General features: G+C 46.3%; 73 protein-coding genes and 1 non-coding gene across 74 annotated transcripts; 33 read left to right on the plus strand and 41 right to left on the minus strand.

Annotated features, from left to right (window-relative positions):
* Positions 1-53,015: 53,015 nt before the first annotated feature.
* Positions 53,016-54,021, plus strand: J4E83_006338 (uncharacterized protein; the record flags this gene model as incomplete). The annotated part of the gene is made up of 2 exons (XM_049333252.1): positions 53,016-53,551; positions 53,601-54,021. 2 exons carry the CDS (start codon positions 53,016-53,018, stop codon positions 54,019-54,021), a joined length of 957 nt encoding a protein of 318 aa, XP_049187428.1.
* Positions 54,022-54,543: 522 nt separating this feature from the next.
* Positions 54,544-55,638, minus strand: J4E83_006339 (uncharacterized protein; the record flags this gene model as incomplete). The annotated part of the gene is made up of 2 exons (XM_049333253.1): positions 54,544-55,009; positions 55,058-55,638. 2 exons carry the CDS (start codon positions 55,636-55,638, stop codon positions 54,544-54,546), a joined length of 1,047 nt encoding a protein of 348 aa, XP_049187429.1.
* Positions 55,639-56,569: 931 nt separating this feature from the next.
* On the minus strand, positions 56,570-58,668 carry J4E83_006340 (uncharacterized protein; the record flags this gene model as incomplete). Its single annotated transcript, XM_049333254.1, has 2 exons — positions 56,570-57,408; positions 58,404-58,668. 2 exons carry the CDS (start codon positions 58,666-58,668, stop codon positions 56,570-56,572), a joined length of 1,104 nt encoding a protein of 367 aa, XP_049187430.1.
* A 365-nt stretch (positions 58,669-59,033) lies between these two features.
* Positions 59,034-62,188, minus strand: J4E83_006341 (uncharacterized protein; the record flags this gene model as incomplete). The annotated part of the gene is made up of 5 exons (XM_049333255.1): positions 59,034-59,423; positions 60,177-60,358; positions 60,411-61,517; positions 61,582-61,759; positions 61,808-62,188. The coding sequence occupies 5 exons, from the start codon at positions 62,186-62,188 to the stop codon at positions 59,034-59,036; spliced, it is 2,238 nt and encodes a 745-aa protein (XP_049187431.1).
* Positions 62,189-67,264: 5,076 nt separating this feature from the next.
* On the plus strand, positions 67,265-68,853 carry J4E83_006342 (uncharacterized protein; the record flags this gene model as incomplete). The annotated part of the gene is made up of 4 exons (XM_049333256.1): positions 67,265-67,440; positions 67,497-67,840; positions 68,050-68,126; positions 68,182-68,853. The coding sequence occupies 4 exons, from the start codon at positions 67,265-67,267 to the stop codon at positions 68,851-68,853; spliced, it is 1,269 nt and encodes a 422-aa protein (XP_049187432.1).
* A 306-nt stretch (positions 68,854-69,159) lies between these two features.
* Positions 69,160-69,919, minus strand: J4E83_006343 (uncharacterized protein; the record flags this gene model as incomplete). Its single annotated transcript, XM_049333257.1, has 2 exons — positions 69,160-69,807; positions 69,911-69,919. 2 exons carry the CDS (start codon positions 69,917-69,919, stop codon positions 69,160-69,162), a joined length of 657 nt encoding a protein of 218 aa, XP_049187433.1.
* A 610-nt stretch (positions 69,920-70,529) lies between these two features.
* Positions 70,530-72,155, minus strand: J4E83_006344 (uncharacterized protein; the record flags this gene model as incomplete). Its single annotated transcript, XM_049333258.1, has 2 exons — positions 70,530-72,056; positions 72,105-72,155. The coding sequence occupies 2 exons, from the start codon at positions 72,153-72,155 to the stop codon at positions 70,530-70,532; spliced, it is 1,578 nt and encodes a 525-aa protein (XP_049187434.1).
* Positions 72,156-73,229: 1,074 nt separating this feature from the next.
* On the plus strand, positions 73,230-73,937 carry J4E83_006345 (uncharacterized protein; the record flags this gene model as incomplete). Its single annotated transcript, XM_049333259.1, has 3 exons — positions 73,230-73,268; positions 73,365-73,864; positions 73,913-73,937. 3 exons carry the CDS (start codon positions 73,230-73,232, stop codon positions 73,935-73,937), a joined length of 564 nt encoding a protein of 187 aa, XP_049187435.1.
* A 390-nt stretch (positions 73,938-74,327) lies between these two features.
* J4E83_006346 (uncharacterized protein) lies at positions 74,328-75,191 on the plus strand (the record flags this gene model as incomplete). Its single annotated transcript, XM_049333260.1, has 3 exons — positions 74,328-74,511; positions 74,621-74,805; positions 74,853-75,191. 3 exons carry the CDS (start codon positions 74,328-74,330, stop codon positions 75,189-75,191), a joined length of 708 nt encoding a protein of 235 aa, XP_049187436.1.
* A 283-nt stretch (positions 75,192-75,474) lies between these two features.
* J4E83_006347 (uncharacterized protein) lies at positions 75,475-76,451 on the plus strand (the record flags this gene model as incomplete). The annotated part of the gene is made up of 2 exons (XM_049333261.1): positions 75,475-76,056; positions 76,383-76,451. 2 exons carry the CDS (start codon positions 75,475-75,477, stop codon positions 76,449-76,451), a joined length of 651 nt encoding a protein of 216 aa, XP_049187437.1.
* A 1,510-nt stretch (positions 76,452-77,961) lies between these two features.
* Positions 77,962-79,027, plus strand: J4E83_006348 (uncharacterized protein; the record flags this gene model as incomplete). The annotated part of the gene is made up of 2 exons (XM_049333262.1): positions 77,962-78,196; positions 78,258-79,027. 2 exons carry the CDS (start codon positions 77,962-77,964, stop codon positions 79,025-79,027), a joined length of 1,005 nt encoding a protein of 334 aa, XP_049187438.1.
* A 140-nt stretch (positions 79,028-79,167) lies between these two features.
* On the minus strand, positions 79,168-80,229 carry J4E83_006349 (uncharacterized protein; the record flags this gene model as incomplete). The annotated part of the gene is made up of 2 exons (XM_049333263.1): positions 79,168-80,090; positions 80,196-80,229. 2 exons carry the CDS (start codon positions 80,227-80,229, stop codon positions 79,168-79,170), a joined length of 957 nt encoding a protein of 318 aa, XP_049187439.1.
* Positions 80,230-80,831: 602 nt separating this feature from the next.
* J4E83_006350 (uncharacterized protein) lies at positions 80,832-82,177 on the minus strand (the record flags this gene model as incomplete). Its single annotated transcript, XM_049333264.1, has 2 exons — positions 80,832-81,580; positions 81,889-82,177. The coding sequence occupies 2 exons, from the start codon at positions 82,175-82,177 to the stop codon at positions 80,832-80,834; spliced, it is 1,038 nt and encodes a 345-aa protein (XP_049187440.1).
* A 2,314-nt stretch (positions 82,178-84,491) lies between these two features.
* J4E83_006351 (uncharacterized protein) lies at positions 84,492-84,809 on the plus strand (the record flags this gene model as incomplete). The annotated part of the gene is made up of 1 exon (XM_049333265.1): positions 84,492-84,809. One exon carries the CDS (start codon positions 84,492-84,494, stop codon positions 84,807-84,809), a length of 318 nt encoding a protein of 105 aa, XP_049187441.1.
* A 5,951-nt stretch (positions 84,810-90,760) lies between these two features.
* NRP1 (Asparagine-rich protein (ARP protein)) lies at positions 90,761-91,341 on the minus strand (the record flags this gene model as incomplete). Its single annotated transcript, XM_049333266.1, has 2 exons — positions 90,761-90,987; positions 91,293-91,341. The coding sequence occupies 2 exons, from the start codon at positions 91,339-91,341 to the stop codon at positions 90,761-90,763; spliced, it is 276 nt and encodes a 91-aa protein (XP_049187442.1).
* A 99-nt stretch (positions 91,342-91,440) lies between these two features.
* On the minus strand, positions 91,441-92,051 carry J4E83_006353 (uncharacterized protein; the record flags this gene model as incomplete). Its single annotated transcript, XM_049333267.1, has 3 exons — positions 91,441-91,508; positions 91,679-91,879; positions 92,033-92,051. 3 exons carry the CDS (start codon positions 92,049-92,051, stop codon positions 91,441-91,443), a joined length of 288 nt encoding a protein of 95 aa, XP_049187443.1.
* A 2,533-nt stretch (positions 92,052-94,584) lies between these two features.
* Positions 94,585-95,830, minus strand: J4E83_006354 (uncharacterized protein; the record flags this gene model as incomplete). The annotated part of the gene is made up of 3 exons (XM_049333268.1): positions 94,585-95,088; positions 95,139-95,600; positions 95,660-95,830. 3 exons carry the CDS (start codon positions 95,828-95,830, stop codon positions 94,585-94,587), a joined length of 1,137 nt encoding a protein of 378 aa, XP_049187444.1.
* Positions 95,831-96,563: 733 nt separating this feature from the next.
* On the minus strand, positions 96,564-97,046 carry J4E83_006355 (uncharacterized protein; the record flags this gene model as incomplete). Its single annotated transcript, XM_049333269.1, has 2 exons — positions 96,564-96,648; positions 96,706-97,046. The coding sequence occupies 2 exons, from the start codon at positions 97,044-97,046 to the stop codon at positions 96,564-96,566; spliced, it is 426 nt and encodes a 141-aa protein (XP_049187445.1).
* A 738-nt stretch (positions 97,047-97,784) lies between these two features.
* J4E83_006356 (uncharacterized protein) lies at positions 97,785-101,030 on the minus strand (the record flags this gene model as incomplete). Its single annotated transcript, XM_049333270.1, has 5 exons — positions 97,785-98,546; positions 98,594-98,663; positions 98,830-99,045; positions 99,093-99,669; positions 100,235-101,030. The coding sequence occupies 5 exons, from the start codon at positions 101,028-101,030 to the stop codon at positions 97,785-97,787; spliced, it is 2,421 nt and encodes an 806-aa protein (XP_049187446.1).
* A 559-nt stretch (positions 101,031-101,589) lies between these two features.
* On the minus strand, positions 101,590-101,993 carry J4E83_006357 (uncharacterized protein; the record flags this gene model as incomplete). Its single annotated transcript, XM_049333271.1, has 2 exons — positions 101,590-101,789; positions 101,849-101,993. The coding sequence occupies 2 exons, from the start codon at positions 101,991-101,993 to the stop codon at positions 101,590-101,592; spliced, it is 345 nt and encodes a 114-aa protein (XP_049187447.1).
* Positions 101,994-102,632: 639 nt separating this feature from the next.
* Positions 102,633-105,478, minus strand: RNR1 (ribonucleotide-diphosphate reductase subunit rnr1; the record flags this gene model as incomplete). Its single annotated transcript, XM_049333272.1, has 3 exons — positions 102,633-105,194; positions 105,245-105,402; positions 105,460-105,478. 3 exons carry the CDS (start codon positions 105,476-105,478, stop codon positions 102,633-102,635), a joined length of 2,739 nt encoding a protein of 912 aa, XP_049187448.1.
* Positions 105,479-105,822: 344 nt separating this feature from the next.
* Positions 105,823-106,634, plus strand: J4E83_006359 (uncharacterized protein; the record flags this gene model as incomplete). The annotated part of the gene is made up of 2 exons (XM_049333273.1): positions 105,823-106,038; positions 106,086-106,634. 2 exons carry the CDS (start codon positions 105,823-105,825, stop codon positions 106,632-106,634), a joined length of 765 nt encoding a protein of 254 aa, XP_049187449.1.
* A 423-nt stretch (positions 106,635-107,057) lies between these two features.
* J4E83_006360 (uncharacterized protein) lies at positions 107,058-107,695 on the plus strand (the record flags this gene model as incomplete). Its single annotated transcript, XM_049333274.1, has 3 exons — positions 107,058-107,107; positions 107,160-107,608; positions 107,664-107,695. 3 exons carry the CDS (start codon positions 107,058-107,060, stop codon positions 107,693-107,695), a joined length of 531 nt encoding a protein of 176 aa, XP_049187450.1.
* A 405-nt stretch (positions 107,696-108,100) lies between these two features.
* J4E83_006361 (uncharacterized protein) lies at positions 108,101-108,680 on the minus strand (the record flags this gene model as incomplete). Its single annotated transcript, XM_049333275.1, has 3 exons — positions 108,101-108,265; positions 108,322-108,432; positions 108,486-108,680. 3 exons carry the CDS (start codon positions 108,678-108,680, stop codon positions 108,101-108,103), a joined length of 471 nt encoding a protein of 156 aa, XP_049187451.1.
* Positions 108,681-109,316: 636 nt separating this feature from the next.
* J4E83_006362 (uncharacterized protein) lies at positions 109,317-109,943 on the plus strand (the record flags this gene model as incomplete). Its single annotated transcript, XM_049333276.1, has 3 exons — positions 109,317-109,332; positions 109,448-109,752; positions 109,809-109,943. 3 exons carry the CDS (start codon positions 109,317-109,319, stop codon positions 109,941-109,943), a joined length of 456 nt encoding a protein of 151 aa, XP_049187452.1.
* Positions 109,944-114,778: 4,835 nt separating this feature from the next.
* On the minus strand, positions 114,779-115,593 carry J4E83_006363 (uncharacterized protein; the record flags this gene model as incomplete). Its single annotated transcript, XM_049333277.1, has 2 exons — positions 114,779-114,936; positions 114,990-115,593. 2 exons carry the CDS (start codon positions 115,591-115,593, stop codon positions 114,779-114,781), a joined length of 762 nt encoding a protein of 253 aa, XP_049187453.1.
* Positions 115,594-118,886: 3,293 nt separating this feature from the next.
* On the plus strand, positions 118,887-120,773 carry J4E83_006364 (uncharacterized protein; the record flags this gene model as incomplete). The annotated part of the gene is made up of 1 exon (XM_049333278.1): positions 118,887-120,773. One exon carries the CDS (start codon positions 118,887-118,889, stop codon positions 120,771-120,773), a length of 1,887 nt encoding a protein of 628 aa, XP_049187454.1.
* A 4,917-nt stretch (positions 120,774-125,690) lies between these two features.
* Positions 125,691-126,060, plus strand: J4E83_006365 (uncharacterized protein; the record flags this gene model as incomplete). Its single annotated transcript, XM_049333279.1, has 2 exons — positions 125,691-125,697; positions 125,756-126,060. The coding sequence occupies 2 exons, from the start codon at positions 125,691-125,693 to the stop codon at positions 126,058-126,060; spliced, it is 312 nt and encodes a 103-aa protein (XP_049187455.1).
* A 415-nt stretch (positions 126,061-126,475) lies between these two features.
* Positions 126,476-126,564, plus strand: J4E83_006366. The gene has a single exon. It is a non-coding gene; the product is annotated as a tRNA-Asn (tRNA).
* A 2,763-nt stretch (positions 126,565-129,327) lies between these two features.
* Positions 129,328-131,089, plus strand: J4E83_006367 (uncharacterized protein; the record flags this gene model as incomplete). The annotated part of the gene is made up of 4 exons (XM_049333280.1): positions 129,328-129,358; positions 129,408-129,855; positions 129,907-130,205; positions 130,446-131,089. 4 exons carry the CDS (start codon positions 129,328-129,330, stop codon positions 131,087-131,089), a joined length of 1,422 nt encoding a protein of 473 aa, XP_049187456.1.
* Positions 131,090-131,269: 180 nt separating this feature from the next.
* On the minus strand, positions 131,270-132,257 carry J4E83_006368 (uncharacterized protein; the record flags this gene model as incomplete). Its single annotated transcript, XM_049333281.1, has 3 exons — positions 131,270-131,306; positions 131,371-131,956; positions 132,005-132,257. 3 exons carry the CDS (start codon positions 132,255-132,257, stop codon positions 131,270-131,272), a joined length of 876 nt encoding a protein of 291 aa, XP_049187457.1.
* Positions 132,258-132,570: 313 nt separating this feature from the next.
* Positions 132,571-135,256, plus strand: J4E83_006369 (uncharacterized protein; the record flags this gene model as incomplete). The annotated part of the gene is made up of 4 exons (XM_049333282.1): positions 132,571-132,815; positions 132,867-132,960; positions 133,009-134,391; positions 134,444-135,256. 4 exons carry the CDS (start codon positions 132,571-132,573, stop codon positions 135,254-135,256), a joined length of 2,535 nt encoding a protein of 844 aa, XP_049187458.1.
* Positions 135,257-135,444: 188 nt separating this feature from the next.
* J4E83_006370 (uncharacterized protein) lies at positions 135,445-138,583 on the minus strand (the record flags this gene model as incomplete). Its single annotated transcript, XM_049333283.1, has 2 exons — positions 135,445-135,997; positions 136,053-138,583. 2 exons carry the CDS (start codon positions 138,581-138,583, stop codon positions 135,445-135,447), a joined length of 3,084 nt encoding a protein of 1,027 aa, XP_049187459.1.
* Positions 138,584-139,312: 729 nt separating this feature from the next.
* Positions 139,313-142,002, minus strand: J4E83_006371 (uncharacterized protein; the record flags this gene model as incomplete). Its single annotated transcript, XM_049333284.1, has 6 exons — positions 139,313-140,382; positions 140,928-141,051; positions 141,100-141,240; positions 141,319-141,576; positions 141,759-141,849; positions 141,953-142,002. The coding sequence occupies 6 exons, from the start codon at positions 142,000-142,002 to the stop codon at positions 139,313-139,315; spliced, it is 1,734 nt and encodes a 577-aa protein (XP_049187460.1).
* A 531-nt stretch (positions 142,003-142,533) lies between these two features.
* Positions 142,534-146,016, minus strand: NUT1 (mediator complex subunit; the record flags this gene model as incomplete). The annotated part of the gene is made up of 7 exons (XM_049333285.1): positions 142,534-143,699; positions 143,754-144,116; positions 144,163-144,334; positions 144,386-144,892; positions 144,939-145,001; positions 145,047-145,312; positions 145,404-146,016. 7 exons carry the CDS (start codon positions 146,014-146,016, stop codon positions 142,534-142,536), a joined length of 3,150 nt encoding a protein of 1,049 aa, XP_049187461.1.
* Positions 146,017-146,566: 550 nt separating this feature from the next.
* Positions 146,567-147,316, minus strand: J4E83_006373 (uncharacterized protein; the record flags this gene model as incomplete). Its single annotated transcript, XM_049333286.1, has 1 exon — positions 146,567-147,316. The coding sequence occupies one exon, from the start codon at positions 147,314-147,316 to the stop codon at positions 146,567-146,569; it is 750 nt and encodes a 249-aa protein (XP_049187462.1).
* A 1,548-nt stretch (positions 147,317-148,864) lies between these two features.
* On the plus strand, positions 148,865-150,213 carry J4E83_006374 (uncharacterized protein; the record flags this gene model as incomplete). Its single annotated transcript, XM_049333287.1, has 7 exons — positions 148,865-148,903; positions 148,953-149,045; positions 149,098-149,111; positions 149,168-149,495; positions 149,683-149,756; positions 149,814-150,103; positions 150,188-150,213. 7 exons carry the CDS (start codon positions 148,865-148,867, stop codon positions 150,211-150,213), a joined length of 864 nt encoding a protein of 287 aa, XP_049187463.1.
* Positions 150,214-151,150: 937 nt separating this feature from the next.
* Positions 151,151-152,803, plus strand: J4E83_006375 (uncharacterized protein; the record flags this gene model as incomplete). The annotated part of the gene is made up of 4 exons (XM_049333288.1): positions 151,151-151,184; positions 151,230-151,505; positions 151,558-151,668; positions 151,878-152,803. 4 exons carry the CDS (start codon positions 151,151-151,153, stop codon positions 152,801-152,803), a joined length of 1,347 nt encoding a protein of 448 aa, XP_049187464.1.
* A 1,114-nt stretch (positions 152,804-153,917) lies between these two features.
* J4E83_006376 (uncharacterized protein) lies at positions 153,918-156,794 on the minus strand (the record flags this gene model as incomplete). Its single annotated transcript, XM_049333289.1, has 2 exons — positions 153,918-154,097; positions 154,551-156,794. The coding sequence occupies 2 exons, from the start codon at positions 156,792-156,794 to the stop codon at positions 153,918-153,920; spliced, it is 2,424 nt and encodes an 807-aa protein (XP_049187465.1).
* A 727-nt stretch (positions 156,795-157,521) lies between these two features.
* Positions 157,522-159,334, plus strand: J4E83_006377 (uncharacterized protein; the record flags this gene model as incomplete). The annotated part of the gene is made up of 2 exons (XM_049333290.1): positions 157,522-158,853; positions 158,912-159,334. The coding sequence occupies 2 exons, from the start codon at positions 157,522-157,524 to the stop codon at positions 159,332-159,334; spliced, it is 1,755 nt and encodes a 584-aa protein (XP_049187466.1).
* A 324-nt stretch (positions 159,335-159,658) lies between these two features.
* On the minus strand, positions 159,659-160,659 carry J4E83_006378 (uncharacterized protein; the record flags this gene model as incomplete). The annotated part of the gene is made up of 3 exons (XM_049333291.1): positions 159,659-160,088; positions 160,139-160,574; positions 160,629-160,659. The coding sequence occupies 3 exons, from the start codon at positions 160,657-160,659 to the stop codon at positions 159,659-159,661; spliced, it is 897 nt and encodes a 298-aa protein (XP_049187467.1).
* A 1,195-nt stretch (positions 160,660-161,854) lies between these two features.
* Positions 161,855-162,251, plus strand: J4E83_006379 (uncharacterized protein; the record flags this gene model as incomplete). The annotated part of the gene is made up of 2 exons (XM_049333292.1): positions 161,855-162,142; positions 162,192-162,251. The coding sequence occupies 2 exons, from the start codon at positions 161,855-161,857 to the stop codon at positions 162,249-162,251; spliced, it is 348 nt and encodes a 115-aa protein (XP_049187468.1).
* A 346-nt stretch (positions 162,252-162,597) lies between these two features.
* Positions 162,598-164,087, minus strand: J4E83_006380 (uncharacterized protein; the record flags this gene model as incomplete). The annotated part of the gene is made up of 4 exons (XM_049333293.1): positions 162,598-163,133; positions 163,210-163,510; positions 163,632-163,901; positions 164,004-164,087. 4 exons carry the CDS (start codon positions 164,085-164,087, stop codon positions 162,598-162,600), a joined length of 1,191 nt encoding a protein of 396 aa, XP_049187469.1.
* A 1,036-nt stretch (positions 164,088-165,123) lies between these two features.
* On the plus strand, positions 165,124-165,884 carry J4E83_006381 (uncharacterized protein; the record flags this gene model as incomplete). Its single annotated transcript, XM_049333294.1, has 2 exons — positions 165,124-165,359; positions 165,455-165,884. The coding sequence occupies 2 exons, from the start codon at positions 165,124-165,126 to the stop codon at positions 165,882-165,884; spliced, it is 666 nt and encodes a 221-aa protein (XP_049187470.1).
* A 524-nt stretch (positions 165,885-166,408) lies between these two features.
* Positions 166,409-167,484, minus strand: J4E83_006382 (uncharacterized protein; the record flags this gene model as incomplete). The annotated part of the gene is made up of 2 exons (XM_049333295.1): positions 166,409-167,293; positions 167,344-167,484. 2 exons carry the CDS (start codon positions 167,482-167,484, stop codon positions 166,409-166,411), a joined length of 1,026 nt encoding a protein of 341 aa, XP_049187471.1.
* Positions 167,485-168,669: 1,185 nt separating this feature from the next.
* J4E83_006383 (uncharacterized protein) lies at positions 168,670-170,861 on the minus strand (the record flags this gene model as incomplete). The annotated part of the gene is made up of 2 exons (XM_049333296.1): positions 168,670-170,270; positions 170,534-170,861. The coding sequence occupies 2 exons, from the start codon at positions 170,859-170,861 to the stop codon at positions 168,670-168,672; spliced, it is 1,929 nt and encodes a 642-aa protein (XP_049187472.1).
* Positions 170,862-172,478: 1,617 nt separating this feature from the next.
* J4E83_006384 (uncharacterized protein) lies at positions 172,479-175,022 on the plus strand (the record flags this gene model as incomplete). Its single annotated transcript, XM_049333297.1, has 5 exons — positions 172,479-172,601; positions 172,656-173,425; positions 173,475-173,769; positions 173,815-174,018; positions 174,069-175,022. 5 exons carry the CDS (start codon positions 172,479-172,481, stop codon positions 175,020-175,022), a joined length of 2,346 nt encoding a protein of 781 aa, XP_049187473.1.
* Positions 175,023-175,179: 157 nt separating this feature from the next.
* Positions 175,180-175,746, minus strand: J4E83_006385 (uncharacterized protein; the record flags this gene model as incomplete). The annotated part of the gene is made up of 3 exons (XM_049333298.1): positions 175,180-175,311; positions 175,392-175,591; positions 175,695-175,746. The coding sequence occupies 3 exons, from the start codon at positions 175,744-175,746 to the stop codon at positions 175,180-175,182; spliced, it is 384 nt and encodes a 127-aa protein (XP_049187474.1).
* Positions 175,747-176,161: 415 nt separating this feature from the next.
* Positions 176,162-177,310, plus strand: J4E83_006386 (uncharacterized protein; the record flags this gene model as incomplete). Its single annotated transcript, XM_049333299.1, has 2 exons — positions 176,162-176,660; positions 176,754-177,310. The coding sequence occupies 2 exons, from the start codon at positions 176,162-176,164 to the stop codon at positions 177,308-177,310; spliced, it is 1,056 nt and encodes a 351-aa protein (XP_049187475.1).
* A 370-nt stretch (positions 177,311-177,680) lies between these two features.
* Positions 177,681-178,505, minus strand: J4E83_006387 (uncharacterized protein; the record flags this gene model as incomplete). The annotated part of the gene is made up of 1 exon (XM_049333300.1): positions 177,681-178,505. The coding sequence occupies one exon, from the start codon at positions 178,503-178,505 to the stop codon at positions 177,681-177,683; it is 825 nt and encodes a 274-aa protein (XP_049187476.1).
* A 412-nt stretch (positions 178,506-178,917) lies between these two features.
* On the plus strand, positions 178,918-180,114 carry J4E83_006388 (uncharacterized protein; the record flags this gene model as incomplete). Its single annotated transcript, XM_049333301.1, has 1 exon — positions 178,918-180,114. The coding sequence occupies one exon, from the start codon at positions 178,918-178,920 to the stop codon at positions 180,112-180,114; it is 1,197 nt and encodes a 398-aa protein (XP_049187477.1).
* A 146-nt stretch (positions 180,115-180,260) lies between these two features.
* Positions 180,261-181,233, minus strand: J4E83_006389 (uncharacterized protein; the record flags this gene model as incomplete). Its single annotated transcript, XM_049333302.1, has 3 exons — positions 180,261-180,972; positions 181,020-181,101; positions 181,152-181,233. 3 exons carry the CDS (start codon positions 181,231-181,233, stop codon positions 180,261-180,263), a joined length of 876 nt encoding a protein of 291 aa, XP_049187478.1.
* A 383-nt stretch (positions 181,234-181,616) lies between these two features.
* Positions 181,617-182,482, minus strand: J4E83_006390 (uncharacterized protein; the record flags this gene model as incomplete). The annotated part of the gene is made up of 2 exons (XM_049333303.1): positions 181,617-182,135; positions 182,186-182,482. 2 exons carry the CDS (start codon positions 182,480-182,482, stop codon positions 181,617-181,619), a joined length of 816 nt encoding a protein of 271 aa, XP_049187479.1.
* A 420-nt stretch (positions 182,483-182,902) lies between these two features.
* Positions 182,903-184,919, plus strand: J4E83_006391 (uncharacterized protein; the record flags this gene model as incomplete). The annotated part of the gene is made up of 3 exons (XM_049333304.1): positions 182,903-183,047; positions 183,095-183,936; positions 183,984-184,919. 3 exons carry the CDS (start codon positions 182,903-182,905, stop codon positions 184,917-184,919), a joined length of 1,923 nt encoding a protein of 640 aa, XP_049187480.1.
* Positions 184,920-185,898: 979 nt separating this feature from the next.
* On the plus strand, positions 185,899-187,523 carry J4E83_006392 (uncharacterized protein; the record flags this gene model as incomplete). Its single annotated transcript, XM_049333305.1, has 3 exons — positions 185,899-186,354; positions 186,442-187,288; positions 187,351-187,523. The coding sequence occupies 3 exons, from the start codon at positions 185,899-185,901 to the stop codon at positions 187,521-187,523; spliced, it is 1,476 nt and encodes a 491-aa protein (XP_049187481.1).
* A 1,129-nt stretch (positions 187,524-188,652) lies between these two features.
* On the minus strand, positions 188,653-189,529 carry J4E83_006393 (uncharacterized protein; the record flags this gene model as incomplete). Its single annotated transcript, XM_049333306.1, has 5 exons — positions 188,653-188,805; positions 188,852-188,986; positions 189,036-189,233; positions 189,359-189,386; positions 189,462-189,529. 5 exons carry the CDS (start codon positions 189,527-189,529, stop codon positions 188,653-188,655), a joined length of 582 nt encoding a protein of 193 aa, XP_049187482.1.
* A 1,059-nt stretch (positions 189,530-190,588) lies between these two features.
* On the plus strand, positions 190,589-191,989 carry J4E83_006394 (uncharacterized protein; the record flags this gene model as incomplete). The annotated part of the gene is made up of 1 exon (XM_049333307.1): positions 190,589-191,989. The coding sequence occupies one exon, from the start codon at positions 190,589-190,591 to the stop codon at positions 191,987-191,989; it is 1,401 nt and encodes a 466-aa protein (XP_049187483.1).
* Positions 191,990-192,767: 778 nt separating this feature from the next.
* On the plus strand, positions 192,768-196,169 carry J4E83_006395 (uncharacterized protein; the record flags this gene model as incomplete). Its single annotated transcript, XM_049333308.1, has 1 exon — positions 192,768-196,169. The coding sequence occupies one exon, from the start codon at positions 192,768-192,770 to the stop codon at positions 196,167-196,169; it is 3,402 nt and encodes a 1,133-aa protein (XP_049187484.1).
* Positions 196,170-196,827: 658 nt separating this feature from the next.
* On the minus strand, positions 196,828-198,168 carry J4E83_006396 (uncharacterized protein; the record flags this gene model as incomplete). Its single annotated transcript, XM_049333309.1, has 1 exon — positions 196,828-198,168. The coding sequence occupies one exon, from the start codon at positions 198,166-198,168 to the stop codon at positions 196,828-196,830; it is 1,341 nt and encodes a 446-aa protein (XP_049187485.1).
* A 172-nt stretch (positions 198,169-198,340) lies between these two features.
* On the plus strand, positions 198,341-201,483 carry J4E83_006397 (uncharacterized protein; the record flags this gene model as incomplete). The annotated part of the gene is made up of 2 exons (XM_049333310.1): positions 198,341-201,147; positions 201,240-201,483. 2 exons carry the CDS (start codon positions 198,341-198,343, stop codon positions 201,481-201,483), a joined length of 3,051 nt encoding a protein of 1,016 aa, XP_049187486.1.
* A 1,248-nt stretch (positions 201,484-202,731) lies between these two features.
* On the minus strand, positions 202,732-203,326 carry J4E83_006398 (uncharacterized protein; the record flags this gene model as incomplete). Its single annotated transcript, XM_049333311.1, has 3 exons — positions 202,732-202,798; positions 202,855-203,067; positions 203,118-203,326. The coding sequence occupies 3 exons, from the start codon at positions 203,324-203,326 to the stop codon at positions 202,732-202,734; spliced, it is 489 nt and encodes a 162-aa protein (XP_049187487.1).
* A 622-nt stretch (positions 203,327-203,948) lies between these two features.
* J4E83_006399 (uncharacterized protein) lies at positions 203,949-205,569 on the minus strand (the record flags this gene model as incomplete). The annotated part of the gene is made up of 2 exons (XM_049333312.1): positions 203,949-204,781; positions 204,828-205,569. The coding sequence occupies 2 exons, from the start codon at positions 205,567-205,569 to the stop codon at positions 203,949-203,951; spliced, it is 1,575 nt and encodes a 524-aa protein (XP_049187488.1).
* A 1,045-nt stretch (positions 205,570-206,614) lies between these two features.
* J4E83_006400 (uncharacterized protein) lies at positions 206,615-207,707 on the plus strand (the record flags this gene model as incomplete). Its single annotated transcript, XM_049333313.1, has 4 exons — positions 206,615-207,043; positions 207,094-207,337; positions 207,391-207,543; positions 207,595-207,707. 4 exons carry the CDS (start codon positions 206,615-206,617, stop codon positions 207,705-207,707), a joined length of 939 nt encoding a protein of 312 aa, XP_049187489.1.
* Positions 207,708-207,909: 202 nt separating this feature from the next.
* Positions 207,910-209,744, minus strand: J4E83_006401 (uncharacterized protein; the record flags this gene model as incomplete). The annotated part of the gene is made up of 2 exons (XM_049333314.1): positions 207,910-208,865; positions 208,919-209,744. 2 exons carry the CDS (start codon positions 209,742-209,744, stop codon positions 207,910-207,912), a joined length of 1,782 nt encoding a protein of 593 aa, XP_049187490.1.
* Positions 209,745-210,514: 770 nt separating this feature from the next.
* J4E83_006402 (uncharacterized protein) lies at positions 210,515-212,183 on the minus strand (the record flags this gene model as incomplete). Its single annotated transcript, XM_049333315.1, has 3 exons — positions 210,515-211,635; positions 211,686-212,056; positions 212,107-212,183. 3 exons carry the CDS (start codon positions 212,181-212,183, stop codon positions 210,515-210,517), a joined length of 1,569 nt encoding a protein of 522 aa, XP_049187491.1.
* Positions 212,184-213,219: 1,036 nt separating this feature from the next.
* On the plus strand, positions 213,220-214,931 carry J4E83_006403 (uncharacterized protein; the record flags this gene model as incomplete). The annotated part of the gene is made up of 2 exons (XM_049333316.1): positions 213,220-213,676; positions 213,733-214,931. The coding sequence occupies 2 exons, from the start codon at positions 213,220-213,222 to the stop codon at positions 214,929-214,931; spliced, it is 1,656 nt and encodes a 551-aa protein (XP_049187492.1).
* Positions 214,932-215,427: 496 nt separating this feature from the next.
* Positions 215,428-216,117, minus strand: J4E83_006404 (uncharacterized protein; the record flags this gene model as incomplete). The annotated part of the gene is made up of 1 exon (XM_049333317.1): positions 215,428-216,117. The coding sequence occupies one exon, from the start codon at positions 216,115-216,117 to the stop codon at positions 215,428-215,430; it is 690 nt and encodes a 229-aa protein (XP_049187493.1).
* Positions 216,118-218,053: 1,936 nt separating this feature from the next.
* J4E83_006405 (uncharacterized protein) lies at positions 218,054-219,718 on the plus strand (the record flags this gene model as incomplete). The annotated part of the gene is made up of 1 exon (XM_049333318.1): positions 218,054-219,718. The coding sequence occupies one exon, from the start codon at positions 218,054-218,056 to the stop codon at positions 219,716-219,718; it is 1,665 nt and encodes a 554-aa protein (XP_049187494.1).
* An 847-nt stretch (positions 219,719-220,565) lies between these two features.
* On the plus strand, positions 220,566-221,037 carry J4E83_006406 (uncharacterized protein; the record flags this gene model as incomplete). The annotated part of the gene is made up of 2 exons (XM_049333319.1): positions 220,566-220,817; positions 220,900-221,037. 2 exons carry the CDS (start codon positions 220,566-220,568, stop codon positions 221,035-221,037), a joined length of 390 nt encoding a protein of 129 aa, XP_049187495.1.
* Positions 221,038-221,507: 470 nt separating this feature from the next.
* J4E83_006407 (uncharacterized protein) lies at positions 221,508-223,094 on the minus strand (the record flags this gene model as incomplete). The annotated part of the gene is made up of 1 exon (XM_049333320.1): positions 221,508-223,094. The coding sequence occupies one exon, from the start codon at positions 223,092-223,094 to the stop codon at positions 221,508-221,510; it is 1,587 nt and encodes a 528-aa protein (XP_049187496.1).
* A 2,267-nt stretch (positions 223,095-225,361) lies between these two features.
* Positions 225,362-228,117, minus strand: J4E83_006408 (uncharacterized protein; the record flags this gene model as incomplete). Its single annotated transcript, XM_049333321.1, has 5 exons — positions 225,362-227,013; positions 227,084-227,129; positions 227,176-227,330; positions 227,411-227,869; positions 227,919-228,117. 5 exons carry the CDS (start codon positions 228,115-228,117, stop codon positions 225,362-225,364), a joined length of 2,511 nt encoding a protein of 836 aa, XP_049187497.1.
* Positions 228,118-228,859: 742 nt separating this feature from the next.
* On the plus strand, positions 228,860-229,748 carry J4E83_006409 (uncharacterized protein; the record flags this gene model as incomplete). Its single annotated transcript, XM_049333322.1, has 3 exons — positions 228,860-228,899; positions 228,952-229,017; positions 229,072-229,748. 3 exons carry the CDS (start codon positions 228,860-228,862, stop codon positions 229,746-229,748), a joined length of 783 nt encoding a protein of 260 aa, XP_049187498.1.
* A 94-nt stretch (positions 229,749-229,842) lies between these two features.
* J4E83_006410 (uncharacterized protein) lies at positions 229,843-230,856 on the minus strand (the record flags this gene model as incomplete). Its single annotated transcript, XM_049333323.1, has 1 exon — positions 229,843-230,856. The coding sequence occupies one exon, from the start codon at positions 230,854-230,856 to the stop codon at positions 229,843-229,845; it is 1,014 nt and encodes a 337-aa protein (XP_049187499.1).
* Positions 230,857-231,153: 297 nt separating this feature from the next.
* Positions 231,154-232,086, minus strand: J4E83_006411 (uncharacterized protein; the record flags this gene model as incomplete). Its single annotated transcript, XM_049333324.1, has 1 exon — positions 231,154-232,086. The coding sequence occupies one exon, from the start codon at positions 232,084-232,086 to the stop codon at positions 231,154-231,156; it is 933 nt and encodes a 310-aa protein (XP_049187500.1).
* Between the last annotated feature and the right edge of the window lie 2,358 nt (positions 232,087-234,444).

Below are 234,444 nucleotides of genomic sequence, written 5' to 3' on the forward strand. Positions count from 1 at the left end.
GTACTAGATAGTACTAGCTTATAGTAGTAAATATCTCTTTTAAAGAGTCTAGTAGCTTTAGTAGAGTCTAGTAGCTTTAGTAGAGTCTAGTAGCTTTAGTAAAGTCTAGTAGCTTTAGAAATAGAAATATTTAAAGTTAAAGTAAGAAGATAGCTCTAAGTAAACCTATAAAGTTTATAGAGGCTATATTCTTACACTAATACTACTAGTTCTAAAGTAGAATCTAGCTAATTTTATATAGATTTAGTAGAGCCTTAGACTAAATATACTATTATTCTAATCTTATTAATAGCTAAATACTTATTCTATAGGTATTATACTAGTAGTATCTTATACTCTCTATAGCTATTACGTATTATACTTTTAATTTATATTATATACTTTTAACCTAAACTTTCTAATATGCGTACTTACTTTCTTAATATATTAATATTACTATAGTTATACTTTTATAAATTAAGTAGCCTTTACTAGCTATAGTTATTAGTATTATACTATAGTATTACTATAGATAAGTAGTAGAAGTAGTATTAGACTCTACTATAGTTTTTATTAATATTTCTTAAGCGTATTAGTAGTAGACGTAGTAGTACTACTCTATTACTATTATCTATCTATTTCTCTACTACTAGACCTAACTAGCGCCTATTTATAAGATAGTAGTTATCTATTACTAAAGACACTACGCAAATATAATAAGCCTATATTAGTGCCTAATATTAATAGTAGAAATAATTAGAACTACTCTCTATTATTTAATAAGCCCTCTATTCTAGATAAAAATATATAAATTTTTTATAGCCTATTAGGTAGTGCCTATAGTAGCTTAATAATAACTAGTAGTACTTATATCTCTTAATATAAGACTTATAAAAAAGTATAAAATTACTCTATAGATATACCTTTACTATACTAGTGCATAAGGTGTTCTTATATAAATTAGATCTTTAACAACCTAAGAATTACCTAGAGAGAGAACGTCTTTTAATAAGAGCTCTTTAGAATTATCTTATTATCTACTATCTTATCTTTTACTTATACTTTTTAGTATTAGACTCTTATATAATACTTTAGATAATAGAATCTCTCTATAATAGAACTCTTTTCTACTAAAACTATTACCTATATACTTTCTTATCTATGCTAATTACCTTATATTCTTATAGTAATATATCTTTATACCTTCTAATATCTATATAAATAGTAAAGCCTATAGAGATATATTCTACTATATAGTATAAGAAGTAGTTAGTATACGTTAATATAACGTATATAGTAACAATAACTATAATAGACGTAATAAGTATAGACTTAGCTCTTTTCTTTAGATTAGCTAGAACTATAATAGTAGTTATGTTTAGGCTAACTACGTTTTTACTACTAAGCGATATTAGATAAGATAATTACGCAGATAAGGTAACTACTTAGAGATACTAGAAAACATTAATTTAACTAATATCTAGAATAGTAATATTAGAAGTATAATAAAATACTAGACTAGCTAGGTTAATATAACACTATAATAGTATATTTAGAACGCACACTAGTGCAGAACTATAGTTTAATAGAACTAACAACTTAATAGAGTATTATAGTAAGTAAAACGCTAAGCTATGCTAACTATAAAGTTATTTAGAAAGTATTCTCTACTATTAGGTAGAGAGCATTAAACACTATTAAGTATTTAGAACTTATCTTTTAATTATATAATCTTAATAGTATAACATCTATTTAGTATTTAAGCTATTAAGTAAAAAAGTATTAGCTTTTTTATAAGTTATTTAGAACTATAATAGCTACTAAAGAAATAGAAGAAGCGTAAGGCGTTAAGAGATCTAGCAATTCTCTCTTCTAAGTATTTATCTACTACTTCTTTAACTACTTTAATACTAAAGACACTAACTTCTAGAACTATCTCTAAAGTAGAGAGCATATTATTATTTATAATAGTAACTAATAGTGTAGTCTCTATAGTTTACTCTAGATACGCTACTCTAGTCTTTACTAGTAATAACGTTACTAAGTTTCTTAAAGACTATAACTAATAAGCTAATAATAGAAGCCTCTCTAATAAGATAAGAGTCTCTGTTCTTCTAGATTATATTAGTAATAAGAATTACTCTATTACTTATATTATTAAGCTTTTTACTAGTTATAAGAAGAAGAACTAGGCTAAGCTTAAGGCGAATATAAAGAAATACTAAGTAGATAAGAATACTACTATTAAGATAAGTAAGCGCTTATACTTATAGGCTTTTATCTATAAGTATATAAATAATCTATCTAGTCTTACTAAGTATTATACTTACTTCTACGTAATAGTAGAAGCTTACGTTACTAATAAGCAAGTTTTATAGAAGAAACTTAGCTTTCTCTTCTACTATAGACTTCTAAAGTATAATAAGTAGATAGTTACTTTTATAATACCTAACGCTTCTAAAGGTAATAATTAGACTAAGTACTATATAGATAAGATCTACACCTTTCTTAAGAAATATTATAGAAAGAATAACACTATTAATAATATATATATCTAGAAACGCAGCAGTATAGATACTAAGATAAGATATATTATACTTACTAATAAATATACTACTTTTAACCTAGAGAAGGTAAAGAGCGTTATTACTAATCTTAAGAAGTAATAAAAGAAGTAAGAATCTCTACTTTCTTCTAATATAGATTCTAAGATAGAATAACTTATAACTTTACTAAATAGACTAAGGCTTAACGTAGATATAGTTTATTTCTTTATAGCTTACTTATTAGTTACTCTAATCTTTAAGAACTTTTATAATACTCTATACTTTATAGACTATATAACTAAGAAAGAGCTTTCTATTAAGAGAAATAATAGTTCTTTTATTACTAAAGTACCTAGAAATATAGCTCTTAAGAGAGAAACTATTTAGTATAAAAAGGCTAAGTATACTAATACTTACTATATATATAATAAGAAGAGTTATAAGATTACTAATTATAAACTCTATAATAACCTCTACAACTTAGATTAGATTAGTTACTATTAGAATAATAAGCGTAAGTAAGAAATGTACTATTTTAGCCTACTCTATAATTACCTTAACTAAATCTTTAGTACTTCTCTATTAACTTATAAGCTTAAATAGCTTAGGTCTAAGATTAAGAAGTATTTTAATATTACTAATAATATAATAGAATAGCTTATATATAGTATTCTTTCTAAGAAGTTTAAAAGAGACTTTTACTCTAAGTACATTCTTAAGTAATTAAACATAGCTAATATAATTACCTACTTAGACTATCGCGTTAATTATAAGAATACTTAATAGTAGTTTATTTAGTTTTAGAAAGATATTAAGTACTCTAAGTAGGTCTAGCTACTTAATAATATTAATTCTAATAGTATTATTATTAGTAGTAAGAATACTACGTTTCTCTATAGCGCTAAAGGCAATGCTATTAGGCGCTTAAATAAGAGTATTCTTAATAACTCTAATTAAGTTCGCGATAGCTATATTAAGAAGAGAGATAAACTTTTTAAGTAGTTATAGAGCTCTTAGCTATTACCTAGAGAGAATATAATTAGATAGATTTCTAACTTATAGGCGTTAGACACTACTATAATACTAGAGAATAGTTAGTTAGAATAGCTATTTCTTCTATAAGCTCTTAATACACTATTTATAGTTATACGTCTACCTACTAATATCTATATTAATAATAGTATATTAGCTAATTCTAGGTATTTATTATAAGGCTATAAGAAGAAGGTAGTTAAGTTCTTAGACGCTCTTTCTAACCTAGAACTTAAGAAGCTTATTAAAGAATAGCCTAATTATATTATAACAGCGCTTCTAAGTTAGAAAGTATAAGAAGTAATAGTTTCTAATTTAATTAGTTAGAATAATATTACTAATTAATTACGTAATCTTTTAAAGAAGAATAGTATTAGTGTAGATAGTATTAGAATAGTAAATAGCTTTAAAGCTAGCTACGCTATAGATTTTAGGTAGGCTCTATTTTTACCTAAAATCTATACACTCTTCTACGCGTCTACGCTCTACTATTACACTTTCTATAAATATCTATTATAACCTCTACTAACTATATAGTTACGTTAATATAATACTAATACCTCTTATAATACTATTAATATATACTACTTAAATACGTAAACTTAATATAAAGTTACTAGTTATAGTAACTTATAGAGTAATACTCTTAACTATATACCTACTAAGACTATATATAAAGTATAGTAACGCGCTAGACGCGCGTTTATATAGATAGACCTACTAGAGGCTTAGGTTTATATTTATAGTAATTCTATTAAATATCTTATTAATATAGGTACGTAGATAAATATTCTTTATCTTAGCGTAGCGCGCGCGTTAAAGATACTATATAAATACTAGATATAGAAGCTTAGCAACCTACTATAAGAAGTTATCTCTACTAATAGTAGCTATAAGCTATTTATTAGTACTACGTTTAATATCTCTATACGTATTAGCACTATAGTTATTTATACTACTTTCTGTATTATTATAAACTTTATACGCTTAGCTATACTTAGAGAGCTATAGTGTATAGTGTTATATATTAGAATATAATATAATATATTTAGTAGAGTATAATATTATATTTAGTCTAAGAATAGAACTAAGTTAGTTTTCTTTATTACCTTAGACTCTAAGCCTATATATCTATTCTCTACTATAGATTATAAGTAAAAGAATAAGAATAATAACGCTATAGAACACGTATAAGTTAGTACTATAACTAACTCTACTTTAGAGCTATATTAAGATTCTTCTACTATTTAGTATCTATACTAGAGAGCGTAGTGTAATCTAATATATAGTTTTAAGTAATACAATATACTATTTCTAGTAAGTATCTAATAGATATAGAAAAGGTAGATACGCTCTCTCTTTAATAATAGCGCAGAGGCACCTTAGGTAGATAAGAATACTAAGCTAATTATTTAGTATAAATAAGAGCTTACTAAGTATACTATTATATATAAGATTAACTATAAGAAGATACTTAATTACGCGCGTAGAACTTATTAGTAACTAGAGGTTACTACTTTATATAAAACTATAGATAAGAAGGTTTAATCTATTAACGTTTCTTAAGTAGATAAGCTAATAAAGTTTAGATAGAAAAACTAGAAGAAATAAGCTATTTAGCGTTAATAACTTTACTTATCTATTTATAAACTAGACCTAGAACTATATAATAATATATTTAAACTATAATACGCTATATTTCTATAAGAAACTTGCCTTATACTTAAGAAACTAGCTAATCTTTACATTAGATTATAAGTTACGTAAGAAGAGAGAAATCTCTTTATCTAGATACTCTATAATAGAGAAGCAGCTTTATTATAGAAATTTACTAAATCTAGTAGAATACACTCTAACGTATATCTACTATACAAGATCTATATAGTTAAATATAAAGCTTAGTAAGTGTAAGACTTTACTATTTCTAAGAAGCTTAAGTAGATTATAGTTAATATAGCTAATACTTACTTTAATAGAAGTACCTAGAAACGCTATAATAGTTAGTATTATAATCTATAGTACCTAGTTTCTAAAAAGAATAGAGGAGCTTAATAGATCTCTAATACGTAAAAGATTAATACTATTAGTATATATAATATAAACTTACTACTAATAGTAGATAAGTTCTCTAAACGCTTTACTAAATATCTTATTAACTCTCTTATAGATCTCTATTCTAGTTATAATTAGATTACTCTTTACACTATAAGCTAGAATATAATAGCTTTCTAGACACTAGTTAGTCTTCTTTATTTATATACTATAGTTATAGAGATAACTAACTTAGTTATAGTATTCTAGCGCGTTATAATAAAGATTCTTAAAAACTATTAGCTAAATACTATAGTGTTTATTAATAATATTACTTATAGAGGTTCTAAAACAGACTATAGTAGTAAGATAGCTATATTTAGTGTTTGTTACTACGTCTATAAATATATTCTCTAACTTAACTATGTTCTTGCAGATGTTAAGCGCGTAGAAGAAATAGTCTCTAGTAAGAAATACTACTTTCTTATAGAGCGCCTAAAGGTTATTAGCTATAAGATTAGCCTTAAAAAATACTATTCTAATAGTAAAAAGATCTAGAAGCTTTTAGATTAGCTACTTTACTATAATATATGTAATGTTTACTTTTTTCTTAGGCTATATATCTACTACTATATCTAGGTAAATAGATTTACTACTATTACTAAGCCTCTTTTCTATTTTCTTTATAGAGATATAAAGTATAAGTAGAGTCTAGATTAAGATTAAGTAATGTATATACTTAAATATACTATATACTTAGCGCTAGCGCTAGTAAGCTTTAACTACTTAGATATATTAAAGTATAAGGTCTTTCTTATAACTAATACTAGTTAGAATAGAAAAGAGGCCTATCTTAAATAGCTATAGACTAATAGTAGACGCTATTCTATTTAATTTAAAAGTATACTTTAGTTAGTAAGAGAACGCCTTTAGTATTCTACTAAGTTAGAATATAAGGTAGTGCTATAGGCTTTAAAAAAGTTTTGTATATACCTATATAGTATATACTTTACTATTAAAACTAATATAGTAACACTTATTACCTAGCTTAATTACTCTTTTACTAATAACTTAGAATTAGTTATAAATTAGTAGATCTCTACTATTCTTCTTTAGAACTTTAATATTATCTACGTCTCTAGAAAGAAGAACGTTATTATAGACACTCTCTCTTACTACTCTAAACCTAATAATTAGGTTCTACTAGAAGAATCTAAGAATAATCTTAAGAAGTTTATTAACTACATAATTAGAAGTATAGAAGAAGAACTACTACCTATTAGAGCGTTCTAGGTACTTAAGCATAAGTATACTAAGTAATCTAAGTAGATTACTTAGTTTCTTATTAACCTTAAGGTTTCTAAGAGTATAATACTAAAAGAGCTTTATATATAGAAGAAGAGAGCTTTAAACTTCTTTATGCGCAATTACGCGCTTTTCTATAAGATCTTAAAAAATATAGCTATATACTACGTTATTAATAATACTAATATCTACTTATAAACTATATAGTTAATACATAAGACTATTAGCTATTATAGAACTAATACTATATACTCTATACTCTTCTAATGTTACTAGTAGTCTAATATATATAAAAATGTTTAAAGAAGAATTTAGCGTTATTCTAAATGCTAGCTTTACTTCTCTAAAAGAAGAGTTAATATATTAACTAATATATATAGCTTTACAACTTAGAAGTTAGTTATAATTAATATAGTTTATATACCTTACTACTAAGGTAAGAAGTATCTTATTATTACTAAAGAATACTTAAGTAGATAGCTAGAGGCTAGAGCGCTTTCTAATAACAAGTCTAGCACTATTACTAAGTTTATTTATAAGAATATTATCTATTAATAGAGTATAACGCGTAAGCTCTTAGTTAATAGTAGACTAGACTTTACTAAGGTAGTAAAGTATCTTATAGCTAACTATAAGATTAAGCGTATCTAATTATTCTTACATAACCTATAGGCTATAGATAAGATTAAGAGTAGATATAAGCTTATTATTAATACTCTTACTAAGCTATTAGGCCTATAGGTAAATAACTTACCTACTATTCTTCTTACTAACTATATTTCTACTTAGTCTTAGATAGGCTATTTACTATACTAGTTAATTACTAGTTAAAACCTAGTTCTTCTATTAGAATTAGAGCTTCTAACGTAGTAGACTCTTCTATTCTAAGAAGTAAAGAATTATACATAACTTCTAGTAATACGCGTAATATAACTAGACCTCTAGAACTAATTTACTAAGAATACTATTATCTATACTAATTAATTACGTTAAGCTAAAAAGAATTATTAGAATAATACTAAGAAGATATACTATAAGAAGCTTTAACTTAGTAACTTAGTTCTCTTATAGAACTCTATATAGAAGATTAATATATTTAGAGATAAGAAGCTTAATACTAGGTAGATAGGTCTGTATTACATTTAACGCCTATAGCTAGAGTAAGGTACTTACTAGATTAAGAATCTTAATAGAACGCTACTTCTATATACTATTCTAGGCAAGAGGCTAAAGCTCTTTTACTAGTAAACACTAGAAAATATTACTAAGTAATATTATAGCTAGATAAAGCTCTATAACCTAGATAACTAGAAGAATACTAACGTCTCTACTAACGTGCTAGCTAGCTCTATTAATAATAATAAGAAAGATAGCTAGAACACTTCTTTCTAACTATAACTTAAGAAAGAGAAAGTAAGTAACGCTCTAAGACTTATTAGCTAGCTAAGTATTTTTCTAAGGCTTATTAGTTAGCTAAGTATAGTTATTACTAAGCGCCTTATAGAAGAAGAATAGAAAGTATTTTAACTAGACTTTGTTTCTTTCTCTAATTCTAATATATTATTAGCGTTAGATAGAGAAAGAGCTTAGGCTATAGAATAGCCTTTACTTAAGAAAGAGAAGAGAAAGTCTACTATAGGCTCTCTTGTCTAAAAAGCCTCTTTAATAATATATAGTCTACTATTACTAAGTATTTAAAGTATACTTCTTTAGTCTCTTTTTATTTCTTTCTTTTCTATTACGTTAACTACACTATAAAGAATCTTAATATTATAAATACGTATAGACTATATTAGTTTTATAGAGAAGTATTCTACAAGTTCTACTAAAACTAAAGAGATAGTACTCTTCTTACTTTTAACCTTAATTTATTCTAGCTTCTTTTCTACTACACTTATACTTTAATAGTAATAATAAGTCTCTACTTATTATACTCTCTTTCTAGCTTCTATTAGCTCTTGCTACTACTAGTAAAAAAAGTGTCTAACTTCTCTATAGTCTTAAACTACACTAGATAAACGTATTATAAACTATAAGATAAGTAGTAATAAAGATAGCGCAGCGCTTATAGTAGCGTTTAGCTAGAAGCTACTACTAGAGCCTAAGGTAAATACTACTCTAAGTACTCTCTACTACCTCTAACTTTTCTACTATAATATTAATGCTAGATAATATAGATAAAGAGTTTACTATATATAGTAATACCTCTTTTTATAAGCACTAGATAGTATATATTTAGATACTCTTAGTAGAGTATAAGTACTATAAATCTTAAGATAAAGTAGAAAAGATAGCTACTACTATTCTTACTACTTTACTATATTCTATATTATATTAAATTCTCTACTACTAGTCTACTAGACTATAGAGTTATACAACTACTAAGGCGTTACCTCTACCTAGTAATAACTACCTAGACTTAGTTAATTTACTATTCTAAGCTCTTTAAGCTACTTAAATTAGAGCTTAAAATAGTAATTTCTAGTTATATTAGCCTATCTATAGTTAAGTCTCTAGAAAGTAACTACTACTAGGTAGATAAGAACGTATCTATTCTACTACTATCTTAATATACTTAGAACGCCTAGAGAACGTAGTAGCTATAATTCTACGCGTAATAACTAGCTATAACTCTACGCATAACTACCTAGAAACTACTATAACTACTATAACTACTTTATCTTTAGTAACTAAGACTCTATTACCTTTATACACTCTTAGAGATAATAAGAGAAAGAGCTATAAGTATTATAGCTCTCTTATAACTTTAATATTAGAAATACTAGTACTAATTATAATAAGTATTACTTTTTTAACTATTCTATCTAGCTTTAAACTCTTTTTTAACTATATTTATATAGCTATTATAGTCTTTTAGCTATAATTCTAATAATTACAGGCTATAATAGTTCTAATATATAGATTTTAGGTAGGTTAGAATTTTATCTAAAATCTAGTTATTACTACTATAATAATATAACACTATCTATTTACTAATACTATTATACGCATAAGAACACTACTAAGTATAATAGCTAATTACGTAATTAATTATCTTACCTTTACTATAATTTTACCTTCTAACTTTACTTATTAATATTATAATATTATAATACTATAATAGATAAAAGTCTCTTAATTATATATATATATATACCTCTTCTTAGCTATTACTTCTTTCTTTCTTCTCTAACCTTCTTAATCTTTTCTTCTTACCTCTATACACTATAGTTACCTCTTAGAAGTAGGCTATATCTTTTTTCTCTCTTTATTAACTTAACTTTTCTTATTTTCTACCTTAGTAACTATAACTATAACTATAACTACTACGCCTAGCGTAGAAGAGTATAATAAGTCTATAGGCTACCTAAACCTTTTCTATAACTTCTAGTTACTATTAACTCTATATATAAGAGCGCGCGCTTAGTCTACTATATCTATAACTAATTCTATAAATAAGTATATAAGCGTAACTATATATATATATATAAGCTTAGTACTATTAGTTCTACACTATAAGCTAGTCTAGTAAGAGTTTCTTTGTAAGAGCTAGTCTAGAATTACTAAAGAAAGATACTTACGCTACTAGAGGCTTAGTAGAAGATAGCTAGTAATAAGAATAAGAGTAAGAGTAAAGCTATAGATACTAGAAAGTTAACTTTCTCTTATAGCTAAGGCTCTTTTTTATAAGAGACTCTTTCTTAGAAAGATTTACCTTTTAAGCTCTATATACTTAGTTTAACTAAGAATTTTACTACTTTAGGTATCTATAGTTAAGCTTTAGAAAGCAACGCTAGCTTTTTCTCTACTACTTCTTCTAGTATATGTCTAAAGAAAGATACTCTTGTAATTATCTAAGCTCTATATACTAAAGCTAAGAACTAAGTTCTTACTTTAGTCTAGAACTAAGATCTTTAGAATCTAAATATTAATAGTAAGGTAATAGAGTTTATTACTAGTCTTAAGTAGTAGTCTTCTAAGCAATAGAAGGTTATTCTTAATACTTTTATAACTAACGTAACCTTTCTATTTAACTAGATTACTAACTTTATTCTTAAAGTATCTAATATAGTTAAGGCGCTACTAGAGCTTATAGACAAGTATAGTAGTGTTAAAGTATTTAATAGCTAGTATTAAGTCTTAAGCTAAGCTAAGAATACTAAAGATAAGCATATTATAGAGCTAACTACTACTACTAAGAGCGTTAATATATTAGAGCCTAGTCTTATAAGCTACGTCTCTTACTTCTTAAGTAAGGTCTTATATAACTACTAGACTATATTTAATATATAGTTCTATCTTAGACATCTAGATATTAGTAACGTAGCTCTTTTCTTAGTCTAAGTAGTAGCTATTTATGTCTATACTCTACGCAAAAGTACTAAGACTAATATTATTATATAAGACTAGGCTACCTTAAGAGATTCTATTAAGGCGACTATTTAGTTTACTAAGAAGAACTTACTTTCTAAGACACTATCTCTTTTAAAGTATTCTATTAAAGTATTAAAAAAGAACTATAAGAAGTATAGTATAACGCTAGGTATACTTAGCCTTACTACTAGAAATATTATAGTTTCTTTTACTTATAAGTATAAGAAAGATAGTACTTATAATAGTTAATATAAGTTTTAGTAATATATCTTTCTATACATAGCTAATAGATATTCTAATAAGAACTACTAGATTATATATACTCTTTATAGTAGTAACAACGTAATAATTACTAGCACTATAGCTAGATACTAGATAAAGCTTTACTCTACTTATTAATTAGCTATCTCTATTATAATAGAACTTAGATTATCTTTATATAAGTTAAGAGTAATTAATAAAGGTAGTAATTATATTAAAGTAGAGCTAAAGAAGATTAGAGTAAGATAACTAAGTAGAGCTAGATTAGTTACTTCTTTTATAAATCTAGAGAAGTAAGCACACTAAGAGCGCTAGGCTAGTCTTAAGATAGTTAAGAAGAGAATAGTAGTAGCTAAGTTATAGAAATTAAGGCTTTATAGTATATAAACTAGCCTTCTACTACTACTACTACTATCTAGCGCTAGCGCTCTAAAATCTACTCTAGCTTACTAATCTTTGTCTAAGAAGATAGATACTACGCTTAATAAAGATAATTTAGAAGATAAAGACTAGAATTCTAATAAGCTTAAGGCTTTAACTATAGCTAAGAACTATAAATGTCTAGATAGAACTTTTAATTTTCTTTAACTAATTCTTAATAGCTACTCTAAGCACACTAAACTTAATAACTATAAATATATTAAAGTTATCTAAGCGTAGTATTAAGAAGTCTATATTAGTTACTACTCTAATAGCTTATTAATTAATAGTACTTATATTTATTAAACTTATATATAAGTAATAGCTACCTATATAAGTCTTTTTAAGTAAGCTATAAATATAAAAGCTATAAATAATATTCTTCTTCTTCTATATCTTTTCTAAGACAAGTAGTATAAACTCTAAATCTACTTAGTTATATCTATTCTCTTTGTTAAGTAATATAAGCTTAGTAAATAAAACTCTAACTTTCTTAGCTATTACTTTTATTCTTAGATAGCTTATAATCTATACCTAATTTCTTTCTAGAAAGTAGTTAGTAAAAAGATAGGTTAAGGTAAGCTAGTAAAAGACTTTAAGTAGAAGAGTAATATTACTATAGAGAACTTTAAGTAGCTATTCTTTAATAATAAAAAACTTAAGAAGATTATTAAAGAATTCTTTAAGATATATTATTACTACCTCTAACGTATTAATAGTAACAAGAACCTTAGCTAGCTTTATATTATATACTATTCTCTTATTTAATAAGCTATCTATACTAACTTTTATTACTAAATGCTTTACTTAGTACTTTGCAAAGAATATACTATAGTTTTCTACTCTTACTACGCTAAGTATACTATACTAGGTAATAAGACGTTCTTCTACTATATTAATCTTAATCTATTATTTATCTACACTTAAGATTAAGGTATAGATATAATCTAAGAATTAGTCTTAATTAATAATAAGAACTCTTAGAACTATATAGAGGTCTTAGAGAGCTTCTATTAATATATAGAGCTATACTTATAATAGCGCAAGACTACTAAGAAGAATTCTACTAGCCTTATTAAAGAATAGTATAATAATATTAATTAAACGTAAGAAGTATAAGTAATAGCGCTAGGCGTAAAGTAGAAGAAGTCTATTTATAGAGAAGAAGATATTTATATTACTTACTTTATAACGCTCTATAGCTCTATAGAACTAGTAACTAAGATCTATTAAATAATTCTTCTATAGTATATTATAGTACGCTAGAGCGTTATAGAGATTCTAGCTATAGAAACGTATAATAAGATCTTAAAGGCTTATTATAATCTTATAGCTTCTTCTATAACACTATCTAGATATTATAATAAGTATAGTAGTATTAAGTAGATATTTCTAGTAGATATATATATTAACTTCTTCTTCTAGATCTAGAAGGCTATTCTTGCGTAAGTCTTCTAGAATAACTCTCTTATACGCAAGAAGATCTATAAACTTCTTAGTAAGAATAAGAATAGTATTCTAGAGTATATCTAGAAAGAGCGTAAGTATATTATTAGAGAGATTAAAATACTATAGCTAGTAGTTAAGAAGCTTAAGAAGACTACCTTTACTAAGAGCGCTAATAGTAAATATCTAGACGTTTTCTTCTTTACTAATAAGAGTACACCTTCTTCTTATAAAAGATAGTAGTATATTTAGAATTATAATTATAGTATAGAAAATACTATTAGGCGCCTTATTAATAAGATTAATATAGAACTAGATATTTACTATTACTTCTATAACACTACTAACCTTAACACTATATCTACTTCTACCTCTCTATTTAAGACTTCTTAGACTTACGCTAGTAGCCTAGCGTCTAGTCTATTATTACTCTTTAGCTTCTTACGTTCTTTAATAATATTACTACTACTAGTTCTACTACTTTTTTCTTAGTTTAAGATACTAATAGTAGCTCTATTAGCTTCTTCTACTAGCTTATCTAAGCTACGTTATAGTAGATAAAACGTAAAGTAAACTAGACGTACTAGTAATATTACTAGTACTTAGATTTTAGGTAAGCTTCTTATTTTACCTAAAATCTATCTACTACCTACACTATAGTAGTGTATTACTAACATCTCTACTTAATTATTTATTTTACTTTTTACTTTCTTTTCTATATTTTTCTTTTATCTTTTCTTTATACTATAAGTAATTAACATGTTCTAGATAGTATAATAGAACTATACTACTAGAAAGAAAAGGTTTATACTAGTGCATAAGGTGTTCTTATATAAATTAGATCTTTAATAACCTAAGAATTACTTAAAAAGAGAACGTTTTTTAATAAAAGCTCTTTAGAATTATCTTATTATCTACTATCTTATCTTTTACTTATGCTTTTTAGTATTAGACTTTTATATAATACTTTAAATAATAGAATCTCTCTATAATAGAACTCTTTTTTACTAAAACTATTACCTACATACTTTCTTACCTGTACTAATTACCTTACGTTCTTGTAGTAATATATCTTTATACTCTCTAATACCTATATATTACTAGATAAGCTTTACTAGTATTTATCTTAGTAGAGTAGATCTTTTAGTATACTTTTATACGTACTTACACTATATAAACTAATAAATATATTTTACTCTTTTAATAATACTATAAATTACGCGTTTATAGTATAGCTAAACACTATACACTATACTAAGAGTAATATAGATTTACTATTTAAAGATAAATATCTTAAGCCTCTAACTAATCTACTATAGTTTAGTAGTATAAAGAAGTAGTATTATCTTCTAGATACTATATCTTATAGTATGCCTAAGTTGTTATAGTATAGCACTAGTATTAGTATAGCTATTCTAACTAAAGTTAGCTAGAATTAGATATTTAAAAATTACTAAATTCTATATTAGAGTATTTTTAATATAGTTAAGTTTTAATTATTATTTCTAGTATTTAAACTCTATCTCTACTATAGTTCTAAGCATTTCTATTAGCCTAGTATTAGTAGTAATACTAATATTTATAATATAGATATAAAAGTATATACTAGTTTATATAATTCTACGTAGTAGTAGAATACGTAAAAGTTACTTCTAGAAGAGGCTACGTTAGTGCTAGTATTTATTAGTGTAGATAAAACGTATCTAATAAACTACTCTAGTAATTAAGTTACGTAGCCTATATATATATCTATTAGTAACCTTTCTCTAGACGTATAACGCTCTAGAATACTTCTAGGTAATCTTCTAGCTACTCTATTACCTACTATAAAGTATTATAATTACTTAGTTAGAGCTAAAGCTTACTATATAAGTATAAATATTATACTAGACTATATATAGAAATATATATTCTTACTACTTTCTTTATTTCTTCTTTTCTTCTCTTCTTCTCTATAAAGCTCTACTAATAGCTTAATACTTATAGCTATCTATATTCTTAGTAAAAAAGAAGTCTATATTTAATATACTAATAGTTACGTTTACTTATACTTTTCTATTATATATAGCGTAATAGTAGATTATAAGAAGTAAGTACTTATAATAAGTATAAAGACTAAGTAATATTATACTATTTATAAAGTTCTATCTTCTAAACGCACTATTCTTATATAGCTATATTAAAAGAATAAAACTACTACTAAATATTAGTCTATCTATACCTATCTTAATACGTAGTAGATAATTAACTAGTAAAAGCTCTAAAAGACTTAGTTAAGAGAGAAATAATATATTTATAATATAGATAATTTTATATAGAATTATTCTTATATTAATATATATAAGGTATTAGTTCTAGATCTTCTATATTAGTTATATAAAAGTATTATAAAGTATTCTATAGATTAGCTCTTAGACTTACTAGAAAAAGAGTTTAGTTCTAAGAGATTAGATACCTACTATAGGCTACGCTAGTTAGATAACTACTATTATATTATTCTAGAGTTTTCTAGTCTTAAGGTATTCTATTATATAAATATTAGCTATATTATTTAATTAACTAGAATAGATTAAAGAGCTATATTATAGTAGATAGTTACTATTTACGCCTCTCTTCTTTAGTTATACCTAGATATAATATAATATCTTTATACGTTATATAACTTTATTACTATATTATATTATTATAGCTATAATAAGGTAACACTAGAATACCTACTAGATATATTAGAGTAAATTAATATATATAAATAGAAGCTAAAAGACTTACGTAAGCTAGGTATAGATAGAAAGTAGTACTTTAATATACTAAAGTTCTACACTATTATCTATTACTTACACTTTATCTAAAAGTTTAGTCTACTACTTTATTATAATTCTAGTACGTTTATAGAAGCACTATATATATATTTTATTAAAGTATTCTTTACTATAATAAATAAGAAGTAAACTCTAGAGTAGATTACTATCTATAATATCTATCTTGTCTATTAGTAGGCGCTAGAGGCTTTTATCTAGTATAATTCTAGCTCTAGTATAAATAGTAATGCTATTAAAGCCTAGACTATAAGACTTAGTACTACTTTAGACCTATATAGAACTCTCTAGTAGCGTATTAAGAATAAAGTCTAAGAAGTTCTTACTATAGAGTAGTTCTCTTAGACCTTTATAACTATTTTTAATATAGCTAGTTAGCCTAGAATAGAAGAGTTTCTAAATATAGTAGCTATATTTATTTATAAAAAGTAGTAGTTAGAGAATAGTAGCTAGAGTAGATAATCTATATAAAAAGCTAAGTAACTTAAGTAAGATCTAAGTTAGGTTAGTTATTTTCTAGTAACTATTAGGCTATATATCTAGTACTAAGTACCTACTAGACGTTTTAAGACTAACTTTACTAGAGAGAATATAGTGTACTTATGTTATACACTAAATTAGTAGCATAGTAGTAAGTAGCTTTACTTATAAATCTAGATATAAGAGTTTAATCTATCTAATAATAATACTTTATATAGTACTTAGCTTAGGTAAGTATATTTAATCTTTACACTTTAAAACTTAGAGTAGATATAGTAAAAGTTCTTCTATTTATATATATAGATAGTAATAGTAGTAGACTAGAGTAAGCTATATTCTATTTATAGTATAGTAGTTATATAGTTAATTACTAGCTAGACTTATAGTAGAGATTATCTTTAGGCTTTCTATTACTTCTTTATAGACTAGTTTCTTTACGTATTCTATATTATACTATTAGATAAAGATAGTAAAATATTTATAAATAACTATATAAATTTTATAGAGTATAACTCTTTATATAGAGAAGATTAGTTTAAAGATAACTAGGCTAGAATATAAAAGTATTAAAAGTAAAATCTAATATACTTCTAGTTACCTATTTAATATAAGTATATTACTACTATAGTTTTAATAGTGTACTTATTACTCTATAAGTAATACTATATTAGTAGTATATAATTAGGCTATTTAGCTTAGAACGTATAGAATAGAAGTAGAGTATTAGATTAGCTATTTAAAGTAGTGCGCTTATTAGCTATATATAATAATCTTATTATAGAGGTTAGTATTTTACGTATATACTATAGTAGTAGTTTAATATAAAGCGTTGTGTTTACTTACTATACTAAGCTTAGTAAGAAATATTAAAACTTTATATAATTATACGCACGTAAAGTATAATATAATATATTATATTAATACTTTAGATAGAAGTAAAATTCTTAGATAGAAGTAAAATAATTAGATAGTAAGTACCTAAGAGCCTACGCAACTCTTCTACCTTAAAAAGTCTTATTACTATCTCTTAGTAAAGTAAAAAAAGTAAGTTAGCTTAACTCTATATAAAGCTAATTTAAATTTTATTCTAGTTATCTAGTATATAAGCTAGACTAGAGCGTATAGAATAAGAGTAGACGCTTTATCTATCTAGTTAACCTAATACTACTTTCTTATTAGTTATAGTAATTATTATATTATTATAGGTACTAGTCTTCTATACTATAGTAGTAACTTAACACTCTATATTCTACGCTGTACCTACTAGAGATATAATAGTTTTAATAGATAACTATATAAGATAAAGTAGTATTTAGGTATTAGTTTTATATAAAATACGCTAATGTAGTATAGATACTTAATTTAGAAAACTCTAAGGTAAGTTATCTTAGTTTATTATCTTCTACTTCTTCTAATTCTACGTTTAGTAACACTAAAGAGTACGCTATAGTCTAATATAATTTCTACTTCTAATTCTAAAGGCTAAAGTATAATATTACTATATAAACGCTAATAAATTATTATATATTAGGCCTTTTTATATTTTAATACTATTAATACTATTACTTTTATAGCTTTATATTTCTTAGTTCTTATATATTTTAAGTACTTTATTATACGCCTACTCTATTTATATATCTACTCTATCTACGCTATCTATATTATAGTTTTATATACTATTATCTTCTATTCTAGCTATACCTCTAAGTATATTACTTAGATTAGATATAGAAGTACTACTAGATACGCAATTACTCTGCGTAGCTAATATTAGAGTAGAGTATAGTTATAAAAAAGTAATATAGCTACTTTATATAAGCTAGTAATAGATTATATAGTATTATAATAATATATCTAGATTACGTAAGTAGTTAGATTACGCTAATATCTATAATTAGAAGTTAGAATTAGAATTAGCTATATTATAGTTAGTTAACATAGCACTATCTAGTTATATAGTAGATTCTAGTAGTTCTACTATATTATTACTAGAGAGATTAAATTAAGCTATAGTTACATTTTCTATATATAAGCTACCTTAGTTACTATATAAGACTAATAAATTTAAAATCTAATATAAGTTAAGTTCTCTAGATAATATTTAATAGTAGTAGTTTATTACTATAGTAAGTAATATAAAGTTTAGTAGTATTATAGAGTTTATAGTATATATATAATTTTTATTACGCTTATAGTAATAAACTCTTCTTACTTACTTCTATTAATATAAGCAAAGAGAGTTATACTAGAAATTTATTAAGTAGTATTATTAGGTAAAATAGTTTTCTTGCGTCTATAGTTAGTATAGTAATTAATAAGGTATTATACAGGTAGATATAGCCTTAAGATATACTAGTATAACTAGATTAATATTTATCTAATCTAACTTTAGATATCTTATATTACTATATTCTATACTAGTAAACGTAAACTAGATTTTACTAAACTACGTCTACTTTTTCTTTTCTTTATAGTTCTTAGTTATAGTATATAGTTATAATATATATACTATTACGTATTTTAGAACTTATATATTATTATACTATTATTATTATTATCTATGTCTTTGCTAATTATAGGCTTTAGTATACTATTAATATTATTATTACTATTTATAGAGTTATTATTAATAGAAACTACTTTAAGCTATTTTTTAATAGTATATACTAATAATACTATATTAGATATATACTAGTTCTTATTAGTGTATTCTAGCTAATACGCGTCTATAGAGTACTTCTTATTAGAGTTTTATACGTATAGATATTACTTATTATATATATATATATTAGAAATAGTAAGATTAAGGCTCTTAGTATACGTAATATATATATTACTTATACTAGTTTTATTACTATTAGTTATTAGTTTAGCGTATATAGAAATAGTGTATATTATACTATAGTTTAATTTAAACTAAAGAAAGAAGTAGTTATAGAGTAGTTTAATAGTAACTACGTAAGAGTTAGAATTAGTTCTAATAAGAGATAGAGTAGAAGAAGAGGCTTTACTAAAGAGTGCGTTAATTAATATAACTATAGTTTCTATTTTACCTAAGTAGAGTATAATCTAGTAGAGCCTAGACTTTATATTAATTATTATAGTTTAGTTATATATTCTACTACTCTTAGAAGTCTCTATTAGTCTATTAATTCTACTAAATATATACTATAGTTAACGTAGTAGTTTTATACTTAACTCTATTAATAATTAGAGTATTAGTTAGAATTAAGATCTAGTTACTAGAAGTACTTATTATATTAAGTATAAGTAGTGTTATATAGTATAAATATAGATTTAAGTCTATAGTAAGAAAATAGTATAGACTATAGTAATAAGTAAGTATTAAATAGAAAGCTATAGTTATAGTAAAGGTTAGAGTTATAGTTAAGGTAAAGGCTACTTAAAGTGTAGTATAGAGGCAGCTGTAAAGTAAGACTATAATACTCTATCTACTAACGCTAGTTTAATTGCGTTATTATTAATATAACTAACTCTAACTTAGTAGTAACTACTACGTATATATAGAATTAACTAATATTTTCTATATCTATCTATTATCTATAGTAGGCTCTCTACTACTAGAATCTACTATTACTTATCTACTAAGTTAATTCTCTATTACTACTACTAGCCTACTAACTAACCTACCTACCTCTCTTTACTATCTACTACTTACTTTTAATATAGCTAATATTCTCTTATATAACGTTTATAGGCTTATACTCTTAAATTATAATAATATTAATATCTATAATACTCTTAGTCTTAACCTCTATACTAAGTAGATTTTTACTAATATTAAAACTTTCTATAAGGCCTACTATAACGCTACTCTATATCTATACTTAGATAAGTTAGTAAGTAAAGACTAGATAGTACTACTAGACACTTAATTTAAAGAACTAATAAGTTTAATAGATATAATCTTAAATCTCTTACTCTATAACTAAGGCTTAGCGTTTTAATTTATATACTATAATACTTAGCGCTACTACTACATAGTTTAAAATATTAAAGATTCTACTAAACTATAGATACTAGTAATAAATACTATAAGTAGAGTTTAGGTACTACTACTCTAAGTACTACTACTCTAAGTACCTTTACTCTAAGTACTACTACTCTAAGCACTACTACTCTAAGTACTACTACTCTAAGCACTACCTCTACTACCTCTACTACTTACCTAGCTATAACTAAGATTTATAATAACTTTTTTATAGAATACTAGTAGTGTAGAGGTAGGCTAGAGTTTTTATAGACTACCTAACTAATTATACTTATACTTACTAAGCTTTTAGAGTAATTACTTAGATAGTAGATTACTACTTTATTATAAAGACCTAATAATTAATATATCTAATAGTAGTAATAGTAAAGAGAGTATACCTAGACTATTAGTACGCTGTTAACTAGCGTTAAGCGCTACTAACTATAATAATAACCTACTCTAGTATAACTCTTACTAAGTAGTATAACCTTACTACTAGTACTAAAAATACTACTAATATATAGAGAATACTAATAATTATACTTCTTTTAGATACTTACTTATAAGAGATAAGTATATAATAAGAAAAGTACTTTTTAAAATAAAGCCTAACTTAATAACTATAATATATACTTTTACGCGTAGCTAGAGTAATCTATTCTATAAATATATTATTATAGCTATACTTAGCGTAAATAATTACTTAGTGTTTATAGTTAGAAGCTATAACCTAGAAAAGAAAAAGCTACTAACGTAGAAACTAGATAGATTAGAGTGTTTAAGCGCTATTAGTAAGTAGAATCTTACTAGATTTATTCTTTTTATTAGAGCTTAGAGTAGTCTAGGTATATATAAAATAAAGATATATCTATAGAAGCTTAGAGCTAATAGTAGTAAGTTATTAGAAGTAGAAGAGTAAAGTAGCTAATTAAATATCTCTAGATAGTGTTAGATTAAGTGTATAGATACTATATAGCTATTATCTACTTAATTATACTAGTCTATATTTATACTTTTTCTACTTATTTCTATATAAATTATAGTACGTATATAGAAACGTATATAAAGAGTTATATATTTACTTATTTTTTTTAATACCTTACTTACTTAATTACTTTATACGCTAACTATACCTCTATTCTTAAGTACTACTTATAGAGCCTAGTTTTATTATTTATCTATAATAGCTTTATTATTACTATTAAATAAGCTAACTACTTATACCTATAGTAGACTATATAATACTATATACGCGCGCTACTAGATCTTATAGAAAGAGAGGCTACTAGTAGTGTAGACTAATAACTAGTTATAGATTAGAACCTCTATAACTTATATTAGAGTACTATTAATATTAATCTTATAGTTATTATAATAGAATACTCTATAGTTTTTAGTAGTATAAGTAGCTATAAAGAAATAGATAATAAGGTTTCTATTCTTATTAATAGTAACCTAGTTAGAATTATACTTATCTAGAACTATCTAAGTAAAGACTAAGTAGGTCTACTAGATTTAATAATAGTTATAGATAATAGAGAAACTATTAATATTATCTCTAAATTCTCTAAAAAAAATAGTACTAATCTCTACTTATTTATTAAGTATAAGACTAGTATTAGTAAAAGCTATACTATTAGCTAGTATATTACTCTAAGAGCTTTCTTTAACGCGTAAGTTAGAGTTTAGATTAGTCTTATAGTTAAGAATATCTCTAGATAAAGAGACTAGTAAAGTAGGTAAGAGCACTAGTAGAGTAGCTACTAATACGTAACTAGTAATAATCTATATACTATATAGTATTAGTAAATATTATACTTACGTATATAAAATATAAAATATATTTACTTAGTAAAGTAGAAGAAGTATAAGTAACTATAAGTATAGTAGTAGTTTTACTATAGTAAAGTAGAACCTCTTATTAGTAATTATATAGTAGAGATAAAGCTAATAGTTTAGTATAAAACGTATATAATAGAGGTAAAGAGTAAGTAAGATAGCGCTATTACTAGATACGTTAGAGAAAAGCTATACTAATAGGCGCAGCTGCTAAGGCTCTTAGATATTTATTTTTACCTATAGTTAGTAAGGCCTATAACCTACGCTCTCTTACTATAACGTATTATTAAAATATATATAATATATTACTTAACTTTCTAAAACGTTTATATTTCTATAATATATTTGTTTAATAGTTTAGATATATAGTTTAGAACTACTCTATACTAGAATTTATTTACTAGAAAGAATATAGAAATCTTATATATATAGCTATTACTATTTTTAGTATAGTAAAATCTATAATATATAGTTATAGTAGTAGTTATTTTTAGTATATATATTCTATACTTATAGTAGCTATTATTTTTATAGCACTACGTAGATAAGATTATTATATTTATAATAGTTATTATTTTTAAAGTAGTAGTTTAGAATTCTATAATTACTTTTAGATTCTAGAATATTACTAGTCTAATAGCTATTTTTTAGTAGTAGAAGAGTAAAGTAAGAGTATTAGAAGATTATATATTTATAGCTAATAGTTTAAGTACTTACGTAGTATTAAGATATTTCTAGTTTTAAAAATAGTATAGTATTAGAGCTATAGGTAGATTAGTTATAAGATTAATAGTCTATATAGTAAGTATAGTATTATCTAATTTCTATACTAATAGAACGTACCTATAGATATTAAGTAGTTCTATCTAAGTTCTAGTTAAACTAGACGTATATAATTATTTAAGTAGTTTCTTTTAGTTTTAGAATATATATTTAAAGTTCTTTTATTTTAGTTAAAGTGTCTATAGGTACCTATAGATACGTAACTAAGAATAGTATAAAAATATTATCTAGATAGTCTTCTATATATACTCTAACTTTATAATACTTAATAAGTATTCTAAAAAGAAACTAAAAGAGCTAAATATACGCTAGTTCTCTAAAAAAAATAACTATAGATCTTTATATAGCTTTATCTTTTTTTAAAAATAGTAAGTAGTTTATTACTATAGAGCGTAGTCTTTTTACTAAAATAAATAATACTTACTCTAACTATATAACACTTAATAAGCGTTCTAAAAAGATATTATATATATTAAATATACGTTTTTTTTCTAAAACAGCACGCTACCTATTACTATAAGATATAGTCTTTTCTCTAAAATAAATATAATAGTTTACTATAAAATATTATTCTTAAAATAATAACTATATATATATATACTACGTATATGCTAGTTTTAGTAGTGTATAGACTAGGTAGCTAACTATATATATTACTATATATAGAAATACTTATTTCTATTATTATATACTTTACTTATATAGGTATTTCTAAAACCTTTTACTCTATTATAAATATATAGTAGTAGCTAGACTCTAAAAACTAAAAGCTTATTAGCCTATAGATATAAGATTACGTTAGCGCTGCCTAGGTAGTAATAGTATTAAAATTATAGAGTAGTAAAGCTATATATAAAATAGTCTAATATAAAAGAAGTATTAGCTAGCTATAGGCTTTTTAAATAATAGAGCGCTAAGATAATATATAAACTAGCTCTACTTACGCGCTTCTCTATATCTTATCTTAAGAAAGTAAACGTATAATAAGAATATAAAATATTAACTATATTTAATATACTTTTATTTTTATTATATTCTACTTCTTCTAAATTATTAAAAAACTTCTAGACTAAGATTTATAGTTTAAGCTAGTAGTGTAGTAGAGTAAAAGACCTTAGTAATAAGATTATAAGCGTGTATTTAATACTACATTATAAATAATAGATACGTTATTAAACTATAGAGGTATATATATTTTCTATACTAGACGTAGTCTACTACCTTAGAGTTTATATTATCTTTAAACTATACTAAAACAAAAGTAAAAGCTTTCTATAAGTTAAGCACTATTCTATTCTACTAAATTTATTAAAAGTAGCGTAGGCGTAATAAAAAAGCTTAGTAATAAAATTATAGGTATATATATAACACTATATTCTAAATAAGTATTATTAGACTATAGAGATATATAAATATTCTATACTAGACGTATTCTACTACCTTAGAGTTTACTTTATATTTAAACTATACTAAAATAAAAGTAAAAGTATTATATAAGTTAAGCACTATTCTATTCTACTAAATTTATTAAAAGTAGTGTAGGCGTAGTATAATAAAAGAGCTTAGTAATAAGATTATAAGCGTATATATAATACTATATTTAAAAAGTATACTATAATATATTATAATAAGCTAAGATAGAGTTAACTATACGCTAATTAATACTAGAATAGAGTATAAATTAACTTTTCTAGCACTCTATCTACTTTATACTACTTCTCTATATACTAGTCTTCTAAAATAAAATATCTAACTCTAAAAGATTATAAGCGTATATATAATACTATATTCTAAAAGTATACTCTACTAATACTATTACCTACTAATATAGTAGGTAGATATAGGTTTATATAAAGTAATAATTTAATAGCCTAATAATATATAAAATATTAATAGCGTTTAACTTACTATAGTTTCTATTATATCTATCTTTTCTAGTTTATCTAAAAACCTTTAGCTTATAATTCTATAGATTAAGCTAGCTATTAAAATATAGAAATAACTATATAATATTATAGTCTATATATTTATATCTCTAAGGCGTAATATAGCTTATAAACCTTTCTATCTATCTTAAAATTAAAGATTAGTTATTAATAAGTTATTATCTTATTCTTCTTTTTTACTTCTTACTAAAAGCTTATATATAGAAAAGAGTAAGAATAGCTAGATATACTAGTAGAATAAAAAAACAAGTAGTTTTCTACTACTAATATATACGTATTAATATATTACTAATATCTTTATTAACACTAGAGCTTACAAAACTAGTATTAATAAATAGTAGCTATCTACCTACTAAGTAGTAGTACCTATTTAACTATATTATATATAAGTAACACTAGTACTACCTTTAGGTAAGTAGATAGCTATAAGTTTTTTTTTTATTTTCTTACTTTTTAGCTCTATGTTTAAAATATAATAAGGCTATATTAAAGAGATTTAGTAGTAGGTAACTATAAAATATTATAGTAAAATAAAAACCTTTATTTCTAAGAAAAGAGTAAACTTTTATATATATTAAGCTATTTTATAAATACGTAGTAAGAGTAGCGTTATAGAAGTAAGTATAAAAGATTAATATTTTTTATACACTTCTTAGCTACTAGTACTTATATAGGCGCTTAATATATAGATTTATATATTAGACTATACGCTAAACTTTAAACTAGCTTACTCTTTAAATATAAATTATATTATATATATATAAATAGAATCTATAAAAACTATAGTAGTATTATATTAGTAGCTATAGCACTATATAGATATCTTAGATATAGAGTAAATAGGCGTTAGTAGAAGCTTAGTGCCTAGTTAGCTAAGCGCTACTAGCAGCTCTTATAGTAACTAGAAATCTCTTTAACTTAGCTAGGTTATTAGTAATACTTTTAAATAAGTATTCTATAGCTATAATTATATTAAACGTAATCTAGTTAGTCTCTCTACTTAATAACTATAGTAGTAGCTTATTACTAGTAATACTTAAGTTACACACGTTAAAGCTAATAGTATTAATCTTAGATAGCGTTACTATTATAATATATTCTAGTAACGTCTTTCTATTACTCTTATATCTAACTACTCTAATTACTAGTATTATTATTTCTTCTATCTTACGTACTAACTTTATAAGTATAAGAAGCTTATTCTTAGTTATATAATATCTAAATATCTTACGTAGTTTACCTAGACTTATATACTTAGTAAAGAGAATATATTATAAGATTAGATATTAGAGAGTACTACTATTAGTTATAGTTATAGCTAGGTAGTTATTAGCGCTGTTATTATTACTATATAGATTAATAACTAGTATAGACTCTCTAGTATAACTACTATACTACTAGTAGTTACCTAGAATAGCTATATACTACTTTTATAAAAAAGTGCTATCTATAATATTATTATTATTAAAGTTATTATTAAGATTATTAGTTAGGTTAATAATTAGTAGTTATTTACTAGTAGGTAGAGTTACTCTGCGCTACTTACTTATACTATCTACTAAGCTAGATACTACGTAAGTTCTAAAACGTAGTAGTAGTAGTATAAATATTCTATTATTACTAGCTAAACTAAACGTATAGCGTAAACTAGTGTTAGCAAATACTATAGACGTAGTAGACGTAGTAGATAGTAAGTAGATAGAGGTAAATATATAAGTTAATAGTATATAGTATAGAGTAAAGGCTACTAAAGTAGTAGATATAGTAGTTAGGTTTATAGAGAATATAGTAACTAGATATAGCGTTTATATATTAGTTATACTTATAATATTCTAGGTACTCTATAAATATAGAATTATATTTATATAGATTATAGTTAGATAATATATCTACTTTTATAGACTTATATTCTTTATAATATTAAATAGTTTTCTAATAGCTATATAGTTAGTGCTAAGTAGCGCTAAGTATTCTAGAAGCTTATTAGGCGTAATGCAAAGAGTAGTAGCGTTTAGTTATACTTTAAACTTATATATAGTCTATATATAAACTAGCTATAGATAGATACTAAGTATATTATAGATATTAATATCTTAATAATAGTTAAGTTTAATACTACGTATAGCTATAGTAAGGCGCTAGAGTAGACTTTTTAAGTAAAAGTAGAAGTAAAGATATAGATAGAGTTAGCTATATTTAGAGTATATTATAATAGAAGTATTACTTAAGAAGCTATTATAATAGAAAAGAGAAAAGTAGATATAATTAGAGCTATAGTCTTATAGTTATAGTAAGTAAAGCTAGTAAGTAGTAATTTTAACGCTTTACGTAGTAGTAAGTAAAGAGAAGATATATAATAAATAAAGTATACTACGTAGTAGAGATATAAGTTATAAAAGCGCGTAAGTAATAAGTAATAAGTAGATAATATAAAAGTATTAAGGCAAAGTAGTAATATAGTTAAGATACTAGCTAAGAGTTATAGAGGTAGCAAAGTAAGTATATTTAACTAGTATTATAATACCTAGATATTACTTAGTTACTTTAACTTTAAACCTTATACTAAATCTATATCTAAATTTACCTCTATATTACTATAAAATCTATACACTAACCTCTCTTTCTATAATAATCTAAGTTACTACCTTATCTCTTTTTTCTATTATATTAATATATATACCTATTTAATCTTTATTCTCTTTACTATATCTAACTACTATAAGCTATAGTATACTTATTCTAACTAGTATATTAATTACTAGTAAGATTAAGTGTATATATACTAGATATAACTACTAGAATAAATAAAACTAATACTCTAATAGGTGTTACTACTAGAGATAGTAAGTTTAAGTAGATAGTATATCTAGACCTAGAGTATAAGTAACACTACGTTATATTATACACTAGTAAAGCTAGCAACGTAAGTATCTCTATCTAAGAACTTTACTATATATAATATATACTTTATAAGCTACTATATATAGACTAATATTATTTATAGACCTTACTAGTCTACTAGACTTTTAATTCTATCTTACTTTTATATTAAATAATAGTAGCGTCTACACTACACTTATGTACTATTAATAGGTTAATTATAGTAATATTAATATACCTAACGTATTACTACTAAGTTTAGAACCTAAGTATAATAGCTCTATAGTTTAGGCGTGCAACTATAAGCCTATAAATTTACTAGATATAGTAGTTAAAGATATAATAGATATATTATAGTTAGAGGTATATAATAAGAATTTATATATATTTAATATTAACTATACTATATATATTATTAAGAAATAGCTAGACGCCTTACCTCTAGAGTATAACGTAGTAGAGAATAAAGGCGCATCTATTAATATAAACACTAAGAAGTTTAGTAAAAAATATAGTAATATATTAATAGCTAGTAACGTAGGTATATAGTAAGTACCTAGTAGAATAAAGAAATAATCTTAGTATAGAACGTACGCGTAATATTATATTTACTAAGAGCGTAGGTATATAATTACTAAGTACTCTCTACTTAAGTAGCTATAGCTATTTTAACTATAGTTATTTTAGTTATAGCTATTTTAGTTAGAAGTTAGATAAATATTCTTCTACTAATATATTTATATTAGATTATTATTTAAACTTATATAATATACCTTACTTTTATATATAATCTAAAGCGTATCTTATAATTCTATAAACTAGTTACGTTATCTACTTATTTTAGAAGTAATTATTCTAGACTATATACTTATATCTATAAAGGCGTATACGCGTGTAAGAATTATAGAGATATCTAGAGTAGTTAGATAATTCTAAGGTAAATAAGAAAATATAGAATAGTATTATTAAAATAGATAGTAAAGTAGTAGTAGCTATTACTAAGAACTAACTAACAACTTATCTTTACGTGTAATACCTACCTACTACCTATATACTTATATTAACTTACTTATAACTTAGGTAAGCTATTCTACGCGTAATAACTACTCTAGACTATACCTAACTTCTACTTTTTTCTAAATAGTTCTATTCTCTTAAACTATAATACTAGAAAGAATATACTAACTATATAAGTTACTTTCTATTACGCTCTATGCCTACACTATAACTATACTCTTACTACCTAGTAGTAATAAGGCTTTATTATTATTAACTAAGAAGCGTTTACTAATAAACCTATAGGTTTATACTAAAAGTTATCTATTAGTAGAAAGTAGTCTAAGTATAAGTAAGCCTATTAAAGTAAGTAGTAATAAGAATACTTATAATAGTTAGAAAGAATAAGACACTTATAGACAAGAGAGTAATAGTAGTACTACTATTAATAATACTAACTATAACTATAATATATTCTTATATATATACTATAGTAAGTAGTTTATAGATATTAAGAAAGAGATAAGTAACTTACTTACTCTACTAGTATAGAAAGATAAATAGCTATACTATATAAACTCTAGAAACTAGACTTTATTTATATATAAGTTATTTAATAATAAGAAGATTATAATTACTAAGAAGATTATAATTACTAAGTAGATATATACTTCTAAGAGAGTTTCTATTAATAAAAATACTATAGTTTATATAGATATTATTAGATAACTATATTAAGACTAGTAAGCGTACCTAGAGTATCTTATTACTATCTACGTTTATAGCTCTAACTTAATCTTAGAAGTACTTTTAGTTAGTATTAATAGTGCTAGGCTAGAACTATAGAAGGTAGATAAATTATTTTCTACTATCTATTATAAAGATATCTAACTCTATAGCTACTAGTTTTCTCTATTTACTAGTATAATACGCGTAGTATTTAAGAGGTTTCTAAGAGATCTATATTATAGTAAAAGAGAATAGTCTATAGGTTTTCTTAGGTAGAGGCTAGAGTCTATTTAGTATATAGAGAATTAGGCTAGTAATAATAGCTTATTAAGAAGTATATAATACCTAAGAATAGACTATAAGGTATTAGTAGTAATATATAATATAATATAGTATTACACTATAAGCTATAACTTTTATTATATATTCTTTCTTTATAATATTACTTTATATATATATTACGCGCGCGCTACACGTATATACTATTATTATAGAATAATATTATAATATATAATATAATCTAAGCTAGTAATTTTACCTACTCTATAGTCTACCTACTTATTACTTATAATATTCTTTTATAATATCTTTATATAATAATATTACTACCTAATTATACTTAGCTACGCCTTTAATAATATCTACTTACTTCTTACTAGCTTCTATTCTCTTTACTTATTTTATACTACGCTTATTTACTCTATATTATATAATACTACTATCTATATTACTATATTACTACCTCTTACTCTACGTCTAAAAGACCTAGCTATTAGATAACGTAATCTACGTAATATACGTATACTTTAACTATAAAGCTATTAGAAAGCGCTAATTATAACTACGCGCTTACTACTATATTACTACCTCTTACTTTACGCCTTTTAGGTCTAGCTCTTAGATAATATAGTAAGCTACTATTCTCTTATCTACTTACTATATATATACTTTAATATTAGTATTTTTAAAAAGCGCTAACTATAACTATACGCTTATTTCTATATTACTATCTCTTACTTTATATCTTTTAGATCTAGCTTTTAAGTAACGTAGTAAGCTACTATTTTCTTACCTACTAATAAGAGCCTACAACTTAAAGTAGCTATTCTCTACTACCTAATCTATCTAAACTACTATCTATACTCTTCTAGTAAGAGTATTAATAGCTATATATAATTCTAACTAAACTATAGACTAATCTAATAAATAAAAGAAGGCCTAGAATAAATAAGATTAGAAAAAGGTAGTAAAGTTACTATAGGTAAGTAAATAGAAGTAGATTTAATAAGAGCTACTATTTTTCTTACTAAACACTCTTTATATATATCTTTACTCTAGTTACTACTTTAGTAAGACTATAAAGTAAGTAATATAAGAAAATAAGCTATTAGAGCTATAAAGTAAGGCGCTAGTTAATATACTATACACTAGCTCTATTATAGTTACTAGTATCTCTAATTCTAACTATACACTAAACTTATTTACCTCTAAGTTTATAGCTCTACGTCTAACTAGCTATCTATTAGATAAAGAGTAAGTAGAGCTAATAAACTAAGCTACTACGCTAGAAAAGGTAAACTACTATTATAATATAACTATCTAGTAAGCTAATATATATAGTTAGAGATATAAATTAACACTATAAGTATCTATAGACTATTCTTTAAGTAGATCTAGTTAGAGATATAATAAAAGTACTTATCTACTATCTTTACTTCTACTACTCTCTAAAATAAAAAATCTATTATTATTACTATAATCTATAAGCTTCTTAACTACCTTAACGTAGTACTAAGTAAAGCTACTAAGTAACTTAGATTATTAGATAAAAAGGTATATAATAAAATACGCGTAGAATATTATAATATAGCTAAGACTATATAGTCTTAGATTAATAAATTAAAGAGTATAGATAAGTATAAGATATAGTATATAGCTAACTCTAACTATACATAAACTTTAATATACTATATAAGTAGTCTAGAAAGTATACTTATAGTGTTAGTAGCAATAAATAGTAGAACTAGCTTCTACTATAACTTAGGTAACTATAGTAAGTGTATACTACTATACTAAAATATATATACTAACTATAATAGCCTACTATTACTCTATTATTATTATTCTTAAAATATCTAGATACCTACTTCTATCTAAAACAAAGTATAGTATAGAGGTAAAAACTAGTAATATTATCTACTTTCTAGTAGCGTAATAATACTATAAACTAGAGATTCTCTCTAAACCTAGTATAAACGTAAGATAGATAGTGCTAATACTATAGACTAATTAACTTACTATAGACACTATAAAGCTACTAGAGAGAATTAAGTTCTTTATAGTAGTGCTAGATACTAAAGACTAGATTAATAGCTAATATAGAAAATAACTAAACTAACTAAGCTACTACTAATAAGAGACTACTAAGTAACTTAACTACTTTTCTATACTAGTACTAATTATATAAATTAAATAATAAGCTAAATTTCTTTCTACTAATATAAACTATTTACTTTTATACTCTTACTCTAGTAATATTACTCTATAATATAATTTCTAAGTCTAATACTTTCTACTTTATTATAATAAGAGTAGTAGACGCCTATATAGTTAGTAAGATTTATAGTAATATTAAGTAAAGTGCGTAAGTAGACCTTAGTCTATATAAATAGTACTATAAGTGCATTAATTCTATAGTAAAGATAACTTACTATTAAAGATTTAAACTTATAGTAAAAGTAAGTAGAATAAATTAAGTCTTATAGTAAAAATAAGTAAGATAGTAGATAAGCTACCTAACTTACCTACTTTTAAAATTCTAGTTTTAACTACTCTACTCTTTATAAAATAATAGCTCTATAATATAAGTAATTAACTAGTATAGTAAGACTTAGCGTGCATTATATTAAGAGTGTTAAGAACTTAGATATCTTTAATAATCTTAGAGTTAACTTCTATAATATTACTATTACTAACTTTAACTATCTTTACTATATAGTTTAAACTACTACTTTTAGCCTATACTCTAATAGACTTATAGTAGATATATAAGTAATACTACCTCTACTATAAACTACTTTTAATAGATTAAACTTTTTTATCTCTAAACTTAAAGAATTATAACTTTAAACCTTAAGTAATACTATTACTAAAATTAATTAGAAAAGTAAAACTAGTTAGAACTCTACTTAGCGTATTAGTAACTAAGTTAGAATATAGATACTACTAGTAGTACTATAGACTATAGTAGCGCTTTTAACTATACTAATATCTACTATATAAGCTCTATCTACACTATAACACTTTATACTTCTAATAACTACTAACTCTATAAGCGCGTTAGAGAGTAGCTACTAGAATAATAATAAAAGGTTATAACTAGTACTTTATACTAGCTACCTATACTAGAGTAGTCTATCTACTAGTAATAAGTATAACCTATCTCTAAAAAGGTTAGAGTTATTCTAGTATAGTGTATCTCTAACTCTGTCTAAGCTAGCTCTAGCGCTAGTAAGTACTTTAGTAACATCTATACTAATAGAAAAGAGAACTACTAACTAGCTTATTTTACTATCTAATAATAAAAATAATAATACTTTTAAGCTAAAGTTTACTCTATTTTACTCTAGTAAGTGTAGTTACTAATAGACACTAGCGTTAGCTTCTATCTTATTAACTTACCTATATACTATAGAGTTATACTAACTAGTAAATAAGGTAAAGTAATACTATACTACTATAGAGTACTCTAATATATGCGTAGTTATTAGTAGCGTAAGAAAGTATAATAAGAATATAACTATAAAACTATAATATATAGTTACTATAGCTTTAATATTAAATAAGAATCTTATCTACTATATCTACTTACGCGCTACTAATAGTAAGCGCTTAGCTAACTAAAATAATAGAAAGAAAGTAATTAGGCGCTTTAATATTAACTATATAAGTATTTAAAATAAGTATTTTATTAATATCTCTAAGAGTAATCTTATAAATATTCTATATAGATTATAATAAGTAGATATATTATATATACTTTAGATAGCGCCTAAGAATATAGAGATATAATATATAAATAAGTAAGAAGAAAAAGCTAATCTAAATACTAAAGTTTATACTTATAATATAAAATATAACTTTATATAAAGATATATATAACTATAAGTATAGTAAAGTTAAAGTAGACTAAAATATAGTAGTCTACTATAGTAAGACTAGCCTAATAGTTACTAATTATATTATTAGCGCAAGTCGCGCTACTAGAGACTAGCTAAGTACCTAGATATAGGTAGCTAAATATACACTAGCTAATATTAATATACCTACTACTATAGTTATAACTTACCTAACTTTTACTTACTAAGTCTAATACTACTCTATTTATATATCTTTTAATAACTAACTAAACTCTATATATATTATAACTATAGCTAATAAACTACGCGTATAGTAATAACTTAAAGCTCTCTAGACCTACTATATTAGTATTAGAAGTATAGATACTACTAAGTATAAATAAATATTTAATATTACGTGTAACTTACTCTTAAGCTATATTAGCTATCTACCTCTTTTATAGTATATAAGTATTAGACTAAGTTAACTACGTAAAAAGACTAGACTATAGTTACTAGAGCGTATAGTTAGACCTATTAGGCCTCTACCTAAGATAAGTAATAGAAATATTAAAGTATAGAAGTAATAAGCTAATAGAAAGTAGTAATAGAATTAATTAGAAGAACTTAGACTAAAATAATAGACTTAATTATAGAGATATATAGAAAATAAAAATCTAAAGTAAAAGCTATCTTCTATCTCTAGCACGTATGCGCGTAACGCTAGCTTATAGATAAAAAAAATAAGTAGATATATACTACTTATCTATAGCTATTAAAGCTAATACTATAAAGTTATTTAGTAGCGTAGTATACGCTAAGTAGGTAGTAAAGTATATATACTTTAGCTTCTCTTAAGATACTCTAATTACTACTATAACTAGAGTTTAAAGTCTTTCTCTAACTTATAAAATAAAGTTAATTTTATTTAGTTTACTACTATAAAGGTCTTATATATAGGTAAAAGTAAGTTTAGTATACTTTATATTAGCTAAGTAGTAGGCAATATACCTATACTTTTATACTAGTAAACTATAAATACTAGCTATAAGTAGAAAGAAAAAGGTATACTACTAAAAGGCTTAAGTAGACTACTATAGAACTTTTAAATAGAAATATACTACTACTAATACCTTTATATATAGATCTATAAGCTTACTAATATTATTTTATTATTAGCTACGTCTACTATAAAGCTACTATTACCTAAGCGCGCTTTTAGTTACGCTATATAGCACTAAAGTTCTCTTTACTACTTTATCTATCTAGCTAGTACGCTATTCTTAGAATAATAAATGCGTAAAGGCTTAACTTATATAAAACTATTAGATTATACTAAGAAAACTATACTAATATATAAAAAGTAAACTTATAAGAAAGTATATAATTAGACGTATAAAACTAGCTAGTTAATAAGAAATATAGAGATTATAATATTAAGCTTAGCGTTCTAAAGTACTTAAACTAAAGATCTAACTAGATATTAAGCTCTTTATCTAAGTCTAGATATATAATATTAGTATTTTATTTCTTTTTATTATAGTAGTAGAATAAGGTAGTAGTTAATAAGTAATAATATAGTAAGTAAAAGCTACCTTAAATTAGTATTTCTACTTTCTAACTCTAATTAGTAGTAGAGTATATTTCTAAGTTTATAGTACTTTAGAGCGTTATAGTATAAGCGTAGAAGCGTTTATTATACTAGCGTAGAGAGAGAAGAAGAGGTAAACTAGTAGGTATAAAGTAAGCTTTATTACGCGCTTAATTATTATATATAGCGCTATACCTAAGATCTCTATAATATTAGTATAGTACTAGAAGTAGATAATACTTATAGTTAGTAGAAAGAGTAGAATACCTATATAGTAAAGAAAGGCTTACACTATTCTTTATATAGAACTTATTAACGCTATTATAGTTACTTCTATAAAAGTCTAAATCTATCTTATCTATTAAAGAAATAGAGAAGCCTTATATAGAAGTAATAATATTAGCGTATATAGATACTTTATAAAGAATAAAGATAAGCTTTTATAATAAGCTATAAGCTATCTATCTACTTTAAGAATCTAGAATAGCTATTTCTTTTTATATAGAAGTAGAATTAACTAAAAAATCTTATTAGATAAGGTAGAATACTACTATAAATAATATACTAGCCTAGCGCTATAGTAAGCTTTCTCTCTTCTATAATCTAAGCTATAGCTATATTTAAGATCTAACTTTAGTAAAGTCTATAAGGTAAGAATCTATTTACTAGATTCTAAATATCTTCTTTAAGCTCTCTTCTTTATACTTATAAAGGCGCTAAATAGTTAAGTTTTCTTTACTACTAAATACGTAATTTAATAATATAGAAAGTATTAAAATTATAGCTTCTATACCTTTTAATATTAACTTTTTTATATTATCTACTCTAAAGTTAAATATAGTAGGCTAATATGCGTAGTAGCGCTCTAGTAATATAAAAAAAGATAGATATAAGACTTAGAATAGTAATAATAATAAAAATAAACCTCTAAGAGTTATACTAGCTCTACTATATCTAAATAAAGAAAATAGAAATAATAAGAATAATAACTACTACTAGAGCTAAGAAGAAGAAAACGCTAAAGACATAGAAAATAAAGTAATACTAGCTAATAGATAATATAAAGTTACGTAAGTTAAGAAAGGTAAAAGGTCTAGTACTAAATTATTTAGATTTACTCTTAAACGTAATCTATTCTTTAACTTACTAGGCTTTAGAAAACTATTATAACTAGTACTATAAGTATAGTAGCTATAGTACTAGTCTTATACTCTAATAGAGTAGTAGATAAAGTAGTTAGAGTTCTTATTATTACTTTACTAAGCGTGCTTAATATAAAGAGAGTAACTCTAATCTATTACTAGATTAAGCTATATAGTGCTCTTAAAAAAATACTTAAAAATAAACTATTAACCTCTATAGCTTTATAATATAGCGCTAAACTTTAGCTTCTTACCTATCTTCTATCTAAAATTTACCTATTTATAATATAAATTAGAGAAGAAGTAGTAAAGTAGATAGTTAAATTACTATAGCTAAATCTTACTTATATTTTAGCACTATTAATTCTATAAGAAGTAAGTACTAAGTTTATCTATAATATAGAACTTATAGAGGCCTATTAGTAGATAAACGCTCTAGCTATAACTACACTTAATAAGAGTAATAAGATTAGTCTAGAACTAGTTAGAAAAGACTACCTACATAGTAAGAGCGTAGTAGTTTACTATAAAAGAAATTAGTAATTAAAGTAATAATACTAGGTAGTAAACTTATATAGAAGCTATAAAAGATAGTCTTCTACTAGACTTATATATCTCTCTTAGAGAGCTCTATAACTATAATACTTAATAGTTATTATATAATAAGCGTATAAGTAAAGTAGATTTATTAGATTATTAATAAGAGTGTAAAGGTAGAGTAGATACTACTAAAACCTAGTTTATAGAATTAGTAAGTAAGCGCTAACTAGCGTAAAACTTAAAGCTTTACTAAGAGTATTATATACTATAGAGTAAGTAATAAATACTTTTATAATAGAGTAAGATAGAGAAAAGATATCTTATTCTAGTAAGAGAGAGAAAGGCTACCTTAATACTAACGTTACTAGATAACTAAAAATAATCTAATAATAAACGCAAACGTAAATAACATAACACTACTAGCTTAATATTACTAGATCTTATTCTAGCTAAAATTTACTTTATTTATTATACACTGTTTCTACTCTAGTATTATTACGCTAGTATTACTAATACTTACTAATAATTAACTATACTATAAAACTATCTTTCTAAAGTAGCTACTATTAATAGCTTAAGTTAGATATATATTACTATATAATACGCTTACGCTAGGTATTAATTTAAATATAAACTTTTGCATTTTACTTAATATAATACTAACTACTTTTAAGACTAACTATTTCTACCTATATAACTTAAATATAATACTTATTCTCTATTATACTAGACGTGCGCGTAACCTTTCTACTTTATCTAAAATAATACTAACTCTAGCTCTTTTAGCGCTTATAAATAGTATAATATTAGCTATATATATAAAAACTACCTATAGTAATATAATAGATCTCTCTCTTACTAGCTAACTACTTACTAATATTAACTTAAAGAATAATAGATAAGTTATAGTAGAGAACGTTTACTTTCTAAAGTAAAGTCTAAATATAAGAATATACTCTATTATACGTAATAGTAATAGCTACTAGATTAGTTATCTACTACTTATAAGACTATACTATAAGTTAATAAACTATAATAAGATCTATATAGATAATAATAATAATATAGTAATTAACCTATTTATAAATAGATATAATAAGAATACTATTAGTTTTAGAGCTATAAAGATAACATAGAGTACTAGCTTTAGTAGAGAACTTATAGTAGAGACTAAATTCTAGAACTAGCTACTTACTAATATAGAAAGTAGTAGAGGCCTTACTAATATATATAAAAAGGCGTATATAGAGCTATATAGTTAAGTTATACTTACGTAAAGCTATAGCGTAATTATATAGATAAAGAAGTATAACTATACTAAAATATAAATATAACTCTATAAGTCTTATAATATATTAAAGAGAAAATAATATATACATTTTTAAAAAGGTAGAAGTAATATTATACTTAGTAGTAGAATACCTAAAACTATAATAGTTTTACTAAGTAGAATATAAGTAATTTATAAGTTTAGTTAGATACTACTAGAACTAATATAGGTGCGTAATAAGTAAGCTAAAGTAAAGGCTTATAATTTAGAGTAGGCTAGAACCTTATAGTTAATATAGAAAGTTTAGAATAGTTAAAATAGCGCTAGTTTTACTAAGTAGAATATTAGTAATTTATATATTTAAGTAAGAACTAGTAGAACTAATATAGGCGCGTAATAAATAAGCTAGAGTAAAGGCTTATAATTTAGAGTAGGCTAGAATATTATAGTTAATATAGAATAGTATAGAAGAGGTAGAATAATAGTAGTTTTGCTAGGTAGAACTTAGGTAATCACTAGAACTAAAACTTAAGAAATTTTTTCTAATATAGGTATTTAACTTATTTAATCTTAAACTAATACTACTTAGTGTCTAGATATATACTAGCGTTTTTAAGCTTTATTAATACTTTTAAAATATAACTTTTATAGTTCTTTTTATTCTTACTATAAATAAGTATATTATTAAAGTATATACTATAGAAGTTATTTAAGTATTCTCTTAGCGTTTTATTAATAAATATTTAGAAAGTCTTTAGAGTATTATAAAAGCTAAAAAGTATAACTAAGTATTTATATAAACTATATTAAGTTTAGAATACTATTTTTTTTTTTTATCTTTTTTAATATATATAGAGTTAAAGGTAGTAATAATATTAATAATACTTATAATATAAACTTTAGATATTTTTACTAATATCTTTTTAATTAATAGAAAAGTATTATAGTTCTTTTTTATAATACTATTTAGGCTATAATAGTTAATATAAATATAGAGTCTACTCTCTAGTTTCTTAATAATAAGAATAAATAATATATATAGTAATACGCTTAGGTAGATAAAGCTCTTATCTATTATTTTATTAATATATACTTTTACTACTTTAGTTTTTTAGCGTATAAGTCTATAAATATATAGTTAAAGTAGTTTATTACTTTCTATATTAATAATATAATTAATACTTAGCTTTTATAGTAGTAAGTTATTTACTAAGTATATACTAAAAATATTCTTTATTTTAGTATATAGCTAGTTAGAGATAAGTTTATAGAGTTTATTATTAGATATATTAGACTTATTATATTTTACTATATACTTATTAAAGTCTTTCTATATTATAGCTATATATCTAGTAATATTATTATAAAAGAACTTAAAGATATTCTTATCTAGTAGTTTCTTAAGTCTCTTCTAGTATTATAGCTCTACCTAGATAATTTTATTAAAGTATTACTTAGTGTTTAAGTAAGTAGTATAAGCGCTAATTATTATAATAGAAATAGTAGAGTCTAGCTTTTTTATTTTACTATTAGGTAAGTACTTATTATTATAGATTATCTTAGTAATACTATATTCTAGATAGTTTAAGTAGTAATAGTTTATATTAAATATTATAGATTAGCTTTCTCTAAAACTTAGTAAAATATTATATTAGTTTATCTAATTTATTCTAAGAATAATATAATATTAACTAATATTAGCTATATAATATAATACTATACTAATATAAGCTTTATATTTAACTAGAAAGTTAATAGCTTAGGTAAGTAACTTAATAATAGAACTATTTACTAGTAAGAGTTAGATAGATAATATCTATATAGTAGCTATATAGTTATCTTTTACCTATTATTAACTAATAAAATAAGTACTAGCTTCTATATTAATAAAACTAATAGTTAACTTTTATTTATAAGTAGTTCTAATCTAATACTTAAAGTTAAGCTACTTTATAGAGTATAAGTTCTTTTAAGTTTAGAATAAATCTAGTATAACTATAGTAGAGATATATACTATTTTCTAATAAGTAGAGAGCTTAGTACTAAGTACTTTTATTATAGCTATTTCTAGTTAATTATAGTAATTAGCTTAATAATAAGTTTTCTTTAGTAATTTACTTTATACTAGCTTTTAATTATAATTTTAATTAGAAGCGTTTAAAAATACTACTTATATTCTTTATTATCTAAATATATAATAAAGCTTTTATTATTAATATTCTCTATATATAGCTAGTAGTTAGCTTTATTATTAGTATTAGGTTATAGTTCTTTTAAGTTATTATTAGTAAAGTTAGTGTTAATTATATTAAGTAATAGACTTTTAATTTAATTAAATAGAATAGCTACTATCTTTATATAGTTATTACTATAATATATTTTATTACTATACTTAAAGTAAGCTTTATTCTTAAATAAGATATTACGTTATTCTTTAGTCTACCTAAAGCTAGTAGATTACTTAGCTAAGTAAGTAGATCTATACTTATAGTTTAGTAAATAATTACTAGATAAATAGTGTTAAGTCTTTTTCTTATACTTAGTAGAGTACTTAGTAGAGGTAGTAGTAACTAGTGCTAAATAGTAGTTAATTTTCTTATTATCTAAGTTATAATTATAAACTTAGTTTAGAAAAGTAATAAGTATTTTATTTTATATAAAGCTAGTAGTAGTAGCTATTATAAAACTTAGTTAAAGAAACTATTAAGTATAGAAGATTATCTTTTAGTCTAACTTTTTAAAAATAGTATAGACTTTTATAAAGCACTACTTTTATATAGTAAAAGCTTTACTATTTTTTTATATAAAAGAGTTATGTAATAGTTTAGATTTCTAGCTATGTTAGCCTAACGTTAGCCTAACACCTCTATAATATATATTTACCTCTAACAGCTTCTTATAAGCTTCTTACTATAATTACTTTATTATTTCTATCTATTACCTATAAGACTCTTATACGTAATTATAGTCTATAAACTATACTTATAACTCTAGTGTAATAGGCTAGGTTAACGTCTCTAGTAATCTATTAAAAACGCGTAATTAATAATTAAGTATCTATATTCTACCTTTTATATTAGTAGTTACACTAAACGCTATAGCGTCTTAGAGCTCTAATAAGACTCTACCTAACTAGACTAGTTAGAAAATAACTTCTAATAATACGCCTAAACTAGTAGTAGCTATACCTACCTTATTAGTTACTAGTAGTAGTAATAGCGCGCCTAATATTCTTTTATATATAATACCTATAGCAGCCTCTATAGCGCGCGCTCTTAGTAGTAGTAGTAGCTTTCTAGGTACTTAGTCTAAGTCTACTCTAGGCTTTAGATTCTTCTCTAGCTCTATATAGCCTAGCTAGCCTACCTAGGCGTTAGGTACTACTATAGGTAGTAGCTCTATTCTAGATTCTATTTTTCTTTTCTACTCTTATAGAAACGCTAACCTCTACAACGCTAGTAACTTCTAAGTACTAGAAGCCTTTAATTAAGATAACTCTAGTAATACGCTAAACGCTCTATATTAAGAGAACTCTTAGCCTTATAGTATTTACTTATCTATTAACCTCTCTAAAAATAAGACCTCTAAAAGTAACTTATAAGAAGATAACACTATACTATATTATAAGAAAGTGTTTTTTAACTCTAAGATTACTATACGTTACTCTAAGACTAGTAATATCTACTATAACTTTCTCTCTACTCTACTAGCTTATATTAGCTATTATAGTACTATCTATAACGTTAACTAGTTTACGCGTCTCTAGGTAACTATCTATAATAATAATAGCTTCTAGAATAATAGCTTCTAGAATATCTTCTAGTTATTCTACTTCTTATCTTCTACTATTAAGCCTACTACTAGCGCTTCTAAGAACGCTAATTCTACCTAATACCTATATAATAGTTACGTTACTCTAAAAGCTAGAATAGCGCGCTATATTCTATTAGTATATAAATATAGTGTTAATAGTTAGAAAGTCTACGTTAGAGACTTTAATAAGACCCTCTTTAAGAACTATTCTAACTAAAAAGCTATCTATCTTCTTAATCTTATATTTAATACTATTTACACTCTGTATAATAATATTAGCTAGCTAAACGCCTATATTAATAACCTTAAGAAGAATTTAATAGACAAGAAGTCTACCTATAGCTAATATAAGAAAGAAGTAGTTAATCTAGCTTATAAGCTAGGTACTACTAAGAATAACTTTAAGTAGTTAGATAGATATCTTATTAACTTGTAGAAGTAGCTCTATATTATCTATAGTAAAGCTTATAGTAACTACTAGCGCAATAACTAGCGCTTCTATAATAATACTTAGAAGATTACTAAGCTTACTACTTGCAAGAATAAGTATAAGAAGTTATACTTATAGAAGTACGCTAATTATGCTATAGCGCGCAAGACTATTCTCTAACTTTAGATAGTAGCTCTACTAGAAGACTCTAATAGCTCTAACTTTAAGAACTTTAATAGACCTTTACGCTCTTCTTACAAGAGCTTCTACTAGTTAGATATCTCTAACTATTTAGATCTAGTTCCCTCTGCTTATTAGAATATTCTAGACTTTACTACTATAGTTGCTTATAACTCTAACTACTATTACGCTAAATAACCTAAACTAGCTATCTTTATAGGCTCTACTAGTACTAAGACAGCGTAGTATACTAAATAGAAGCTAGACGTTATAGGCTAGTTCTACGCTTATCTATACTTTTTTAAGAATAATAATATAAAGTAACTAAACTATCTATAGAATAAGGTTACTAATACTACCTAGAATAATATTAGTAATAGCTAGACTATTCTAGGTAAGAAATAGACTTTCTCTTAATAGGTATAGAATATTCTAGATAAGTGCTATAGAAGTATAAATACTTATATTAACGCTTAGATCTTCTATAACTACAAGGCTACTATAAAGCCTAGAGAATTTATCTACGTCTACCTTGCCTACTTTAAGGCTAGAGTAGCTTCTCTAAAGTAAAGTAATAAAGAGAAGCTTTTCTAGTTAGCTAAGAAACTACTAGTATTATAGAAGTCTAAGGTTAAAGCTTTTCTTAATAATAACTACTATAATAACAACTAGTAGGCCTTTAGTAATAAGCTCTAGAGAATAGAATAGCTTTACACTACTCTTTATCTTACTACTAACTATACTAATACTAGCTATAATAATAACTATAACACTTTTACTTCTACTATTACTATTATAAATACTAATATAGGTATAAATATACGTACTTATTACGTTGTAGCTAATACCTATAAAACTTAAACTCTTACTAAGACCTAGGTTCTTAGTAATATAGACTATTATTACTAGTGCTACTATAAAGAATATACTTCTAAGTCTAAAGGTACTTCTTATAAGAGTAAGTTTAAGCTTACTTTTATAGGCTACTTCTCTAAGGTTCTAAAAGAACTAAATAAGGCACGCAAGAAGAATAGAGAACCTATTCTCTAAGCTTTTATTTATATTAATTTAGTGTAAGATTCTATACTTCTATTAACTAGTAATAATAACGCTAATTATTTAGAAAACTAGTAATCTCTAGTAACTATTACCTCTAGAGATATCTAAAGTATAAAACTTCTACTAATAAAGACTCTTCTACATTCTATATTTCTCTAGCTATACCTATATTCTTTACTCTATCTTCTACTATTTAAGACTATAATAAGAAGAATAAATCTAACTCTACTCTTTAAGCTATCTAAGAGCGTATTCTTACCTTAGAGAACTCTATAGCGCCTAGAGTTTACGTCTTTTCTATTATAGCTACTACTATTTATAGTAACGTATATCTACTCTAAGTAAAATAGTAGCTAGTCTTTAAAGAAATAATATTACCTCTATTATAACTTTCTATCTACGTTAAACTTATAGGTAACTCTAGTTATATATCTATCTTTATTAATAAGTTACATGCTTACGCATATAAATACAAACTACTACCTTTCTAGAATCTAGCTATTCTTAAGCTAGCTAATAGCTTCTAGGTTGCTAGTATTATGTATATAACCTAGGTCTATATTACATTTAACTACTACAAGAAATAAGTTCTTACCTACGTTACTAAGCTTAGTAGTGTCTAAATAATACTTAGTACTCTATAGTTCTAGAACTATAACTCTTAGGTAGACTAGAATACTATATCTTTAACCTTTAACTTTAATTACTACCTATAGTACTATATTTATAATTATAAGCTATACTACGTAGCTAGTAGTTAATACTAGAAGCGCTCTACTCTCTCTATATATAAGCTTAAGAAAGCCTACTATCTAAAGGCTTTACTACCTCTTAACGTTATATTTATTACTAGTTAGATAGCGTCTATCTCTATTAGTTATAGTAAGAATACTTACATAACTATAATAAAGAAAGTAGAACACCTCTATAATATAAGTAATAATAAATAAGTAGTAACTAAAGCGCTATAAGCTATAAGTGTCTATATATAATTCTTAAGCATAGCTAGAGCTAAGGTTCTACCTAAAGACTTTAAGAAGTTCTAGAACTAAATAGAGCGCCTAACTATAAGTAAGGTAGAGATCTTAGCTAAGCTTCTAAAAGTTCTCTACTCTCTCTACTAGAGCTTTAACCTCCGTAAAGCTAATAAGGTACTACTATACTAAGATAAGCTAGATTATTATATTAATATCTAGATAGATAGAAAGACTAGCTAACTACCTAAGCTCTCTTTATAGAGATTGCGCCTATTATTATAGAATAAAGTAAGAGCTATTAAACTATATATTAATAATATAATCTAGAAGAAATATATTAAGCGTAGTACTTCTAAATAGGCTACTCTACTTCTTATTATAAAGAAACTAGAAGACAGTATTTAGATTTATGTTAATTACTAAGGCCTTAATATCTATACTATTAAGAACTAGAATATACCTTCTCTTATTTATAATATACTAATAAAGTTATCTAAGGCGCGCTTCTTCTCTAAGGTTAACGTTATTACTACCTTTAATAAGATTTACATTAAGAATAAATATAAGTATTTCTTTACGTTTATTACTCTATATAGTCTTTATTAGTATATAGTTATACTCTTTAGTATATATAATAGCTCTAGCACTTTCTAAGCTTATATTAATAATGTTCTATATAAGTACTTAGATAAGTTCTATATAGTATACCTTAATAATATTATTATCTTTAGTAAGACTAAAAAGTAATATAATAACTACCTTAAATAAGTAGTTATATAACTAAGTAATGTAGGCTTACCTATAGATATACTTAAGTCTAAATTTATATAGTAAGAGGTAAAGTTTCTAGAACTTATTATTATAGTCTAAGGTATTAAAATAGATTCTAAGAAGATCTAAGCTATTTAAGACTAGTAGCTTCTCTACACGCTAAAAGATATATAAGCTTTTCTAGAATTTATAAACTTTTATTAATAATTTATTTATAGCTTTTCTAATATAGCTAAGTCTCTTACCTATCTTATAAGAGGCAACTCTAAGTTATTTAAAATAAATTTAGAAGTAGCCTACTTCTTTAAGCTTCTTAAAGCTATATTCTATAGTAACGTTATTTTTACCTACTTTAATACTAATCTTAAGTGTATTATTAAGACTAACGCCTCTAATTACGTATATACTACTATACTCTTATAAATTTAACTTAATAAAAGTATCTACCTAGTTATATACTTATCTAAAAAGATAACCTCTATAGAGTATAACTATAAGATTTATAATAAGAAACTTCTTACTATTATTTAAGCCTTTAAAAAGTAGCGCTCTAAGCTAGTAGATATTAATAATACTATAAAAGTTCTTACTAATTACAAGAGCCTAGAGTACTTTTAGACTAAGCGTTATTTTAACTAATAATAGGCCTAATAGGCTAAATTTATAGAAGAGTTTAATTTTAGAGTTAAGTATAGGCCTAGTAGATAAGAAACTAAGCCTAATAGTCTTATAAGAAGAACTAGAGATCTTCTAGAGAATATTACTAATAATAGAATATAGTATTAGTATTAGACTATTCTAGGTAAATACTACTAAAATAGTAGTAGTTATAACGCAGTAAACCTAGTAAGCCTATATCTCTAGAAAGTTAACTATAACTTATTATCTATTCTTACTCTTATCTATAAAGATAGTAAAGGTACGTTAGACTCTAAGTCTTTTATAATTAGGCTTACCTACCTATCTCTATAAGAAGAGTATAACCTATATAATAATCTACCTGTAGTAGATAAGCTGCCTACTTAAGACGTTATAGACTATCTTTACCTATTAGATACTTATCTTACTACTATATAATATATATTATATAATAGAGATAAACGCATCTCTTACTACCTTATTACTAAAGAAGTTTACCTAGAACTTAGTAATATTAAGAATAGAGAAGATAAGCTCTATATAAGAGATAACTATCTAATAGTCTCTTTTAGCAAGAAGCTCTGCACCTATATTATTAAGAATATATATAATTCTCTACCTAGTAGTTATAGTAGACGTACTATAATATATTAATAAGTAAGCTAGTAGTACTATTAGTAAAGCATAACAAATATAATTACTTAATTTACTAATAGCTATATAATATATTACTACTCTAAGTCTAACTATAGCGTAAAGTATAGCCTTCTCTACTCTCTACTAGTACCTAAGCGCTATTAAAAGAATATCTCTATTAACTTTATTACGCTACTACTATTCTCTATATAGTATAGATACTTATATAGGTATATTATAGTAGTTATTAACTATCTTTTAAAGAAAAAGAAGTTTATTACTATAGAAAATATAAAAGTACTTATAGTTGTTAATAAGTTTCTTAAATACGTATAGCGTAAAAAGAGCTATTCTAAAAGTATAGTTAGCAACTATAAATAGTAGTTTACATTCTATTTCTAGAAACGTCTTTATAATTACGTAAGTACCTAACCTAAGTTATCTACGTTACATTACCTAAAGACTAATAGATAAATAGAGAATATAAACGTAGATTTTAAATAGTACTTACACTTTTATATAAACTATCTATAGAATAACTAGACTTAGCTATTATTACTAGTAGAGTTTAAGGTAAACTCTATAATTAGTTTAGTAACTAGAGTTTTTCTATTTTAGGCTACTAAGAGCTACTAGCTCTAATTAGGCTTAGAGCCTATATATATTATTAATAACGCAACACCTACTATTTATACTTAATAACTTAACGCTAATACTCTTACTTAATGTATTAAAACTACCTACTAATACCTTTATAATAAGATTACTTAGTCTAGAGAGAAGATGCGTAACTTTACTAATGTCTATTACTATTCTACGCTATAGTTCTAGGTTAGAGACTAGATATTACTAAACGTAAAGTATATTAAGACTAAACGTCTAGTTAAGTTACTTAACTATAAGAATATAAAGCTATACTAGATTCTCTAAGTAATTAATTATATAGCTTATAAACTAGACCTCTCTACTAGCCTTAAGAGTCTATTTTCTACTTTCTACTTATAGCTTCTTTAGCTTTATAAAGATAACGCTCTACTAGAATAGTCTTAGACTAGTAATATTACTTTTTCTAAAGTCTACTTTATTAATAGTAAAGTTAAATATACTATTACGTAGGTCTTAGATAGCTAGATTAACTAACGTACTACTAATCTTTACACTAGTTAATAGAGATACTTATAATATAAGGTTAAGTAGGTTAGTAATAATTAATTAGATAACTAGTAGCTATACTTTAATATATAAGGTAGTAAAAAGTCTCTCTAGAATTACTATAACTAAAATCTAGATAAGCTAGGCTCTTATAACACGTTTTATACGTATAATAACTATAGTAAGCTTACTATTACTCTACTCTACCTAAAGAATACTATATACTTAGAAAGAACTAGCTAGTTATTTATAAAGTTACCTAGCTATATTACTTATAAAGCCTACTATATAGACTATAACGTATATCTCTACCTAACTTTAATCTCTCTAGGTAATAGTAGTTGCAAGAGAACTTATTTCTCTACTTACTACTCTACGTTCTTACCTTATTTATAGTTTTCTAAGGTACTCTAATATATTAATAACTAGAATCTTATAACTACGCTAATAGCGCCTATACGCTTACTTTAGACTATAATAGATACTAGCGTATAGCCTAGGCTCTCTCTTAGAGGTATAGCTATATTATCTATTTTTTCTTTATACGCTTAGTTAGAACTTTAAGCGCTTTAGAGAGAGAACGTATAATAGTTTAGATCTCTAGCTATATTAGTCTAATGTTAGCCTAATACCTCTATAATATATATTTACCTCTAATAGCTTCTTATAAGCTTCTTACTGCAATTACTTTATTATTTCTACCTATTACCTATAAGACTCTTATAGTTATTATAGAGTAAGATCTTAGCTTTTATTTTCTTTTTATAAGTTTTAGTAGTAAAATAGTAATTAAGAGCTTTTAAGAAATCTAAAAACTTTTTAGTACTCTTAATATTATATTAGATAAGATTTTAAGTATTATTTTAGATATAAAACTCTAAGTAGATTATAGTAGAGTAATTATTAAAGTATATATTATATTTATTAATAGCTAACTACTTCTACTTCTTATAGTTCTCTTTATCTTTATTCTTACTAAGAAAGATAAAGATATTAGATAAGTAAAAGCTAACTCTACTATTAGAAATACTAATAGATAATATAGCTTATCTATATAAGCTTATAGTAGATATATTACCTTAGATAGTAAGTTATTACTTAGAAGTATTATTACGCTATAGATACTTAGAGAGATTATTACGCTATAAGCGCTTAAAAAGATTATTATATTAGTAGCGCTTATTAATATTATAATATAAAGTATTTATATATTTACTATAATTAGTAGTATCTTTATAATAATTATATTTATTATAATTAGTAGTGCCTTTATAATAATTACGTTTATTAGTATTATTATATTAGTATTTCTTATAACTAGCTTAGTTAGTATATTCTTAGTAGAGAATAGAATATAAGTAGTAGCTAGGCTTATAGAATTAGAGTCTAGTAATAATAGTATTATACTTACGCTAAAGGTATATTAGATTATCTTTAACTTTATTATACTTTTTCTAAAGTAATTTATAGTTAGTGTTTTTATTTACTTAGTTAATATAGTACTAAGTTACTTTCTTTTTCTCTATAGTAATAATATTATATTATTTAGAGGCTAAAGCTTTCTACTTCTTTAGTTTCTTATATAGTAAGTTAGCTTTAGTAACTTCTTTATTAAGCTTTTTATAGAGCTTAGTAGCTTTATTAGTAAGCTAGTTACTCTTATCTAAGTTATACTCTTTAAGATAGTTAATAGATTTTAACTAGTTTTTAATAATCTTAGCTTAGTTCTAGTTAAGAATATATAGCTTATTATACTTATTAGTAATAGTCTAAAGTATAGTATTAAGATTAGAAGTATATAAGAGCTTACTCTAATTATTAGTAAGATAAACTTATTACTTAAGCTTCTAAATATAGTTAAGCTTCTTTTTATAAAGATTATAGAGTATAGTTATAGATAAAAGTATAGTCTTCTTCTAAAGAGCGTTATAGCCTTTAGCTAGTATACTAATTACTATTATTATATAAATAAAAGTAGTATAAAACTATTAAAAGTATTTAGTAATAGCTTTAGTAAAGTAAGTATTATTATAAATAGTAACGCGTAGAGAAATACTATTAATAGTATTACTCTTTTTAAAATAGACTTTACTTTCTTTAAAGTCTTAGTCTATTATAATAGTATATTATAAGCTATTAGTATTAGTATTAGTATTAGTTTTAATAGTTTATAGTTCTAGCTATTAGCTAGACTATAGTAATACGTAGATAATTACTAAGTTATTATTATTAATAACTTTAATATAGTTTTCTAGAATATTTAGTTTAATATATAGAGTAGTATTATTATAAGTTATAGACTCTCTTAGCTTAGAGCTAGTTACCTCTTCTAATATAAAAAGTAAAAGGTATAGATCTAGAAAGCTACTTTAGTAGTAGTTAGATTACTAAATCTTATATAGCGCTAGTGTATTTTAGACTATAGTATTCTAGGTATTCTAGGTATTCTAGGTTAGAGATAAACTCTAGATACTAAAGACTAGGCGTTTAGTTATATTAGAGTTAAATATAGAAGTATTATTAGTAGAAATAAATAATATAAATTTTTTTTTAACTATTCTTCTAAATATTTACTTATAGTTATTATATATCTTAGTATTTAATATATAATATATAGATTTATCTTTAACTACTTACTCTAAATAAGATAAGCTAATTCTCTACTTATTATATTATAATACCTTTAGTAATAAAGCGTAAGATTCTACGTAATACTTATCTTCTAATAACTAAGTACTTTAATAAAAAGCTTCTAAAAGTATATATTAGTTACTCTACTTATATATTTTATAGATACTAGTAGTATTATAATTAGTATAATTATCTCTTAAGTAAGTAGAATTACTACTTAATTTAGATAGTGTTAGTAAAGCTATAAGTACTTATATTTAATACTTTACGTAGTTATATAATAAATTTTAATATCTTATAATATTTAAGTAATAGGCTCTAGTATTATAGTTAAGAGTAGTAGGTATTTATACCTAAATATAGAGTAATATAAAATAGTGTAAAAGTTAAGTTAAATATTAAGTAAAATTCTATATATAGAACTATCTAGACTATATATAAAGTTTTAATATTTCTTACTTAAGCTATACTAGTTCTAATTAGAATAGGTTATTAGTTTAATCTATAATAATAACTATAGTTTACTAGAGCTACTACGCTTTATTAAAATAGTTATTTCTATATTTAACTATAGTAGCTAAGAATAACTTTATAATAAATATATAATAAGTTATTTAATAAGTTTTATAATAGCTTATATAGAACTAGAGTTAAAGCTTAAAGTTTTTATAAAAAAAGTACTTTTTACTACTTTTTTCTTTTCTTTATTATAATAATAAATAATTAGAATTTTTCTTAAAATAATATTAAGTACTTAGCTTTTATAATAAGCTTAGTTTAAGTAAACTTATTTAATACTATATACTTTAACTTTTTTTTTTAATAAAAGTTTATTTATCTTTTTACTTTATATATTAATTATTTTTATAGCTAAAAAAATAGTAAGTTACTTAAACTAGTAAAGTACTTATATATACTTAATATATTAAAGCTTTTATTTTAAATACTTAAAAATAGTATATAATTTACTAAAGTATTAAAGTAAAGTTACTAATAATATTATAGTACTAGACTATTTTTATTTTTATAATAAAGAGCTTACTATATTAAATATACTACTTTTATTAGTTTTTATAAGCTAAAAGCTTTTTTTAAATAAAATAAACTTTTTAGTAATAGTATATAAGTAGTGTAAAATATTAGTAAATATAGTACTTACTATATTTAAGCTTAGTATATAGTTTAACTAAAGTAAATATAGTAGTTAAAGTAATTAAAGGTAGTAATAAAAATTAAGTTAGTAGCTTTTATAGTACTTTTCTATTTAAGTAAGTAGTAGTATTATAAAATTATAAAATAGAAAAAACTACTTTTAGACTAGCGCCTTAGTAAATAAGATATAGATTATATTAATACATTAAGGCTCTCTCTCCTGTCACTGCTTTTATAATTACTAATATTATCAAATTATGCTATACTTATATTACGCGTCAGCATAGTACGCACCAGCTTGAAGAAGTGCGCAGTATGCTCGTGCCGCGGTAGACTGAGACCGGATGACGCTCACGACTTCGTTGTTGCAACTTGGTGAGACTGTTGTATATATACAAATGCGCGTTACAAGATTTCAGTGGAAAATACTGTAAGTGCAACGTTGAAACATTCGTGAAGTACGCAGAAGCTTATTATACATACCTAGGTCGATGTCCATAATACCGATGCTGGGCGACTCGAAGGATGAAGCCATGGAATCGAACGTGAATGTCCACTCATATATTAATGACTCTTCAAGAATCCTACCAATCGATGACTGGTTATGCCGTGCGACCGTTTCTGTGACACCAAATGTTGAACGGACACGTTGGCTTTCATATGGCTCTAGCTCGATGGTCCTCGCGTCGTATGACGTTCCGAGGACAAAGAAATCATGTCTGCTTGGTAGTCCTGGCGCATATACGTGGGGCTACACGAGAGCGGGTTGGGTATTTGCTTACGAGAAAGCACAGTCACTCATGCCTCTTCATGTCATAGATAACCATCGATGCGGCCACCTCCTGATCGTGCACTGCGGTAAGATAGACATGACTCCAAGGTCGTTGTTCACTGAATCGGTAACTCTCAGCTGGAAGTCTGTGACTGATGTGGAGTGTATGAGTAATGCCTAGGTATAAAAGGCCGTTTTCTAGTCATGTAGTTGATCTCCTTCATCAGCAACCAAGCCTCTCGAAGTCTACCTACTACCACGAACACATCACCAGAACCTGTAATCATGGAGAGTGCAACAGACCCGGGTCATTTACAAGTTCCGCAGCCGACACTCCTGGAGAACGCCGGCGTAGACATCCAAGATGTGAACAATGGCAACCCGGTTTGGAGCAGGTTGACCTGCTGCCCTTATACTTATAAACGGCGGGAGATTCTCTTCAGCACGTACGAAGAAATGGCCAAGAGCGAGAAATTTCAAGAGCAGGTTAGCAATGGAGAGAAGATAACCGTAGACACTGTGTGGACCAAGGGTACCCCGCGAGAAGCCGACGCCCAGCTTTGGGCGTCAAAAGGAGAGGTGTGGGACCAATGGGTTTCTCATTACGATAAGAAGAAGAGAGAGCACAGGCATTTGAACAACGAAGGCCTGAATGAACTACGCAATAAATTCGTCGATATCACTCCTGGCATACGCCGCATTTTCGTCGCAGGTCTCGGATCTATGTTTTACAAGCCCGCGACCATTGAAGCGAACATACGGCAACACATATTAGTCTATGGAATATGTCAGTCTGTCGTATCTGCGGCTACAATACAAGAGTAAGACGGAATAAGGCTTGGGCTCTATCGAAAACTAACACAAACACAGCAACAAGCAGGGAAAAGAGGCCCCCGAAATCGAAATTCATTTTGAAGACAACTGGTACACCCGGATGGATGAAGATTTCATCGTGGAACAATTCTCAAACCTCACCGGCCGCGTTAAGCCTCTTGTCAGTTGTTATGGGGTCGGATGGTCAAAATTGCATGAGAGCGGAGAAACGCTCTTCATCACTCTCAGGTCAATCAATCCTTACCGCGAGATGATGGCCGATTTTCTCCAGACAGAGGGAACTGGCCCGGACGCAGCCAAGAAGCCGATAGCAGTTATCTGCAGAAAAGGAAAAGAGATAGTGCCCAGAGACCACAGCAACTCGAGGGTTGTAGACTGGCTTGGAACGTATACGAACACACAGATCATCACGGATCCTGATGCGCCAATCATGGGGGAGACATTGTTGCACTATTAGCACTCTAGCATTCATTCGTTGGCTTGAAATGGAGAGACGGAGCAGTCAGGTACTTTGATGGATACTATCTAATAATGTCATACCGTTTCCCTTTAATGTCAAGCCCTATCTCTTTCCTAGTGTTCTCTGAACCCCCATTCTATCTTACCGCAGCAAGACTTCGAGCCATGCAAGATAATCACTACAGTAGTCCTTTTTACCCACATTGATCCGTCAAGCTCTGGTATTAGCTTGTCGCTAATGAGTCTTTTGCCGAAGTACCATGTGTTGGTTTGCGAAGCGAAAGGCCGATGAATGCACGTTTCGCACAGTAACTCTGAGTCTTCAAACGACCAACTTGGGGAATAAAGTCATGGCCAAAGCTCGGTTTGGAACGTTAAGCTTGCCTTCTAGAATACCAGTTTAGGCCATACTGAGGTCACCAGCTTACGTGTAGAAGACATGTCCGAAGTATCATTCCATCTTCCATTTCATCTGCATTTCTATCTACTTAGTTCGACTAGAGGCCATTCCCACCAGTCATCAGTGGCTCGTATGCAAGACATAAGCCCACGAATTGCCCACGCCCTCAACATCGCCTTCTAGCAGTTCCCATGGGTCATAATATCTCTCCAGCCAATCTACAACGCGACTATCGCTCTGATCAAAGCCAGATTCCTCCCACCAGGGTCGGCAGATGACAAGACTGGGTCTTTTTGGTGGCAGCCAATCTGCGGGTGCAGCGTCGGGTGCAGCGTAAGGTGCCCTCTCGCCCCAGGTATGCCCAGCGAGGACTTGTCGAAGCGGAGTGTTCAGGCCGAAAGTGATAAACGCGTACGCATTCTCATCCAGTGCAAATCGAACGCGTGTCTCGTTCCATCCACTTCCATCGTTACTCGCGCGGACTTTGACGAGAGGGTCGATGATGAACTCTTCTTGTATAAATTTAATGTCAGATTCCGAGTAGTAAGGATCCTCGAAGATGATCTCCAACGGACGAGTATCCGGACTTGAGATACCGCATTAGTGTACATCTATAATCATGGGTCAGACTTACGGATAGTCACATTTGGCTCTCCCGAGCAGAGCGAGAATTACATGGCGTGCCAAGAGATGGGTACAGATGGCTTGCTCGAGCTTTCCTCCTTCGGCTTTGAACATCGTACCTAGACCCATGAATACCGCTCTCCGGATGGTTGTTTGTGTTTGATTGACTATGTTTGTCAATGCCCACTGTTGCTTGTCTGGTTCTGGGACGGGTCGTTTCATCTGAGAGTATCCGATCTTCGTCAAAACGATTTGTACTGGGAAGGCAAGATTATGGTGCCATGTGTTTCTGACATCTTTGACATTATCATCCCAGTCGTGAGCTAGTTTAGAACGCGCTTCTTTGATCCAAAACTCTTCCTCTGGAGTGAGGTCTCCCTTTCGAACGAGCTCTTTCCTTTGAGGGAGCTCTGCAGTGGTAGGGTGCCGTCCTATACCCTTGTGTCCGACGTGAGCGACCTTGTCGTAATCTCTCCATGGTCCGCCTTCGTTGTCAGGCACCTGTGTGAGGGCATCCCTGATCGTAGCCTTATCTGCTCGAGCAAAATGGTCGGCTCCTGCTGACGCTGCTGGTGGCTGTCGCGCTTGCATGATGATGGATCTGTCTTGGTGGATTGTTGAACTTGTTTCGTGAGTATACAGGTATCGATTCTGTGGTTGTAACAGAAGGAGTGTAGAAGAGCTGCTTTTTATATTCTCCAGTCTATGACTCCGATATCAATTGCTCAATACTACAGTTCTATCTATACGTTTATGACTGTTCAGTGAAACGTGAAATCCACCTCCGCGAGATGCTAAGACGGCTAAGAAGGCTCACGAGCCATCTGGTGCCACTGTTCATGGTTGCAGCAAAACTTCGACTCACACGCGGGGACTGGTGCTGTTACCAGATTACTCCAAGCGATCTGCTCAGCTCTGGTAGCAGGAATGTTGCTTGCAGGCAACCGTGCAAGTGCCATTTCCGGGTATTTGAGGTGGTTGCGTAGTTCGCAACGACTCGAAGAACGTCGCACAATGATGCAGCCTCTGGGCGTAACATGCGAGGAATGTAGCTATGACAGATGCTCGGATCTTGTACAACCAAGGTTCGGTTCGGCATGCAAACCTATTAGCTCTTGTTACGAAAGTGTCATCGGAAGGCAGTGATTGCATGTCGTGGTGCATATGATCTTATCACACCCCACACTTGTGATGAAAGCGTTATACGCCAACATAGCCATAGAGCGCCTGCACAAGCGATATCTATCTCGAAGTCTTCATTTCAAGTTCTTGCGAACCCTACAGTACCTAGGTATGCTAGACCTAGACGTCAACTGCTGACTATATGAGACTTCTTTAACAAGCTTCCTATAATTTGCCGTAATTCCGTTACGCATAGGAAAGAGTGTCATGTTGCCATGCTGACATTAATGAGTAGAATTTCGGCAAAAGCTTTCCAGTATTAAGTAGACCACCACAGTATCATTACATAAACTTCCTAGCTACACCTATTTACATGAGCTATCCTATAGCTAGCCTGCACCTAGTCATAAGTTCGGCAGCCTTCGAGCCATTCTTCTCTGGGCCTCAAGATCCAAAGATACATTTTCCCCTCGAATGGCCGATGGTCATCTATCGTAAACCTATGGACTTCTTTGTATCTGCTGAACCACTTGTCGACACGCGTATCGGTATCATCTTCACGAGGCTCATTCGGTGCCAATGTTCCACGTTCCCGAGTATTTTTTGGAAACAGGATCTCTGTTGAATATCGGCAGATAATCGCGCGTGGCATGATAGCATTGGGCTCTTCTCTATCGTCCCAATTTTCTCTATGATCCCCATCCTTCCAAGTGTACCAGGCCAGAATCTGTCGAATGGAGTCTATGGGTTTGAAAGTCATAAAGATGTAGTCGCCGCTGTCTTTTTGAGTGCCGGTCCAGCCCGTTCCACCGTTGGTCGCTTCGACTTTGACCCCTTTGTTAAGGTACTTCTGGTCCAGGAAGTCATCAGCCAGATATTGGCAGTCATCCTTATAGTAGTGACAATCCTCGAGAAGAACCCTCCAACGTGCTTCGTTTGCTGGCTCTATTTTGTACGCGGCTTCGAAGATCCTACGAACCAACATGTGCTGCCACAAGCTGTCTTCATAGTCTTCGGTCTCGCTGTAGAGAAGGCTTCCAAGACCGATTGCCACAATGTTATGGATATCGCCTCCAGCCGCCCGAAGCTGTCGAGCCAGCTCGTCATCCGATAAATCAATAAATCCCGGCCATTCATCTTTCACCCTTGTAACCCCCGCGAAGCCTGCAAGTACATCTGTGTCGTCGCGCTTCGGACTCTCATTCTTAAGTTTGCCTTCGTACCAGAAGAGATTAGTCTCTACCGCAGGGTTCAGCAATCTCGTGTTTGCGTAAATTCCAATCCTATCAGATGGGTGTTTGAGAGTCTCAAGATTCCAAGGACATGGTTGTCGGCTGTCAGCCGCGGTCAATTGCCCCGGTTTGAGTCTGAAAGGACGAGTAGGCATCTTTGGTTGTAGGTAGACTCAAAAATTGATGTGTTGTATGCTGATATGTTGGCAATGGATATGTGTGCCTGCTGAACTGACTTCTGGGTTGTTGAAAGCTGCTTTATTAGCGCAAAGGTAACGAAGCACCAGAGAAGGACTTATATAGGGAAAAGTTTGATGACTCTACTCCGCGTGAGCATCATAGCAAACCTAGGCATGACTCCGATGAGAAAGATCGTGGAGCCAGGAATGGTCGATCATTGATCCTGAGCGCACGCAGGAGCGCCTCGTATACTTACTGACACTCTTCGTGCTACAACATAGGAGTCAATATGACTCTGACGGAAGTGAGTATCCGTGATAACCAATAGTCGGCGCGTATCGTTGAGAGCCAACTCGACACAAAGAAATCCAGAGCTTTGACACAGATCAAAAAGTGCCCCTCCGCGCCGCACTGAACTTGAATCCCTCCCCAAGGGGTAGACTCATCGATAAGTGACTGCGATCTGACTGTGTATGCTGCAATACACATGACCAAGAACAGATCAGCTCCTGCGCAAGTTGGGTGTGTGCACGTTCACCGTAGGACGAGATACTCAGCAATGTAAAGCGCAGTCAACCTGGATGCTCTTGCTAATCTAAGGGACGTGCGACATGCTGGTGGGGTATCATAATCGTTTCGTTCCTTTTACGTCACTCCATATCTCTTTCCCGATATTCTTCCAGTTCCCGACCTCATCATCACTTCTCTTTCTCCTGGTGAGGCCTGATCGCCTGACTTCCACGAGCCATACCACGCCCCAGTAAGCGACCGACAGCGACACTAGTACATATGCGAGCCATACGATCAGAAGCACGGATGTACCTTGATCCAGCTTTCCCCCAGCAACATCGATGATGTCACCAGCCACCGAGAAGACCCCAGAGATCAACACCGTGAGTAAGACGGCGGCGACAAAGGCGAATGCGCTCGCAAGTAATGGCCAAAAGATGTTGAAGTAGGCGAGAAGCTTTGAGTGTGGAAAGATGATGGCTGGAATGGCGGAGACGGCGGAGAACCCAGCACCGACGAGCGAGACGAGTAAGGAAGCGAAGACGGTGTATCGCACGCCGGCCAATACGGTAGACATAGTCCTGAGGAGTGTTGAGACTAGGATGGTTGGGGAGAGTGGGTCTTGAGGCCCGTCAGTTGGCGTTGTCAGTGTTAATAGCCCTACAGAAGTATGGTCAGCCAAACCTCGAACGCCTTCGAACTTGTGTTACTTACTGTCACTGGCTTCGCTATAGCTTTCGCACAGTTCCACAACGATAGTATCGGAAGCGTCGTCTTGAGCATCGGAAATAGAGCCCGAACACACTGTCCTGAGGTAGAGATAGTAGACGTCCGCTAGTGCCTCGCCGTCCACACCTTCGGATCGTATCGATGTTGCCTCTGACTGCGAGCTCTCTCGAGCGATCGTACTTGTATTCAGCTGCGGTTCGTCAACATTTGTCTTCATTTCACCGAGGTCGGTATACGTACTGCCACGATGTACTGTCCACCAAACATATGTTCATTGCTCCCCGCCAGTACCAGTACCAGCGTGAAGACGAAGCTTGCTACCGCAAATGCGATCGAAAGGATCGCAGAGAACCGGTACTTCATCAACACCCTCTTCGGTGTCTTGGGCGGCGCCGGCAGGGCCTTGTCGGTCGACTTCCGCAAGTCTCCAAGATCGGGCTCAATGGCTATCTCTTTCTCCATGTAGAAGGTCTCCTCTATGTGGTCCATCTTGCTCATCGACACACCGTGTGGTTGAAAGGCGCTAGCGGCGAGACTGACAGTGCTGACGGATGTCAGTACATAAGGACGGGTGAATGATGTCCATAGCAGAAGACATATGCACTGTAGCAGAGATGATAAGTAAGGCGCTTCAACATGCGTGCAACATGACGCAACTGTTCCTGGTTATCGGGAGTCTTCAATCTCGATGTCTGGGAAGCATGGATGTACGTGGTAGGCTTGTCGCATGATTATAGTGTTGCATGATAGACCTGCTATATACCGTCGCGGATACGGCACATGCAGCCTTGCGCGGGGATAGACCGGTGGTTTCAAACAAGCTGCTAGTCGCCAGATCGCGATGAATGTGCGAATTCGGCGATCAACGTTCCTGTTTCGGCGTCGCAGGACGTGGCCAAAGCGTGGCATTGAGCAATAACCAGCTTCAGATGGACGGGGTCTGAGATGTTTCGTCGACATCCAAACAACTTGCGCATGGCCGGGTCCACGCATTGGGAGTACGCGTTGTGCCGAACTGAAAGCGGTTGTGAAGTTCGCGAATGCGAGGTGGTAGCTCCCGCAGAAACGGGGAGCGCTTCACTAGTGCGACTGAAACGCCGAACTTTAGGAGCGACGATCGTGACCTATCCACATAATGCTTGAGCGATACCACGTCGCTCAAGTACATTTGCGAAAGCCTTTTGGTTGTCGGAGAGTGACCGAGAGTTGGTAAGATACTCGAACGCGCAGCTGTTCTACTGCTAGAAGAACGATCCTGGGGGATATTGTCCAAGAGGATGCGGCTGGAGGTTGGGAAACGCATCGCCCTAATCAGGGGTTAGTCCAACAGCACCTGATGAGCCGAGCTAAACGTACCCAATCGAGAGGTAAGTTATACTGGTCCAGATCCATTGGCATGAAGCCAAAATCGAACGGGTGACCAAAAGCACTATTGCCCATGTCAAATGCATCCGAGTCGGGAACAGCGAATCCAAGATTGTTGGTGTCGAAAATCTGGGATGGGGAAGTCAAATCAAGTTGGGCACCTATGTGAGCCGCTTTCGATGACGTTAGTAGATGTAAGCGGGTAGTGAATAAGATGCGGCTCACCGTGCGCCGAATCGGTAGCCTGTACACCACTGCCGTGAACTTTAGAGAGAACAAGCTTCACGGCTGTAGCAACCTTCCGTGCCTCCTGCGATCTCTTGCTAGCCCTGATCCAGATGTGATAAGCGGAGCGCAACGACGTGACGATTTCCTCTTGCGTCGGGGACGCTTGGTCCAGTTGCACCCCGCTTTCCATAAGCTCAGAACCCAGTGGGATGGGAGCAATGAGTTCCTCATCAAGCTCGACTACCAAGACGGTAGTGGCGAGTAAGAAGTCTTGCGCAATGATGGAAGACATGTACCAGCTCAAGGTAGAGAGACGCCACCCTGGTGAAGTTAGTCTACCTCCTGGTTGGACCTCAGCGTCAAGCTTGCTCTGGAAGCGAAGCATCTCTATAGCAGCGTTCAAGCAGACCCTGCGGGAGTATGTATATCTGCTATCGGTTCGGCCGAGTACGAAGTAGGGTCGATGCAACATAAGCTCGGCCTTCAAGAAGGCTACGTTCAAATACGTGTAGCGCATGAAGTCTGGTGATAAATCGGTACTAAGATCGTCGAAGGTGTTCGATGCTGGCGATTGTGGTATCTTTTCGAAGACATCTCTTAGTGTGGCGTCCATCTCCGTGATCTCTCCGTACGGTGGCAGCGAGGTAGCATTGACGAGATCTACAATCCTGGCCTGCATACTTCGCAACCTCGTGAGAACGATGGAGTAAAGCAGTTGCGTCAACTCAGTTTCGGGCCTTGAGGGTGGTAGTTCTAGCATGTCTTCGTGAAGGTCGTCTTCACCCAAGTTACGGGGCTCTTGAGTATCGTACATTTGCGGCATGATCGTCCGTGGCAGTCCGGCTTGAGAAGAGGTGGTAAAATCTAGCGACATGACTACGAGCCATTTACGACGCCTCAGCTCACCTTCGTGGGGCGAGATGTTCGGAAATCTCGACGGGTCCCTGTGGTATCCCATTCGGAAACAAAGACGTACAAGCATGCCAACAAGCATGTAGATGCTGAACTGGCTGTCGGTTGAGCGTAGAAATTCGGTACCAAAATACAACAAGAACGCTTCGATCGTGTATGGCGGTGTTTTGGTGTAGTTTGCAAGAATCATACCTAGATATCGACGTACGGACTCAGCAGTTGCACCACATGCAGTTTGTACCCATTTTCTGCTTACATTGCGCAGCCTTCTCGCGATAGAAGTTGATCCGCGCCAGATCAGGAGCCAGTTCAGTATCGCCAAGCTGATGAGCGTTCACCGCGGCTTGAAAACGAAAGCCAAGTGCCAGTGCAGCGTAGAGTACACCCAACCACATAGTTGAAGTTTCCGATGATTGTGTCCACAGCTCATTGTACTGTATTATCATTAGCTACTAGAGATGGGAATGATCACATGACCTCACCTGTTTGAGAAAGGTTGGCTTGTGGATGAGGGCTGGAGATATCAGTGGACGCTCTTCAACCGAGGTAGTGAGCATACTTGGATGAGATTCCATTGACATGAAGAATGTATCAATGAGACGATCCGCTTCTGGCCGCGGAGGAAGAGCAGCGAGGAGCTCTTCTCTAGTCGCATGGGCATTACGTCCAAACAGCAGCTCTGGACCGGGTACTTCGTTCACCACTTCATCATCCGGATCGGGCGATACGGGCACCTGGTCGAGATGTTCGCGCAGCTCTGATATCTGGGCCAGAATTAGAGAGGTAAGAGTCTCTGTGAGAGGTTTCACGTACGCTATCAAGTATGCTTGTCCAATGTCCACTGTTCGTATAGCTTGTTGCATCGCAGCTGAGATTTACGCGATCCGGCGTGCCAGGCAAGTCCCCATTGTTTCCTCCGTTATGATGTTGCCGCGCTTGTGATGGGCTGGATAGCGCGGGATTAGCTGTATCAACAGGATTTCCACCGATGAGGTTGGTGACGAGCTTTTCGAGTTGGTCAATCCTGTCATGGACGCTGTTCGGGATTTTGGGTTCCTTTTGCGCTGGTGGGTTGCGAACATAGACGCACGACAGCGAGAGTCCGCGATCGACACATGTTTTGCATGGCTGTTGTCGATCACATTTCAACCTCCAGACAATTAGCATGCAATTCTTCCGGTCAGGTAAGCTGATTCTTTACTTGCGTCGTCGACAAAGGGTGCAACTCAAGATGGGCTTGTCTCTTCGTCGACTTGGAGGTACCACTCTCGGCGTCTGACCATCCGCGCTCATTTCGAGTGGTAGTATCACAGTGGGTCAAAACAAGGCGTAAGGGCACAACTCGCGTTGTTACGAAGATGCCTTCGGGGCGGCCATCATCCCCGATGCCGAGGCTAACCGCTTCGGCCGAACACCCCCCGCATTCCATCTCAGCTTACGTCACTGTCAGCAATCATAATGCTCCTAGTTCGCGACTGCACCGGTGGAGATTATCCTAAAGACCGTTCCAAGGTTGCATTCTAATCATCCTTCTCGTTGTCCGACCATCTAAATCGCTGGCACACATGCTAAAGCCGCCATCTATCCAGTTCCTGCTCCGCCTGGTCATTGCCTGTGCTCCACACGGGCACAGTTCCGATCACGCGATCCCCGACTCAGCTTCCGGTGGCAGTCAATAGACTTTTTTTATCCAAGGAATCGGGCTGTCGCTCTTAACTTTCGGCATCACTACAGACTATCATGTGCCCATCCATCAAGCGATTACAGTTACGACCTATCTTATTTTTCTGGGTTGGGCGAAGGTACCTTTTCGAAGTCTTCATCCATCCTAGAGGTATGACATCCAGTTCATGTCCATGGAAGTATGCCTGTAAAGCAGTGCCCCAAAACAGGCGCCACGATTCGGATTTGACATTCCGGAGGCCGATACGCTTAATGGCATGCTGGGGCGCGCGTTAAGAATGTGGAACGAGGCGACACACAGGTTTGAGCCAAATCGTGGTAATCGTCCGGTTTTGCGGCGTGGACAGAATGGACGTTAGGTCTTCCCACCTCTTGAAGTCTCCGATATCGAAGGTGGACAAGCGGTAGAAGAGTGGAGTCGCTTCACAGCGCATTTGCTTACATGCGAAGAAGAGGCCAACAGGCTCGCGGTTAGAGATTGGCGCACCTTCGTATGTGGACGAAACCGACTTGATCGTTCTGCCTAGACAGCTGTATTCCCAGATTTTATTACGCAGCTCACCAGGAAGCCGAAGAAGAGCCGAGGTAAGCTGATTTCTCTTTGTACTATACCTATTAGTGATTGATCAACGAACATGCAAGGCCGCTTACAGGGCTTGTATTCTACTGGGAGCCATAATCCAATCCTGCATCTCTGATGTGAGTGTTGAGGACATATTGGTGGTTGGAGTTGGACACTTGAAAAGAATTATGAGAGAGTGTAGGTGTTTAGATGCAACTGCGGTATCAAGGGCGCGTGGGGGTTTAATGGCAGTGCCTCAGCTCAAGCTTTCCAGGAGCATACGATTTTCCATTCACCCCCCGTGCCTTGACGACCTGCAATCGACCCGATACATACGTCGTGAAAACGGAGTAAGTCACTAGTAACTGACAATGACCAGAATCGGCTCGCCTTCACGGTTGTCCATCATCGGCAGCTCTCAGGGCACCCTCCAGTCCTGCCTCAAATACAACCTCGATGGCGGGCTTTCCATATACAAGGCGCAATGCGCGCACAAGGTGAGCCCTAGTATCGGAACTGAGGGCTGACAATTGTAGCCTCGAACCTTTGACGTGAACCGTGTTCAAAGCCGGGAACGCGTTTGCGTTAGCCCTCCCTTGAGGTTCAACCTCTTCCTGGAACCATTTCGCCGGGTAAGCCCAGTGTACATATTGGAATTCTACCGACAACATAGAGGTTTGAATCGAGGTGATCCGCGCACACCGCTCAGCTCTAATGGCGACGATAGCGGCTTCGTGGCTATAAGGCATGGCCAGTTCCATTTCGAAGGTCGCTGTAGAATAGAAGAGTGAGTTGGCTTCGTGGCGGAGCTGCCGACAGCAGCAGATGAGACCGATAGGGTTGGTCGCGCTTTGTTCGCCTTTCCGCGGATGCATACGTATCATAGAGCCTGTAAACGTGAATAGATAGATGAGGTTGCGAAGTTCTGCAGGAAGTCGTAGAAAAGGCGATATGAGTTCGTCAACCCGCGCACTATTCCAGTTAGCAATTATGTCCCCGTGCCTTGAACAGTATTGTACGCGTTAGCCTTCAAGCTGGAGATGCGAGCTTACATCTGGTCGCCTGTTGTAATCGTCAGACCAGTCGACTCGGGGTTGAGCGCCATGATGCAGTGGTCACTGTAGCAAAGCTTAGTTGTTATGTTCGCGAAGTGGGCGCCAGACAATAGAGGAACGAAAACGGACAGAAGTGTTGCCCTTCAGTCTTCATGGTCTGCCCGAACAGGCTAGGTGGTTCGTAGGTAGGTAATGACGTCATTGGCTGCTACCTCTAGATAATGCAGCTTCTACCATCTCACAACTAAGCAGACATGTGCAGCGCGGAAGCTTTGGCATTGCCAGAACGAAGTTCGCGGCGATTAGTCATGCCGTCTACATGTCATCGAGAACAGAGATGTCGCCAGTCTTCGCTACACACCTGATGCGTCGCTCGCAACCCCACGCGCGGCCTTCCACCTCCCAAAGCATCATTGATAGTTTGTCCGGCCTACGAGTTCGACATCCGACTCCGAAAAATCCTCGCGCTTGACTTGGATATCGATAGCCTTCGAGATACCACCCAGAGACAGTCGATGACCTGATCTTCGCATACGATAGCGATCGTCACTAGAGACGTAGCTGCTCTTCCCGGAGCCTGAGGATGTTCTATATATCCTTGGAATCGTATGCTGGTACATCGCATGCATGGCCGGCATGCATGCGACTACGATAAAGAGGTTGGCTTCGGTTGCACACCAGTAAAGACCGGATACGTTGTCGTCTATGATTGCGCGGTCAGTCATTGTGCAGCCAAAAGGAGGAGCAGTACTCACAAGTCGGATTTGAGCTCTGATCGAATCGGACGAGAGCCCACAAGCGAAGGCAACTGACGATGAAAATGATGAAGCCCACAGCGAACATAGAGATAATCTGGACCTTCTTCTTCCAGGACATCTGTAGTCTCGCTAGCATGGGCAAAGGCAACGATAGGATTGCCACGTCGAGCATGATCTCAATGGCGCCGCGAATGAATCCAAATAGCCGAACGTCGACGGTGCATCGGCCATTTGTTTCGCCTTTCCACCCGTCCCAGAAGAATGAGATAGGTTGACATTGAAACATCATGGCTCCTGTATTGCCGATACCGAAGCAGGTAACAATCCCCATCAGGACAAACGTGGTCGTGCGTAGTTTTGGCGAGGTTGCGATCCGCAGGTAAAAAGCCAAGATGGACAGTTGACAGAAGGCTTCTGCGATTTGGTACATGAAATAGCTAACGTACAACCACTGCAGCGGAATTTAGCTTCATAGCGGACGCTAAAGGCGAGGCTTACCTTGAAGCTATTTGTTATCGCCGCTGGCGATATCCCCCACATGTCTCTTCCGAATCCGAGACGAGCCGCTAGGAGGCCCATCAGTCGACCATTTCATCTATAGATGGAGTGTTGGGAGGGATTTACCGACAATGACAGGGACGTTCTGAAACAACGAGGCCAACTACCCCTCGTCAGCTCTAGCGCCCTGCACGCTCAACGCTCATGACTTACCCCAGCCAGCCCGATGAGTAGGTCGTCCAGCCCAAGCTTTGCGTTGGCTGAAAAGAACCGATCTGTCAGTCGCAAGAAAACCATTGTTACAGCAAGGGCGCCGATAGATGTCGTGACAGCGATCATTGTCTCGCTCTCGTCCCTGATCGGTATGCCGCAAGCCGCATAGGTTTCGTTGGTCGCACTGAGTGATGCGGTAACAGTACAGTTTTCAGCATTGCAATTCGCGAATGCTGTCTGGAAGGTGGTGTCGGCACACAGACAGTCGAAGTTGTCGGGCTTGCAATTGCTCGAGGGTATAAGAGCTTGGAAACACTTTGCCTGTAGTTCTTAGCCGCTGGTGCCACGAAAGTTCGGTCATCGACTGACTGCACAAGTTGGTAGTTTTCGCAGAAAATCGTCTTGTGCGAGTGTATGTAGCACTAAGATGGCGAATGTCGCAAAGTACTGGACGAACTTCATCGCGACGATGATGGAGTGGGAAGGTGCGCAGCAGCGCAAGATTTGTTACCAACAAAGCGCTGGGAGTATATGTTCAACACGACGCATGATTCATGGCTCAGTTCAGCGACGATGTGTTAAGGGGGTTACCTTCTTGAGCGTCTGACAGCTTGCAGGATCCGATGGATCATAGCCGTTATTTTAGTCGCCCCGTCGAATTACCATGCCTCGAAAAGATCCGCGCGCAATGGAAGATGATCACTGGTAGACTCCAGGGCTTGCCATTCCTTGACAGGTCTGTGCCGCAACCGATAACATTGACGTCCAGGATTTGATAATTTTACCCTTTCGACACGGCCCAAATCCTGCGGGATTGCTACGCTTTATTCTACTGGCGGAAATGTTCTCGAGCACTTTGTATTTGCATTGATGCGGCGCAGCCGTTCTAAGCGAACCGTCATCACGCAGGAAGATACTGATATGGCGAAGGATCTGGCTTGGCAGGACAGGTATATCTCGATCATTTTACAATCCCGGCAACTGCCTTTCCTCATCACTGTCATCACCATGTCTATCGTATTATCAGCCACGATCGCTATTGCTTTCGCTGCATTTGCCATACTTTACGCCACCCGTTGGCATCTGGAGAGAAAGAATGCGAGACCTCTTCCCCCGGGCCCAAAGGGCCTCCCGATTATTGGAAATGTCAACGATATGCCCAAATCCGGCATGCTTGAGTGCCACCACTGGCTACGACACAAGGATGTCTATGGCCCTCTTAGTTCCGTCACAGTGCTAGGGCAAACTTTCATCATCATTAACGACCCTGAGATCGCATTCGAGCTGTTGCGCGATCGCTCAGCAATTCATTCTTCGAGACCCAGCCAGACCTTTAGTGGTGACATGTATGTGGAGAGCTCCATAGTAATGTGAGGGAAGTGCTCGCTGACCATGCGGACAGGGTAGGATGGCGTCATGCAATTGCGATGACCCCGTATTCCGCAGAATGGAAAATTCACCGCAAAAACATCACCAAGATAGCGAGCACGAACGTTTCCGTGTCCGTGTTTGATAAAGCGCAAGAGACGGAAGCCGCGCACTTCCTGCTCAACCTTCTAGAGTCGCCCGACAAGCTCTTTGATCATATACGAAAAGAGGCTGGCAGTGTCATTCTCAAGATCACCTACGGCTACACTGCTGTCGCCAATGGCAACGACCCTTTCGTTGATATGGCCGCCAAGACTATGGAGCAGTTCGCCGATGCTACAGTTCCTGGGAAGTGGTCGGTAGACATCTTCCCATTCTGTGAGTATCGCTTCTTGATGATTAAAATGGCCTCTGACGTCGGCTAGTGCGGTACTTGCCAACATGGCTGCCAGGTACGGGGTTCAAAGATACGGCGAGACGAATGGCGGCGCAGCTCAGTCAATGCACGAATCAACCGTATGAGTTCGTGAAGAAGCAAATGAGAGAGAAGAGGCATTCGCCGTCTTTCTTGTCGCAATGCATTGAAGGTCTCGGTTCGGATGCTGAGATGGAGTTTGTTCATAAGTGGACTGCATTGGCGCTCTACCTGGGCGGTGCTGATACGGTAAGCTGGTATGCAGATATCGGCGCCTCTGTTACTTTACTGACTCAATCAATAGACCGTGTCCTCCATCATGACCTTCTTCCTCGCCATGACTGTCTTCCCGGAAGTTCAAAAGAAGGCCCAAGAAGAGCTAGATCGCGTTATTGGCGGAGGCCGGCTACCCGTTAGTAAAGACAAGGAAAGTCTTCCTTACATCGAAGCGATCATGAAAGAGACCCACCGCTGGCACCTCGTCGCACCAATGTGCCTTCCACACTGCAGCACGGAAGAAGACACCTGTCGCGGGTATCGCATTCCGAAAGGCTCCATCCTGCTACCCAACAACTGGCATTTTACGCACGACCCCGAAGTCTATCCCGACCCGATGGTCTTCAGACCAGAGCGTTTCCTCGAAACACCCACTCATAAGAGTGAGCCTGACCCTAGAAACTTCATCTTCGGATATGGTCGCCGCATCTGCCCGGGCCGATACGTGGCAGATAACGCGCTCTTCATTACCATCGCCCAGACTCTCGCGGTGTTTGACATCACCAAGTTCGTTGATGGAGATGGTCGCGTTGTGGAGCCGGAGGTGAAGTTTGAGCCGGGAGCGATCAGTCACCCTGTGCCATACCGTTGTTCGATCAAACCGCGATCGGAGGCTCATGAGCGGTTGATCAAGGCTTCGGAGAAATTGTTTCCTTGGGAGGAAAGCGACGCCAAAGAGCTGGAAAATATAAGCTGGTAATATAAGGGCAAGCGCCCGCCCAGCTACATGCGTGTTGCGTGAAGCTTCTTTGCTACCTGCACATTGTGAGCGCAGGGGTTTGCGTAACGTCTGTACCATAACATTAGGTACTATGGAAGAACTGAAGACTTGTGGTGGTGTGAGACAAGATGCAATCACCCTCTTCGTATAGTGTTGAAATTTCCTCTAATGTACAAAGGTCGACAAGTGCCTGCGTGTATAAAACAGTGCTGACAACAAACTATGGTGTAAGTCGAGTAAAGTCTCAGCTCATGTAACACACACGTTCCGCCATTGCGTCTTTTCCTATTCTTTCTTGGGTAGCGGATTGACAAACTTGTCCTCATGGAGCTCTTCGTCTTTAGGCGCCACACCACGTTCTTGTAGTTGTTTGAGCGCCTCTGGGGCTACCTTCCCAATTTGGTGGCTCCTGTATTGATTGGTCTCAGAACGCGTCAGCCACGTCAAACGACCCTCGATTTCCGTATCGTGAATGTTCTCGATCGCTTTGTCTGCACCCTCTTTGGTTGCGAAATCGATGAAGCAAAGAATGCGCGGTTCTTTTTTCTTATCGCCGTAGAATGGCGCGAAGTCACTGATGCGTTCGATGGTACCATGTTTGGCGAACTGCTCGTCAAGTATCCGCAGCGCGTTCTGTTTCTGTTTGCCGATGCTGGTATTGGACGTCCAACCGGGTGTCTGAACTCTAACCATCAAGCGACGACCTTCGAGCAATGGGTGTACAGCTTCGAGTGCAGCGGCGGGGCCCTCGTCAAAGAAGTAGCGAGTAGCGTACTTGTGGTCTCGCTTGTCCTGCACAGGGCCCCAAATGAAGTCGTCTTTGAGAGGCCTGACGATAAGCTTCTTGCGCTGTAGCTCTGCGTCATTAAGCTCTGCAATGACCTTGGCAGCCTCTGCTTCGCTTCCAAGTTCCGCGAAACACCTGGTGTCGTTCTGGAAAGTGTAGCGATCAAGACGCATCTGCAATCTCTTGCTGGGTGAAAATTAGTTCGAAACCCTGTTTGCGAAATCTCCAAAGAAATGTTATAAGACGTACACGGTGCATCCTTTTGATCGTAGTAGATCCTCGACCTCTCCTCTTGTTAGTCGTTTTGGTATACCCAGTAAAGCAACCCCTGATGATGCGCTTGATGTCGGAGCGCGCGCATCAGTGAGTGCAATCTCTGGTCCTCTCGACGGTGTTTCGATGATATTATCCCGCCTCAGCTGGCTGGCAGCGAACTCTCGCTTCGTAATTGATGTTCTGATCAACGGAACAGCTGATTGAGCAACGCGTACGGAAGGCGTTGTCCGAGCAAAGAGACAGCGCCCACGAGAGAGTATCCTGGGTACAGCCATAGTCAATTGTGTTAATCCGAAGGTGATGGTATGTGCATCCGCAATCGATGATGGCGAATGATCGCGTCTGCTCGAAAAGACGCCAGCCGCTATCGCGCTAAACAGAGAAAGTTCCTTGGCTTGCCAAGACCTGGCTTATCGATAACACTGTCACGAAAGCAGCGAAACTGCAACCGCCACGCTGTGCAATCTTTTGCAACGATTCGCTCGAACACAGCTTCGCCCATTTATTTTACTGGCACTGCAAAGAAAGATCTGATCACATGTCTGCGAGGAATGTAACAAGACAATTCATTTAATATCAAGCTACTTAGATATCATCTAGCCCTAAACTGTAAGACTGGCCCGTCTTTCTTGCTTGCAAAGACGTCCTGGATCTGATATTCAGACGCCCTTGTCCTACCGACTTCCAAGTCTTTGCTTCCAGCACCCAACGTCGTGCCCGGCGCCAGTCTCAGATCATACAGATAAAGTACCCTGGCAATCGTTACGGACAGCTCAACATACGCGAGGCCCTTGCCAATGCATCCACGAGGACCGATGCTGAAGGGGTTGTACGCCGACTGCGCTGCCTGGAGACTGCTATGAAGCGGGTTCGCGGATGGATCAGATAGCCATCGCTCAGGAATGTAGTCGAACGGTTGAGGGAAGTAGTCGGCGTTGTGGTGAATGGTGTAGATCGGGACGCCCACGTCGCATCCGGCAGGAATGTGGCGACCATCGATATCCAGACCACCGGCAAGGACTTCTCGGGGAAGAGCACCGGCGACTGGGGGTGTCATGCGCATGGTCTCATCGATGCAAGCACGAAGGTATGAGCAGCCGCTGAGCTTGGGTCCGGTTACGATTTCCTCAACATCATTGAATGTTTCCCGGATCTCTTTGCAGACTTTCTGCATCGCTGCGGGGTTGTGTGCGAGGTAGAAGAAAGCACCAGCCATAGCCGTTGAAGTTGTATCGGAACCAGCGATGATCAGCAAGTTTGATTCGCCCCAAAGCTCATCCATGCTGAAGCCTTTGCCGGTTTCTGGGTCCTTCGCGTTGAGCAGGTAGTAGAAGAAATCTTTACGATCAACGTCGACGCCCAACTTTGTTCGCTCCATAGCCTGACCCTTGCTGTACTGCATGTACTGCGCCCGCTGGCCTGCAATCTTGCGGAAGAAGAGCTTGTCCAGGTGCCAGTTGTGGATGGTAAGGTGCGTTCCGCAGATGAGATGTCGGTGTGCCGCGTTGCCGACCAGCTGAGTTGCGAAACGATTGGTAGGGCTTTCCAACATGCCAAAAGCTTTGCCGAATACTAGATCACCCATGATGTCGAATACGAGCCACTCGCACCAATGCGCAGCGTTCCAAGCGTCGTTCCAGCCACCATCCTTCTCATCGGCGAGGCTCTTCTCGGCGGACCAGTTGTTGCTCTTGCGTCCGAGCAGTTCGCAGCCAACACGTACATTTGCCAGGATATACTTCTCAAGACTCTTGATAGCCGAGTCGCTGAAAGCGTGGCTCATCACACGTCTCTTGCGTGCATGCTGCATCTTGTCGATAGAACTATGGACGCTGACCGCTTTGGGTGTGCTGGGGAATGCTTCGTAGAACGACGCCTTCTTGACGTTCGATCGGAATCCATAGATGGTCTTTAGACCAGTGGCGGTGTTGACAGAAAGTAGATTCGGTCCAAGACGGACGTACGGTCCATATTGCTCGTGCGCGCGGTGGAAAGCGAGATGCCGAGAGCCCTTATAGGCGTAGTACGCGAGATAAATATCTGTTATCTTTGCGAGGAAAGGGCCTGGGTATGATGCAAGAGGATGGAAAGTCAGGCGGTAAACGATCACTCCGAAGATCTGAGCATGGTGTTAGCTTTTAATGGCATGGGAATGGGACCAACGTACGTAGAGAACCAGCGCTCCGAAGATGGAGGCCAGTAGGAATAGAATTGCCATATTTGCGACAGCTCAAGGCGAGTTGAAAGTGTGTTGTGTTATTGGTATCGAACAAAGATCATTGCCACAAACACGTGTGCAGTTGTACAATTCGTGTGCACGAAGGAGAGTACCAAAACCGTTTCACTAACGAGATCCTGTGCAAATACAAGCACATAAGTACTCATTCACCCTCCACCGCCATCCGCAGCTCCCGCAATACCCTCCCTGATCCCAGTTCCATCGCGATGACAAAGAATAACAGCGTTGTGGAGTAGTCTCGTGCCCTTCTCGTCGCAGAATCGGCGAGCGGGTGTCTTGGGTATACGTAGCGGCGTGTCACGGCTAATGTCGGATATCGATGCAGAACGCCGTGTCGCAATCACGTGCAGCGGATATCACAGCAAGCGAGGACACTAGTGCGGAGACCCGTGCCATCCCACCTTTTTCGGAATTGGAAGGGCGCGGATATCGTGCGCGTAAGCCTGGCAACAATCACGGTTGCAACGGCAGTGGGGTAGGAACGATTTTGCATCATGCATACCTAGGTAGTCAACAACGCGTGCACAGACGCGGGCTCATATCATCTTGAACTAGCAGGCACACAATAAGTTCACTGCGGCTAAGGGGGTGGTAGGAAGCACTTGGGCAGTGATGAGCTGGAGCTGCAAGCCATTCACTATCAGCGCTTCCAGCTGGATGCTTTCTCAGATCCGGCAAAGATCATAGACTGAGCACGCAGAGGCGGGTAATCGAGAGGTATCGCTAACGCTCTCATCGTCTGCCACGTGGACCGTGAAGCACCAATACGTGGGACGAGCGTTCGGTTGGAAACAATGACTACAGGCTGGTATATGATTGAGATCAGAGCCAAGGCGAAAGATCGCGAGTGTAGTCGCGGTTCTTGATGTTCGCGACAGACCTGACGAATGAAATGGCGCGAGTATCAAAGCGGATAGTGCCGTCTTGGCATCCTTCGAGCTTCGCGAACATCACCAGGCGTCACGATAGTCGACCCAAACGCGCAACAGAACGGCACCGGCCCATTGACCCATCGACACCCTTGCAGTCTGTCTGGAAGGCCAATTCCTCAAGATGTCTGTCGCCAAGAATGTGAAGACTACTGTCTTTTCGGTACGCAGCCCGACCCGATCTCGATACGCCTTTACCTTGCCGCCCCTCTTCGGCCAAGAACCACTATGAACACGGGTACTAACTGCAAACTTGTAGAAATACACCGTCCAGCCTACCGGAATCTATGCCGCGATTAACAGGCTCTTCGCGCTCGACCCCAAGCGCTCCACGGGTATCCCCATGAACCCGCAATTCCGCAACCCACCCCCAGGCGGTCTCGACCCCAACTCTTACGACGACCCCGTCACTCTCCCTGCCGCTGATATCGCCGAGAACCCATACTGGAAGCGCGACGTGCGACGACGATACCCCAGGCTCTCGACAGTCACCCAGTCCGACGCGGTTGCGCTGCTCGAAGTAGGAAGCGCGGCAGCACCCAAGCAGGAGCTGATTGGCGAGGCAGGCACAAAGTCGCTGGTCGCGGCGAAAGAGGAAGGCGCCAAGGGACTGGCGGTCGCGTTTGAGAAGAACACCGGGCTTGCAAAGGATGTGCTGGGACCTGGTGGTATGCCTCCGCTACCGAGCGGGCTGCACAACACCCTTGCTGGTGGACACAAGCGATACGAACTGGAGAACGAGCAGTCATATGGCACAGCGTAGGTCTTTTTATCTGGTCTTGGAGGAATGACACTAATGTGATACAGATACCCATGCCGGACGTTTGCTTAGAGTACAAGATGAACTGGGTAGGTAGAGAAAGATGATTCGTTTTCTGTATATATGGAGACATTTCTTCCATGCTTTCCGTGTAGCCATCAGTGAACTTTCATAACACCCCTTGTCATGAGCGCGTGGGAGTGTTGTAGGTGGAGCGCACGTGTCCAAATGTCTGATCCATGTCTCTTGTGTCTCACCGTGAGTTTGTGTCGATTCTTCACCTCGCATCCTTTGTTGTTCCTTATCGTCCGTCACCGCGTCGAGAAAGGAAAGCACGACGTGTGTTGATGTCTTGGCGCTGTTGACAGCGACTGCCTCGCCGTCACTTCCATATCCCAATTGCCCCCACCATCCACCCCCGCGTCGCTCCTGTCCTCTTTCCACATCGTCGCAACCGCAGTCATGAGTGCTGTGTCGGAGAAGGGACCAACAGAGCCGGGTGCTGATCCCCTCAACTTCATCTACGCCTGCTCGGTGTGTTGCGCCTCCTTCGCCGATGTCTACGAAGGCCACAACGAGACAGTCCGTGGCCTGTCAGATGGTATCAACCCCAAAGAGCGCCTTGTGACGCGCCTGTTCCTCGCCAGTTGCTGTCATGTCTTCTGCAGCAGTCATTTGGAGGGCGGTGGTAAGTGAAGCGCGACCGAACATCAGGCAGCTGCTGACAGTCACGACAGGACCGCCTTTCCATACAGCCGGACAGCGACCCAACGCACCCTGCCCCGTTTGTATCAAGGAGAAAGGCGACAGTGAGCCGCGCGATCTCTTCTCGATACGCGGCTTCAAGAAAGATGAATACGATCCAAATATTCCGCTCGCATGGTTCACCGCGCCTCCCATCCGCCTCGATGGTAGCGGAAAAGAGATGGAGGCACTGCGCGTACGTCATGTCACCCAAAGGTCATGCCACCAGCTAACAATAATCAGTTCCAGTATATTGCGCTTATTCGATACTGCCAGAACACCTATGCGACCCGCAAGCCCCTTCAAGAAGCCTTAACCAATATGGAGAAGGAACTGGCTAGTGTGCAGGATCTTGCCTCCAAGGAACACGCGAAAGTCATTACACTCCAGCAAGAGAACGAGCGACTACGACTGCAGAAGGATCAGTTTCAAGCCATGAAAGCTGAGGTTCAGCGACTCCAGGGTCTCGATGAAGAGGTTGCGCATTTTCGCGATGTCAACCCAAAGGACCTCGCAACATTCCTGGCAAACAAGTCAGCAATTCGCCATTACTTGAAGCTTGTGCCTATGCTAGTCGAGTAGGCCGAATTCGCCATGCTACGAGGCATTTGCTAACCGCTCCAGTCAAAACGAGAGGATGCAGAAGCGACTCGCCCAACTCGGCTTTGCGATGGCACTAGAGCCTGTACCTAACTTCAAAGGCATTGACCCTCACGCATTCGATAGCGACGAAGCTTCGCCTGAGCGCAGCGGACGATCGGACGGTAAGCTGCGAACGACCGCCTCAAGCCATACCGCCGGTAGATCGGCTCATACAACTGGGCGGTTGGGAACAGCATCTTCAGGGTCCTTTGTCCCGCGACCCATGAAGCGGCAACGCCTCGATTCACCCCTTCCCACCAACACCCAAGCCGGCCATCCCTCGAGCCGAGATGCCATGCCACCTCCACCAAAGCCGATGTCCAGGATGCAATCCATGCGCAAGATGTTTCCGAGTCTGCGAAAGAAGTTCTCCAGTGACCGCTCCAGGTCCGCAGCAGATGGGTCCTTTGAGGACGATGCAGACGTGCAAATGTATGATAACGGACACTGGCAAGATGTTAAAATCGGTCGTCACCCAGGACACGATGACCTTCGCGGCGAGACACCGTACATGTCGGGAGCGCTGCCCGTAGAACAGCCCCATCAAGCCTCTGACGTTCGAGGATCGCAGCTACTTGCTAGTGTAGCTCTCCGAGACAACCGGTCAGACTTCACATTCCGAGCATCATCTCCAGTCAAGATGAACAAGCAAAGCAGTGCTCATCGTCCGGTTCATTTGCCTACTGAGCCTTCATACATTCGTCTTATGGATGGTTTGTCGCGCGACAATGGGATGGAGCTGGGTCTGAAAGATCCTCGCGAGCAGACGAACACGGACTATCGTAACGATGGCAGGAATAGGCAAGTACTACCTGCTCATCGACATGAGCACAACGCCGAACGAGTTGATTACCGGAGGCCTTTGGATCTTGGACATTCGTTCATGCACCAGCCGCCACACAGATCTCCGGCCTCTGTCGATGCGCGTCAATATCCTTCTAGCGACCACCAGACTAACGAATACACAAACAGAGCTCACGGCATGCCGGATCTTGGCCCCACTACGCCAGCACCGAGGCGCCAGCAAAATCCCGGCCATCAGATCGAGAGTGTAGTAAGTCCCTATTTCCGAACCGGTCATAACCAGGCCCGAGTCCATCCATCGCCCGGCCGCGCTGAACTTCAGGATAGTTCCGATCATTCCGGCGATTATCGGTCACGAAGGTCAAGGACGAACCAACCTCGGGCCGGCTGGGTTGAGGCTCGCAGTCTAAACGGCCTCTCATTCTTCGATTCACCCGTCGATTCTAGGAACGAGCCTATCAAGGTGGACCACCGCCGCAGATTGGTAGAGCTAGCACCAACGCCACACTCACATCAGCATCAAAGACGTCATCTTAACTCACGTGGCTTCATCATACGCCCGGAAGAGGGACGCTCACCGTATACCAGCGACAGTGCCTATGGCTCTTCCCAAACCCGAGAATTGTACAATAGAGACGCGCCCTATTATTCCCAAGCAGCGGTTGATGTACCGCCCGCATATCGCCCAAGTCGTTCCCGCATCGGTCAGGTGCCCTCTATCATGCCTTCCGTTGTTTCAAGCCGTCCACCTGCCCGGGTCCAACCTCAATGGGAGAACCTGCAGCGAGCGGGCGTCAGGAGTAGCCGTAATGCTTTCAGTAGTGTTGCTGGGAACAATTATGCTGCGCCTTCGAGGACTGTCTTCCCCAGCGCTGGTCGGCGCAATGTTAGACGGTAAAGGCAACCTATGCGTTTCTTTTCCTATCGAATAGTCAATTGGAGTACTTGGCTTCATGAATGGCCATGTTCGCATGGGGATTCGGCGTATGTATGACCGGGCAAAGAAATGATTAGATTCACAGTTCTGCTATCGGCGAGTTTCATTTGTGAGCTACTCCTGCAAGACGAAGCTCTAGGTACGATCAGCGTCAACCTCGTCTATATGCTTGACTGTTAAACACCCCTTTATGACTGCGATTGCAGCATGCAAAACGGAGATGCGCACCGCGTTCCGCAGACCGTTCGATGCGACGATCAAAAACCATCGCAGTGAGCGGATTTGCTGTCACGCATCGCGTTCAATCAAGAGTTTGCCCCATGATGCTTAGCACGCCCACGCCTTCCCTCTCTGAACACGGAGTCTGTCGATTCGACTCACATGTGGGTAGACAGCCGGCAGATGGGAAGCTAAGACGAATGCGGTAAGGATCAAGGAGGTTTAATATGCGAGGACTATGCAACGAAGCTTCCTCGGCATGCAAGGGCCAACGCCGGTCTTCGATGACATTCATTGGCGGAGTATCATGCGCAACTTATCGTGTCACATACGCACCTGATTACTTATTCTCCATGTTGCAGAACTTCGACAGTTGGCGCGATGGTTTCATCTTAGCGTTTTTCTTTGCCGACAGGCCGTTGTAACCTCCCCACGAATCGTAACCCCTGCGTCCCCGCAAAGCCACCGCGCATGACCCACGATCCCGGTTATTGAAGCTTCCCTTAATATGGCCAAGCAATCTATCAGGCACCGCGGCTTCAAAGCTTCAGAACGATGATGCCACATCCATCACTTTCATATTGGCATCAGATGAAGGCCCACTCATTGCCATGGAAGGAACGGAAGGCAAAGCCCGTCCATTTGTGGGACATTGAATCATTGGCATACGAACTATCCGTGGTATAAGAGTAATGTTTGCCCAGCAGGTGAAACATAGGACTGTACAAGCATTCTGCAAACCTTCACACCATGCTGTTCAACACTCTTTTGGCGGCGGCCGCTCTGGCCAGCACCGCCTTCGCGGCTCCTGCTGAGAAACGCCAAACTTCTCGCAAGATGAAGTGGTTCGGAATCAACGAGTCTGGTGCCGAATTTGGCGAGAAGAACTTCACAGGTGTCTATGGAAAAGAATACACCTGGTACGATCTCAACACCATCGACAAGTTCATGGACGAGGGAATGAACATGTTCCGTTTGAACTTCCGTAAGTCACACAACCCCCATATCCCACATCTTCCCAAAGACCACGACCTAACACCCCCCAGTAATGGAGCGCCTAACCCCCAACTCCCTCACCGGCGCCTTCGACCCCCTCTACCTCGGCAACCTCACCGAGCAAGTAAACCACATAACCTCCAAAGGCTCGTATGCCATGATTCAACCTCATAATTATGGCCGCTTCCTAGGCAACATCATCACCGACACCTCTGCGTTCAAAACGTGGTGGACCAACGTGGCCGCAGAATACAAAGACAACGACCTCGTAGTCTTCGACACAAACAACGAATACCACGACATGGACCAACAGCTCGTCTTCGACCTAAACCAAGCCGCCATCGACGGCATCCGCGCCGCAGGCGCCACAAAACAATACATCACCCCCGAGGGCAACAGCTGGACCGGCGCGTGGACGTGGATTAGCTCTGGTAACGGCGCCAGCATGGTTAACCTGAAAGACCCCCAGAACAAACTCGTGTACCAAATGCACCAGTACCTCGATACCGACGGCTCTGGTACTTCGGCCACATGTGTTAGCGCCACGATTTTCAAAGAGAGACTCCAGGCTGCGACTAAGTGGCTTAAGGATAATAAGAAACAGGGTGTTATTGGTGAGTTTGCGGGCGGGAATAATGCGCAGTGTATTTCTGCGTTGCAGGATGGACTCAAGTACATGGGTGAGAATAGCGATGTTTGGCTGGGAGGGATTTGGTGGGCGGCGGGGCCGTGGTGGGCCGATTATATTTATAATATGGAGCCTACGACGGGAGTTGCTTGGACGGGAATCTTGCCCAAGATCAAGAGTTACTTTTTGTAGATGGGGAGGGCTTGTGAGGGAGAGGTTGGTTGTATATACTTTGCTCTTTTCTTCTTGTAGTAATCCATATGAAGAAGCCTTCATTCACTACCGTTCCTGCTCACCCTGATACACACCATCTTGTATCCAACAACCCCCATCTAAGGCTGCCCCTCCCAAGCCCTACTCAAATACTCCTCCGCACTCATAAACCTGTACTCGGGAAACCGCTGATTAAACTCATCACTAACATCCCACGCCCCCCTCCTAATCGCCTCAAAGAACATGATAACAAATGCCTTGCTAAACCCCTCCCTCACATCATCCGTGACAGTAGGATGACTGATCAACGGCAACCAACTCGCTTTCAATACCCCCTTGGCTAGATCCTCGCTCTTGACATACTCGACGAGCCAGTCTCCGCCTCTGATCTTCTTGCCTAGAGCCAACAATTCGTTGATGGAAGTGCGGCATCCCCTGATACCACCGATCTTCGGCCATGGACGCGTGTCGTCTAGCGCGCGAGCAAGGATCTCGCAGTCGTCTTGGATGGCGGTGATGACGATGGGTTGGTTTCCATCGTCTAGAACCATGGCACGTCGGTTTTCGAAGTCGAGGAAGAAAGGCCAGGTGTAGAGATCGCGTTCGAGCGGGTATGGATGCGCGAAGTAGTCCATGAAGATGGAGGGTTGGAAGAGGCAGTATTGCATCGATCCGAGTTCACCCTTGGCGTCTAGGTCTTCGAGGTACTTCCGGATGTAGTCTTTGTTGTCGTAGCTGGGGACGCCGGCGTAGTTTGCGATGCCCCATTCGCTGGGTGCGAAGCGGGAGACGCTTGCGGCGATGGCGGCGTGGATTAGGTTCTTCTGGGCAACGTTGTCGGTGTCGAGGTGCACGACGAAGAAGGATAGGAGAGTGTGGAAGCCCTGGAGAGCCGTGGTGAGGCCATTGATGTCGGTGTAATCGACTTGCTTGTAGGTGACTTTGGGGGATGGGTGGGGTTCAGTTGGGGCGGACCGCGTGAAGATGGTGATTTCGTGCTTGCCGGAGGCGATTGTGGATTTAAGCAGGTTGGTTGCGACGTCTTTGGACCGCGTTAGCAAGGTACGGCATTTCTAGCAACGTACGAGTGTCATCTTGTGTCTCGATAGAGGCGGGGTAAGCATATGTAGAAGGAGAGGAAGCATACTTCCGGTGCCGCCTGCGACTGCGATCTTGACCATAATTGCACGTGATCTTATAACGCTCTTTTAATGTCGAAGGATTCAACTGTAAGCGCTACGGATTACATGCTGCGTCCTTTTGTATCTTCAACGGCCGCTATCTATCGCTCCGCTCTGAGCCCCCGCAATTTTCGCTCCGAAGGCGTGTCTTCGGCGGTGTACGGCATGGTCCTGACTCGTGTCACAAAACCTCAAGTTGTGAAGCTACGATCTCGGCTATCGCGATATCATTCATGTTTGAGTCTTTCTTGTGATGCTCAACGCATACCGATTACATGAGAAGTTGTGACTGGGCTGAACGCTCTTTACCAATGTTGGCGGCGATCTCATATGAGCTGCCACCAGAGCGCGATGCTGTACAACCCAACGTATTGTGTTGCTTGGTAAACGTTGACTGTTGATCTTGGTTGACTTCAAAATGCGCAGTGCGGCGAATCGAAACGCCTCTGTGACGTACTGCGAGACAATAGATTGGCGAACCAGGTTTGAGAATGAAAATGTAGAAAAGATTGGAAGGACGGAAGTGACAAAGACCGTAAATGGCGAATAGATGGATATCCGTAAGTAGATGTAAAGTAAATGGCAGCGAAACATTGGAATGCTCAAGCATCGATCAACGGTACCGCCGGTAAAGGTTTCTCAGGCAGCGGTTTACTCGGCAGCGGCTTCAACGCATCCTCATACGCTGGTGGTCTCGAGGAGCTGCCTTCATCCGGATCATCGCGGTACGCACCGTGGGCGTTCAGCAGCGCGCCTTCTTCTTCAGCCACCCTATCCCTCCTCATGTTCTCCCAGACATCCTCCATGCCGTCCCACTTCATGAGCTCGCGCTGCGCAACAATCCACCAATACATCTTCCATAGAAGAAAGATGGTGAACAAGCCGCCAACGACGCTGCTGAAGATGACCCAGAACAAGCCCCACCATTCCCAGTGAACGAATTCGCCAAACATGTCGCGAAGCGTTCCTTTCTTGCCGTAGTATCCCCATTCTTCTTTGCGGTAGAGGAAGCGACTCCCCTCTAGTTCCCAGACATCGCTGCCGAGGAAGTGACCTATTGTGCCCCAAATTGTCAAAGACTTCTTGAGAGGGAAGGTGTAGGCTCGAGCTACTAGGCGCACATCGACGATTTGGTACTCGTAGATCTGGTCATCCGTGGTAGATTGACCGAACGGGTCGGCGACCTTGGCTGGTCCTCCTTTGTCTCCTCTTTTCAGAGGTGTCCCCTTAATACGCATCCACAGCATCTTCTGCTCCGGGTTGTTGAACTTCCAAAGAGGGTCGTCGGGGTACCGCGACTTCCCAATCACGTCCAGCGCAACGCTCCAGTACTCCGCATGCGCGTCATCGCCTTCTTGATTATCGCTCGGGTTTGTGATGTACAAATAATCGATATACATTCGCGGGGTATGTGTCAAAGGTACTTCGTGGCACCATCGTCCTCTGTCACTCCAGCTTTCTCGACAATACGGGTCTTCGGAGCTTAGACCCCAGTACAGTTCCGCGTGGGAGAGGTTTTGGCGATATCGTGTAACGAGGAAGGTGGAGGGTGTGGGTATAGTCGGTAAGGGATATAGCGGGCGATCGTTGAGGAGGACTGTGCGATTATCGTGCGTGAGGGTTACGTTGAGAAGCTATAGCGCTCAGGCTGGTTAGCACCGCTCTTTAGGCACATGCTGGACTTAGGCTCGACACTTATACATACAAGCACATTATCACCAGTTATGACCTCGTGATCTTCAGGGTGCTCATAAGGGCAGTCCTTGCATTCTATCTTCGCGATGTAGGACGATCCGGGTACCACGGCTGCGACCGGTGCAATGGGCGCCTCGCACCCTTCAGGCACTTTTCCTCTTCCATCTAGGTCGCAGTCGAGTACTTCGGGAATATCTGCGGCATAGGCCGAGGACAGAAGGCCGGCCAGCAGCGCGATACCGGACAGCAGCATGGTGGGCTGGTGGTGGAATGATCGAGGGCAGGTGCCTGGCGCTCGTCGCGGCCGCCGCTGTCAGGGGCGTAGCGTGGCGGAGCCTTGCAGGGGTGTCGCGCGATTAGCCGGCGATCATGAGGCACGAACGCTGGTTCCCCGCCAAACTTCTCTGCCACCTCCGACATGCCGCATCGGAGGATATTGATATTGACGCCGATGCCATCATTATGTTCCCACGTCCAATGGAGTGTACTAATGCCACCGAGGTCTGTTGCTGACGCGACTATGCCCTGCCACAGGAAGCTTACTCGAGCGAGCCATTGACATCCCACCTCTGTAGAACGAATCCTTCCTCTACGTCCAGCGATTGCCATCTTCTACTCATATCAAGCGTGGTTGCTATAAGTGCTGTCTTCTTCTCGGCGATTCCTTTCTATTTGTTATCAAACCATGTCGAACAAATGTCTACTCAGTGGTATCCTCTCTGCTACTCCCTTTCTCTTTCACCGCGATCATGGCGCAGCTTTCCTGTGAGCGACGCAGTGGAAACATCATTAGAGTCGACGATCACCTAGAAATTGAATTCCACCGGACATCTATCGATCCCGGCCGCGACCTGGCCGATATACATCCTGACGACGGTATATTTCCTCTGCATTTTCTACAAAGAAACAGCAATGAACAGCAGTTTGATGAAGAAATGTGCAGGGGGCTGTATCTACACATGAGCCGTGAGTTGAGCACCAGAAGATCTACTCAAACGTGCTAACCGTTGTGCAACTACAGAGAGTGAAGCCATGTGGATCAAGTTCATCACAAAAAGGCTTTACATTATCCGTATCTATCTTGACGATGTGAATGTGGTGACTGGCCAAACCTCGCAAGTACAAGACCAGCAAGATTATTTCGTCGTGCCCGATCAGAGATTCGTCAATGGGTACAAGTCCAACATCAATGCGCTTACGACGCAGTTTCGCCGTCCCCCATATGGAGCCGATTCGACACAGCAAAATACCCAGACAATACGCTTCGAAGTAACGCCATCCAGGAACCCTAAAGAACTGGGAATCTTTCATACGCAGGCTGGACGACTTAGCCATACTGTGGTGACGGTGCCCGCCATGACTGTCAAGGATTTCAGGAGGAAGTACGAATTTCAATATGAAGATAGTGCTAAACTCTCGATCAAATTTACTAGTCAAGGGGTAGATATTGACGGTACGATGAGATCACCTGTTGTAACACTAGCTGACTTGATTGTAGACACTTTGTTCATTGCTGATTGCGTCAACCTTCCTGTATGTCCTTCGTGTCTCGCCATGGCATGGACTGTGCTGATTTCATACATAGGATCAATGGAAAACAACAACAACTGTTTGCGGCGGACCACTACGCTCCCGCTTGGTCAAGCTCGACACTTATCCAGCTATCGAATGGGAACCACATCACACAACTATCTTCAACGTTCGCATGCTCAATTCCAGAGCAGCTTGCGACCTGTTTGGTGCGCCCAGGTTTGAAGAGACTGACAAAGAAGAAGAAGAATTGCATGGAATAAATGGCGTTCTCGTGGAATTCGACCCCGAACCAGCATCAACAAGACCTTTGGTACCGTTTCGTAGAGTACCGCGACCCCTCGAGATATATTGAGGGGTGCATGTTACAATCTTCTGATAGAACGAAGAGCACGGCTGAATCGAGCGAATTAATGTAGCAAACTCTGAAGGCTGGGATTTGAAGATGAGCGATGGGCTCTTTTCTCGTATTTGAGTATCTGATATTAGTTGATAATGTCGCATCAATCAAGTAGCCTAAGGTCTTTCCATACGACCTGCAAAGTGCGTTATGACTTCTGCGCAGCGATCGCGAATTCACGCATTAGATCTCAGCCATTCCTCCGTCTCCGTATCTTGCGTTCTCGTCCCTGCCGTTTTCACGATTGCGGTCCGTACCGGTGTCGCTCGTATAGTCATCGGCGTTGTTCGTAGGTTTCCTGTAGAGTCGGCGGCCCAGACGGTTGCCTACACTATGCTAGTCGAGATGACGGAAATGTGGGCGAAATTCCCTGATGCGAAAGGCGCACGCGACAGATCAGTCGCGTCGAGTCGTGAAGTGGTTGGTTGTCGTGTCAAGTTGCTGGACCCTATGACGTCACTCATGAGATCACAACGCGTAACACACGACCTCGGGCCATGAATTGGTTTAACAACCTAACAACCTCAAAACTCAAACACCTACACCAACAACTTCAGACTACATACCGCCACATATCCATCAACTCATCAAACTATACAATCCAAATCACACATCCAACCCACCAACCACCACCACAATGTCCAGCTCAACATTCCAATCCTTCAGCACCTCCTCATCCAGCACAACCATCAACGGCCAAACAACCTCAAAGTCCGAACACACCTTCACAGACCCCAGCGGCACCCGTGTTGAGCGTACACATCAAGCTCCGGGTGAAGCGCCGCGCGTTGAGCGATTCGAAACGGATTCGTCTGGAAGACAGCTGGAAGATCACAGACATGCAGATGCGAAGCGGATTCAGGATGTGACGGAGGAGGAAGATGCTAAGGTCAAGGAGAGGGAGTATGAAGATAAGATACAGGATGAGTATGCTAAGAGGGAGGGAGGTGCTTGAGTGAAAGGGATAAAGTGGACATAGGCGTTTTGAGTAGAGATATATCACGCCAAATACACATATCACAAAGTAGGTTTGCAGAATACAATGTGATCGGAAAGACGCCACCGGCAAACAAGCAGGCAGCGAGGAGACTCCATTCAACTATATACGCGGCCAGAGCGCGCCGAGAAACCACCCAAGAGACCACAACCCCAGCCCAAACTCCCCAAACCCAACCCAAAAGCACCCCCAGGAGGCCACACTGCGCCAATCATGTCGTCGTCGTCGTCGTCCGCCGCCACGTCGTCCTCAGTTGTGTTGGAGGGCTCGCCAGCGGTACTGGTCGGCCAGCGAGAGGGAGGCGAAGAAGTTGTGGAGCGCCATGCCCCGGATCCCGTGCAACTCCCACTGGGTAAAGACCCGAGGGGGTGGAGGGGGCGGGGGAGGCGGTGGCGGAGGCGGAGGCGGCGGAGGAGGGAAGCCGCCTGCTGGGCGAGGCGGCGCCGGTGGCTCGATCCAAGGCGGGATCCGCCGTCCCTCGAGGGCGAACCCGGCGTTGGCGGGGGGAGGGACTTCCTCTCCATCGGCCTCAGGCCCAACTTGTGCAAAGCAACGCCACATGGTGACGTATTTGCCGGTGGTGGTTCCGGTCTTGGTGGTGTAGGATGGTGGGAGGTTGCCGAAAGGTCTTGTTGGAGGTGTTGTTGTTGTTGTTGAGGAAGGAAGAGACTTTTAAGAATTGTAAACAATTCTTGACGTGGGCAGATTGATGTGGTTGCCAAAGAGCAGAAGAGGGATCCCAAAAGTCGCTTGTTTATATAGTCGGCGCCCTGAGGCCCCAGCTCCCGCGCCAAGACGAGAGCGACGGTGACCTGTACTTGACGACGACCCCTTATTCATGCCTAAGAAGGAGATACTATTGTTCAATGGCCATGTAGCAACCAGCTCAGGCAATTGCAAGCTTTTCCGGGGCGTGCAGCACCTCTATTGTCTGCGTGAAGTACTGTTGACCATTTGGGTGGCCCACTAGCGCCGGGATTCTGCTGGGGTTGCGTGGCTCCTATTGACCGTGAGGGTAAGTGGGGTTTGCTGAGAGACCACCGAAGGTCATTGGTATTGTTGACGTAGCATCCCAAGACAAGAACGTATACTGATCAGTCCTGTCCGGGATGTCTTTCACCGACAGCAGTCTTATGAACCTCTGACGGCGACCTACTAGGACAACGTCCAATTCCAGACGCTCCAATCTACGGTCTACATCGTACCGAAGCCAGCACGAGAAAGCCACATTGGGTACGAGGCAGGGCGATAGGCGAGCAGGAGGGACGCCAGGGGGATACGCGGTTCCTGACATACGTAGACGGAGGCGGCAGGAAAGGCGAGGACGCCTTGAGCAAGCATGGAAGTAGGGCAGCAGCGGCAGGACGATGAGTCAAGGGGATACCATGAGCCCACGTAGGAGGCTCTTGAGCCAACGACCAGCATGTATCTAGCATGTAGCAGATGCAAGCAAACGGAGCGATTAATCGCATGTCTTGAACACTTGGTGCTTGATCTTCATGCTTGACCTTCGTGCTTGACATCGTATGAGACGATCCCTGATGTCTGTAGTGCAAGCAACTCAGGAGCGCGTTGCATACAATTCTGCAGTGTTCGAGAGCTGGACGAAGGCATGCTATCACGATGGGCGCTGTTTAGACGTAACTGGATCGTCGGAGTCCTCCTCTAGCCGCTCCGCAGAAGGACAGTAGGGTTTGGATTGAAGGCCTTCCTTGGTCGGGCAAGGCGCGACTCCCAGCTGTGCTTGGGCGCATTCTAGAACTTGGCCTCCTCGTGCACGACGAGTTACCAGTTACTCTACGATGAACACCTCTCCTCAGCGTTGATGAAGGGCGGGCTGCATCGTGGTGGGGCTGATATCGTGCTTCGTCTCGCTCCGCCGACCGCCGCCTCAGCTTCACCACACACACGACCACAACGCCAGCATAGGAATGCGGCTACTCGCCAAACCTTGACCAGAGCCTTGCCAAGCGCGAAGGCCTCTGCTGCAACGGCTTCATCGAAACGCAGCATGCCCCGCGACAGCAGGCTCGTTGAAGATCCTTTCACGGCAACAACCCACGAATTCGCGCCACGAGCCCCTCGACGCCCAGGCCGACGATAGAGGCTTCCTGCGAGCTTCTCCAACATAGGGCATCGTCGATGATAGGCACGATCGCGCGACGTCTCTTCGAGGGCGAGGCTAAGATCCCCTCACCCCTGACGGAGAGCTCACTCACCCCAAGGCGAAGGCCGCCGACGGAACGGCAAGCTACTGCGCGACCTTTACTGATGATTTACGGACGATCGGCTTCTTGACAGCGAGCAGTAGCGGTATGATACGCCCATGGCCGGCTTGATCACTCCCGTGGTGGCGGGCTCCTCCGCGGCGTTGAGAACGAGCTTGAAGACTTTTGCTGCCCCAAGACGGCGACTGGACACAGCAGATCTGAGGCCGATATATAAGATCCAAGAGCGACTGACAAAGGATACAGTGGTCTAGAGCAAACCTTGGGCACGCCCTGCGACCATTCCGAATCGCCGCCCCCCTCGCGCGCAACCTCCCACGAAGCCGCAGAGCGCCTCCGCCTCGATCAGTATCGCCAATGTGTCTTGATCGCAAGGCAAACACAAGGCTCGGATGAGCTGCATACGAAATGCGAGAGCGGCAACGGGCCAGACAACAGCGAGATAGATGGGGCACCCCTTGGATGAAGGGCGGCTCGACAAAACGGCGTCGAAGGCTCCAAACGCGGCAGACACCGGCGACAATCCACAGCTACAGTCGAGCGGCATATCTGCTTCTCCCGCATGCACACTGCAACCGGGGAATGCGACCAACGAATCGCGACCGGTTTGCTTGAATGGCGCGTGGTACACCATCGACTGCGGACAGCCTCAAGCTTGAGACGCCCAGCCGCACACAACCCGGGCACGAGCCTCAAGACGTTGGAGTTGGAGGACGAGGGCAGGACAGCGCGACCTGTCTCCCGTAAAGCTCGCACGACGAAGCAAGGCTACCCTCTCCACCCATCCTCAGCGGCCAAGCACCAAGCCGTCCGTGCTGAGAGTCTTCGGCAGAGACCAAGGAGGCGCAGAATCGACGCGACATCTGGAACGATGGACAGCGTCGGAACGTGTTCATCATAACACGCGACAGCCAAGATAGACCCGTTCAATGTCAGGCATAGCGAAGCCGGTCGTACTCTCGTCAGGTGGGCAAGATCCGGCTTTCGGAAGCAATGTCTTGGGGCTCAATGTCCTCATGAGCTCGGAGCGGCGATGGGCTCATCATCGCGGTTGCGCGTATCCATGGCTACGATACGTATGAGCATGCCGCGATGAGATACGAAAAGTTTGCGCAGCGTTATGCTGTTCACAGTCCGTCTTCCACGGCATGCGACGCCCTTACGACGGAATTTCGAAGACCATGGCACACAGCTTTCGACGCTGCATGCCGTGACAGTATTTCCCTAGCTCTTTCTATCGCCAGCGAGATGAACGACGATACACCAGTCTTACGGAACGATGGAAGATGAGTTGGCGAGCTTCTCGATGAAGTTTGCGAAGAAGGGGCGAAGACGTGCGGTCGGAAGTCCGGGAAGGATGACGCGCGGAAGCGAATGTGGGTCGTCATCTTCCGCCCAGCCACCGTCGACGCGCAGCCGCAGACCATCTCTTGCCATCCTCACGGGCGATCTGGCATCTCCAGAATGCTTCGCCACTATCGCCATCGACAATGAGTACATTCTGGTATGAGCCAGAGCAGGCAAACGTCAGCAAACACCCGATGATCAAGAGGGGGGTTACATACCGCTGCGAGGGTGGCAACACTCATTCGCTCACGACGCGATGCATGAGGCCCGCGGGCTAACGAAGACATGTGGTTTATTGGAGATAGATTGGAAAACTTCATGCGCATTTGAACCTCAACTCGAACCCAAGACGTCGCTCATATCCCATCGCCAAATCCGTTTCCACAAGCCGCCACAAACTTCCAACACACCGCGCCGGGGGTTCCGACGACATCTCCCACCCTTTACCATTCATACACTGTGACCTTTCGCGTTCGGCCTCTTGCTATCTTCCACAAGTCGGACTGGTAATGTGGCTCTTCGATCCATCTCTTCCGCGCGGTTGATTTGGGGTTGTCTCTAGCATGATCGCCGCTGACCATCGCGTTGTAGATGCGCTCTACGTTTCGGTTGCGATCGCGTTGTAGATGCGCTCTACGTTGCGGTTGCGATCGCGTTTGAACCAGCTCGATAGTCGGGTCAGTGGCAGGATCCCTCCCGGTTCTAATCCTTACGTCTGGAATATCCTTCCGCTTGGAATACGCCTTAGGTGCGTTGACGAACATGCGGATCTGCCACGCCGAGCACATGACGTTCTCGCAGATGCACTTCTGTTGTGCGAGGGCGGTGACGATGTCCAGTCGGCCAGCACAACAGGAGTGCGACGAAGAGACTGGATAGCGCGCTGTGCGGCGTCGATGGAGTCGAACTCGATCCGGAAGATCAGGCGCATCTCATCGTGGACAGTGTCGACATGGACGACGTTGCGAACGTTACCGAACTCCCTCGCGATCAGCTCGACCTGCTTCTTGATGTCGTCCATGTCGACACCGTCCTCGTCGGATCCTTCTTTCTTCCACGGCCGGCCAGCCTCACAACATACAACTACTTGCGCTGACGTTTGTTTGCTGCATTGTGAGGCTGGCCTTTTCGTTTATTTTGGAGACAGCGTTGGGAGCGGCGCCGCAGAGGTGCCATGCGAACCCAACACAGAACACTCCATACGGCGCTCAGTACCGAGCCCGACGGCAGTATTCTGCATCAGGTCGCAGGCGACCTGAGGCGCCAACCACCCACCGGGGGACCCGATGGGTGTGAAGGCGGCTTACACCGGCCGAAGCCTAGCAAAGTTAGCTCATGTCTTATCTGCGGTTTGGATAGGATGTTGTTTGGACGTACCGCTGCGGTGCCATGCTAAAATGTTCCGTGGATGGCATAGGCGCGAGCGATCCCTCTACAACGAACACATTCGTCCCACGAGTCTACAAAGGCGAACTCGAGGTTCTTGGGACCAATGTGCTCGTTGTAGAAGTTGCTCAAGCGCTCTACGACACCCACGGATGGAACCGGCGTTGCGGACTTGGTCCCATGTGAGGGTTGCCACGGTCTCCGTCACCGCGCCGAATGATGTCAGCGTCTTACGATTTCCCACGAAGACCAAGGCTAGAAGCTTTTACGAACGAACAACTCTGCGCAACGAGTTCAATGCCGATGGTGGATAGGGCCCCGACCTCGCCCATATCCAGTCGCCCCCAACCGAATAACTTGGGACGTCCTTGATGATACTCGGCGTTTGTAACTTTGAACTCTTCATCAGACCATGCTTGTCAGTAGCTAGACGAGAGTGTGCGAAAAGTACTCACGAGTGGCTTCTTCCGCGCCTTGCGCTTCTTCTTGCCGGAGGGACTCTGATCTCCAAGTCGGCAACAACAGCTGCACATGCGCGGCTCGCACCACAGCGGAGACAGGTGGTGTTCTTCGTGAAGTTGTGGTAACTGCCGTCTCTCTCTTTGCACGACCAGGGCGATGGTATCATTCCCCGTTCAAGCATCTGAGCCTGCGTGTCAACCTCCATCCCGTATCCTACTCGTGTCCAAAGCTATACGTCGATCCTTGGCTTTGACAGGTGGTTACTCTGAATCGCTGTCAGGAATATCGCCACGGCCAGACTTCTTGAAGCGCGGCTTGTCCTCGGCAAGCAGAAGCACTTGATCGCGTCCGTCGTATCTCTGGCCGCCGAACTTCCAGGCCACAAACTTCTCTGCGTCCTACATGATGCAGGAAGCTTTCGCGGAGGTCATCAGGGCAGCTGCATGGCGTGTTGTCGGTGCGCCAACCCCATTAGGGGAAGGCGACTTACTGCTTGCAGGTCCAGAACGCAATTGGACGTCCGCCGAATTGAGTGAACCAGCTCTCTAGTTCTGATTGGGTAGTGTCGTGGGCGAGGCCGCTCGTGTGCAGAACCTTGCTTCGCTCTGACAAGAAAGCGCGAACGTCGGCGCGAGCGTCCATCGGCTTGGTCAAGACGTCGGGGTGTCTTGTGGTATCCACAGCCGTTCTCTCCGCACTTCCAGTCTCCAGCCCTAAAGGGCACAGCGCCGGTGCCACCGCGCATATGTCCGCCACCCATTCCGTGGCCGTGGCCATGACCCATGTGATGTTGAGGGGGACCCAGCCCCGAAGGGTACAGCGCCGGTGCCTCCACGCATGTGTCCGCCACCCATGCCGTGGTCGTTTCCGGTGTGACGACCCGCCAACACGAGTTCTCTTCTGGTATCGAACTTCTTGATGGGGTATTCTCGTGTTGACGGGCCTCACGAGGACCGACTCGCGATGCAGCTGTTGTTGAGTTAGCGCTTGAGGTCGGCATTGGATCGGACAGACGTACCTCTTCGCACGACTTTGCCGTTGAACTTGCCCTCCTCGTCTTTGTACATATTGATTCGAGGCTGAGGAGGGCAAGTCCTGTTCTCTGGAACATGACAAAGAGGTTCGGCATGGCTTTCTTGTTCGGCTGCATCATGTTAGCGAGTGATCTAGAAGCTTGAGACGGTACTAACCTCGGGCTCCTTCTCGGCCTTTCGCTTCTTGCCAGCTTGCGGCTCTGGCGGTGCACAAGAGTGCGTATATATCGAAATAGCGCCATATTGTCGCACTCAACATTTGCGAACGGCCTCGGGGAGCTTGACATTTGCATGCGGCGCCTGGTGCAGCTGCCCTCTCCGTGCGACGGCAAAGAATTGGTGGTAGATGTCCATGCGGTCGTTCTCGTACTCGTCGCACGGGTACATGTAGAGGCCTCTCCGGAAGCCATGATACCAGCAGCCGTTTTCCATGTAGTTGCTGGTTTGGGTCGTTCTGACTGGCAGTGCTCCATGGCCCAGTAGAGGGGATCGTTGGGGTCGAAGTCGCTCACGCCCTGGAGGTTGAGAGATTCGGGCCATGCTTCGTGGACGATGATGTCCTCAAGGTAGGCTGCGGGTACGCTTCGTGCTTGCTCAGGCGTGGTGCCACATGCACCGCACCCCGAAGACATCACCGTTCTTGCTGAGGTCCACAATGCGGGCATGTTTCTCCTTGAGCTGGGTTAGTAAGTTCTAGTGCGGAGATTGCTAACGCAGCACATACCTTGAGCGGCGCCCGACATGATGTCTTGGAGGTGAAGTCGAAGTAGTTCTCTTCGTAGAAAACTTGGAGAGCGACTGCCTGGAACTGTCGAGAGACGAACTACTCCGACTCCACCTCATAGCGAAGCGTGTGGCGTTGATGAGCCGTCCGTTCATGCAGAGCGATTCCGCAGCCTATTCAATATTAGCAAAAGCGGGTAGATTGCTAACGCGGTACATACCTCTTCATGGGACGAGAGGATGGCAAACCCAGTTCCGGTGGGCTTGTGCTGGTCAGGAGTGCGGAGGGACCTGCCCGAAGGCGAGACTGAATAGTATGTTAGTATGCAAGAGATGGAGCAAGGTTATAAAAGAAGAGTCAAAAGGGTACTGGAGGGGAGAGAGCAAGACGTTGCCAAAGGCGGGGTTGAAGGCGCCTCGCAGCGACTTGGGGCAGGATGGGTATATCGCGCGATCCACAGTACAGAGCGCGAAGAGAGTACAGCGCTCAAGCAGGCAAGCAGTGTGAGTATGACTTACCAGGTACGTCGTCATCGAGGAGGTGGCGCACAAGCGTGCATGAGTGCACGTATTAGGCTCGAAAAAGCCTTGCGTTCGCCCGCCGGCGCTGATGATATTGTCAGAGAGTGCACGAAGAGACTTAGAGCGGAGCGAAGGATTGACTTACGTATCGTGGGGCAGACCGCTCATGTGGAGCACTTTGCTGCGCTCCGACAGGAAGCCACAAGGGCGCTGTCGAGCTCAAAAGTTTGCATATAGCTGTGGTGGTGGTGGGTGGTTGAAGAGTTGGAGGGGGAGGTCGGTGGACGAGCTTATATGGCAGCCCTGGCCAGGCCGCCAGGCTCGCAGCTAAGGCTCGCGGCCTCACGCTCACCATCACCGGGCATCAATGGATGTTCCCGATGCCCCTGACGTCGTATCAACACCGGGAAAGTTGGAGGAGCTTGCGACGGGCTTCACGGTGCTTGTCGTACTGCCCTTCGGGCTCTGGGGAGGAGGGGTGTCAAGGTATAGACAGGCTTGAGGGGAGACTCAATAACCTGGACCCTGAGCTTTCAGATAGCACTAGGGGTGAAGCAGAGGAGCAGTTGCGACCGTGCGCGGCGGCGGAGGCTCACCCCAAGGGTGTAAATCTGGGAGTGCAACTCCACCACGTCGCGAAAGAAACACCAGAAAAGTTGGAGGAGGATATCGTGAGCTCGGCGCTCCTTTTGGCACTCCCCAGAATTTTTTTGGTCTGGTGGTGGTGGAGATACAGCGTGGAGGGGGTGGGTTGCCCGAGAGTCCTCCGCAAAAACCAGCTGAGGGAGCAAAGGAACACCAAACTTTTCGCTGAGAGCTTCACATCAGGGAGCTGGCAAGCTCATGCAACACGGCAGCAGATGTCTATGAGGGTTGACAGAGTGCAGCAGCGAAGCCCTGAACCGTACCTTGCTCCTGACACTTTTTTGGACAGAATTGACAAAGTGGTTGTGGAACCGCAGCTCGGACACGGAGAAACCCTCGAGACTTGGGGGCAAATCACTGCATTGGGGCTTTGAGAACATCGAGTTGGCCGCGGAGGTGGCGGGCGGTGCAACACCAAGACCACAGCGCCGGCCTGCGGCGTCACGCCCTGGAGCAGCTACCGAACATCGAACGCCCCCGGGCTTGCCTACACCAATACCTATAGCCTCCGTTCTCCCTGGGCCAGATTGCTTATGCTACTGTAGAGCTACTGCCTCGAGAACGCGAACAGCCCACGACGATTCACCGCAAACTCAGCCCACCGAAGAGCCTGAACTCGCAATCGGCAGCAGAATCCCAGACCGGAGACATTTTGGGACGCAGATTCAAGGCCTTACAGCATGGCAATGCTACACTGCACTGTGGGACACATGTCGATAGTCGAGGGTCCAGGGTTCTGTACAAGCAGACATGAGGACGGCGAACGGCTTTGGGTTTACGAAAGGGATCATACCAGGATGGCCAGGGTACGACAACGTAGAGCTGAGATGTCATGCGGCTTTCGCAAGTCAAGGTTCAAGAATGCAAACAGTAGAGGCTTTAACAGGTGTCATACGTGGATGGGTCACAACGTCTACGTGGATACACGCAAGCACGAGCAGGATCAGCGAATTGCAATGTATGAGTCAAAGGTACTGCAGGGCTATGCAATATCCTACAAAGATCGAGTACCGAGTCGGCGAATGCATTCCTTACGAGGCTGTTGACGAGGGCAGCAAGGAGTCTACAATCCGAGTCTGATGATCGAGATATGGGTGTCATGACCGCCAGGGTTATACATGGGGATACTGGAGGTGGCAGGCAAGGCCGATATATTTAGTAGAGGCGACATGACCTTGCGGATGTCATGGTTGCGGTGACTGAAATCCTTTGTCTACAACAGGCTCCCTCGTGGTCGTTACAAGAGACATCACTTGAACCAATGTGGTATTATCTCCTTCGTGAGGTCATCATCATTCAGATGCATTCATTATGGTATCTTAACACAACTACATATCCTCGCATCATCCGTACACGGTCAGGAAGACACGCGAGCCAGCCACCCGCCTACTGCTCAACTCCTTCCATCGCATCCTCCTCGGCCATCGCCCACAACTCCCTCTCCAACCAGTTCCTCACCAGAGAAGACCCCACCGTCCCATCCTTCCAGTTCACCCTCTTCCAGCCCACCGGCGTCCCATCAAGGCCGACCGGCCACTTCTCCCAAACCTCCTCCAAGTCCTCACCATCTACACTGTACGTCCACCAGCCTCTCGCAGCAGCCCGATGGCTTCCAGCCGACTCCTCCCTGACCTGCTTCGTCTCACCATACAAGGATGTATACATCCAGTCTCCGCCCGGAGGGTGTCCGGCGGGAGGGCCACGGGTATCGCGGAGGGCGCTCAGACGCGCGATCTCGTCGTCGTAGAGACGCTTCAGAACGTGTTCGTTCTGAAGCGGTGTCAGAGAAGGGTGTGGAAGCGGCTTTTCGAGGTGGCCGATCCACAGGGGGCAGTCTGAACCCTTCTCGAACGTGAGGGACGAGATGGCATCGGCGATCTTGGTCTTGGCCTGGCTCATGTTAGTAGTGATGGTACATGTGATGGGATGGACGGACTTACCTCTTCTTCGACCACCTCAGGAGTGGGAGTCGACGTAGCACCGACAGCAGGCTTTTTGCCTACGACAGGAGGGTCTTTCCGAATACGACCTGAGTCGGGGTCGTCGATGTCGCTCTCAGAGGGACTCAAGACGCTGTCAGAGTCGGAATCTGACTTGTCGCCGTAGCCCAGAAAGGCCCTGTTGAGATGACGTCTAGTCCAGACAGGGTCGCCGCCAGCGGACAAGATGCCCTGGTGACGACGTTGTCCGTCCAGGACCCACTGCTGCTTCTTTGCCTCAGTCGCAGCCGCCTGCTCGAGCTTCTCTTGCTCTGCCTTGGCTTCGCGGTCGAAGAAGACTCTCAACCAGCACCGTTCATCGTCCGTGGCCTTGTTCGCCTGCCAAGCGATGGTGATACGTTTGGCCTTTTCTAGGTCGCGCTGCCACTGTGGCTTCTGCGCTTCCTCGATGACCTGGCCAAGCTGAAGAGGGGTTGAAGTTAGTGGCTGCTTATCCTTGAATTGAGGTAATAGTAACTTACAAAACCGACTGGGATAGGCGTCTCCTCCGGCAGCGAGGAGTACGCGAGTGCTTGGCGACGGGCGGGAGTGTTCTTGTCCTGGACAAGCTTTGCGTAGTAGGCCGCGATGTCGCGTTTGGCTTCGCCGATGGAGTTGGGCGCCCTGCGCGCTTCGCGCTTCGTGCGAGCCATTCTGAATGAATGAGGAGAGTGTATAGAAAGGTATTATACGTGTAAGAAGGAGGGGTATAGAGAATTGAGATAGAGTTGTGTTGGTGGGGTGGGAATATCGGTGGTGTTTGGGCGATGAGGGAGTTTGTGCGTTTGTCGAGAAGCCCTTTCATTTTGGCGACCACAACGCTTCCTAGTTCTTCCGTCGTCTGGTGTTTTGCTTTGGCTCTCACACGACCACCCCCGGCGGGAGATCTAGCGTGTGATCTTTCGCATCGAGTGGTCGCGCTCAGTCTCTGCTATCAGGTCAGTGGGCTGCACAATGGCGACGAGGATACATAAGAAGACTTACTAGTGATGGAGCAGTCCATGAGTTGCCTGCCTTGTTTCATGTAGGAGGGCCGGCCTCCCTGTGGTATAAGTAGTAGAGAGTGTGTGTTTGCAAAATATGCTCGCATCCACGAGACCGCCGGTCTGTTTGCCATCTTCTATCAGGCGCGGGAGAGCATGTGAAGCCAGACAATGGAATGACGTTTGCCAGGCTGACGTGATCACTCAAATTGACGCATAAGGTGAGATAAACGGTAGACAAACAGAATTGGATATGCATAGAGACATCAGGGGTATTATACAAGCGCTCATGGCGACATAAGAAATCCAATAACTCCGCGCTTCACATCATTCAACATCGTGATAAAAGGAAATAACAGCCGGCCCGGTACGACTAGTTCAAAGGATGGCGCATTAGGTCGACTTAGACATGGTCGTGTCTTCCGAGCAGCTTGCCCTTCTTGCCGAGGGCCTTAGCCTCGCCCTGCTTGATCTTCGCAAGTCTCGCCCTGTATACTCATCAGTAACCACTCAACATCGTATCCATTGCCCAGGGTAGTACTTACTCCTCAGCAGCCTCACGCTCCAAACGATGAACATGCTCCCGCGCCTCCCTCACAGCGTTCTTGGCGACAAAGAGCGCACGGTCAGCGTCCCTCTCCGCAGCCTCAGCAGTCATCAAACTCTGCTTAGCAGTCGCAATGCTAGGGTCTCCGGAGCCACGGCTGAACATGCCAGATGTACGCTTAGGGGACGAGGTGTATGTCGTGGTGGTGCGGCTAGTGGAGCTGCTATGGCGCGAATCCCTGTACGAAGGGGAAGAAGAGCGACGCCGAGAGAACATGGAGTGTTTCTGAGGAGGAGCAGGAGGAGGGCTGGGCTCCCGCTTGGATCCGAAGAGAGGCATGTTGTTGGTTTGGTGTAGGAGTTATGAGAAGCTTCAAGATGGTCGATACAAGATCTGTACTGCAGGATGCGTGCTTAGCTAGACGTTGGAGATGATAAAGTCTGGAGATTTAGAGTTGAAGATTCGGAACGTGCATGCCGGGTCTTATATGTGAAGTCCTCCCTGTCATAGCGCTCCTCCGTCGTGTCTTCCCAGCTGTCTGTCAAAGTCGCGAAAGCAGGGTTCGGGAACCTGCATTGCGTGACGTCAATGCCCCAAAGCAGGGGGTGATCTGCGCCTCCAACATCACAGAAAGCAGCCGCATCGTCATCGCTAATCTACGAGATGTATTGGGGACCAAAAAAAACGGGTATTGCGAAACGTTCATCGCGATATTGTAAATTGATGCTTAGCGTGGTGTTGAAGTTTGTTGTGGGTCTGTGAGTACGCGTCCTGCGCCGGATCTGGTGCCGGAGGCACTTGGTGTACCGGACTTGAGGAAAGCTAGTGAGCTTAACGAGACTCCAACTTCAAGAAACTTGGTGCCGATTGAACCGGAAAAGACAAGAATAGTCTTCGTCAAGTCTTATTCTCGGCGATGCGACAATGCATGTGCTCGTTGGCAGCAAGTGATGACAATGTATTCCAAGATTCTGTCTAACAAGGTCGGTGACCCCCACCGGCCTTCTGCGCCATGCACATGCAACGTGTATACCAAAACGCCACCCAATGCTCGCTGTATATATGATACAATATAGATCAACTACATTTGGCCCCTTCACTATTCCCCATCATCGTTTTGCTGGTAGTCTTAATGATGCTGATGACCATAACGATACCTCCAAATGCCGCAACAGCCCCAGCCAAGTACGTCTTCCAGCTTCTTTGGCTCAGCTTCATGTAGCAAAGAGGCGGCAGAATGAAGGCTAATGCGCATGCAGATGTTGCGCCGAACAACTCGAACACTATACCGAGATCGCAAGTAAGGAGGGAGAGTGTGAGGGCGGAGACGACGAGCGAGGTCGTGAAGATAAGATGGCGGTTCGGGTGGTACGGCTCGTCTGGAAACCAATAGTTGGTCATGACTTCTCGACATACAAAGGCTTCGAGCGGAAGCGTAGTAAGCATGTTGAGGCCGAAACACAGTCGCGCAATATTGACCATGAGGTTATCATTCGGAAAGTTATTCAGCACGTTGCCGAGGGTTTTGTCTCCGAAGGTCAAGTAGCCTGTTAGAGCCATGACAAGACATGCGACCAGAGATATGCTGGTGCTGTAGTGTGTAACGCGTGTAAATCGATCGATCGTAGGTTTGCGGAGGGAGCCGTAGATGAGGAGGCTGTTGTGGTGGCAGACGAAGGCGAAGGCGATGACGCCAATTGCTTCGAAGATGCCGGGTCGGATGATAAGGTTGCCGCGAAGTTGGCCCTTCAATTCGGCGGGTACACGGAAGGCTTGCGTGACTACGGTCACTATGATGATGGTCATACTGACCAGTGCTAAACCGCTAGCTTTGGCCAGCTACAAATTGTCAGCCCAAATAAGGCGTATAGGTCTAGATTCCGTACCTTTGATATGTCCCGATATAGCGACAGTGGAAATGATATGCCAAGAATGAGCAGAATCATGATGGCCCGTCTATTAGTCAGTAGCCAGAGAAACGGCATGTCCGCTAAGGAAGGGAACATCGAATCCAAGACCCTTGGTATTGTATCTCCGACTACGACGCAGAACGCGACCATGCCACCAAAAGCGCTGTATGTTGTCAATACCCCTGCTGCCACAACTCGTAGGGTGAACATACAAGAGCCATTGCGCGAGAGATATCGCTATCAACCCCGATTTGCCGAAGCAGTGTTGTACCGTGGCTTGAAACGAATCGGTGCCGCTGAGCTTGGAGTTTATAACGATGAGTCGTATGGTCCAGTCTACCACGATGGTAAGGCCGATGAGGAGGGCGGTGCCTGTCACGAGGCCTGCGTTTCGAACAGCGTACGGTTGGCCGATGATACCAGCTCCTCTGCTTTGTGTCAGCCCCATTCCATAGTTGCTTATCTGGCGGCATACATTATACTGTTTGCCATGTTCATGAACGCGCTCCGCATCCCGCTCCGTGGTCGCGCATTCTCGAGATGGTCTTCCGGGTTGAAGGATTCTTCGGCGACTGTGACGCTCGGCGCCTCAATTCCAGTAAGCAGAGGAAGCCGCTGCGTTCTTTCTCGCCCATCGCCGCCATCCAAGTAGTCGTCTCCATCTAGCTCAAGCCAGTCGCCGCCGCCGTTATCCCCATTCATGCTCCTCCTGGGTTCCTCGAAGCGCACCCGATTTGGCGTTCTCGGTGCGCCATCGGGCCGGGCTTGTGCGAACGACGACTGCCGCTTAATGTTGCCATTCGGGCGTGACCCGGGTGGTGCTGGAGACACGGAGGTGGTTCGCGATGACGAGGGCGATGGAGACAGGTGTCGCGGACTTGCTTTGCGCTCGTGTTCGGGTTCTGAGTCGCTGTCGGAAGGATGCTCATGCAGGAGCTTCTGGCTTTCGCTCATCGTGGCATTGTCGAAGTTCAGGGAGGTTTGCAGCTTGAATGATCGTCGACATGTCATTCCCGACTTCTGACATCGGACATTGGACCCCTGTTCCGCCACTAGATCGTATGTGGCCTAGTGCTCATCGTCACTTCCGGCGAGAATTGTGGGGTGGATTTGGCTGAGCAATAGAACATCCTCCTTGTACGTGTTCGATCATTCGCATTGCCCTATATATGCTACCTATGTTTGAGTTCGCTCAAGCTCAAGCCTCCGATTGTCCCCGATGCATCTGTTATGAGATCCTTCAATGCTACTCTCAGGTTACATGGATGTTTCGCGCGAGGTAAATGGTACCATTCCGGCGAGTTCATACTATGCACCTGACCGCAAAGTGTGCTGAAGCTCATATCGCGGAACGGGACCTCAGGTCGAGGCTGATCAAGACTCAGACGGCTTAGTTCCTTCATCAGACTGCCGAGAAGAAAGGAGCTACATAGAAAGGAGATGTGAGAATCGTCCGTGTACGGGCAAGTATAATCTGTCTGACGATATATCTCAAGACGCTTGTAGACGCCCTCAAGGAGAGACTCAATTGCCAGGCGCCGTCTCGAGTCGATTTCATCTGTCGTGTGTAAGGACATGCCCAGGTATCTGACTATGGCGATTTGTAAATCAACATACCTGATACTCTGGCAGGAATAGGGAGATCCAACGTCGGGAAGGACTCAGTTATCTGCCTAATGGATGTGGCCGTGGTGTTCCTGAATTGCTGTTCCATATCAAACACCCATGCAACCCAGATCCACAATACCAGATCTCTACCGTGCATTTGATGTATAGGTATAGGTGTCTTTGTAAGCTCCTGGATCCACATCTCAGTAAACGTCTCGAGAGTCTCCCCGAAGTTGTAGTAGTCCTCAAGCACAGCAATTTTGGCGAGCATTTCCAATGACTGCTTTCGTGGAATCAGCTTATTGCGACCATGAACGATTCGCAAAACAACAAGGAAGGCTTCGGCATCCCAATCGTGAGCCGTTGTGTGGTAAAGACCATCGGCTTCGTTGCGAACAGACTCGGCGAACCCGTCCTGTGCTAGCATTCGCTTGAATGTGGCCGACGCAAGTATCAGGTGGCGTGATGACACATGGTAATGGATTGACTCCTCTTCAGGCTCTTCCGGTAAGATTGGTGACGGCGTATAATGCACACCAGAGGACGGCTCTGCAAGCGCGGTGGAGCCTTCATCCAAGGTATACATACTGCTATCTTCAGGTGTCTCGACAAGTGCAGGTTCTTGACGAGGTGAAGGTGAGGGAGGCTGTGGATGATCGACGTCATCTGGCGGTACTGGCACTTCAGACATGGTTGGACTTCGTCGTTCCTCCTCCAGTTCGCAAGGTGCAAATACCTTGCACGGATTCTTGAGCACAATGACTGTATCCGGATCCGGATCGATGATGTGAACGATGGGTGCCATGACTGTTCTTGAGAATATGTAGCGAGATGAATGGAAATATGTTGAACAAGCAAATTAACTGGAAAGGTGGGCGTCGAAGTGAGGTAGTTGAGAAAGGAGATATTGAGCTGTCGGTCGAGAGTTGAAGTAGACTGTCGCTTCCATATCGCTTCCACACACTGCGCATCCATTACGTTGATCTGCGCATGATGTCCAATAGTACATGCAGAATCAGCTATCAGTGCGGAGTCGTGCAGCGATGTGTTTGCTGTTCAGCGCCAAAACAACGGAAGTGATGTATCATTGGAGGCTCGCGTTACACAACGCCACCGAGCTGCATGGCCAATACATGTGGGATAAGACATGCATGCAGAGGACGGAATACGGTGCGAGGAATGATTTAATGAGACCATCTAGTCCTGCGAGCGCGCAACCGACAAAGGCGTAGTGTAGTGGCTTGAGATTCTGGAAAACTGCATGGGGAGATGCCAGTTTGGCGGCTAGCTATGAGATGCGCAACTGCCATTGGCAGAGGTCATGACTATGTCTTCCTTCCTATCCTCTCCTCCTCCAACTCGCCCTAAAGCGCCTTCCTAACCGCACTCTTAAAAGGAATAATCTGCATATCCTCCAAATTCCACACACCCTCTTTAACATAAACATCCTGCTTCAACCTCTCCACAACCTCCTCCCTCGTCTTCGCACCAATGAGGCACGCTGAGCCTTTCATCTTGGGTGGGCCTGTATCGCCTTCTTTGATGGGTTCCTCGAGCATCGCTCCTACGAACATCTAGCATTAGCTTTACCCTCTCTCGTACAAGGGAGGGAGGTAAGCATACCACCCCACAACCACATATCCTCCCTATCCGCCCTCAACCCCTCGAGATGTTTCGGACGAGCCGCAATCCGTTTCTGCAACGCATCCTTATGATCAGGCACGATGATGAGCCATTCTTGTAGTGGAGCGGTGGAAGACGATGCCATTGTGCGTTGGTATATCTTCGGTACGAGGCGTGTTTGTGTTGCGAGCGTAGATGCGATGACGGGGCGGAAGGTGCGGAGGGCAAACATATGTCTCTTGGAGCAAGACGGTGGGCGTGTGGGGCTGCGGTAGTCGGAGCGTGGCAGTGAGAGCGGGAAAGCTACGAGAAGGTGCGCGTGTTAGCTTCTTGGTTGAGGGAATTGAGTGGAGAAAGATGCTTACGATGTGCAGTACTTCAAAATGTGTTTATAGAGGTACGCCGAGTAGTATGTACTTCCAAGGGCGCGTGCTGGTTGTACTGCTGTAGGGCGCAATGTGGGGAAGATGTAGCTTCCTGTTCGGAATTAAGCCGCGGCTTTCGGAACGTAGCACGCTAGTGTTGGAGCGTGGGGAACTGAGGACATCACGGTGGGCAGACACATGTGCATGTGTGGGAAAAGTGTGTTCGAAAGAACGTTGTGTTCGCTACATACATTATGACTTGACAATAAACACATCCAACTCATGAGCTCGTACCCCCTTGCGTTAATCCAAGCGTACCTACGCGTAAAGACCGCCAACGCCGAAAACAAGCGGAAAGACCATATGCGTAAGAGCGCTGCTCTTACCTAAACCAGCCCTGCAAATGTACATTGCGGTGCTTAACCACTGCACATGACGCAGGACTCAGGGTTCTCTATCGAGCAAGCAAGGGCGGCTTCAGCATAGATGTCACCATCCCGGTCCTCGCTGTCATCCTTGGAGTCCTCATCTTGTTTGTCCTTCCTGGTGATCTCCTCGTCCGGCTTGACGGCTGCATCAGCAGCTACCATCTTTGGGCTCGCGCCCTCCTCCACATCGGCCTTGAAAGGCTTGCTTGCGAGAGCGTTGCGGGTCTCTGTGACAGGCGTTGCGGTGGCCTCTGGGGTGGCATCTGGGGTGGGAACACCGTTTTCCTCCTCTTTCTTCTCCTCACCGTTGGTAGGCTTGGTGGCATACATTGGGCGAGGTGCTGAGGATGGGGTTTGAGAAGCAGTGACAGGTGAGTGTCGAATAGCCTCAGGCTGGAAACCCGGTTGCTTTCGTACCTTGGGCAGAGCACGAGCAACGTTGGTGTCTACGACGTTGAGGGCCTCTTGGTCGACAGTAAACTGGATAGGTGCTGAAGCAGCCATGGTACGGAGGTAGTACATGCCAGTCTTGAGGCCAGCCTTCCAGCCAGCAAAGTGCATGGAAGTGATCTTACCCATGGTAGGCTCCTTCATGTGGATGTTGAGAGATTGGGACTGGTCAATGAATGCACCACGGTCAGCGGCCATCTCAATGATCCTCTTCTGCGAGATCTCCCACACGGTCTTGTAGAGCGTCTTGGTCTCCTCGGGGATGTTGGGAATCCTGGCAATTGAACCGCCGTCAGCGATGATACGGTTCTTCATGTTCTCAGACCAGAGGCCCATGTCGACGAGATCCTTGAGCAACCATGGGTTGACAACCTGGAACTCACCCGCGAGCACACGGCGAGAGTAGATGTTGGATGTGTATGGCTCGAAGCACTCGTTATTGCCCAGAATCTGTGATGTAGACGCAGTTGGCATAGGCGCAATGAGCAAGGAGTTGCGTACACCGTGCTCAGCGATCTTTGCCTTCAAGGCAGCCCAGTCCCAAAGGTCCGTAGGTTCGACACCCCACATGTCATACTGCAGTTGACCCTGAGAGACGGGGGATCCCGGGTAGGTCTCGTAGGGACCAAGCTCCTTTGCGATATCGCATGAGGAAGTGAGAGCAGCGTGGTAGATGGTCTCGAAGATCTGAATGTTGAGCTTCCTCGCTTCATTGGACTCGAAAGGCATGCGGAGGGCAAGGAAGGCATCAGCGAGACCCTGGACACCCATACCGATGGGTCGGTGGCGGAAGTTGCTGCGGCGTGCCTCTTCGACTGGGTAGTGGTTGACCTCGATGATCTTGTTCAGGTTGCGGGTGACGACCTGTGTGACTTCGTGGAGCTTCTTGAAGTCAAACTCGCCACGCTTGTAGTCGACGAAGGAAGGCAGGGCAAGAGAAGCCAAGTTGCAAACGGCAACCTCATCAGGAGCAGTGTACTCGACGATTTCGGTGCACAGGTTGGAGCTGCGGATGGTACCGAGGTTCTTCTGGTTGCTCTTGCGGTTGCAAGCATCCTTGTAAAGCATGAAGGGGTTACCAGTCTCGGTCTGAGCCTCAAGGATGGCATACCAGAGCTTCTGGGCACGGACAGTCTCACGACCCTTGTTCTGCTTCTCGTAGCTCTCGTACAGAGCCTCAAACTCATCACCATAGACATCGGCAAGGCCGGGGCACTCGTTGGGGCACATGAGTGTCCAGTTTCCATTGTCTTGGACACGCTTCATGAACAGGTCGGGAATCCATAGAGCGTAGAAAAGGTCACGAGCACGGACCTCCTCTTTGCCGTGGTTCTTGCGCAGGTCGAGGAAGCCGAAGACGTCGGCGTGCCACGGCTCGAGGTAGATGGCGAAAGCACCGGGACGCTTGTTGCCACCTTGGTCGACATAGCGAGCAGTGTTGTTGTACACACGGAGCATAGGGATGAGACCGTTGGATGTTCCATTGGTGCCACCAATGTATGAGCCAGTAGCACGAATGCGGTGGACGTTGAGACCAATACCGCCGGCAGTCTTGGAGATCAACGCACATGTCTTGAGTGTGTCGTAGATACCGTCAATGCTGTCCTCCTTCATGTCGATGAGGAAGCATGACGACATTTGTGGCGATGGTGTACCCGCGTTGAACAGTGTGGGCGAGGCGTGTGTGAAGTACTTTTGAGACATGTAGTCGTAGGTCTCGATGGCCTTCTCAATGTCGGCTCCATGAATGCCGACAGCGACACGCATAAGCATGTGTTGTGGGCGCTCGGCGACCTTGCCGTTGATGCGGAGGAGATATGAGCGCTCAAGCGTCTTGAAGCCGAAGAACTGGTAGTTGAAGTCGCGGTCGTAGACTATAGCCGAGTTGAGCTCGTCGGCGTTGTCCATGATGATCTTGTAGATGTAATCAGAGATCATGGGTTGGCGGGTGTTGTTCTTGGGGTTGACATAGTTGTACAGCTCTTCTACAACGACAGAGAATTGCTTCTGTGTCTGCTTGTGAAGATTTGATACGGCGATACGCGCAGCGAGGATGGCGTAGTCGGGATGTGTGGTGGTCATGTATGCTGCTGTCTCGGCGGCCTGTCGTCTGTTAGCCACTGGAAAGACATTCAACTCATCGAAAGCCGTACCAAGTCGTCTAGCTGGACGGTGTTGACACCCTGGTAGACACCAGAAATGACCTTCATGGTGATGGCGGCGGGGTCAACATGGTCCGGGTCGAGGCCGTAACACAGCCTTGAGACTCGTGCTGTGATCTTGTCGAACTGCACGCGTTCCTTGCGTCCATCTGAAGTCAATCGTTAGTGGTGAAGATTTGAGGCGGTGAAGGCAAAGCAGTACATACCACGCTTGAGGACGAACATGTTGAATTAGAAGAGTAGTGGGGGGTATATGTGTGGGTATCGTGAAGAGGATGTATTGAGGAGAGTGCAGGAGTGAGGGGTGGGTGGACGCAGGGACACTTATAACGCGTAAAGAGAAGAAACGCGTCCCGTCGCGTTGCTTGGGTCACGGATCCGTTTAGTGCTAAAGTGGCTGATTGCATAAGCAGAGCAGGCGTGGGCAGGGATGTGGAGTCGGGGAAGCGACCGCCGATGCCCGAACTTTTCGCGGGCGACAGTATCGCGGCGTGCAAGAGGTTGAGGTAGAGCAGCAACATCAAGATCCTCCACGCCCTTCCCGGCCTACACAGAACCAATTGCCCGTCATGGCAGGCGGTCACATGAAATATCGCCACCTCAGTCGGTCGTCGTCGCATCGTCAAGCGCTCCTGCGGAACCTCGTCACATCGCTCTTCAAGCACGAAACCATAGCGACAACATGGCACAAGGCGAAGGAGGCACAGCGGTTAGCGGAGAAGCTGATTACCCTCGGAAAGAAGAACACGGAAGCGACACGGCGGAGAGCGACACAGATCTTCTATGTACGAACCCCAATGGCTTGTCCCAGAGCGCGTACTGATAATATCAGGAACCAAATGAGATGGTACCCAAGCTATTCGGCCCCATAAGAGAGCGCTACGAATCCAGACCCGGCGGTTACACTCGAGTACTCCGCGTCGAGCCCATGAAAGAAGACCAAGCCGAATCCGCCATCCTCGAACTCGTAGACGGACCAAGAGACATGCGCTTCGCCATGACCGCAAAGACACTAGCAAGGAGACCAGCAAACTTAGGCCTGACACCAGGAATCACAACACACGTCAAGAAGGTCACACAATTCCGCAAGGACGGCGTAGATGGCTTGCGGGACATGGTTGAGAGGTTACGGATACTACACTCCACAGGTCTGGACAAGAGGACATTGCCCGCGCCTAAGAAGGTGTACCCAGAGATTGAGATGAAGAGGACCATGCATTACCCTGAGGAGGTGGATATGGGCAAGGCCCCGAACAAGGTCGTTGGACCAGCAAAGCAGCAGTACATGGTAGAAAGGAGCCGAAGGTTACAGCAAGAGAAGGAGGAGCGCACAAGGGCGCATAAGGAGAAGATGGAGAAGATGAAGAAGGTCAAGGCGTAACATGTCAATTTGAAAGCGAGGACGTTATCCCGCGAAGCCTCTGTAGCAAATGTGTAAATGTACAACAAACAGACGTTCAATACGACTTCCACGCGGATTGGTCAAGCAACTTTCGAGCAAGCTTTGTGACGCAACGTACGTCTTTAAAACAGGGCGGGTGATCACAAGCCCCTTAGGAAACTCAGTGCAACTGCCTCACCCCGTTTGTAATTTGCTCCTACACGCGCTCGAGATGCCGAGGTGACCCAGATCTCGAAGTCTGATATGTCGTAGTGAAGGATCCCCTCACTGGACTTAACGCCGCAGTGACCACGACATCAACTCTAAGACGAGGCTGCCTAGGTGTATATAAAGCCGACTTTCGCGCGCTTGTCTCCCTTCCTCTCTCCTTTATCCTCTATATACCATCTACTCAGTAACAACATGTCGGCCAGTAACCAGCAAAAGCAGTCACAGACACAGCCCCGAATATCGTAAGTCATTATATCCGAGTACTAGTACTACCCAAGATGCTAACCTCGATAGAGCACCTAACACCGTCATGGCTGAGATCGTTGTTGGACCCAAGGCAAAACGCTTCACTGTGCACCTCAACCTTATTGTCTACTACTCGCCCTTCTTTCTCGCTGCCCTGAAAGGTCCCTTCAAAGAAGCCAAAGACAAAGTCGTCACCCTGCCTGACACTGAAGCGAACATCTTCGAGCTGTTCGCCAACTGGTTGTATCGTCAACGTTTCCCCACAGAGGCCGACTCTCCGCAGCTACTCGCGCTCTACCACCGCGACGAAGACGCCAACTTTCGATTTGACCGGCTTGTTAGGCTCTACGTCTTCTCCGACAAATACGACGTTCCTAAGCTCAAGCGGCAGTGTCTGGATACGATCTTCGAGTATCTTGTCGATGAGGATCTACTACCAGATCTTTCCCACGTTGTCTACGCAGTCAAGAACTTAGATGATGAGGATCCACTTCTACGTATGATCATCGATTGCTTCTGCTACTGGAGCGGGAGTGACTGCTGGGTGGCTAGCCGGATCGAAATGTTACCGGCTCCGTTTCTAGCGAGGATTATGGGCCAATTTGTCGACTTTCGACATGGTGGGCTCGATTCAGTTGATGAACCTGACTTATGCGACTATCATTGTCATGCAACGAATGGAGAGAGGGGGGCATGCGAGTACAGGCGGGAACGGGAGGAGGAGGCGAGCGAGATGATGAAGGATTGAGGATTGAGAGAAGCTCTGGTGGGTTCCTGGAGATGATGATCGGATGAGCTGGAGTTGCGAGGTGTTTTACGACATGGAGGTCTACTTGGCGAGAGTAATAATCTGGAGTATTGGAGTTGATTGGCTATTTCTGTATTTCGAATTGGCGGGTAATGGTACAGCGACGAAGGAAAGGCCTGTTTGGCGAGGGTATTCGGACGCGTTGTTCTTTCGAACACAAGATAGACTGCTTTTCTTAGAATCACACACTTGTAAAAACCCCATTTTGATAGTCGACGACAATTGCCTTCTCGAGTGCCGATGCTGCTGCCTCCTTGAACGTCTTGTGGACTGGATCGTCATTAACGTAATAATCACGGTCTTCGATGGAATGGAACTGCAGGACAAAAGCGTGGCTGATGCCGTTCTGTTCGAGAAGGTCAGACGGTTGACGATCTCCAAACTTCGATCGGCGCTGAATACCTGCAGATTCTCAGTCGAGATATCCTTCCCTCCCGAGATCGAAACAATGTACGGCCTGAGCGTAGTTGGATGTATGCATGTTTTCTTCAGCCCAAAGAATTGCGCAATCACCTAAGAAGTGGTCTCAGCGTCGCTCATCAGCGTGGGTCTTGCGCGCGTCTAACCTCCTTGACAGCGAACTTGCTGGTGCCGTCTTTGAACTGGAACAACACGATATGCGTGGTGTAGGGTATGACTGGCCCATACGGGCCGAAGAAGTACTCGGCGAGCGAGTGTCCCACCGTCCGCGAGAAAAGTATAAGGCCTGTCGCGAGAAGCAGGCAAACAACGAGCCCGAAGGCCTTCTTTGGTATCATCATGCCGCTAGGAGATAGCTCCGTGGAGCGCGTGAAGTTGGCAGTGGTTCAATTCAAAAGCAAATCTATGCGCGCACTTTGCTGCAAGACAGCAGCGGAAGCGCATTGGCAGAGGTGCGACAAGGATAGAGGGAAAATCATCCCCCTCCCCGACGCAAAGGCAAGGTGTACCTGTCGACGAACCGAGGGGGATGCGAGCGCTAAATCCTGGAAGCACACAACCCGCAGCCGCAAATTGCTGGCAGATGGGGTAGTGGGTCCGAGCTCCCTGCTCACTCCACTTCCCAAGTGACGTACCTGAGTGAGAGACGCGCGAAGGAAGCACGTCGAAAGTCGAAAAGCCAGTCTTTGGCCGTGCTGTGGCCATGCTAAAGTTGCTATGGCGTACAGTCCAGGCCCGCACGAGGGCAAGTGGATGGAACTTGCATCAATTGGGACGGGCTGAGCCAGGTTCTGGTTCGATTGTCCACGATTGAGTGGGGCCTTGGCATCTACGTCATACGAATGTCAGGTGCAGGCCCTCGCTGCGGCTGCGACTACAAAAGAGCTCGTCTTCCTGGTCTCCTGCAAACCATCACCACAAGCAAACTCACTTTACTCTCCCCATAACCTCATCCCAAACCACACACTACCATCACAATGGCCTCCCTACACTGTAAGCATTCACTCAGTCCACGTTCTAGCTGCTGCCCGCACTTGCACGAGCAATTGCGCACTATATGACAGCTTGAGCATCGCAATTGAAGAGTTTGACTAACAAATCATCTCAGACCTTCCTCCCGTCAAGCCCTCTGCCATCGCCCTCGGCACGGCCTTCAACCACGCCGTCTCCCTCGCTGTCCTCGGCCCCGTCTTCGGTGACGCATACCGCCGCGCACAGCAGGCCAACTCCAAGGAGGAGTACTTCCACAGCAAGGAGGCCGCTACCGCCGCCGCATCGTGGGGTAGCTCCGTCCTCGGCTCTGGTATCCAGGCCTACGGTGTCGGTGCTCTGATCAACGCTACCGGAACTCTCACCTACAAGGGTGCTGCTTACCTCGGCTCCCTGATCTTCTTCGCCTCCGCCGCTCCCTCCGTACGTCATCCCACGTGTCAACCAAATTCCGCAAGTATCCACTAACATGTCAACAGATTGTCTCCCAGGTCGTCACCGAGAAGCGCCCCATGGACACCATCGCCATTGGTGCTCTTGCCCGCGTTCTCGAGACCGTCGGTCTCAGCATGTTCCTCACCTACTGGGGAACCCGCACCAACCCCTTCGACTAAGCGTCTCGCCCCATAACGGCAGAGGAGTTTAGGGATTCTCATCTTTGGCGGTTTAGATTGATGCTTCAGTCAGCGAATGATGCAGATGATATGAGCTAGCAAAAAGCTTGATAAAGGGCTTGCTTCTTACGATGTAATATACCTCAATGAAGGAAATAATTCATGCAGTCATCTTGATTATGCAATTGTGATGACGTCTTGTTCGTGCTTTCATGAACGTGCTTGTGACACACATCCATGAAGTAATGTCCTTGAGTCTCGGTAATATTTAGCACATAGCCCTATCCTGGCATACGAACGCTGCTCAGACTTATTCTGTGAGGTGCCATGTGTCTTTCTTTTGAACTCGTTGCGTGCATGGAGACGTTAATACATTCAAGCACAACCTTCGTCATTCCCATATTCTCGCATGACATAACAACAGAACCGACAAAAATCTTAGTGATCGAAGACAAGCTGTGATGCAAAATATCCATCCAACTTGCTTTCCATGACATTGACGACATTGACTTTTATCTTGCGGCGAAGCCGTGATAGTGATGTCGAAGCATGACAACGATGACGTTGAACAATTTCGTGCCACGAGCTACCTGGAAGGTCTTTCCGGATACCTCACCTAGATATGTTCGCTGCCTGCAGCTGCAAAGACGACCAAGGCTTGCTTATCAAGATCGCAGCTGTAGATTGCGTCTAGAAGAATCTGTGGGCTAGTGTGAGTGTCATCGTGTTGCGAGCGGAGTTTTATAAATGCCTCTACTAGTAGCAGGAAAAAAACATGAGCCAAGATGAGTGTAATATAAACACGGCTAGTGAGGCTTCCCATGTCTGCGGTTATGTCAGTCGTCAGGATCGTGACCAAATGGTTTACTCTGGTTTTAGAATAAAGGCTGTCTATTGAACATGAACGGAGAAATGGTTATGTTGGAGTTGGAGAGATTGGGATTTTCGGGCAAAACTTATGGACAATATAAGAAGACGGAGATGGAGCAAAGCTTTTGAAGAGAATGGTCATTCCTTAAGGATGATGTATTGGCCTTGTTGGCCTGCTACCCGTGTGCCGACCGATTCCTTTGATATAAGACCTGCTGTACCGTGATTGCGGTATCTAGGTGTACTCATGGTGTATGAACAGCAGCTGACAATTTTTTCGGTGTTGGTCCTGCTCGTGATACTGAGAAGAGCGATGTTTTGTGGCAGTCTGCACTGTGGTTTCAGTTTGAAGCAGACAAGCCATGGATCGGAACTCATTATCTGAGAGGACTTCCAGATGCGGCCGCGATGCTGCATTACCGTTTCGAACGACGGATGCAAGATCCACACAACCGCTATCTCCTCGATACCGACCCCTCGTGTTCCGGCGCAGCTTTTCCTAATACCGCAACCTCATTGCGCTTTCACACCTCACCCCCTCCCCGCCGCCTCCAACAACCCCGACACAGTCGTAACCCTATACCCCCTCCTCTTCAACACCGGCAACACCTTCCTCAACATCGGCGCCGTCCACCCCCTCCGATCATGACAAATAACAATACTGCCCTCCCTCACCATACTAAGCACATGCCGCGCATTCACCGCCGGATACGCGATCTGCGGATCATGAGGATACACACTACCCAGCACCATCTGGTACCCCATCTCCCTAATCTGCGCCCTCATCCTCGTGCTGAAGAAACCCGAGCCAGGTCGGAAGTAACGTGGCGGATGCGGTTTCCCCACTGCGTCGTAGGTGCCGTTGATGTAGCCTTCCACTTGTTTTACTTCTGCAGTGAGGGTTTCAGGGCTGAGAGAACGAGATGGCTCGTCGTGCATGGCGTGGTTTCCCAATTCCATACCGCTTTTCACAAGAGCCTCGAGTGCATCTTGTCTTCCTGGGACCTGGCCTCCAATAACAAAGAACGTAGCGTGCGCATCATTTTCTTCTAGTACCTGCAAAATCTCTTTCGTGTACTCCGACGGCGCATCGTCAATCGTCAAAGCAACAACTTTCTCTCCTCCCGCTGTTTTCGCCAAAGGCACGTGCCAAAGCACATCCGGCCACCTCCGCTGAAAATACCGTATCAACGCATTCGGCGGCTTGTAAATGACGTAAAAAGGCAGCACAAAAGCCACCATCACAAACACGAGGAAGAACATGGTGTACATGCGTCGACGGCGCTTCGCTCGCGTTGTCGGCAGGCGGAAGAGGCGCAGCGGAAGGCGGGGCATGGTATGCCGGTGTGCAATGGGATTTGAGGATCGCGATCTTTCATCGTAGGGAATGCGGCGCGAGATTGGAGGAAGTCATGTGGGGTGGGGTATTTAGGGTGGGTGTTGGGGATGCGCGTTGGTGGTTGCGTTGCGTGGGTGAGGCTTGCTCGGGTTGGTTGTGGATCAAAGGGGTTAGGGGCTCATGCAGGGTTGTGCCATCGGGTTTAGCGCAGACACGTGCAGGCGTGGTTTGGAAGAAAATCGCGGTCTGTGATTTTTTCCTCTTCTCTCTACAGCTACGCTCGCGCACGATGCGCAGTTTCTTCGGCAGCACGTCGCACAGGATTGACGCGTGTACGTCGTGTATGCTGGGCATGGCGCGCATCATTGCCTACGATGAAGTGCTTATGTCGTTTCCAGAGTTTGAAACGACTGAGGTCCACCAGGATATACGCGCCCGCGAACCTCACCCGTACCCGTCCGTATATCACGATTTTCAATTTTTGCTAAATCAGGAACCAATTTGTCACGCTTGTTCGAACAGCTACAACTTCGATACAAGCCCTCTAAGAATGTTCCAAGAACGACCCCGTGAGCGTTTCATTGACCTGGCTGCCTTACCATGTGGCTACTCGGGTCTCATTGCGTTCATACATTCCTTGTCCAACCACGTTGCCTTGCGTTGTTTTACGAGGATGCTGTACTATTTGGAAGCATCTGGAATGTCGGGTTCCGGCAGCACTACGGCTGTCGAGACGTGTTGAGCGGTTGTTATATGGGTCTACCGGTGCCCTTACCCGTCGACATGATGATACGGACACCGCGTACTCTCTGCCCTTGTAACGACGGGGTAGCCTTGGCGGTAGTTACGGACGACAGCGGGGAAAGTTATAGGGATAGCGGCACTTGAAATCAGCCTCATGCATTTCTCGAAAGGGTGTCCTGGGACGTGCAAGAACGCCTCACATTATCTTAGCATTTCCATATTGACTCTGGATGACTGATCTCATCTCCGTATATTCCGTATATTACCAATCTGGTAGATGGTCGACGGCATTGTCTTGACCCGTATACGGCGACCAAGAAGTGATCATCGATAGATGAATCACTGCTTACCTGTTTGGGACTTTCTCCGCGTACTTGCGATGTGACGGCTTAGCTACATCTTTAAGCTTTTAGCTCCCGTCAATGCTGTTGTACCGTTGAGACACATCATCTCCGCGACGCCTCAATTCGGCAGTTGGTCACAATTGCAGGTTCGCGGCTGATGCCTTGTCGGCGGCACGAAGCGAGGCTGCCATCGTTGTCAAAATGCAGAGTGGATGCTTGTAACGCGTTTCATCGGAAACAAGTTACCGTAGTGTGCGTATTGGCATCACATCGTGATCCAAGATTTTAATGTGATGGGCGTCGACGCGCGTGCAGCCTTCCTCCGGAGCATGTATTTGGTCATCTTGATCAACCTTCGGTCAAAAGGTCGATAGTTTGGGCTTCAGAATAATCGAGAGCGACATATAAGACTGATGTACATATAAGCCTCGAGGCCCATCGTACGATTATGATGGATGCCAAGTATGGAGAAGACTAATCGCTGCCAGAGCAGCACATGGTTCACATGGTTTATCGATTAGGAGACTGCAAGGTTTCAAAAGATGCCCCCGAGACTAAAAGATACATCGGTGTGAACGGCTTCAGGGTACGAATTGGGTAAGCGAGTAGATTTAGAGTGTAGGGGAAATCCCGAAGGTAGGGAAACTTTCCACACAAGAAGGCCCGATGCGCAATAGGGATAGTCCAACGAGGTGGAACTTGGTGACTGGGTAAAGCTCGGATGAGAACACCATGTCCCATGCGGCAAAACTCTGCAACTTGGGCGAAGATTTGCAGTCTTGATACCGCGTTCCGGGAAAGCTCGAAAAAGATGTCCGATATACGGTGAAGGTCCGAAGTCGATGGTAGTTCGGCTTGGTATTGCTACTACTATTCCCAACGTTCAGGACCGGCAACAGCGGTGCGAGGGTGCGGTCGAGAATAAGGCCACGCTCCCCTGCATGCCTTGTATGTTATGCATAACATTACGGCTGCTGTTCGCACGGCTGGTACCCTCGTGGGCACAGGGTGCTCCTTGTGTAAGCGTGGTTTTGCCAACGATTGAAGTTCTTCTAGCAACATTCCCAGCAGCGGGGTTATTGCGCTAGGTTTGAGCACAATCTGCGGAGAGCACTCCGCGGCTCGTCTGGACCGACAAGGTTTGGCGAGCGATCGTGGGGGAGGCCTGAAACGCTCCTTGTCCTGAGGTGCCGTCCTCGGCATTGGAGTGTAGACGCGCGGGAATGAATGGAAGGTGTCAAAGTCAACAGAACCGGCACAGGGATTTGCTGTACAATTAGGTATATTGAAAGGGGAATCTGGGTGTATCGGTAATTGCTGTCTAATGTCAAGACATGCCGCTGCAAGTACCGAGAATATACATTGCGGTCAACGTCAAGAGACGCTAGATGTGCTGGTGCGCTACTAGTAGAATGTAACAGAGGTGCTCGTCTGACATGCGTATCCTACAGGTGTATGTTGTTACAAAGTCGTAATGCATGAATGTACAAGGAGTAGTTTCGATGGCCCGTGGGCGGGTGGTGAAAGTCTGTTCGCAATTAGACTGGCGGCGTCTTGGGCTTCCTCTTGCCGATGTTGTAGCCCCAGCTCCTTAATGTTTTGACCACCTTGGGGAGGACGGCTGCGGTAAGTGGCACGCGGAAGAAGATCAGGGATTTGTGGACGAGGTAGGCTAAGCCGAGCTGTGACCAGATGGCTGTGGTGGTTGTTAGCAGTGTATACAGCAGGAAAGGCAGCGGTCTTGCGTACATGCGTTTGACCCTCCGTCGTGTCCAACCGCCTTTCCAGCCTCGACGTAGCCTTCCCTCGCGGTGGCCTCGGCAGTGGTCTCGTCGGCTTCGGCCTCTGCTGGCTTCTTGCCAGCGTCGGGAATAACGAGGCGGACGACACTCCAGAGCGCATTTTTCAGCACATGCTCGTAGTGGCCTATCCGGTCCGTGCCCAGTAGCCGCACTGCCATGAAGCAGAGGGGGAAGTCGATGAGGGACAGGCCCAGGTAGACGCCCACTGCCGTCCAGCCATATTCGCGAGAAAGCTTCTTCAGTCGCTGCGACACCGAGGGCGCAGGTTCGGGACTGCCAAGGTGTGGCGTGGGGTTGTGCGACTGGACGGGCGGTTTGTCGCTCTTGAAGCGCAGCGAGCGGAAGCGGCGGCCGAGGGCAGATCGTTGGTAGCGGAACAGCAGCAGGGCGCCGTGGTGCAGCGACTTCCTTCCTAGGCTGGGCCGGGCGGCGGGTTGGGCAGAGGTGAAGAGGTTGCGGAGGAAGGGCGCCGATGGGCGTGAGGCGGCACCACTGGCGGCACCGCCAAACGGCAGCGTGGCAGGCCACAGGCGGGCGACTCGTGGCTTCATGGCATGGACGATCGGAGATGGGCAGGGCAGGTGAATCGGCTTTCACGTGGGGCGGTGTGGTCGACTCAGGCTCGTTGTCGCACTCTCAAAACCTCGCCAAAGCTACCGCCGTTGGTGCATCGTCACCATTGCCATATAATTTAGTCAGGGTCCGTCCATCGGATCATGGTAATCCCGCCCCCCGACAGATTCACCGTCGCCGCACGAGGGCCCATGGCGCCATCCGTGGATGCACCGCGCGCGCATGCACTCTTCCTAACGCGATTGCCGACTCTGCTTTACCCGTAGATACCACACGCAGTCGTTGTAGTAGTAATCGCTGCCCGGAGCATACCGTCGGCGACGGGCATCATCCATACACCTCGTGGTTCTCGTCTCGAAGCAGAAGGACGACGCACAACATCCCGCCGTGGACGCGCTAGAAAGAAGAAGCCAGAGTTTACCGAGTCACTGACCGAAATGTCGCTGCCTCAACCCTCGTGTCATTGTCGTGGCCATGTCGCATGTCGGATCCTACCGATGATATGTCACGCCGCGCACTGATGGCGTGAAGCAGCCCTGGTGGAGCAGCCGCTCAACAGTTTCGCCCATCTCTGCCAGAACTGTCTCATTTCCTGAACGCCTTCAGTTTCTACGTGGCGAACTGACCCTGCCGTTCGTCCAAAGCCAGCACCCCGGGGTCGTGTCGTGCGCACAATCTCAGAGTTGCCTGACAGAAGCGTCAGCCTGCATTAGCCCAACCGTGGCCAAGAGCTTCCTCGGGGAGTCTCGAAGCGTGTTTCCTGCAAACATCTGTTGCAGTCCATGACCAGAGGGGCATAGCACCACGCCCCCTTGCGGGCGGAACATGGGCACCACTTGCAGCGACGCACGCCCGACTCCTTCGCCGTCGCTTGGCCAGCAACATCAGTGTGATGTCTCGCAAGCGCGCCGGTCATTTGCAGTCCCAAAAGCCCGTCGAGCACGCCCGAAGTGTGGCGTAACTAGGCCGCCGCCTGCCAGCCGGCATCACACTCGAGATGCATCGCGCCAGCATGGACCTCCATGGCGTGCCGGATTGCATTTCACGCGTCGTATTTACTGTGCATCTTGAATTCTAAATTGCGGGGTCACCACGCGTAGCTTTATTATCGACCGTGCGGGTCCAGCTCTCTCTGTATGCGAACCTGTTCGCTGGTACCGAAAGCGCAGGAGTAGTGGAACAGGAGTGCCCTCCGTTACAGAAGTCCAGTCAATACAATCGTTTCACAACCCACTCTCCTCGCAACCGCATGCCATTATCCCGTCGCCTCGCCTCGCATGGGGTGACTCTGGGTGGGCGGTGGGTGGGGCTGATCATCCTTGGGTATGACAACTGCCTGCATCTACATGGTCGAGCGTCTGCTCAAGGGCGTTGGCATCTCGCGGACGCATCCGGCCTCTAACAGTCTCCAACGTTTTACATTAGCCTGATTCGATCTGACAAGGTTCCACACATGGTTCCGCTGCGCTGCAGTCGCCGACTCGTCCTGATGCCTGGCGACGCGTTTGCAATTCCCGGCGCCACTCCCACTGCCGAACTGCATCACGACATCGCCAACCTGCAACGACTGTATAGTATACTCATCTGCTTTAGTGGGCGTTCACCTGCCATTAACTGGCTCGCCCTTTCCTTTTCGTCCAACTCTCTAGCCGACATTCCTGCAGCACGGCTCGGCGCCTGGCTGCGAGCGCCTGGGAAGGTTTGCAAGTTGATCCTTTAAAGTTTTCGGCGTTCCCACAACCCTGCAACCGCACCAGTCTCAAACTTTGAGCTTTGGGTACTGAGCTGACGAGTGATGGAGACCACTATTCATCTACCTGGCCTTAACATCGTCCTCTTGCCGCCGCATTAGCCCCTTGATTGGCCCGTGGTCACGAGCGTTCCTCTGCCCTCTGACGTCCCAAAGCACCGGACAAGGGCTCCTCTTCGAACGGCGCCAGCGTCGTCTGTCCCCCCTGCTAGCTCGGCTGGACTCTGGAGTTGATCGCCATGCCCTTGCAAAAGCTCGGCGCCGTTTGTGACTTCCTGGCGGACCAGGGCCCTGGTCTCTCACATTATTCGGCGGGATGATACTGTGCTTTCGTGTTACACCCATTCCTTCGCTTCACAACTTGACAGCGCCCAAAACGGCACGCTCCCGGAGCCAACTGTTTGAGGCTTCGACTAAGCTCTTACCCTGCGCTGCTGCATGAGTTGTTGTTCAGGATCTGCCTGTTTCTCCACGTGGGTTCGTCTCATTCTCAACTTGCCTATTAATATGCCTTCGTATATAGACTACCTGTCCGCACTACTTCCTCACCTATTCTGCACAGTGTCTCACTACCCGTCACCGCTCTCTTGACATTATCTTCGACTCCCACGCTCCTTATCTTGTCAACACTACTACTATACTACTATCAGCCGTCGCTCCTTCCTCTCTCGTTTAGCCTCATCACCAACCAATATATCCTGCATTACACAGCAACCATGGGTGGTAACACGGAATATATAGCAGGCCACGGCTACCTCTCTCTTGGCCAGGCTGTTCACGTTGCTCAAAACAGTGACGGAGGCGTTGACCAGCAACTTGCCCAATTCCTTGAGAAACGCCTTGCCGTGGTCTGGTCAAAACTCAACGCTCAACCACAATCCTACATCCTCCCGCCAGACGAATTTGCGCTCATGAACTACTATCGCACACGATTCGGAGATAACGAAATAGTTCGCAACGCTACTAAGAGATTCTGGGACAATCACAAAGGCGGCCAATAAGAGCTTGCCGGAAACAACTGCTCTCGTTCTCATACGGCGGGGATCCACGGAATTAGCAAAGCACGGAACGGCAAAGCAACAACGATCTACCTCCGAACCACCTTTACAAGCCTTCGCCCACAACACCTACTTTCCGCAACCTTCCGCCGCATATTGAATGAGGCAACAGCTGCAATTTTTGAATTGACGATGTAAGTTTCGCCTACTTGACACAAATTGCATCAGGTACTGACTCCCATCAGCTGGCTATCGCATCGTCATCGACTTTCTTATTTGGCGTTCATCGGTGTACCAAGATACCTGGACTTCCGCAAGATACCTCTCCAACGGAGTAACGGCGTTTTTCACAGCAAACCGCTACTGACCGGTTGCTAAAATGGCGTTTAGCGTGTGCGATTGGAAGCGCAAGAGCGATGGAATTCATGCAAGGCGTAACGGCGAACTATTAGAATTGGCATCACCTATGGGAGCGGTACCCAACAACGGACGACTGTGTCTCGTAACTCTGCTCTTAATACTAATGACGCTATCTCAATCTACTTCCGCTTTACTCACGACTACCCCGCTTGCGCAACCCTACCCCCAGACCGTGTCCTTGAGAAACCGTGCTACGAACGAATCATCTCTGCTAGAATGCCTACAGGTTGCGCCACCAGTCCTGAGTCCAGTTGATGCATGCCAGCAGACCTTGATGGTCCATACATTTGCCTCCTCGTACGGACAGCCATTCGTGGGACAATTCAACCCGCCGGACTGCAGCTTCAACAGGGTTACCTTCAACTTTACCGTTACCTCTGCCGGCCGGCAGTTTGACCGACTCGGTGTGATGTTCCTTGATGATACCGAAGTGTTCCGGACTTCCACTGCCGAGCCAACACAAGCCGGCATAATATGGACATATGTCAAGGACATGAGCAGCTACCAATCTCTTTTCAATACGCCACAAAAGATAATCTTCGACCTCGGTAATATCGTCGACGATACATACACCGGCTCCTGGTACACCACGCTGACCGCAACCTTCTTTACCGCCGATGATGCTATTGAGCCCGCAGATGTCATCATCCCAATCTCAGCCCGGAAGTCGGGTCAAGATGCATCCAGCGTATTCGTCGTACCGGAGACAAGAGCGGTCAACAGCGTTGTGCTTCCGCAGAACGCGAAGAAGGCGGCCTTCTCCATCTCCGCATGTGGCCAGGCTGCTGAGGAGTTCTGGTGGAGCAATGTCTTATCATCAGACACCAACGCATTCGGCAACGACACCACGCTATACGGTCACTCGGCCTTCCGAGAACTTCGTCTTCTCATCGATGGATCATTAGCTGGAGTCGCCTGGCCCTTTCCCGTCATCTTCACTGGTGGCGTTGTTCCTGGCTTCTGGAGGCCCATCGTAGGCATCGATGCATTCGATCTGCGAGAAGACGAAATCGACATCACTCCATTTATACCACTGCTCAGCGACGGCCAGCCCCATAGCTTCGAGATTCAGGTTGTCGGCGTCGATGATGATGGTCGTGGGAACGGGAACTTCACGACAGCCATCGAATCGAACTGGGTCGTTACTGGGAAGATCTTCGTTTGGCTTGACACTGGCAACAACGCTATCACGGGACCCGCGCCTACCACTGTTACGACTTCCAGTATCGTACTACACTCGTCAAAACGCGGGTACTTGAACAGCAGCGCAGGCATCTTGCTAGACTACTCTATTCAAGTCACTCGCAATCTAGAGATCCAATCCACGTTCGACACGCCCGCAGGTTCAAAAGCAGTTACCTGGACCCAGAAGCTCACCTACTCCAACGTTGGAACTCTCAGCAACGGCGGTAACGACCAGATCGTACGTCAGTCGACAACAGGCACACATACAGCATCCACAGATTATTCCAAAAGCTTCGAATACCCGCTATGGGTGCAATCGTCCTACAACGCGCCATCAGGCGGCAACGTCAGCATCAACGCAAGCATGTCGCGAAGCAAAAACGTGCAGCAACAAGGAGACCTAGCCTTCCCAAACGACTGGAAAACATTCGACTACACGCGTCTACAATCGACGCCCTACAGCAACCAGACCTTCACAGGCTCTGACGTGGACAACTGGCAAAATGGCACGGCATCCTACCTGTCTGTCCCCGCACTGAAAAAGTCCTTCGGATCAGGCAGCACAGAGCAGCGCCTCACACTCAGCGGTGTAGGCACCGGACCACAAGACGCAGCATCCCAGCAACTCTACCAGAGGCACATTGCCGCCACCAACGACTCGGTCGTGTATGACGACGAGAGCTTCGGGCGTCAACTGCGAGGCCAGAGCAGGTATGCCGCTCCCAGCCTGGCGGGCGCGCCAGACGTCGCGCATGAGTATGCGGCGTCAGGCGTTAGAGCGATGCTAGGAAGGGGGCCAGCGTAGGCGACTGCGAAGCAGGATGAGGTGGTGGTGGAGGTGGATCTGCATTGGGACGAAAGGAAGGTTTACCGGTATCTGCACGACATGTGTCGAGCAACGCGATGGATGGATGGGATGGGGCACTACAGGCATGGACATCTTAACAGTCTGTGGGACTTTAGGTGGTGCGTACTAGCTGTCAAGTTGGCTTTTGGGACAAAGCAAGCGAAGTGGAGGGATGTGGTGGGTGGCCTTTTGTGGAGGCTGACTATATTCGTTGCACTGCATTTATTCTCCGTTATCGCACTGCATGCGGTTTCTCGACGTTGATGCTGGCTCTCACGGCATATGCGCTGTCAGTCTTCTTTCGGTATCGTTTGGCGAGACAGCATGATCAAATCTCAATGCATACTGCACTGCACTCGCATTCTCTTCCAACAACGCGAACGCGGTGTTCTCATAATACCCATACCATGCAATGAGCCGTCCAATCCAGCTTAGGCGCCAGGGAACAACGGCCTTGCTTCCCAGCGCAACGGTAGTCGCAATACGAGTCGCGTGGTATAACACAGCTGCACCTCATCTCGCCATCAACGTCTTGGCTTCCCAGCCACCAAGTCCCACAGCATAAACTTTGCAAATAGTCATGAGGGCGAAGAAATACTGATCGTCCTATGATACCCTCAGTACAGTCATTCCCAGCTAAAAGCGAAAAAATTTCGCTTGCAGCTATCCATCTTGGCTAACTACTCGATAGTTCGCTTTCATGCCGCTTCCGCCCCGCCTCACCCTATCCTATATCACCTTTCGCTGCTAATAACTTCCCGCCTAGCTTCCCTTACCCGAAAATGTATCATCCAGTACCCCACGCCGATCCACATAGAACGTCGACCAGGAGCCAGGATTTGTATTTTCCACTCACCCTTGGTTCTTGCGGCTTTTCACATCATGGGTCTTCCTTGAGCGCGCTAATGTCGCCATCTCCGAAGCGGTTTGCGGTGCCGTCCTTCGTGATGTGGGGAGGGGGGAAAAGAGACGGTAAAAGCACACCAGTGACCGGATATCGTCTGTTCCGCTCGAGGCGCGCCATCATAGTCTCGATCTTATATGCCCTAGCTTGTCTTAACGGCGGCCTCAAACTTAATCGTAACGTTGAGTGGGCAGGCAAAGCGGTCGGTACAGCTGTCCGAAGCAGAATATCAAGGTCCCTTGTGTATATGACAACAGCAAATTTTTGTTTTTTGCCATTTTGAAAATAGGCAATATTCGCAATTGCCTTCATGTTGTCAAGGCTATCATGCGAAAGAGTTGTTGGTGATACAGCGCGCTTAGGTCACGTTGGGTTGGAGAATCCAATCCCTTTTAGCCGACGGGCTTTCGTTAACGCGCGCTCCCGCGGGGCGCCTTGGAGCGGGAGATTTGCAGTCGATCTGTGCGTACGCTGCGTCTCCTCGTGGCAAGCCTGAAACGTCGGTAATGCACCGTGAACTGTGGTTTTCGCCTGGGGATTGTCTACTTGGTGCAAGGAGAAATCTCGCGCGATGCCTCATTCCAAGGTTCGTAAGGGAGGAAAGGAATATCGCTAAACCAACACAGCACACTACGGCTAATGGTGCATCACTAATTAAAGAAGATGCGAATGCGAGCAGTTCGTCTCGGATGCGCATTTAGGGTTTGTAAAAGGAATGCCCTTTGCAGGTCGGGGGTTTGAGGCTGTCTGCCGCGGACACCGTCTTGCGAAGAGAGTCTTTCCGACCCCTGGAGGTACCTAGGCAGATCCACTGTGTTGGAAAATTACGTTCCCTTTCCTGGGAACCGTTAGCGATTGGTCGCTGGGAATGAGCGCTACAATGAGAAAGACACACTCTGGCGCATTGCTTTTGTGCTCGCTGCCGCCTGCGCAACTGCGATGTGGCCAGAGGGGCACCATGGTTCGCGAAGACACACCCAAGGTACCATCAACCAAACCACAGTTCCACTTCGTGGAAAAAGGATAGCCTGCATACTCAAATATTGAGGTCAGAACGGGCTGGAATAGACGCAGTAGTAGTAGTAGTAATGAGAAAGACATTCATCACACCAATATCACGTCGAGTGTAGCGCGTGCTGCCGTGTGTTCCAGCCTTATCCGCCCCATAGTATCCATACATAGCTGCGAGTCATGGTGGTCGTTATGAAACGCTCCACCACTCATTTTCCTTTTTCGTTCCAGCTTACTGGTGCTGTTATGGGTCCACACATGACGCAAGGATGGTGCACACTTCTTTCCCGAAGGTCGTAAAGTAAGTTCAGAGATTATCGCTGACAGCCGTGGTGCTGTGGTTCTCATCTATCTGTAACACAATGGGTATCCCAGTTTTGGTAGCCTGGCGCGATCCCCGTATGCGGACGTGTGACTGACAGGCCGGGGTGAGCGCTTCGCTTGCATCAATTCCAATGTGTGACGAGTGGTAGCGTTGGTGATGGTCAAGCGATGTCCATGGATGGCAGACGGTGATGCTGTGCACTAGAGCAGTGGACGCCGTTTCGCGGGCTGGGAGATGCCGCAATTCGCTTTCATGGGCCGCGGACTAGCGCTACTGATGCCGGTAGTGGTGTGCTGTGAAGTATTGAATATTGACAAATTCTCTCGAAGATGGAGCCCTGCCTGTATTCACCGGTTTGGTGTTGTGATATGTTGTCACACCTCAATGGAAGATAGTGTGGGACGCCTTGATCCGAGAAACACACTGCAACACCCCAACGTCCCTCATGGTAGCCTATCACCAGACCTGCGGCAACGTCCTCAGGCCGCCATCTTGTGGCTGCGAGCCGTTCGCCCGTTGAACTTCGTATTCGAAGTTTGTTTGAGCCACACACCCACGCGCGCAAGCATGGCTAGTCCTGTACGACATTTGACGTCTGCTGCCGTTCATCGGTGTGGTAAACCTTCGGTGGGCGCGACGCGCCGATGTGAACGCCTCTAACTTTGTCTCGACGACCCATGCATGACAACGGTGGGCTGATGGTTCCTTCATCAAGTGGATCAATGTGACTAGATGGCGATCAGGTCAACATTGAGCTCGTTCTCCGCGTTCCCGAGGGTGGCTGCCACCAAACTTGCCTGTAACCGATGGTCGTGGTTGTCTGAGGCAGAGTCTGGGTCGCGCATAGATGTGGGCTGGAAAAGGCCCGGATAACCCCATCCTACTTGAAGACCGACTTTGTGATTCCGGTCATTTTCCCGGACTAGGTACTTATCGAACGATCGTTGAAGATAAAACCGAGGTACTACCGTGAACCAATGCAGGTGGAGTGCCAACGTCATCATGAGAAAACCACATCCGAAGTCCCAACACAATTCACGGAAGTCTCTCAAGCTCCGTGTACGGCGTGGTCGCATTCAAAATGGATACTTTTCCATGAACCAGCGGGGTCTGGGGAGAAGCGACGCGAAGGAGGGGCGAATGTGTGGATCCGGGGCAGTGTCGCGTGCCTGTGACTCGTCAAGATAGATGCGCCTTCCTCATTGACGAGTGGCGCCTATGGCTGGGCTTTCGAGCGCTTTCCATCATATCTTCATGTCATCGTCACTGACTCACACACCTCCATGAACCTCCCATGAAGCACTATGGTCCAGCCGCTATTTCCCAGTATTACTCAAGACGATGATAAAACCGCGCAGCGTCTCAGCGAGCACGAAATCGAGGCTGAATCCTCACTTAAACCCGGCGATAAAACCGATGAGGCGCTAAGCGTTCATCGCGGGGCAATTCGTGTACCCTCTCCGAATCCATCGCTCATATCAATAGACGATGCGAATGTTGTACGACTTGGTCGGAATCCAGACTATGCTCCTGTATACCATGAAGAATATGCTTCACGTTCATCCGCTCCTCCGCGGACTCTCAAAGAGAAGATCGACTTGTTTTGGACGGCGAACAAGGGTTTAGCGTACGTCTTGCTCGCTCAGTTCTTCGGAAACTTGATGAACGTTACCACGAGAATATTGGAAATGGAAGGAAACAGCGGTAGGCAAAAGGTCTTCCGGCGATATCAACATGTGCTGATCTAAGTGTAGGTAATGGCTACCACCCATTCCAGATCTTGTTCGCAAGGATGAGTATCACCACAGCATGTGCTTTATTCTACATGTGGTATCGCAAGATAGAGCACTTTCCCTTCGGCATGAAGGAAGTTCGGTCTTTGCTAGTCGCTCGAGGATTATTTGGCTTCTTCGGAGTCTTTGGCATGTACTGTATGTCACTTACCCCCCTTCTTAGGACCATGCGTTTGCAGTAACTTGTCTCAGCTCGTCTGATATTGGATCACGTCTGAAGGTTATTGCTACTGCATCGCTGTGATGGATTCCACAGTACATCATATCGGTCTTACGTACTTGACAAAGTGCTGACCATCCTAGATTCTCTGATGTACCTACCTCTGGCCGATGCCACCGTCATCACATTCCTCTCACCATCACTCGCTTGCTGGGCGTGCTCATACTTCATCAACGAACCGTTCACCAGGATGGAGCAGATAGCTGCGTACATCTCGCTATTCGGCGTCGTCTTGATCGCAAGACCCGTTTCGTTATTCTCTGCGCTATCGCATTCCAGCGACCCGGTTCCTGCCTCCGGTGGCTTAGACGCCATTCCGTCAAACACCACTGCGACTTCACCGGATCGTCTCGCTGCGGACTACGATGATGTGACACCCACGCAACGAGCAGCAGCAGTAGGAGTAGCGATGTTGGGTGTGATAGGGTCAACAGGAGCATATACCACCATTCGATGGATCGGCAAGCGCGCGCATCCGCTCATATCTGTCACTTACTTTGCAACATGGTGCACGATTGTTAGTATGGTGGCAATGGCTTTCATGCCAGGCGTTGGCTTTCTACTCCCCAAAGGCGTAAAAGACTGGTCTTACCTGCTCTTTCTGGGTATCTGTGGATTCGTCATGGTAAGTCTGGTCTAGAACCGTGCGTCGCGCATCTATTAACGTGACGTAGCAATTCCTCCTAGCCGCGGGTCTCCAATACGAGAAGTCTTCTCGCGCAACCAACATGCTCTACATGCAGATGTTCTTCGCGCTTGGTTTCGACAAGCTGATCTGGGGTACAACGCCGAGTGCCTTATCCATTGTTGGGTCGTCGCTCATCCTGGGTTCGGCCATATACGTTGCAATGAACAAGGAACAGCCGAAGAAGACAGCTGAGCCAATGGGTAGAGGAGACAGCGAGGAAGAAAGGGGGTTGATGTCGCCAGCTTATGACGTCGAGCGAAGGGATGATGATGACGCCGATATACAGATGCGACCACTGAGATGATGCTTCAGCGTTCCTTTTAGATTTACTGTAACGTTTCACGCGCATGAGGAATAGACTGCTAGACTGCTTTGCATAAGTATAAGTATAAACAGGAGTCAGAACATAGACGCTTCGCAAAACCATCTCTTGTAGTTGTCTAAAACTATTGCATATTATCACACCTCGAACAATGTGCGCCCTTCTTGCCGCTCTTGCCGTCATGAATTTCTGATTCGTTGTTAACGCTTTCATTATGTGTTGGGTGATGCCGCGGCGGAGGTCTCGGAAGTGATATGTAGCTACCCCACCTGCGCTCCACGCGCAATCTGCGATCTCAAACTGACGAGGAGCCACACAGGCAAGCAAGGTTAGCTCATCATCTCCTGCATCATCGTACTATATATTATAACATTTTCACCAGCACTTCATCAACAAATCCTCTGTGGCGCAATTGGCTAGCGCGTCTGACTGTTACGTTAGTAGCTAGTTATCAGGAGGTTGGAAGTTCGAGCCTTCCCGGAGGAGGATTATCTTTTTGCCTCGCCAGCATCCTTTTGCACCCCACCATACCAATACAACAATAGCTATGTGGCTGTGAAGCATCACATTCATGTGGCGAAAGTGATGAGGTTGCTGCATTTTTGCTTCGAGAAGATAGTAATTGTATTGCTCCTAAAGTGAACGATCCCATTATGCGATTGACAGCTCATTCGCCGCCCCAAACAGCTGTCGTCTAAACCCTACTCCTCTGCACACTCGCAAACCTCATCCTTCCGTCTTCAATCTTCAGCACGTTGACCGGGACCTTGACGCGCAACGGCTCTTCGCCTGGTAGATTCATCGGCGCTGAGAAACCTGCTACATGCGAAACAGCACTGTCGCATGTCGGGCATTTCCAGTTTCTGCGGCTTGAGTCCACATCTTCGTCGGTGTTCTGCTCGATGCGCTTGATGCAGATGTTGCAAAATTGGTGGTCGCAGGGGCGGATACTGGGGATGATTAGTATACAAAGCTTGGGAAGGGAAGAGAGAGGGAAATAGTAGATAGGAACGTACATGCAATCGCACAGCCTGAGTTCGCATGTCGTGCACATCTTCGGTTTCTTCGGGTCGAATTCTGGTTCCGTGCTTATGCCGATGTGTTGGTCCATTTGACTAACGCTCTTCACCTTGTCAAAGTCACCTCCATCAAGGCGCTCGTCTACCTTCTCCTCGACGACGAAGTATTGGCCTCCGGCCTCTGTGTATGCCTTCACGTCGGTATTTGGTGGAGTTGGAACGATGTGCGTCACTTTCTCGCAGCTTACAGGGTCGAGGATGTGTATGTGGAGGATGCGCGCTGCGGCGTGGTTCCATGTTGTGGGTGGGTAGGGGTCTTTGTATATGTCTTGGACTGTACGGCAGCTTAGTGGATGATGAAGGTGAGCTAAAGAGGGGATAGACATACTCAGCTTGCCGCCTGCGGCTAGACCCATGGCTTTGATGTTTTTGGTTTCGATGACTTGGAGGTCCGGATTGTCTATACCACCTTCGCCCGCGACATCTTCCTCACCGTCCCACACGTCTTCCCTGTCCATATCTACGGCCGAGTCGTCTGCTTCTAGAGCGTTATTACGCGTAGGAAAGTGGTCTGTTAAACCGGCGTAACCTGATGATGTAATGTAACCCGGTGATACAGAGTATGACGAGGTTATTGATGCGTGTGCGGTAGACATCCTTGTCATATTATTGCTCCGGACCCGTTGCCGCTTCTTGGAAGTGAACGATCGCCCTTCTATGTCGGACCAATTGACCGCCTTGCAACTACATATCAACGACATTCTCGACAGGGGATCAGTAGAACTTACCATACACTCGATAACTCCATCTGATGCCGCAAAATGCTTCGCCTTGAACGGCTCCTCATACGTACGATCAGTCGGGTAGCATCTCAACACATCGCCAATTTTGCAACCCAGCTGTTCAGGCGTCTTGTATTCAAGGAGACCGTCATGAAGGTTACCACTGTCTTTCAGGAAATACCTTTCTTTACCGTGAGACCAGAAGCGTTGGTTGGGAAGGCATCCAGGCGTGATTTCGAGCTGAAGTCCACCGTACTGCTCTTTTGACGTCTTCTGACCTTCGACAGTGTAGCCAGAACCGACTTTGTCTAATTAGTTGATGATTTGAGGACTGAGTATGAGACGTACGTGGCATAGCAATGAACTGGCGAACAACACCAGGCGCTACACAGATACCATCTAGCCATTGCTGACCTGGTACAACAACGTAGTCCTGCTCGAGCTCACCATCTTGATCAGAAGCCATTTCTTCCATTGTGATACCAGAAAGGGCGTTGACGTGGCCCATGAAGATGCGGACGGCACACATGTCGCCTGGCGTTGTCGGCTCAAAGTTGAGCCACATGGCCTCTCGCTGCCACATTGGGAAGAAGACACCACCACTGTCACTAATATTTTCGGGTAGGCGATCGGCATATGAATTTACGCTAAATAGGTCGTAACTTCCTAGTGAGCCTGGCAGTTGGTGCAGTTTGTTATCGTCTGGCATTCTTGGGGTCCGTTCCAGGGATACGTGAAATCCACAGCTGGCTTCGACCGCACGCTTGGAAGAAGGGGTCGAGGAGATATTGAAGTCGATTGGTCTGCCATGGTGAGCATTGGCGTGCGACATCAGTGACTCTGTTATTTTGATCGTGTTCTTGGTGGGAATTTGGTCGTCCGCGATCACGACAACTTCTTCGTGATTGCTCACGACGCGTCTGAGGTGATTCTCGCGATGGTTCATGTCGCCTATCCTTAGAAAATCAGGCTTACGAAATCCAGAATCTGTTTAGTGTCAGTTGAATCCTTGGACAGTAGGATGATGGCTAAGCAACTTTCGATCCGACTCCAAAGCTCAGACAACGGCTCCTCTTCGTGCATGATCATGGAGATTGTCGGTGTCTCCAGATGGCTATCTCGAATGCCTGTCTGATCGATTTGTTCGGCATATTGGGCCTTCTCTAAGCCCTTGATCACGATTTTGCGAGAGTCCGTGGGGACGACTAGGGGCGTTGTAGAGGCCATCGAGTGCGACACGTCGGCAAATTGTGTACAGTGGACAATGAGTCGAAGAATGTAAAAGAGAGGGATGATGTGACGATCAGATCGAGGTGCAAGCAGGCTTCAGGATAGCCTTGTGCCTTGCCAGGTGGGGTCATGTCAGCTGCATGCGCGCGCGTCGTTCCTTCGCATTCAACCGGGCTGACACGACTGCCTTCTTCACATTGCGATAAGCCTCAAGTAAAATGTCTTTTGGCTTCTCGATAGGGGATATCAGTATGTGTACGAGACTGCAGTCCTTTGCAATAGTGCTGACTGAACCTAGTCCTCCTTAGCCAATTAGCCTACGACCTCTATTCGACCCTTAGCTCTGGGAGACAGGCTGCATCGCGTGACTTGAAAGAGCTCGAAGAAGTACTATTTAGTTTGAAATGCGCTTTAGATCACCTCAAAGTAGCCTCCAGAGACGTTCTCGCCAGACCAGACTTGCAACATGGGGGATCAGCGCTTAAAGAGAAGTTGGACATGATGATTGGATCATGTGCTTCCACACTCCAAGAGCTGGACACAGTGACAAAGAAGTACCGTGACGTCGAGATCCAGGCAAATAAAGGAAAGACGAAGTTGCGCACGCTGGAAGACGTGAAGAAGAGTATGAAGGTCAACTGGCAGAGAGTGCGATGGGACCGCGAGAAGCAATCGTTACAGCAGTATCGGGAGAAGTTAAAGTCGCACACCGATGCGATAAACCTCATGTTGACTTCGATAATCTGGTAAGCCTCGTACCTTTGACCGTGGGAGGACATGGGCTAATCGGTGTTCAGGGCAAACACTGCGTTCGCGAATGCTGATAGCAAGAAGAGCCACGATATAACGCACTCTTTGTTAGATAACATGTTGCGCAACCCAGTTGCAGATCCTGGAATTCGGGGTATGGTGGAGGAGATGCACGTTATGCTCACCAATCCGACTGCCAGGTCACAACAAGGCCAGATGAAAGTGAAACGAAGTACGGGATTGTCCCACAACCAGTTCGATGTCACTGCAAATTCGCTGAGCGGCCCGTCATCTGAGGAAGCACCGAATCCGAAGCCAGAAGCCATCCGAATGGCCACAATGCAAGGTACACAATCGCCTCAGAATCAGCTCGGTACTGCACACCCTTTCGGTGAAGCATCATTTGACGATTCCTCTGTTCCCAAAAAAAAGTACGGAAGAGGTACACCTGTAGTGAGCATGTACGCAATGACAAGTTTGCCCGAAAGAACGGAAAGGGTAGATGAATATGTCAGACCCACCCCAAGAAGAGTATCGACGCAAGGCCTTGCCCGTGTATCGTCTTGGATAGGGCAAAATAGTGCAGAGAGCGCAAACGAGCCAAGCACACCCTCTGTACACCATACGGCTCACACGCAAAGTATGGGGTCGAGTGAGATTTATCACAAAAAGTCCGGGAACCTTGCGGAGAGCACATTTCGTCAAGAGCGTCTGACAGACCATGTCGAGCTACCAGCGGCCACTGTACAACTCAACAACGAACGCCGCGCTTTCGGAGCAAAGGAGTACGAAGCCTTCAAACAGCGATGCGCAAAGCCGAAGAAATTCGCGAAGCCGTCTTTCCTGACGAGTGTGACGCCCAGCATTCAGCACCTCCAAGCCTGTATACCGCATATCTTCCAATCGACAGCAGAGGGTAAACAGCAGACGCAAGAGCTGAAGAACGAGATAAGCAGATGGACACAGGAGTTCGCTCGCTTCGTCGACGACACTAGAGCAACTCAGTCCAATAAAGACGGGCATATCTTGACGTTGTTAGGAGCGCTGAACGAGGCAGTCGATAGCAGTACTGGAGATATGAGAAAGCTGTTCTACGAGACTTCGGACTCGGCGGGCTTCACATCAGTACTGAACCAGGTGGAGACGATGTCGAAAAGCGTAAGGGTGATGAAAGAGATTGAAGAGTTCCAGGATGCCAAAGAGGAATGGTCAGAGCGAACTGTCAGATAACTCTGTATAAGGTGCTCGTAAGCGCATCAGTTCCTGCACTTGTATTCGCTGAAGGACCGAACAACGACAGTAACTTCGCGTTCCCTGAGTGCTTCTTGTGCCCTTGCAATGTGCTCTGTAGGACGTGCCCGGCTTCGCCGCATGCTCCCTTGAACATGAGCACGTTCTTGGTCTGCGAATCTACAAAGAGGCCAGGTTCCATATCAACAAGTTGGGACTCGTCCGGATTATGAGGTATGATGTCGTGGATTATCAGACGATCACCGGTGGGTAGTAGACACCACAAGTCGCCAAGTGCGTTGCGTTTGGCAATGACGTCTGCCAGGGTATGTTTTCGAAAGTCGACATAGCGATTTTGCTTGGTGACCTTCGGTGCGTGGTCGATAGGGCCGTCGGAGTGGGCATACCATCCAACATCCTCATGCGGAGGCACAAATCTCCGTTCCTTCAAGATATGTACGAGCATTTCTGCTCCAGCCGCGGCAAGCCGTTGCTCCAATATCTGAGCCGTCTCAGGACTCGGTTCGGAAGGAATGGCAATCTCGTAGCCAGGCATGGGGGTTTGGGCAAGGATAGTACCCTGGTCGAAATGCCTTGGATGCAGTGTTTGCACAGAGACACCGGTGTACTGCCGCCGCTTCAGTATGGCATGTGAGACGGGTGCTGGGCCACGCAGATCGGGAAGCAGCGAGGGATGCACGTTGAGACCGCCGTATTGCGCATAGTTGAGGATTCGCGGTGGGACGAGGAGGCCGAAGGATACGGCGATGACGACATGTATGGGGGTGGGTGGAGTCCAGCCGGTGAAGGTATCGATCACATGGGTGGGCAGGTTGAGCTCTTGGGTGGCTACCTGCTTGATGGGTACTGTAACGTGTCAATTGATGTTGTGTTGTAGTCAAAAGACGTTCCTACCCTCTCTCAGCGTCTTCAGTCCCCGTCCGGTGGGCTTCGGTGGGCGATGGATGACATCAATGCTCTCAATGAGGCCGGGCACATGCCGCTTCGCGTCTGCTACGGCGCGCAGTGACGCGATGCTGAAGGCGTCAGAGCCACAGAAGAGAATCCGCAATGGCTCCGACGTCCGAGCGGGAGCAGAGGTAGAGCTGCATCGGCAGGGAGGAGTGGCGATCAAGGAGCGGACGGGGCTGCGCAGCCTCCAGATCATGGCTCAGAGGTGAGGAAGCTCGGCGACAAAAGCCGCGCCGCAGGGTCTGGACGTTGCGATCGTGATCCCGTGGGGCATCTCGACCACGACAATCGGAGGGATCCCTGCCGCCCGGCCGCCGCATCGCGATGGACTGCAGTGCCTGACTATGGAATACAAATAGGCCACGACGACCGCTCGTTGTTCGGGTTGCGCGTTGGCACGTTCGCTGGCTGGCTTCTCCTCCGCGTCTCCTCCGCACGCGTGACGTAGTCATCCATCACCCAAATCCACCAGAAGCGCCGCGCGACCAGGCCCTTCGCAGAATGCACACATGTCTTCCACGGCGGTTCCCAAGGTCGTCCCGGCGCAGCTTTCCTTTCTAGCCATATACAATCCCTCGCTCGGAACATCGGATGAGACTTTCCACCAGCAGATTGTCTTCTACTACTCCAAGGCCGCCAAGACGCGCTCCAAGCTGAAGGATGGCGACACAGAGAGGCAGGAAGAGTTGCGCGAGCAGGAGAACGAGAAGCTTCGCCAGGTCGGCCTAGCTCAGGGCATGGTAGGCTTCGCGAAGTAGGACGCATGCAGGCGAACACTTTCGTGTATATGGCTAATACCGTGCAGGAGTTTCTCCAATGGCGAAGCAGTTGACTCTGTAGAAACACAAAAGTCGCGCATCGTTCTACGCGAACTGGAGAATGGGTGGTGGATATTGGCAGTATGTATGCTCACGTGCTCAGCAACACTACGACTAACACCACCATAGTCCATTGATCTCACCCAACTCCCACCGACCGGCGGCCTCACACGAACCGACTCGAGCACCGATACCACCGAGCCCATAATCGAATACTCGTCACGCGAAGTCAGCCCGCCTGCGCTCCTGATTCAGCAACTCGTGCGCGCCCAGTCCGTCTTCCTGCTACATCATGGCTCAACACTCGAGAACATGTTCTCTAAGCACGGCCGTGCCAAGTTCTGCAGTATACTCGACAAGTACTGGTCGCGATTTGCGAGTAGCTGGGACGTGCTGCTACATGGAAGCCCTGCAGTGGACATATACGGTGGCATGAAGCTGGCAGCCGGTGGCGAGCTGGGGATGGGTGTTGGTGAGGAGGAGTGGGGAAGTAGTGAGCGAGACGTATTAGAAGACTTCGCACGAAGGACGTCTGGTCTCGTCGATGTCATGGTGTCCCGCTTTGGCGAAGCATCACCTCTACAACAAGCCAAGACATCCACCGATCCGAAGACACTCGAAGTGTCAGAGCTGGAACCCTGGATAGGAGTCGGAAAGAATGTCCATGCCGCAGATGGCGTTGTCTTTTCGGGTCTGGGAGCTGTGAGCAGGAAGTCATTGCGAGACTTGTCTCACTGGGTAGAGACTATCTACGCTCACGGCGAGTACGCTTACGGCGTACGAGACAACCCCACATCTGACCGCAGGAAACGGCGGAGGAGAAATCTGAAGCCCGAACCCGAACCAGAAGAGCCGTCGCCTCCAATACGAGAAGAAAGGCCGCGCTTCCCTCCGTCGAGCAACGGCTCCCTACCACCGGGTATCCCTCCGCCTATTGTCAAAGCAGCCGAGAACTCTCTTGACAAGGCCTCCGCCGCCGTCCAAAACAACAAATCCCAGCCCGACTCTACTGCACCTGAGTCCAAGCCAATGTTAGCGTCTCTGGGTGACACCGAGACCTGGATGAAGTACATGACACTTGGCTATGGGACAGCATGGGGTGGAAAGAAGAGTGCCGAAACCTCGGAATCTGCTGCTCCAATGCCAGCACCGCCAGCACCGGCACGCGAACGCACCCCTTCACCAGCAGCGATGCGTTACATAGATCCTACGCCTGATGTGGATCCAGCAGAGGAGAAGATGAAGCAGCAAATGCGTCTAGAGAACGACGGGTATTTCCTTGTAGGACTCAAAGGCGATCTGCAGGACCTAGACATCGACGACGAGAACGGGGAGGGCGACTGGAACATTCGTATACCGCTGCGGACCATCCATGTGGAGGTCGACAGGCGAGAAGCTTCACTGAAAACAGAAGATGGCGACTCGGACTCGACTCCGCAGTACGAGAGAGACATGAAGGTGGAACCGACAACAGAGAACAAACTGTCACGGTTACGACCTGTTGTCTACGTTGTAAGTCTACGCATCACCTCCAGATTCCTCCCCCTACTAACACCTACCCCAGCACCGACCCTTCGTCTACACCTTCCTCTTCGAACACCGCACCCACTCCCTCGGCGTCGCATCCTTCTACCGCGACATCCACAACTTCTTCTCGCCCCTCCACCGCTCCCTCGACAAAAGCACATCCCCCAGCCTCGTCGCCGCCCGCCTCCACGCCGTCTCAAACCACTACACAACAGAAGCCTCAACCGGCGGCTCAGGCCCCTCCTCCGGCCCCAACACACAAACTATATACGACCTCGTCTACGACCCCCGCACCTACACCGTGCATTCCAGCCTCCCCAACATCCCCGATCCAGGCACCCTCCTCGCCGAAGGCCTCGGCAGTAATAGTACTAGTTCGCTCGGCTGGAGCAGAATCGAAGCCCTGAATGTACATTCCCAGATCCTCGCCACGGTAGCGGGTACACGCCGCAACCTCTCAGAAATAGAACGCACATGCAAAACATCCCGCGGCTGGTGGGTCGTCTGGATGCGTCTCCCACCCTCGCAAGTCAGCAACGAAGACACCGCGCAGAACACTGCTTCGAATGAAAACGCCGGGTCAGGACATGGCTCCGGCCAGTTCAATTCCAACGAGCTGCGTGAAGCGTTTCTGGTGAGGAGGGCGAGGGATACGACGGCGCATAGTGCGAAGAGCTCGAGTAGCTTTGCGAGTGGCATGTGGAGTGGGCTTGGTATGGGAGGTGGGAGTACGTCGCGGAATGAGAGGATGGGTGGGAGTGCCGCTGGGTGGGGGCCTAAGGGGTTGGCCGAGGGGATTGGGATTGATGCGAGGAGGTATGTGGAGGAGTTGTTGAGTTTGAATAGGTAGATATTGTGTTGTTGGAAATTGAGGGCGTGGAATACAATGAGCGGATCAGGCAAACGCGATTTGTCCTGTCTACAAATGCCGCTTCAATCATCTTTACCGTCTTGCCCTCGCCTCCACTCTTCCCACCCATTGACGATCAAGAAAATATATGCTGCGCCTTTGATTCGGACTGGAGCATGAGTTTCGTCTCAGGCTGATAATTTCGATTCAACAATTTCATACTCTCCACGCTCCAAATGCCCCAGAAAGGCCTCAATATTCCTAACCATGCCCTTGAAAGAATCCTCCGGTATCATATTGAACTTCTCAAGCTTCTTCAGGTCAACCAGCCCTTCGCGTATTATCTCAGCCCTCTCTTCTGAGCTCTTTCCCTCAAATACAGGCCGGCCTGGAATACGGTTCTTCTCCGCGTAAGTGGGCGCCATGGCTTGGTAGATTAGTGTCGTCACTCTTTCGAATTCTGCGTTGTTCTCTTCTGTTATACCTGCCTGCTTGGCGTGACGACTGATTCTTTCGTGGTCTTCCGCGGTGGAAGAGGAAAAAGGTCCTTCTGGTACAGACGAAGCGGTGGATAATTCGCGGAATGAGGGTGGGACTTCGAGCAATCTTGAGCCTTTTTGGGTGAGGACCTTGTTTAGAGAGGCTTGTATGACTCTGTCGTCGGCGTTGACCCATATTGCCCAATTGTTGGCGTAATGTTCCCGTTCTGCCTCAGAGAGGGGGTTTGTGAAGTGGAGTTGACTGGAGATATTTGTCAGCGAGATTGAAGTGCGTGGGCTGTAGCGGGGTCGTGTACTTTGCCAGTCTCTCCATAAACTTTGTACACATATTAGGCTCGTTTTCTAGTTCTGCTTTAAGAATGCTAGCGGCCTTGTGTACTGGCGCTGAGAAGACTTTCGTCGCATCAGTGTCGATGCCAATGGTCAGCTCTTGGTGGCACTTCTCGTGGAACATAATGTTCAGTGGAACGGTTGGGTCCCCATTCCATCCTCGAGTACCTAGGAAAGGGAACTCCTGGTTCTCCATGTCGTCTTTCAGTGCCTCGTGTATCCTGGCGCTGATACGTGCCGTCTGCTTGAAGAGCAAGATGTGGTTGAAGTGCAATTTGGGAATCTCGTATTGAATAGTACGACGAAAGATCATCAGGTACCCAACTAGAGTATGTATTCCAAAAGCCTTACGGTCTTCGGGGTCATGACCGACAATACGAAGCGCTTCGCGTCGAATGATATCTTGGAGATCCTTGTTGACAATGTTCAAGAAGTCCCGTCGATTTGTTCCGTCTTTGAAGAGTGCGTCAATGATGGGGGTGTTGACAGCTTTGAGCTTCGGTTCAGTGTTATAATGAAGTCTGCTGGGTCGGTTTCCTCGGGCGAATGCAGAAAGGGGAATACCATGTGACAGTAACGTACGTTGGTAACATTGCTGTAGAGATTTGGGTCGATCTCCACCGAATATACTTTTGTCTCCAATGACGTTCAGGAAACCCTCCATATCGGGCCACTCCGTTTCGAGTACGCGCGTGTGCAGGCTTGGAGAAGACACACTGTGGGCTTGTCGGAGGTAGTTGTAGAGGTGTGCGTATGCTACCGGATAGCCAACGTGGCTATGCAATACCATGTAGACCTCATTGACGGCTTGTGCAGTAACAAAAGCAATCATGCCAGCAAGAAAAGGGTTGTGGCGTGGCCAGCTTCCAAGGGAGACACCATTGACCACCTCTTTATCGGCAGGAAACCTCCCACGGGTCGTAATCATCTTGATGGTGGCACGTCGAGTCCAGAATATGTCGCCCACTAGCCAGTCCTTTACAACTCTTACCGTCTCCGAATCTTTTCGAAGGAAAGACTTGAGTCCTTGACGGACACGCTTTGAAGTGAACGGCCACTCCTTCAGCTGGTTCAATACCTGACCGGCATTACTTCCGTCTGAACCTGCGCCGTAGTTTTTGCTTGACCAGTTCTTCCGGTAATCATGTGGTATGATGCTCGAATCAGCCAGTGTGATGATCTTCTGTACGTCCAGATAGATATCTGTGCAAAGGATTATCTCCACACTCAATTCGGGAGCCTTGCCATTCGACTTTTTACTCTGCCCACGAGTATGTGCGTATAGGTCTCGGAAGTAATCGCGCCAGAGTTGGGTGAAGTTGTCCATGATGGGTGGATCCTGCCAACTATCCGTTTTGCTTACTTCTTGGATGATCGCGATATCTTCGAGCGCGTTGAACAGCGACTCTAAAAGAGGACCACCCCGCTTCTGATCCTTGAAATACCCGTTTGCAACCATATCTTCCATTGATCGGTATCGTCCGAAACCATCGTTTTCATGGAAGAAAGAGTCAACCACGACCCAGGTGTCGGCGAAGGTCCCCAAGCAACTGAAATCCGCGAGGTTCCTAGGAACTTGAAAGTACACCCTGCTAGTGTTCGATGCGGTTTTATTAGCAGTCGAGCGCATGTAGGCTTTGACTCGACGAAGATAGTTCAGACAAAATGCCTCCATCGAGCCGAGTTGCGGAAAATGAGCCTTGAAAGTGTCCACAAGACTTCGAAGCATTTGGAAAGCGGCCTGGGTAGTAGCCGCTGCTGTGATGAGATCCAGATTTCTGAGTATGAGGTAACTTTGCCAAGTCAAGTGAACAAGTTCCTTTATGCGAGTGTAATCGAACATAAGGAAGTCCATAGCGGCGTTGCCCTCGTCTTTCCTGTTATCAACAACATAAGTAATCCGTGGTTTTGGCGGGGTCTTCTCCGCAACCACAGGGGTATTGCTTTCGACTTCCTGATCCGCCAATTCCTCGATTTCAAGCTTAGTAAATCGATTGGTAATGTCTTCCATAGAATCATGCCGGATAGTCTTGCCATCAGCACCAACGGAATGTCGCGTGTTCGGTATAAACGGTCGTAAGATATTCAATGTCTGCTCCAGTGTCTCCGTGAAGAAAGCATGACCAGCAATACCTTCCTCTTTCGCCACCCTCTCAATTCCATCCAACCTATCGACTTCACTTTCATGCCATTGCGACGACTTCTTCCGTTGTCGGATAGCCCGTGCCGCACACTGAGCGGCATAAGCTGGGACGACGAACTGCTTTGGTGGTTTCTTGATGATTGCCTCTGCACATGCAACGAGTCCGCTGATGCTGACTTCTCGCTCTTCTGACTTCTTCTTTTGGGAGCGTGGTTGCGACGCCGTGGATCCAGAGGATGACTTGTAGGGCGGCGTAAATCCAATGCTTGATGCAGTGCCACAAAGCCAGGTAATGTACGTATTGGTGTCTTTTTTGTATTCGAGATAGCTGTTGTAGATGTTGTCGGGTAGCATGTTGGCTACCTAGGTAAGAATTGTTGGAGCACGCGACGAAGGTAGTGCTGGAAGTGCCAATAGATTGACCGACACATCGGGCAGCGTGCGGAAGATATTCATGTCTCGGGCTGTTACCGGAACTCATCATATCGAATAGCGTCGTGCTAAACTTTGAGGTTGCGGAGAAGGAACGACTCACGACCACCTGGACAGGGACTTCCAGATCTGACACAACGCGTCAATCGGTAATGCTGAGCGGCCCGATTAGCTACAAGCTCCACTGATCATCGCCTTTGCTATCATGTGAAGAGAGGGCTCGTGCATCGATTGTGTTGTTGCTATTGCATGGCTCTGGTTGGTTGCAACACTCGTCCAAGCGTCCGCCAGGTCATTTGATGTGGGTTAACTGATTCGGCGGAAGGTACGAAAAGGTAATGCGTGCCTTTTTTCGTTGTCGCGTTTCGCCTTGCTGTGAAGCTTTCTAAAGTGTGGACTTGGTTGCTTCTGCAATGTCAATAGTGAGTGTGGGTGTGCGAAGAGGGTTGCGGTGTCGTGGGTGGAAGAGAAGGGTCAGAACGTGAGTGATTAGTGAAGGAAGGAGCGATGAAGGGGCTTACCGAGCAAGACACGACCTGGTAGCCCAGAACTGAATATACAACGCACCTTGATCAATGCTTCCCATTAATACCGAACTCGCTAAACTGGGGTATATCTGTATGCTTTTAACCTCAAGAGTGCACTTCCTCATCACTCCACCTCAATCCCATCCACATCCTCGGTATCATCCAACGCCCTAACAACCTCCTCCATCTCCTTCGGACTCGTAATCCCCCAAACCCCACCCCCCTTAACAGCCCCCTTCATGCCCACCTCCTTCCCCACCAGATTCCTACCCACCTTCCCCGGCCCAATACCCACATACCGCATAATCTTCTCCTGTTCATGTAGGTACTTGACGCTCTTCCACCACTGCACTGTCTCCACACAACTGCGTGCTAGCAAGTCTTTCAACTGCTCTTTATCCTGGAAAGGTTTGCCGGACACATTTGAGATGCAGGGCATGATGCCTGGCCATGTTATAATATCGCGGCCGTCTTCGGTGGGCTTATGCAGGATGCGTTTCATTGTTTCGGCCGCAGGTTTCATGAGGAGGCTGTGAAAAGGTGCGTCAGACTTAAGTCGTACATGTCTCGGGTCGTGGCCGCCGAATTGGCGCAGGTTGGTCAGGAGCGTACTGATGCGTGTTATACTACCACTTAGAACAATCTGGTTCTTCGAGTTGAGGTTCGCGATGGCGACTTGCTGGACGGCGGGGAGGTGGTCGTGGGAATCGGCTTTGGAGCCTAGGGCGAGGAACTCGTGGATGCCGTTGATGAGGGACTGCATGTGCTCTTCGGATTCGCAGACAAGGGCCACCATGCCGAACTCGCCGCCTTCTTCTGCCACGGCTTCTTGGCTGCATTTGCTCATTACTTCGGCTCGGCGCCGGACCATCTTTAGGGCGTCGTGGAAGGTGAGGTAGCCGCCTGCTACGAGGGCTGCGAATTCGCCGAGCGAGTGGCCCAGTGTGATGTCGACGCGTTCGCTGGTCTTGAAGCCAAACTCCTTCTCCAGTATCCGCAGTATCAGGATCGAGGTCGCCATGATGGCCGGTTGCGCGTTCTCGGTTCGTGTAAGCTCGGCATTCGTGCCGGACTCGATTGTCTTGGTAAGGGGGAGTTTGAGGGTCTCGTCAATCTCCTCGAGGATGGGTTTCGCGGTCTTGGGGAAGGCTTGCAGCCATGGTGTGCACATTCCTACGCGTTGTACGCCTTGACCTGATATTTTTTAGCATGCTGTAGTATCTGAGTATCTGATCGCTAGAAAGAAGTACCAGGGAAGAAGATGGCAGTCTTGGGTCTCGTAGCGGGCGCGTCTCGCACGCTGCTCATCCAGCGCCGCCGTGCAGGCTGGCAGTTGGCGCTCCGCTCGCCGCATCGCATACACCGGCGCGGAAGACGCGGGGCTGCTCTGGAAACGGTACTCAAAGAAGAAGACATGGCGTGTTTCGGGCTATGAAGTTTGGGGAGTCATGGTGTTGATTTCCAGAAGCTCTGCGGAGATGCGGAGGTTCGGGCGCGGGGAATTGACGTGAGGTGCCCTGCAGCTTGAATTAGCGCCGTGGGGTCACCCAACACCCACGGCCGAGGTCTTGCTTTTCCGCGACCAATCGTCACCGAGGCAGTGAGTGACATTTTTACAGGCAATGACAGTTATCGAATTAATTGCTAGGCCGGAAGGATATCCTTGATGCTAGGTGCTCTTGTACCATCCTCTTACGCGCCCTGGATGTTGAGTCCAGCGTCAACCTGAATGCGCATACCAGTCATGCTAGTGTTCTTCGCCAACATGACATACGCCGAAGCACAGTCATCCATACGAGTCACATCCTTCAGCGCTGCAGCATTCTTGAGCTGCTCGATCTTCTCTTTGCTATACTTGAGGCCCTGCATGACTGTCAGCATAAGAAGACAGTATAGCTTCTGCATCCTTACCCATTCGGTCAACAGTAAGCCTGGGAGAACGGTATTGACGCGAATCTTGGGTCCGACGGTGGCGGCAAGGCATTTGACGAGCTGGAATTGTGCTGCTTTGGTGACGGCGTATGGCATGCTGGAGCCGCCTTGGCTGACACCCTGTGATTCGGTATCAGTACTCAATCATTAAACCCATAGTCCGTAGTTGTGTCAAGATAAGAGAAGTTGAGAACATACCGCAATACTGCCCGTAGTGATCATCAGTCCACCATCTGGATTTGCGTCGAACGTACTCCTCGCCTCAGACAGCAGTGCCTTGGGGACCTTGACGTTCGCACTCCAGCACTTATCCCATTCTTCTTCGCTCATGGAATCGAGATCTTTCCACTCGGAGAAGCGTGTCCAGCCTGCGTTGGCGATGATAATATCCAGCCCTCCCAGCTGTTCAATCGTCTCCTTAATAGCTCTCCTCGCCTCATCCGTCGACGTCATATCCTATCTCACATTAGCACATTTTCCTCTTTCCAATCCACTCCCAAAGTTTTATTCCCCATTCCCAACTTCCGGCCCAATCCGCCAATCCCTGACCTGACACCACCCCTATCTAGGTAAACAAGTAGACTCACCGCTTTAACAACAACAGCCTTAACCCCACGCTCCTAACAAGCCTTCTGCACCTTCTGCGCCGGCTCAATCCGGTTGAAGTAGTTAATCGCCACATTGGCGCCTTCACTCGCAAACGTCGTGCTGAGGAGTTCGCCGAGGCCGCTGAATGGGGGGCATTAGTAAGCGTTCAGATTTGGAAGACGGCATAGTGGGTACAGAGTGAGATGTCTGGAGGAAGGCATTCAGGAAGATACGAAGTACGTACGCTGATCCACCGGTAATAAGTACATTCCTGCCTTTGAGATCGTACGGCATGTTTGCTGCTTTGCTGTCTGCTCTATGCGCGTTGGGTAAGCCTAGTGGAGATGTAGAATGCGATTAATGTGGTTCCTGTTGTAGATCTGGAGCAAGGCAGAGAAGATAAGCTTTCAGCAGGAAAGGCTTGGGATAGAGTAACGAGAGTTCATTCGTGTGTTGTTTACAAGCTGACTGTCGGAACCGTCGTCACCGTCGGGAAACATGGTGGGGCAATGGCTTCCGGAGTTTATGCAGGTGAGGACCACCCCCGCCCCCCGGTTCTATCGTGCTTCTTGCCGGTTTGGGGTTAGTGGGGTTACCTCGGTACAGTCATACATACATTTACATGGCATGTAGCGGGCTGATGTTTGCTCCGCTTGTATTGTACTTGATTGCAGGACGCCATAAGATGCGATAGTAGATAACCTCTCATAACCAACAGTTCCGCTCCAACTCATCCTAAGCGCTTATCCCAAGCATTGCCTTTGGAAGAATAGTCTACGTGCCTAGGTATGAATTCCATGAAGAAGAAGCCTCCTCAAACACACTCTACATGTTATCGAAATCCAGACCCCAGTCGTCATCTCCTCCACCACCGCCCATATCCATGTTCATGTCCATATCCATATCCATGCCCATACTACCCATGTCACCCAGATCCATACCAGGCAAGCTGCCCAGGTCTGTACTCATATCGCCTGCGCCTGCATCGCCATTGCCCATGCCGATGTTTGACAGGTCCAAGCCTTCGGCACCAGTGAGTTCGTCCATACTGCGTTGCAGCGCTTTGTTGTCCATATTGGAAATGTCGTCTACCACCGTCGCGGCTGCTGCGTCGTCGATAGCTCGGTTCAGATCATCGGATATAGTTTGCGATTGCATGTCCCCGATGTTGACGCTCGGTATGTTGATGGGTGGTGCTTGGAGTCCAGCTTCGCTGAGGGAGGCAAAGTGCGCTTCTACTCGGCGGTGCAGACGCACTATCGTCTCTGCAGTCAAAGGATCTGTCGCGACCAGATTGGCTGCGCTCTCGAATTCCTGCTTGAGCATCTCGCGGAGATTCATGCGGGTCCGTTGTTGAGGTGGCGCTGGTATCGAGCTTCCCATCCAGTCTATTGCGATGGGACTGTCTTCAACGGCCGGGGCGCAGATGATGGACACGCCAATGTCGAGCGCAGCGGCTCCGTTGCCGGCATCTGTCTGCGCTTTTACCTCATCTATGATTGCGCGTAGCGTTCTGGTGGCACCAAGCATCTTGAGCGATGCGTAGATTTGGCGGTGTGTATAGCCAGGTGGGTTTGGCTGTAAGGAGGAAGTCGAAGCCCATTGACATAGTTGTTGTATTGTATGTCGTAGAGACGTGTTCAAAGTGCTGTTCGGCGCATTCGTCCACTGGTCCACTTCCTTCAAGCTAGCGTATATGGATCGTTCGTAGTGTGCATGCACTTTGATTGCCTGGATGAAAGGCTCAAGTGTCGTACGATTTGGCTCGCGCCGCTGTAGCGTACGGAAGCATTTCTCCAGGCGACTAGCCACCATCGCTATTATAGTCGAGTGCATAGCTTGTGCGTCGCCAGAAGAAGGAGTCGTCAGTATGATTTCATTGAATATGCGTATCATTGAGTCGAGATCCTTGTGTGTCTGAAGAAGCGCGTAGGAGGCCATCCACGTGAGACCTTCAATCAAAGATGGTAGTAGGAAAGTCTCTCCGAGATCTGAAATCGAGTCAGTGGTGTTCAAAATGGATGAGAACATCGGGGTAAGCTTACATTCCAAGCCACCTTTGACCGACTCAAATGACAGTACGCCTGTCGAGCATGCAACAACAGTCTGCCTGAAAAGTGTCGGAACTATAAGGTAGAAATCCTGTGGCCGACAGGATGCAAACACTTCATTGCTCAGCCCTTCCTTGTCGGCATCATAGAGCCCTTTGAGCCAGTTGCCGAGATGCCTGCCCTGTTCTTCGCTCAACTCATCGGGGAGCATACTATGGTGGCCGCGTTTCATAAGCTTGGCGATAAATGTATCATGTCGGATGCCGATGTCGTGATATGTAAGATCATAGCGATATACGAAGGCCATAACGAGGACAAGTATTGCGCCAAACTCGTCGTAGACCGGTTGGTATTCACCTACTTCCGTCAGTCACAAATCGTTGCAATATTTAGTGAAGCTAACCTTGATCGCTGTCATAGTGCCACTCATCGAGGAATTGGCATAGTGGCCGCAGGATGCTTGCTGGCGAAGTGAATTGAAGCATGACGTCCATTGCCTGCGGTTTCCTGAATATCAACGAGGACAGTTGCTTCAGGTACATGGTTGTTTGTGTTTCGCAGAGATGTGCTATGAACTGTCATCACATCAGCAGGTTCCGCTCGCAATTCTTTGTATCATGTCTTACATCTGTAACCGCAGCGACGATTGCACCGGCATTCCCGTCCAGGCTCTCAAGCTCGTCAATGTATGTGCTGACTTTGTCAAAGTTTGACTTGCACTGGCTCAGTAATTCCTTCTTCTCGTATCTCTTCGATGGAGGACCTTGCATAGGAGCTTCGCCAAGCAACCGCTCTACAGCACCAGCCGGAATGAGCCCGTGGAGCGCGCAGGCATTAAGGAAGTCTTGTTTGACATCAGAGAGAGAATTGTTACTTCCCATGATATCGTCAAACCCCTGCGAAAAAGACGGGAAAGCATGCGGATCCACGTGACTGAGTGCTTGGGTGATGCACATTTCTGGTGTCATCGGAAATATCGACCCGGAAATTTGCACGAGGAGTAAGGGTACTTTGTTGATCAGGAATGATTTCAGGGGAAACATTGTCTGCGTTGGTTCACTGCGATACATGGCGTTGGCAAGGACATCGAAAGCGGCGGTGATCAAGTCCGTGGCCATGTTTTGTGCTTCCAACTGACGGAGATCAGTATTTCTTCACGATCAAATGATTCCGGCCTACCTTGTATCGCGAATGTAGATAGTTGATAATGATGAAATCATCGGTAAGAGGCCGCGCGACAAGCTTGGAATGTTAGCAACGTGCCACATCGTCACCTGGAAGACGTACCAAGGCGTTCAAAAATACGTAGAGACCGGCTCGTGTATTCACCTGTGGAAGCTCCATCACGGCATCGAGCTGGAGTGCAGCGACTTCGAGACCGGCGCTCCTGTTTCCCTCTCCGTTCATGTTGGGAAGTTTCTCATAAAAGTCGTGTCGTTTTTGCGAGAGCTCAAGTCTTTCAGCTAGTTGCAACGACTGATGCGATCCGCCCGAGTTGTTGGAGAGAAATGGAATAAATGAGGAGAATGACTGGATAAAATGTTTGCGTACATCTAATGCATGTGAGTAATGTGCTTCTCAAGTCTTGAGCAAACCCGTTCGAAAACATCGTACAAACATCAGAACAATTAAAGGTGCGCTTACCTTTCCCCTTGGGATTGTTCAGTATCCGCAGAATTCTTGGGTTTTCTATTATGCCAATCACAAGCATCGCAAGCCCTTCCCGGACATTGATAGAGTGTTGTTGTGGTTGTTGGATACCAGCCATGGCCTGGATCATGGTGTCACTGGTATGTGAAGTGACCATTGCCTGCATCCATCTTGTTACAACAATAAGCGTGCGCAAGCCTTCGGTATTGTTGATAGGCCGTTCTTCGGCAGCAAAAGCCTTGTGCAAGCGGTGGAAGACAATTTCCTCGAGTTCTGGTGGATTGTCCCATTGCGGCTCCTTGGTCGATTTCTCGTCGCCTGTCTTGACCGGAAGCCGGTCCTTGGAGTACAAGAATGTCAGCGTTAGAACATCAGAAGCATCGACCTTCTTCAGCGCTAGTAGCTGCTCGAGGAAGACGATGGAGCGCGGGTCGACATTGCTGGATCCTGCAACGCGTGGTCGAAGTACAAGGGCAGCAAGCTTCCGGCCTGGCAGTGGAGACTTCGCGTGCAGCTGCGCGACGGCTGCAGCGAACAGGTCAGGCTGGACGCGGCGCTCGAGGCACCTGTCCAAGAAAGTCGTCCATTCCTTGACCATGGACTCCATAGCCCATGTAGTTTAAGAATGCACCCTGGACGTTGGGCTGGTAGTTGGCAAGAAAAAGAATATGGGATGTGGTCCGGCGAGGAACAAAGGTGGTCGTGCTTAGCTGAGGTTGGCCGATGTTCCTTGGCAGGCACGATCCATGGATACGGACAGCGCACAGAACCCGCGAACCTTCCAACGCGTCTGGTCAGGAAAAGGAATGTCACGCCAAGCTCTCCAAATTAATTTCTATGGCCGGAATTTCGTGTCTAAAATCGAAGATGAAGAAAAAATGGTGCGGGGAACACAAGCCGTCAAGTTGAATGCGTAACATTGATGGTATTGAAATAGTTACATTACTACCGGATGATAGAAGCGTTCTCGCCCATGTCGTGGGACATGTACAACCATTGTGCAGCGATGGCGCGAAGTGCTGATCGCTGAAGACTAACCGCTAACCCCAGCCCTCGCCAACCCAGATAAACCCACACACGTCTTGGTGCGACGCAAATTACGGTCGTGATGCTGACGACCATCGTGCACTAGACAACGCCATACTCCACGCCAAGCTTCAAGATGGACGGCGACGGGCATCCTGTAGCTGGTCGTCCGCATCCGGTGCCCGTGGGCCCACCATCCAGTCCTCCATGGCGAGCCACTGACTCCACGTCTTTTCGGCCCCCTCGATCTCGGCCAGCTGGACCTCCTGCAATGGCTTCAGGAAAGGCACTGACTCGTGCGGTGACATGTCGTACTGGCACTTGACCTTTGCCCAACCCACGCTCTTGGCTGCGAAGAGGTAGTTGCGACGCTCACACTCGTGCATTGGACCGACTCCCTTCCTCCAGTCCTCGCCAAAGAAGCCGTGCATGATGCCTGGGCTGTCCATTCCTGTGATGACAAGACGTCGAATGAAGGGCACAAGGGAGACCCATGCCGGCGCCGGCTGGCCTCGCGAGTTGGTGACGGGGCCTTGGCGGGGCCAGGGCATGTTGTATGCAGCAGCGCCCGACGAGTGAGGCAGCGGTCCTGAAGCGTTCATGAGGGGAGTCTGGGTCCATTGGAAGGGAAGGCAGATGTTGATGAGGGCACACACTGCCTGCACACCGTTGTCGTGCTGCGCATGGTCGAGGAAGTAGCGCTGGCAGCTCTGGTATGCAGGGTGCCAATCGAAGATGTCGAAGTGCGGCTCAGACGAGGCGGTTGGGACTGATGGCGAGCCTCCTGAGGAGGTGCTGCCGCGCGCAAAAGTTCCACCGCGAGTCTGAAAGGTCGGGTATCCCGCGGGGAAGTTTGTGGTGAAGCCGGGTAAACTTGTCATGGTGAGGGAAGCGCAAGCTACTGCAGGAACGGCAAAAGTCAGCACAGCTGGTTGGTTGGCTGGAGGAGAACACCAGTTTGTGTACTCGCAGCTCGCAACTTACCGAGCTGGGTGCAACCAATGTCAAATAAACGTGCCGGTGCAGAATGTCGGGTCTGGCTAACAGCAGCCCAAGGGAGCCAGGGTCTCAGGGTTCAGGCAGGATGAGACGAGGAACAGGATCAATGACGAAACGACCGAGTGGGCGGCTAGTTCAAGGCTGCTGCAGTGTCTGTTGCTTCGTGTTCTGGTAGCATGGATAGCGGGCGCGATAAGATGCTTTATACATGGGGAGGTTGAGTATGCGGATGCTGAGGCTTGAGAAGTTGCTTATATGGAGTGGCTTCGGTCGACGCCGCCCTGCTAACCTTGCGAGGAATTATTGAAGCCTCCGTGAGATGGCTGCGATTTTGGAATAATCCTGGCGATGATCAAGTCGAGCCACTCCGGCTCCCTTGATCATTGACCAGTAAGTTCAGCGAGTCGGGCCAATGAGCGGCGGCACAGGGCCTGGTGGAGCCGGCGATGGTGGCTGCGCAGTTCGCGGGTCGGCGGCCAGGACGACGGCTCCCGAGGCGGTCTATTCAAAAACTCTGTAGTAAACCAAGTGTCGTCAAGACTGCGCTACCTGCGCTGCCGTTGGCTGCTTGCGTGCGCTTCAGCCGACCGCTGCCCCCCTTTTTGCAGTTCCTTGTACATATTGCTGCGCGATGATGGCCGTTTGGTCGCCCAAGACAGTGGCAGAGACCGACGGAGCGGCCGAGATGCAGGCGCATCGAGCCGGCTTTGCGACTGAGCCCTTCTGAGCGCCGGGTTGTTTTTGTCATGCTTGACTCTGGCTAGAATGACTAGAGTGACAGGCGCCTCCAAACGCCCGGGCGATAGATCTCGTCAATCGCGGTAGGGGATCCACTGCCATGGCATGTAAAACGGATGTTCGTGTGTCCGGAGAGCCACAATACCAGGGCGCCCACCAATACGCTGCCTGTTCCCTCCAGCTTCACGAGCGCATCCCGCCGAAGAAGAATAGTTCCTCGCCGATCATCCAAGCCCGCACGCCCTCGGTGAGGCTGTCCTACGTGGCTAACGAGACACTGTACGACAGGGCACTGGATGGTCGGGTCCTAGGCGCACGGTGCTGAGGTTGAGGACCTCGGGAGGTGGGGGCAGGCGCCCCAATCGGCAGGCACCGTCCGCACGATGCAGTCCACGGGTTGGTGAAGCCTATAGCCTGCGGGCGCATATGGCCCGTTTTGCTTTTGTGCGTGCAACGCATTCTTACTCCAACTGCAACAGACCAGGGACGCTGCGCAGCCATGACATGTCAGAGTCGTGACAGAGTCGTCACGATGAGGCCTCCACAATAGAGTTCACACCCCGGTCGTGACGGGCCATGATGTAACCAGTTCGCCGAGGAACTCCATTTAACTCTGCTGCCATCGTGGCTTGCCTCTTGCAGCATCGCACATCTACTTTCGTGTATGCACAACATAGCCCCCAGCAGTGAATATGGCACAATCTTCCTTCTCATTGGCGTCGCGGACCAAGGTGCGTCGACGAGACCGTACTAGACGCCGCCCATGTCTGACAGTGGCAGCTTTCTAATGGCCTGTCCATGCCAACGATCCATCTCGGCGTTTACCTGACGTCCGGGAAGGAGACTTATCAAGCCGTCCGGTGGGCGCTTGAGGTATGCTTTTGCCGTTCCTGATGATCAGTAACCATAATGCTCACCACGGCAGGCTGGCTATCGAGCGTGAGTAGCATCACGAGACCAGGCTTTCACACGGCTGACGGATGACGCGTACACAGAGTCGATTCAGCTCAGATGTACCATAACGAGAAGGAGTCTGGCAAAGCCATCTCTGACTTTCTCGCAAGTGATGCTAACACCGAGTCGCTCAAGCGCGAAGACATCCACTTCACTTCGAAGCTAGCGTCCAACTCCGCATACGAAACGGCCCGCAAAGCCATCAAGAGATCTGTCAAGGAGGCGGGTCTTGGCTACATTGACCTATTTCTGTTGCACTCCCCATATGGCGGCAAGCAGGCGCGTCTCGACAGCTGGCGAGCGGTGGAAGACGCAATCAACGACGGCGAAGTCAAGATTGGAGGCGTCTCCAATTATGGTGTCAAACATGTAAGTAGACCCTGGTTCCCGTCTGTTTGCTTTAGTTGTCTCGGGAAGGCCCGTATTCAGTCTCTAGTGCGAACATACACCCAGGATAGGAAAGTTGTTGTAGTCGCCCTCATTGGACTCTCCAGTATAGTCATGAGCGTCACCGAACATTCAACCTCGCCGAGGTCAGTCACTGATGATATGCTAGTTGCAAGAGCTATTGGACTCCAACCCCCGGATTCCTCCAGCGGTTAACCAGATCGAAGTTCACCCGTTCAATACGTGAGTTCCCCGAAGGGACTGCATCGCATGCGTAACTATGCTAACTTTGTACACTAGGCGGAAGGACATTACTTCCTTTTGCCAGCAGCACAACATTGTCGTAGAGGCATACGCGCCGCTGGCCCGAGCCTTGCGCATGACGCATCCGAAGATTGTGGCCCTGTCCAAGAAGTATTCGTGCACTCCGGGCCAGCTTTTGGTCCGCTGGAGTCTGCAACACGGCTATGTGCCACTGCCCAAGAGTGTGAAGAAGGAGCGAATCGTCGAGAACTCAAAGATTGAAGGCTTCGTAATCGAGGATGGCGACATGGAGGCAATGGATGCGTTGGACGAATACCTAGTGACCGGTGAGTTCCTTTGGGTGCCTGGCATACGCAGCCATGTCAATACTTTCATCCCGCTACTTTTGCTGACGTGCAACTTTTCTCCAGATTGGGACCCTACCGATTGCCCGTGAGTGTGCTCAGTGTGGAGGCAGAGATGTCGGGCGTGGGGGTCAGCGCGTGGAGGGTGGGAAATCGATCTCTTTCACATGCCACCAAATGTAGAAATGGAGCATGCCCATCTATGCCTATTTCCGATGCATGACTATGTCGATATTGTGACGCCGCCATCGAGTCTCAAGTCATGATCTTGCAGCTCAATGACTGCAATGCGCGCATATGCGCATGACGGAGGGCGCGACGGTAGAGATTGAGGCAGTGCAATGTCGCAGAGAAGCTATTTCCACATTGCTTAGGTTTTAAGCTTGTGGGACGACGTCGCATACAAAGGTGAGGATGTCCGGCATCTCCGCAGCAGGAGGTCGCCAGCGGCCGCTTCGCCAAGACAGTCTTGCGTGGCCCAAGCTCCCGCCCACATTCCGGCTTCTCCCACTCTCCCTGCCAGTTCTCTTTACCCTGACACGCCACTAGGCGAAAGCCCAACGTAACAAGACTCCCTCGCGCGCCCGCCGACGTCGGCATCGCGTCGCCTCCCATGGTTTGACTCTCGACTATTACCGCCCGCCACGAGCCTCGAGTGGCCGGAGCCCCCGCTACTTCACGTGCAACCACCCCGCGATACTTGTCCTCGCTCGCCCATTGGCCAGATCCTTATCAGTAGAAAAAGTGCACACCATGGTTTGCATCAACATGGCGTGCAGTAGACCCCATTGACCACTGAGACGGGTCCAGCACCCCAATCTCCCGGCCTCTGACGTACTCAAATCGAGTGCGACTTTGTTCCGCGCACCGTCACCGCAGGCCCAGCGAACTATCTAGCTTGCGCCGACTGCAATTATATATACCAGACAATCTCTCCTGCCTCTTCTCTCCATCAACTTGTGACTCTTGACTGTGTCAATTTCCATCACCTCACATCTTCTTTCAGTCCCCAAGATACCCAACATCACAATGTCTGAGCCCGAGTTTGAGCAAGCCAGGAAGGGTACGTTTGCGCCTCCACATCTGCAACACATCTAACACCTCACAGAGCTCGTCTCCACCCTCGAGGCCTCCTCCCTCTTCTCCAAGAACCCCGAATACAAGAAGGCCCTCGAGGTCGTCTCCGTCCCCGAGCGCATCATCCAGTTCCGCGTTGTCTGGGAGAACGACAAGGGCGAGTGCCAGGTCCAGAAGGGATACCGCGTGCAATTCAACTCTGCTCTCGGTCCCTACAAGGGTGGTCTCCGCTTCCACCCTACTGTCAACCTTTCCATTCTCAAGTTCTTGGGTTTTGAGCAGATCTTCAAGAATGCTCTCACCGGCCGTACGTCATACCCGACTCGAGCGCATACAAACAACAAGCTAATACACCACAGTCAACATGGGCGGCGGCAAGGGAGGATGCGACTTCGACCCCAAGGGCAAGTCTGACAACGAGATCCGCAAGTTTTGCGTTGCCTTCATGAGGGAGCTCAACAAGCACATCGGTATGTCTTGACCCTAGCGCGTCCCTTCACTTCAGCCTCAGTGGGGCATGCACCTTCAACGGTTCGCATGCTCTTCCGACAGCAGACCAACGAGATCTGGCGGGTCTATCTTGCCTTATCTTCCCGTCTGTCTGGTACTGCCCCGTCGGCGACGTTCGCGCTGCTTTCTTGGTTCTCCACTAGGAACATTTCATTTACGTAAATCACAGGTGCTGACACAGACGTACCTGCGGGCGACATCGGCGTCGGTGGTCGCGAGATCGGTTACCTCTTCGGCGCATACCGAGCAGAGCGCAACCGCTGGGAGGGCGTCCTCACTGGCAAGGGTGGCTCATGGGGAGGCAGCTTGATCCGTCCCGAGGCCACCGGTTACGGTCTCGTATACTACGTTGACCACATGATCAACTACGCCTCAGGCGGAAAGGAGTCGTTCAAGGGCAAGCGCGTCGCCCTCTCTGGTTCCGGAAACGTTGCCCAGTACGCTGCGCTCAAGATCATCGAGCTTGGCGGAACCGTCATCTCCCTCAGCGACAGCAAGGGCGCTTTGATCGCCGAAGACGACAAGGGCTTCACCCCCGAGATCATCAACCAGATCGCCGCCCTCAAGTTGGAGCGCAAGGCTCTTACTGCCCTGGAGAACCACAGCTTCAAGTACATTGAGGGTGCCCGCCCATGGAAGGAGGTCAAGAAGGTCGACGTTGCTCTTCCTTCAGCGACCCAGAACGAAGTCTCCGAGGACGAGGCCAAGGCTCTCATCGAGTCTGGTGCCAAGTTCATCGCTGAGGGTTCCAACATGGGCTGCACACAGGAGGCTATCGAGGTCTTCGAGGCCCACCGTCGCGAGAAGAAGGGCGAGGCTATCTGGTACGCCCCCGGAAAGGCTGCCAACGCCGGTGGTGTCGCCGTCTCTGGTCTCGAGATGGCCCAGAACTCCCAGCGTCTGTCATGGACCGCCGAGGAGGTCGACGAGAAGCTCAAGGGCATCATGAAGGACTGCTTCGAGAACTGCCTGGGTACCGCCAAGGAGTACTTTACCCCTGCCGAGGGCGAGTTCCCATCTCTCGTCGGTGGTGCCAACGTCGCTGGTTTCCGCAAGGTCGCTGCTGCCATGCACGACCAGGGTGACTGGTGGTGAACAGTTCGCTGCTGAGCGGATTGTCTTTTGTATATGATACCTTACGATACCTTCATTGTCTTTGGCGTTCGGAAGCTGGAAGCTTCCACTTGTATATAGATACCTTACATGAACAGAATCATGAAATATTTCACCACATTCTTTCGCATCACTCCTACTTGAATCAGACCACCAAGCAAGTCATTCACACACACGTATCACTTTGCAACTGAACACTGGAGAAACCCGCACGCAGAAACTCCCAATAAGACACAGCTATCCAAAATAGACACGATCCTAACCCAATCTTCAGCATTCACGACTCACAATATTCATCACGCCATCACGTCACCAAGCCACCAAGAAATTACTCACCACAAAAGCAATGCCCAAACTTTCCTAGTCAGGGCTCAAGCAGGTGGCAGTCGCGTGGCGCCCCTCCACGCGCCCCTGCCCCGCCAAAAAAGCAAAGCAAGATCCCGACCCCACTGCTCTCGTCCACGTCGAAGAAGCAAAAAGCCCACGCGCCAAATGCGAGTTGGGCGCGCATAGCTTATTACCGCTTTTGATTAGCGGCACGCCCGCGGCGAGGGAGTGAGTTGGGGTTATGTTATGCGTTTTGTCAGAGTTGCGCCGGGATGGGGGTGGGTGGTATGGGTATGTCTTGAAAAATTGTCATGCCTGGACTGGAACCGTGATGATGTGCCGGCGCGTGAGTGTCGCGTCGCACCGTGGGCGCCGATGCGCGGTGCGCGGAAAAGAGAATCGGAGACGGAAAAGTGTGGCGACGCTCGGGAGGGATGGGTTACCTTGTTTGGTGTGGTTCGATATCGGAGGGCGATGTCGGGGGGTGTTGGGTTGGGGTTGCGAGGGCCGGAGGGGGTAGGGATGGGTGTAGATAGTATGGATGGCTTGAATTTGATGGATTGTGATTGTGAGTGATGGTTATGATGTCGGTGGGTGGTGGGAGATAGCCGTTGTAGTGCGCGACGTGTTATACTGTGCGGTGGCCTTTATCATCGCGGATCAGCATCAATTCTCACTGTAGATGTAAGAGGTTTGCATGAGCCTTTGCATCTGATGCACATAGATCATGTATTTAACGTTTGTATATTGCTACACCAGAAATCGTACATCATCCAAGCAGAGTAGTCCATTCCCTTAGTAAATCATCCACCTCGTCCACCTGACTTACCTTTTCCGTCTCATCAATGTAATTCCATGAATCCTCAGCCTCTTCATTTTCTGAAGTGTCTTCTTGACTACTTGGGGAAGAGTACTCTTCCGAGCTCTCTTGTCTCTGCCGTACAAATTGCTGTTCTCGAGCGTGAGGTAGTTTTTCAACTAGGGGTATGCGCATTAGCGATACTGCAATTAGTCTCTTGAGGAGAGTAATGAATGTTTCTGCAAGTTTCGAAAGGCACTTACGTTGCTCGTCTTCCGTCTCTGTGTCAATTGCACAAGGGATGACCTGTGGAAGACAGAATGGTCCTCTTCGTCGTTCCCTTTCCGCCCCCGTGTTCTCTCCCTCCAACACCCGGTCACGCCGCGTTTCCTCTTGCAGCTTATTGATTCCATCTCCTTCTTGCTCACGCTCAATATATTCGCCGGGATTAAAATAGAGGCTCGAGACCCTGTGGTAGCGTTGGTAGTTTTGAGGAAAGCAGGGATGAGAGGGATGAGAGTGACGGCGACGACGGGGGCGGGCAGGCGATGGCTTGCGGTGGCGGTATCGTAGGGCCCCTACACTTTCTAAGGCCATTGTCACCATTCGCTCCTCTTCTGCCCTCTCCTCATCTCGGTTCGACTCCGACTCGCGATCCGTACCCTCTTCTTGCTTGTCGCTACCGTCTTCTGCTTGCTTGTCGCTATCGTCTTCTGCTTGCTTGTCGCTATCGTCTTCTGCTGGCTTGTACTGGAACTGCCAAACTCCAGAACTAACGCCGACCAGAACACGAGAGCGGGAGCGTGACCGTTCATGGTGTCTGGTAGCTGCGCCGATGCGACCTCTTAGGCCTGCTGACTCTGGGATGTCTTCGTTGCGATCAATAGGCTTGCGTGTCCTCGACGCCCCTGACGACGCGCGTTGCCAGTGGGGTACTTTACCACTACTACGAGTCGAAGATGAATCCGTGTTCGACCCTTTCCGCTCCTCTTGCTCTTGTCGTTTTTGTTCTTCCTCTCTCTTTTCCTCTCTCATATCCTCTTTCCCTTCTTCTCTCATCCTCCTTTTCACTTCTTTGATCCTCTTTCTCGCTTCTTCTAGCCTTCTCTCTCTTCTTTCCGCCCTCTCTTCTTCCTTAGCTTTCGTTTCAGCTTGGTCGATAGGAGGTGCAATTCCGTCGTTGCGCAAATCCCATGGGTCTTGTAAGCCTGCGAACGGGGCGACCTGACTAACGGGTGAACGTCCAACGGTTAGGAATTCTGCTGTTGTTCGGAAGTGACGCGGGCGCCTCCTCCGTTCTCCTGTTTCTATCTGTTCGTTCTTGTTCTTGTCCTTCTTGGAACGTCGTTCGGCCTCTTGATTGGATTCACTAGATGCATAATGGCTGCTTTCTATCTCTTCAGATGTATATCCGTGTGAAGATAAAGGGGATTCATCTCGGGCTGACTGCGATGGCTGTACAGGTAGGCGGTCATAGCGCCTTCTAGCTGCTCTATGCATAAGATCGATTCGATCAGGTACCTCGGTTACAAGTCCACCGTCTGAAGCTTCATCCGTCTCTGTGTCGGTCCCAGTGCTAGTCTTTTGGAGTTTAGGTGAGGAAGCCGCGCGGTAACTACTTGACCTATACTCTGCCTTAGAAGACAAGCCGACAAATATGTCATCGCTTTTTGTGTTCATTGCAGTACGGTAGCCTGTTGTGGCCATCATTTCATCTCGTCTTTCGCGCTCGAGACGTACTTCCCGTTCTTCCAGCAAAGCTAGTTCACTCTCATCATCGAGCAAGCTCTCAGGAGGTTGGTAGTAAATAGCACTATGTCGTTCTCGCTTTCGCTCCAGCTCGGAGCTCTGCACCATCTCATCTCTTGACCTTTCGGGTCTCAAATCAGCGGGGCGAGATGTCCTGGGAGGCTCTACATGTGCCGCCACATCGGATACCACGGAGGAAGTGTTGGTGCGCTTCTTGCTGATTGATTGCCGAAATCTCGCATCAGTGGCATTGGCTTGAGACTTGCCAAGCAGGACACTGTCGAGATGAGAGCGAGCGAGGAAGTAAGATCCGATAGCCTTCTGATGGTGATCTGAGTGGTCATCGCCATTTACTTGTTCGGCCAAAGCAAGCTGCAGTGTCTCAATGTCTGCAAGCAAGCTTCGTACATGGTCCACGCATGTGGCAAGCGTATCGGGGTTGATTGTTGAGCCGATAGCTCCAGCAGTGTTGAAGAGGTCAGACGACGGATCAATGTCGTCTTTATCCTGTAGCGATCGATCACCATCATCAACGATAGTGCTGCCATCGCTTATACTGAAATTTCTCAGCGACTCCTCGTATTTCTTTGTGGCCTGCTTCTTGTTCTCGAGTAACTGCTTGATCTCTTCCCGGTGCTTCGCTTCAGCCTCGCGATTGTACTTCTCCGATGAAACTTGATGGGCGTGTATGAGTACCTGCATCAACAGCTCCAGCGTGCTCTTGAGCTTATCGATTTGGCTTCGGAGCAGTTCGATCTTATTGTCTTTGAAGGGCAACATCAGCCGACCCATCTTCCCTGGCTTGCCCTTGTTGATTTTCAACTCAAGTTCCGTGAAAACCGCAAAACACTCCTTGATTGTCTCGTTCGCCGTCCTGACTGCATTTTCTGAAATCAGGTTTGCAGTCTCGTCTCTCTCGAAGATGGTCCCCAGCTCTTGTATGACGAAGCTTGTGAGCTTAACTTCGTTCGCGATATCCTTGATTCTGCGATCGGCAGAAGCCACACCATCGGCATACTGGTACAGCGTCTGGGACAGCTTCAAGCCAGCGCCAGCCAGCTGCACGACACTGGCGACCAGGCCTACCACTTCCGCCATGATAGATTACATGCAGCTACGGGAAGATGTGGCTCTTAAACATGACGAAAAAAGACAACAATGGCTTGGAGAGAAGTTGCGAAATGGGAAGAACATGGTGACAATGCGATTGTAGCGTCTTCAATGTGTTGATGCCTCGAGCTAAGCGGGCTGAGTTGCGGCTGAGTGCGCGGGGTAGCACACCCCGTCTGCGCTGCACGAACACGACCCGTGATGAAACAGCCTTGCATCTCATTTCGCAAGCAGTCATCATTAAGCGCTTCATCTCGAGAACACTGCGAACATCCCACAACGCGAATAGGACTCCGAACGGGCTAACCGCGCGAAGCATAGTTTAGACCGCAAACTTGGATAGTTCGTTCGCAAGGTTCCCTCAAGCATCATCGAGCGTCAAGATCCCTGCCTGTCAGCCGTCTTTCCACTGATCGCCACGCGCTGGCTGCCCCAATTGGATGCCACACTTCTCCTGCGCCACAGAACCACGGTATGATATCATGGGGTCTTCAGCGGGCAGAGAGGCCTTGCTTCGGGTTTCGTCCTCGATACAAAGACTTCCCCACTACTGACATTGACGCACCTTGCACATACTCCCATACTGTTTGATATACATACAGTATTTTCTTATTCCAGGGTCAAGAGCTTCGACCACCGTTCCCTAGACCTGCTCTCCACGTGCTCGTCGTGATCGGGTCCCACCTGTCAACCGAATTTGGGTGTACTGCTGGCAATGGATGACGGTTTCCGACAGCCTGCCAAACTTCAAAAGCGAAAGAGTCGCGAACGACAGGAGCTTGAGCAGATGACTGGTGGCTTGAGTGGTCAACCCGCAGCCAATTCTTCGCAACCCATGTCCGGCTCCGACAACATGACGTCGGCTGAGAAGGAAAAGCGGTCGAAATGGCGCATGTCCAATCCATTCTCTTCCAAAGAGAAGGCATCGAAAGATAGTCTTAATCCTGCTCATAAAGAGGAAGAAAAGGAAAAGGCGCGCAGGGATGCCGACTCGGCGTATTACAGTAGCGAGCGCAGCAGCGCAGATCCAAGCTTCAAGAACCAAGCTCGTCCCATCTCCGGTGAACAGTACAACCATCCGCCTACGAACAACCAAGCACCTCCCGCTCACACTACACCGCCGAACGGGCAACATCAGAATACCCTTGCGCCTCCCACGCAAACGCAACAAACGCTTCAAAGCCGGTCGAGCCATGAGGATGTGGGCCGAGAGACATACCGCGATGCCGGTTCGGGGAACATCGTCACCGTCACAACCACCACCACAACGACGACGACCACTACAACCGGCCCAGGTGGCTCTACTACTGTAGAGCAGCCCCGGGGCGACAGCGTTGCTCCGTCTGAGCAAAGCGTACACACCTCTGGTCCCAGCCCACCACAGCCGGCTCCTCCTCAGCCGGACAACCACTATCATCAAGGCCCCGGTCTATCAGCGCAGTCCGCTATACCTCATAACATTACTCCACCCGTGCCTATGAGCAACAACCAGCCAGGCAACAGACTATCTCCACAAGTCTCCAACACCGACGGCCCTTCGTCCCCACCCATACCAGCGAAGAACAATATACGGCATAGAGTAGAGCTGGACTCGGTATCACCTGGAGTTCAGAGGCCGAACCCGATGGAGGAAGTTGTCAGCCCAGTCACTCCCAGCAGCCCAAACCGTGCGAACTTCTCCTACCCTGCGAGAGCACCACCTCAAGGAGTTCCACGGCAGGTGCCTGGGAATGGTATCCATCCAGACCACCAGCGGATGGACTCTCAACAACACGAGGAGGGTATCCCACCTGTACCTCCAGTTCCAGGACAACAGCAACCACCGCGACGATCGAGCATTCCTCAGATGCCCGCATATCAGCAGCAGCAATCCGGCATGCCGCCCATGCCGAGCCAACAGCCATCCAGCATACCCCCTAGCCTACAGTCCGGCATCAACACCAACCATGTCAACGATTCAGACCGCCCGGTTCCATACCGCGCTGGTCACGATCTGAACAAGCAGAGCACGATGGCGAACCTCAAAGCTGCAGCAGCAGGTATTCACGTAAGCACCACACATACTCCCACTTCTCATGCGAAACCATACTAACACCACCCTACAGGGCGCAGGAGAAACCCTCCGCGGAACCTTCAACGACACATTCGACCGCCGCAACCCCGCCGCGCACGCCAAAAACCAAGCCGTCATCGACAAAGGCCGATCGGAAATCGAAGCCGCACGCGCCCGCCAATACGCTGCCCAACAACAGCAGCAGCAGCAGCAGCAACAACCACACATGGGGAATCATACATCGGTGTCGCACCCGCAGCCACAAGGACCTACGATTGGAGCTGCACCACCGCCCCCTTCTCAGGCGGGTGTAGGCCAGTCAGCGGTACCGGGCAAGACGGCGTATCAAGGGCCGCCGGTGTCTGGATCGCAGATTGAGGGGAGGAGTGGTGGAGGTGGGAAGTTGAGTAATATTATGAAGAAGATGAAGGAGGGGCCTACGCCGAGGCAGGATGGGGCTGCCAATCATCCTTGAGGATGTGGTTTGATATGGGATTGTAATGCGATGCGATGAGTTTGTGCAGGGCCAGATACCATAGTGGATGTTTCAATACGATGATAGCAATGACTCTACTTTACTTTGGACGGAAGTGAGATGAGCAATGGGTATAAATAACCTCCGAAGTAGCATGCGTGAAGTCAGAATGGAAAGACATCAGACGGCGTTATCATGTATCACAATGTGCGAAATAGGGTCAATTGCATTATGATTCATTTATTTGACTATATTACATGCTCGTAAACTCGTAAGATGCATCATCCGCGTCAAGGTTACCTCCACTGCAACAGCGCCATTTGCTTAACCGTTAACGATAGTACCACCGTTAGCGTGAATAGTCTGCCCACTAATCGAACTGCTATCATTGCTAGCCAAGAAGACAAAGCAAGTAGCAATCTCGCTAGGCTGTGATGGCCTGCCAATCGGCGCAGTGAACTGCTTGATAGCCTCGTCGTTCATAGTAGCAGGGATGAGAGGAGTCCAGACGGGACCTGGTGCAACGGCGTTGACGCGGATACCCCGTCCGACGTACTGGTTTGAGAGACCGCGGGTGAAAGCGACGATGGCGCCCTTGGTGGAGGTGTAGTCGAGAAGGTCGGGACGGCCGACGTAGGCGTTGATGGAGGCGTTGTTGATGATGGTTGCGCCGCGCTTCATGTGGGGGAGGGCGTACTTGGAGAGGTAGAAGAAGGGGTGGATGTTTGTGTCGAAGGTGTGGAGCCATTGTTCCCTGTGCACTGTTAGTATGTGATCTCAGCAAGAAGAGGAAGTGATACGTACTCAGAAAGGTCGTGGATGTCGTTGATCATCATCTGGTAGGCGTGGTTGTTGACAAGGATATCAATGCCACCCATCTGCTTGACAGCCTCGTCGATAACCTTCTGGCAGTTCGCCCTCTCCTTCAGGTTGACGGCCAGAGTGTAGCACTTCTGTCCCTTCTCCTCTACCATCTTCTTGGTGTCTTGTGCGTCCTTCTCTTCTTCGGGAAGGTAGGCAATGAAGCTGTCGGCTCCCTCCATGGCGAAGAGAACGGCGATTGAGCGGCCAATGCCGGAGTCTCCACCGGTGATAATGGCGCGCTTGCCCTTGAGCTTGCCGGCCGCCTTGTACTTCTCTGCTCCTCCCTCGGGTGTTGGGAGCTCGTCGACCTTGGGCAGGGGGTCTAGCTTGGACTCGAGGCCGGGGGCCTGTTGGTGCTGAACATCGGGCTGGAAGCCTGTGATACCTGGTAAGCACAGGAAAGTATTTGGACGCTGTCAGGCGTGCTTACCCTGCTCGAATTGTCCCTTGTTGGACGACATGTTGTGTGGTTGTTTGTGGGTATCTCGGGATCAGTAAAGAGAATCTAAAGAAGAGAAACTGAGTGCAGTTGTTTGATTCAGGGTGAAGTTGGTGTAATTGTCGAAGCCAGCGCCGTTCAAAGTGGCACTTTTATTGACGTTCATGATTTCTTGTGACATCACAAGGCTGTCACGGCACGCTCATGTGCAAGAGTGGAGCCTGGTTTGGTAAGAGTTAGGCGGAACATCACCGAAAGATGGGACTATTGAAATGTCCATCGACGATAGAATGCCATCGGTCGATGTGTCAACGCTGGCACGAACTGGTGGGAACGGCTAACGTCGCCTCAGCCTTACCCGTAGCTTTGACGCGCTTTTTTGCACGGCCTTATGATCGATGTGTGCACTGTTTGGAGATATAGAATACAAGAACCTCAAGATGGAAACAAAACGAAGACAACAGCTCGGATTACTTACGAGAAATGCAGTCGGGGCACCTTCTGAAGCAACCCCACCAAGCTCGTCGGTCGCGACGTCATCGAGTCGATCAGACCTACAACACTTTTCCAGACTTCATCATGCCCACAACCTTATCGTAATAAAGTCAGTACCGTATTAACACCGAATACATTCTCATCCAACACCTCGGCGCCGTATTCGCAATCTTCACAACCCAGCGATGACGCCGATGAAGCTATTCAGAGGTATGACGTACTTCGCGCCCTAAAATCAGGGTCCAGCCGCGCCGCGCTATGACCTTATCCAGCCTCGGCCTCCCACCCCGATTCCAAGACCCCTAGCACCAACGGCCATCGTAACTCGCTCTTTGCATGGAACAAGCCACACCAAGGCCCGTTGTGACAAGGTAAAAAAAGCTGTTAGGGCACGTCATGCGCCACGACTCATGTAACCAGGGCACAAGCTTGTCCGGGTCCCTGCATGACGTGAGATAGACGATCGCAGCCAGATGCAGGGTGCTGGGCATGGTAGAACTTGATTTCAGGGACTTGGAGGGGAATGAGATTGCGTGGACTGGGTTTTGGGGACGGTGGGAGGACGTGGTATAAGATGGGGGTTATAGCTCGCCTTTGTGTGTTCACATCACTACACCATTCTATCTATTATAAGCTATCCATCCTAAGAGCTTCCAACTCTACAACACAACCACATCTCTACCTCATCCAAACCAAACCTACCAACGCAACTTTCAGCAATCATGCCTCTCGCCCGCCGCGCCGCTCCTCGCACCACTACACGTGCTCGCCCGTCCCTGAAGACCCGCCTGCTGGGTGGACGCAAGACACGCACCACCAAGCGCGCACCCGCGACTACCGTCACCACTACCACGACTACCAGGACCACTCGCACAACTGGCGGTCGCCACGGTCACGCTACTACTGCGGCCCCAGTCCACCACCACAAGCGCCATGCTACCATGGGTGACAAGGTCAGCGGAATGATGATGAAGTTGAGGGGTTCTTTGACTCGCAGGCCAGGTCTCAAGGTAAGAAATCGGTGTTCTTGATAAAATGTACTTGACTAACGTTATGTAGGCTGCTGGCACTCGCCGCATGCACGGTACTGACGGTCGCAACGCCCGCCGTGTCCACTAAGCTTCTCTGACGAAAGCTACGAGATAATTTCCTTTATTGTTAGCATGACGATGAGTGTACGATAGGCATGGAGATACCCGATGTTCGAGCGTTTAGCACTTAATGAATCTCATACAGTTCCAACTTCATCACTTTGAACTTGTGTTGAATGCTGTATATTTTGATCGTGATCAACAGCTATATGTGACTACTCCATGAGCTCAGCTCTTCTCGTCATCTCTGCTTGGACCTACTCCTACCGACTCGCATGTCCCCACTAGACGTGCTTATGCAGCATCTACAAGATGTTGCATGAACGCGTGATGTACGAGCACTCTGGCAAGTAAATCCGCCTATCCCGAGACCTTCAATCCTCTTCCGGCGCACGGTAGCCGTCAGGACCTCGGAGAATCTTCTCACGGAGGTCCGGTCGACCGAGCCAGGATATGTACCAGGTAGGTTGACCATGCTTGATGCGGCACTTTGTATCCCAGCGACCTCCAACGGACCGGTTGTGTTTCTCATACTCGTCGTCCAAGTTATCTCCGCGAGGTTTGCTACGGTCCATACAATCAAGGCACATGCCATTGAAGTATCCGAGCGTGTTGGACATCGCCTTGAGGACGGTGCTCTCCCAGTCGATGCTACGGCAGCGATTGCACTTCGCAGTGTACGCGTAATCGAAAGCCTTGAGGCGACGTACGACCTGGCCGATACTGGAGTAGTTGAGGACATCGTCGACTGGCCAAGCATCGCACTTGGTGAGGGCTAGCTGGTAACGACCGATAGTGGCATCCCAGCAGGAGCACAGCGAAGTCTCGGAACGAAGGATTCTGCCGACGCGCGAATAGAGTGACTTGTGAAGAGAGTTACGGAGGCCTCCGCGGGCATGGTTTAGAGGACCTGTTGATCAATGTTGGCATTCGGAGCTTTTTGGTACATGCGTGTAGATGGGCAGAAAAGAGAAGAAGAGACTTACCGACAAACATGCGCTCGTTGATGTGAAGGTGCTTGGGACCCTTGAAACCCTTCGGCGGACGCTCCTTGACGTGTCCAACATGCTCATAGGCGAGGTACTTGGTGACCCGTGCATAGCCAACAGCATGGTCGAAGATATAGCAAGGGTATGCGAGGGCTCGAGCAGTCGGAACAGTCAGGTCGACTTTGGCCATGTTCTTCTCGTACCACTTGTTGAACCAAGGCCCCAAAGTCTCTTTGATGTTGCCTTCTTGACGGGTGTCCCAGAGCGATATCGCATGCCAGACTCCCACATGCGAGACCTATCCAGCTGTTAGCACGAATAATAAGATGTCTCAGAACCGCGTTGGCAAAGCATAGCAAGGGAGCTACATACTAGTAATAAGTCAGCAAGATATCTTGAGAGCTATTCGTGGCGGCTACTCTACCCTTGAAGAGACCCAACTCTTCCAGTCGCTGCTCGGGGAGCTCATGGAGATGGGCGAGCCAGATGAGAGTACCCTCCTTGTTCTCACCGTCGTAGTCGGATGTGGCGTCACCACCGAAGGTAAGCTCTGTCTTATCCTTGCTAGCTTCGAGGAGAGCCTTCAGGTAAGGTGACTTGGCGCAGATATCTAAACTGACGAGCAGGTCTGTGACATGTTTGACGCCATCGTCATCGACAGAGCCGATGATGGTAATGCACAGGTCAGACTGCGCAAAAGGTCAGCTAGAAGTCTACATTGCCTGGATCTCTCGGCGAGCTTCGTGTTCATGGCTATTGTATACTGCAGGGCACAGGTGAAGGTCGCTTACCAAGCCAGCTTCGGTCGTGAGCACAATGTCCTGATCTTGGACCAGTGATACTGCCGGTCCTTTGCGGGCAGTGAGTCCTGGCATCGTGGGCGATTGGCTGATGCGACGGTTGTATCTGAAAGAGTCGCAGCTTGAAAATCGGAACGTGTGTAAACGCGGTAGATAGAAAGAGCAACGCTTGGCGTTGCCGCTAACAACACGCTCTCATGTGACTGGCTACAATAAAGGGCAACGACGCCCACACCGCTGAGCACAGTTGAGTAGAAGCTTCCACCTCATACAAGGAAAAAGCTGAACAGGTACTGTGCCGTCTACGTTGATATAAGAGTTGAAATTTACATATCCTCTGGGGTAATGTAGACTTCTAGGAGGCAGTTGTTCAATTTTTTCATGTATGAGGTGCTTCGGTGAACCTTGTTCTTCCAAATCTACGACTACATATCAAGTGCGCTGAAAGCATCCGCGATGTTTGACACTAGTGCGAGCATACCTTGGAGCTGCAGATATCTGTACGGACTTTACCGTATTGCGAACAACTCAAGGATGGATCTGTATAGGAACGCCACAGATAGAGTAACATGCTGACTTGATGAGATAGGATATGAAATAGTCGAGGAGAGCTTTGATGTTGCGACTGTAGAAGGAAAAGATAAGGCAAGGAAGCTTTTACTCCGTGTCAACTTGGTGGGCCTGTGCTTCACGGCCATGTTCGAGTAGAGTGACGAGAGGCGGCCAATGAAGCAAGACGCAGGCAGTGTATTGTACCAAGTAATATCAAAATATACTAGATCCATTCCGGAAAGACGCGTATTGTGTAGTACGGTGGACTCTGGAGCCAATCCAATTGGGCAAGGGACGGTCCATTGCTGGCGCTCAGGTGATTTCGCGGTCTTCTCAAGTAGTATCATGTCAGAGATGTGATTTCATGAATATGATCAGCGTAGGGTGTATGACACATCTTAGTGTTGATGAAAATGATGATGAAGTCGAGGAGCAAGTCCAGCCAGGCCATGCCCCACTAGCGCAACGATGCAAACCATGCAAACATCATCACCACCGAATCCACTGATCTCGTCCATCCATCTCCAAATCCACCGAATTGGGATTCCACCACAACACCATGCCTCCTCCACGGCTTTCCCCAGCGCTACTTCGCGCGCGACCGCAAGCGAATTACCAATGTCTCCGCCGCATCGCACCCTTCCGCCGCGCATCAACCACACCACCGCAAAGCGACATAAAGCCCGTCGTACCCTGGAAAACACCAACCAGCGTCTGGTCACCTGAGAACCTCATACCCCCACCCAAAGATGGCGAGATACTGCTTGAGCGCCGGCCAAACCGCGCATTACCACCGTATGTCCACCTTTGCACAACACCCATCCTCAGCCCATCGACCCTCCATCTACACTCCGTCTCCGCAACAACCCACTAACAAGCCCCCCTCCCAGAGTCCCACCCCTAATATCCCCGCAAATCCTCAAAACAATGCCCCTCTTCATCCTCGCCATGACCGCCTGCCTCTTCGCCTTCTTCAACTACCAAAAGCAAGAATCCTCCGTCGTAACCGCAACCCTCTACGCTTTGCGCACAAACCCGCTTGTGCGCGAGCAGCTCGGCGACGAAATCTATTTTGCGAGTAAATATCCGTGGATCAAGGGCGAGATCAACCAGCTGCATGGGCGCATTGAAATCAGCTTTTGGGTTAAAGGGACGAAGAGGGCGGGCGAGGTCAGGTTGACGTGCAGGAGGAGGGGCAGGGGTGGGCTGTATTATACCAAGGAGTATAGTTTGACCTTGGAGGATGGGACGAGGTTGGAGCTTTATGATCCGAAGGGGAATGCTATTGATCCGTTTCAGGCGATTGCTGTGGAGGAGTAGAGGAAGAGGTGGATGGAGAACATATCGTGGCTGTCATGGGGAGAGGAGCAACTCTGATGTCCGGAGTGTGTGGATTATTGGGAAGTGCTGGATGCGAAGACTGACAGCTCGAAACGTTACGGCTGTCGGCAAGCACTTTCGCAAAGCACCAAGTCAGGAAAGATCAGCGAACTCTCACGCTGTGTACCATATGTAAATATATATGCGCATCACATATCACTAAGATGCAATGACGGATCTAGTCATGAAATAGCAATACTAAATATTGCTAAGAGAGGAGTACATGCTAGTAAGAACCCCAGAAAAGAAAATACCGCTTCCAATGAAGGACAGCTCGCTCGACAGATAGGCGTCCTTCTGGAGCGTCAACGATAGTAGTCTCAAGGTGCCAAACGCCAATGCTGTGTGTAGCAGTATGCTGATGTAACAACTTAAAGAAAAGAAGAAAAAAGAAAGTGGTATCATAGTAATCGTACTCCATCCTCACAACCTCCCCCACCCCACATCCCTCCAGTCCAGTCCACCTAGAACTTCTCGTAATCCGCCTCAGGCCTCCTAACACTAGGATGATGCGCCAAATTCGGCTTAACAAGATGAGCAAACTGCGGATTCACATTCAACGGATAGCTAATCTCCGGCATGCGCGCAGTCTCCTCCTCCTGCTCCTCGCGCTGGCGCTGCCAGAACTTCTTCCTGGCGGGCTCGCCCGACGTGGTGCGTGAGTAGATGGAGCTGGAGGGGCGGTGGTGCGAGAAGAAGCTGGGTTTAGCTGGTGACTGGCTGTGGTAGGAAGGGAGGAATGACTGGCGGGCGTTGCGGAAGGCGCGGAGGGGGCTGAAGTCGAATTGCGAGAGGCGGTTTGGGTCTTCCTTTGTGGGAGAGGGGACTTGAGGGGAGCCGCAGTCGACGGGTGGGGTGCCTGTGCGCATGGGGGGTGGGCTGTTGTTGAAGTTGCTGCGCGACGAGGTGCTGCCTGTGTGGTGCGTGGTTATGGTGAAGGCTTTGTGCTTGGGGTCGTATTGGGATTGCGTCTCGGCGTCCTCGTGGAGGGTCATGGCGCCTCGTGAGCGGACCATGCGGGCGGTGATTCGCCGAGACTTGTCGCGGAAGACGAAGCTCGCGACGATGTTGAAGAAGCCGATGACGATGGCTAGGATGCCAGAGGCTACGAGGAGGCGCCAGAAAGGTAGGGTGAGCGACTCTTGGCTTGTGGCTTCTTTGTTCATGTTGCCGAGCATGTTGAGCCCGACTATCATCATCGCGCAGCCTAGAGTGACGAAGCCATGCGTGGGGCTCAGGAGTGGCCAGTTGCGGGCGTAGAAGTTGCGGAAGAGAGAGCATTCTGAGACGATGAAGAAGAGTCCGGCGATTGCGGTGATCACATGGCTCGTGGCATCGAAGAAGAAGAACTGTTGGCTGTAAGCTTTTGCGGGTCTCGAGGGTGGGTTACTAGACGTACCTTGGAGATGATAAAGGTCTTCACCAGCATGACCACGCTGCTGGCGACCACGGAAGCGAGAGCAATAATGTTCAGACCGCGCAAGACGTTGAGGATAATGTAGCCCGGACCAGCCAGGTGTTCGGCTGAGAGAAGCGCCATTTCGTTCGTGAAGAGAGAGTCGTAGGATACTGAATCGTCCAAGTTCGTAGAGAGATACAATTGGTCTGTCCAGCAGTCGCGTCGAGCGTAGGGGTAAAGAAGAGAGAGAGAGCGTATAGATTGAACAAAGTTAAGTTTACGAAGATAAAGGTAAAAGGGAGTATCCCACGCCGTCAAGGCAGCACGCCTTCAACAATAGTAACAATAACGAACAATAGAGACGTGAAGACTGAAGATAAAATGGAGAAGCAAGAACTCCACGTGAAGGAGGAGGGGAGCCTCAGGACATAATTCGCCGCTAGCCTGACCTGCCCATAGTCGCGAACCTTACAATAGAATCCAATATCGACCGTCGCGCTGGGAAAGGCTCGTCGCCTCACCTTCGAGTGGCCCAAACGACTCCAGCGACCGTAGTCGCGCCCGTACTACCGGCCCATGTGAAACGCTCCCCGCTAGACTCGGCGGGAACGGCACTGCGAGAGGGCGGCCCAGTCAATCATTTCGCAGCGAGCAGACTCGGCTGCGAAATTGTTGCAAGGCATCGTACAGGGTCAACGTGGGGTTTTGGCGTCCAGCCGATGAGGCGCGGTTTGGTCGAGGTGTGGCAGTCGCGTAATGATTGGTGTTGACGCCTTGAAACGCGCTCGCGTAGCCGCAAGGGCCGTGTTTCAGAGCTAGAAACATCCGCACGCCATGGGCTGCACCACCGCGGGCGGCAAGACATAAGCGGGCCTTCAATCGTTGGTAGCCCGTCCGTCCAATGTGAGGCGCCACAGTCTGGGAGTCGTTGTTTTGGGGTGCTTGCAGTGGAGATGGAAGGCGCGAGACTGGCGGGTACACAGGGCGCCAAGCGAGGGTCTGTCAGCAACGGAAGTTTGTTCGAAGTGCGCTCCACATGCTCGTCCTTGATCAAACCATGATCGGCTTCTAGAGTCGTGTAAAGGGCCGGAGACAAGATGTTTAGTCACCACAGAGGATGTATGGGTCACACATGCCCAATCGATGGTAAGGAAAGATAATCATATTGCAGTCCAAGAACGATAGGGTATAATGCGGTAAAAGATCATACAGTGCGCCGAGAACCGATGGTTCAGTTGATGGTGAGCTCTCCCCCAAACACTTTGCCCACTCGATATGCCTGCCGCGACCGGGGCAGTCGACCATTAACCTATAAAGATTGTCAGTTCATTGCTCTCTTACCCTGAAAGACTGGGTATGGTGACTTACCAACGTGGTATTCCGAAAAACCAGCTCGTTGCCGTCACTGAAAGGGCGAGTATTGGTCGGAAGATTGAAGACCTGTAACAAAGACTGGTTCTCATCGCGATCGTTCGGAGCAGAGTTGCGATCCGCCGTCGATCTCTCCGTTGTGTGGTGAGGCTTCCATGCACCTTCGCTTTCATCATGAATATCCTCCCGCCCGTATTTTCGCACGTGTGCCAAACGCCAGTTCGCGCCAAAGAATTGCTTCCGTGATGGCCTGGCCTTGATCTCTTCAATCTTTGCAGCCTTCTCTTCCGAAGTCATGGTCTCAATGGAGGGCACTGTGTTGTGCGAATATGCACTACGGAAGTCCGTTCCGCGTTGGGCCTCCAGATCGTCGGAAGGCGCCCTTGTTGGACGTGAGACAGTAGCACGCTCGAACGGGTTGAATCCTGGTTCAGCATCTGTAGTAACCTCCTTCATCAATGGTGGCGGTAGGTAATCGTGAGTTATAGCATTCCGACGGCTTGGTGCACTCTTGATAGCTCTGGTAATTCTTCTCTTGGGTTGAGTTGGTTGTTCATCCTGGATTTCCTCGTGTTGCACGACATTGTCCGATGCAGCACGCTGTAGTGTGCTCTTCCTAGCCTTCCCGTGACCGTCCTGGGGTCCCGGTACTGGAGCCAAAGGAAGATACTCGTGGTACTCTTCCTCGTATTTCGCCCTATTGGCTGTGCTGGTGAAGTTGTACACAACCCGTTCATATGGCCGTCCTGAAGGCTTCACGCCGTAGAACTCAGGTTGATGGGAGAGAACTGACTTAAGACTCTTCTCCCAGGCGCCTTGGCCTTTGTTCAAGTAGGAGAATCTCAAAGCCAGCCAGTCGATTATCTCCAACGCGGTCATACCTGTGCCTTGTGCACACACCAAGGCTATCCTAGCTAAATCGCGGTTTGTGTGACGCTTTGTTGGTATAGACGGACCTGAGTGTGCTTCGGTTGGGCTTTCAGAGATAATGGAATCTCTTTCAACCGTCTCATTCGACTTTGAAACCGCTGACTCTTGTTCCTCGGCCGCTGCAGGGGCAGCTCGATCCGGCAAACCATTGGTAGAAGGGTGCTTAGGCGACATGTGCGTACCCACTTGGGTAGGTTCAGGAACAGTGGATGCCGGATTCCGAGATTGGTTTTCTCCCAGCAGATCTGAACTATGTGTTGAGCCGGAACGAAAAACATGCGGACCGGACATTCCTGCTAAGTCGTCGAGATCTGACGTCTCAGCGGGTTGGACAGAGCGCTCTCGCGGCTGATTGACCCGTGATACTGATGCGCTGTTGGACGATGAACTTTCCAGGTTTATCTCATTGAGTCTTGAAATCGTCTTCTGGCCAAGAGTTTCAGCATTCGACCAAATTCCTATCGGCGCACTCCGCTCAAGTGAGGTGTTTTGTGACGCGACCAAGACATCTGGAGCTGGAGTATCTGCGGAAGATAAGCCAGGCAGATCATCGTCACGAATCTTTCCTATATCCGGCAGGATGTTTGTCCGATCCGGGTCGAACCAGGGCATGGAGCTGGTTTTGGCTGTTATTGAACTAGGCTTATCCTCTGACATCGGCGGAACACGTGTTGAGGAAACTATTTCCACTTCATGATTACCTAATCTTGCAGCTGATGGATGACTGATCAAATTTGACGAGCTCGTTGGTCTGAGTGATGCATGACGACGAGCGGTGTCGACATCCGGAGTCTCAGGTATCTCTTGTCGGCCCGTTTCTGCAATGCGTAATTTTGTGCGACAACCGGGACTATACATCGATCAGACTTGTCTGGAATAAAACATGTACCCACGTACCACTGAGCATCTTTCTCTCCGGCCTTGACTAATGCGGTCTGTTTTCGACAGCCCGAGCAAAGAGCTGTGAAGGGGACCTGGTTTTGGGTGTGGCTCAGATAATCGAGGGCCAATGCATACTCATCATCTTGAGTAGAAGTGTCCTGTTGGGACACACGGGCGTTAGGGAGTTTTTCTAATGAATGCTCGGGTATAGAACTGTCAAACTGGCTCGACCGTTGTGATGGTGTGTTCGGAATCTCTGTACGCTCGAGCAGCTTTAGTTCAAGTGGCTGAGATGTGCCCACAAGATCCTTGGGTTTATTCAGGTTGACAGACATGGCAGCACTCGGAGTGGTTAGGGCGATCTCAGGCTCCACACGCTTTTCAGGAATGACCCCTGGGACACGATCGGGCGCGGCATTTGGAGCTCGGTGGGCGAATCTCGGTTTCAACAATTCTCTCACGACAGAGTGACTAGCGGGGGCCGGTGCTAGGGACACGCTAGAAGGTTTACGTGTTCCGATATCACTCAAGCATGCTGAGCATCGCCATTGTAGCCTGTCTTCTTTAGCCTTTATTTATCACGAAGGTGTGAGCACCTTACGCATCAGCACCCGGGGCGAGCGGAGGCTTTCGACAGCTATCATGGTATGATCTAGAGCATCCCGAGCATGCGACTATCGGGTTATAGCTCGTGGCACTGGATTTATCACAGATGAGACAGGTAGCTTTAGGAAATGAACCGGACTTCAAGGGCTTTCTTGATTGAGATACATGGCGTCTTCCTGAGATATCGCGGGCGTTCCGGTTTACATGTGGTTGAGGAACAGTTGGTCCTGGGAACGATTTGGAGACCGGTATTATGCCCGCGTTCCGGTTGCTTTGCGCAGTCGAGGTGGCTACAACGTGTTCACTAAAGCTATAGTACTCGTCAGTATGGTTAAGTATTCCTCAACATCCTCCATACCTGTGCGTGACTGCGCTAGGGTCAGTCGAAAGACCTGCCTTTCGAATCGTTGAGTTGGGCTTGCCGGATGTTGTACGTTGACGCTTCAGTGGAGGCGGTGATATCACACTCTTTCGGCGCGGCTGTGCGTGACTTTGGCTCAAGGTGGGAGGCTTCTCTGAGACTTCCTTGTCGACAATGCCAGGCCGATCATGATGTGGCAGCTTGAGACGAGGTTCAGAAGGCGCCTGTTGTTCGCTCTCATGATGTTCCATTTGAAATGTTGGACGGAGGTAGAAGGCTAGCACCTGCAATAGTACATGAATATTAGCGGGTACTTTTAAATCATCGTTGAAAAAGTCAATCGACAATGAACGAGGTGGATCCGTTCTGTTCAGTTTGTTTGTTGCATGGCAGCATTTCGCTGCACTGGAGGCTTCCACTTTGTTTCTTCAACGGGCAAGCACGCGCAAACAGTGAAGGCCGCGACATACTAGGCCACGCAGCAGGCGCAAAGGCAAACCATCTCAGTGTTCTCAGCGATCTAACCTTTTACCAATGGTCATCATGGGAGAAAGGATCCGTGTCAGGTGTCAGTACATGGGTACTTACTGGCTGTATGGTTCAGTCCGCTGACCCGACTCGGAGTAGAGTGGGCTTAGTCCGGAGAGACGCGTCTAGGACAAGGTGCCGCTTCCGCGCGACATACGGGAGAAGACGATGTGAGGACAGCCTGCGAGCAGCCATGCGGAGTTTGTGATTTCTCATGCGTATGGGTGAGAGAAGGATGCGAGGTGGCAGGTAAAAGCGAGAGTGCGCCGTTGTTGTGTCATCCGGTGTTGAGGACGGAAAGAATCAAGGGCGCCAGGGCTGTGCGTTGAGCGTGGATCGCGCTATCACGTGCCGATGATCCGGTGGGGCAGGCGCATCTGGCCTCTACGTGCACTTGCATGTGCTTGCTGTACAGATTCACCAAGTTTACAGCAGCGCATTATTCCAAGCCGCTGCTATGAATTTTCTCAAATCAGCGGTCGCGTCTGCGATATCGCAAGGCCCGGCCTTTGGTTACACGTTTGGGGATCGGGTCGATTTGAACGACTCCATCTGGACACTGCACAACGGCACAAAGCGAGTATGGCCCGGTGGTCTGCCTGTGCGCGAACGCTTGCTAACGTACGCCTGCTAGGAAGACGGCTCCAAATGCAGCATCTTCTCCTTCGACATAACCGCCAACAAGTCGCGACTGCCCCTCGCTCGCAATGCGCTCCGCAAACTACGCACCCTGCGTCATCCAGGAGTCGTGAAGGTCTTGGACACGGTAGAGACGGAGACATATATCTACATCGCGACCGAACGACTAAGCCCACTCAGCTGGCATGTTAAGAGGAAGAGTCTGACAGAAGAGACCACGAAATGGGGGCTACACAACATTGCGAAGACGCTCAAGTTCGTGAATGCCGATGCTGCGTCGATTCACGGCTGCATCCGCCCAGCATCGATATTCTTCAGCGAAAGCGGCGAGTGGAAGCTTGGCGGCTTCGATGCGCTGAGCTCTGTGAAGGAAGACGATTCCATAATACCGACCTACGGTGGTCTCATACCAGATGCAGGACGGTACATGGCTCCTGAAGTTTCCAAGGGAGGGTGGGAGGTCGTCAAGCAGAACCCGACACACGCCGTAGATGCATACAACTATGGTATCCTTATCTTCGAGGTCTTCAACGGCAGCTACAACAGCAGCGACCAGCTAGGGCAAATGAAGAGCATTCCACCAAGCATGCACCAATCATACAAACGCCTCCTCAACCCAAACCCAAAGTCGCGTATGAGCGTGGGCCAGTTTTTGGATCAGGGAAAGCGCATCGGAGGCTTCTTCCAAACACCATTGATTCAAGTGACGGACGACATTGAGAATCTGGGATTGAAAGCTGAGGACGAGCGGAATGAGCTACTCGGGTAGGTGGTTCCAGAATCCATTTCCAACCAGTATGCTGACCGATCATAGGAAGCTCGATGCGGTCGCGGACGACTTCCCGGCGGATTTCTTCAAGATGAAGGTACTTCCTGAACTACTGAAGTCTGTCGAGTTTGGAGGGGGAGGTGCCAAGGTATTCAGTACTGTCATGCAAATAGGACAGAAGCTTTCGGACGAGGAGTACGAAACTCAAATCACACCGGTTGTTGTACGGCTTTTCGCAAACCCAGATCGAGGGATACGGGTCTGCTTGTTAGACAACCTGCCGCTCATGATCGACCATCTACCTCAGAAGCTTGTGAACGATAAGATCTTTCCCCAGATGGTGAGCGCCACTTCAATTTCCTGAATGAAATACTAACATCATCAGGTGACTGGCTTCTCGGACATTGCACCGGTAGTGAGAGAACAGACAGTGAAAGCTATTCTTACTGTGGTACCCAAGTTATCAGACAGAACAGTGAATGGCGAGCTTCTTCGCCATCTAGCAAAGACCGCAAACGATGAACAGCCCGGTATTCGGACCAACACTACAATCTGTCTAGGAAAGATTGCGCGGAACTTGGGAGCTAGCGTGCGTCTTGATACATTCGACGTGCAAAATAGACACTAACATATTGACAGAGCCGAGCCAAAGTCCTCGCAGCAGCTTTCTCTCGCTCTCTACGTGACCCGTTCGTACACGCTAGAAACGCTGCGCTGCTTGCACTGGCCGCAACAGCCGATCTCTTCACGGAAGATGATTGTGCGACCAAGCTCCTTCCTATCATGTGTCCTTCATTGGTAGATAAGGAGAAGCTCATTCGCGACCAAGCACAGAAGAGTGTTGACATCTACATTGCACGGATCCGCAAATTCGCGGTCACAATGCCGGATACCGTGTTACCATCACCAGGTCTCGCCGCTGGCGGGGGACCTACCCCACGAATCGGGACACCTGCAAACGATACCTCGTGGGCCGGCTGGGCCATTTCAAGCTTCACAAACAAGTTAGCATCTACAAGCGGCGAGATGCAGGCCAACTCTGTAACCAATGGAGCAGCGGATCAAAGATCGTCGTCTGTACCACCAGCTACCACAACAACTAGCAAACCACCAGTCCCTGTAGCAACAAAGCCCGGAATGACTCTTCATAGCGCGAAGAGTACCGCCTCAATTCCTACCATCAAATCACCAGATCCAGCAGCGGCGTTTCATGACGAGGCAGAAGACTTCAACAATGACTGGGGCGGCTTCGCTGACGAAGAGGAAAAACCGCAAGACGAAGAGGACCCATGGGGTACGCCAGCCGTATCAAAGCCAGCATCTACCACGTCATACGATGACAAGGGCGAGCCTGACTTCGCAGGATGGTTGGCAGCTCAATCGAACGCGAAGAAGCCTACAAAGAACGCTCTTCCTAAGGGTCTCGTCAAATCAACAGCACCAGCAGCAAAGGCAGCAAGGCCAGCGGTTGGAAGCAGGTCAAGTACGACAGGAACGACGAGAAAGGTCATCGTGCCGCCTAAGAAAGAGGTCAAGAAAGAAGAGCCGAAAGCTGAAGAAGAAGAGGAAGGTTGGGGTGATGCCTGGGATTAATAAGGTATCTCGCAAATGATGTCGATTGTTCAGCATAGCGACGGCGTCTTTGAGATGGGCTGCACCTGATAGATCTCATTGCAAGATCGTATGACTAGTTTTAGAGATTACAATCTTAGGGATACATAATGTTACAAATGACGGCGTTTGTCGAGCTCTATGCTTTCTTCTCTTCCTTTTCCCGCTTGCCGAATGTGTAGGCTAGACCGCAACCTGCTACGTTGATGGCGCAGAGAGCGAGTGAGCCTCCTCTTACTATGCCGCGAGCGCTGAGCTTGTTCTTGATGCCCTGGGTTTGGTTAGATTTTGCCACTCTCAATGTAGTCCGATGAAAGAATTCTTGGACGTGGAGGGATAGTTCAAACGTACCTGACTTCTCCGCATAGCAAGCAATGCATACAACCCACTCCATGCAGCCGTGATACCAGCAGCATCGGTCTTGTAGTTGCTCAAGTTCAGGTAGGAGGAGAAGAGCAAGACGGGTGTGAACGTCATGGGAAAGAACTGGAATGGACGAGCATGTTGGGCTGTGATTAGGGTGGCGAGGAGTGTTGGCGGTACGGAGTTCTCTGTACAAAAAGGATTGAGTTAGTGACCTTGCCTCGATATTTGTACAAGACAATGTGAGGCACGTGCGACAAGGTGAATCAGGAAGTGACAGGATGGACGTACCTCCCCAATTCCTCAGCGATTGCAGCATGGAGGCTTTCGGTTGTTCGGGCATCGTGGAGTTCGTGTGCGCTAGAGAAGGGCGTACAAGAATTGACCGATGGGTGAATATGTCCAGTGCTCAGGAACAAATGCGCGCAGAAGGGTACATGGGTTGAGATTGGGTGAAGACCATGACGTTGGTCCGGCAAGTGGACCGCCCGCCCGTGCCAACCCAGCACATGGAAACTGGCCTCCGGGACTCGCGAACTTCGACAGACAACAGATAACGCTTTAACGTCTAATACAACCACAACCCCGTCACGGGACGATATTCAATTCACGCACACCCATCGCCATCACCGCTACATCATCACCAGCCGGCCACACTTGCGCATCGGCCTCCCACCCCCACCGCTGCCTGCCCCGGCAGCACAATCTCCCACCACAACACACCGATACCCCACAAACCGCCTCTCACACACGACACAATGTCAGGCAAAACCTCGGGCTCCGACGCCAAATCGCGAGACCACCACGACGGCAGCGCCGGCCGAGCCTTCACGGTCGAGCAAAAAGCCGCCGTAATACGCATCAAATCATGCGCGCCAACCGCCTACTACAAGATCCTCGGCCTGGAAGAAGTAAAAGCCAGCTGTTCAGACTCGGACATCAAGAAAGCGTACCGCAAGCTCTCCCTCCTCACGCATCCGGACAAGAACGGGTACGACGGCGCGGACGAGGCGTTCAAGCTGGTCAGCAAGGCGTTCCAGGTGCTGAGCGATCCGGATAAGAAGAAGAAGTACGATCAGTTTGGCGGGGATCCAGATGCGCGGTTTGATCCGCGGGCGCATGCGAGTGCGAATGGAGGGGGTGGTGCGAGTCCGTTTGGGAATGGGTTTGCGAGGAGAGGGGGTGGGTTTGAGGAGGAGATGACGCCTGAAGAGTTGTTTAGACAGTTCTTTGGGGGTGCGTTTGGGGGGCCTTTTGGTACGTTTTCCTCTGCCCAGAAACCTCGGTCTTGAATTGTCGAGGTTATACTGCACAACAAGAAGACGACAACAAACTAACACACCACCACAGGCGGCATGGACACAGGCCCAGGATTCGTCTTCAACCTCGGCGGCGGCCCCGGCGTCCGCGTCCACCAATTCGGCGGCGGCCGTCCGCGCAGACGCCCCGGCACCGCCGTCCCCCCCGGCAGCGAAGGCCAACAAAACCTCTCCTCCGCTTTCGCCAACCTGCTCCCCCTCCTCTTCCTCTTCGTCCTCCCCCTCCTCTCCTCCCTCTTCTCCGGCTCAACCTCCACCTCCGCAAGCCCCAACCTCGTCTTCGAAACTCCGCGCTCCCCCAACACACTCAAGCGCGTGTCCACGCGGATAAAGATAGATTACTACGTCGACCCCAAGGAAGTGCATGATTACACGCCGAAGAAGTGGCGCAAGTTGGATGATATAGCTGAGAATCAGTATGTGCATATTACGAATACGAGGTGTCAGAATGAGAGGGTGAGGCAGAGGAGGGCGATGGAAGAGGCACAGGGATGGTTTAGTGTTGATCAGGAGGCTATGAATAAGGCGCGGAATATGGAGTTGAAGAATTGTAATAAGTTGAGGAAGTTGGGCGTGGATGTTTACTAGATTAGGAGATGGTTAGGATGAATGCGTTCTGGTTTTGACGAGGGATAGACTTTGTCGTACGTTTGGCTGTACGTATCTCGATGTTGAGAGATGGGAGGAGAGGTTCTTAGAGACAGTTGTTCCGGGGATATAATTGACTCTCAGATGGACGCATGGCGCATGGAGGCGTATGGTAGCGTCGACTGCGCGTTACAGGCGCAGGATTCCCTTCTTGAGCGAAATTAACTCTATTCCCGTTCGCGTTCATATATATACATCTATCCATACTCATCAACATCAAGATCCTGTCTATACCCCACTCCAAGTCAACTAATCATACATATATACAAAATCTATCCTACAACCCCCATCTCTCCCCCGTCTTCCATCCCTAAAACCCCCAAAACCTCGCAATCCTCATCTTAACCCCCTCCCAACTATTCAACTTAGGCCTAACATCCAAATAAAAATTCAACGCCTTCCCCACCTTCCCCTCATCCCTGCCCGCATAAAAATCAATCACATACTCAACCTTCGTCCCACACCGATCCACCACCCAATCATGTCTATCAAACGGCGGCTGATACCCCATCAAACTCTTCCACCTTGCCCGCGGCGTTAAACTCGTGCTCATCCCAGAGAAACTCGCCAATTTAGGCCCGCCGCATTTCTCAGCCCCGCGCCCGCTTTCCCAGCTCTTGATCTCGTGCCATGCGCGTTCGTTGACGGCGTTGTGGATGGGCACTATGGTGCGCATGTCAGGGGCGGAGGGGTCGTAGGATTTGCGCCGCATGGCGTCGAAGAACATTTGCTCGGACGGGTAGATCCAGTTTCCGGTTTTTTTGTCGGAGCCCGTGTCGCGCTCGTTGTTTGCTGGTCGTGCATTGGGTGCGGGTTGTGTTGCGATTTGGTCTGGTAGGGCGCGTGGTATTGTGCTTACTTCGCGGTCGGTGCCGAGGCGTATTTGCGAGAGGATGCTTGTGCTGCTTGGGGGTGGGGAGGTGGTGCTTTGGTCGAGCGTGGAGGAGTCGCAGGATTGCTGGACGGCGGATTGGGAGGGTGCTGGCGCGGCGGAGGCGGCGGCGGGTGTTGGGATGGGTGTGCTATGGGGATTTGGTGGTGTGGTGCCGTTTTGGGCGCGGGCTTGGGCGAGCCATGCTTCGCGTGTCTTGTGGTCGACGGGGCAGGCGGCTGCGGGGTCGTCTTGCGAGGACATTGTGGTGGAGATGTGTGAGGTTGGTTTTGTCGGGTTCCGAGAAACTCGGGATGGTGACGGAAGCCATCGAGAAATGTTGGGCACGGGCCTTTGCGGGAATCAGGTGCGTCTGATTGGCTGGCCTTCAACTACCGCACTCCACCGCTTTGGACAGCGTCAAGGTGTATGTCTTTCTACCACCGGAGAATAATCTGTAGTAGACGGTCAATTTCATGATATAACCTGTCTAACCTGTCATCGCGCAAGTAATTCCGCTGTCTCGAGTCACTGTCCTAGATCCGCGCTTTCTAGACCGCATCCAACTAGACCCTGCATATAAACATTAAACCCCACCAAGCCCCCTTGACTTTCACCGCTACCCTCTGTGTTTTGCTTCTTTCCCTCCCTTCCTTCTCTTATAGCAAGCGTCAAAATGTCCGACATCCACCGTGCCAGCACCACCGCCCCGGTCAACATCGCGGTAATCAAATACTGGGGAAAGCGCGACCCCAAGCTCAACCTCCCCACCAACTCCTCCCTCAGCGTCACCCTCGCGCAGTCCGACCTCCGCACCCACACCACCGCGTCGTGCTCGTCCACCTACCCGAAAGAAGACACGCTTCTCCTCAACGGCCAATCGCAGGATGTTTCTGGTGCTAGGACACAAGCGTGCTTCAGGGAGCTGAGGGCACTGAGGAAGCAGCTCGAGGAGAAGGACTCTAGCCTCGCTAAACTCGCCGACCTACCTCTGCGCATCGTTTCCGAGAACAACTTCCCCACCGCCGCTGGACTGGCTAGTTCGGCTGCCGGTTTCGCTGCTCTTGTCCGCGCAATTGCAAACCTCTACGAGCTCCCCTCTTCGCCGACCGACCTCTCCCGCATCGCGAGGCAGGGCTCTGGCTCCGCGTGCCGATCGCTTTTCGGCGGATATGTAGGCTGGGAGCAAGGGTCCGCCTCGGATGGTAGTGATAGTGTGGCTTTCCAGGTTGCGCCTGCGAGCCACTGGCCCAACATGCGGGCTGTTATCTTGGTTGTTAGCGCGGCCAAGAAGGGTGTGTCAAGTACCTCTGGTATGCAGATCACTGTTGCTACATCTAGCCTCTTCCAGTCAAGAGCTACCGAGACGGTCCCAAAGCGCATGAAGGAGATGCAGAAGGCTATCCAGGACAAGGACTTCGAGGCCTTTGGCAAGCTTACCATGATGGACAGCAACTCTTTCCACGCTACTTGCCTCGATACCTTCCCTCCGATCTTCTACCTGAACGATGTCTCCCGAGCGGCTATCAAGGTTGTTGAGAGCATCAACGCTGCGGCTGGCAAGATCATCGCTGCGTACACCTTCGATGCGGGCCCAAACGCTGTTGTGTACTACCTTGAGGAGAACGAGAAGGAGGTTGCCGGTCTGTTCAAGCAGATCCTGAATGAGAAGGATGGATGGCAAGGCGAGAGGGGTCAAGCTGTTCAGGCCAACGCCGATGCGCTCGAGAAGGTCAAGTTTGACGCCGGTCCCGCTATCACATTCTTGGAGGAGGGTGTTAGCAGAGTCATCTTGACAGGTGTTGGTGAAGGTCCAGTCAAGACTGAAGAGAGTTTGATTGATGAGAAGGGCGAACCCATCAACAGCGCATAGAGCGCTTATTACTACCTAAACGCCGAATGTTGAGTAGATACCCGTATATAGAGCAGTGCCAGTCAGGCAGATGACAACCGAGGTAATGACCACCTTCGATCCTCCATGTTTTTGTTGAGCCATCTCATCATGTTGAGATCCTTCTCCTAATGTAGCCGGCCCAATACAAGCTTCTTGGGGTCAAGCCATAATTTGGAAGGACAGGAACCCTTGTCACCATCTTTCGCATGCTCATGATAGGTACAGTAGTCCATGTTGAAGATGCCCGAAGCCTCATTGCCACCCTTCTTACGTTCAAGACTCACCCTCTTGAAGAAACGTACGAGGAACTCCTTCGATAAGTTGTTTGCCATACTTGATGCTTCGACACTGTCATCCATAGATGGCCCATCCATGTAATATCTATCCGCGAGATAGTCCAGAAGAGGATCGGTTGGTGGTAGATTGTCGAAAGCGTAGATGATGTGATGGTAGCGCCAAGCGGCCGACCTGATAATCTGAGATCCCATAACGATCCTCCTGTTCATGACTGTCCGCAATGCTGATACCGCAAACCTATCGGCAAATACGTAGAGCTTGATAAGCCAGTCATTGTCTTTGATGAAGCCGTTCGCGTACGTGATTTCGGGGGCGGGAAGAGTCTGGGTATACAGCCACTCCAAGAATAGATTGAAGACGCCAGGCTCAATGTCGACAAGCCGTACCACTCCGTCTTCACTCTCTCTCCATGACCCACTGAGTGCTTTGGTGAAGTAATCGGAGTAGTGTGTCAAAAAGAGCCTCTGGACATGGTACTTGATCTTGGTTGGGCCGACCTCGATGATAACGTTGACGGGAGTCCCTCGTTGTGCTGCAACACTGGACATATGTTAGATTCCATTCACATACCAATGGCGGTTGCATACCTGTGCCAAAGTGGCCCGCTCTTGTGGAGAGCTGGTCCGTCCTTGGGAACGAGGCTCTGCATAGCGAAAGATGAGGGTAGGACTGTGATGGGAATCAGAAAAGTAGCAAGAGAGGCGGTGCGTCGTACTTACCCCCGCCGAGTCCCAGGTGGCGATTTCCGGACGAGGCACTCTCTTCAGCAGCCCGGATGGCGTTGGAAAGGTTCGTGAACATACGAACGGCGTCAAGATAGAGACGTCAGCTGGTACTCAGTTGTCGGAGGTTGTGTGAAGTGAGAGAAAGTTTCGTAGCGCGGCTTCTCGTTGAGGTGAGTCCTGGCCAAACACGCACGTGGAGGAAGGAGCGAGCAACCGACGCAGGAAGGACACGCAATAGTGAGAGAGGGAATGTTGAACATCAATTAGATACGACATGGCTAACAAAGTGCCACCTTATGACATAAAATAAACGACCAGACTGCATATTTGGCAAAAACACAATTCGAAAACGACAGACATTTGCAATGAAATGCACCGTGGTATAAGGTCCCCCCAAATGTACAATGCAACGCCGAAACCAAATAGAACCAAACAAGACAGAGGTGATGTGAGTATCGTCTAGTCCAAAACGACAGCAAGAATGATGATGACCAAAACAATAGCGAGAATGAGCAGCAGGATACAAGCCTTACTCCTCGCGCTCTTCTGATAATTACTCGCCTGCTTGAGGTTCACATGTGCACCTCGCGACGCGTCATGCGTGACCTCGACGTTCTCTTCGATAATGTCGAGTTGAGCACCCTGCTCATGCACCATATGCGCAACATCACGGAACAGCTCGTTGAGTTCCCCAACCGACTGCTCGATGTTGCGGATCTCAGACTCGCGCTCGATGATCATCGACTCCTGGAAGTCTACCTCATCCTGGTTCGCCAAGCGCAGCTGCTCCTGCTCTTGTTGTTGTCCAAAATCTCCTCCCCGCTCTTCGCTTGGCGATGCTACGTCTTGCAGGGCTGTGCGCGCCGCCTGTGCCGACTGCTTCTCTTTCTCTAGCGCTTGCTTCTGGAGGTGTTGGAACTCGGTGAGTGTTGCTTTGAATTCGCGCTGGAGCTTCGATTGCGTGAACTTCTGCGAGGGCTGTGGTCTGTTAGCTATCGGCTTCCATCTCAAGAACGAGGTATCCATACCCCGACATCAGGCCAGGTGGTGATCTTCTTCAGTCCCTCTCCAAGCTCTTTGAACTTCTCCGATGTCTCTTCGACGGTGGTCTTCACGCGCTCGCGCACACGGGCGGTCTCGTGCTTGGTCCCTAGCTTGCCCGTCTCTTGCGACAGGCGGGCGACATTGCGGGTCAGGGCGAAGAGGTCGTCGGAAAGCTTGTCGGCGAAGTCGCGGAACTCTGGGTCATCGGCGTATGACGGATCGTCGTCCCTTCGCCATGTCGTGGGTTGCGATTCGAGGGCGCTGGAGCGTTGGAACGACATGGTGCCGGATAAGAGAAGCGGCACTCGATGATCTTCTAGAAGAGTGTCTGGACGATGTTTGGAGCTATGCGATCGTGTGTGGGGTTGTTGCAACCTAGTACGCAAGTCCAATCGTGGCTACCTGGAGGTTGGTGCTCGGTGGTTCCTGCGGCGATGACGAAGGACCGCGGCTAGGGCACATGGCTCAAGGCACAAGCGGATCCCTTAGGTAAGCGTGCAGCTGTCGGCGACGAAGTGGTAGCTGCGCCGATCAACAATGTTTGTTTGACAAAGTCGGGCAGCTTTTCTTGCTGCAGTACACCAGACTGCCGCACCAGCGCGTTCGATACATTCTTGGCGCGACGCCATCCTTTTGTTTCTTTGCTATGATATAGCCAGTTCCTCACTCATACGCTCTCTCCGCCCCGACCTGTCGCAAACATGGCGCTCGCACCGCTGGGAACGCAAGTGCGCCCATACAGAGACTACCTGACGCCAGCTCTGCACCGAAGGTTCAACAAGGCCAGTCGGTACACGCTGCTGCTATGCTATGCGATCGCATGCTGGATGGGAGAATGGGATAACAGTGAGAGACTCTGAATGAAATCCAGACACACCTACTAACAGAAACAGTGCTATGGCTGTGGTTTCCTCTAGGCCTCACTGGCATCCGGACCCTCCTCATTTTCCTCTCCGCCCTTTCCATCTACGTCCTTCGCGTCGCCCAGTGGCATGTTGGCCGCCGCCAAACAGAGACCCGAGTCGAGACGTTCACGAGATACTTCTTCCGTCCTGCGACGCTGATTACGCTTGTTGCATACGCTTTCTCCGCGATGCTATTTGTCGAAACTTATATCTGGTCGCGGGGCACCCAAGCCAGGCTCAACTTCATCGAGGCCGGCCGCATGCACGAGCGATTCCGGCTGAACGAGAGGCCGCTCTACCTGCGCTATCTCTTCTACCTACTATCAGCAGCACAATCTGGGGTACACTTGTGGAGGGACTACGACAAGATTGAGTTGCAGGCTATGAAGCCTAAGAAGGAGCGGGGTGACGCGACCACTTCGACCCCGGCAAGACGGGGCCCCAAGCCCAGACATGTCCTCACGAGATCACTCAAAGGAATTGCAACACAGTCGACCTTCTTGACCTCGGTCATTGCAGCTGCCGGTTTCTGTCTTTACTACCTTGGAACCCGGAACCTGATCTGGAGCTACTACTACAGCTTCAGTCGATACCTCTGGAGCTTGTCCAAGACTTCCACGCCCACAGGTCTTGCCCCATTCCTGCCTCTGTGCTTCATGTTCGTCACAGAAGGAACGCTTCTTGTTGTGCTCTGGGAGTTTGTCAACAAGATCTTCGATGTGTACCTCGCACAGGAGCCCTTGAAGAACGATGTGCCCATCACCAACGACTCTACCGACCCCAATGGATCCCTTTTGAACGGACTCAAGTCGAAGAAAGATACTGTCAAGGTGATATGGAGTGATACTATTACTACGTTCACTGCTAACTAATCCAGGCCATTGCTTTCTGGGAGCTAGCCCTCATCACCGACGCCTTTCCCGAGCGCCGCAAGACTATCTACAGCGAGATGGATCGTAAGAAGGCCCCGACACATCAGCAAGTTACGGATCTCTGTCTGGGACAGCTCAAGTGGCTTATCGAGCGCGTCAGTGCTGGTCTCGATCCAGCCTACCAGCCCAGCGACGCATCAGGTCAAGACAAGCCAACTGGGCCTATCAATCTGGTCCCTCGTATCGCACAACCGCTGAAGGACGACAAGCCGATTGCTGCTGCGCCACCACAACCAAGTACCAGGTGGGAACATGTCGAAGCAGCAACCGCCAGTATTGCAAAGTCACACAGCGCTCCAGGAAACGCACAGCAAGCATACAGTCGGGAAGCCATCAACAAAGGAATGAAGAAGGCCCAAGAAGGTGCCAGGGAAGCCGAGTCGTTCCTCACGACTTATTACAACAAGGTTGTTTCTTCCCCGGTCGGATTACTGTTCCAGCATTCCTTTCAACGCACATCGAACATTGTCGTTCTCGGCGCACCTTATTCTCAACTTTCCCAAGTCTGTAATGCCGCGACTGCACTGGCAAATCTTGCGGTGTTTTCTCTTGCTGAAGACAGCTTAGGACGCTTTCACCAAGGAATCCCGAGCATAGTGCGCATATTCACTATTGCATTGAAGAAGATCGATGAGTACATGGACACAGCTCCGATCCATTGGAGTGACAAGGAGACGAACGGCAAGCCAGAAGCGGAGAGGAGGAAAGTGCCTGAAGTAGATGAAGCCAGAGAATGTCTCAGACAAGGTCTTGAGAAGGTCCTTGGCAGCTTCAACGAATACCTGAGCGGTATGGGTCTCAGCAGGCTGGAGATTATGGAGGCAAAGAAGGTGGTGGGTGTCAAGAAGGCACCAGAGATGATTCAGGCGGGGGCGAAATAGTAGATGTCAAAACTTTCGCAGCCAGATCTCGTAGAACCATTTGAATGAACCAGTCATAGACACCTTCTCTTGTACATACAATCGCAGTGCTACAAAGACTCTTCCATCGCCCAGGACTATTGCATAATCAGAACACTCCACTCCCAAACCGATCGTCCCCCATCGGCCTCCCCGTCGCCCATCGCATTACGCCAAGCCCACCTCCCCTTCCTAAGATCGCCCACATCAGCTCTGCCAACCAGCAAATCAAAGCCTTGAACCCATCATCGCCCCCAACGAGGAAGATGCCAGATGCCAGACAACCGATGCAGATTGCTACATCATGCAGCTGTCATTGGTCCTGTCAGACACGAACTCGCTGTTTCAAACGAACGTCGGTTCCAGGGGTAAACACGATGGGCGTTAGCGCGCCCCACATTTCTCAACTCGCCGGGTTGCGCGTCCGATGGATCCATATCGTGATAGGGAAGGAGAGAGAAGCCAAGGACGTCATGTTGGGTGAGGCTTGCGCGGTGCATGGCGCGATGGCGTTGGTGCTTTCTTTCGTCTGAACTGCTTTACGTTTCTCCTCGTCTTCTTCTTGTTATTCACGATAACTTGGGTTTTCTGTGGCGTTTGGAAAGCTTGAGGGACTGTTTACCTGCCTACTTGTGCACTTTGGATGATCATACCCGCATTGTCCTTCTTTTCAGCCGCACGTCCTACCTAGGTACCATTCGTTCAGGCGGGTATTGCGTAGTCGTTATCTTTTCTTCTTCTTGTGTATACGTTTACTGCGCCTTGTTATTTACATTCGTACCTGGCGATTGGGTTGGATTGGATTCGTGCCGGCTGAAGGCGAACTGGACGCGTTAACAACATCGCACTTGGAACACTGGAAAGCGACTTTGATACCACGAATCCTCGAGAAGACGTCACAAAGCGATTGGAAAAGCGAAAGGACTGAAGAGCTCAGACTCTAGACCGACGTCACAACACCATGCACACCTACCTGCCGACCTGGCTCGCGCTCTTAACGGCAGCAATCCTACCTACAGCGACAGCATTCTATCCTTACCACTATACCTCCGGCAAGACAGCCTCCACATCAACGCACTCGCACCGAACCTCCCCACCACCATCCTCCCAAGCCGGGACCTCGCGCTCCATAACGCTCCCGCTCCGTCGCATACGCACACCCTCATTGCGCTCCCGCCAAAACGTCTACAACATCGTCAATTCGAACAACCCCAGCCAAGAAAACAGCGTAGCCATAGACCAAGATGGCAGTGATCTCAGCTACATGGTCGCCGTAACGTTCGGTGACAGCACGGATGAATACCATTTGCTGCTCGATTCAGCGGCGAGCAATACCTGGGTTATGAGCGAGGAGTGCGAGAGCGAAGCGTGTAAGACACATGCGACTTTCGGGGCGGCGGATTCGAGTACGCTGAAAGTACGTTATGCTTCTCACCTCCATCTCTCTTGTATCCCTCTTCGGATCGGACATCAGTACGAGTTCAAATGCTAACGCAACACCCAGACCGACGCAACAACCCCCTTCAGCGTAACCTACGGCACGGGTTCCTCCTCCGGCCACCTCGCAACCGACGTACTCCACCTTGGCCCCTCCCTCTCTCCCACCCTCATATTCGGCCTCGCAACAAACGTATCCGACGAGTTCCGCGCATACCCCATGGACGGCATACTCGGCATCGGCCGCGGCGTCCAAGGCACAAGCGACGATGAAATCGCCGCTCCACAGATCATGGATCTGCTGTCGAACCAGGACCTCATCGGCGCGAAACTCTACGGTATACATTTGAGTCGAGGCGAGGATGGCAAGATGGATGGTGAACTGAACTTGGGAGAAGTGAACAAAGATCGTTTCACTGGCGACATCAACTACATCGAATGCGTAGACAACGAATCAGGGTTCTGGGAGATACCGTTGCAAGACGCTGGTGTAGACGGAAAGTCCGCTAACCTTAGCTCTGGACTTGATCGAACGGCGATCATGGACACAGGCACATCCTTCATCCTCATACCCGAACCAGATGCCCTAGCTCTACACTCCCAAATCCAGGGCTTCGAACAGGACGGCGAGACGTTCTTCGTGCCCTGCGACACGAGCGCTGCCATACAATTCAGTTTCAACGATCGTGTATACAATATCTCCACGGCGGATTGGGTGGGGGGTAAAGATGATGGGTCGGAGTTGTGCAGGAGTAATATCGTAGGCAGGAAGACGTTTGGCGACAATCAGTGGTTGGTGGGTGATGTGTTTCTTAAGAACGTATACAGCGTTTTTGATTTCGAGGGCAGTAGAGTGGGGTTGGGCGTGTTGGGACAGGAGCAGGATGTTGTTGCTGAGAGTGAGAGCTCTACTGGTATGTTTGCACCTTTTTTCCAAGTGACATCGAAGGAACATTGACTGACTTGAAATTGATAGGTACTGCGTCTCCTTCGGCATCGAAGACAGCGACTGGGACTGGAGGAGCGAGCTCGAATACAGCGGGCGCTGGACAACCTCAAGATCAGGAGGGCACTGCTACGAGATCCTCGACTTCGACGTCCTTCTTCGCGCTCGTTGGAGCATTCACCGCGCTTTTAATATTCATGTAGCATATGGGATTTGGGTACGGACAAGCATTACTAGCACAGGCGTTCAGGGACACAGCATCATGGGCGTTGCACATACAACCAGCAATCTGGTCTTGGGGAGTGACGCTACGCGGACACATTGTAGATATATACGTATGACATATATCTGCACATCATAACGATTTCACATATGCCTAACACCCAAGATCCTAAGGCAAGAAACAGTACATATACTTTGCCCAACATCGCAAGCCACCTCACATCTACCGTAAAGCAGACAATGCAGACACCGGCTTGGTGGCCTGATCCCCCAGCGCATCTCCACTTTCCGCTCTATCCACCTATCCACTGCACATTACTGCGTACCCACCAAGCTTATCCACCAGCACCAGCACATCTTAAGCAAGGCCCCAGACTCTCCTCGCCTCGCGCTGCCTGCATTAAAGGCGGGGCGGTACATCGGAACCTCACATCCGGGTCAAGAAGATTGGTACAATATTGGTACATGCGTTGCATAAGTATAGGCTTGGTATGTGGAGAGATGTGACGAGCGAGTCAGGAGGGAGATAATGCGAGAGATATGCGGTGTTTGGTGCGAGATAAGGGTGGATGCACGATGGGATGGATGATGGAGAGGCGTGTTTCAGGTTTGACTATCATCTATGTGTGGATGTGTCTTGAACTATGCTTTATCATGGAGAAGTTGAGATCACAATGTAGTAGTCACCAAGAAGATAGTCATGTTTATATAGTTCACAGGCTTCAACGATTGATATGGGTAGACACGGATAAGAGCAAAACAAAGCACCCGGTTATTAGAAAGATCCTACCATTTGCTCAATCTCGATCCACACGCTTTCTGAGAAGATAACCCCATCATGAACTACCCCAAGATGATGTACGGTCCAAACACACAAAAGATCCAGCACAGTAACGCCTCGTATAGGTGCCGTCAGAGATGAGACTGCAAGCAGACTGGAAGGAGTCGGCTTGTCTGCTACCCCTACCGGCCCATGACATGTTGCCCTCCTTCTCAAATAGACCACTAATTAGACACCCGATAGCCGCCACCGTGTTGCTCTTGTCCAGGCTCAACATCGCGCGGTTGCGGCGGCTCTCGACCTATATCGTCGCAAAGTCTTGTCCAGGCTTACAAGATCAAGCACTTCTTGGTCTTCTTCTCTTTCCGGGTCAACAGGGCAGCCCGGGTGGCGTGCTCGAATACTTCTCGGACGCCCTCGTTCGTCTTGGCTGAGCACTCGAGGTACTTCTGGGCACCGATCTTCTTGCGCACATCCTCGGCCTGGGTCTGTTAGTGGGTGATGGACGGGTGGAGTGAGGCTACTAACCTGCTCGGGTGTCACGGGCTTCTGCGAGGTCTTGTGTAGCTCCTCAATCGTCTTCTGGTCGAAGCGCAGATCCTTCTTACATCCAACGAGGATGATGGGAAGGCCCTGGCAGAAGTGCAGAACCTCGGAGATCCACTGTTGTGTGTCAGCGGCTGCTTGTACGCGTGTGAGGCATTTGCCGTACCTTCTCCTGGACGTTGTCAAGCGAATCGGGCGAATCGATGGCGAAGCAAATCAGGATAACGTGCGAGTCGGGGTAGGAGAGAGGGCGCAGACGGTCGTAATCTTCCTGGCCGGCGGTATCCCAGAGGGCGAGCTCGACGTGCTTGCCGTCGACCTCGACATCGGCGACGTAGTTCTCGAAAACGGTGGGGACGTAGACCTGCAGGCGGGCACGTTAGTGGGTGCGTTGGGAGGGAGTGCAGGCACAGATGGCTGCGAGTGCAGGCGGAACAGCTAGGCTGACGCGGCTCAGGGATGCAGGCGAGGCGGGCGGCGAGTACTGACCTCGGGGAAGGTGCCCTTGGAGAAGACGCTGAGACGGCACCGTTAGCTTTCGTTGTGTGGTAGTATGGGGCGTGGGCCATAGATGGCGAGGGCGAGGACGTACATGAGCAGACAGGTCTTTCCACAGGCGCCGTCACCGACAATAACGAGCTTTCGTCGAATCTCAGCCATGGTTTCGTGGGGGATGGGTTATTGAGGCGGCGGTGGGGGCAGCAAGATCTGTGAGAGAGGTGGTGAGTATGTGGATGGAGAGCTGGACTGGCGGTGATTGAAGTTGGAGAACAGCGGCTTCAGGGTGTTATGGCTCTAGGCACCATGGCCGCAACGGGGGTCGTGCTGCAACAACTGCGGCTGAGTGCTGCTTGCGCCACGCAGCGCTTCGGCGATTGCGGCCTAGCGGGAGCGAAATGAGAGCGAGCGTGACGTACCTGGACAGCTGCTCAGTTGATTATCACGTAGAGGGTTTGTGAAGCGTCGTCGCGATGGCGTGTACTGTAGGTTGGCCGAGAGAAGAGGAGAAGGCGATTAGCTATCTGCATCAAGCGCCTTGCCCTAACCGACAAGGTAAACTACCCATGCACACGCCCCGGAGCCGTCACATGGCAGCAGCTTGTCCCCCGGTGCGGTTTGACATGTCCAGCACGGCCAATAACATTGAGGCCCTGTTCTCATGCACAAGACGGCTGTTCTTTGACTGCAATCGCCTGGCACCAGTTGTTACGGTCGTGTGTTGCTGGTTGCCCCGGCAAGGTCTTGGTCGTGACAAGGGTTTCAGATTGGACCTGACAGCTCGCCTGCCCTTTCCCCAGCTTGTTCTGCGTGCGCGTGCTCTGGCAAGCGCGACCAGTCTCCCACAGGCAGGAACCACTGTCGAACGGCAGGGTCGACCTAGTGCGTGGATCCATACGCCTTCTTCGTCTGCGTTCTAGGCCATCATCTTGTTCCTGTTCCTGCTCCTGCTGTTTCCTCTGTTCCCCAATATGTCCAAGACGCCTCCAAATCACACACGGAGGACACTAGACAGGCGCGCTGCAGACGACATTGGTGTAGAACAGGATATTTCTAAGACCCGAACGCAATGTAGACCTCTAGATTAACAGCTTTAGGTGGGTGTCGAGTCAGTTCTTCCCTTGAATGGGGCGCTTTAACCGTGCCTTCCGGCTACCTCAACTCACCAACACGAGTACACCAACGCAAACCCCGCCTACTCTCTGCGACTCAGCATTCACCATGGACGTCGAAAAGTGCATAGAGCTGCACAACCGCATTGTCGCCCATGCTTGCTCGCGCCTTCCGCCCGACCGCCAACCCAAGATTCAACGCAACTGGTTCACCGCGCACTCCATAGATCCTTCCTCGCCCGTTTCCTTGGTTCAGTATGTGGAGGATGAATCCGACGATGATTCAGACTTCGAGGTAGAATTCGACGATGACCTCAGAGCCTTCCTATCGGGCATCGACATCGTCATGCCCGAAGAACATCAATTCCTAGCCTTCAACCCCTTCCTCGTCGGTGTCCCTCCGCCTGGCCGCATGATTCCCGACACATGGCTTGGCATCTTATCGGAGGGACGCGACGACTACATCTTGCTCTACATAGGGACTGGATATGATCCGGGAGGTATTTTCTACAAGTTATCCACTGGGCAAGTATGCTTCATGGACAACATATTTTTCGAACCTGATGACCAGTATTTCGACGAGCTTCAGGTTGCGCTAGAAATATACTGGGACTGTGTTGAGTCGGAGAAATTCGTCATCGACGTAGAGTTCCCGGGCTTTGGTTATGTAGATGGCCTTAAAACGCAGGGATGGAGGCTACAGGAGTGGACGGACCTAGAATTGAAGATCACGCTGGAGGCGTGGCATAGTTTGGTGGACGCGATCACTAAACGCCTACCGGGACAAGGGAAAGATGACGACCCAGGAGCACAACAGAAGGAGAAGCAAAAAGAACTGGACGCTGTTCTGGTATCCTCTGAGATCTTGGAGCAGTATCCCGCTATCCCGTCTTTCGCACGCGCATTCCTTTCTCGAGCGAGAAAACCGACCTTTACTTCCATCGCTCCGCAACTGGACGTTCCGACTGAAGATTTTGTAAAGCGGATAGGTGCTATACTACAGGAACTACATCCCGACATTACCATCACCACGCCGGAGTACGACATGCGCCGGATACCCAAATTTATCTTCTTCCCATGGCGGACACCAGGTCTCCAATTCATTTCCCAGTCTGATCGTGACCGATGGGTGGGCTTCCGAGGCGATGCCCACACTCTTGACAATCGCGCCGGTCTGTATCTGACCCCTGATGGGGTACACACACACTCCATCTCTCTACTACTTCCTTTTTCAATCGGATCTAATGGTCACGTGCGCATGAATGATGGAACTATCATGAAGCCGGAAGATCAAGGCCAAGACGCTTTGTATGGGCATCATTCGTGTGGCCCCTTTATGTACGCACATGGCACACCGTTGGCCGCTGTTCTGGTAAACTGGTGTGACCTGATCGAGAAGGGGAATTGGCACGTTGATGAACACGGCGTCGCAGGTGGGGAAGATGTATGGCAACAAGCGGATACGGAAAACAAGGCCGAGGATTATATGACGGATTGGAGTTGCTTTTAAGCTATGTGTGTAGGTAAGTATGTCGCATGAGCGTCTTTGTCAACCACGCAGATCGTTTGTCCATCACGAGGCTTTCCAACACAAACATGCCAACGTTCGGCTCGGCCAGGAGCGATCATAGACAGGTACCGGTACTACGCGGGCCAACTGGTAAGTCATAGTTTCAGGACTCCCTTCTGGATACAACACTACGGGTGGCCATGTTTCGGGTCGCGGTCTGCAAGGAATATCTCAAGGTAGAAGCCATGATCTTAAGAAATGGATACTTATCAAGATCCAATGTCGTGTATTGGGAGTAATGAGACTGCGTTTCAGGAAGGCAGGGAGCTGTGAGAAGTGATGGTGATATGAACCAAATTGGTGGTAATGGTCGCTACCGCGTTGAGCAGGGCGCAAGGCAGCGATCACATCTGGAGCTATCTGTCAGATCTAGATAAGCCGGAGATAAGGGCGGAAATACAGTCCATGACTATGCACTACTTCGTCGCGCTTCGTCGAGCTTCTTTGGTACACGTGAGTTGGCGAGCGAGGGTGCAGGCTAGAGTGGCGGGGCAGACTAGAAGCTCCGGGACCCGTACCTAACCACAGGCACTGACGCAGTACTGCTCCACGGTTCGCGCCTCTTTCATTCCACGTCCTTGTACCAAAACGGCCACGGCCTATTTCTTTCTTTCTCTTTATACGTTAATCTACCCCACCGCCTCTCTACCGCTCGCACCTCTCTCTCAGCTGCCCATCACCGAAGCTCGCTGCAGCCTGAAGCCAGTACATCGCCATCATGGCCGACCAACCGCCCGAGCAACCAGAGCACCAAGACAAGGCCATGTCCGACCAACCAGACAACGCGACATCTGAGCAGCAAGACAGCGCAATGTCTGATGCTGCGCCTGCACCTGCACCTGCACCCGCTGCTGCGCCGGACGCCATGTCTGACGCCGACAAGGTGAGCTCACCTTCCGACCGCCTGTCAAAGAGACACGCTGACGAGGATATCTTCCAGATCCGTGCAAAGCGCCTTGCAAAGCTGGGCGGCCCTGCGACTCCAAATGGTCCTTCACGGCCGCCCTCGACCGCGCCCGAAGCCGCATCATCGGGCACTTCGTCCCCAAAGCCCGCTGAATCACCGGCGCCACCACCGAATCCCACTCCGACCGCGAATCCCTTCTCCCAATTAGGCGTCAAGACCGACGAGCCGCCCAAGAAGCGCATCACGATCAAACCCGCACAGTCGTCGAGCAATGGCCCCGTACCGCAGCCCGCTCAGAAGGCGCCGGAATTGAGCATAGAAGCGTGGGAGGATCGGACAATCAGCAGCATCTTTAGGGTCACTCTGGACGAGAGCCATACGCACGATGCACACGGACATAAGCTACACTTTGCCAAAGGCCCCAGACGCGATCTTGAGGAGCAGGGCAGGCCACTCCGCTTTACTACAGATCAACTGGATTCCATCATAATGGAAGCAGCGTCAGAGAAGCACCAGGGCTATGCGTTGGAATATACGATGAGTTGCTGGAAACGCGTTTCCAAAGCGCTCAAGAACCTCGCCAATAAGACTGGTCCACGGTTCGAAGTTGTCAAAGAGGCCCGGCGAGTGTGCTTCAGCTATTGCATGTTTGCAGCTAGCATGCCAGAAATGTTCCAGGAAGACCCACCCGCGGAGAACGCACTGGCTGATCGCTTACTTCTCGGACCTGACGACGAGCGCGGCATCTGCTACGAGTTTCTCACTGAAGCGAGCCAGAGGATAGGCGAAGACGATATCATCAAGGACACGCTTGTGGAAGCTATGGTGGACGTCAGCCGACGCCTCTCCAAGGTTTCTATGAATGGAGACTACAAGGCACACATGTTAATCCTGCGGGTATTCGTCCGATTTCCGCCGCTCGTAGCTGCCTTGGCACAGTCTGAGACGTTTCTGCCTGCTAACATCGAGGCTCAACATATCGAAACACATAGCTTCTTAGGGCCCTTCTTCCGTCTATCTCCTATGCAGGCTGACGTAGCCATGAACTACTTCTCTGGCTCCGCGGCTGTCGACAAGGGACTTATCGTCAACGCACAACGAGCTGTCCGCATGACGCTCCAAACCCACCAAGAAGAATTGCTGGACATTACGAACACTTTCATCAAGAACAAGGAATCTCGCGAGAAGATGCTGGACTGGTTAGCGCTTACGGTCAATAAGAACCACAAGAGGCGTGCGATGCAAGTGGACAGGAAAACGGTATCATCAGATGGCTTCATGGTCAATGTCACAGTGATTTTAGATCGTCTCTGTGAGCCTTTCATGGACGCTACCTTTTCCAAGATCGATCGTATCGACATTGACTACCTTCGCCGATCACCCCGCGTTGATATCCAAGATGAAACAAAGATCAATGCCGACCAGAATGCATCGGACGAGTTCTACAGTACCAAAGCCTCAGGTACCAACAACTTCATCAGCGAGGTCTTCTTCTTGACGGTGGCCGCTCATCACTATGGTCTGGAGGCAGCCAATACCAAGCTGGGTACCCTTCAAAAGGACGTAAAGTACCTTGAGAAGGAGCTTGCTAAGCTCGAGCCCGAGCGACCCAAGTACATGACTAGTCAGGCGCAGCTGGCCGTCTTTGACAACCACATCAAGAAGATGAAAGACCAGATCGAGAAGGCCAAGTGTAGCATCCTGGCCATTCAAGGTGTCTTGCTTGATGAGACTACACAAGCCCGGTCTATGCAACTGATGCGATATGTCATCGTTTGGCTTCTACGGCTTGCTTCGCCCGGTACCAACTTTCCTAAATCAGAGCTTCAGCTGCCTCTACCCGAAGAGCAACCACTGCAATTTAGGTGTCTACCTGAATATTTCGTTGAAGACATTGTTGGAAACTTCAAGTTCATCACTCGCTACATGCCGCATATTATCACAACCACTCAGTGCGAGGAAATTGTCAAGATCTGCATTACCTTCCTGAGAAGCTCAGAGTACATCAAGAACCCATACTTAAAGTCTGGTCTTGTCACCATTCTGTTCCACGGAGTATGGGAGATTCAGGGTAAGCCAAAGGGCGTGCTCGGCGACACGCTATTTGCACACGACTTCGCCATGAAGCACTTGCTTCACGCACTGATGAAGTTCTACATCGAATGTGAGAGCACCGGAACACATACACAGTTCTTTGACAAGTTCAACATCCGATACGAGATCTTCCAGGTCATCAAGTGCATCTGGCCGAACCCAGTGTATCGCGAGCACCTTGCGACTGAAGCGCGCGTCAACTTGGACTTCTTCGTTCAGTTCGTCAACTTGCTTCTGAACGATGTGACATTCGTCCTGGACGAATCATTCACCGCTTTCAAGGAGATCCACGATCTATCCCGAGAGCTCAAGAATGCCCCAGCAAACATGGAGCAGACGGAGCGTCAAGAGAGGGAAGAAAAGCTGTCGTCAGCCCAGGGTAAAGCCAAGAGCTACATGCAACTCACCAACGAAACCGTCGCCATGTTGAAGCTCTTCACCGAAGCCCTCGCCGACTCCTTCACCAAAAAGGAAGTCGTCGTGCGCCTCGCCCACATGTTAGACTACAACCTCGAAGCCCTCGTCGGCCCCAAGAAGTCCCAACTTAAAGTCGAAAACCCAGAAGAATACGGCTGGAACCCACGCAACATGCTCGCCGAAGTCACAGACGTCTACCTCAACCTCGAATCCAAGCAATCCTTCATCGACGCCGTCGCCACAGACGGCCGCTCCTACCGGCCCGAATACATGGACGAAGCCTACAAGATCCTCCAACGCTTCAAACTCAAAACACCGGAGCAAATGACGCAGTGGGAAAACATGTCCGAGCGTATCAAAACTGCTAAAGAGCAAGCGGACATGGTCGAAGCTGACCTCGGAGAGATTCCAGATCAGTACCTCGATCCTATCTTGGCGTCGCTCATGGAAGACCCCGTTACGCTTCCTGTCAGCAAACAGATTGTTGATAGAGGTACTATCCAGGCGCATCTGCTGAGCGATCCGCATGACCCGTTTAATCGCACGCCGCTTAAGATTGAGGATGTTATTCCGAATGATGAGCTCAGGGAGGAGATTCAGAGTTGGAAGGCTAATTTGTTGGCGGAGAAGATGGCGGAGAGGAGTAAGGCGGCTGCGGCTGCGGCGGGGGCGGGGGCGGGAGAGGCGATGGATACGTCGTAGATGGTTGTGGTGTGGTGAGGTGAGGTGGTATTGTGAGGGTGGCATTGGCGTTTTTTGGTGGAGTGTTTCAGGGAATCATGGGGAGGGAGGGTATGCATGGGTATGGATGTCTGGGGTAGAAGTGATGATGTTCATGGGGCATACCGGGATCGATGCAGTACAGTGTCACGCCTTATTATGGAGGTCTGATAGACACGTATGCGTGTCGTAGCGTTCTGGGAGATTATGCATTTTCTCCTGGTCAATGGAATGATATTGTCAAAGCTTGTTTGCTGCTCTGGTTTGTGGTGTGGGTTTGCGTGATGTTAACGCTTTGGCTGATTGTGTCGTTCCGGGGGATATGCTGGTTTGGTCTTCGTGACTGGCGTTTGCGGCGGAGTCGTCTTGTTTCGTTTCGCTTCTTGATCGATGGGTCTCAATGCGGTGAATGCGAGGGCTAATGTCTAGTTGGGTTGATGAAATGCTGACGTTGAGAGAGAAACGCAAAGTAAGAGGCCAACTTTTCCAATCGCGATTCTTTCTTGTATCGCTTGAAAGTGACCTGGCTGTGCTACCTCAGCGATGTATGACGGGGAAACATGCTCAAGTACGGGTTATACAGCACCATAGTGTGTTCGGCCGCAAAGTTCCTGTATCTAGTATGGAGCTAACATGTTTATCACAATTCTTGCCATTCCTCCTTCCAGATCCAAAAGTACCCCCCGAATCTCGTATCAAGACCTCGTCCAGTGCCCCAGGCACCCACCATACCAAACGGTGTCATTCGAGCCTCCCACTCACAGGACAAGTCTTTTGAGAGATATCGTTTCGTCAAGGAGATATCTCCATCGTTGTGTCGCACGCGGCCTTCCAGGGAGAAGTCTCCGAGAGAGTCAGTCCCTCTACTCTGCGAATCGATGATCGTATATGTGGTGTAGCCGCCCACGTCCCAGTCTGGTGTGGTAGTGTCCCGTGCAACAAGTTGGATACTGTGCATACGTGGATCGAAGCGTCTTCTTCCCAAGGCTCTTCGCTGGTCCGAGCAGTAACCCGTCCATTGCCCGGAGGAAAGGAATTCTGGTGAGAGCATTTGAGTGTGGCACTCGCCAAACGGTACGTTGTCATCTTCGTTGTCGTATTCGTAAGTAGGTGCCGGATTCTTGGCGAAGATAGTTGGCAAGAAGTCCATGAAGGAGTTAAAGGGTATTTTGGTAGGTGACGGGAGTGCGGTCTTGTGCAATGAACTTGAACCATGTACAGCCAGTTCAAGAATAAAAGTGGGGAGCAGAGTCGTAGCTTGATCCAATCCGAATCCCTCGCAATGTCTCTTGCGGAAGGCACCATAGTCTCGCACTCGCTGCCGAAGGCTCTTGATCGCATCTCCATCCAATCTCACGCCGTTACTCGCCACTATTGGTGGATCTCTTATGTGGTTCACGGAGAAGAAGCGGTCGAAGGGTGCTTTGACTTGCTTGCCGTTTCCCGTCATTCGCAGTTGCGTCAAGATAGTGTAGCTGAGGATGAAGTTGACATCGAGGAGGTTGGGTGAGAATTCATCTGATTGGAAGTGAACCTGTAAGCGGCCTTGAAGCTCCAGGAAGGTTTCGGGCTTGAGCTGTGCAGCTACAGGGTGGTGCACAGCCATGATGTGCGGTAGCCATCTACTCAGTTCATATGAATTGATTCCTTTGGCTTTGCGCAAGGTCCATGTGTCGCCGCTCTCGAGCAGAGCCCAGATGCATCTCTCGGCTGCGTATGCTATGCGGATCGTTTCCTGGAGAGACGTTTTGGCTAAGACGGAGTCGGCTTCCGCCCAATGGGTTTCCGATAGTTCTATGCCATTTTCGGAGAGCAGGGGCTGTCCTAAGTTGTATTTTGCAATGTTGTGGAATACTATTTTGTCATTGCAGATGGTTCGCAGTTGTCGGTTGGCTCTTGAAAGATTGAGGGCTGAGGAGCAGGGCAGAAAAGATGCGATATGCTGTGTGAGCTCATTGGGGAGTAACAGCAAGCTTGTCATAGCTGCTGTGTGATGTGGCTGAATGGCGCATCGAAGATCATGGAGGGAGTTATGACGATGTTAGCAGGGGGTTGACGGGTAGCGCGGCGTTAGCTCACGTGACGATAACGATAAGACACCTGTGCGAGTCGCGATATCGCACTGCGTCAACACACCGACAGGCACGCCGAAAATGCTTCCGGATAACATCGCCAACAGCTACCGAGAGTATAAAGCCGACACCGAGATCTTTGTTACATGGCTTGTCGAGACGGCTAGTCGTTGTGGCTTCGTCCCTTCTGCCACTGCGCCAACTTCTGCTACTGGTGGCCGACTCAAGGGGAAAGCGCGAACGGCTGAACCCAAATCCCCGCAAGCGCGCAAGGTCACCATCAATGATTTGAGAACGTGCGCCGATGCCATAGCAAAGAAACCTCCCAAGAAGTTCGTGGTGCCACTCTACGCCAGCAGAGCAGCAGCTCGAGCAATCCGTCAGCGCACCAAGTCGACGAAATGGCACGAAAATCAGACTGAACATGTAGATCCAAATTTACAGCATACATTCACTGCGAGCAACGAAGCACACGCTACTTTCACGGGAACTTTGGAGTACACACTTAATTTGTTAAAGCCGTTCATCACTACTGGCAAAGCGACGCCTAAGCCCAGCGACCACGCTACGCAGACCCCGATCGATGGCCTAAACACTAGATTCAGCAAGCTTGATATCGGAGAGCTGGCAGACCAGGAGCCGGGAAGCGGTGGCCAGTCGACATTCGTTGCTAGACCAGCAACAACCTCAAAGACGAATTATACTGTCGACAACAGAGAGGATGATCGCATGATTGCCATGAACATGTTGTTACAAGATTACAATGAGATCAAGGGTGTCGTCAAAGGAATCTGGCTTCTTTACCATTTGAAGGATGGTGTGGATTTTGTCTCAGCAGCCGCAACGACACAAGCAGCGATGCAGATGATAAAGAGCTTAGTGCACGAATTCTTGGCCTCGTTCCCGGAGATAGAGGACGCTGAGGGCTTCTGGCATAAGCTACTTGATCGTCCCGAGATCAGCAAATTGCTCAGGAGGCAAACAGACGAGGTGCGAGCGAAAGTTCGTGCAATGATGGGAGGATCGCAGTCCTGCGTAGTAAAACCCTCGGATAGCCTGCTCACCTATGGATGTCTGCACACATACAACTGCGTTTGGGAATTTCTTGAAGCGTATCCTACCGCCATGTCTCTTTTGGAGCGACGTGGCTCTGATGGTCGCAGAGATGTTCCATTAAGGAACCAATCTCTTTTGTACGCTATGGATGACATTCTTTATATGGTCAAAGACGTGCGGGAACGACCTCCTGTCATGGATAACTTTACGCAGGAATGGTATGGATACTTGAAACGAGGCTTCGACGACGATCTCGAACCTAAGGAGGACTACCAGTATGGAACAAACATCTCCATCGAAATGATGTTGTACACCGATCTGTACATAGGAGTTCAGGATTGTTTGGTTCCTCTCGTTCCACTCAACAAGCGCTCAGATGGTCGCAATGACTATGAACGGACACAACAAGTTGTAGATGATGACCAGGAATCTGACAAGCCATCAGATGGCGGAGGCGATCATGAACGGAATCCACAGGCCATGGATGATCAACAGAGGTCTGACAAGCCACTAGATGGTAGCGAAGGCGACCATAATCGGGATCCACAGATTACGGACGATTGCCGGGACCCCAGCGAGCCATCACATGATCGTAAAGATAACCGTAAAAAGGTTGCGTCAGTCTTTGCTGATTATCTTGAGACATGGTCACACGCTTCTGGCCATGGGTACATACATGAAGTGGTGAAGGGTTCGGCGCTTTTTCTGGACAACAAGGAACGATCAAAGTTAAAATCCTTCTTCCGCGATCCCCTGACAATGGGGGATAGCCTCGTCTGGATGAGTAATCATCCAATCTGGGTAACACGCGTGAAGCATGAGCGGAAAGCGAAAGGTCTCGATGAAAACTACCAGCCAGACGAACTCTATGATCGCCATAAGGGCGATTGGATCAGGATGAATCCATTCCTCGCTGGAACAATCTTGTTTGTGGCACTACATGCCGTGAGAGAGGTGGTGCTTCTTGTACAGAACGCTGATGGACTTACACTGGGATATGCGCATCTTTACAACTTTCTTCGTCAAGCACACAGTGCGAACCGGGCTGATACAGCAGACAAGTTACTTACAAAAACGTGGGAGGACATGGAGACCGTAATCGCACTGCTCGGCGAGTCAAGCGTCTTCAGGGGTAGCAGACCGGCAACACTCGACTTGTGTATTCAACGCCTGCTTCGCGCACACGGGATGAAAGCGAGTGATCTTGCGCGTACCAATGGTCGGTTCAAGAAGTCACATACCGTCCACGTAGGTGGCCAGATAAGCCTCAACAATACCCCGCTTATTGACCTGCTTTTCTCCAACGGCGGGCCCAGCAGCACAACCTTCCTCAATATTACAAACCAAGCCATCTTGGATTTTCTGATGAAGGAGTTGAAGGTTCATATTCAGAAAACATCGGACCCAGAAGCCTTCAAGAAGATTTGGTCAGGTGGGCCTCTTGTCGTGTTCCGTGTACTTCTTCAGTCTGAGTTACCAGCATTTCTTTTCCCACAAGAAAAGCTGCAACGCCACTGCAGCGCGATCAATACGCAAATATTTACCGCCTTGTATTTCACAATGACTAACCCAAACATGCAATCAACATTATGGCTGGATTGGGACGACAACGGAGCCATACCTATGAACCTTTTGTTTCACGAAAGGACCCACCACAAGAAGACAGCTGCTGTCTTCATCGACCAGAATATAGTCGCAGTTCATGGCCTTTCTATTCAAGAGGCTGCAGAGATAATGACGAATTATCTGGACAAATGCGTAACACGCGGACGTGGTGATGCAGTGTTTGATGGCACTAAAGGCTGTACAGATATCTTCAACGAAATTGTCAAGTAAGCCCAACCTCAGCAAAGTGCCGACTCTTTCACTAAAGCTAATATCTCTTGTGCAGAGAACTTCGTCTACCAAATCCTTTGCTACACAGTGCAGCCGACATGTCAACTTCCATTGTATGGGCGATTGTTGAAGAGGGAAAAGCGAGCAGATTGGTCTCCGACATGAACAACACTTCCGAGAGTCTTCAATGGATCGTATTACCAGACTCATTTGGTGAATTTGTTGCGGGACTAAGACCGGTGGAGGAAGAAGACGCAAAGGTGCAAACAGAGGTTGACAATGATTGCCCTGTACAAGACAAGGCTGATGATGCAGCTAAACTCGATACCTAGACAGTTATATGCTACGACCGACTCGGGTCGTATCGCGGAACATGCGCAGGTGTGTTGTACCATCACAACACATCACCTGGAATACATCGATGGCACCTCAGAACCATTGACGACAAGGCACTTCTGCCCTGCGTGATCATGTCTATACAGTCAAGGATTGGAAATAGCAGATTTGCTTAACGCATTTGTCCGATGGCTCTATGTGAACAACCAGTTCACTAAGCGTGAAAGGGTCTTGTACGCACTGTGATACCGCTTATAATACTCTCCAGACGAGCAAGTGTCTCGGCCGAATGCACGTCTTCAGTTTCGTTGAAGATGAACGAAAAGTCCCAGTTTTCCATTCTGAGATGACTTTTGAAGACCATTGTGATATGCGATATTGCTTTAGCAGCAGCGTTTGTCGTTCTCCCGACTTGAGCCAAAGAGTCTGAAGTCACCATTTGCTGTATAGCCCTGCCAGAATGTCTCAAAACAAGACCAATCACCGGCTGCTGATGAGCCGTGAGCAAGCTTGCCGACGCGAGCACACGTTCGGCGGCCCTTTTCTCAAGCTCGAAGCCGAGATTGTAGTCTTGAAGATCTACGAAGAAGACGTATGCAATTCCATCTCCCGGGCGGAGTGTATTTGGATCGACTATTCTCACTGAACTAGAATATCCAATTGGAAGCTGGAAAGCAACGTCCTCGAATGCCATTCTTGCCCCTCTCAGAAGATCCGCAAGCCGGGCCGTGCCCTGAAACGGATTGGAAGAGTTGACGGGCAGAACACTTTCTATGCGGTGAGCGAAGCTAAAGAGTAATTAGCCGAGGGCTCGCACATGCGCGTACAATATTACTCACGACCTAGCTGCATAGTTGCCACTGGTAACACTCAACCCACGATCAGGTATAATCTGAACCCAAAAGACCATCTTGCCGAACTCAACCCTCTCTCTATAAGCGTTACGGACGTGCGGGTCTTGAGCCAATTGCACTGCATCATTCCAAATCCGCGTACAAGCTCCTAGCGCCTTATGAGATACCGAATGCAACTCGGAGTATCGCTCTAGGTACTCTTCAGTTCGCATGAACCGCATGAAAATTCCGGCATCCTCTCCATCGCAGTGATCTGAACGAGTCCTGACAATGGTGATTACAAGACTCAAAAAGAGCTTTCGTAGCTCCCACTGGTGTAAGGCCCACTCGTCGTGAAGGTGATGTTGATCGGTTTGAATGGTGTCGATCAACAAATCCATGCCAATTTGGTCAGGACCCAGGAAACAGATACTCTGCAAACTTCCGGGCGTTGGTGTAGGTTCTACTGCCGAAGAAGCTATTGGGTGAGCTCTGAGGGTTTGCTGCCGTCGCCTTAGCAGATCTCTAACTGACCCCCGGAATGCCCGCTCGTAGACTCCCGTGGAGAAGATGTTTGAGTCGAATTCGAAGACACGCGATATCTTTGACATGTTGTCGGTCATCTTGCTTGTGAGAGATGCAGAGTCACGATGAACATAAAGAGATATCGAGTCTGCTTTTGCTCGATCCAAGACTTTCCTAGTCTTGTTTGTACCGAGAATACGTTGCTGCTCAGAGAGAGTTTTGCTACACACATAAGTCAACATTATCACGCTGCTAATCGGCGTAATACTTACCAGTTACAAGCTGTCAACAAAAGAGTCAGTGAGCTCGTCTGGTGCTCGATGAGCTTCTGTACACTTTCCGGCCCGTAACTTCCGAAAACAACTTTGAACTTGTCGCGGAGATCGAGTGGTTTCTCCGTTAGTTGCGCAAGGTCGGAAAAGAAGCTCTCGATCTCGGTCATCAATAACTTGCAGCAAGAAACTGATACGTCCAGGTCCATGACTAGTTGGTGGTGGGTGTCTTGGAGATCTTGATCTATCCATTCTTGTATCTTTGTCGAGGCAGCCCGTAGAGCAATGAGCTGGGACGCCAGGCTCAACAAAGTAAGATCAGCCTCGCCCCACTTCGTCTGAAGGTCGCCGATGGTACTGACGACTTTACTGATACCATTTACGATACTGAATATCGAACCCACTCCGCCGAGAATTGCGCAGACTTCTGCCATCTTCGTAGCCTATCTCAATCTCGTGGCATGTCTGAAAGCCTTCTTGTTAGCCAAGTGCTGTCAATGCCGAACAGGAGGATTACCCGGAGTCGTATGAGTCACAGATACAAGAAAAATAAGAATCAAGAATGGAAATACCATCAAGTTGTGTTGTCGAATGCAAAAGTTTCGACGAGGCTTTGGATAGTTTGAGGCGCAGAACATCAGTTCCAGTATCCAGCCCCCACGCTACGCCCACTGAAGTCAGTCAGACGCAAGCCCAATTGGGCCACCCGCCGTCAGCTGAAGCTTACATTACTCTGGGTAAATTGAAAGTGTATTGAAAGCGATCTCACAGGAATATGTACGAACATGCGAATAATAGACCAGCATTGGTAGCGACCACAAATGCAGCTTATCAACACTCGAATGAAGCAGCCTCGTTAGGGTTTCCTCCAACATATACCATGTGCTTGGGCCATAAGCAAAGCTGCGCCTTCCTACCCTGCGTAGTCTCCGCTTCCAGCATGTCAGGTGCCACACCCTTCTCTACCCAATCGATGAGGCTTTTAAGACCATCGCCAGGATACCAACCCAGCCCACCGCCGCAGTGATCCACGCCAGGCGCCTCAAAGTAGCGATAGTAATCACTGGCATTCGAATCCCGCTCATGCACCTGCTGCGCATAATGCGCAGTCGCATCAGGCGCGATGGCCATATCAGCTAGCCCATGCCATGAAAGGAGCTTGCCACCCGCTTTTCGAAACCCGTCGAGATCTGTGTTTGCGGTACCGATAACAGAGTCATAGCGGGCTACAGCATTGTGGAAAAGCTGCTCGAAATATGTGATGTTCATTCGTGCGGTGTCGTATTCGCGGTCGCGGATGACAAAGTCGGTGATCCAGGTTTGAGGTACGGCAAACGGTACGCCGACGCATGTGTTGTTCTTGCTGCATGTTGTTGATGCGAGACCAGCGAATGAAGCCCCGATGTTGCCGGGGTACCACAGGAAATCGCCTTCGGGAGTTGTTGCGCCTTGCCATATCAACTTTGCTACCTTGGCTAGGGTATTCGTGATGGTCATGCTCTGGTTGGTGGAGGGACAGAGGTATTGTTTGCCAACGACGGTCATTGGGTCAAAGGTGCAATCTTGAGGTGCCAAAATGATGCCGTCCTCTAGACCATCGAGACCATCGCAGGCTTCTGCAACAGCAACGTTGATAGCTTCAAATTCCTGCGGAGTCGGGAACCCTGTTGTGTGTTAGTGATTCATCTCTAGCCTTCTTTTGGGACTGACCATTCTCGTTCATCACAACCTGAGGCCAGAAGAGTTGCATCATCAACTCGTTCCAGTAGATAGCTGGTGCAGCCGCCAAGATACCATCATACTGATCTGGATACTTCTGCGCCATCATGTAACCTTGTCTTCCGCCCTGCGAACATCCATTCCAATAGCTGTAGCTCGGTGCTTTGCCATAGTAAGAATGAGTGACCGCCTTTCCCAGCGTCGCGGCATCATCTAAAGAGATCGAGGCAAGGTCTTCTAGTAACACCCAGTCGACCTTGCCAGAGTTAGTCAGGGACCAGCTGATATCCTGTCCGATGTGACCTCCGTCTGTCGCGACGGTAACGAAACCCTCGCTGGCCGCCCATGGGAGTGTAGTGTTCGTTTCGGGTCCCGCAGCCCATCCTCCTCCACCGGCGCCCAAGAGTCTTTCTGTCCACTTCTCAGGCGAGGGTAGCCAAACGACCGTGTGGATAGTGTCATTGGAGCCGGGATGCGTGTACGTGATGATCACTTCACAAGCGTTCAGATCGGTCACGGCAGTGGCGTAATGGTTTTGCTCCGCGGGCGCTTGGAATGATAAGTTCGTGTGTGTTTTTGTAGCAATGTCGAGAATTTCGCCGCCTGGCAGCTCCAGATCTTGGAAGGAAGAAGCTTCGCAGACTGGTTCTCCAAAGGCTGGGCATGTCAGGAAACCCAATATAGGAATGAGGGAAAGCAGACTTCGTCTCTTCGATGGATTTGTGTGCTGCATCGTGGTCGCAGGAAAGACTGAGAAAGCTACTCGTCAAGAGCTACTTACACTGCATACATTGCTTCCTTTACTTATAGCAAGCGCATACTGGACTCATTCGCACATTCATCCTGAACGGAAGGATTCAACTGAATACCCATAGGGATACCTACGTTGGTCAGTTTGCGACAAAGGCTGAGGCCATGCCAATATGAAAGGAGTATCAGCTGCCATCAGGCGCTCTAATGCCATCCAATCGTGACAATGATGGATTCTAGCGTGTCTCTCGATTGAAGTATGCAAATTGGTGGACAATGGCTGAGTCATGTATTCATGACTTGAGCCGCGCCTCAAGCTTTTGAAACAAAGGGCGTTTAATCTAAACCCCTGTTGTGGCGGTTTGAGTGGTTTTGAGGCCATTTTGTTAACGCGATGTCTTGCATTGTTCAATATGCTGTGCCGCTTTGGATCATTTCTTCTTGCTCCAGATGTTGCTTTTGTTAAGACCCGTAGATGAAGTGGTAGTGGATGACGACCGTTGATGGTCGAGGTCTCTGTACCCTTTGAGCGCGGCACGCCGCTGTCCGTGTCACAGGTCCAATGATGTGGCTTCAGGCCGCGAGCATCGGATACTGTCTTCGTAAGGTCGTCGCGTATCGCGGTTGATGGAGCATGGGTGACTGTGCGACCAGCGACGCAAGGTTGGCCACGTGTGGCGGCAGCACTATGCCTCTTTAGGAACACCCGAAGACGTCACCACGCGTCAGTTTCGCGAAGTATCACGAACCGTCCTCAACTTCTGTCAGCGATCACACCTCTGAGCCCGCAGATACGTCCGTCTTTCTCACCGAAGCTACAATGGAATACCGAGTCGGCTCTTGAATTTACCCCACATACCTTGTGTGGGGCAACAGCTACCCCGAGACCGCCCCGCATCGGTCACGTACCGGTCGGAACTATGCCGCCCGCATGTACAGCATGGCAAACTTCATATCTTTGCGACAATCTCTAGTCTGAGACAAGAAGCCACCGATATCCTAAGATCTACTGTCAACACGCCGCAACCATGGATCCAGCGCAATTCGGCTACAGTACTATCCCTCTCAACCACGCGCCATACGGCCCAATCGTCCCATCCGCTCTAGAAGGATCCAATGCCGGAAAAGTAGCCCTCATAACGGGGGCCGGACAAGGCATCGGCGCCGCCATCGCAGAATCGCTAGCGAAATCTGGAGCTCACCTAGCCATCCTCGACCTAAACACCGACAACCTCACACAAACCAAGAAGACATGTTCAGCGTCTGGAGTAAAGGTCGAGGCATATGGCTGCGATGTCACGGATATGGAGCGCGTCAAGGAGGTCTTCGCGCAAGTAGAGAAAGACCTGGGACCGATTGATATACTGGTGAACAACGCGGGTATATTTACTCAGCGACCGTTCATCATGGGTAGCTTTGACACGTTTTGGAAACAGATCGAGGTCAACTTCAAGGCCGTAAGCTCGTCTTTCCGCATGACGATATATCATCACTAAGGTATGTCCAGCCTCTAATGCTCATCCACGCCGTCCTCCCACAAATGCGCGACCGCGGCCACGGCTGTATCATCAACATCGCTTCTCGATCCGGCACCGTAGACGTACCCATGACTTTGGGATACGTGACGTCAAAAGCCGCTTTGATGCGTGCTACACATACACTGCAGCTGGAGATGGAACTCGATGGGCTGGACCCAGCCATTCATATGTACGCGCTGCATCCAGGTGGAGTGAGAGGTAACATGGGCGGAGGTAAATACTTCTCATCGGTATACCACGCCGAAAAGCATGCTAACGTGATTTAGCTGGAGCGCCAGATGATGTGAAACAGAAGTACGGTGACCTTACGGACGAAGAGTTCTTCAAAGACCTTTTCAAGGACGGACCGTCGCTTTGCGGGCAGACCTGTGCTTGGCTGGCTAGTGGAAAAGGGAAGGAGTTGAGAGGGCTCTTCCTAGGTAAGAAGCGCGTGCTCCGAAAATCGAAAAACTGAGGTTGACAACATACAGATTGCCGGCAAGATGTGACGAAACTCTTGGACATCGGACGAGAAACACTGCTGAAGGAGAACCGGAATAGGCTGACAGTGAACTTCATTGATGGATACTGCAACGAGCCGTAATGATTGGCACAGAAAGCCAATGTATGTTCTAGGGGGTGAAGAGTCGACATATTACATAATAAAAGACAAATACTCAAGAACAGAACAAATTCCATATACAATCCGCAACCTTTCCTCCCCTCCACTCAAATCGCCCTCCTGGACCACTCTTTTCTTGTCGCGACACATAGGCAACAAAAACCAAGACTACTGTGGGATACACCTAGTAAACAGGCATTTTGAAAGCATCAAAAGTGTACGTCCAGCTCTCAATAGACGCCTCATCCTGGACACACTCGAAGTCAGAGCTGTTTCCTGACCAAAGCGGTCTGGCAGGCCACTGGCAAAGTTGCTGCACTTCACCAGCGTTATCACCCGCTGACACAGTCGCATTGAGGCGACTGGGCTTAGCCCCATTCTCGACCCAATCAATAATCGTAGCCATGTTATCCTGCGGGTAAGGACCAGGTTGGAGCTTATTGGCACCGCAATGCGCCGCGCCGGGTACGAGGTAGAATTGGTACCAGTCAGCCATAGCTTCCTGGGCTTCGGCATCGGTCATGTTGGGGTACATGATCGAGCGGACGGATTGCCAGTAGTGGACGGAGGATGCAGCGGGGATGGAAGGGTCAGATTCGCCGTGGTAATGGATCATTTTTGCGCCAGAAGATTGGAACGGAGTGAGATCGGGTAGAGTGGTTTGTAGGCTGTCGAGGTAGCGGACCATGCCGATGTTCATCCATTCTACGAGGGTGTCGTAGGTGACGTTGTCGAGGTTGGCAAGGTTGTCTAGGTCGAGCAGTTGGACGAACTTGGTCACGTACTCGCCACCGGTGGAAGGGATGCTGAGCTCCCACTTGCCGGTCGCGTTATTGTATGTCGGGTCGGCATCGCTGAGTTCGGAGCCGATCTGCCAGGAGAGGTACGCGCGCTCACCCTTGGAGTTGTGTAGACCGTCGTAGACGCCCTGGGCTACCGCGATGTCGTCGGCAGTGATGGTGCCGTTCTGTTCGGGCTGAGCGCTGGTTTGACCGCCCGGCATCTGGCGCTTGTTGAGGTCACGCTTGCTAAAACCGAAGCCGAGGGAGGTGCTGGTCTGCGCTGCACAGTAGTAGCTTTCGCCGATCAAGGAGCTGAGGTTGAAGTTGAGTTTGCAAAGATCAGTGCGAGAAATGACACCTGGAGTAGCTCATGTTAGTGCATTACCACATGGCCGGAGAGACTGTACTTACCATCAGTTCGTCCATCCAAAGGATCACAGGCAGCGATAGTGGCGTTGACTATCTTAGCCAAGGCGCATGGTGGAGGATAGTAGTCGTTGATAACGTTGATGGTAGCAGGGTAGACATGAAGCACCTGCTGCTGCGCAAAGCGGAAAGCAGGCGCACCAGCTACGACGCCGTCGTACTCCTCGCCCCAGCGCTGGACCTGGCTCATAGCTTCGCGTCCGCCATCAGAGCAGCCCTCGAAGTAGGTGTATACCTTGGTGTCGTTCAGACCGTAGAAAGCCTGTGTGAGCGGCTTGCCAATCTTCGTCAACTCCCCGAGCGCGGTGTAGGCAAAGGCGTAGGTAGCATCCCAGTTGATGGTTCCATTGCCATACAGCACTGCCTCATCGTAGCTCTGGTCGAAAGCGTCGTAGCCTGCCGATGTGGCTCCAGAAGCTGCATCGTATGGCAAACCTCCGGTAGCAACCCTCTGGAGAGAGAAGCCTCCGCCACCAGCAAGGTAGAAACGATTCGCGAAGCTCGAAGGATCCGGGAAAGCGAATCTGAGGGGAACTGCATCTCCCTTTCCAGTATGGGTGTAGCTGAGAGTGACGTTGCAGTAGGAGTAGGTAGCACCATCAGTTGTCGACGCTCCCATGCCGCTGCTTTCAAGGGTAGCATTGTAGAGCGCACTGGCAGTCACGGTGCCAGGCAGCAATTCGATTCCGAGCAGAGTGCCGTTGGAAGGAAGAGAGGCTTGCACGTTCGATACTGTGCAAAGTTCAGCTAACGAGGCTGCATTGGCGGCCACTGCCATGGCGGCAGCCGTTACGCAGGACGAGTGTCGCATGATGGATGTATAACCGAGAAGAACGTAGGAATAAGCGAATGTAGAAGATAGAGAAGCTGTATCAGCGGGGTGGTGTTCGAGATATCTGTCGCGGTATCTCCAGCATTATATACTCCCTACCAGTCCTGACTCGGGCTTTTGACTCCGCCATCGCAGTCGCAGTAAGGAAAGCCAATCTGTGGCTGTAGACTTTTCCCATACTCACAATGACCCCCCGGTAATCTCTTAGTTGACTGTCACAAGATCTGTGGAACCATTCTTGTCCATGCGTGCCCTACTAGAGGTCTGGCCGGCGATGTCTGGCACTGTAATGACGGCAACTTCCGCCTTGCGCGGTATTGCAATACGTGTTTAGTGATGCAAAGAGAGAAAAAACATAGTGCGCCGGCTGTATCAATCGTTGCGCCGCGTCACTCGCAGGCTGCTTGCTGGTCGTAGACGTGAGCTGAAGACGCGTTCTCGGTTAGCGTGGATGTGGCCCAAGCTTGGAAGAGCCTTCTTCCAGACAAGCCTCGCTGCATACGCTTCGAAGTCTTTTGCTGTGCAAGGCTTGCAGCGAAGTTTTCGCGCGGATGAAAGATCAAGCGGTTTTAAAGACATGAGGCCGCGTATCAATCGCGGCGAAGTTTCGGGATTGAGTGATGGAATGGGCAGACCGCCCGAGGTAACGGATCAATCTTTATCATGACATTATCTGATTGTTTGCAAGTACGTTGCTATATGCAGAGTGGGCGTCACTCGGCGCGTATATGTGGAATCCACGCTTCTGATCACACTGTCTCTTTTGTCTCAACATGCTCCGTGCTGAGCCCCTTCTCAAACTTCTCCTCTTCATGCGCCGCAATCCTGGCATCAGCTTCGATGAATTCGGCTGGGCGATGTAGCTGTATAGCGAGCTTGTTCCGATGGATCAAGATACCGGGTTGTGTTTCAAAGAAGCGATCGATATCTTCAAGCGTCCGGTTCGCCGTCTCTGGGTAGAGGAAGTACGTGATCGGGATGAAGGAGAAGCAGATGACTGCCCAGATGATCCAGAACTTGTAGCCTAGGTTCTGAATACCGGGGAGGGTTGCTTGCACAACACCATAGTTGCAGATCCAGTTGGTCGCCATCGCGAGCGAGGCGCCTTTCGTTCTCATCTCAAGCGCGTTGATCTCGGTCGGGTACAGCCAAGGCACGCCTAGCACGCCCATGCCAAAGCTGGCGAAGAATACGAAAAAGAACGCAACAGCGACGATGCCCAGCTTGTACGAATCGCCACCTTTCTCGGTCTGACCCTGCGATGCTGCAATGACGATCCAGCAAATGGAGCATGCTGCAGCCGAGACCATCATGACCTTGCGACGCCCGTATCGCTCAATGACGAAGTATGCCAAGCAAGCAAAGATGAGATAGTCGACAGACCCGGCAGCAGCGAGGATGCGCGATAGTAGCTCGGATATTCCCAAGGCGTTGATGAAGATATAAGACATGTAGTAACTCGTAACGTTGATTCCGGAGATCTGGTTCATGGCCTGCATCCACGCGCCCAGAAGCATGCGTCGCAGCACACCGCTTGGCCCTTTGCCTGTAAGAAGCTGTGTCCATGTGTATGTGTTCATTTGCTCGCGGTCGAGAATGTCCTTGATGATGTTGTACTGCGTGATAACCGAGGGTGATTCTGGGGTTGCTCCATGGCCTTCGAGCGCAGCAAGAACTTCCAAAGCTTCGTCGATCTTACCTTTGCGGATCAGCAACCGAGGGGAGTCTGGCAGGAACGGGCACATAGCGTAGATGCACAGGGTGAAGAAGAGTTGGAATGCGAGCGGAAAACGCCATGCGATATCGCGCGGTGCGAACGAGAAGCCGAGAGTCAGCCAGTTCGAGATGCTGAAGCCGGTGATGCAGTTCGCTGTTAACGAATTAGCCAAAATGTCACACTGTACGTTGTAAATGCCGTACCCATCTGGATGATAACGAGCTTTCCTCGACTATTCATCTTACTGGTCTCAGCCTGCCAAACTCCAGCCGTTGCTGTGTTCATGCCAGTACCAAGCCCCGCCACAATGCGCCCAACCATCATGCTTGCTACAGTCCAACTACATGTCTGGATGATTGCGCCGATGCCGATGATCGTCGAACCGAGGAGAATCTGCCTTGGGCGTCCGAGAATGTCGCCAGTCCAGATGGTACTCATCGCTCCGATGAAGCAGCCGATGTTGTAGATGGATGTCATCACACCTTGCATGTTGGCAGATGGGTAGCCAAAGGTGTGGAGGAAGTTCTCTGAAATGATGACATTGCCGAAGACACCTTGATCGTAACCGTAGAAGCTAATGAGTGTCAGACAATCGCGATGCAAGATGTGTTGATCGTAGCTTACACGAGTACCGTACTGGCGGCGATGGAAATCCATACTGTCAGCCGCTCACCAGAGCCTCCAAGATATTTGCGTGCCATGGTCGCGTACTCCCTGTCCAGCTAGCGATTTCACGAAGTATGTGATCGTGGATGCAGAGTAAGAGATGTCGTGGAAGAAGGAAGTCCCTCAAATCAAGAGATGTCAATAGCCGGTCCAATGCACTGGGCCTGTACCAAATTTTGTCATCTGCAACGGGGTCGCAGCGACGATCAACTCTTTATACCGGGCATGAGCCCTGGCTCGGGATCTTCTCCGCTTATCATTATCCTCGTCATGCGAAGCTTGTCAAGCCTCACAAGCCTCTGGTCGTCCCCAGATCCACTGAACTTCCCCAGACTCTGATCACATATCCGATACCCCATAGGCCGAGGGCCCACTCGGTCCACACTGGAGCTCTGTTACTGGTGATAGCGGCGTTTTAGCCGAGCGAGGAGGCAATGAGTGATCAAAGCGCAAGGGTGGAAGGGCGAATGCAGCCATGTTGAGGTTGCAAGTAGGGAGATGATGCATCGCGGAATACTAATTCAGGGAAGGCGGAAAGCTGCGTCGGCTGATGAGTACGGAAGGTGAAGCGAGCGCGGGGTAGCGAGGAAGGTGTGCCGAGTGTGGGGAAAATCGATGCTGAGGTCCAACGCCACAACACGAAAGCCACAAAAACCTTAACATTCTTGTACGAGCCTCTGAAACAAAGCTGGCAATACAGCCGGTATATCATGCCCAAGTTCTTCCCGGGCATTCAACCACGCGAGTGCCGAATGAGGGAGGTAGCCTCGGGAACTCCCCGCAGTACTCCTCTCCTCCAATCTATCCAACGGAAGAAATAGACTAAACTTGAAGTCGCGCATCATAGTCCCCTGATCCGCGCACAATATCCAAACATGTCGAGCGCAAGGTCTTCCACTTCGAGGAGTACTTCCGGCATACGAGAGGTATACGCACGAACTCATTCCTTCCACCGGTAAAAGGTCGCTCGCGGCTTCTTCGTGTTGATGATGAACTCAAAATGCGGAAATATAAAGAGAGGGGATATTCGTACGGACGGGTAGGAAGCACATCGACCAGGACATACGCACCATGATCTTGACCAACTCTGTTCTTCTGACCCTCGCTGGAGCGACCCATGTCGCCGCGCAGTCGTTTCAGCTGACGCCTGTCATGGGTTGGAACTCCTACAATCAGATGTCATGTAGCCCCAACACCCAAAAGATCACCACGACCATCAACTCGCTCGCGAGTCGCGGGTTCGTCGACGCTGGTTACAAGTTCTTCCAGATCGATTGCGGATGGGCTTCAAGAGATGGACAACGGAACGCTACTAGCGGCGCACTGAAGGTGGACCTAAAAGCATTTCCAGGTGGTCTGAAGCCTTTAAGCGATCTTGCAAGGTCAAAGGGCATGAAATGGACAATGTACTCGGATGCCGGTGTGAGAATGTGCGACCCAGAGGCGCCGAGCCCTGTCTTGGGCTCATTAGGTCACGAAGCTGCGGACGCGGATTTCTTCAAGACGTTGAACACTGAATACGTCAAGTGTATGTCCGAAGGAACGTGGTCGCGCACTGTGACCATCAAGCTGACAGCCTTCCAGATGACAACTGCTATGCCGACGGGCCTGCAGCTAGCCAGAATGCTCCCAAGAACGCCAGAACCGATTTCGTCACCCGCTTCGGTGTCATGTGGAAGGAACTGCAACGAGTTGGCATCCCAGGGATGTTGATCTGTCAATGGGGCGTTCCATTCACAACCTCTACTGGTCTCCAGGGACCTGCTCAGTGGACTAAGCCCATCTCGACTTCCTTCCGACTATCGGACGATATTACATCAGGTTGGGCGTCCATGTTCCGCATCTACAACCAAGCTGTGCATATCGCCAAGTCCGGCCTGGTCGCTCCAGGACACATCGCCGATGCTGATCTGCTCATGGTCGGCAACTCTGGTATGACATTCGACGAGCAAGCTACGCACTTCGCTGCGTGGGCGATGCTGAAGTCGGCGCTCATGGTCTCAACCGACGTAGCGGCTCTGTCGAACGAACTCGTCGCGGTTCTGCAAAACAGAGACCTGATTGCGATCAACCAAGACTCCGCTGTTAAGCCAGTCACTCTCCGACAGCGTTGGAGTGGAGACCGTGACCTTTGGGCTGGCGACCTCGCCAATGGAGACATGGCCGTCTTGGTCGTAGACCTCAGCAACACTGCGCGCACGCTGAGTCTGCAGCTCTCCGAACTCGACATCGCATCGGCATCGATCAAAGACCTCTGGACGGGTAAGACTGTCAGCGAGGCTTCCCTTTCCAAGCAAGTCAAAGCGCATGGATCTCTCGCCATCCGCCTTTCCAACATTCGTCGCTCGACAGCGGTCAAACCTACATACAAGTATGTCTCCGCATCAACCGGCTCCCTTTCCTCGGGCGCATCCACCCAGTCCTGCTCCGGCTGCACCTCTTCCAACAAAGTCGGCAACTTGGGCGGTTCGTCGAACGGTCGCGTGACGCTCTCCAATATCCGCACGTCCAAAGCGACACAAACAGTGTACTTTGACTACATCAACGGCCAGGTCGACTACATGGGAGGTAGCAACGAGCGCGTCGCATCGGTTAGCGTGAACGGGGGTGCGGCAAAGACCGTCAGCTTTCCTCTGAGCGGGTACAACTGGGACAAAGATGTATACAAGAACTACGGCGTCGAGTTGTCGGGTTTCAGCACCACGGGTACAAACACCATCACCATCTCTGGTGTTGGAAGTGCGTACGCGCCGGATGTTGATAGGGTTGGTGTTGTTGCTTAGGTTTTGCCGCCCGAGCCCCACTTTCATGACACAATAATCCGCGCGCAGGCAGCGAGGGCGTGCACCTGTCTAGAGCTCCATATCATGATTGCAACAGCGACAACACTTCCTAAATCTAGAAATTGTATTTTGATTTTCTAAAAAGGAGTCAAGGAAATAAACAATTGCGATGAACGTCATGTTTCAACCGACAAGAAAAAGTTGACCACTGCTACAATCCCGATCGGTTTGGCCATGCTCGCCCCTGCCCACTGAGCTCATCATTCTTTTAACCCCCTGCATTTCACCAGTTCGGGCTCGATCTTACCTTCCCTATTGAGACCTTCATACAGTGCCCAGGCTGCCAACGTCTTTGCATCGCGTGGACAAAGCTTCCACAACTCCTCGTAGTCACACACGCGCAATGTAATCATCTCTCCTTGCTTCCTAGTCCCCGTCAGCCTTCCTCGCAGATCCATAATCTCCTGACGATTCAATTCCTGATGACACAGTCAGACTATTTCGTACCAAGCAGACATGTGGATAGAAGTACCTTCTCCCATAAAAAGATATGGATGTATTCATCTGACCCTCCAGGACTGGGGTACATGGCATCCTGCAGGGCTTCGTCCATGAGCGATTCGCCTTCGGGTTTCGACTGGCTCAGCGCCAGCTTAGTGAGGTCGATAAGCTCGTGTTTCGGTAGTTTGAAGCCGGTTTCTTCCTCGATCTCTTTCGCGGCTTGCCCGCGGAAATCGCCTGCATCATCGAGCATGCCCGCTGGGATCTCGACGAACTTGAGACTACCTGCTGGGACTCGTGGCTGCTCTGTCATGACCACCCATCTTTCGTCTCTCGAATCTACTGGCCGCAGCACCATCAGCATAGCCACGCTTCCTCCCCGGAGGAAAGCGATTCCAGGAAGCGCTTTGTTTTCTGAGTTTCGTATATCAGCCTTGAGCTTTATGAAACCAATTTTCGTGGGCGTGAAGTAGTCCACGGATTGGATTTCGATGCTCTTGAGAACATATGGGTCTTTCGAGAAGGCGTGGTCCTTATCGTCAGATTGAAGTGCCAGGTTCTTCCGAAGTGTGTCTTTCCAGTTGCGGAACGCGGCGAACTGCAACAGCTTCTCCTGTGTGATCTTCTTGGCCAGATCCACTGTAACAGGCTCTGGAAATCCATTTAAAATAAACTCATCCGTCATGTTTGTTGTCATGCTCCGTAGGCCGATGATGTCAAGGGACTGAGTGCTCGGGTCTCGTACCACCGAAAGGGCTGGAGAGGACTTTGACTTCTGGTTTCTTACGATCTTCCGTCATGCGCCAAAATATATACTTGTGTTGTCAATGTACGACGAGATCGCCCAAGTACAATGTGCTAAGTTGATCTTGTAGAGGACTTGACAGCAAGCTTTACGTGTAGTACATGACATATATTAATGGCACATCTGAGACACGCCTTCCATACCATCAGCTGAAAAGAAATTCATGCAGTGACAATGTCCTTGGGCCGGTTGCGGGGTTCCCGTGGTTGAATCAGGACTTGCCTTCTTCCGGTGAAAGTCAGCTCATTCAATGGTCCAATGCCTGCGCATGCAGTTATCGTCGGTGGAATCATCTCGGAGACATCGGTAGTAGCATCACGAATGCGGGCATCGAGGCTATCGAAGGCACGCGTTTCGGCAACGAAGGTTTCAGCTGGTGTAGATCATGACCTAAAGACGGCTTTTCAGTCAGAACCATTTTCCAGATGCGTCAGATTGATCTATCGCCTGCTATAAGGCAGACTTGGAGAGCTTCGGTCGTTGGCCATTTCTCATGTGGGCTTGCAGCCAACTGCGCCTTCATTGGCTCCACAAATGCATTGTCAGCGGAGCTGAATACCCAAAAACAAATTCGAACCCTGCAGATGCCGCTCGACCCGTGTCATTACTATTTTAATTCCGCTGTCGCGGTGGATCTATCCCGACCATAATGCCAAGCCAGTCGCTCCCCGGGCCGCCGTCAAAGGCTGATTCGGGTCGTGCTCTGACTGGCTCCACAACAACGGAGATCTACGTTTTCCGGAGAGACGAATTTCGCATGCACATCACACTCGGTTCTGCTGGTGTAAAGGTTGATGTTCAAGCACCGCTCCTGTCGAAAGGCCCAGCTGCGCGTGGACGTGCTACCGGATATATATAAGTGAGCTGAATCTCTTCCATTTATTTCTCCCACATTATCCTTTCCCTACTTTCACTTCCACGGCAGGATGCTTTGTCATACCTGTAGCGGCATGCTCCGCATGCAAAACGGAAAGCAGTGGAGGGGGACTTACGACCTGCATTTTGATCACCACAAACTGTTAAGAGATCTGTTCTGTTCCAAGGAGATGAACTGCGGGATCTGCCGTGTTTTATTCGAAGAGCTGGAGAACAAGCACGGCTCAAGACTCGACGACGTTGAAATGGATGACACACGTACCATTAACATACGAGCGTTCCTATTCATCCCCAATCCTAGAGAGGACCCTTTATACTGCCTCACTTTCAAGTTTTGCTATGACCAAACCCAATGTCAGCGAGCCTTCGTTTTGAGAGAGACCGGTAAGTTGTTGAACATATTCAAAAAACGTAGCTTACGAATGTAAAAGACTCCATCGACCCACCGCCTTTCCGAACTCCAACTTCCAGCACGACCGATTCCGATGAGGTGCTCCAGCGCACCATCCAATGGATGGCTAAATGTCGATGTGTTGAAAGAGATGGACCTCCTTCCTATCCAACACGACTGATAAATCTCCGGCAGTTGAGACAACCACGTTTTCTTTACGGCACGTCTCTGGAGGCGAGCGTCAGAGACACAGGAGTCGAAGTGCAGCTGGAAGAAAAGTGCGACTGGGAGGATGAGAGACCAACTGAGGATGTTCGCTATGTTACTCTCTCCCACTGTTGGGGTAATCTTCCACAGGCAGAGCGAGTGAAGCTGAGCTCTGAGAATGTTGAAAAATTCAAGAGAGGCATCAGGCTGGACAGCCTGCCCACATCGTTTCGCCATGCCATGTTGTTTGCAGCACGGCTTCCGGAAGTCGGTTACATCTGGATCGATAGTCTTTGCATCAATCAAGGTGATGTAACGGACTGGCTAGAACAGTCGGCAAGCATGGGCGAGATATACAAGAATGCTTACTTGAACCTCTCCGCTACTGCTGCAATCAACAGCGAGCAGGGTCTTTTCGCTGAGCGCGCACCCGAAACACTGATCGAGGACGAAGTCATTCTCAATATCGCTGGTCTTCCTGGAGCCACGAGCGTTCCTTCCAGCCCATGGCGGCCATCTCAAAACGTCAAAAAGTCTGTTTTACAGATACTCGGCGCATTCTGGCCCATAAGATGGCTTATGAGATACCTCCCGAGACGCATGTACATGCAGGCCATGACATTACCTATTGTGAAGAACCAATCAACAAGCGCAAGACTGGGTTCGAAAAGCTTGCTGACGATACAATCTTCCCGTCAGCCGCCACATAATTGGCTAGATGCCGGAATCAGCGAAGATACCAAGGGGAAAGATTTACGAAGATGCACAATCTTAGATCTCTCTTTTTGGGAGTATCGAGTCGACAAGGCGCCCGTGAACAAGAGGGGATGGGTGCTTCAGGAACGTCTCATGGCTCCTAGGGTATTGCATTTCTGCCGAGATCAGGTGGCTTGGGAGTGTCGTGAGTTCGAGGCTGCTGAAGGCCAGCCAGTAGGCATGCCGAACTATCAGCTCACGATGGGTGGCATAAGAGCAGGAAGCAGGCTGAAAGGTCTCAACCCGCAAAAAGATGGGCGCTGGCTACGGAACATGCGCTTGCAGGGATACAAAGATCCTGATCCTGAACTCCCGGGCATATATGCGTTTGAGCTTTGGCGCCGTATTGTTGAGGAATACTCCAAGACAGCCGTCACGAATCCAGGGGACAAACTCATCGCGTTATCTGGTATGGCCCGGTTCATGTCCCAACAAATCGAGAGGGCCCCCGAAGCCGCTGACGTGAGGAATGTTGGTATCGCCGGGACTGAAACCAGTCAACGCGAGCTTCCAAAATGTACTCAGTATGTGGCCGGCCTGTGGGTACTGTATCTAGCGAGCCAGCTTCTATGGTATGTTGAGCCAACATTTCGGCGCGTTGACGGTGGCAAACTGGAACATCTTACGACGGCACCATCAGACTACCGTGCACCATCCTTCTCTTGGGCCGCCATAGATGCTCAGGATGGAAACGGCATCACGTACGGCGAGGTCACTGACAAAGAAATCCTCATAACCGTTGTAAAGGCATCAGTAACCCCGCGGTTGCCATCCGACGAATACGGGATGCTGGAGGGTGCCTACATCATACTTCATGCGAAGCTGCGCAAAGCGACTCTCTTCAGGAAGGGTAAGGATCGTTTTGGGTGGTGTTTGGTCGGTCGTGAAAAGCTCGACGAAGATGAGCACACCGATGTGTATCTGGATTGCCCTGCCAGAGACGGTACCGGACTGGACAACGAGGGGATTCTCGGCCGTGACGCGGGAGTATTTGTGGTTCCAGCTGCCCACACCGACCGCAAGGCTTCGCCAAAGTCCAAATATCTGACTTGCCTCATCCTACGGCTCGATAAAACGCGCCTAGCGGGGCCGGTATTCCACAGGATCGGCTTGACGAAATTGAGTCCATACGGGGACCATAGGGCTCTGGACGACAACGAGATTTTGAAGCCGTACGATAGCGACGTGAACATGGTGAAGGATGTAGAGTATAACCCAAAGACGGGTATGCACCGTATCTGCCTCGTCTGAGACAGGTCCCGGGGGTCGGTGATGTGCTTCTTTGGATTTTGGGTGCGGCCGTTCCTGACGTCACACCAGCTGGGCAACCACGCCAACCTTGGAAGCTACCTATCTATGTCACCTGTCGCCGCAATGTTTCTTTTGCTTCAACGAAACTTTGTAGCGGATTTTTTTTTACATCGGCTCATCAGAAGGCCTTCCAGTGGATGCGTATATGCGTCAGATGTTGAAGGAGTGGATGTGAACGTCTGGCTCGCGATCGGCTCAATTCGGCGCATTTCTGTCTTTCCAGCCACGCCTGATTAGCCGGCTCAGCCACCTTTCTAGCGGTCTGGACATCTCCTTTGCAACGTACTACGGATATTTATGAAGCACAATGAATGAACAACACTATATGTTCGGTCCGACGCCAAACCTCCGGCTGGGTATCATGTAGATACGCAACACAATCTGCTCTTCTGTCAGCCAAGTCCACCGCATCGTCGCTTGAAATTTCTCCGCGTCGTTACCTCGTACGCCGATCGAGTGGTTGTTTGAGTTGTCGCATGTGCCAATTTTATGATGATTGATGCAATATCTGCGTATTCGGTGGTTCTCGTATCTAGGCTTACTTTGTGAAATGACTGACCGCGTTTCCAACGCAGCGCAGCGCAGCACAGTGCATCTGACGTATGCGCATTTCTTAGCAATGCAGCGCATGAGCAAATATTAGACATCTCGGCCCTACAATACGCAGGTACAATGATGGATACATAAAGATCTTCACGTCCTCCGTTTCCTTTCCCCACCACTCCAGATCCACAGTTGCACACCACCACTTCAAACCTCACTTCCAAACCCCAACAAGTATCCCAAGATGCAACTCCAGTACCTCCTCCCCGCCGCCTTCTTCGCCGCCTCAACCATAGCCGCAAAATTCAACGGCTTCTCCGACATCGCCTGCCAACAATACGACGGCACCTACATCCCCATGACAGCAACCCAACTGCAAGACATCGTCGTCAAGTCCTGGGCAACCACGCAAGAAATTCCCGAAGCATCGCGCTCCTTCACCGCGCCTGATGACAGGAAGCTCTGCCCTTCGAACTCGGATGATACGTACAAATGGGTGAGTAGCATGATCATATAGCTTGGCTTGGTGAAGCGTTGCTGACTATTCTTGTTTTGCGATGTAGGTGTCGATCCCGCAGTGGGGGCAGGGTAGCAAGTGGCCCGCTGGTAATGGTGGTGCGCTGGCGGTGGTTTACTACAAGGAGACTGATACGTACAATGTGTGCCGTTATCTTGCTGCTGCTCAAGCGGATGGGTATAAGGGTGCTTGCAAGTAGGTGGTGGATCGCTTGTGTGATGAGCAATAATTTGGACGGATCATAGGGTGGTGGAGCGTGTATATACATGGATATATTGAGTGTGGTCGTCGCAATGATAATTGGTTCGTCATGTTTGTATCACGCGATACGGTAGTCAGCGGCGTTACTTCTCGCTACTCTTTCGCCAGCTTCGATTTACCCAGCCCGATATCACATTGCTTCGCTGAACTTTCACTCTATGTCTGTTGCGTTGGATCTATGAGGTGTCATGCATGAACAAACGGTACGTCAAGTTTGAAACACTGTGAAGCTATTTGCAGTTTGTATTGGATGGAATACGACACGCATGATAACTACTGATAGTCCACAAAACGCACATTGGTTAACTGGGAAACCTACTTTCGTGGTACCAATAGTGAGAACGAACGAAGCGGTGTCATCTAATGTGAAGAGTGCCATATTCACGATGAAGCAAGATGTCGATGCTCTTACAGCCTATACATTTGCTTGAAAGCTGCTACGCCTCCTGGCGGTTGTGACACGAATCCGCTGAAAATTTCTTCGTCCCACTCGTCGAGGAATTGCTGCGGTGTCCAGTGCTTCCGGGCTTCTATCATACTTCTGGCATCCCAAAGAGCACCGGTGTCTCCCTCGAAGTGGATGGAGCCGAAACCTTCGGTGATCTGTCGGACTACCGCGTAGAATGAGTCCGGTAGATGGCAAGGCATTTGGAATCTATGCTTCAGTGCCGCTTCGCTCAAAGGTACGCCCCAATACAGCGGATCGTACAGCTCAGTGAGCTGAACATCGCCGTGTCTTTGCATATAGTCAGACTTGAGCATGGCCTCTTGAAGGCTAGCTGCATGCTTGAACGTCTCCCACGCGGCAAGGCTTTCGTCCTGATGACCTTCGATATGGATGTTGAGAGCCTCGGGGTGCGGGATACGATCGAAGGTACAAAGGACCTCGTCTAAGAAGTCCGCAAACGGGCGAATTAAATTCAGCTTCATTATGGAACCTTCGTTCACACGTTGGGTGTCGAAGGGGAAATGCAGCCAGAATGGGTGTGTGAGGTTTGTCCAACACCCCACGTGCAAGTCGATCCGGAGGTTTTGGTTCTCGCAGAGATAAGATTCAAGAGATCTTACGTGTGACTCGGGGTAAGCTACGGCCAATTTGTTCTCCCGGATGATGAAAGGAAGTCGTATGCGCAATCGAGTACTCTGGGGCAACCTTTTGAGGTAATTGACTGCAACAGTTGTGGCAGAGAAGTACCAAGCTAAAGGTGCTACAGGCTCGGTCCATGCCAAATGAGGATTAGTATCTCGGGGGAGGGGGTCGGCTAAAAAGGACTCCAGAGCAAGATCAGTCTCGGTTGGTATCAGCGCCAGGTCCGGCTTCCACGCGAGGAGGGCGTTCTGGCATCCAGGCACAAATGGAGGCATCATGCCGTGAATGCTGAGTGGGCTCACGATGGACTCGGCTATGAGTTGGTCGAATTTGGGATGCGAGGATGCGAGCTCTAACGTGTAATGTAAGGCGTCGCAAAAGGATGCTGACGTTTGCCACCGCCAGTTGTAGTCGAATGGGTTGATTCCATTCCCCTCATATAGCTCATCTCCTGCCTTGATGGCACCGTAGGCTTTTCGATAGTAGCAGGCGATATTGGGAAAGCGGGTGGCCACCTGATCAACCATCTCCGGGGTGACGCATTCGCCCTTGGCCACGAAGTGCAGCATATGCATCTTCATGCGCCTCGCGCTTTGTATCAGTCGCTCAAATCGTCCAGCTTTGGAGTCAAGATTCTTTACGCTGATGCAGTCTTGATTAGAACGCACAGGGAAGAAAGTTAGGGTGTTGGCTCGCATGGCCGCATCCTTCATCTCCCCAGCTGCTTGCTTGCAGCAGCGTGTCAGCGCAGTCATCTCCTGATGTTTTTCCTGGGTCTCATACCGAAGCTTATCTGAGGCATAGTCGTAGAGTACGCCATTTTCGTCGTGCGCATAGTGTTCGTAGATGTTATCGCGCAATTCCCTGGGGAGGCGGAATAGAGGTGACTGCAGTTGGTCTAACATTGTGAGAAGTATGATGGCGGTATTTCCAAGTAGTAGTGGTACGATGGTAGTAGAAGGATGGTGGATATGGAAAAATATGATGATGGAAAATCGATGGGAATCGATGGCTTAAGTGCGTTCTGGACATCCATGGTTCGCCAGGCATCAGCGGGTCACGTGCACAACCCAACTTTGGTTCAGGGTAATACCAACCTCAGAATCGCCCGGTACTACCAAGGCACAGTCGCGGGCTAGTAAATTCTGAGATTCTCACTCAACTTTTAGCCGACACTGCGATCTTGTTTAATACAGCATACCCCCGGGGCCATGTGGGCAGCGATGAACCCGTGGACATAACCAACGTACATCAGTTTTCACGATGACTCGTGTACCGGTAGGCCCCTGGGGTCGTAAAAGCTGCGTAACACATACACCTCTCACTTGATCAAAAAAAGATGCGAAACCGACGCTGGTATCACATATGCATCTGCCAGCGATCAGCAACCACTTATGATGAGTCGGATAGAGAACGGCGTGTGAGTGTGTACATCCCCACGCACGTGCCATTGAGGTGCCGCGTGGGGTGGGTCCTACCGCGAGCCATGGCCTCTCCAAAACGCGCCCCCATCATCGAACATTCTCGCATTTCTTGTGGTCTCGGAAGCGCCAGATGCGGACGCACGGTCTCTTGTCGGTCATGGTCCTTTGGCGATCATTGCCCTTTTGCTACACGTTGCTCGGTGCTATCGCAAGATGAAGTCTCCTGCGTCAAAGCTTGGCATCGCTGCTGAGACAACGGTGGAAGCACCTGACCCGCCCTTATACCTGTGACGGTATAAATCAGACAGACAGACACAGATTTCCGTTGCTGGATAGACTCGCAGAAGTGAGTTTGAGTGTCCGCTGGAGATCCTATCTGCACATTCCTCATCTTTTCCTATTTTCACCACTTTTTCTATGCTTCTCCGCAATGACAAGTCCTACAACGGCATATCCGACCCGCTCCAGAGCCTAACAACTGCGGCATGTACCAACCAGTATTGTGGCAATCTCTCCCCGCTCACTCGTCTACCACGCGAATTACGCGACCAGATCTACGAGTATGCCCTGGGTGCCGACATGATGCGTATATTGAGTTTCGGCGAGACGAAGATCATAATGCTCCCAATCTACGCGCCGGGTCGCGTGCACTGTGATCAGGAAGACGGTCTTCCGACGTGGATGCTATCTAGCAAGATGATTCTGTCTGAAGCACTCGAAGTCTTCCACCGAACGCAGTGCTTTGAGCACATCGACCTTGCGCCATACGCCCAATGGAAACTTTCGCCCACGCGAAGGAACCCACTGGTATTCAACCAAAATATACGTCACGTAAAACTCAACGAGTCACTTGAAGTGGTCGGAGATTCCTTTCCATCACCGAGCTCCTGGCATCCCGGATACAACGATACGTTTCTAAAGTGTCTTGCGTTATGGAATCCTCCGGAATTGGACGTAAGCTGTGAGGTATTCTCTAATAATCCGGAAGGACCTCGCATGGATCCAAGCCAGGTACCAAAGTGGCACAGTAAGGTCCCTGTGCGGAACCCCGATGTACGTGATCGGTTCAAACAGCTTCGCGGACGGTGCAGAAGCATGTCAGTGGAAATCAAAGTCCCTCACGGTTTTCAGGAGAACGGAAAGCTTTTAGATAACGCACGAGCTTGGGCTGAGCCTAAGCTCGAGCACAAGAGACAATATTTCGCCGACTTATGTCAGTCGATTGAGGCATGGGCGAGGGAATTGGTTGGCGGAAGCACGCGCTTCTTACTGAAGAACGAGAATGACGGAAGGAGCAATTGGAAGAATGGAACTCCTCCGGGAAAGTACTTTAGGGCCATATGCGAGGCGCAAAGACTCGGCCAAACATGTCGCATAGAAGCGATGAATGACATTGGGGATTGGTACTGCGGCATTGCAATAGTCATCAACATCAACGCAGCAAATTTGAGCCCCTTCTAATAGTCTCAGCCTTTTCCACTTAGTACCGTTACAGACATGCGCGCGTACAGCCGCATCTCTCATGTGATGTCTCTTACCAGATATTCCCATCATTTGAAGACTTTAAGCCCTAGCTCCGAATTGAAAAACTTACATACACCGCGTAGTTCTCATCGCTGGTCTACTTGAAAGGACCCCAGATCTAGCAAAGCATAAGTACAATACGAGTAGATGAGTCCAGTAACTTCCCTCTACCACCATCAGCGTCCACAGAAAGCGTAATAACTCCTCCTCTTCCATAACTACCCTCACTTCCCCCTCCGCAACCCCCTCAAAGTCCCCGCAAATCTCCTCCGAGTCACATACACAAACCCCATAAACAGCACCGCAAACACCACACTCCCCGCCCCCGTCCTCTGATTCATCCCCGCCTGCTTCTTCGCCTCCTCATAATACCCCTTCACCTTCTCCGTAACACCATCATCCCTCTCCAAATCAGGCATAGCCATGATCTTAACCACCAACGCCGACCAGCCAGTGAAGTGCTGGGTACGCTGTCCAGCACCCTTAACAGGGTCGTATTGCTCCCAGATATAGCCCGTTTGGAGATACGAGTTGAACACGGTGTGGACGATATTGCTGCGGAGTTCGATGTAGATTTCGCGGCAGCGTTGCTGTGAGGGGCCGGGGATTTGGGCGAGGTCGAGAAGGTTGGTGAGGAGGAGGTAGTTGATGTTTATCCAGATGGGCGAGCGCCAGTAGTTGTCGTCTTTTCCGTAGGCGTCGTCCTCGGGGCTTAGACTGCGGACGCCGAAGTCGGTCCAGAGGTGGTTGGGGTCGCGGAGGAGGGTCAGCATGGCGGGGAGATGTGGGTGTGAGGGGTCGGTGAAGCCGGTTAGGAGCGGGAAGATGGAGATGTAGCCTTTGTGGCAGGCGTGGGTGTGTAGGTCGTTGCGGACTACGGCGTCGCAGTAGGTGTTTGGTTCTTTGGACCAGTGTATCGTGTCGATGTTGGTTTTGACGCCGCGGATGTGGTTTTGGTATGTGAGCGCGTCGTGGGCGTTTTCGGTGAAGAACGCGATGCGTTCTAGTGTTCGTGCCATTACGCCGACCCAACATAGGGCATCTAGGTGCAGCTCAGTGATGTCAGGAGGCTCCGCTCGAGGGTAGTCGTCTAATCCACTGGCGAAGTTCGTTCCTGGTGTTCGACCACGCCACCTGTAGCCTTCATTCAAATTGGCCGATGGAATGGAATGGGTCTCCACATCTCCAGATTGCGACTTCCGGAACCAGTCGTAGTGCTTCTTGAGGTACGGATACATCTTCGTCACCAAAGCTTTCCCAGTCTCTGCTTTGGCGAGGTACACGGAGTCGTGACCATGATATTTCGTCGTCCCTTTCAGCATATCGATGAACTTTGAGATGACCAGAAACATCGTTGGCGGATTCGCAATGTGTGGAAATTGGGTGACAAATTCCGCAGGCGTGGCACCCTCGGCTTCCGCGCCTAGAATCTGCTCTCTTGCTATCCAGCCATCGTCATCCATGAGGTTTAAGAGCCAGTCGCGTATCACCTCGAGAGCGAGATCAGCATCCCACTCGATGACAAGAAGAAGATGAAACCCTTCATCCCATAAGAAGCCCCTCGGAAAGGCTGCACGAGATGGCGTATGAGTGAGAAGCTCATACGGGCCTTTCGTCTCCGGTGTTGTATGCTTCTTTGCGTCGACTGACTTCTGCCAGAAGTTTGCAGTGGTCTCAGCGTATATGGCCTTCTTCGACGTGTCGACCTTGGCAGTGCCGGTAAAGTAGCCTAGTCCACCTAGCAGGTTGGAGAATGTATTCCGAGAGAAGGCGCGGTGCATGACGGTGGTGAAGGGGGTTTTCGGGGTGAACACTGCGTCGAAGTTCTTGGCGAAGGATGCGAGGGTTTCCTCCAGACTGGTGGTAAGACCGGCGGCTGGACGGCATTAGCATATCTGGTTCATGGACGCGCTTCTTCGTATAGAATGGCGGAGGTGAGTACTCACAGGTCATTGCTCGTTTCGCAGTATCACTCGAGTACAGGATGTCGAACTGCTTGAGGTTAGTCGCAGTTTAAACATATGATCGTGGTGCTAACCTCAAATTCCCCATGGCACACCATCTGCACTAGCTGCAAATTGCCGTTGCCCGGAGCGTCGCGTAGTACGATATCATTTGGTCCTGGCTCGGTGCGGTCTTTCGTTTGGTCTTTCAGCGACTCCAAGAAGGTGGCTTCTTGCACATGCTCATCAGCTGGTTGTTCATAACACGATGGGGAGGTTCGAAGCACAGGTAGATGGGATTGAAGATATCATGGCATTCATTGTACTTACATTTGCCCTGCCACAGCCTATCTTCCGTAACGTTCAGCGTCTTGATATACGCTATTTCCCGTTTCTCATCTGCATTGATGGGTACAGGGATATGAATACCCGCATTACCCAACTTCGGATGCGCAATGTTCATGTTCACAGCCTGAACCGTCTTCTCATCGGCCTCAAACTGTTGACGCGCCTCGAGCTTGCAGTCAGCACAGGCTTCCATCGCCTCCATGCCAATGTAGAAGACCACGGTGGTCTTGAGATCTTTCGGCGCATCAGGCCTAGGCATGCCCTTGATGCGCAAACCCCAATTCCCCTGGCTCTGGCCTTCAGAGTGCTTTATGAACTCGGTTACGAGGTTTATCTTGTTTCCGACGTCCTCTATCATTTGTCGACCGCCTTCTCGTGTATCGTATGAGATCCAACCGTACTTGGCCATGCCGTCGCTCTGGTTCACGTCATGTCGGAGTGCTATAGAACTAGTTAGCGCTGTACGCATATCCTCATAGTGTCTACTTACTCGTGTTTACATCTTCCAGCTTCCCCCACATGACGCCCGCAATGAGACTTTTGGGCATGCGGGCGCGCAGGCCCAGATACAGATTCGGACGATAAGGGCCCCATAGTAGCGATTCGTTGCTAGTCGGCACCTTGTGGTCGGCGGCGGACGCGTGTGGGAGAAGCGTGAAGAGGAGCGCGAGGAGGGCTGGCGGGAGCATGATGACGTCGAACGGGTGCGACGCGTTTCACGACGCGTTGACCAATTGCTCTCAAGCTCTTCGGGACGACTGCGGTGGCGCGAGGCTTCGGGGCATATCTCTGCTACGTTGACTTAGCTCTTAGCTGACAGCGACAGCAATGCGCCGGCTATATCGGACATATTTGCCCAGACAGAGCGGCCTTGGTTCCTGCTGTGTTGTGATTGGATGACGCGTGACGCCATGGCCAAAAGAACTCTACTTCCATCTTCAATCAGTCGCACGCGATAAGAATCACAATTCGCTTTACTCATCGTTCCAAAGATCTACAGCTGTGTTCGCCTGTGATGGGTTTCGGGTCAGTCGCAGCGACTGGTCGTCCGCATGTTACTACGAATGCGTTCATTCGGTACCTGTCATGCCACAGAAACTTCAATCTTTCCAGGATGCATTTCGAAGCATACCTGGGTAGTACACATTACACAGAAATACACCTACTCTTGACGCCAAAACATGATACAGGGCTGAAAGGATAACAAGGATGCCAGCTATTCCAACCCGCCAACCTCCCGCGCGACGTCAGCGGTCCACTCACGCCGCCGAGCCCCCACAATCTGCAAATGCGGATGAGCGAACTAAAAGCCAGCCATCCCGCCTTGGATGCTGGCGATCCCGATCGACTCCAGGATAAGTAAGATATAAAGACTTTTACGCGATTTTTGGCACAGGACAGTTTTTGGAGCCATTTCAAGATTACAGCAACATGGAAGAACAAGTAGAGCGCCTAGCAAACAAGGTCTGGGGTATGCGATACTACGAGTTGTAAACAAGAGACACGTGTTGACGAGGCCGCAGACCAATATCAAGATGTCCCTGCATCAAAGCGCTTGCTAATCGCCGTATCCGGTATCCCAGGGTCCGGTACGTACTGCACATGCACGAACCTCAACCCTCCAACCCGCTGACCACGACCAGGCAAAACAACACTAGCAGCCATCGTGTCAACCAAACTCAACGAGAAACATGCACAACAATCCCCTGGCACCGCCAACAGCAACCCACTCTCCGCCTTCATACCAATGGACGGCTTCCACCTCTCGCGCCAACAACTCGACGCAATGCCCGATCCCGACAGCGCCCACGCGAGACGAGGCGCGGCATTCACATTCGACGGCGACTCCTTCTACAGCCTCGTAAAGAAGCTGCGAGACCCCATATGTCCCGAGAGCTCCACACTCTACGCCCCCAGTTTCGACCACGCGCTCAAAGACCCCGTTGAAAACGACATCGCCATCGCGCCATCCGTCCGCATCGTCATTTTCGAAGGTAACTACTGCTCCTTGAACAAGGCGCCTTGGAACGAAGCTGCGAAGCTCATGGATGAGCTTTGGTTCGTGGATGTGGACTTTGATGTTGCGAGGAAGAGGTTGGTGCATCGCCATGTTAAGGCGGGGATTGCGAGGGACGAGGAGGAGGCGGGGAAGAGGGCGGATGAGAATGATCTTGTTAATGGGAGGGAGATTGTGGATTTGAGGCTTGAGGTGCATGAGTTGGTTAGGAGTGTGGAGGATGGGACGTGGGCGCCTGAACAGCAGGGGGTGGGGGATGGGGCGGATGAGGGGAGTAAAGGGGGGATGGCGGGACGGGTTTGATGATGGGTTTGCTGATATTTGGCATTGGCTGTGGATTCCCTGGCTTTCTTCGCTATTTTCGGCCCTCAAGTCTAGACGCTGCACTACCGCGCATTCATGATCTCTGCGTGGAAACCCTGATAGTCCTCAAGACTGTTCCCTTTTCATAGTAGGACGTGTCTCTCGTATCATCGCATTCGTGCACCTCCGCATCACTACCAACGATACCCTTCGCCCACACTTCCACCGTCGCCTTTTCCTCGAAAAGTTGATCCGAACTGTCCAATTCGCAGTGCTCGCACACGTTACTCTGAAGTTCAACAGTCAGGCCTCTGCAACACCCACGAAGTCCTTCTATCTTGCCATCTAGGCTCTTTCTTCGCTTTTCCCCTCTCTTCTTGTTGTGTGGGTCCGCTTCCGTACGCACATAACTGCACACCTGGCAGAAGAATGCCACTTCGCAGGTGAATTTGACGTCTTTGAGTTCTGGTCGGAGTCGCTGCAGGTATCGCACAAACATGGTGTCGACCTCGTCCGGCGCAAACCACAGATCTTTCGCGGCGCCTGTAGCCCCTTGCCAATTCAACGTGACTTTCCATGTCATTTCGACGTTCTTGATGCTGTTGTTGAAGAGAAGTGTGTTTTTATACTCGCTGCGGTCCACCGGGTTTGGTGGTGCACGATAACAGGATTTCGCACTGAAAACTCTGCGGCGAACTTTTGGTGTTAGGCTTACTCTTCGTTTGGTTCTTCCATATTGTGTGGTTGGGACATATGTCTGTGTCCTGTAGAAGAGTTCAAGCGCTTCCCCAAGAATCGTTTTGCACGAGAGTAGCCATTCGGGAAGGCCCATGTAGTGGTCGTCGAGACAGCTCGAGGGGTACTTTCGGTTTCTGGCATCGATGGCGAGGTTACGGTAATGAAAGGTAGTTTCATCGGAGCCGAATGCGTGCTCCCAGATCATGTCGCGCAATTCACGAGGCAGGCGGGTGAAGAGTGGTGACTGCTCATTCTGAGTGGTGATGAGTCTTGCTCGGTCAAGATCTTCTTTTGTGCTGCGTTGGCGGCGCTTACGGGGGACGTAGGGTCCGTCGTCGGGTGAGTAGCGTTTTGCGTTGCGGAGATGCATGTTGAGCGGTGTTGCTATCTGACCTAACCTGGCAGGAAGGTGTGAGACGACCTCGGAAGCGTACGCCGCGATGGTGGATTGTTGTAGAGAAGAAAACATGGCCTCACGAGTGGGATCGAAGTTTAAGTAGCCGTCGTATTGGTATAGAGCTAACTGGTTGTGGCTAGCGTCGTATCTCCGACGGAGACCAGGGCGTTGATATGGACGACTGTATTGCCTGGAACTGCAGTCGACGTCTGTCAACTATCGATACAGCCTCAGTGGCTACTTTGTATCTGGTCTAGGTACCAGACACAGTTATGTGCTCTTCCTCGATGCGTTTTCCTCTACCTTCCGCCCAACGGTCGTCACATGTCGCGCCCACACCGAGTCCGGCTGAGAAGGCGTCCAAGGCTCCCAAGCATCGACACGACCCAGATCGTTCCAAGATAAAGCCCCACCCTTACCGACAAGCCTTGTTGCACACTTCTCCGCATCATCCATAATCGTCCATGGCGTGCCACCCTTCTCAGGATCTGACCTAACCACGACAGTAATCTTAACTTTACGAAATCTCTCTCGCCAGTCTTCTTCCCACTGACGGGCGAGGTTGTGAGATTGGTACTTCCTATAGTAGTACTCGGTTTCGACGTGGTACCAAATCATCTCCAAACGCGCATCCTCCAGAAGTAGGTTGTCCATTAGCTCGAGGAAACGAGCAGTCAAATTACAAAAGATATTGTTGTTCTCAAGCCAAAATTCCGGAGCGTGATATCCAGGGACCAGCTTGACAGTTCTTACGCCACCAGGAGTGAAGACAAGCGAGTTCGGTAGTCCAGGCAACTCATTTTCGGGGGATGCTGGTCGACCAAAGGGTTGGAAGGCGTAGGTGCGCGCGATCATGTCTAGAAGCTCGTAACAAATCTGCTGGCTAGACAGCGACCATAGTGGGAGACCTCGCTTAGTTGGTTTCAAGCGTCGGACGCCTAGGTAACCTTCGGTGTCCTGTGTTGCAACAATGATGAGCGTATCCACGCGGAATGTGAAATTCAGACCATCAAGTAACTCCATGTAGATCTGGTTTCGAATTTCGCGTGGGAGATTCAAGAGGGCGCTTCCTTCTTGAGACGGAATCTCCGAGACAGTAGGCCGAGCCTTTCGGGCTTTGGTCATCAGACGCTTCGAGGAGCGAGTGCCTTTTGCCGGCGACAAAGCGCGTTTCTTGGACGGCGCCTTCTTGGTAGGAGTCATGTCGTCGTCTAAGCGTATGTGGGCAGTGGGTTGGAGTGGCGAGGAGCGTTCGAAGCAGCCAGGCCGAGCTATGAGTGAGCTATGAGGTCGAGTTGGGTGATGGGCGAACGTCGATCGTTGACTGTCTTTCCTGCGTAGGTCAGAAGATCTAGAGGAACCGGATTTTATATGCGAAAGCATCCGAATTCCAGCGCTAGACATTCTCGTGATCGCGGGCACGGTCCTTGTCTGGTAATGAAGGAAAGTGCGAGGAATGCTGCCTGGGCTACCCTCTTCGTGACCCGATTACAAAGTCGAGATCATCGCTCATCTTACCAATTCCTCTGGCTTCCTCATATCAACTCATTGCCAACTCGGAAGCCGCGATGAACTCCACATGCCCAAACCGCGCCAGCATCAAGGACACCTCAAACCTCGACCACCTCAAAACATCCAAGTCCACCGCGTCGGCTGAATCAACCCTCATCTCATCGCATAACCTCCTTCTCGACCTCCCAGCCGAGCTTCGAGAAAATATATACGCCTACGTCTTCGGCGCTTCCCCCCGCGCATCTACCGCCAGCAAAGAGACGAGCGTCCAGGCTTCAGTGCGCGACTTCGATACTCCTTCCCGCTACTATCCCGGCTATGCAATCACTGGTCTACCCAAATGGTTGCTAGCCAACAAACAGATCCACGCCGAGGCGATGGCTGTGTTCCGTCGATGGCGTACGTTCGTGTTCGATGACCCGGTGCCTGTGATGGAAGAATTATATCTGTTGGACGAACCGCAGGCACGACCTGCTTTCAACAGTTCGACTTATGGTGGAAGCGGTAATATTAATAGCATTGTGTTCCAACCTGGTCGTACCGTGCAATTTAAACTGCACTGGCCTGTTCGTCCCAAGTACACGCGACGCGAAATTGCACGTTTTCTGGAGAAAGCGAAAGAGGACGACACCGAGTTTCTCGACTGTATCTATCATGGACTTGGAGAGAATGCGTGTTTGAACTTATACTGGGATCGTATGTGGTGTCGAAGCCACTATTATGGTGCGGAGTGGCTGGAGGGCGAAGAAGAGATGATGGATTGTTTTGATGAGAGGTGGAGTGGGCGGTTCCGTAAGGTTTGCATTCGTGTTAGGTATGGAGGAGCGGAGTGGGTCTTTGCGCAAAAGATGATGAAGGCTGTTAGGAGATGCTCACGGCGACTCGTGGGTATCACTGCAAGAGAGGACGTAGGCGTGCGTTGGACCAGGAAGGAGGTGGCGCCGGCGGTTACTCCTATGCACCTCAGCGATTGGGAGTCGACGTTGGTGATCGAGCGGAAGATTTGAGATCTCGGCTTGACCGCGTAAGATGTGTAGTCGGGGGCATTGGTGGCCGGCACGAGAAGCTTCCCCCGAAATATGTATAACTCGTGAACAATCTCCCTCATCCAGCTGACCTTTCAACCGTAATATACCTCTTGATGCGGCCATAACCAAACGGTCTCTCGCAAAGATTCCTCGCCTCTTCCCTCCATCTCACGCTCGACCCATCCTCCACCGTCTCTCTGTCCCCATCGCACCCCCCACCTCCCCTAGCAACAAGTCTCTTCGCCGCCCGTTCCCCCAATGCCGCCACTATCTCTTTCGCCATGAACTCATCCACCCTACTATCCACTCTAATCCGCACACGTTCCAACCTGCCCACCCAGCGCTCCAACGCCTCATTCCTAAGAACGACTTCATCACCCGGCAACACGCCAGAAACGTTGTAAGTCCAGTACATGCGCAGCTCTTTAACAGCTGCACCAGCCTGGTGCAGGACGTTCAACATCTCCTCATCATTAGACCCAAATTTAACCACCACCGTCTTCTGCCGTTGCCCCCTACGCGCTCCCAATACAGCCATCTGTCCGCCCAGTGTAGGGTCTACATGCCACCGCGCAAGCCCTAATTCAGTCGTGACTTCGGTATCAGAATCTTGTGCTAGCTCTTCAGGGTGCGTTGCTGTGATATAGCTTCCCTTCCTTACATTGAACACTACTGTCTTGACAGCCGCAAAGACGAGCCTGTTTAACACGTCATCCGCGGCTAGATCCCTGAGACCTGTTCTCCGGACGAGGCCGAGGCCGGGGTGGTATGGGGTGAATGCGTACTCTCTTGATAGGACGTTCATGCCTTCTTTCAAAATTTGTGTGCACGTCATCAACCAGATCGGCAGGCCCCATTTTCGGGGTTGTGATATCGCGTTGTTTTTGTGCACGATTGTCTTGGGTATCGCGTAGAAGGATGTGGTGCCAGGGGTGTTTGTGAGTGAGGCTCCGATTGTGAGTGAGTTATATGAGAAGGTGTAGATGAAGTTGCGTAGTTCGGCGGGCAGGTTGAAAAAGAG

This window comes from Alternaria metachromatica, assembly GCF_023757995.1.
Source record: "Alternaria metachromatica strain BMP 0045 chromosome Unknown scaffold_14, whole genome shotgun sequence".
NCBI lineage: Eukaryota > Fungi > Ascomycota > Dothideomycetes > Pleosporales > Pleosporaceae > Alternaria > Alternaria metachromatica.